The sequence below is a fragment of the Leopardus geoffroyi genome, chromosome C3 (assembly GCF_018350155.1).
Source record: "Leopardus geoffroyi isolate Oge1 chromosome C3, O.geoffroyi_Oge1_pat1.0, whole genome shotgun sequence".
Lineage (NCBI taxonomy): Eukaryota > Metazoa > Chordata > Mammalia > Carnivora > Felidae > Leopardus > Leopardus geoffroyi.
In genome coordinates this window covers 69668362-69923243 of record NC_059338.1, presented here as the reverse complement: position 1 = coordinate 69923243, position 254882 = coordinate 69668362, and the positions used below count along the sequence as shown (strand labels likewise).

Genomic DNA, 254882 nt, shown 5'->3' with positions numbered 1-254882 from the left:
ATATGCTCAGGAATTAAAGCAAAACATATATATAATGTGGCGAGAAAGAGAAACCATAAAGGAGAATCAATGGAATTTCTACAGCTGATATTGGGATATGTGAAATGAAAAACTATACCCTTAGCAATGATGGGGTGATGCGGAGGAGGAGCCAAGATGGCGGAATAGCATGGAAGATTTTTGTGTGTCTTGCATCCATGACATACATCCAGACCAACACTAAACCATCCTACACACCTAGAAAACTGATTGGAAGATTATCACAACAATCTGCACAAGCTGAACCACAGAATTCAGCAGGTACACAACACGAAGAGCTGAACTTGGGGAGAAAGAAGCCAGGAAAGGGAGGGAACCCATTTTGCCATTTTGCCAGCAGAGAGAGGATAGAGACTGGGGAGGAGGGAAGCATATGGAAAAAGCACCCTTCCCCAAATGCAGCTGGGGAGAAAGTGGAAAATTGGAAACAGCCACAGGGACTAAACTAAAAAGGGAAAAGGAGAAAGGAGAGGGTTTAAATTCAAGACTGTAAACAAGGGGAGCCCAAAGGCTGCAACTCCCCAGTTCGAGACCTGGCCGTGCTCTGGTGGGAAAGGTGAATCCCCAGGAAGACACTGGGATCCGGGAGGTTCTTGGGCCACATGGGAAAAAGCGGTTCCACTGCTGGAAGGGCATTTGGTAGAGACTGTTGAAGCCACCTGGTCTTGGCAGACCTTGGAAAGCAGCTACATTCACTGGTGCTGGGGCAAGGTCTTTGAGGGTGAAGCCTGGTGCCAGATGTGTGTTGCGATTTTCCATAATCCCTGAAATGCTGATGCTACACTGTCTCATGATCTTTTTTGGGGGGGCGGGCTGGCACCTGGCCACAGTCTCAGGACACCGGCAATAGCAGGGTCCAGCGGGCATTCCTGGGTGCAGCCGACATTCGGCCATTGCTAATTCGGCCATTGCTAGGTGAGCCCCTCCAGCAGAGGGGCAGAAAGGGTCAAAGCCGCAGTCCTTCCGAAGTAAGGGGCAGGGGAAAACAGCCGTATCTGAGACAAAACATGGGCGAGTGGTACTGCCTGGGCCTGGTCACAGAGAGTGGAAAAGCGGGGAGTAGAGAGCTGAAGACAGAGGACTGGTGCACAATTGCTGATCCTGGAGAACGGACTGGTCCCTGCTCCAGCGCATGCACATGTGCACTTACCAGCGCCACAACAATCCACTCCAGTAGGCTAGCAGTGCCATCCAGTGGAGAGCGGAGCTGTTACACCGAGCCCCGCCCCACTGGGACATCTTTGCTCTTCAAGAACACAGACCTCACCTCCTGCTAAATTTATGGACTATGAAGAGCTACATGGACTGACCTCTAGGGGAAAACGAAGCAATTCCAGTCCTACTTCAATCTGTTAGCAGCTTCATCTATTCAATTTTTTTGTCTTCTTTTTCTCTTTTCCTTTTTCTCATTTACAGTTCTTTTCTTTTTCTTGAATACAGAAAGAGAAAAACACTCATTTTTATTCTCAATTCTTATTAAAAATACCTGTCTTTAATTTGTATTACTATATTTTTTACTTTTGTGTAATTTTTTTCAAATTCTACTTTACTTCCATCATTTTATTTTAGTCTATCTCAGTGTACTCATCTTTCAAATTTTCAAACAATTTCCTTTTTTCTTTCTTTTTTTCTCTTTTTCATTTCTTTACTTGAATGCAGAAAGAGAGAAACTTCATTTTTACTTTCAATTTCTTTTAAAATATTTTTATTTAATTTTTACTATATTTTTTGCTTTTAGGTAAAATTATTTTTTAAATTCAATCTTACTCCCATTATTTTATTTCAGTCTACTAGAATATATTCACTTTTTTCAAGTTTTTAAATGATTTCTTTTTTCTGTTCTTTTTTCTTTTTTATCTTTTTTCTCTTTTTCATTTCTTTTCTTTTTTCTTAAATACAGACAATGAAAAAATTCATATTTCTTTTTAATTTTTATTAAAAATATTTTTATTTAATTTTTTTCTACTATATTCTCTACTTTTGTGTATATTTTTTTCAAATTCTATTTTACCCACATCATCTCATTTTATTCTATTTTATGGTATTCATATTTTCAAATTCTCAAATGATTTCCTTTTTTTTTTTTCCATCTGCCCCTCCCCTTTTCTGTTTCGTTTCTCTAATCTGTCAAACAACTTTCAACACCCAGACCAAAACACAGCTAGGATCCAGCATCATCTATTCTTTTTTTTTTTTCCAACGTTTATTTATTTTTGGGACAGAGAGAGACAGAGCATGAATGGGGGAGGGGCAGAGAGAGGGAGAAACAGAATTGGAAACAGGCTCCAGGCTCTGAGCCATCAGCCCAGAGCCTGACGCGGGGCTCGAACTCCCAGACCGCGAGATCGTGACCTGGCTGAAGTCGGATGCTCAACCGACTGCGCCACCCAGGCACCCCCAGCATTATCTATTCGATTTGTGTGTGTGTTTTTGATTTTTAATTTTAATATTTTTTTAATTTTATTTTTTAATTTCAATTTTTCTACTTCATTAATTCCATTTATCCCTTCAAAATGAAAAAAATGAAGGAATTCACCCCAAAAGAAAGAGCATGAAGAAACGACGGCCAGGGATTTAACCAGCACAGATACAAGCAAGATATCTAAACCAGAATTTAGAATCACGATAACAAGAATATTAGCTGGACTTGAAAATATATTTGAATCCCTTTTTGCAGAGATAAAATAAGTAAAAAATAGCCAGACGGCACCCTTCCCTACAGAGCAGCTGATGCCAGTGATGGTGTTGCCTCAAGTTCTGGAGACACAGTGCCTCTGCTCCTGCACCTGACACTTCAGAGTACAACAGAGTGATATTTGGAGAAAGTCTAAGTCCTCAGCAGTGAGAGTAGAAAGGTCACCCAGATGCCTGCCTCTCCAGGTGATTTTGCAGGAACAGAACACACCCCTGAACCTCCCAGAGAAGCTACAGTCAGGAACCCACACCAGGACCTCTTCCCTCCTGCAATCCACAGCTGGGTACTCTGAGGCCAGTCTTTGCTCCTGTCCCCACACCACGCCCTGGGGCCTCCTTCCTGGGTAACTAATAATTGACTGGCCCCATACACCCACATCACCCACCCTCAACCTTATCACCCACTGGCTCTGCCTCCGTGGGCTCTAGATCCTGGACCAGCAACTGGTGGACCACTGTCCTGTGCAGTAGTCTGGACTGTGACCTCTCCAGGCAATCTCCAGGGGCTGCTTCTGGAGAGGTCCCATTGGTCTCTTTCTCTGTCTGTCCAGGGAGGCCCTCCGGGGTGTTTGGACACATGGCCACCTCAACAGGGTAGAAGTAACATGGGTCTGCCAACAACTCCCCGATCTCATCTGTAGTCTTCTGTAAAGGCATTGAATAGCAGCTGACCCAGAGGTATCACAGCCCTGCCTGAACAACCTTAGGGTCCTTCTGCCTTCTCCCCCTGCTGCTCCCAGATTGGAACCTAACCTGGCTACAGCCCTGCACTCAGGACGCAGTGACATACACCTTCAGGTCTCAGGATGAACCTTGGGGACAAGAGGGAAGACCCAGGATACACTGTCCCTCTCAGCCAGCCTTGACCTGGGTTGTGAGCATGATGGCCCACCGGGCATCTGACCCCTCTTCAGACTGCACCTGCCCAGGTGGGTCCTCCACACATGACCCTTCCTTCCACACATAGACACATACACATGGGGAGGGGATGTGGGGCTGCACAGGTCAGTAACAGAGGTATCGGGGTTGACTGGTTAGATGTGGGACTCCCTATGTTACCTTTGGGTCTTTCCAAGCTAGAATCTAGAGGCTTCCGGTGTGAGACATGACACACTATCTCCAGGATCGGGAAACAGTGTCGCTGTTGGCTCTCCTGAGCCAATAGCCTCGTGACATGGGCACACGGCAAGAGGGCATATTGCTTATGTGCAGGTTTCCAAACAAATAAGCCCAGCAAGATGCTGTCTCCAGAATGTGGGTGCCTGGTTACTGGGTTCTGAATTCTGTTGTGCTCTGTTGTCGAGGAAGTGAGGTCACTGCCTGGGGTCCCCTAGCCGGGCTTCCTCCTCATACAAGAGCCACTCACTTATGCTGCAGAAGGGCTCCGCTCCACCCCATACCCTGTCCATAAAGGGACACCAATACACCTCACCCAAAGCCCCCAGGAGGTGTGGGTGCAGCCACTGCCATAGCTTTGAGGGCACAGAGCTGGATTGAGGCCACGCTCCTGATCCTGATCAGGAGTGTGACCCTGAACAAATCCTGGGCCTCTCAGGGCCTCCCCAGTCTCCCCATCTGCAGACGTCCCATCGGTCATTCTGGCATCTGGTTCTAGGGACACCATCAGTGGAGCAGCCTGTAGAAATGCCCCACACCTGCTATCACATGAGGCTCACACACACACTTAGCCATGGAAAGGTGAGAAATGGGTGGTCATGGCATACAACACACTCAAAAGGGCCTGGGTCTGCATTGGGGTCCAGGCACAACCACCCCTTCCTGCCTGGTTCCCAGGCCTGGTGGGAAAGTGGAAATGAACTCATTCAGATCTTGTCCCCACCTGACACACACTTACATGGTCTTCCATGATATTTGGGCTCAGGTCCCAGTGCATCCTCTGGGCTGATGATGCTATGGGGCAGTCCCCATAGTGTCTTACAGTGTTCCTGAATCCTGGTCACACATCCCTGTCATGCTCTCCCTTCTCGGGTGGGTGGCCCATGTGACTTTGTTCTAAGGGATAGAAGGAATGATGGGGTGTCATTTCCAAGCTGCTTTATGCAAGTCTGTGGTTTTTCCTGGTTTCCTCTCTCCTGTGTCCATGCTCTGTCTCTGCCTCAGTCTGTCTCTGTGTCTCCACATGAACAGAGCTTGTGGAATTCATGTTCTAGGTGAGAATCCTCAGAATCCTCCCTGGTGCACTGTCTCCAACCCTTGTCCTGGTGTTCACGTCACACATGAGGCATCCTCCCACATCCAGGAGTGCCTCTGGAACCAGTTCCTAAGGAGGACCTGAGACTCCAGCAAGGAGGCTCCTGACCTTGGTCCCCACACTGACATACACTGCTCTGCTGCAATCTGCAAACCAAGGTCCTCAGTCCTCCAAGTCCCAAGTTGTCCTCTGCTGATGACCTAGAGGGAGTAGAAAGCATTTTCATAGGATGGGATATATGCACTATATTCTCTAGATCTATCCTGTTATTGCAAATGGAAACATTTCCTTAATCTTTAAACCGTATAATGCTAAGAGAAATAACCCAGAAAACCCAAAATCCATTTTATTTCACTCATATGCACAATTCAAGAAATTAAGAAATCGATAAAAGGAGGAAAGAAACAGTCCAACAAACAGACTTAACTCTTTGAAACACTGTTGGACACCAGAGAGAAGAGGTGGGTGGGAGATTGGATGAAATGGGTGATGGGAATTAAGACTATATATATCTTGAACACTTTTGGAATCTGAAATATTTTGTAATTAATGTTGAAAATGTAAAAATAAAATATATATTTCCTCCACTTCTAATTGCATAGAGAAAAAAATGTCTAGAAACAGCAAATAATGGATGATAGAAGCTTAATATTAGAAAGCAGAGATTTACAAACACAGTAACTGAAATTGTATATTTATATTTATTTTCAAATGAGAATAATCTTCCAATAATGTCCCTAAGATTATTTCTTTTTCAGTGTAACTTAACTGTAAAAATCATTCACCATCATGTGTCTTGAACCTATGAGGCTGTGAGAAGTCCAACTGAAAATTTTAAAATTGTGTTCAATGAAAATTTCCTTTTAGATAGTAACAAAATACCATTTAAATAAATAAACAGACAAACAAACAAAAGACAACAAAATAACGAAAAATGACAAACATATGGGAAGATATACAATCCTCATGAATGGGAAGAATTAATATTGATAAAATATATATACTACCAGAATAACCTAGAGAAACAATGGACTCCCTATCAAAATGTTAATAGTGTTTTTTTTCACAAAAGTAGAATAAAGAATCCTAATGTTTGAATGGAACCACAAACAAATCCACATAGAAAGCAATTTTGCAAAACAAAACAAAACAAAGCTGGTGGCATCACAATCTCATATTTCAAGATACACTGCAATGATAAAAAACACAAAACATCATGGTATTGGCGCAAACATAGTTACATAGATCAAAGGAACTGAATAGACACCCACACTTAAATGATCAATATGTTTATACTATTAGAAAATTGTACAGGTTTATGCAAAAGAAAGAACCTGGATCATTTCTTAATGATATATAAAATGCCATCAAACTGTACTAAAGACCTAAATGTGGGATCTGAGTTTTATTTAGGAAGATGGCAGCGTAGGAGGACGCTGAACTCACCACGTCCTGTAGATCACTTAGATTCCACCCACACCTGCCTAAATAACCCAAAAAATCGCCAGAAGACTAGCAGAAGGGATTCTCCAGAGCCAAGTGTAGACGAGAGGTCCACGGAAGAGGGTAGGAAGGGTAGAGAGGCGGTGCTTGCTACACGGACTGGAGGGAGGGAGCCGGGGGGGAGGGGCAGCCCCACGGCAAAGCAGAGGCCCTGAGTCTGGTTTGTAAAAGCAGAGAGGCCTGACGGAGTGTGTTCAGACAGCAAGTGAGACTTAACACCTGGAAGGTTATAAGTTAGCAGCTCTGCTCTTAGAGCACGAGGGCTGGAGAACAATGGGAGGGAGAGTTGTCTCCCTGGATGACAGAGCGCAGCTTGGCAGGGAACAAAGGCACTCGCCAGTGCCATCTCCCTCGCCCACCCCTCAGCCAAAATCCCAAAGGGAACCAGTTCCTGCCAGGGAACTGGCTTGCACCGCGCAAACACCCAACACTGTGCTTCTGCGGATCCATCCCTCTGGCGGGTCTGACTACCTCCTGGTACCACAGGGCCCCTCCCGAAGTGGATCACCAAAGGATAAGTGAGCTGAGCCTGCCCCTCCCACCCCCATGCACCTTGCCTATCCACCCCAGCTAATACACCAGATCCCCATCACCACAAGCCTGGCAATGTGCAAGTAGCCCAGAAGGGCCACGCCACCCCACAGTGAATCCCGCACCTAGGAGAGGGGAAGAGAAAGTACACACCAGTCTGACTGTGGCCCCAGCGGTGGGCTGGGGGCAGACATCAGGTCTGACTGCGGCACCGCCCACCAATGCAAGTTATTCAAGACAGCACAAGGGAAGTGCCTCGCAGTTCCTCGCCGTTCCAGGGACTATCCAAAATGACGAAAAGAAAGAATTCAGTTCAAAAAAACCTCCAGGAAAGAACGACAGCTAACGAACTGAACAAAAACGATTTAAACATATAACAGACAGTGAGTTTAGAATAATAGTCATGAAATTAATCGCTGGGCTTGAAAACAGTATAAAGGACAGCAGAAAATCTATTGCTACAGAGATCAAGGGACTAAGGAACAGCCAGGAGGAGCTAAAAAATGCTATTGACGAGCTGCAAAATGAAATGGAGACGATCACAGCTCGGATTGAAGAGGGAGAGGAGAGAATAGGTGAACTAAAAGATAAAGTTATGGAAAAAGAAGAAGCTGAGAAGAAGATAAAAAAAATCCAGGAGTATGAGGGGAAAATTAGAGGACTAAGTGATGCACTAAAGAGAAATAATCTATGCATAATTGGTATTCCAGAGGAGTAAGAGAGAGGGAAATGTGCTGAAGGTATACTTGAAGAAATAATAGCTGAGAACTTCCCTGATCTTGGGAAGGAAAAAGGCATTGAAATCTAAGAGCCACAGAGAACTCCCTTCAGACATAACTTGAATCAATCTTCTGCACGACATATCATAGTGAAACTGGCAAAATACAAGGATAAAGAGAAAATTCTGAAAGCAGCTAGGGATAAACGTGCTCTAACATATAAAGGGAGACCTATAAGACTCGTGACTGATCTCTCTACTGAAACTTGGCAGGCGAGAAAGGAATGGCATGAAATCTTCAATATGATGAACAGAAAAAATATGCAGCCGAGAATCCTTTATCCAGCAAGTCTGTCATTTAGAATAGAAGGAGACATAAAGGTCTTCCCAAACAAACAAAAACTGAAGGAATTAGTCACCACTAAACCAGCCCTACAAGAGATCCTAAGGGGGATCCTGTGAGACAAAGTACCAGAGACATTGCTACAAGCATGAAACCTACAGATATCACAATGAGTCTAAATCCATATCTTTCTATAATAACACTGAATGTAAATGGACTAAATGCACCAACCAAAAGACATAGGGTGTCAGAATGAAAAAAAACAAACAAACAAAAAACAAGACCCATCTATTTGCTGTCTACAAGAGACTCATTTTAGACTTGAGGACACCTTCAAATTGGAAGTGAAGGGATGGAGAACTATTTATCATGCTCCTGGAAGTCAAAAGAAAGCTGGAGTAGCCATACTTATATCAGACAAACTAGACTTTAAATTAAAGGCTGTAACAAGAGATGAAGAAGGGCATTATATAATAATTACAGGGTCTATCTATCAAGAAGAACTAACAATTATAAATGTCTATGCACTGAATACGGGAGCCCCCAAATACATAAAACAATTACTCACATACATAAGCAACCTGGTTGATAAGAATGTGGTAATTGCAGGGGACTTTAACACCCCACTCACAGCAATGGATAGATCATCTAGACACACGGTCAATAAAGAAACAAGGGCCCTGAATGATACATTGGATCTGATGGTCTTGACAGATATATTTAGAACCCTGCATCCCAAAGCAACAGAAGATACTTTTCTTCTCGAGTGCAAATGGAACATTCTCCATGATAGATCACATACTGGGCCACAAAACAGCCTTTCATAAGTATACAAGAATTGAGATCATACCATGCATACTTTCAGACCACAATGCTATGAACCTTGAAATCAACCACAGGAAAAAGTCTGGAAAACCTCCAAAAGCATGGAGGTTAAAAACACCCTACTAAAGAATGAATGGGTCCACCAGGCAATTAGAGAAGAAATTTAAAAATATATGGAAACAAACGAAAATGAAAATACAACAATCCAAATGCTTTGGGATGCAACGAAGGGAGTCCTGAGAGGAAAATACATCGCAATTCAGGCCTATCTCAGGTAACAAGAAAAATCCCAAATACAAAATCTAACAGGACACCTAAAGGAAACAGAAGCAGACCAGCAAAGACACCCCAAACCCAGCAGAAGAAGAGAAATAATAAAGATCAGAGCAGAAATAAACAATATAGAATCTAAAAAAAACTGTAGAGCAAATCAATGAAACCAAGATTTGTTTTTTTGAGAAAATAAAGAAAATTGATAAACCTCTAGCCAGACTTCTCAAAAAGAAAAGGGAGATGACCCAAAGAGATAAAATCATGAATGAAAATGATATTGTTACAACTAATCCCTCAGAGATACAAGCAATTATCAGGGACTACTATGAAAAATTATATGCCAACAAACTGGACAACCTGGAAGAAATGGACAAATTCCTAAACACCTACACACTTCCAAAACTCAAACAGGAGGATATAGAAAGCTTGAACAGACCCATAACCAGCGAAGAAATGGAATCAGTCATCAAAAATCCCCCAATAAATAAGAGTCCAGGACCACATGACTTCCTTGGGGAATTCTACCAGATGTTTAAAACAGAGATAATACCTATCCTTCTCAAGCTATTCCAAAAAATATAAAGAGAAGGAAAACTTCCAGACTCATTCTATGAAGCCAGTGTTACTTTGATTCCTAAACCAGACAGAGACCCAGAAAAAAACAGACAACTACAGGCCAATATCCCCGATGAATATGGATGCAAAAATTCTCAATAAGATACTAGCAAATTGAATTCAACAGCATATAAAAAGAATTATTCACCATGATCAAGTGGGATTCATTCCTGGGATGTAGGGCTGGTTCAACATTTGCAAATTAATCAATGGGATACATCACATAAATAAAAGCAAAGATACGAACCATATGGTCCTGTCAATAGATGCAGAAAAAGCATTTGACAAAATTCAGCATCATTTCCTAATAAAAACCCTCGAGAAAGTCGAGATAGAAGGAACTTACTGAAACACGATAAAAGCCATTTATGATGAGCCCACAGCTAATATCATCCTCAATGGGGAAAAACTGAGAGCTTTCCCCCCTGAGATCAGGAACACGACAGGGATGTCCACCCTCACCGCTGTTGTGTAACATAGTGTTGGAAGTGCTAGCATCAGCAATTAGACAACAAAAGGAAATCAAAGGCATCAAAATTGGCAAAGATGAAGTCAAGCTTTCACTCTTTGCAGATGACATGATATTATACATGGAAAATCCGATAGACTCCACCAGAAGTCTGCTAGAACTGACACATGAATTCAGCAAAGTCGCAGGATACAAAATCAATGTATAGAAACCAGTTGCATTCTTATACACTAATAATGAAGCAACAGAAAGACAAAAAAGAAACTGATCCCATTCACAATTGCACCAAGAAGCATAAAATACCTAGGAATAAATCTAACCAAAGATGTACAAGATCTGCATGCTGAAAACTATAGAAAGCTTATGAAGGTAATTGAAGAAGATATAAAGAAATGGAAAGACATTCCCTGCTCATGGATTGGAAGAATAAATATTATCAAAATGTCAATACTACCCAAAGCTATCTACACATTCAATGCAATCCCAATCAAAATTGCACCAGCATTCTTCTCGAAACTAGAACAAGCAATCCTAAAATGTATATGGAACCACAAAAGGCCCCGAGTAGCCAAAGTAATTTTGAAGAAGACCAAAGCAGGAGGCATCCCAACCCAGACTTTAGCCTCTACTACAAAGCTGTAATCATCAAGACACCATGGTATTGGCATAAAAACAGGCACATAGACCAATGGAATAGAATAGAAACCCCAGAACTAGACCCACAAACGTATGGCCAACTAATCTTTGACAAAGCAGGAAAGAATATCCAATGAAAAAAGATAGTCTCTTTAACAAATGTTGCTGAGAGAACTGGACAGCAACATGCAGAAGGTTGAAACTAGACCACTTTCTCACACCATTCACAAAAATAAACTCAAAATGGATAAAGGACCTGAATGTGAGACAGGAAACCATCAAAACCCTAGAGGAGAAAACAGGAAAGACCTCTCTGACCTCAGCCGCAACAATTTCTTCCTTGACACATCCCCAAAGGCAAGGGAATTAAAAGCAAAATGAACTATTGGGACCTCATGAAGATAAAGAGCTTCTTCACAGCAAAGGAAACCCTCAACAGAAGTAAAAGGCAGCCAATGGAATGGGAGAAGATATTTTCAAATGACATATCAGACAAAGGGCTAGTATCCAAAATCTATAAAGAGCTCACCAAACTCCACACCCAAAAAACAAATAATCCAGTGAAGAATTGGGCAGAAAACATGAATAGACATTTCCCTAAAGAAGACATCCAGATGGCCAACAGGCACATGAAAAGATGCTCAACATCGCTCCTCATCAGGGAAATACAAATCAAAACCACACTCAGATATCACCTCACGCCAGTCAGAGTGGCCAAAATGAACAAATCAGGAGACTATAGATCCTGGCGAGGATGTGGAGAAATGGGAACCCTCTTGCACTGTTGGTGGGAATGCAAATTGGTGCAGCCACTCTGGAAAACAGTGAGGAGGTTCCTCAGAAATTTAAAAATAGACCTACCCTATGACCCAGCAGTAGCACTGCTAGGAATTTACCCAAGGGATACAGGAGTACTGATGCATAGGGGCACTTGTACCCCAATGTTTATAGCAGCATCTCAACAATAGACAAATTGTGGAAAAAACCTAATTGTCCATCAACTGATGAATGGATAAAGAAATTGTGGTTTATATACACAATGGAGTACTACGTGGCAATGAGAAAGAATGAAATATGGCCTTTTGTAGCAACGTGGATGGAACTGGAGAGTGTTATGCTAAGTGAAATCAGCCATACAGAGAAAGACAGATAGCATGTTTTCACTCTTATGTGGATCCTGAGAAACTTAACAGAAACCCATGGGAGAGGGGAAAGAAAAAAAGAAAAAAAAGAGGTTAGAGTGGGAGAGAGAGCCAAAACATAAGAGACTCTTAAAACCTGAGAACTGAAGGTTGATGGGGGGTGGGAGGGAGGGGAGGGGAGGTGATGGGCATTTAAGAGGGCATCTTTTGGGATGAGTACTGGGTGTTGTATGGAAACTAATTTGACAAAAATTTCATATAATAAAAAATAAATAAATAAATGTGAGACCGGAACACCATATATTTATTTTTTTTAATTTTTGTTTAAATTCCAGCTAGTTTACATATAGTGAAATATAGTTTCATATATACCATATAGTGATTCAACATGTCCATACATCACAGGGTGAACATTACAAGTTCACTCCTTAATCCCAATCACCTATTTACTCCATTCCCCACTGACTTCCCTCTTGGTAACCATCAGTTTGTTATCAATACTTAAAATTCTGTGTGTGGATTTGCCTCTTTCTCTTTTTCCTCATTTTTCTCATTGGTTTTCTTTCTTGAATTCCACATATGAGTGAAATCACATGATGTTTGTCTTTTTTTGTCACTGGCTTATTTCGCTTAGCCTCGTACTCTCTAGCTCAGTCACATGACTTTGCTAATAGCAACAATCCATTGTTGTTTTTGGTTTTGTTTGTTTTCTTTTTATGGCATAGTAATATTCCATTATATATGATACCTATATATACATTTCTTTGTCCATTCATTGTTCAGTGGACACTTAAGTTGTTTGCAAATTTGACTATTGTAGGTAATGCAGCTATAAACATCTGGGTGCACATATTCCTCTGAAATACTATTTTTGTGTTCTTTGGGTAAATACCTAGTAATGCAATCGCTGACTCATGGGTACTTATATTTTTAACTTTTTGAAGAAACTCCATACTGTTTTCCAGAGTGGCTGCACCAGTTTGCATTCCCACCAACAGTTTAAGAGGGTTACTCCTTCTCTAAATCCACGCAGACATGTGTTATTTCCTGTGTTGTTCATTTTAGCCATTCTGACAGGGGTGAGGTTCATTGTAGTTTGAATTTGCATTTCCCTGATGATCATCATATTGAGCATCTTTTAAAAGGTCTGTTGGCCGGCCATCTGTATGTCTTCTTTGAAAAAAATGTCTTTAAATATCTTCTGCCCATTTTTAATTATATTAATCAGTTTTGGGGTATTGAGTTGTATAAGTTCTTTATATATTTTGGATATTAACACTTGCTAGATATGTCATTTGAAACTATCTTCTCCCATTATGTAAATTGCCTTTTAGTTTTGTCGATTGTTTCTTTCACTGTGCAGAAGCTTTTCGTTTGATGAAGTCCCAAAAAATTATTTGTGCTTCTGAGTCCCTTGCTTCAAGACACATATCAATAAAGAATTTGCTACAGCTCAACTCAAAGAAGTTATTGCCTGTGTTCTCTTCTAGGATTTTTATGGTTTCAAGTCTCACATTTACATTTTTAATCAATTTTGATTTTAATTTTGTGTATGGTGTAAGAAAGTGGTGCAGGTTCATTCTGTCTCATGTCGCTAACCACTTTTCCCAGCACTATTTGTTGAAGAGACTGTCTTCTGCATAAGATATTCTTTCCTTTTTTGGTCAAAGATTATTTGACTTAGGTGTGGGCCCAATCCTGGGTTTTCTATTCTGTTCTATTGGTCTGTGTGTCTATTTTTACGCAAGTAGAATATTGTTTTGATTACTCCAGCCTGTTTATTTATTTTTTTAATTTACTTTTTCATTCAAGTTAGTTAACATACAGTGGAGTATTGACATCAGGAGTAGAACCCACTGATTCATCACTTGCATATAACACCCGGAGATCAACCTATCAAGTGTCCTTCTTAATGCCTACAACTATTTAGCCCTTCCCACCTCTCAATTTCCCTCTATCAACCTTCTCTCGGTTCTCTGTATTTAATAGTCCTTTATGGTTTGCCTTGATCTCTGTTTTTATCTTATTTTTCCTTCCCTTCCCCATTTCATCTGGTGTGCTTCTTAAATTCCATATATGAGTGAAATCATATGATACCTGTTTGTCTCTGGTGACTTATTTTGCTTAGCTTAATACACTCTATTTCCATACACGTTCTTCAAATATCAAGATTCCATTCCTTTTCCTTGCCAAGGAGTATACCATTGTATTTATAAGCCACATCTTCTTTATCTGTTCATCAGTTGATGGACATTTAGGCTCTTTCCCTAATTTGTCTGTTTCTAATACTGCTGATATAAATGATGGGGGTGCATGTGGCCTTCAAATCAGCATGTTTGCATCCTTTGTATAAATACCTAGTAGTGCAATTGCTGGCTCATAGCATAGTTATAATTTTGGTTTCTTCAAAAACCTCTGTACTGTTTTCCAGAGTGGCTGCACCAAGAAGACCTAACAATTATAATATTTATGATGCCAGCATCGGAGTGCCCAAAAATATAAATCAACTAATCACAACCACAAAGAAATTTACTGAAAACAATGCTGTAATAGTAGGTGATTTTAATACCCCACTTACAACATTGGGTCACTCCACCTTTGTAATATAACTTGAAGTCTGGTTTTGTGATACCTCCAGCTTTGCTTTCTTTTTCAAGGTTGCTTTGGCTATTCAGTGTCTTTGGTGTTTCCATATTCATTTTAGGATTATTTAATCTATCTGTGTCAAAAATGCTATTGGTATTTTGAGAGGGATTGCATTAAATGTATAGACTGTTTTGGATAGTATAGCCTTTTTTAACAATATATGCTCTTTAATCCATGAACATGGCTAATTTTTTCCATTTCTCTGTGTCATCTTCAATTACTTTTATCAGTGGCGTATAGTTTTTGGAGTACAGGTCTTTTACCTCTGTCCTTTTGAAATTTTGGTTCAGTTTTAAATATCTGGTGCAATTGCAAATGGAATTGATCGCTTATTTTCTCTTCCTGCTGCTTCATTACATTGTGTAGAAATGTGATGGATTTCTGTACGTTGGTTTTGTGTTCTGCAAGGCTACTGAATTTGTGTATCAGTTCTAGCAGTGTTTTGGTAGAGTCATTTAGGTTTAGTACAAAGATTATCCTGTTATCTGCAAAAGGAGAACCTAGTATTCTTCCATACAATTTGGATGTTTTTTTTTAACTTTTATTTAATTTCAATTTTTATTTTTGTCTGATTGCTATGGGTATGACTCCCCGTACTATGTTAAATAACAGTGGTGAGAACGCACATCCCTATCTTCTTCCTGAACATAGAGGAAAAGCTCTCAGTTTTTCCCCATTGAGGATAATATTAGCTGTGGGGTTTTCATAGATGGCTTTTATTATGTTGAGGTATGATCCCTCTACACATGCTTTAATGAGGGTTTTTTTTAATAAATGGATGCTTGTCAATTAATTTTTGTGTGTCTATTGAATTGATTAGATTGTTCTTATCCTTTTTCGTATTGCTATGATGTATCATGTTGATTGATTTTTTTTAATATTGAACCACCATTGCAGCCCAAGAATAAATCTGTTGATCACGGTGAATATTTTTTTAATGTATTGTTTGGATTACTACTATTTCGTTGAGGATTTTGCATCTCTGCTCATCAGGGATATTGGTCTGTAGTTCTCTTTCTTAGTGGAGTATTGATCTGGTTTTTGTATCTGTGTAATGCTAGACTCATAGAGTGAATTTGCAAGTGTTCTTTCCTTTTATATATTTAGGAAAAATTGAGAAAAATGTGTATTAATTGTGGTCTAAATGTTGATAGAATGTTCCTGTGAAGGCATCTGGCCCTAGATTTGTGTTTTTAGGAGATTTTTCATTACTTACTCACTTTCTTTGCTGGGCATCAGTCTGTTAAAGTTTTCTATTACTTCTTTCTGTTTTGGTAGTTTATGTGTTTCTAGGAATTTATCAATTTCTCCAGTTGTCCCATTTGTTGGCATATATTTTAACTTTATATTATCATATAATTGGTGGCAGTTTTGTGGTGTTGGCTGTTATTAATCCTCTCTCATTTTTGGTTTTATTTATTTGGGTTATTTCTATTTTCTTTGTGATATTATGACTAGAAGTTTATCAGGATTAATTTTTTCAACAAAACTAGCTCCAGATTTCATCGATCTGTTCTTTTTTTTTATTGTTTTATTTATTTTTTTTTACATTTATATTAATTATTTCTGCTCTCCTGTATATTACTTCCTTCCTTTGGCTGGATTCATTTGTTGTTTGCCTTCTAGCTCCTGTAGGTGTAAAGTTGGGTTGTTTATTTGACCTTTTTCTAGCTTCTTGAGGTAGATATGTATTGCTATATACTTCTCTCTTATGTCCATTCTTCTTGGATACCAAAGGTTTGTACCATTGTATTTTCCTTTTCATTTGCTTCCAGTCATTTCTAAAATTCCTACTTTGATTTCCTGGTTTACTCACTATTGTTTAGTATCATGTTGTTTAACCTCCATGGATTTGTGGACTTTAGAATTATTTTCTAGTGATTGACTTCTAGTTTCATAGTGTTGCGGTCAGAAAATATGCATAGCATGAATTCAATCTTTTGTATTTGTTCAGGCATGTTTTGTTACCTAGTATGTAATGTATTCTGAAGAATGTTCCCTGTGTGCCCTTTATAAGAATGCGTATCTTTAATTTTCTGAGGAACCTCCACACTGCTTTCCAGAGCGGCTGCACCAATTTGCATTCCCACCAACAGTGCAAGAGGGTTCCCGTTTCTCCACATCCTCTCCAGCATCTATAGTCTCCTGATTTGTTCATTTTGGCCACTCTGACTGGAGTGAGGTGATACCTGAGTGTGGTTTTGATTTGTATTTCCCTGATAAGGAGCGACGCTGAACATCTTTTCATGTGCCTGTTGGCCATCCGGATGTCTTCTTTTTTTTATTTTTTTATTTAAAAAAATTTTTTTTTTCAACGTTTATTTATTTTTGGGACAGAAAGAGACAGAGCATGAACGGGGGAGGGGCAGAGAGAGAGGGAGACACAGAATCGGAAACAGGCTCCAGGCTCTGAGCCATCAGCCCAGAGCCCGACGCGGGGCTCGAACTCACGGACCGCGAGATCGTGACCTGGCTGAAGTCGGACGCTTAACCGACTGCGCCACCCAGGCGCCCCCGGATGTCTTCTTTAGAGAAGTGTCTACTCATGTTTTCTGCCCATTTCTTCACTGGGTTATTTGTTTTTCGGGTGTGGAGTTTGGTGAGCTCTTTATAGATTTTGGATACTAGCCCTTTGTCCGATATGTCATTTGCAAATATCTTTTCCCATTCCGTTGGTTGCCTTTTAGTTTTGTTGGTTGTTTCCTTTGCTGTGCAGAAGCTTTTTATCTTCATAAGGTCCCAGTAATTCACTTTTGCTTTTAATTCCCTTGCCTTTGGGGATGTGTTGAGTAAGAGATTGCTACGGCTGAGGTCAGAGAGGTCTTTTCCTGCTTTCTCCTCTAAGGTTTTGATGGTTTCCTGTCTCACATTCAGGTCCTTTATCCATTTTGAGTTTCTTTTTGTGAATGGTGTGAGAAAGTGGTCTAGTTTCAACCTTCTGCATGCTGCTGTCCAGTTCTCCCAGCACCATTTGTTAAAGAGGCTGTCTTTTTTCCATTGGATGTTCTTTCCTGCTTTGTCAAAGATGAGTTGGCCATATGTTTGTGGGTCTAGTTCTGGGGTATCTATTCTATTCCATTGGTCTATGTCTCTGTTTTTGTGCCAATACCATGCTGTCTTGATGATGACAGCTTTGTAGTAGAGGCTAAAGTCTGGGATTGTGATGCCTTCTGCTTTGGTCTTCTTCTTCAAAATTACTTTGGCTATTCGGGGCCTACCCTATGACCCAGAAATAGCACTGCTAGGAATTTACCCAAGGGATACAGGAGTAGTGATGCATAGGGGCACTTGTACCCCAATGTTCATAGCAGCACTCTCAACAATAGCCAAATTATGGAAAGAGCCTAAATGTCCATCAACTGATGAATGGATAAAGAAATTGTGGTTTATATACACAATGGAATACTACGTGGCAATGAGAAAAAATGAAATATGGCCTTTTGTAGCAACGTGGATGGAACTGGAGAGTGTTATGCTAAGTGAAATAAGCCATACAGAGAAAGACCGATACCATATGGTTTCACTCTTATGTGGATCCTGAGAAACTTAACAGGAACCCATGGGGGAGGGGGAGGAAAAAAGAAAAAAAAAGGAAAAAAAAAAAAGAGGTTAGAGTGGGAGAGAGCCAAAGCATAAGAGACTGTTAAAAACTGAGAACAAACTGAGGGTTGATGGGGGGTGGGAGGGAGGAGAGGGTGGGTGATGGGTATTGAGGAGGGCACCTTTTGGGATGAGCACTGGGTGTTGTATGGAAACCAATTGGACAATAAATTTCATATAATAAAAAAATAAATAAATAAATAAAATGACAAAAAAAAAAAAGAATGCGTATCATTCTGTTTTAGCATGAAATGTTCTGAATATATCTATTAACCGGCGTACCATTCAAATCCATTGTTTCCTTTTTGATATTCTGTTTAGATGATCTTTCCATTGAAGAAAGTGGGGTTTTAAATCCCCTAAACTTATTGCAGTACAATGGATTAGTTTCTTTATGTTTGTTATTAATAATTTGATATATTTGTGTGGTACCATGTTGGTTGCATAAACATTTACAATTCCTTTGTCTTCTTCTTGCATTGATACTTTTATTATTTTCTACTGCCACTCTTTTTTTTTATTCTTTTTAGTATATGTGCTGCCGAAGCGAGCACTTTTTTATTCTTTTTAATTTTATTTTTTTTATTTTTTAAAATTTATATCCAAATTGGTTAGCATATAGTGAAACAATGATTTCAGGAGTAGATCCCTTAATGCTCCTTACCCATTTAGCCCTTCCCCTTCCCACAACACCCTCCCCCCACTAACCCTCATTCTTCATCTCTTGTCACAATCTTTGTTTTAAGGTCTAGTTTGTCTATGTAAGCTTTGATACTCTAGGTTTCTTTTGACATCCATTTACATGATTCACATTTCTCCACCCCTGACTTTCAATATGCAGGTGAATTTAGGAATAAAATACACCTTTCTAGGTCACTTGTAGGTGGATCTTGTTTTCTTATCCATTCTTAGACTCTTTACCTTTTGACTGGAGCATTAAATCCACTTTCATTCAAACTAATTATTGATAGATATGTTTAGATATTGTCATTTCATCACTTGTTTTGGTATTGTTGCTGCAATTTTTCTCTGATACTTTCTTGTCATTGTCACTCCTGTCTTTTTTTCACTCAAACAGTCCCTTCTATTATGCCTTGCAAGACTGGTTTAGTGGTCACAAACTCACTCAGTTTTCATTTGCTGTGTGCTGTGTGTGTTGGCTGTGTACATGCCAACTCTTTTTTAATTTCTTGGTTTTTGATAATAGCCATTCTAATAGGTATGAGGTAATAACTCCTCATTTTCATTTGCATTTATTTGATGATTCGTGGGGTTTACCTTGTTGCCATTTACCTCTTTTGCCATCTGCAGGTCTTCTTTTTATAGATATCTATTCAGATTATCTGCCCATATCTTATTTTAATTTTTCTAAGATTTATTTCATTTTTATTTTTTTATTTTTAAAATTTTTTTAACGTTTATTTATTTTTGAGATAGAGAGAGAGACAGAGCATGAATGGGGGAGGGTCAGAGAGAGGGAGACACAGAATCCGAAACAGGCTCCAGGCTCTGAGCTGTCAGGACAGAGCCTGACGTGGGGCTCAAACTCACAAACCGCGAGATCATGACCTGAGCCAAAGTCGGCCGCCCAACCGACTGAGCCACCCAGTCGCCCCAAGATTTATTTCATTTTTAGAGAGACAGCATGCATGCAGGGGAGAGGGGCAGAGGAAGAAAGATAGATAATCCCAAGCACGTTCCACACTTACCCTGGAGCCTGATGCAGTTCTTGTTCCCACCACCCTGGATCATGACCTGAGCCAAAATCTAAAGTTGGATACTCAAACGACTGAGCCACCCAGGTGCCTCAATCTGCCCATATTTTAATGAAATTGTTTTTTTCTCTTTGTTATTGAGGTATATACCTTAAAGGGTAAACCTCAACCAAATAAATAATTTGTAACTATTTTCTCACATTCAGTAAGTTGCCTTTTCACATTGTTTTTTGATATATAGATTAGTTTCAATCATAATATCAGTTATCTATACTATTTTAATAACAATAACTTCCTGTAAATATATAATTAAAAGAAAAGAATAGAGGCTTGAATTTCTCTAAAGCACATCCAGTCCACTAAAGATGAAAGGCTTATAGAACAATTTCCACAGCTTCCCCCCAAATTTCCATACTTTATCCACTTGTTGTGACTTAAGGTATTTTGACTCAAGCTCAACCAAATACGACTGGGCAATGTGCTATTGAGAAGAACAACCTGAGCACTATGTTGAACAGGGATTCACTCATGCAGAAAGTGTACTGGTAATGATCATGAATATCAGTGACACTCAGAACCACCTGAGGGTAGCTGAACTTACCATGGTGAAAATATGTACCTAATCAAGCCTGATGGAGAAAATTTCTCATTCATTAGATTGGATAAACTTATTTCAATGTAGTCAGTACACTGGGATGATATAACTCAGGTCAAATGACTTTCTAATATATAATAAATAATTGTATCATTCAAATATCCTCCATAAATTTAAACCCATTTTTGCCATGCAGCTACCACATCATTTCTTCCTTTCCCTTTACAGCAAAATTCCTGATGCTCGCTGCGCTCCTTGTCTCCGTTTTTGCTCTATTCGTTCTCTTTTAAAGGCAGTCCCTAGCTTCTAAATTTAAGATCATATCCCAGGTTTAGCTTTCTTCCCCATCTGAACCACACACCTGATGCTTCTTCTCTGGATGCTTCTCATCACATGCTGTCTGGTACCCCACTCTCAGCTGTCTTCATTTCCTGGAAGACACTTCAAATTTAACAAGTCCAGAATTTACAATCTGAATTCCTTCCCTCCAAATTTCTCCCATTGTCATCTCCATCTCTGCTAATTACAAATTCACCTTCTAATTTCCAAGATCAAAACCTTTTAACTTTTTGGCTCCTCTCTTTTGCTTACAGCTTATCCTTAGTTAGCATAATTGTCCAATCTAAAAAAGAAGACCGTAATTAAAACACATTGATCAACTTCCTAGCACCATCCAGGACACTGTGACCACCATTTCCATTTAATTTTTCATTAACATCATTTCCCCCTATTTTTTAAGTGATATCTTTTTATGTCTTGTTTATTTCATTTTGTTTTATATACAAGTTAGTTAATATACACTGTGGTCTTGGCTTCAGGAGTAGAACCCAGGGATTCATCTCTTACATATGACACCCAGTGCTAATCCTGAAAAATGCCCTCTTTAATTCCCATTACCCATGTAACTCATCCTGTACCCCCTTCCAGTTAACCCTCAGTTTGTTGTCTGGATTTAAGAGTCTCTTATGGTTTGCATCCCTCTCTGCCTTTATCTTGTTTTTCTATTCCTGCCCTTATGTTCACCTATTGAGTCTCTCAAATTCCACATATGAGTGAAATCATATGATATCTCTGTTTCTCTGGCTGACTTATTTGGCTTGTTGCAAATGGAAAGATTTCATTCTTTTCATCACGGAGTATGTACCCATTGTATCTATGTACCACATCTTTTTATCCATTCATAAGTTGATGGACATTTGGGGTCTTTTCATAATTTGGTTATTGTTGCTAATGCTGCCATAAACATTGGGATACATGTGCTCCTTCAAATCAGCACTTTTGTATTCTTTGGATAACTTCTTACTAGTGCAATTGTCATTGTCTCAGGGTATTTTTATTTTTAATTTTTTTTTTAAAGCAATATATTTTTTTTTTAATTTTTTTTTTTCAACGTTTATTTTTGGGACAGAGAGAGACAGAGCATGAACGGGGGAGGGGCAGAGAGAGAGGGAGACACAAAATTGGAAATAGGCTCCAGGCTCTGAGCCATCAGCCCATAGCCCGACGCGGGGCTCGAACTCACGGACCGCGAGATCGTGACCTGGCTGAAGTCGGACGCTTAACCGACTGCGCCACCCAGGCGCCCCAGATTTTTAATTTTTTTTTAAGAACCACAATGTTTTCCAGAATGGCTTCAGTGGTTTGCATTCCCACCAACAGTGCAGGAGGGTTCCCCAGAGTTGTTAATTTTAGCCATTCTGACAGGTGTGACATGGTATCTCATCATAGTTTTGATAAGTATTTTCCTGATGATGAGTGTTGTTGAGCATCTTTTAATGTGTCTGTTAGCCATCTGATGTCTTCTTTGGAAAAGTGTCTACATATGACTTCCGTCCATTTCTCACTGGAATATTTGGGTTTTTTATGTGTTGAGTTTGGTAAGTTATTTTTGGATGTTGGGTACTCACCCTTTATCTGATGTGTCATTTGCAGATATCTTCTCCCATTCCATCGGTTACATTTTAGTTTTGCTGATTTTTTTCTTTGTTTTGCAGAAGCGTTTAATTTGATGAGGTCCCAATAGTTCACTTTGGCTTTAATTTCCCTAGCTTCTGGAGACATGTCAATTAAGAAGTTGTTGTGGCCAAGGTCAAAAAAGTTGCTGCCTGTTTTCTCCTGTAGGGTTTTGAAGGTTCCCAGTCTCACATTTAGGTCTTTGATCCATTTTGAATATATTTATGTGTATAGTGTAAGAAATTAATTAGTCCAGCTTCATTGTTCTGCGTGTTGCTGTCCAGTTCACGCAGCACCATTTGATAGAGAGTGTCTTTTTTTCCATTGCATACTCTTTCCGGCTTGTCCATGATTATTTGGCCATATATTTGTGTGTCCATTTCTGGGTTCTCTATTCTATTCCATTGATCTATATGTCTGTTTTTGTGACAATATAATACTGTCCTTATTATTACACCTTTGTTCTATAGGTTAAAGGTCAGGATTGTAAATGCCTCCAGCCTTGGTTTTCTTTTTAAATATTATTTGCAAATTCAGGGTCTTTTGTACCTGCACACAAGTTTTAGAATTGTGCTCTAGCTCTCTGAAGAATGCTGGTGTTATTTGGATAGGGATTTCACTGAATTTGTAGATTTCTTTGGGTAGTATCTACAGTTTAACAATATTTGTTCTTCCAATCCATAGGCATTGAATGTTTTCCCATTTTTTGTGTGTCTTCCTCAATTTATTTCATAAGCTTTATATACTGTTCAGCATACAGATCTTTTAGCTATTTGCTTAGGTTTATTCCTAGGTATTTTATGGGTTTTGGTGTCATTTTGAATGGTATTGATTCCTTGATATTACTTTCTGCTGCTTCATTATTGGTGTATAAAAATGCAACTGATTTCTATACATTGATTTTATATCCTGCGACGTTGCTGAATTCATGTATCAGCTCAAGCAGTTTCTTGGTGGAGTCTTTTGATTTTTCCATGTAGAGTATCATGTTATCTGTGAAGAGTGGAAGTTTGACTTCACTAACATCTTTTACTGAATTTCCAGATTCCACCCCACTCTGCACTCTGATCTTTCAACCAAGCAGCCACAGTGACACTGTCACAATGTCAGGTTGCATATGTCATTCCTTAGGTCAAAACCCTCCACTGGCTTCTAATCTCAAAGTAAATTTTTCATCCTGTTTTTACACCTCTAAGTTACTAAGGAGCCCTGATCTTTTCTTCAGCTGATGCTTATTTTATGAGCCTTCTGTACTACACTACACTTAAGGACGTAAAATTACTTCTCCATTCCAGGTGCAATTTCCACTGCAGTTGTTTGCACCTTTTCCTTCTGCCTGCGATTTTTTTTTTCTTTCAGGTTCCAACAGCACTCATGCCTTTACTTCTTGAGGTTGTTCCCTCCAAAGTCTCCTTCCCCCTAAGAACTTCCTTAGTCCTGTCTTCTCAACTGTTTTTTCCTGCCCTCAACTCATTCTCTCTTTTCTAGGTACATTGTCCTCTTTTAGTTAGCTCTCTATGAATGACATAGATTTTTATATGTTTACATAATTTCGTACTCAGTGTTCACTGTAACATAAGCACCATTAAATTAGTGAATGGTGTCTGTTTTATTCCAAAGCTTTTTTTCAGCTTATACAACTGTACTTTGAGGTCTGGATGAGAAGGCAGGTTATTAATTCTCATCTGAAAATAAAGATTAATGGGGAACATGTGTGCAGACCACTAGAAAGTACTTGAACCTGTAGGGTGCATTAAGGAAATGTGACACGCTATTCTATTAATCAGATGTAAGAGTTACTGTTTTAAATTTTGTTGACAAGAATTGAGACAATATAATCTACCAGAGCAAGGTGACATAGGAAAACAAGTTCACCCATGGGAAAGTTTGGAACCCAGATGCTCTTCCTTCCTTGTTGTTCTCCAGAAATAAGCTCAGTTTTTCCCTTTGGTGGCTCCTATGTCTAACCATCCAAACACCAGGTCTTCTTTAGCTTCTATAGATGACACGATAATTATGGAGATGAGCAACTGAAATCCCTTCCTTAAAACTATCTTCTTATATACATGAATGCACTGTAATGACAGTCAAGTAAGTCTGTATTCCTCCGTTTTATTAAAATGAATGTTCAAAACTCAAGACGGGAGGTGAGATAAGGAAAATTCTTTCAAAAAGATGTTAAGGGAATCCTATTCACATATTCAACCTCTTAGTGAGTTATAACACATACAGTAGAGGTTTCAGAGTAGAAAGACCACTTTTCTAAATCTTATGAGACGATAAATTTATAGATTTTTATAAATCTACACCTTTATAAATTTGTGATTGTTTTGAATTGCAAATACACTTGTCTTTTTCTTATTTTACTTGTTTTTTCCAAGGTCACTTCTATATGTTTTTAATAAGACATCCTTTATCTCTTTTCAAAAAAGAATTATTTATTTTTGAGAGAGAGGCAAAGAGAGAGTGAGCCGGAGGTGGGCAGGGAGAGGGAGAAACAGCATCCAAAGCAGGCTCCAGGTTTTGAACTGTCAGCACAGAGCCTGATGGGGGTCTCAATCCCAGGAATTGTGAGATCATGACCTGAACCAAACCCGGACGCCCAAACGATTTAGCCACTCAGGCACCCCAGAACTTTTATCTTTAAAACAGAATTTGTTTGAACTAATTTAGAATACTTTAATCTTTTAACCTTGTAGGTATATAAGGTTCTGGAAAATGAAGATCCTTTATATATATATATATATATATATATATATATATATATAGGGATTTTACCTACTAAGGTATGGAAAAACATGAGATGTGGTGGTCAGAAAAAAACACCGCTAGTCAGGATTCTTGTAGTTTACTGATTATTTAATATGACTGTAATCAAAGCCTTCCGGTAGTTTTTTGTCTCTTACTTGTTCAGTGAACATTTTCCCTCCTTCTATTTTTCATAGGGGAACTGAGAAATTAATGTCTGGAAATTATAAATACCCTTCTCAGGAAACAATGTGTTTCTAGTTTCACCCTACACTAAATAAATTGCTACACAATCATAGATGAATTTTATTTACTCAATTTTATATGGGTATCTGATTTCTTCTTTGGCATTTGTACACTCAATAAAGTTTTTCTTATGACTAACCTTGGTGAGGAAAATGATTTCCTTTCCTATTCTTAGCTCTGTTTTCCATGTTACCAAATAATGTCATTGTTTCCATTACCAGAAACCCTCAAAATTACTTAATTCTGTCAGTGTCCAGTCACATGTCTCACAATGATATTCATAGAATATGGTAAATATAATGAAAATGAAACTCTTTATTAGTGTAATCATAAGTAGAACACAGTATGTTATTTTGTCATGTGGATCATATATTTAAATAAATATACAACAGACTGAACGCAAATATCTGTAAAAATAATTGTAATTCTTATATAACATAATTCTAGCAATCCCATATTATTGTCAATATAAGGGAACAGATTTTATCAAACTTTCCTTTTTTCAAAAGAACATATTCATCTTGTGAAAAATAGCACATGCTTTTTTGTAAAAAATCTTCATTTTATTACATCTGTAGTTCAATGAACTGATCTAAGTGCAAACTTTATGGTTAATGTCTTGTTCCATCCATTCAGTGCCATTTTTTCCTAGAAATATTCACAATTATGCATATATTTGGGGACTTGTAATATTGAGAATTTCCTAAAATGAAAGCCAGTGTAATGAAGATAAACTTGACTTTTATTATCTGTCTTCTACGAGTGTTCAGGAACATCACTTCTTCAACAGCAAATTTACCACTGTTCATAGTGCTCCTATATGCATTTAGATGTTAAAATTGTTAATGTATCTAATAGGACCCCATTTTCCTTCACACTCTGGTCTATCTCTAGGTGACCTCTATGCATTTTTTCTCTATTTCATTTTTTTCCATATCATCACTATATTATTGCAAATTCCACAATTTGTTCATGTTGGAGTTTCCAAATTCATCAAAGAAGAATGCAAGGCACAGAGTTAAGCATTTAGATAAATGGGAACTATTAGTTACTGAGTTCCTGTGGTAGATATAAATATCCAAATATACAGTAAACATTATAATTTAGCTGCCCACCCAAATGAGTGGGAACCATGTTACTTTCCAGTCCATGCTGTCCTCAAGAGTCTCATAGCAAAAATAATGCATATGATGGTCAAGAAGATAAACTCTTTTTCAGGATTTAATCAGCATTTACAGAATAAGGGGTGTGAATGACAGTAGATGAGCTGAATATCCCTTGGAACTTAAATATAATGGATTTAAATTCTTATGAATGTTATTTTATCTAATCATTTTGTTGTTGAAGGACTTCTGATTTATGTGGTATATCCACATATCAGTTATGTACTTATCATATATTGAGCTAATCAATAATTATACTTATATTGATGGTTAGATTATGCCTAAACACTCTCTGGCTACATGTCCAAGGACACTGTTCCTTGAGAAAGGAAGATCCTTATTCCTTTAAGTCAACATCCTATAGTGCTTCCCCTGAGTCCATCAGGACAATAAAAAAAAATGTACTGAGGTTCCAGATGTATGTTGGTGGGAATTATCAGTTGTCTTGTTCTGTCACATACAACACATGTGTCCATCTATTAGATTAGGCTTGGTAAAAAATAGTATCAATCATAATCAACTATACATTTTAAAATAAATTTACACCATACTAGGTTATCTTAGATTTTTTAGACCAATGTTCTATCTCAAGCATGAGATTCTGAGCATGTGCCAAGAGGAAGAAATGTCAACATTTCTGCATCCGATTACATATTTATATTTATTGGCCATCTAGTTATAAGTGATTTTGAATATATAATTGAACACTATTACATAACAAAAAACCAAAACTGGAGTGAATGTGGCTTTTTGTTCTATTTTATTTGCACCATTCAACTGATCACTGGACTAAAATAAATACAGAAATGATTGTGCACGTATCAAGGAAAACTAAAGTGAAAAGTAATGAGAGTTATTTGGTGAATTTTAACAGGATGTCTTGATACTGCAGATATCTTGATAACATCCTGAGTGGAAATTTCTTCATTTTTGAGGACCTAAATATTTTTCAACTTATGGGAGGATATCCATGTGGTACATGAGGACTTCAGTACATGATCCCCATGATAATTTTTTAAATATGAAATTTATTGTCAAATTGGTTTCCATACAACACCCAATGCTCATCCCAGCAGATGCCCTCCTCAATGCCCATCACACACTTTTCCGTCCCTCCTCCCCCATCAACCCTTAGTTTATTTTCCATGATAATTTTGATGCAACCTCACTGATGTCATAAAGTAAATAAATGCAATGTTTCTTTTTTGGTATTGAGAGCTAGAATTTCGCAATTCACTTCTGAGATTAGAAAAGTTTACGTGAGGGATCTCTGTGATAAAAACTGAGCTGGGAAGGATCCAGGGCTATTTTGAGGTCATACAGTTAGAGGAGTTGTAGAAAAAAGTCATCAATGATATTCATGTGCAAGTCTCAGATACTTGAACATTAGATATTTTGGCAATAAAAAATAAGGTGTTAAAGGTGATCAAGTATGCTTATCTCACTAACTAATATAGGGGATTATTCTGTATTCTGTATTCTTGAGGACATAATCACTATGGTTCATAATTGAGGAAATGATGAATAAGAGAAAGTGTCAGGGTTATTTGATGTGAATCCAACTGGAATATTTTTCAATTTTTCTTTTGATAGTTCTTTCACCACTCATAAAATTTTATTCATTGAACCTTAAAAACGAAATGAGTAACTTAATATACTGATCACTTTTTTATTTTTTTAAATTTTTAAATGTTGTTATGTATTTTTGAGAGAGATTGTGAGTGGAAGAGGGAGAGAAAAGAGGGAGACACAGGATCTGAAGCAGGCTCCAGGCTCTGAGCTTTCAGCACAAAGCCCAAAGCGGGGCTCAAACTCAGGAACTGCAAGATCATGACCTGAGCTGAAGTCAAATGCCCAACCAGCTGACCCACTCAGGCACCCCTACTTATCACTATTTTAAATGCTAATTATTAAATGAGGAAATGGGTAATAGAAAATAATACTATTTATTTAAAGTGTGAGGCTAAAATACTTGGGGCAACCTATAGAGACATGTTCGTGGGGTTCTTAGGGGTTAGATATATATACTATATTGTATATAATATGTACTACATCTATGTTATATTTTGGTAAATGTACAAAATATACATATAATTTAGTGTAGAAATAAGTATGAGACTTAATTTTCAAAGATTTACACAAGATAGATTGAATAAAGAATATTTGAGGGAAATAAAAATAATTATTTTAATACTGAAGAAATAATGTTGATATGAAGTTTGGTTTTTTTTTTTTTTTTGAAGTTACACAAAACATGTTTTACTCTATGCCATGAAGAAGATCACTTTCCATTTATCTTAATTTTTTTTCAAGCTGGAATTCGACTCTTAGCCACATCTTTCTCCTTTTTTTTTCTGCATCTTTATGTTTTTCCTGGATTGAGGCCTAAGCCTACTGACCTTGTCACCTGTCACTTGTCCTTCATCCACATGGTGAAGTTCTTCATTGCAGTGTTTTTGGTGTCTCCAGAACCTTTGAGTCAGTGAGTTATAAGGCACTTTTTTTTTTCTTTTTTCATGAGCAGGGTGATGATGAGCCTTTCCATATGCACCGCCTACCTTCTGAGCACAATCCAGGACATCACCATCAGCCCCAGCACCTCCTGTTTGGCTACACTTAAACAGAAATCTTCAGTTTACATCTTATATTGATTTTTCTAGTTCTGGTTTCTGGGTTTATCTTTCAATATCAACCTGATATTCCACTTTGTACCTTCATCCAATGTGACTAAGACCAGTTTAGTCAATGTTAGAAAATATTGTTCACATTCCCCCATGAACTCCATCATCAGTGGTGTGGTTTCCATTCTGACGATATTCAGGGACATCTTCTTTGGAAGGAAGGATTTATGCTTGTATCAAGTGTGTATATGGTAAATTTCTTGTCCAGACCTCAGAGGCAGTGCCAGCACCTTCACAGCACCAGCCTCTCCCCAAGAGTCTCCACAGACAAAAGGGCCACACAGACTGTCCTGCTGCTGGTGAGTTTCTTTGTAATAATGTATTGAGTGGACTCCATCATCTCCTCCTCCATAACCCTGTTATGGACATAAAACCCAGTCTTTCTGGGTGTCCAGAGGCTCGTGGTCAATGTCTATGCAACTGTCAGTTCTTTGGTGTTCATTGATTCTGACACAAGGTTAATTAATATTCTGCAACATATATGTAGCGAAAGTATCATCAATTTTTAAAAACTTAAGAATGAAAACATTTATCTAAAAATAGATTGTTCTCAAATCAGTCGAATTACCCAAATATCTAGGGATTTACTATCTGATTTGATTAAAATGTGTTATATCTGAAAACTTTTGAAACCAATGGTCCAAGCACACTTGCTCCTTCACCCAATGTGCAGCATGATTTGATTTTCCCATACCGAATCTTGTACTCATTCATTTTGATTTTCAGACTTTCATATAGAAAAAAAAATCTTCCTTAAGTGGACTTTTAAGGATCTCTATTGAGAATAAAGACTTTTAAAATATTTTAATTTTCTCTTATTCATTATATATTTTGCCTATGTGGTCAATTCTAACTTAAATAATTTCTACAATGGTTTTAATATATATTTCCCTGTGTACTGGCTTTAAACAGATTTTTTTTTCAACCTTGTAGGTCATCTCTCTTTCCCTATCACTGCTTTATTTATTTATTTACTTATTTATGTTTTTAAATTCTCTTGGTGTGTCATTGTGTGAACACCTAGTAGTACAATAGGTGGGTTGTATAGAAGTTCTATTTTTAACTTTTTGAGTAACCTCCATAATGTGCTGCACCAATTTACATTCCCACCAATATGGTATGAGGGTTCTCCTTTCTCCACATCCTCGCCAACCTGTGCTCGTCTTGTGTTGTTGATTATAACCATTCGACAGGTGTAAAGTGATATCTCATTGTACTGTTCATTGGAGCTTGTACATGATAAGTGATGTTGAGCATCTTTTCATTTGGCTATTGGCTGTTGGCATGTCTTCTTAGGGAAAATGTGTATGCATGTTTTCTACACTTTTAGGTTTTTTTAGTGTTTATTTATTTTTGAGAGAGAGACAGAGCACGAATGGGGTAGGGGCAGAGAGAAAGAGAGGGAAACACAGAATCTGACTCAGGCTCCAGCTCTGAACTGTTAGCATGGAACCCAGCGTGGAGCTTGAACTCATGAACTATGACATCATGACCTGAGCTGAAGCTGGATGATTAAAAAAGGAGCCACCCAGCTCTCTCCCCGGTATCTCACCACTGTGTCAGTGCAGTTAGGCATCAGCAAATTAATGAGAGGAGAGAGGAGGCCCCTGCTCTTGGGCACCCGCAGGAACTTACTCCAGCTCCAGACACACCGTAAATACTTTCATCTAATGGAAGATAAGCTGTGAAATTGGATTTCTGAACCACAAGACAAGAAATCACAGAATTTTCTGGCTGAAAGGGAATAACACACTTCTTAATTGAAGAGTGGTCAGGAAAGAAAGCACATAGAGAGCAGTGCCCTGTGGCAGCTTGTGTAAAAGCTGCATTCCATGCCAGGCCTGAAATGTTCCAAAGCTCAGTTTGCTATCAGCATCCCAGGTGGTGCAATTAATAAAGAGCTAGCGTGGGGCCACTGGCACAAACAAGGCAGCTCCTTAGAACCTGAACTTCCTATTTGTTCCATTCCTTGGGTAGATAACGCCTGTTAATTACTCTGGAGAAATTATTTTGGCGAGGAGAGAGGGAAGATGGTGGCGTAGGAGGACGCTGGGCTCACCATGCGTCCTGCTGATCACTTAGATTCCACCTACACCTGCCTAAACAACCCAGAAAACCACCAGAGGATTAGCAGAATGGAGTCTCCGGAGCCAAGCACAGACGAGAGGCCCACGGAAGAGGGTAGGAAGGACGGCGAGGCGGTGCGCGCTCCACGGACTGGCGGGAGGGAGCCAGGCGGAGGGGCGGCTCGCCGCCAAGCAGAGCCCCCGAGTGTGGCTGGCAAAAGCGGAGGGGCCTGACAGACTGTGTTCCTACAGCAAGCGCGACTTAGTGTCTGGGAGGTCATAAGTTAACAGCTCTGCTCAGAAAGTGGGAAGGCTGGAAGACAAAGGGAGGGAGAGCTGCTGAGCCCCCGGATGACAGAGCTCAGTTTTGTGGGGAACAAAGGCGCTCACCAGCGCCATCTCCCCCGCCCACCCCCCAGCCAAAATCCCAAAGAGAACCAGTTCCTGCCAGGGAACTTGCTCGCTCTGCGCAAACACCCAACTCTGTGCTTCTGCGGAGGAGCCAAACCTCCGGCAGCAGATCTGACTCCCTCCCGCTGCCACAGGGCCCCTCCTGAAGTGGATCACCTAAGGAGAAGCGAGCTAAGCCTGCCCCTCCTGCCCCCTTGCACCTTGCCTACCCACCCCAGCTAATACGCCAGATCCCCAGCATCACAAGCCTGGCAGTGTGCAAGTAGCCCAGATGGGCCATGCCACCCCACAGTGAATCCCGCCCCTAGGAGAGGGGAAGAGAAGGCACACACCAGTCTGACTGTGGCCCCAGCGGTGGGCTGGGGGCAGACATCAGGGCGGACTGCAGCCCCGCCCACCAACTCCAGTTATACACCACAGCACAGGGGAAGTGCCCTGCAGGTCCTCACCACACCAGGGACTATTCAAAATGACCAAGCGGAAGAATTCCCCTCAGAAGAATCTCCAGGAAATAATAACAGCTAATGAACTGATCAAAAAGGATTTAACTAATATAACAGAAAGTGAATTTAGAATAATAGTCATAAAATTAATCGCTGGGCTTGAAAACAGTATACAGGACAGCAGAGAATCTCTTGCTACAGAGATCAAGGGACTAAGGAACAGTCACGAGGAGCTGAAAAGCGCTTTAAACGAAATGCAAAACAAAATGGAAACGAAGACAGCTCGGATTGAAGAGGCAGAGGAGAGAATAGGTGAACTAGAAGATAAAGTTATGGAAAAAGAGGAAGCTGAGAGAAAGAGAGATAAAAAAATCCAGGAGTATGAGGGGAAAATTAGAGAACTAAGTGATGCACTAAAAAGAAATAATATACGCATAATTGGTATCCCAGAGGAGGAAGACAGAGGGAAAGGTGCTGAAGGGGTACTTGAAGAAATTATAGCTGAGAACTTCCCTGAACTGGGGAAGGAAAAGGCATTGAAATCCAAGAGGCACAGAGAACTCCCTTCAGATGTAACTTGAATCGATCTTCTGCAAGACATATCATAGTGAAACTGGCAAAATACAAGGATAAAGAGAAAATTCTGAAAGCAGCAAGGGATAAACGTGCCCTCACATATAAAGGGAGACCTATAAGACTCGTGACTGATCTCTCTTTTGAAACTTGGCAGGCCAGAAAGAATTAGCACGAGATCTTCAGTGTGCTAAACAGAAAAAATATGCAGCCGAGAATCCTTTATCCAGCAAGTCTGTCATTTAGAATAGAAGGAGAGATAAAGGTCTTCCCAAACAAACAAAAACTGAAGGAATTTGTCACCACTAAACCAGCCCTACAAGAGATCCTAAGGGGGACCCTGTGAGACAAAGTACCAGAGACATCACTACAAGCATAAAACATACAGACATCACAATGACTCTAAACCCGTATCTTTCTATAATAACACTGAATGTAAATGGATTAAATGTGCCAACCGAAAGACATAGGGTATCAGAATGGATAAAAAAAACAAGACCCATCTATTTTCTGTCTACAAGAGACTCATTTTAGACCTGAGGACACCTTTAGATTGAGAGTGAGGGGATGGAGAACTATTTATCATGCTACTGGAAGCCAAAAGAAAGCTGGAGTAGCCATACTTATATCAGACGAACTAGACTTTAAATTAAAGGCTGTAACAAGAGATGAAGAAGGGCATTATATAATAATTACAGGGTCTATCCATCAGGAAGAGCTAACAATTATAAATGTCTATGCGCCGAATACCGGAGCCCCCAAATATATAAAACAATTACTCATAAACATAAGCAACCTTATTGATAAGAATGTGGTAATTGCAGGGGACTTTAACACCCCACTTACAGAAATGGATAGATCATCTAGACACACGGTCAATAAAGAAACAAGGGCCCTGAATGAGACATTGGATCAGATGGACTTGACAGATATATTTAGAACTCTGCATCCCAAAGCAACAGAATATACTTTCTTCTCGAGTGCACAAAGAACATTCTCCAAGATAGATCATATACTGGGTCACAAAACAGCCCTTCATAAGTTTACAAGAATTGAAATTATACCATGCATACTTTCAGACCACAATGCTATGAACCTTGAAATCAACCACAGAAAAAAGTCTGGAAAACCTCCAAAAGCATGGAGGTTAAAGAACACCCTACTAACGAATGAGTGGGTCAACCAGGCAATTAGAGAAGAAATTTAAAAATATATGGAAACAAACGAAAATGAAAATACAACAATCCAAACGCTTTGGGACGCAGCAAAGGCAGTCCTGAGAGGAAAATACATTGCAATCCAAGCCTATCTCAAGAAACAAGAAAAATCCCAAATACGAAATCTAGCAGCACACCTAAAGTGAATAGAGACAGAACAGCAAAGGCAGCCTAAACCCAGCAGAAGAAGAGAAATAATAAAGATCAGAGCAGGAATAAACAATATAGAATCGAAAAAACTGTAGAGCAGATCAACGAAACCAAGAGTTGGTTTTTTGAAAAAATAAACAAAATTGACAAACCTCTAGCCAGGCCTCTCAAAAACAAAAGGGAGATGACCCAAATAGATAAAATCATGAGTGAGATGGAATTATTAAAACCAATCCCTCAGATATACAAAAAATTATCAGGGAATACTATGAAAAATTATATGCCAACAAATTGGACGACCTGGAAGAAATGGACAAATTCCTAAACACCCACACTCTTCCAAAACTCAATCAGGAGGAAATAGAAAGCTTGAACAGACCCATAACCAGCGAAGAAATTGAATCGGTTATCAAAAATCTCCCAACAAATAAGAGTCCAGGACCAGATGGCTTCCCAGGGGAGTTCTACCAGACGTTTAAAGCAGAGATAATACCTATCCTTCTCAAGCTATTCCAAGAAATAGAAGGGGAAGGAACACTTCCAGACTCATTCTATGAAGCCAGTATTACTTTGATTCCTAAACCAGACAGAGACCCAGTAAAAAAAGAGAACTACAGGCCAATATCCCTGCTGAATATGGATGCAAAAATTCTCAATAAGATACTAGCAAATCGAATTCAACGGCATATAAAAAGAAGTGGGATTCATTCCTGGGATGCAGGGCTGGTTCAACATTCGCAAATCAATCAACGTGATACATCACATTAACAACAAAAAAAGAGAAGAACCATATGATCCTGTCAATATATGCAGAAAAGGCCTTTGACAAAATCCAGCACCCTTTCTTAATAAAAACCCTTGAGAAAGTCGGGATAGAAGGAACATACTTAAAGATCATAAAAGCCATTTATGAAAAGCCCACAGCTAATATCATCCTCAACAGGAAAAAACAGAGCTTTTTCCCTGAGATCAGGAACACGACACGGATGCCCACTCTCACCGCTGTTGTTTAACATAGTGCTGGAAGTTCTAGCATCAGCAATCAGACAACAAAAGGAAATCAAAGGCATCAAAATTGGCAAAGATGAAGTCAAGCTTTCGCTTTTTGCAGATGACATGATATTATACATGGAAAATCCGATAGACTCCACCAGAAGTCTGCTAGAACTGATACATGAATTCAGCAAAGTTGCAGGATACGAAATCAATGTACAGAAATCAGTTGCATTCTTATACACTAACAATGAAGCAACAGAAAGACAAATAAAGAAAGTGATCCCATTCACAATTGCACCAAGAAACATAAAATACCTAGGAATAAAACTAAACAAAGATGTAAAAGATCTGTATGCTGAAAACTATAGAAAACTTATGAAGGTAATTGAAGAAGATATAAAGAAATGGAAAGACATTCCCTGCTCATGGATTGGAAGAATAAATATTGTCAAAATGTCAATACTACCCAAAGCTATCTACACATTCAATGCAATCCCAATCAAAATTGCACCAGCATTCTTCTCGAAACTAGAACAAGCAATCCTAAAATTCATATGGAACCACAAAAGGCCCCGAATAGCCAAAGTAATTTTGAAGAAGACCAAAGCAGGAGGCATCACAATCCCAGACTTTAGCCTCTACTACAAAGCTGTCATCATCAAGACAGCATGGTATTGGCACAAAAACAGAGACATAGGCCAATGGAATAGAATAGAAACCCCAGAACTAGACCCACAAACATATGGCCAACTCATCTTTGACAAAGCAGGAAAGAACATCCAATGGAAAAAAGACAGCCTCTTTAACAAATGGTGCTGGGAGAACTGGACAGCAGCATGCAGAAGGTTGAAACTAGACCACTTTCTCACACCATTCACAAAAAGAAACTCAAAATGGATAAAGGACCTGAATGTGAGACAGGAAACCATCAAAACCTTAGAGGAGAAAGCAGGAAAAGACCTCTCTGACCTCAGCCGTAGCAATCTCTTACTCGACACATCCCCAAAGGCAAGGGAATTAAAAGCAAAAGTGAATTACTGGGACCTTATGAAGATAAAAAGCTTCTGCACAGCAAAGGAAACAACCAACAAAACTAAAAGGCAACCGACGGAATGGGAAAAGATATTTGCAAATGACATATCGGACAAAGGGCTAGTATCCAAAATCTATAAAGAGCTCACCAAACTCCACACCCGAAAAACAAATAACCCAGTGAAGAAATGGGCAGAAAACATGAATAGACACTTCTCTAAAGAAGACATCCGGATGGCCAACAGGCACATGAAAAGGTGTTCAACGTCGCTCATCAGGGAAATACAAATCAAAACCACACTCAGATATCACCTCACGCCAGTCAGAGTGGCCAAAATGAACAAATCAGGAGACTATAGATGCTGGCGAGGATGTGGAGAAACGGGAACCCTCTTGCATTGTTGGTGGGAATGCAAATTGGTACAGCCACTCTGGAAAGCAGTGTGGAGGTTCCTCAGAAAATGGAAAATAGACCTACCCTATGACCCAGCAATAGCACTGCTAGGAATTTACCCAAGGGATACAGGAGTACTGACGCATAGGGGCACTTGTACCCCAATGTTTATAGCAGCACTCTCAACAATAGCCAAATTATGGAAAGAGCCTAAATGTCCATCAACTGATGAATGGATAAAGAAATTGGGGTTTATATACACAATGGAATACTACGTGGCAGTGAGAAAAAATGAAATATGGCCTTTTGTAGCAACGTGGATGGAACTGGAGAGTGTGATGCTAAGTGAAATAAGCCATACAGAGAAAGACAGATACCATATGGTTTCACTCTTACGTGGATCCTGAGAAACTTAACAGAAACCCATGGGGGAGGGGAAGGAAAAAAAAAGAGGTTAGAGTGGGAGAGACCCAAAGCATAAGAGACTGTTAAAAACTGAGAAGAAACTAAGGGTTGATGGGAGGTGTTAGGGAGGGAAGAGTGGGTGATGGGTATTGAGGAGGGCACTTTTTGGGATGAGCACTGGGTGTTGTATGGAAACCAATTTGACAATAAATTTCATATATTAAAAAAATAATAAAATAAAATAAAATAAAATAAAATATAAAAAAAATAAAAAAGGAGCCACCCAGATGCCCCTATTTTTGTGTATGATGTAAAAAAGTGGTCCAATTTCACTCTTTTGCATGTTACTATCCAGTGTTCCCAACACAATATGTTGAAAAAACTGTCTTTTTTCCCACTGGCTATTCTTTCCTGCATTCTTGAAGATTGATTGACCATATATTTGTCTGTTCATATCTGGGTTTTCCATCCATTCAATTGATGTATGTGTCTATGTTTATTCCACAACCATACTGTATTAATCCCTACAGCTTTGTAATCATATAACTTGAAGTCCAGGATTGTTCTGCCACCAACTTTGCCTTGCTTTTTCAAGCAAAGGCTATTCAAAATTTTTGTGGTTGCATACACATTTCAGGATTTCACAGTTTTAGCTCTATAAAAATGCTGTGGTACTTACGGGGCTCCTGGGTGGCTCAGTCAGTTGAGCTTCCGACTTCAGCTCAGGTCATGATCTCACATTCTGTCAGTTCGAGCCCCAAGTCGGGCTCTCTGCTGTCAGTTCGGAGCCTGGAGCCTGCTTCGGATTCTGTGTCTCCCTCTCTCCCTGCTCCTCCCCCACTCATGCTCTGTCTCTCTATCAAAAAAATGAATAAACGTTAGAAAAAAAGCTAGTGGTATTTTGATAGAGATTACATTAAATATGTAGATTGCTTTGGGTAGTATAGCTATTTTAGCCATAGTTGTTGTTCTGTCCTTGATCACAGAATGTCTTTCTGTTTCTTTGTGCCATCTTCAATTTATTTCATCTGTGTGTCATAGCTTTCAGAGTACAGGTCTTTCACTCTCTGGTTAAGTATATTCCCAGGGATATCACTGTTTTCAGCGCAATTGTAAATCAGATCGCTTCCTCAATTTCACTTTCTGTTGCTTCATTACTTTGTATACGTTAATTTTGTATCCTTGGACCTTACCGAATTTGTGTATCAGTTCTAGCGGATTTTTATAGTCTTTGAAGTTTTCTGTATAGAATATCACTCATCTGCCATTAGTGAAATATTGCCTGCATCCTTACTGATTGTATGTCTTTATTTTTGTCTTATTGCTGAAGCTGACTTCCATTCCTATGTTGAATATTAATGTTGGAATTGGACATCTCTGTCTTGCTCCTGATTCTACAGGAAGAGCTGTCAGTTTTTCAGCATTGAGGATGATATTAACTGTGGGTCTTTCATATATGGACTTTATGATGGTGATGTATGTTCCTTCTATCCCTATGTTGTTGAGAGGTTTTTTTTTTTAATAAAAAATGGATGCTATATTTGATCAATTGCTTTTTGTGCATTTATTGAGAGGTTTCTTTTCCTTTCCATATTGATGTGGGGGATCACTTTGATTAACTATGAATATTGAACCACCCCTGCAGCCCAGGAATAAATCCCACTTGACACTGGTGAACAATTCTTTTAATATATTGTTGGATTCAACTTGCTAGTATCTTGTTCAAATTTTTGCATCTATGTTCATCAAAGACACTGGCTTGTAATTCTCCTTTTAAGTCAGGTCTTTGTCTGGTTTTGGATTGAAGGTAATTCTAGCATCGTAGAAGGAGTGTAGAAGTTTTCCTTCCATTTCGATTGTTTAGAAAAGTTTGAAAAGAATGGGTATTATTTCTTCTTTAAATAGCTGGCAAAAATCCCATGGGAAGCAATCTGGCCCTGGAATTTTGGGGAGATTTTTTTTATTATTATTATTGATTCTATTTCCTTGCTGACTATGAATTTTTCTATTAAGAAATTTTCTATATCTTTCTGTTTCACTTTTCTTAGTGTGTGTTTCTAGATATTTAATTTTTTTCCCAGATTTCTTAGTTTGTTGGCATACATTTTTATCATATACCATTAAAATTGTTTGTATTTCTGTGGTGTTGGTTGTGATTTCTCCTCTTTCATTTGTCATTTGTATTATTTGGGTCCTTTTATTTTTCTTTTGATAAGTCTGGCTAGGAGTTAATAAATTTCATTAATTCATTCAAAGAAACACCTCTTAGGGGCGCCTGGGTGGCGCAGTCGGTTAAGCGTCCGACTTCAGCCAGGTCACGATCTCGCGGTCAGTGAGTTCGAGCCCCGCGTCGGGCTCTGGGCTGATGGCTCAGAGCCTGGAGCCTGTTTCCGATTCTGTGTCTCCCTCTCTCTCTGCCCCTCCCCCGTTCATGCTCTGTCTGTCTCTGTCCCAAAAATAAATAAACGTTGAAAAAAAAAATTTAAAAGAAACACCTCTTAGGGTCATTGATCTGTTATGCTGGATTTGCATTTGTTTGTTTGTACATCATTTATTTCTGCATTAATATTTATTGTTTTCTTTCTCCTACTGGTTTTAGGCTTTATTTCCTGTTCCTTTTCTAGCTCCCTTAGGTGTAAGCTTAGGTTTTGTATTTGAGATTTTTCTTCCTTCTAGAGGTACGCCTGTATTGCAATGTACTTCTGCCTTTTTTTAATATGAAATTTATTGTCAAATGGGTTTCCATACAACACCCAGTGCTCATCTCAAAAGGTGCCCTCCTCAATGACCGTCACCCACTTTCCCCTCCCTCCCACCCCATCAACCTTCAGTTTATTCTCAGTTTCTAAGAGCCTCTTATGGTTTGCTTCCCTTCCTCTCTTTTTTTTTTTTTCCTTCCCCTCCCTCATGGTCTTCTGTTAAGTTTCTTGGGATCCACATATGAGTGAAACATATGATGTCTGTCTTTCTCTGCCTGGCTTCTTTCACTTAACATAATACCCTCCAGTTCCATCCACGTTGCTACAAAAGGCCATATTTCATTCTTTCTCATTGCCAAGTAGTATTTCATTGTGTATATAAACCGCGATTTCTTTATCCATTCACCAGTTGATGGACATTTAGGCTCTTTCCATAATTTGGCTCTTGTTGCAAGTGCTACTATAAACATTTGGGTTCATGTCCCCCTATGAATATGCACTCATGTATCCTTTGGGTAAATTCCTAGTAGTGCTATTGCTGAGTCATAGGGTAGATCTATTTTTAATTTTTTGTGGAACCTCCACACTGTCTTCCAGAGTGGCTGCACCCGTTTGCATTCCTACTAACAATGTAAGAGGGTTCCCATTTCTCCTCTTCCTCTCCAGCATCTATAGTCTCCTGATTAAACACATTTTTAAAATATGCATTGCATTCTTGGTCCTATAAGAATAGAAATACACATTTTAAACATGTTTTTCTTAAAGTAAATTAAGAAAAGACAAGACATATACATTTTTACTGTTTTTTATTCTTTATAATTCTTGCAATGTTTATTTAGTTTGAAGGAAACAGAGCATATGATGGGGAAGGGCAGAGGGAGACAGAATCCAAGGCAGGCTCCAGGCTCTGAGATATAAGCAAAGGGCCTGATGTGGGACTTGCACTCAGGAGCCATAAGATCATGACCTGAGCCAAACTCGGACACTTAACTGACTGAGTCACCCAGATGCTCCCTTACTATCTTTTATAATTATAAAATCACTTATACTGGTACTATTTGTGTGTGTGTGTGTGTGTATGCACGCATACACACACAAGTATGTGTATTCTGTTTGTGGTCATATGTTTTCTAACTGAAGAACTTCGTCTAGTATATAAGGTGGCTAGCAACAATTTAGCTCAAGTTTCCTTTTTCTGGGATGTCTTCATTTTTATTTTTCATAGTTTCCTGGGTACGGGATTCTTGGTTGAAAAGGTTTTTGTTTGTTTGTTCATTTGTTATTGTTGTTGTTTTTTTGTTATTTATTTTGGAGTGCTTGTTGGAGGCGGTCAAAGAGGACAGGACTGTTGGGTGGCCTGTGAGCTACAATTGGACATTTAGAGAATCCTCACCCTTTCCCCTGTCTTTGGAAGGTATATGCTACACCAATCCTATGGTGGGAGCTATTTCAAGGACCATAGCCTTGGAGAGTAAAGTGTATTTGAGAACATCTGGATGGTGTTCATGACTAAGCCCAGTCATGTGCTATGTAAACTTTAAGATTTTGGTGAGAGGATCCAGATCTCTACTCATCTATTCATCTTTCAGTCATTCTAATTGAACTTTGTATGTGCTACTGCTTAGTAAATCTTCCACCTACCAATCTGGACTGTTCTGCCTATTTTTTCTTTTTCTTATCTCTTGTCCTCTGTGAGTAGAGGTTCCAGTTTACAACCCAAAAGCTCTATACAAAAAAAATTTAAAAGAAGGAGTTTAAAGAGATTTCAAGATGGTAACAAATATTAGACCTAAGAAATTGTCCTGGATTCGACAATGTCATAGTGATAGTGGCAAATAATAGACTGAGCTGGATTGATGGCAGAAATAATTGTAATTTTAGACTGTAGAATACTGTAGAACAGGTATTTCTCATGCCAAATGAATATTTTTTTTTGGAGAAACACAAAATGATTTGTGAGAAGTATACTATGTTGATTTCAAACAGGCTAAGAACTAGTATCCTATTCATATATTCATTACTTTAGAAATACAAAAGTCACCAATTTAAGAAAAATGATGTTTTGATAAGAAAGGGAACAGAAACCTGTCAGTCATAACTAAGGTTAGTGTTAAGGTTAAGGTTAGTTATAATAAAGATGCAGTTTATCGGTGTCACAGACAAAAAATAGAAATGGCAGTTGCTAAGGAGTGTTCGGTCTAATACGGAGTGTGTGACATGAAACAACCTGTTGGGTACAAGCATCAGAACGGACTAAGTTATGGGCCAGGCATAACACACCACCACGAGATCCTGACACTTCATATCAAAGTAAGATATCTTTGCACAGACATTTCATATTCCAACCCCCATCTCTGCTTGGATGGAGCTGTCCTTTCTGCCACCTATAAGTTCCCCTGGAAAAATGGGTGGAGGAGTGAAAAACAGCCCGAATTTTTCTCCCCATGCCAGATTGCTTTTTTTCTCCCAGAGCTGTGTTCTTAGGAGGACAAGATTTTACCCAGTACGGGTCAGGATGAGAGGACATTTTCCTAATTCCTCAAATGAGCTTGTAGTTTGGTTTTGACCTAAAATAGAGACCAGTTGGGAAACATGTAAAAGACACTTGGAATCACTTAAATTAGTGTGGTACCCTGGAGAATCTTCCATGGTATTCTACTTCTTTTGAAATTAGGATGGTTGATTATGTTTTGTTGACAGTAACCAAAACAATACAATCCACCGGGACAAGGTGGCCATGCAAAATGAGATCATACATGGAAAATTTGGGAAAGCAACTGCTCCTTGTCTATTCTTGCCCAGGAGTGAAATAAGTTTAGTTTCCCTTTCGTGGCTCCAAGTATAGCATTTCCAAGCCAGGGCTTGTCCTAGTTCTACAGGTGACATGATAATTATGGACCTGAAGGGAGATGATCTAATGCAGTCTTTTCTCTTATAACAGTATAATGTGGGACACATCTCACAAACAGACTCACCCCAAAGACAGTCTGGTGAGGGTCTATTCCTCAGGCTCATTAACCGAGACTGCTCAATAAGCAGGTGGGTGATGGGATGAGACAGGATATTCTTAACAAAGTATTATAACTTCCTTATAATTCCAGGCATTTTCCAGCAAAGCATACTTAGATACAGCAGACATTATAAGACTAAAAGACCAATTTTATGAATCATGAGAGGTTAACAACGTTTAGATTTTTGGAATAATTTTTTATAATTTTTGATATATTTTGAACTGGAATTGTTTTTCTCTTTTTCTTATTATACCATTTTTTTCTCAGTTTATGTGTTTGGGTGTTATTATGCATTTTAATATATAAGGAATCTGAAATAACTCAAAATGACAATTATACTTCATTCCTTTAAGTCATTTTTAACATTTTGGGACTCATTACAATTATTATGTCATAAAAGTGATGTTTTAAACATTTTTACATGAATTCTATATTAGCATATTAATGTAAATATTTTATTTTATTCCTTTATAGTGGGTTCTAACATAGCAAAATTTTCCTGTTTACAAAAATTTGATCTGGGAATTCCATTTTCTGTCACTTATATAATATTTGCAGAAATAATGAAGATAGTACATGATATGATGAATATTCATACATGAATATTACAAGAATGCTTAGTCTGCATGATTTCAAATTCCATTATTTCCTAAAATAAATTCAGTTTACATATTTTAAATATAGTAAATCACAAGATGTCCTTTACATTAATTTTGTTGAGATAGACTAAGAACAGAGCAATAGTTTGCCAAAATAGAAAGACAAAGCATTATCTTGTGATAAAATTTATTTTCTAAATATTGTGACCATGCTGTTTCTTCTGAACACTTCAAATGGTCATTTGTTCATTGGAACTTTTACTGACAAATGTGCAGGTAAACTATAATTTTATTATTAAAACCCATAACTACAGTAAGTGAATTCATTTGGCATAGTGTCTTCCAGTGTGTATGCTCTAAAAGTATGAGAAAGAATTGGTGTAGGATAGAGAAAGATATGATGATAAGTGTCATTGCCTATTTGCATGAGGACATCAAAACCCTCTCTGCCCTGGATATGAGAAAATGATAAGATTTCAAGAGAGAACTCATGTAAAAAAAAGTCTACCCTTCATGCAATTAGGGAGGATTATGTCAAGAAAGAGACAGCTTGACTGATTCTAATTAACATACTTAGAAAACAGAATATACTCCTCCAAATTCCAGTTTCAAAATTGATGATATCCCTACATGTTAATTTTTCTATGTACTTGATGTGACTCCCTTTTATTACTTTGTGGAACAGAGTCACAATGATAAAATACTTTGCAAGATCTTGGAATAAAAAAGTGTTATACTTTTCTGTCATGCTCTGTTGAGATGGCCAGAAAGGCACACCACCAAGATTTGTATATTTTTCCAAAATTTATTGCATGATATTTCTGATAAAGCTCTTCCAGCATTTTTTCTGTCTCCTAATTCTGCAGTGATATTTCCTTCTTATGATTTTCCCCAGGGAAACTAATAATTAAATATTTTGAAATTGCAAATCTCCTTGTCAGCAAACATAGTGCTTTCAGCTTTACCCTACCCTAACATCAATTGCCAGACTACAACATGCATTTCAGTTATTCAATTACTTCTGATTCTTATATTTATTAATTTGGGACTTGTACCTTTTTTAAAAATAATTTTTTATGGAACTAATTTTAATGAGAATGGTGTTTTCTTTTCCTGAAATTGGCAGCTGTACTTCTCAGGTAGAAACCTATTGCCACTGAAACAAAAAATATCCCCTCATTTAGTTATCTGCAATTCCAACAATCACTTTATGTGTTACGATGTCCAGTCATAGAGTATACAATGCTGTTCATATAATATAATGAGATTGATCGCTAAAATGATACTTTTTATTTGTATAGTAATAAAACAAACATATATTTTTTTAAATTTTTTAACGTTTTATTTATTTTTGAGACAGAGAGAGACAGAGCATGAATGGGGGAGGGGCAGAGAGAGAGGGAGACACAGAATTAGAAGCAGGCTCCAGGCTCTGAGCCATCAGCCCAGAGCCTGATGCGGGGCTCAAACTCACGGACCGCGAGATCGTGACCTGAGCTGAAGTCAGACGCTTAAACGACTGAGCCATCCAGGCACTCCAAACAAACATAATATTTTATTGCACAGATAATATTCTGAAAACTATAATGGGGAGTGTGCCAATATCTTGTACTTCATAATATAATGCAAATTTAAAATTGGATTATTAAAAATTTGGTAAAACAGATGTTATAAAATTTTGTTACTTCAAAAAGCATTTTCATCTTACACAAAATAGCCCTTAAGTTCTTGAAAGTTATGTATTTTTTTTTCTTTCTTATAGTCCTCTTTACTCCAGACAGCTCATCTAAACCCATAGACTTTATGATCTGTCTTCTGTCTGGTACATGTAACAGTGTTATTTTCCCCACCATTATCTGGTATTGTGTACATACTTTGGGACTTCCAATATTTATTATAGGCTGGGTAAAAGTCAATGAAAGATCATAAATTTAACCTGCATCTTGCCTTCTGTGAGGGATCAGATGCAAGTCACTTAGCTCGTCCAGCCCATTATTGTCACATAGTAAATTATCAGATGTACATCTGATTTTAAGTTCTCAATGTATCAGTTTGGATCCAATTATACTTTGCATAGATGACAGCCATAGATTAATTTTGTTCGAATTCTTCTGGGTCATTACTATATTATTGCAAATCCTAACATCCTTCCATCGTGGCGCTATAGGCTATTTTTTAAAAACAGAAAACACATCATTAAGTTTAAATTAAAGAGAAACAAAGATGACCTTCTGATATCTTGATGACAACTACCAGTTGTTTGGTTCTAAAAGTTAAATTAAATTTTCACAATTTGTACTGAAAGAAGTTACACTTTACACCCTAATCCATGGGAACCATAATTAGTTTGTTGTCCAGACTCAGCCTTATTGAGCTGAAGAGCCTCCCTGGAGAAACATAACATTTGATGATCCAGAAGATCAAAGATTTTGTCAGTGACATAGTCATTTACAAAATGAAAGATATGAATTAGACATCAAAAACTGGAGAGAACTTGATGTGAGATTAAAAAAAATTGTCAGTATTTAAGAGTCTCTTAAGGTTTGCCTCCAGGATTGATGGGAGGGGGGGGGAGAGGGGAAAGTGGGTGATGGGCATTAAGGAGGGCACCTGTTGGGATGAGCACTAGGTGTTTTATGGAAACAAATTTGACAATAAATTATATATACAAAAATTAATTAAATAATTAGAAATTTTAAAAAAGTATTAGAAATCTTATTTATGTTACTTTATTTATCTCTCTACACGATGTGCCATAAGCTATGTGTGGTATATTAATAAAATGATTCAGATATATTGTTAATAAGTAAATTTATCTGTAAGAAGTCTCTTATGCCCATATATTCTGTTATGGTACTGGAGCATGATCCTTTTAATGTGGAAAGCATTGTGCCATTAAATGAATGCTTTCCTCTTGCTTTTCCTGTATAACACATAAAAATAGAACCTATCAATGCTGAGGTTGCAAATGTATTTTGGTGGCATTTGTCAGTTGTTTAGTTCTTATAGATAGGGTAAATGTGTCCCTTTTTAGATCAGGCTTATGAAGAAAATATAAAATCCATTAAATCCACTACAAAATGTGTCCTTTATAAACTCCTGCTTGGGAGGCAATTTTAGAAAATGTTCAACATCAGACATTAATTTCCAAGCATGAGCCAGTAACATTAATAGCAAACATTTCTGTATTGTCTCACATATTTATATGTATTGACCAGTATAGTTATAAATGCCTTGAATATATAATTGAACATTTTTCCACCTCAGAGTAATCTGTGAATGTGATGGTCTTTCATTATACTTCACCATACTTAAGCCGTATGGGTAAGTTTTGTAAATCATGCATTAAATCATATTGATAAAATAATTATGCCTGCTTCCAGAAAAATAATATAAAATCTTAGGTGCAAAATTATTCAGTAACAAACTTTGTAAAAATTATGATTTGAGATATTTTGATAACCTTTAGAGGAAATATTTTACTCTTGATACCCTAGGTATTTTTCAAGGAATATGGATATAGACCTATATTAAGTAAAGTTTCAAAAAAAGGAATTAATACATAGTTATTTCTATGCAACTTCATGAGTGTAACACAATAGATAAATGTTGTTTTTATCCTTTTGATAATTTATAGTTGGGCTAGCATTTAACTCCTGAGATGAAAATAATTTACATTAGAGACCTCTGGAATGGAAATTAAAGGGGGAGAGAATCAATTTGTAGTTGTGGGAAGATAATTTTGATAGGGTTTGAGTTAAGGAGAATAATTCTCTTCCCACAACTATTTTTGTGTCTTTATTGCCAGAACCTGGAAATATTTTGGATTTAATGGAAAATGGAATATAAGTTTATGGAGGCTGGCAAGATTACTAATATCTTTGTTTAAAATACAGAAATTAGGGGAGGATGGGTGGCTCAGTCAGTTAAGTGGCTCACTTCAGCTCAGGTCACGATCTCATGGTTCGCGGGTTCAAAATCCACATCAGGCTCTGTGCTCCCAGTTTGGTACCTGGAGACTGCTTCAGGTTCTGTCTCTCTCTCTCTCTCTCTCTCACTCTCTCTCTGCCCCTCCCATGCTCAATCTATCTCTCTTGCTAAAATAAACAAACATTAAAACATTTAAAATAAAGTAAAATACAGAAATATATGGGATTGTTAAAATGTGTCACATATAATCGCAATGGACCACAAACTTGGGAGAATAAGAAAATTAGAAAATATCAGAGTGATGCAATGAGACAAAAACTCAATTTGGAAATTACTTTTTTTCCCATTATTTGCTTAGATTAGTCTTTCCTATTTGTAAAAAAAAATAATTCAGTTTTCCTTATAACTATCTTTTTTTGGGATTTTATACGCACATCACTGTCATGGGTGCTAAATATTAAGTAAGTTAACAGAAAACAAGAAAAATGTTTTGCAAAGAGGAGGACTCAGGTACAATAGGAATATCATAATGGAAACCTTATGTAGGCATGACTGTGAGTGTGTTGGTGTTTGATATATACTAAAGTCATTTGGTCTAGAAAATATTGCTGAGGCAATTGCTAAAAATAATGAGGTGAAAACCCTGATGGCTGTGAGGATTTTGACTCCTGAAGAAAGAACACTGGTGATAAGTAGTTTATTTTTTTCCCAGATATACAAAACATTTATTACTTATGCCATTAAGACAATCTCTGTTCCCTAATTTTTACCATTAAATAATGTGTTTTTTTTTCAAGCTGGCATTGGACTTTCAACCAACTTTTTTTCTCATTTTCTTCCACATCTTCACACTTCTGAATCACAGACCTAAGCCTACTGACCTGATCACATGTCACTTACCCCTTGTCCGAATAATGATGCTCCTCATCGTACTGTGAATGTTGTCTCCAGACATGTTTAACTCACTGTTTTCTCAGAATGACCTCAAATATAAGGTATTTTTCTACATGTACAGGGTGAGGAGGAGTCTCTCCATCTATACTACCTGCTTTCTGACCATGACTCAAGCCATCACCATCAGCCCTAGCACCTCCTGTTTGTCCTGTTTTAAACATAAATTCACAAATTATGTGATCTATATTTTTGTCTTCTCATGGTGCCACAGTTTGTCTTGCAGTAGTTACCTGATCTTCTACACTGTGGCTTCTTCCAATGTGAAGCAGACACAACTGCTGTCTCTCAGCAAACTTTGCTCACTCTCCCCCATGAAATCTATTATTCATGAAATGTTTTCCACCCTGAAAACATCTTGTAATATCACCTTTATAGGGATCGTGCTTCATTCAAGTACATACATGGTAATTCTCTTGTTCAAGCCTCATAGATGGTCCCAGCACCTTCATATCATCAACTTCTCCCCAAGAGTCTCCCCAGAGAAAAGAGCCACACACACACACACACACACACACAATTATGCTGCTGGTGAGTTTCTTCGCGGTCATGCACTGGATGAACCTTATCATGTCATCATTGGCAATACTGTTTTGGGTGAATAACTCAGTCATCTTGGGTATCCAGAAGCTTGTGGTCAATGTCTATGTCACTGTCAGCCCTTCGGTGCTAATCATCTCTGATACAAGAATAACTAATATTCTCCAATTTATGCAATGAAAATTTCATCCATTTTTAAAAAGTTAATGCTGCAAAAAAAAAAAACTAGATACTTTTTTTACCCATTAAACGAATGTGTGAAATAACAAAATAACACATTTAATTATATTTGAATACTCTTAAAACCAATATTGCCAATGATGACATAGTTCTTTTAGTCCCATGTCCACCATTACGTTCTATTACCATATAGTGGACCTTACCCATTCATTTTGATTCTTAGAACTTTCTACAAGATAACTTTTCTTTCCTCTTGAAGTATACCATTAGGAAGCTCATATTTCTCTAAAGGATATTAAAATGCTGATTCCAATGGGCACATGCACTCCAATGTTTATAGCAGTGCAATGAACAATAGCCAAGTTATGAAAAGAGCCCAAATATCTATCACTAGTGAATGGATAAAGAAGATATGCTGTCTATACACGGGAATACTACATGGTGATCAAAACAAATGAAATCTTGCCATTTGTGAAAACGTGGATGGAACTAAAGTGTGTTCTGCTAAGAAAAATAAGTCAGTCTGAGAAGGACAAATATATAATTTCACTCATATGTGGAATTTAAGAAACAAAACAGATGGGTATAAGTTAGGAAAGGGAAAATAATGTAAAAACAGAGAGGGTGGCAAACCATAAGAGACTTTTTAAATTTTTTTTAATTTTTATTTTTTTGGAAATTTATTGTCAAATTGGTTTCCATACAACACCCAATGCTCATCCCAAAAAGTGCCCTCCTCAATACCCATCACCCAACCTCCCCTTCCTCCCACCCCCCATCAGCCCTCAGTTTGTTCTCAGTTTTTAAGAGTCTCTTATGCTTTGGCTCATAAGAGACTCTTTAATACAGAGAACGCATAGGGTTTCTGGAAAAGAGGTGGGTGGGGAATGGCTAAATGAGTGATAGGCATTAAGGAGGGCACTTGGGATGAATACCGGGCATCACATGTAAGTGATGAATCACTAAATTCTACTCCTGAAACCAATACTGCACTATACACTAACTAACTTGTATTTAAATAAAAAATAAAAAATAAAAAATATATACGTAACATGGGGGGAAAGAAAGTAGAAAAGTGGTTGCTGGGATAGTGTGTGTGGGGAAATAGGGAGCGGCTGGTAAAAAGGTGCAAACTTTCAACTATAAGGTCTGAGACTAATGTGAAACTCGGTGACTATTATTGATAACACTGTATTGTACAACTGAAATTTGCTGAGAGTAGAACTTAAATTTTGTATCAGAAATAACAATGTGAGATGATGGATGGGTTAATTAACTAGATGATGGGATTGCTTTCACAATGTATATGCATATCAGATCACCCAAGTGTACACATTACATGTCATACAATTTTGTCAGTTATACCTCAATAAAGCTGAAATTTAAAAATCAAGTCCTTAGTGGATTCAAATTTCTCAGGCTTTTACTTTTTTTTTTTAAGAGAGCAAGTAATTTATTTATTTATTTGTTTACTTTATTTTTTATTTTTTTAAATTTACATCTAAATTAGTTAGCATATAGTGAAGCAATGATTTCAGGAGTAGATTCCTTAATGCCCCTTACCCATTTAGCCCATCCCCCCTCCCACAACCCCTCCAGTAACCCTCAGTTTGTTCTCCATATTTATGAGTCTCTTCTGTTTTGTCCCCCTCCTTGTTTTTATATTATTTTTGTTTCCCTTCCCTTATGTTCATCTGTTTTGTCTCTTAAAGTCCTCGATGCTTTTACTTTTGAAAATAGTATTCTTATTTATTAAAGGTATTTAATTATCCAGTTTTGGCTTGAATAATAATTTGTATGGGCATCAATATTTCTTTTCTTTCTTTTCTGGCAATACAATAGCTGTGGAGATTTTGCTCTCATATTTGTAGGTTTTCTATCTCTCTGTCTCTCACTCTCTCTCTCTGTTTTTAATCCTTTTGTCAACTTGTGGAGTTTCTCTGTTTTACTAACATATATTTTAATTATTTTATTTATCTCTCTTTGGCACACCCCTCTTCTAAATTCAAGTCTTCATGTCAGGTGTTTGAACTCAAGAATTTATAATTCACTATTTATTTGATTATTCATTTTTTATTTTACATAATTAGTGAAACAGTTGGGTGTGTCTATTGTCTTATTCCTTCTCATGCTAGTATTCATGTTTCTACAACTAGTATGGGCATACTTTATTGTTTTGGACTATATTCTTTCGTCATTGTGTTTCATACTCCAGTTTACTCTTCCTCTCATCATCTCAGTCTAATTTAATCTTTAACTCATATATATATTAAGTGTATTATGTTTAGAATTTTTACTTTTTATATGACCATTGCCAAGCTTATGGTGTCTTGTTATTCCACAGTATTTTGATTTTCTGTTTTTCCTACATACTTTTTAAACATTTTAAACATAATGCCAATATCTGACGTTTATGTGACATCTAATTTCTGACACACCATTCTGATTTTGTATTTTCTTATTGGCTTTATGTTTACTTTTTATTTATTTTTGAGACATAAAGAGACACACCAGGAGTGGGGAAGAAGCAGAGAGAGAGAGAGAGAATCTGAAGCAGACTCTAGCCTCTGAGCTCTCAGCACAGAGACCAATGTGGGGCTCCTACCCACAGACTGCGAGATCATGACCTGAGTTGAAGTTGACCGCTTGAATAAGTGTGCCACCCAGCCGCCCTGGGCTTCAAAATTTTTAATTTGATTCTTACTTTTGGGAAATACCACATTTGAAAGTCAGTGTATTTGTTTATTCCATTTGCCCTGGGAAAAAAATTTCAACACACATGAATTTTAAGTCCCTGTGATAAACCATTATCTGAAGGGAACACTTGCTTCTTAGTCAACTCATCTAGATATTCCCTGGATGTATTTCTGCTCTGAAGGAGATCTCATATTTTCCTTCCAATTCTATTCAGCAGGTTTTAGGGTTCTTGTAACTTCTTGATGGTTTTTAGTTACCTACATTAAAAGATTAGGAAATAACTAGTATTTTACCTAAAAGCACATATATCGAGTAACTACAATAGTAAACTATTTCACAAAGATATTTTTGGCAGACAACAACATCTCATGACTCTCAACTTTGTATATTTGTGTAATTATAAATATACTTATGGTAATAATAATTTGTAGAATATAAATAATTTTTGTTAAGTTTTGAAAATTTATTTTATGTTTTACACAATTTCCTGGTATGATATACTACACTGTATTTAATATTACCTGTATATGGTCAGAATTAGCTATTTTCTGAGCATTATGCCACCATTAATATAGTTATTTACCTGAATTTATGTCTTTGACTTCAACGCTCTTTTAATTTTTTTAACGTTTATTTATTTTTTGAGACAGAGAGAGACAGAGCATGAATGGGGGAGGGACAGAGAGAGAGGGAGACACAGAATCGGAAGCAGGCTCCAGGCTCTGGGCCATCAGCCCAGAGCCCGACGCGGGGCTCAAACTCACGGACCACGAGATCGTGACCTGAGCTGAAGTTGGACGCTTAAACGACTGAGCCACCTAGGCGCCCCTTCTTCAATGCTCTTTTAGCTCATGCTCCCCCCTTTCACTTCCAAGGTCATTTTGGAAAATCTCAGGTTTAATTTTTATTTATTCTATAATATACTTAAAATTTTATTAACATCCTGTGAGATTTATGTTTTCATGAAGTTAATTATGCTTAATAGGTCTACAGCCATTATCATTAAAATGTATGCTTTTTATTTGAAAATAATGTGTATCCTATATTCACTGGTTTAAAATGTTAATATTTTGTAGTTATCTCTAATTAAAGAAACTGTTTAATAAAGTCACTTGAAATTCTTTATGTTTATTGTAGTATACAAAACAATTTCTTATCTATGAGGGCTTAAATGTCATTGAATGTGATAAAGATGTACCAAGTTGGCATCTTCCATAAATTTAAGTTGAACATTTTTAACTCAAGTGTCACCTAAATGTATAAAAGACTAGTGTCTATCAGACTGTATTTTCTAAGTTGGTTTTACCCACTGTGATTCATGAAATGTTTATTTTTATAACTTTCTTAATTTACTATGTCATTTTTCATTTGTTCTTATGGAAAATTTAGTATTAGGTCTTAACTCAATATTTATTTTGAAAAAAGAGCAGGATCCTGCTTTTGTTTTGATAAAATCTAAATTCAAAAGACATTATTCATAAATTCAGTTTGCATTTAGCATCTATTTTGGTCACACAACAAATATGAGTATTTATATTCATAAACTGTATCCTACAACAGTATAATCATTGGATCTTAAATGATTTCTCCAAATCATTATTCTCATGTTTTATTCTTCCTGATTAGTTTATGCCAACTGACTAGAAAATCATGAAACAAAGAATACTAAACATTAGCAATAAACACCTCGATATGCACAAGGTACAAAGATAAATCAAGAAATAAAATATCTGAATAGACATTTAGAGAAAGAAATATATAAATAGATTTATAACAAGAAAATGGATTAATTAAAAATAACTTCACAGATAAAAACGAAAACCTAAATGACTTAATTGGTAATTTTGCCAAATATTTAGTGAATAATTGATTCAAAGTCTGCACAAACACTTCCAAAAAATACTAGAAGTGGGAATACTTCCCAGGTAATATTAGGTGATTAGTATTACTCTGATTCCAAAAGCAGACCGAGGCATAATAACAAAAGAACATGGCAGATTATTATCTCTTGTATATAGACTCACATTCTCAAAAAGAAAGCAAATGAAATTCAGCAAAATATATACAAATTATACTCCATGAATTTTGAGATTATTTCACACATAAAACATAGGCTAAACTTCCAAAAATCAATGTTTTCCAGAATGGAAAAAATAAAAGGAACTAAAACTGCATTTTGTTACACATGATATGATTCTGTATATCAAATTTGTAGGGAGTTACCAAAATTTCACAAGAAATAATAAACAAGTTGAACAAGATGCAAGGAAATGAAAAATACATCCATAATTGTATTAAACAAATAAAAAACATTTAGAAATAACTTGAAAAAATGAATTTAAGGTATTGAAAATAAGGAGATATAAATTTAAACTTTTTACAAGTAGGGGCACCTGAGTGGCTCAGCTAGCTGAGGGTCTGTCCTCAGCTCTGGTTATGATCTCAGGGTTTGTGAGTTTGAGTCCCACATTGGGCTCTCTGTTGTCAGCCCAGAGCCCTCTTTGGATCCTCTGTCCTCCTTTCTCTGTGTCCCACTCCATTCATACTTTCTCTCTCAAAGATAAATAAAGCTTTAAAGAACTAAATTTTTTGAAAATAAAATATTCTTAGCTACATAAACTTTAAAAATCAAAAAAATTAGAAAGACATTAGATGTTTAAGGATAAAATTACTTATTATTTAAGAGTAGGAGGACTCGAAATTTGCCTTCTCCTTCAAACACAACTAGATAAATGTTAAATCATTCTGGACACCCAGAAAATCAATTTGAGGACTTAGAGAACAAAATTGCAATTCTATAAGAATCATTCAAGGTGGGAAATGCAGAGAATTGAATTCGTGTAGATAAGGACTGAGGGTGTTGAAGGTGTTGCAGATGGGAAGGAACCCTGCTTACCGTGTCTACCACAAGACATTATTAGCAGCAGAGTAAAAAATCTGAACATTTAGAAGTTCACCACCTTCAGGGTTATGACAAGCTCGGTGATGCTCTTGTGGGGAAGAAGGGCAGAGACACTGGACTGGACAGTGTGGTCTGAGGATCTCCTGGGTCACACAGGGGAAAGGCTCCTCCACTTGGAGTGCATTTGAGAGTGGCAGAGAGGCCTCTATGGGGACAGAAGGAAGGGTGGTGTCTACCTGCTGCACCATCCCAGACATAGGAGTAGCAGCTGGGGCTGTGAGTCTTGGTGCCAGCTTTCTGCTCCACTTTGCCATAACTTATGAACCCCTGAACGATTGAGCTAACGTTTTCCTGGGAATGAACAGGAAATAGCAGAAATGTATTGAGGTCCTCCCCCAGAATCAACACTGGACCACCATACACAAGTCTCTAAAATTTGGAGTTTAGAAACCCAGCCCGGTGCCTGTGATAAAACAACTCTTACACACACAGGGTGAAAGTAAGGATCTGGTAGAAGCTGGGTACATAAGAAGGGTGATTATTTATATTCTTTGAGGACATACTGATGAGTGGCAGGCACAAGCTCTCCACCTCTGGGACAAGAGAGAGGGTGAGGGAGGAAGAAAAAAACCATTCACTCTTTGCAGTTGTCATGGTACTCTACCTGGAAATCCCAAAAGACTCCACAAAAAAAAAAAAAAAACAGCTAGAACTGATACATGAATTCAGCAAAGTGACAGGAAACAAAATCAACATAAAGAAATCAGTGGCATTTCTATACACCAATAATGAAGCAACAGAAAGAGAAATCAAGGAATCGACGCCTTTAACAATTAAACCAAAAACTTTAAAATACGTAGGAATAAACATAATCAAAGAGGTAAAATATCTCCATGCTGAAAATTATAGAAAGCTCATGAAAGAAATTGAAGAAGACACGAAGTAATGGAAAAACAGTCCATGCTCATGGATGTAGAGAAAGAGGAATAATCACTTTGCACGTCTTGTGGAAATTCAAACAGGTACAGCCACTCTGAAAAACAGTAGGGAGGTTCCCAAAAAAATTAAAAGTAGAACTACCCCACAACACAACAATTGCAATACTAGGTATTTATTCAAAGGATTCAAAAATGCTGATTTGAAAGGGAACATGCATCCCATTGTTTATAGCAGCACTATCAACAATAGCCAAATTACGGAAAGAATCCAAGTGTCCATCACTGATGACTGGATAAAGAAGATGTGGTATACATATATACAATGGAATATTACTTGGCAACCAAAAGAATGAAATCTTGCCATTTGCAACAATGTGGATAGAAATAGATTGTATTATGCTAAGTTAAATAAGTCAGTAAAAGAAATACATCATATGATTTCACTCATATGTGAAATTTAAGAAACAAAATAGAAGATCATAGGGGGAAGGAAGGCAAAATAAGATAAAAACAGAGATGGAAGCAAACCATAATTATGAGACTCTTAAATATAGATAACAAACTGAGCATTGTTGGAGGGGTATTGGGTGTGGGTCTGGCTAACTGGCTGATGGGCATTAACAAAGGCACATGTTGGGATGAGTACTGCGTGTTATATTTAAGTAATGAATTGCTAAATTCTACTCCTCAAATCATTATTAGAGTATGTGTGAACTAACTTGGATTTAAATAAAAATTTAAAAACTAAAAGAAATAATCTAAACCAATGTAAGAGAAATTATTATTTTTTTTCAAATTTATTTTTAATGTTTTTATTTATTTTTTTTATTTTTTATTTTTTATTTTTTATTATATGAAATTTATTGTCCAATTGGTTTCCATACAACACCCAGTGCTCATCCCAAAAGGTGCCCTCCTCAATACCCATCACCCACCCTCTCCTCCCTCCCACCCCCCATCAACCCTCAGTTTGTTCTCAGTTTTTAACAGTCTCTTATGCTTTGGCTCTCTCCTACTCTAACCTCTTTTTTTTTTTTCTTTTTTCCTCCCCCTCCCCCATGGGTTTCTGTTAAGTTTCTCAGGATCCACATAAGAGTGAAACCATATGGTATCTGTCTTTCTCTGTATGGCTTATTTCACTTAACATCACACTCTCCAGTTCCATCCACGTTGCTACAAAGGGCCATATTTCATTTTTTCTCATTGCCACGTAGTATTCCATTGTGTATATAAACCACAATTTCTTTATCCATTCATCAGTTGATGAACATTTAGGCTCTTTCCATAATTTGGCTATTGTTGAGAGTGCTGCTTGTAAGAGAAATTATTAAAAAGAGAGAGAGGGTGAAGTCATTTTGCCCTCACCCATTAAGACTGACAAAACTCAGTGAGCTAAACATTGCCACCAACTGGGGACTGGAGAAAAATACACCAAACCCAGTCCCTTTATGCCCTGCAGGTGCATCTCTAAACAGGCAAGTGAGCATAAAACACAGTGCAACAGGCCCTTCCCACAGAAGACTAGCACAAACCACTCACATGCACCAAATCTACTGATCATAGACTGCTGCAAACCTTCAGTTTAGTGCAGATAGAATCTGCACAGAATATATATATTCTGTCATTATTTGGATCTACAATATTTTTTAAAAGATTTTGTTTTTAATTACTCTCCATGCCCAACATGGAGCTTGAACTTACCCAAGTTCAAGAGTGGCAGGCACACCAACTGACCTAGCCAGGTGCCCTAGATCTAGCTTTTTTTTTTTTTTTTTTAATTTTTTTTTCAACATTTATTTATTTTTGGGACAGAGAGAGACAGAGGATGAATGGGGGAGGGGCAGAGAGAGAGGGAGACACAGAATCGGAAACAGGCTCCAGGCTCTGAGCCATCAGCCCAGAGCCTGATGCGGGGCTCGAACTCACGGACCGCGAGATCGTGACCTGGCTGAAGTCAGACGCTTAACCGACTGCGCCACCCAGGCGCCCCCCTAGATCTAGCTTCTTTAAGAAACATAACAAAACACTCCTAAGATCAAGCTTGCTTGCTTGCATGCTTTCTCTCTCTTTTTCTTTCTTTCTTCCATTGTTTCTTTTTCCTGGACAAAATGACAAAACAGAGTAATTCACTGCAACAGATAAGAACAAGAAGTAGAAGTAATGGACATGGATTTAATCAACAGAGGTATAGGTAAAATACAGACATAAAATTTAAAGTGACAATTATAAGTATGCTAGCTTGGCTTCAAGAAAGAAAAGACTATAGAGAATCCTTTACAGCAGAGATAAAACAGTTAAAATCTAGGCCGAAATTGAAAATTCTAGAACTGAAATGCAAACCATACGGAAAGCCATAAAAAGAAGGTGCATAAATCAGACGTATGAATCAGTGTTGTAGAAGATAAAAGTATGCAAAATAATGAAGCTGAAAACAAGGGGGGAATTAAAGTATTGGATCATGAAAGTAGACTGAGCAAACTCAGCAAATTCTACGAATGTAATCACATTCTTATGAAGGAGTCCCAGCAGATGAAGAGAGAATCAAAAGGGCAGAAGGTTTACATGAGCAAATTATAGCTTAAAGCTTCCTGAATCTGGGGGAAAGACACAGACATCAAAATTCAAGAAGCCCGGAGATCTCCTGTTAAATTCAACAAAAGCCAGCCATCACAACACGTATCATAATCAAATTCACAAAATACACAGTCAAGGAAAGAATCCTGAAGCCAACAAGGGAAAACAAGTCCTTAACCTACAAAGGAAAAGAGATCAAGTCTGCAGCAGATTTCTCCAAAGAAACTTGGCAGGCCACAGCGGAAAGTCAGTATATATTCAACATGCTGAAAGTATGCAGACAAGACTACTTTATCCAGCGAGGCTGTCATTCAGAATTAACATCTGGAAGTCATTCAGACTTAACATCTGGAATGTTATAAGTCAACAGCTCTGCTCTGAGAGTGGGAGGGCTAGAGGACAATGGGAGGGAGAGGTGTTGAGCCCCAGAGGACAGAGCTCAGCTCAGCAGGGAACAAAGGAACTGGCCAAAGCCATCTCCCTTGCCTATCCCCCAGCCAAGATCCCAAAGGGAACCAGTTCCCATCACGGAACTTGGTTGCACTGCGCAAACACCCAATGCTGTGCTTCTGTGGATCCATCCCTCCAACGGGTCAGCCTCCCTCTCGGTGCCACTGCCCCCCCCACAGTGGACCACCAAAGGGAAAGTAAGCTGAGCCAGCCCATCCAGCCCCTGTGCACCTTGTGGATCCACCCCGGCTAATACACCAGATCCCATCGAAGCAGCAAGACAAGCCTGGCAGTGTGCAAGTAGCCCAGACAGGGGCCATACCACTCCACAGTGAGTCCTGCCCCTGAGAGAGGGGAAGATAAGGTACACACCAGTCTGAATGTGGCCCCAGCGGTGGGCTGGGGCAGACATCAGGTCTGACTGCGGCCCTGCCCACCAACACAAGTTACTTCAGACAACACAGGGGAAGAGCCCTGCAGTTCCACGCCACTCCAGGGACTATCCAAAATGACGAAGCGGAAGAATTCTCCTCAAAAGAAACCCCAGGAAGTAGCGACAGCTAATTAACTGACCAAAACCAATTTAAGCAATATAACATGAATTTAAATGAACTTCATAAAATTAAAATGAATTTAAAATAATAGTCATAAAATTAATCGCTGAGCTTGAAAAAAGTATAGAGGACAGCAGAGAATCTATTGCTACAGAGATCAAGGGATTAAGAAACAGGAAGAACTAAAAAATGCTATAAATGATGCCTCCTGCTTTGGTCTTCTTCTTCAAAATTCCTTTGGCTATTCGGGGCCTTTTGTGGTTCCATATGAATTTTAGGATTGCTTGTTCTAGTTTTGAGAAGAATGCTGGTGCAATTTTGATTGGGATTGCATTGAATGTGTAGATAGCTTTGGGTAGTATTGACATTTTGATAATATTTATTCTTCCAATCCATCAGCAGGGAATGTCTTTCCATTTCTTTATATCTTCTTCAATTACCTTCATAAGCTTTCTATAGTTTTCAGCATACAGATCTTTTACATCTTTGGTTAGATTTATTCCTAGGTATTTTGTGCTTCTTGGTGCAATTGTGAATGGGATCAGTTTCTTTATTTGTCTTTCTGTTACTTCATTGTTAGTGTATAAGAATGCAACTGATTTCTGTACATTGATTTTGTATCCTGCAACTTTGCTGAATTCATGTATCAGTTCTAGCAGACTTTTGGTGGAGTCTATCGGATTTTCCATGTATAATATCATGTCATCTACAAAAATCGAAAGCTTGACTTCATCTTTGCCAATTTTGATGCCTTTGATTTCCTTTTGTTGTCTGATTGCTGATGCTAGAACTTCCAGCACTATGTTAAACAACAGCGGTGAGAGTGGGCATCCCTGTCGTGTTCCTGATCTCAGGGAAAAAGCTCTCAGTTTTTCCCCATTGAGGATGATGTTAGCTGTGAGCTTTTCATAAATGGCTTTTATGATGTTTAAGTATGTTCCTTCTACCAACGGAATGGGAAAAGATATTTGCAAATGACATATCAGGCAAAGGACTAGTATCCAAAATCTATAAAGAGCTCACCAAACTCCACACCTGAAAAACAAATAACCCAGTGAAGAAATGGGCAGAAAACATGAATAGACACTTCTCTAAAGAAGACATCCGGATGGCCAACAGACACATGAAAAGATGCTCAACGTCGCTCCTTATCAGGGAAATACAAATCAATACCACACTCAGATTTCATCTCACGCCAGTCAGAGTGGCCAAAATGAACAAATCAGGAGACTATAGATGTTGGCGAGGATGTGGAGAAATGGGAACCCTCTTGCACTGTTGGTGGGAATGCAAACAGGTGCAGCCACTCTGGAATACAGTGTGGAGGTTCCTCAGAAAATTAAAAATAGACCTACCCTATGACCCAGCAATAGCACTGCTAAGAATTTACCCAAGGGATACAGGAGTACTGATGCATAGGGGCACTTGTACCCCAATGTTTATAGCAGCACTCTCAACAATAGCCAAATTATGGAAAGAGCCTAAATGTCCATCAACTGATGAATGGATAAAGAAATTGGGGTTTATATACACAATGGAGTACTACATGGCAATGAGAAAGAACGAAATATGGCCCTTTGTAGGAACATGGATGGAACTGGAGAGTGTGATGCTAAGTGAAATAAGCCATACAGAGAAAGACAGATACCACATGTTTTCACTCTTATGTGGATCCTGAGAAACTTAACAGAAACCCATGGGGGAGGGGAAGGAAAAAAAAAGAGGTTAGAGTGGGAGAGAGCTAAAGCATAAGAGACTCTTAAAAACTGAGAACAAACTGAGGGATGATGGGGGGTGGGAGGGAAGGGAGGGTGGGTGATGGGTATTGAGGAGGGCACCTTTTGGGATGAGCACTGGGTGTTGTATGGAAACCAATTTGACAATAAATTTCATATATTGAAAAAAAATGCTATAAATGAGGTGCAAAATAAAATGGAGGCGACAACAGCTCAGATTGAAGAGGCAGATGAGAGAATAGATAAATTAGAAGATAAAATTATGGAAAAAGAGGAAGCTGAGGAAAAGAGAGATTAAAAAAAAAATCCAGGAGTATGAGGGGAGAATTAGAGAACTAAATGATGCGATGAAACGCAATAATATACGTATAATAGGGATTCCAGCAGAGGAAGAAATAGAGAAAGGTGCTGAAGGTGTACTTGAAGAAATCGTAGCTGAGAACTTCTCTGATCTAAGGAAGTAAACAGGCATTGAAATCCAAGAGGCACAGAGAACTCCCTTCAGACATAACGAATAGATCTTCTGCATGACATATCATAGTGAAACTGGCAAAATACAAGGATAAAGAATAAATTATGAAAGCAGCTAGGGATAAACAAACGTGCTCTAACATATAAAAGGAGACCAATAAGACTAGTGATGGATCTATCTACTGAAACCTGGCAGGCCAGAGGAATGGCAGGAAATCTTCAATGTGATAAACAGAAAAATATGGAGCCGAGATTTCATTATCTAGCAAGTCTGTCATTTAGAATAGAAGGAGAGATAAAGGTCTTCCCAAACAAACAAAAACTGAAGGAATTCGTCACCACTAAGCCAGCCCTACAAGAGATCCTAAGGGGGATCCTGTGAGACAAAGTACCAGAGACATCACTAAAAGCATGAAACCTGCAGACATCACAATGACTTTAACCCATATCTTTCTATAACAATGAATGTAAATGGACTCAATGCTCTAACGAAAAGACATAGGGTATCATAATGGATAAAAACAGAATACCCATCTATTTTCTGTCTACAAGAGACTAATTTTAGACCTTAAGACACCTTCAGATTGAAAGTGAGGGGATGGAGAACTATCTACCATGCTACTGGAAGTCAAAAGAAAGCTGGAGTAGCCATACTTGTATCAGACAAACTAGACTTTAAATTAAAGGCTATAACAAGAGATGGAGAAGGGCATTATATAATAATTACAGGGCCTATCCATCAGGAAGAGCTAACAATTATAAATATCTATGCACCGAATATGGAAGCCCCCAAATATATAAAACAATTGATCACAAACATAAGCAACCTTATTGATAAGAATGTGGTAATTGCAGGGAACTTTAATACTCCACCTACAACAATGGATAGATCATCTAGACACAGGATCAATAAAGAAACAAGGGCTCTGAATGATACATTGGATCAGATGGACTTGACAGATATATTTAAAACTCTGCATCCCAAAGCAACAGAAGATACTTTCTTCTCAAGTGCACATGGAACATTCTCCAAGATAGATCACATACTGGGTCACAAAACAGCCCTTCATAAGTATACAAGAATTGAGATCATACCATGCATACTTTCAGACCACAATGCTATGAAGCTTGAAATCAACCACAGGAAAAGTCTGGAAAACCTCCAAAAGCGCGGAGGTTAAAGAACACCCTACTAAAGAATGAATGGGTCAACCAGGCAATTAGGGAAGAAATTTAAAAATATGTGGAAACAAATGAAAATGAAGATACAACAATCCAAACGCTTTGGGATGCAGCGAAGGAAGTCTTGAAAGGAAAATACATTACGATCCAGGCCTACCTCAGGTAACGAGAAAAATCCCAAATACAAAATCTAACAGCACACCTAAAGGAAACAGAAGCAGAACAGCAAAGACACCCCAAGCCCAGTAGAAGAAGAGAAATAATAAAGATCAGAGCAGAAATAAACACTATAGAATCTAAAAATACTATAGAGCAGATCAATGAAACCAAGAGTTGGTTTTTGGAAAAAATAAACAAAATTGATAAACCCTAGCCAGGCTTCTCAAAAAGAAAAGGGAGATGACACAAATAGATAAAATCATGAATGAAAATGTAATTATTACAACCAATCCCTCAGAAATACAAGCAATTATCAGGGAATACTATGAACAATTATATGCCAACAAACTGGACAACCTGGAAGAAATGGAGAATTTCCTAATCACCCACCCACTTCAAAACTCAAACCAGAAGAAATAGAAAACTCGAAAAGACCCATAACCGGTGAAGAAATGGAATCAGTCATCAAAAATCTCCCAACAAATAAGAGTCCAGGACCAGATTGCTTCCCAGGGGAATTCTACCAGACATTTAAAGCAGAGAGAATATCTATCCTTCTCAAGCTATTCCAAATAATAGAATGGGGAAGAAAAATTTCCAGACTCATTCTACGAAGCCAGCATTACTTTGATTCCTAAACAAGACAGAGACCCAGTAAAAAAAGAGAACTACAGGCCAGTATCCCTGATAAATATGGATGCAAAAATTGTCAATAAGATACTAGCAAATCAAATTCAACAGCTATAAAAAGAATTATTCACCATGATCAAGTGGGATTCATTCCTGGGATGCAGGGCTGGTTCAACATTAGCAAATCAATCAACGTGATACATCACATTAATAAAAGGAAAGATAAGAACCATATGATCCTGTCAATCGATGCAGAAAAAGCATTTGACAAAATTCAGCACATCCTTTCTTAATAAAAACCCTCGAGAAAGTTGGGATAGAAGGAATATACTGAAACATCATAAAAGCCATTTATGATAAGCCCACAGCTAATATCATCCTCAATGGGGACGAAGTGAGAGCTTTCTCCCTGATATCAGAACACGACAGGGATGTCCGCTCTAACCACTGTTGTTTAACATAGGGTTGGAAGTTCTGGCATCAGCAATCAGACAACAAAAAGAAATCAAAGGCGTCAAAATTGGCAAAGATGAAGTTAGGCTATCACTTTTTACACATGACATGATATTATACATGGAAAACCCGATAGACTCCACCAAAAGTCTACTAGAACGGACACATGAATTCAGCAAAGTCACAGGATACAAAACCAACGTACAGAAATCAGTTGCATTCTTATACACTAATAATGAAGCAACAGAAAGACAAATAAAAGAAATTGATCCCATTCACAATTGCACCAAGAAGCATAAAATACCTAGGGATAAATCTAACCAAAGATGTACAATATCTGTATGCTGAAAACTATAGAAAGTTTATGCAGGAAATTGAAGAAGATATAAATAAATGGAAAAACACTCTGGGCTCATGGATTGGAAGAATAAATATTGTTAAAATGTCAATACTACCCAAAGCAATCTACACATTCAATGCAAGTTCAATCAAAATTGTACCAGCATTCTTCTGGAAGCTAGAACAAGCAATCCTAAAATTTGTATGGAACCACAAAAGATCCCAAATAGTCAAAGTAACATTGAAGAAGAAGACCAAAGCAGGAGGCATCACAATCCCAGACTTTAGCCTCTACTACAAAGTTGTAATCATCAAGGCAGCATGATATTGGCACAAAAACAGACACATAGACCAATGGAGTAGAATAGAGATTCCAGGATTTGACCCACAAAAGTATGGCCAACTCATCTTTGACAAAGCAGGAAAGAGTATCCAATAGAAAAAAGACAGTCTCTTTAACAAATGGTGCTGGGAGAACTGGACAGCAACATGCAGAAGGATGAAACTAGACCACTTTTTTGCACCTTTCACCAAAACAAACTCAAAATGGATGAAGAACCTGAATGTGAGACAGGAAACCATCAAAACACTAGAGAAGAAAGTAGGGAAAAACCACTCTGACCTCAGCTGCAGCAATTTACTACTTGATACATCTCCAAAGGCAAGGGAATTAAAAGCAAAAATGAACTATTGGGACCTCATAAAGATAAAAAGCTTCTGCACAGCAAAGGAAACACTCAACAGAACTAAAAGGCAGACAATGGAATGGGAGAAGATTATTTGCAAATGACATATCAGACAAAGGGCTAGTATCCAAAATCTATAAAGAGCTCACCAAATTCCACACCCGAAAAACAAATAATCCAGTGAAGAAATGGGCAGAAAACATGAATAGACACTTCTCTAAAGAAGATATCCAGATGGCCAACAGGCAGATGAAAAGGTGCTCAACGTCGCTCCTCATCAGGCAAATACAAATCAAAACCACACTCAGATATGTCCTCACGCCACTCAGAGTGGCTAAAATGAACAAAACAGGAGACTATCGATGCTGGAGAGGATGTGGAGAAACGGGAACCCTCTTGCACTGTTGGCAGGAACGCAAATTGGTGCGGCTGCTCAGGAAAACGATGTGGAGGTTCCTCAAAAAATTAAAATAGACCTACCCTATGACCCAGCAGTAGCACTGCTGGAATTTACCCAAGGGATATAGGAGTACTGATGCATAGGGGCAACTGTACCCCAATGTTTATAGCAGCACTCTCAACAATAGCTAAATTATGGAAAGAGTCTAAATGTCCATCAACTGATGAATGGGTAAAGAAATTGGGGTTTATATATATAATGGAATACTACTTGGCAATGAGAAATAATTAAATATGGCCTTTTGTAGCAATGTGGATGGAGCTGGAGAGTGTTAAACTAAGTGAAATAAGTCATACAGAGAAAGACAGATACCATATGTTTTCACTCTTATGTGGATCCTGAGAAACTTCACACAAGACCATGGGGGAGGTGAAGGGAAAAATATTAGAGAGGGAGGGAGCCAAACCATAAAAGACTATTAAAAACTGAGAATAAATTAAGGGTTGATGGGATGTAGGAAGGAGATGAAAGTGGGTGATGGGCAGTGAGGAGTGCACCTTTGGGATGAGCACTAAGTGTTGTATGGAAACCAATTTGGCAATTAATTTCATATTAAAAAAAAATAAAAATAGATCTACCCTATGACCCAGCCATAGCACTGCTAAGAATTTACCCAAGGGATACAGGAGTGCTGATGCATAGGGTCACTTGTACCCCATTGTTTATAGCAGCACTTTCACCAATAGACAAATTATGGAAAGAGCTTAAAAGTCCAGCAACTGACGAATGGATAAAGAAGATACGGCATATGTGTATGTGTATATGTATATGTGTGTGTTTGTATATATATATATATATATATATATATATATATATATATATAATTGGCAATGGGACAGAATGAAATCCAGCCATTTGTAGCAACATGAATGCGTGAATGAACTGGAGGGTATTATGCTAAGTGAAATAAGCCAGACAGATAAAGACAGTTACTAATGTTTTCACGCTTATGTGGATCTTGAGAAACTTAACAGAAAAATATGGGGGAGGGGAAAGGGGGAAATAACAGAGAGGGAGGGAGGCAAACTGTAAGAGACTTAAATGCTGAGAAAAAAATGAGGGTTGATGGGAGGTGGGGGAGATGGGAAAGTGGGTGATGGGCAGTGAGGAGGGCACCTGTTGGGATGAACACTAGGTTTGCATGGAAACCAGTCTGACAGTAAGTTGTATTTAATGTATAAAGAACGAATGAATAGGTTAACCAGGAAATCAGCAAAAAATTTAAAAACATATACATGGAAGCAAATGAACTTGAAAACACGACTGTCCAAACACTATGTGATTCAGCAAAGATCATCTTAATAGGAATATACATAAAAGTCTATCTCAAGAAGCAATATAGGTCCCAAATACACATCTCACATTACACCTAAAGAAAGTAGAAAATGTCCAGTAAATAAAACCAAAAGCCAGCAGAAGAAGGGGAATGATAAACATTAGAGCAGATATGAACAATATTTGAAACCAACAAACAAAACAGCACAGTAGATAACTAAAAGTAAATGTAGGTTCTTTCAAAGAAAAAAAAAAACTGATAACATCCCAAGTCAGACTTATCAAGAAGAAAATAAAGAATACTGAAATCAAAAAAATCACAAATAAAAGAGGGAAGACCACAATGTATGTCAAAGAAATATAAACAATGATAAGATCCTGGACCAGTTGGCTTCCCAGGAAATTTCTTCCAGGCATTTAAAGAAGAGTTAATACCTACTTTTCTCAAAGTTTTCCCCGAAAATATAAATGGAAGGAAGGCTGGCAAACTGATTCCAGGACACCATCATTACCTTGGATCCAAAACCAGACAAAGATGCCACACACACACACACACACACACACAAAACAAAAAAAAACAAACAAAGGACACTTATCGGCCAATATCCCTGATGAATCTGGGTGCAAAAATCTCAACAAGTACTAGCAAATAGAATTCAACATTACATTAAAAGAACTATGCAGAGGGGCACCTGGGTGGCTCAGTCGGTTAAGCGGCCGACTTCACCTCGGGTCATGATCTCGCAGTCCATGAGTTCGAGCCCCGCATCAGGCTCTGTGCTGACAGCTCAGAGCCTGGAGCCTGTTTCAGATTCTGTGTCTCCCTTCTCTGACCCTCCCCCGTTCATGCTCTGTCTCTCTCTGTCTCAAAAATAAATAAATGTTAAAATAAATAAATAAATAAATAAATAAATAAATAAATAAATAAAAGAACTATGCACAGAGATCAAGTGGGATTTATACCTGGGCTGCAGGGCTGATATAAATATTTGCAAATAAGTCAACGTGATATACCACATTAATAAAAGAAAAGATAAGAATCACGATACCCTAAATAGATACAGAACATGCATTTGACAAAATACAGCACTCTTTCTTGCTAAAAACCCTCAAGAAAATAAGGATAGAAGGAACAATTCTCAACATTATAAAGGCCATATAGGAAAGACCCACACTGAATATCATCCTCAATGGTAAAAGCTGAGAGTTTCCCCCCTAATGTCAGGAACACGACACAGATGTCCATTCTCACAGCTGCTGTTCAGTATATTACTGGAAGTCCTAGCCTCAGCAATCACACAACAGAAAGAAATAAAAGACATACAAATTGGCAAGGGAAAAGTCAAATTTTCACTCTTCACAGATGACATGATATTCTATGCTAAAACCCCAAAGACACCAAAAATTGCTCGAACTGATTCATGAATTCAGAAAGCTGCAAGGTATAAAATCAACATACTGAAACTGGTTGCATTTCTTTACACCAATAGTGAAACAGCAGGAAGAGGAACCAAGGAAACAATCCCATTTACAATTACACCAAATGATGTAAAATACCAAAAAATAAACCTAACCAAAGAGGTCAAAGACCTATATGGTGAAAAATATAGAAAGCTTATGAAAGAAATTGAACACACAAAGTGGGGCACCTGGGTGGCTGAGTCAGTTAAGCATTTGACTTTGTATCAGGTGATAATCTCTGAGAGTGTGATTTAGAGCCCTGTGTTGGGCTCTATGCTGACAGCTCAGGACCTGGAGCCTGCTTGGGATTTTGTGTCCTCCCCCCACCCCTACTCACACTTTGTCTCTCTCTGTCTCTCAAAAATTAATAAACACTTAAAAATTTAAAAAAGAAGACACAAAAAAGCATAAACATTCCATGCTTGTCGATTGGAGGAACAAATATTGTTAAAATGCTTATACTACTGAAAACAATCCATACGTTCAATGGAATCCTTATTAAAATAACACCCGCAATCATCACAGAATTTGAAAAAACAATTCCGAAATTTTTATGGAAAGAGAAACATCCCCAAGTAGCCAAAGTAATGTTGAAAAGGAGAAAATATGGAGGTCTCACATTGTGGACATCAAGCTGTATTACAAAGCTCTAATCATCAAGACAGTATGATATTGGCACAAACACAGACACATAGTTCAGTGGAACAGAACAGAGAATCCAGAAATGGACCCACAATGTGTGACCAACTAATCCTTGACAAGACGGGAAAGAATATCTAGTGGAAGAAAAGACAGTCTCTTTCGCAAATGGCGCTGAGAAATCTGGATAGTGAAATGCAGAAAAAATGAAGCTGGACCACTTTCTTATACTATAAACAAAACTAAATTCAAAATATATGAAATCCCTAAATACGAAGCAGGAATCCGTCAAAACCCCAGAATAGGAAACAGACAGTAGTCTCTTTGAACTCTGCAACAGCAAATTCTTACTAGACATACCTTCGGTAGAAAGGAAAACTAAAGGAAAAATGGACTATTAGGACCCTATGAAGATATAAAATCTGCACATCAAAGGAAACAAACAACAAAACTAAAGGACAGCCATGGAATGGTAGAAGAGATTTGTAGATTAGATATCAGATAAAGGGTCAGTATCCAAAATAGGTACTTATTAAACACAACAACCAAAATACAAATAATCCAGTGAAGAAATGAGCAGAAGGCATGAATGCACAATTTCCAAAGAACACACCCAGAGGACCAACGGACACAGAAAAGATGCTCAACATCACTCATTATCAGAGAAATACAAATCAAAATCACAATGAGATACCACCTCACACCTATTAGAATGGCTAAAAAAACAAGAGAGGAAACAACAGATTTTGGTGAGGATGTGGAATTAGGAGAACCCTTTTACACTTTTGGTGGAGATACAAACTGGTGCAGTCACTCTGAAAATAGCATTGAGGTTCCTCAAAATATTAAAAATAGACCTACTGTATGACCCAGCATTTGCACCAGTAGGTATATACCCAAAGGATACAAAAATGCTAATTCAAAGGGACACATGCACCACAATGTTTATAGCAGCACTATTAACAATAGCCAGAGTATGTAATGAGTCAAAAGGTCCATTGACTGACGAATGGATAAGTGTATTATATAATGGAATATTATTCAATAATCAAAAAGAATGAAATCTTGCCATTTGCAAACATGTGGATGGAACTAGAGTATTATGCTAAGGGAAATGAGTCAGTCAGAGAAAAACCAATATATGATTTCACTCATATGCGGAATTTAAGAAACACAATAGATGAATATATGGGAAGGGAGGGGAAAATGAGATAAAAATGGAGAGAGGAAAACCATAAGAGACTCTTAAATACAGAGAACAAACTGAGGGTTGCTGGAGTGGTGTTTGTTGTGGGGGTGGGGTAATTGTGTGACGGGGATTAAGAAGGCACTTGTTCAGAAAAGCCCTGGTCATTATTGAAAGGGATGCATCACTGGGTTGTACTCCTTACAACAATACTACACCTCAAGTTAACTAACTTTAATTTAAATAGAAAAAATATATATAAAATACAAAGTAAAAGAATCCTTATAATGTACAGCAAGGATAATAATAAAATATAAGAACATCCCAGAAAGCTAAGTAATTCAAGTTAAGGATCTAAAGAAGCAATCAAAATCAGAGACCGTCTCGCCATCCAGATCTCGACTGACTACAAGGAGCTCAAACCTGTGTGGTACTCCAACTCGTCCTCAGGGTGATTGGTACAAAGAGACTAGAGATACCTGCACTGTGATATGTCCCAAAGTTCACAATGAAATTATTAATGGTGAAACACAATTAAATTAGTTTTGGGTATAGGGTAGAAGAAATTACATGTCACAAAATAAATATATCAGCAATATGTTTAAATTATTTGATAGTTATTGAGGAGGGCACCTGTTGGGATGAGCATGGGGTGTTGTATGGAAACCAATTTGACAATAAATTTCATCTACAACATATAAAATATTTAAGTAAAGACAGGAAAAATAGGAAATAAAAATAATGTCGAAAGACAAACTATACACTTGTAAGATATACTGTGAAGAAGAGGCCTAATACAATTAAATCTTGAAAATTAAATAACACAATTTAGTACACAACAATTTAGTTAAATATTATATTAGTCTGAGTTGATGAAATAAATAATAAACTAGAATACTGAACAAAAATGTTGAAGCCAAATCCATTCAAGAGAGAACATTTATAGAGAATAGAATTGTCACTATATTATATGAAGATCAGAATGGGAAGAAATAAGAATCATTTAAATGATTCACTACTGTATACAAATTAAAAAAAAACTAAAAAATGACGATTATAAATTTCTAATTTCAAAACTAGGCATGAAGTTACAAATAAGAAATTAATTGTAACAAAAGCAGATAAATAAAATACTCACCAGAAATATTACTCAAACTGTGTAAATAAAAGAAATTAAAAAATATATATGTTGTAACATGAGACAAAGTTTACAACCTTTAAAAGAAGAGAATGATAAATTAGAAAACATACAGAGGTGAGAGTACACTCTCTGCAGCCCTAATAGAAGCCAGAACTCATAGAAATAAATATAAATAGTGCTGAGAAAAGTGTTGCTTGGTTAAACTTAGAGGCACAGCTAAATATCTTGAAGTAAAAAGAGTAAACAGAATTTTCAAATGTTGTATTACCAATAGGTAATGCATTGTAATAGAGTACAATAGTCATGCTTTAGAGTGTATTTTACTTTTATAGAGAAAATTTTCCTTAAGAGTGTTTGAGAAATAAAATGAAAGATAAAGGAATGTTCAACACATGGCAATATTGAATCTTACTTGATACTAAACTCAAAAAAGCTGGTGGGTAATTGTTACCAAAGGTTTCAAAAATATTTATTATTTATACACAGTAAACCTTTCAATTACATACAAATTAAAATTACATTTAAATGTTATATATAAATAAACACTGTATAATTTGAATGAAATCAAAATGATTAGTTCTAGATAGAGATTGTAATTTTTCCACACAGTCGAAACACATTTTCTATCCTTTTATCAGAACTTAGCCCAACGCACTGACAGTGGCATAGACATTGGGCACAAGCTTCTGGAAATCCAGAATAACTGTGTCATATGCCCATAAGAGAGTGGAGGAGAAGGAGATAATGACGCCCACCTAGTACAAGACCACAAAAAAACTTGCCAACAGCAGGATGGTTTGGGTGGCCCTTCTCTCTGGGGGGACTCTTGAAGAAAGGCTGATGCTGGGAAGGTGCTGGCACTGCCTCTGAAGCCTGGACAGGAGAATCACAATGTACACACTTGAGAGCAGCATGCCTCCAACAAAGAAAACATCCCTGGATATTTAAAACGTGAAAAACAGTCCCCTGATGATGGAGTTTAGGCGGGAAAGTGAGCAGTGTTTACTGACACACAGTAGATCTCTCTGGGTCACATTAGAAGGAGCAGCAGTATACAAGATGCAGTCACTAATGAGAGACAAACTGAGAAACCATAAGATGATAAAAGAATGGAAGATGTACTTTTTGCATGTATGTTTAAAGCTGGCCAACCAGGAGGTGCTAGGGCTGATCATGATGGCCTGGAACATGCTGAGGAGGCAGGTGGTGCTCAAGGAGAGACCCCGTGTCACCCTGATCATGCAGAATAAAGCCATGCATTTTAAATCATTTAAAATGTTCAGTACTTCAAACAGGTCTGTAGACATTAAAAAACAGTGCAGTGAAGAGTTTCATTATGTGGACAAAGGCCAAGTGATAGATGATCAGGACAGTTGGCTTAGGTCTGTGATCCAGAAGTAGCATGAAGATGTGGAAGAGAAGCAGGAAGATGTTGGCAAAAATTCCAATACGAACTTGTAAAAACTGGCCTATCTTCATACAAATATAATGGACGATATCATCATCACAGTGACAAAGAAAAAACATATATTGTCTATCTGTAAAATTAGACCTCACTTTATCAATGTCATTTATTCCTTTGTCAAAATCATCACCACAGATCATTTTTTGTTATACTCAATTAATCATTAAGTCTATGTTGTATAAAGTCTTAGAAATAGAGTCTCAGTAGTATTTGTACACCATTTGACTGTGTGTATATTATGTACACACGTATCTATATGTTATCTTTCAATATCTATCTCTCTATCTGTCTGTCTATATGTGTCATCTAAATTGGGAAGGAGAGAAGGAAAGAGAGGAAGGAGAGAGACATAGAGAAAGAGAGATCTCATATCCATATTAATGCCAGGATGATGTTCCCATTCCCCATACTCCCCATACAGTATATTCATTTGTTTTTTTAAAAGTTTGGTTTCTTGTTCTGCATTTTCCTGTCTCATATTCAACATCAAGTATCCTAATAGCCATTAAAGTTTGCATAGATGTTTGTATAGTTGAACTGTTGCGCATTTTACACTAATGGGAAAAGAATTACGAAAGAAACAATTGGGGGAAAAATTATGCCCAGGCAAGTCTTCCATCACATACTGTGACACTTTTTCTTCTTCCTCCTTCCAAACTTAGAGACCATCATAATCGCGTTTGGTCTATCCTGTTAATTCAGCACAATCTCCCCTTAAAATTAGATAATTATTAATCATCTTTTAACAAAAACCTTAATTCTCATTGTCATACAACCTAATGATTCATATCAGGGATATGAAGATTTGCATACAAACATATGAGAGGATGGAAATAACTATTTTATTACAAATCCTATTAACAAACTTTATTCACATTGAACCTGGCACACTCCCCTTTATTTTCATCACGGTGATTCATTTTATAATCTCTTTTTATATCAGTAGGGAATTGCTGAAGTCCAGCTCTCAAGTTTCAAGAGGACAAGAGGACAAACAACTAATATCCGCTTTATGATGTCCACAAAATTGTTTTAAAATATTTTTATGGAGATCTTTGCAGGGAACTTCATTTAATAAAAGGATAGCCTCTTGTGCCATTAAAAAATCTCCAATAGGGACACCTGAGTGGCTCAGTCAGTTAGGGTCTGACTCTTGATTTTGGGTGTGGTCATGATCTCAGGGTAGTGACTGATGTAAGTCTCTGCACTGACAGCTCAGAGCCTACTTGGGATTCGCTCTCCCCTCTCTCTCCCCTTGCCCCCTCTCACACACTCACTCTCTCAAAATAAATAAAAAATCATTTGTAAAATTGATTTGTATAATTGGACATATTGGATACACACACACACACATATGAATATATGCTCATCCTCGTGTGTGTGTGTGTGTGTGTGTGTGTGTGTGTGTGTATATAGGATATATATATATATAGGATATATGAATATATTGGAGATATATATTATAATATATATATGCTCATCCTGATGTCTCTTCAGGATATTTCCAATATCAGAATACTTCGTAAAATTTCATTGAACACTTTTGCAATTATCTTATCATGGTATTTGCCCTATATGTAGGCATAATTATTTTACTCAATTAATGTGACAAGAATATTTAGCTGTATACATATTTCATTTATTATTCTATTGAAATGAGAGAGTACTCACCTTTGTTTTCAGTGAAGAAATTTTGAGAGTGAATGTTCTTGGGTGAAATTCAGAATATCACTTGCTCTATAAAATTGCTGGGGTAAAAAATTGCTCTATAATCACCTGATATATGGGATTTTATAATGCCTTAATTTTGCATTTGATTAAATGGCTGTACTATGTTACCAAATAATTATTATGTGAGAAATTTATCAAAAAGTCAGAATCAGAAAACTAACAGTTGCCACAAATATATATCTGTACCACAGAGCACTTGGGTTATGCTGTCCTATTAGGCCCTAGAGACTAGAACTTATCTATTAGGCTATACTGCCTTAAAGGCACAATGATATCCAAATTGTGCATTATATTGCAGTGTCAGTAAAGCCACATTTGGGTGATGGCCACTAATATACATGTATAATTACTTAATAAGTGTATATATGAAATATTATTTTATTTTATTTTATTTTATTTTTTAATTTAATTTTTTTTATTTTTTAAAATATACATCCTAATTGGTTAGCGTATAGTGCAACAATGATTTCAGGAGTAGATTCCTTAGTGCCTCTTACCCATTTGACCCATTCCCCCTCCCACAACCCCTCAAGTAACCCTCAGTTTGTTCTCCATATTTGTGAGTCTCTTCTGTTTTGTCCCCTTCCTTGTTTTTATATTATTTTTGTTTCCCTTCCCTTATGTTCATATGTTATGTCTCTTAAAGTCCTCATATGAGTGGTCATATAATTTTTGCCTTTCTCTGACTAATTCCACTTAGCATAATACCCTCCAGTTCCATCCACATAGTTGCAAATGACAAGATATCATTCTTTTTGATTGCTGAGTAATACTCCATTGTATAGTATATATACGACACTTCTTTATCCATTTATCCATCAGTGGACTTTTGGGCTCTTTCCATACTTTGGCTATTGTTGATAGGGCTGCTATAAACGTGGGGGTGCATGTGTCCCTTCGAAGCAGCACAGCACACCTGTGTCCCTTGGATAAATACCTGTTAATGCAATTGCTGGGTTGTATGGTAGATCTATTTTTAGTTTTTTGAGGAACCTCCATACTGTTTCCCAGAGTGGCTGCACCAGCTTTCATTCCCACCAACAATCCAAAAGAGATCTTTTTTCTCTGCATCCTTGCCAACATCTGTTGGTGCCTAAGTTGTTAATGTTAGCCATTCTGACAGGTGTCAAGTGGGATCTCATTGCGGTTTTGATTTATATTTTCCTGATGATGAGTGATGTGGAGAATTTATCTGGATGTCTTCTTTGGAGAAGTGTCTATTCATGACTTTCACCCATTTCTTCCCTGGATTATTGGTTTTTGTTTTTGTTTTTGTCTTTTTTTTTTTTTTTTGGTGTTGAGTTTGATAAGTTTTTTATAGGTTTTGGATACTAACTCTTTATCTGATATGTCATTTGCAAATATCTTCTTCCATTCTGTCGGTTGCCTTTTAGTTTTGCTGATCGTTTCCTTTGCTGTGCAGAAGCTTTTTATTTTGGTGAGGTCCCAGTAGTTCATTTTTGCTTTTGTATCCCTTGCCTCCAGAGACGTGTTCAGTAAGAAGTTGCTGCAGGCAAGATCAAAGAGGATTTTGCCTGCTTTCTTCTTGAGGATTTTGATGGCTTCCTGTCATACATTGTATGTACATACATACATACCTCAATGTATGAGGTCTTTCATCCATTCTGAGTTAATTTTTGTGTATGATGTAAGAAAGTGGTCCAGTTTCATTCTTCTGCATGTCACTGTCCAGTTTTCCTAGCATCACTTGCTGAAGAGACTTTTATTCCATTGGATAGGCTTTCTTGTTTTGTCAAAGATTAGTTGGCCATACACTTGTGGGTCCTTTTCTGGGTTCTCTATTCTGTTCCATTGATCTGAGTGTCTGTTCTTGTGTCACTACCATATTGTCTTGATGATTACAGCTTTGCAGTATAGCTTGAAGTAAGTAATTGTGATGCCTGCTGCTTTTGTTTTCTTTTTCAAGATCGCTTTGGCTATTTGGGGTCTTTTCTGGTCCCATACAGATTTTAGGATTATTTATTCTAGCTCTGTGAAAAATGCTGATGTTACTTTGATAGGGATTGCATTGAACATGTAGATTGCTTTGGGTAGTATTGACATTTTTACAATATTTGTTCTTCCTATCCAAGAGCATGGAAACTTTTTCTATTTTTTTGTCTTCTTCAATTTCTTCCATAAGCTTTCTATAGCTTCAGCGTATAGGTTTTTCACCTCTTTGGTTGGATTTATTCCTAGGTATTTTATGGTTTTTGGTGCAACTGCAAATGGGACAGATTCACTGATTTCTCTTTCTGTCTCTTCATTGTTGGTGTATAGAAATGTAACTGATTTATGTGTTTTGATTTTATATCCTGCAACTTTGCTGAATTCATGAATCAAGTCTAGCAGTTTTTTGGTAGAATATTTTGGGTCTTCCATATAGAGTACCATGTCATCTGCGAAGAGTGAAAGTTTGACCTCCTGGCTGATTTGGATACCTTTGATTTCTTTGTGTTTTCTGATTGCAGAGGCTAAGACTTCTAATACTGTGTTGAATAACAGTGGCGAGAGTGAACATCTCTGTCTCATTCCTGACCTTAGGGGGAAAGCTCTCAGTTTTTCCCCATTGACCATGATATTTGTGTTGGATCATTCATATATGGCTTTCATGATCTGGAGATATGATCCTTCTATCCCTACTTTCTTGAGGGTTTTTATCAAGAAAAGATGCTGTATTTTGTCAAATGCATCCTCTGCATCTATTGAGAGGATCATATGGTTCTTGTCTTTTCTTTTTCCGATGTGATGAATCACATTAATTGTTTTGGGGATATTGAACCAACTCTGCATCCCAGGTATAAATCCCACTTGGTCATGGTGAATATTTTTTAATGTATTGTTGGATCCGGCTGGCTGATATCCTGTTGAGGATTTTTGCATCCATGTTCATCAGGGAAATTGGTGTATAGTTCTCCTTTTTAGTTGGGTCTCTGTACAGTTTTGGAATCAAGGTAATGCTGACTTCATAGAAAGAGTTTGGAAGTTTTCCTTCCATTTCTATTTTCTGGAACATGTTCAAGAGAATAGATGTTAACTCTTCCTTAAATGTTTGGTAGACTTACCCTGGGAAGCCATCTGACCCTGGACTCTTGGTTTTTGGCAGATTTTTGATTACTAATTCTATTACCTTACTAGTTATGGGTCTGTTCAAATTTTCTATTTCTTCCTGTTTCAGGTTTGGGAGTGTATATGTTTCTAGGAAGTTGTCCATTTCTTACAGATTGTCCATTTTATTGGCATGTAATTGCTCATAATATTCTCTTATTATTGTTTTATTTCTGCTGTGTTGGTTGTGATCTCTCCTCTTTCATTCTTTATTTTTTTATTGTGTCCTTTTTCTTTTTGGTCAAACTGGCTAGTGGTTTATCAATTTTGTTAATTCTTTCAAAGAACCAGCATCTGGTCTCATTGATCTATTCTACTGTTTTGCTTTTGTTTTTGTTTTTGTTTTGTTTTTGGTTTCAATAGCATTAATTTCTGCACTAGTCTTTGTTATTTCCTGCCTTCTGCTGGTTTTGGGTTCTATTTGCTGTTCTTTTTCTAGGGCCTAAATGTGTAAGGTAAGGTTGTGTATCTCAGAACTTTCCTCCTTCTGTAGGAAGGCCTGGATTGCTATATACTTTCCATTTATGACCGCCTTTGCTGCGTTCCAGAGGTTTGGGGTTGTGGTATTATCATTTTTGTTGATTTCCATATACTTTTTAATTTCCCCCTTAACTGCTTGGTTATCCCATTCATTCTTGAGAAGGATGTTCTTCAGTCTCCAAGTATTTGTTACTTTTCCAAATTTTTTTCTTGTGATTGCTTTCGAGTTTCATGATGTAGTGGTCTGAAAATATGCATGGTATGATCTCAATTTTTGTTCTCACTTAGGGCTGATTTGTTGTCCAGTATATGGTCTATCCTGGAGACCATTCCATGTGCACTGGAGAAGAATGTATATTCTGCTGATTTAGGATGCAATGTTCTGAATATATCTGTTAAGTCTATCTGGCTCAGCATGTCACTCAAAGCCATTGTTTCCTTGTTGATTTTCAGATTAGATGATCTGTTCATTGTTATGAGTGGGGTGTTGATGTCTCCTACTATTATGGTATTACTATTGGTGAGTTTCTTTATGTTAGTGATTAATTGACTTATATACTTGGGTGCTGTCACATTTGGCACATAAATGTTTACAATTTTTAGGTCTTTTTGGTGGATGACCCCTTAGTTATGATATAATGCCCTTCTGCATCTCATGATACAGTCTTTATTTCAAATTCTAGATTGTCTGACATAAGTATGGCTACTCCAGCTTTCTTTTGTTGACCGTTAGCATGATAGATGGTTCTCCATCCCTTACTTTCAATCTGAAGATGTCTTTGGGTCTAAAGTGGGTATCTTGTAAACAGCATATATATGGATCTTGGTTTCTTATCCTTTCTGTTACCCTATGTCTTTTTTTTATGTTTTAATGTTTTTTTTAATCTTTGAGACTTAGAGAGACAGAGAATGAATGGGCAATGGGCAGAGAGAGAGGGAGACACAGAATCCGAAGCAGGGTCCGAGCTGTCAGCACAGAGCCCAACATGGGGCTCAAACTCGCAGACCGTGAGATCATGACCTGAGCCGAAGTTGGACACTCAACCGACTGAGCCACCCAGGTGCTCCTACCCTATGTCTTTTGATTGGAGCATGGAGTCCATTGACCTTTAGAGTGAGTACTGAAAGATATGAATTCATTGAATTGTGTTGCTTGTAGAGTTGGAGTTTCTGGTGGTGTTCTCTGGTACTTTCTAATCTTTGGTGCTTTTGGTATATATACCAAAAATACCATGTATTTTTCATCTTTTCTCCCCTCAGAGAGATCCCCTTAAAATTTCTTGCAGGGCTGGTTTAGTGGTCACAAACTCCTTCCATTTTTGTGTGTCTGGGAAACTTTTTATCTTTCCTTCTATTTTGGATGACAGCCTAGATGGATAAAGAATTCTTAGCTGCATTTTTTTTTCTGATTCAGCACACTGAATACATCTTGCCACTCTTTTCTGGCCTGCCAAGTTTCTGTTGATAGGTCTGCTGCAAACCTGACCTGTCTTCCCTTGTAGGTTAGGGACTTTTTTTTCCCTTGCTCCTTTCATGATTCTCTCCTTGCCTGAGTATTTTGTGAATTTGACTATGATATGCCTTGTTGATGGTCGGTTTTTGTTGAACTTAATGGAGGTCCTCTGTGCTTCCTGAATTTTTATGCCTGTGTCTTTCCACAGATGAGGAAAGTTTTCTGCTAGGATTTGCTCACATAACCCTTCTACCCCTCTGTCTCTCTCTTGCTCTTCTGGGACCCCTATGATTCTGACATTGTTCCTTTTTAATGAGTCACCGATTTCTGTAATTTTTATATCCTGCTCTTTTGCCTTAATCTCTCTCTCTTTTTTTTTCTGCTTTGTTATTCTCTATAAGTTTGTCCTATATATCACTGATTCTCTGTTCTGCCTCATCCATCCTTGCCGCCTCTGCATCCTCCATGAGGGCAGTTCATTTATAACATTTTTAATTTCATTCTATTTTTTACTTCTTTTATCTCTGCAGAAAAGGATTCTCATCTATATTCGACTCCAGATAGTATTCTTATTGTCGTGATTCTAAATTCTGGTTCAGAAATCTTGCTTGTATCTGTGTTGGTTAAATCCCTGGCTGTCGTTTCTTCATGCTCTTTCTTTTGGGGTGAATCCCTTCATTTTATCATTTTGAAGGAAGAAAAGTAATGAATGAGGTAGAAAATTAAGATTGAAAATAATAAAATTTAAAAATATTAAAATTTAGAAAATTAAACACACATACACACACAAAAATTGAATACATGATGCTAAATTCTGTGTGTTTGGTGTGGGTGTTGAAAGCGGTTTGACAGATTGCAGCAAAAAGAGAGGGAAAGACAAAAAAGGGAAATCATTAGAGAATGGGAAAAAATGAATACACTGAAGTAGACTAAAATCAGATGATAGTAGTAAAACAGAATTTGAAAAAATCTACAGAAATGTAAAGAATAAAGTAAAAAAAAATAAAGTAAATTAATAAAAATGAAACATAAATTTGAATCTTTTCCTTTCCTGTATTCAAGGAAAAGAAAAGGAAAGAAAAAGAGAAAAAAAGTTTTTAAAAAGATTAAAAGAAGAAACAAGGAAAAAGGAAATAGTTTGAAAATTATAAAACGTGGATACACTGTAGTAGACCAAAATAAAATGATGGAAGTAAATAGAATTTGAAAAAAAATACATAAAGGCAAAAAATATAGTAAAAAATTAAAGAAAAAATTTTAATACAAATTGAAAGTAAAAATGAAATTTTTCTTTCTGAATTCAAAAAAAAGATAACAAACAAAAAATTAAAAAATAGAAAAAGAAAGAAATATAAAGGAAATTGTTTGAAAATTTGAAAAGGTGAATACTCTGAAGTAGACTAAAATGATGGAAGTAAAAAATAATTTGAAAAAATTTACTCAAAAGTAAAAATAAATATATAGTAATAAAAATTAAAGAAAACTATTTTTAATAAAAATTGAAAATAAAAATGATTTTTTTTTCTTTCAGTATTCAAGAAAAAGAAAAGTGTAAAAGAGAGAAAAAAAAGAAAAAAAGAAAATTAAATTGATGGACCTGCTAACAGATTGAAGTATGATTGAAATTACTTGGTCCTCCACTAGAAGTCAGTCTATGTAGCGCTTTAGAGTCCATACACTAAGCTGTCAGTAAGACTTGAGTTCTTGGGAATGAAGTTCGCCCAGTTGGGTGGGGCTCAGTGTAAGGGCTCCATTCTCCACTAGATGGCGCTGCTTGCCTACTGGGGTGGATTTTTGCAGAGCTCATGGGTGCTTATGCGCATGTGCGGGAGCAGTGAAAATGGCTCCAACCAGCTATCCAGCCTGTTCTTCTGGATCAGCAATCATGCACCTGTCCTCTGTCTTCAGCTTTCCTGCACTCCCCATGTTTTCACTCTCCGTGACCAGGCCCCAGGCAGTACCTCTCCCCCAAGTTTTGTCTCAGATGCGACTGTTTTCTCCAGCCCCTTACTTCCAAAGGACTGCGGCTTTGACCAGGAATTATCCAAGAAATGAAAATGAAAATGAGGAGCCATTACCTTATACCAATTAGAATGGCCATTATCAAAAAGCAAGAAATAAAAAAGAGTTGGTGTGTTTATAGAAAAAAAAAAAAAAGAGAACACTTGAGTACTATTGGTGGGAATGTAAATTCATGCAGCCACTATGGGAAACAGTATAAAGGTTTCTTTAAAAATTAAAAATAGAACTAAGATATGATCCAGCAATTTCACTTCTGAGTATATACTGAGAAATAGTATAAACACTAATAAATATACACACATCTTCATGTGCATTGCAGCATTATTTACTGTAGCCAAAATATGAAACCAACTTGTGTCCATCAAATAGATACATGGGCAAAGAAAATGTAGTGTAAATATGAAGGGACTATTATTCAGTCAAAAAGCAATCTTGCCTTTTAGAACAGCATGGATAGATGGGTCTTATGGGCAATATTCTATGTGAAATAAATCAGAGAAATACAAATACCACATGAAATATTTATGTGTGGAATCTTAAAAAAATAGAGCTCATAAATACAGAGAATAGACTGGTGGTTGCCAGAGGTGGGGGTATAAAAATGATCAAAAGGGGTAATGGGGGAAAAAGGTACTAATTTCCAGTTATAAAATAATGTCATAAGGATATATGATACAGTTAATAATATTGTATTGCATACTTGAACGTTGCTAGAGGTACCTTTTAACAATTCTCACCACACACACAGAAAATATAACTATGTATGGCGATGGGGGCAGGAGTTACAATGGTTTAGAAGTAGGGAGACCCTAAGCTTGTCTCATGCTTTGAACACAGCTAGATAGTTATCAAATAATTCTGAATGACAAAGAAATCAATCAGAGTCTGAAATGAACAAATACTCAAGACTTCATGTAGAAAAGGGACCACCATTTGGAAGGTAAGAGATGCAGAAAGTTCCCCTGGGGACATATTCCTCTGTGTCCAGCCACCAGGAGGGAGCCTGCTTACAGAATCTACAGCAAAGTAGTGTAAGGAACATAGTGCAAAATCTTAACCTTTCAGCAGTTTGTCACAATGGGGGAAGTGCATGGTTAAGGGGCTCAAGTGGTGAAGCACGATGGAGTCCCAGAGGTGACAGTGTGGTCTGAGGATACCTTGGGTCACAAGAAAGATAGATCATGTCAATGTGCTGTGCTATTTCGAGGCATAAGAGAGGGCACTTGCTCCAGCTGAGGGCTACAAGCAGGGGTGCCTGCTTTCTGCTCTCTTATGCGTGAAACTGAACAGCAGCTTAGTCATGCAATTGTTATGTTTGCTTTGTTCATTCATTTGTTTGTTTTGCAAAGGCCAGCAAAAGCATGGCCAGACCCTCCCCCAAGAAGCATCTGAAGTCCCTTCTGAGAGAATCCCTAAAATTTGAGTTTTGAAACTCAGTGGTGTGCCTAAAATGAGAAACATGCTTGAAGGAGTAAAAGTAGGATGGAAGAAACAGACGAATGAATTAATGACCTAGAAGACAGTACTGGAAGGTAATCAACTGAACAAAAAGGGAAAAGAATTATGCAAAATGGCAATAGACTTAGGGACCTCAGTGACTCCACCCAACATAATAACATGTATTAAAGGAGTGACTGAAGAGAAGTAGAAAGAAGTGGAAAATTTACCTTAAGAAATGATAGGTGAAAAAAATTCTAATTTGGAAAGGTAAACAGATACCAGACGCAGGAGGCACAGATAGCCCCAAACTTAATCAACAACAGCAGACCCAAATCAAGATATGTGGTCAATACGTTTACAAATTACACTGAGAAAAACAACATCTTAAAAGCAGGAAGAAAGAAGAAGTCATTGACTTACAAGGTAAAGCCTATAGGCTAGCTGTAGATTTCTCAACAAAATTTTGACAAGTCAGAACTGAGTGGTATGATATATTCAAAGTGCTCATTGTGAAAATCTGCTGCCAAGTATACACTGTACAGAATGGGTATCATTCAGAGTAGAAGGAGAGATAAAGAGTTTCCCAGACAAATGAAAACTGAATGAGTTTCTGACCACTACACCAGTCCTGAAAGACATAATAGAAAGGACTGTTTGAGACAACAGAAGAGATTGAAGTGACAATGACAAGAAAGTATCAGAGAAAAGCTCCAGAAACAATAACTATCAATAAATATCTATCAACAAATATAAACTATCAACAAATAACTATCAATAATTCGCTTGAATTAAAACGGGTTTAATGCTCCAGTCAAAAGGTAAAGGGTTTCAGAATGGATAAGGATACAAGATCCACCTGAAAGAGGCCTAGAAGAGATGTATTTTCGACCTAAAGTCACCTGCATATTGAAAGTGAGGGGATAGAAAAGGGTGAATCATGTAAATGAATGTCAAAAGAAAGCTAGAGTATCAAAGTTTACATAGAGAAACTAAACATTAAAACAAAGACATTAAAACAAGAGATGAAGAATGCAAGTACAAAATACTAAAAGTGTCAATGCAAGAAGAAGACGTAGTAATTGTAAATGTTTATGCAGCCAACATGGTAACACACAAATATATAAAATTATTAATAGCAAACATAAAGTAACTAATCCATTGTACTAAAATAAGTTTAGGAATTTTAAAACCCCACTTTCTTCAATGGAAAGATCATCTGAACAGAAAATCAACAAGGAAACAATGGATTTGAATGATACACTGGAGAACAGATACATTCAGAACATTTCATCTTAAATGAGCATGCTCATGTAAGCATGCTACACATCTTATAAAGTGCACACAGGGAACATTCTTCAGAATACATTGCATACTAGTAACAAAACATGCCTCGACGTATACAAAAGATGGAAATCGTACTATGCATATTTTCTGACAACAACAATAAGAAACTAGAAGTCAATCACTAGAAAATAATTCTAAAGTCCACAAGTACATGGAGGTCAAAAAACATGGTACTAAACAATAATGAGTGAACCAGGAAATCAAAGTAGGGATTTTAGAAATGCATGGAAGCAAATTAAAAGGAAAATACAATGGTACAAACCTTTGGAATCCAAGAAGAGTGGGCATAAGAGAGAAGCATATAGCAATACAGATCTACCTCAAGAAGCTAGAAACAGCTCAAATAAACAACCCCACTTTACACCTAAAAGAGCTAGAAAGCAAACAACAAATGAAACCAGCGAAAGGAAGGACATTATATAGAGGAGAGCAGAAATAAACAATATAGAAACGAAAAAACAAACAAACAAAAAAGAGAACAGATCGATGAAACCTGGAGCTAGTTTTGTTGAAAAAATAATAATACTGATAAACTTCTAGTCATAACATCACAAAGAAAATAGAAATGACCAAAATAAATAAAACCACCAATGAGAGAGGATGAATAACAGCCAACACCACAAAACTGCCACCAATTTTATGATAATATAAAGAAAAATGATATGCCAACAAATTGGACAACTGGAGAAATGGATAAATTCCTGGAAACATATAAACTACAAAAACTGAAAGAGGAATTAGTAGAGCACGTTAACAGACCGATGCCCAGCAGAGAAAGTGAGTAAGTAATGAAAAATCTCCTGAAAACACAAATCTAGGGCCAGATGTCTTCACAGAAACATTGTATCACACATTTTGGCAAGAATTAATACCCATCCTTCTATAATTTTCCTGAAATATAGAAAAGGAAGGAACATTTGCAAATTCACTCTATGAGTCCAGCATTACACAGATATCAAAACCAGATCAGTACTCCACTAAGAAAGAGAACTACAGACCAATATCCTTGATGAGCAGAATGCAAAATTCTCAAGGAAATAGTAGTAATCCAACAATACATTTAAAAACTGATTCACCATGATCAAGTGAGATTTACTCCTGGGCTGCAAGAGTGGTTCAATATTACAAATCAATCAACATGATACATCATATCAATCAGAAAAACGATAAGAACAATCTAACCAATTCAATAGACACACAAAAAATAGTTGACAAGCATCCATTTATTTTAAAAGCCCTCATTAAAGCATGTGTAGAGGGATCATACCTCAACATAATAAAAGCCATCTATGAGAAACCCACAGCTAATATTATCCTCAATGGGAAAAAAACTGACAGCTTTTCCTCCATGTTCACGAAGAAGTAGGGATGTGAGTTCTCACCACTGTTACTTAACATAGTATGGGAAGTCATACCCATAGCAATCAGAAAAAAATAAAAACAAAAATTAAATAAAAAATTAAAAAATCCAAATTGCACGGAAAAATACCAGGTACTCTTTTTGCAAATAACAAGATAGTATCTGTACTAAACCTAAAAGACTCTCCAAAACTCTGCTAGAACTGACACACAAATTCATTAACCTTGCAGAACACAAAATCAATGTACAGAAATCAATTACATTTCTATACAATGGTAATGAAGCAGCCGGAAGAGAAAATAAGCAATCAATTCCATTTGCAATTGCACCAGATATTTTAAAATAAACCAAAATTTAAAAAGGACAGAGGTGAAAGACTTGTACTCTGAAAAGTATAAAACTCTGACAAAAGTAATGGAAGATGACACAGAGAAATGGGAAAATATCCCATGTTTGTGGATAAAAGAGCATATATTGTTAAAAAGGCTATACTAACCAAAACAGTCTGCACATTTAATGCAATCCCTCTCAAAATACCAACACCATTTTTGACACAGAGAGATTAAACAATCCTAAAATTAATACGAAAACACCAAAGACATTGAATAGCCAAAGCAACCGTGAAAAAGCAAAGCTGGAAGTATCACAATACCAGTCTTCAAGTTATATTACAAAGGTGGAGTGACCCAATGTTGTAAGTGGGGTATTAAAGTCACCTACTATTACAACATTGTTTTCAGTAAATTTCTTTCTGGTTGTGATTAATTGATATATATTTGGGCGCTCCTATGCTGGGATGATAAATATTTATAATTGTTAGGTCTTCTTGGTGTAGCCACTCTGGAAAACAGTATAGAGGTTTCAGAAGTAATTAAAAATAGAACTGTGCTATGAGCTAGTAATTGCACTACTAGGTATTTATACAAAGGATGCAAACATGCTGATTTGAAGGCCACATGCACCCACAATATTTATAGCGGCAGTATTAGAAACAGACAAATTAGAGAAAGAGCCTACATGCCCATCAACTGATGAATGGATAAAGAAAATGTGGCATGTATTCCTTGGCAAGGAAAAGGAATGAAATCTTGCTATATGAAGAATGTGTATGGAAATAGAATGTATTAAGCTAAGCCAAATACGTCAGCCAGAGACGAACAGGTATCATATGATTTCACTCATATGTGGAATTTAAGAAACACAACAGATTAAATGGGGAAGGGAAGGAAAAAAAAGATAAAAACAGAGAACAAGGAAACCATAAAAGACTATTAAATACAGAGAACCAACAGGAGGTGGATAGTGGGATAGTGGGATGGGCTAAATAGTTGTAGGCCTTAAGAAGGACACTTGATAGGTTGATCTCTGTGTGTTATATGCAAGTGATTAATCACTGAGTTCTACTCCTGATGTCAATACTCCACTGTATGTTAACTAACTTGAATGAAAAAAGCGAAGTTAAAATAAATAAACAAATAAATAAATAAATAGATAGATAGATAAAAGCTGGAGCAATCAAACAGTACACTACTGGCATAAAAATTGACACACAGACCAGTAGAACAGAATAGAAAACCCAGGAATGAACCCGCACATAAGTCAAATAATCCTTGACAAAAAAAGAAAGAATATCCTATGCAGAAGACAGTCTCTTCACAAAAATACTGCTGGGAAAGTGGCTAGCGACCTCTGATAGAATGAAACTCTATCACTTTCTTACACCATACACAAAATTAAAATCAAAATTGATTAAAAATGTAAATGTGAGACCTGAAACCATAAAAATCCTAGAAAATAACACAGGCAATAACGTCTTTGAGTTTAGCTGCAGCAACTTCTTTGTTGATATGTGTCTTGAAGCAAGGGAATCAAATGTAAAAAATAAATTTTTGGGACTTCATCAAAAGGAAAAGCTTCTGCACAGTGAAGGAAACGATCAAATAAACTAAAAGGCGACTTACAGAATGGGAGAAGATAGTTTCAAATGACATATCTGGTAAGTGTTAATATCCAAAATATATAAAGAACTTATAAAACTCAATACTCAAAAATTGATTAATATAATTAAAAATGTGCAGAAGATGTGGAAAGACAGTTTTTCAAAGAAGACATACAGATTGCCAAAAGACCCTTTAAAAAATTCACAATATGATGATCATCAGGGAAATGCAAATTCAAACTACAATGAGATATCACCTCACCCCTGTCAGAAAGGCTAAAATCAACAACACAGGAAATGACATGTGTCAGTGTGGATGTAGAGAAGGAGGAACCCTCTTACACTGTTGGTGGGAATGCAAACTGGTGCCTCCACTCTGGGAAACAGTATGGAGTTTCTTCAAAAACTTTAAAAATATAAGTACCCTGTGACTCGGCAATTGCATTTCTAGGTATTTACCCAAGGAACACAAAAATAGTATTTCAGAAGAATATGGGCACCCAGATGTTTATAGCTGCATTACCTATAATAGCCAAATTTGCAAACAACTTAAGTGTCCATTGACCAATGCATGGACAAAGAAATGCATATATAAGTATCATATACAATGGAATATTACTACACCATAAAAAGAAAACAAACAACAACAACAACAACAACAATGGATTCTTGTTATTAGCAAGCTCATATGACTGAGCTAGAGGGTATGAGGCTAAGCGAAAGAAGCCAGTGAGAAAAAAAGACAAACACCATGTGATTTCACTCATATGTGGAATTCAAGAAAGAAAACCAATTAGGAAAATGACGAAAAAGAGAAAGAGGCAAATCCAAACACAGACTCTTAAGTATTGACAACAAACTGATGGTTACCAAGAGGGAGGTCAGTGGGGAATGGAGTAAATAGGTGATGGGGATTAAGAAATGAACTCGTAATGATCACTGTGTGATGCATGGAAATTTTGAGTCACTATATGGTATGTATGAAACTATATTTCACTATATGTAAACTAACTGGAATTTAAATAAAAATTAAAAAATATATAAATGGTTTTCAGGTCTCACATTTAGGTCTTAAGTACATTTTGATGTTATTTTATATATATTTAAGAAATAACGAAGGTCCTTTCTTTTGCATGTATCTGTTCAATTTTCTAATGGTGTAAATATATTGACCATACAAGTGTGGGTCTCTATTCAGTTTCATTAATCTATGTAAATGTGCCAATACCATGATGTTTTGTGTTTTTTATCATTGTAGTGTACCTTGAAATCTGAGATTGTGATGCCACCAGCTTTGTTCTTTTTTTTTCGAAATTGCTTTCTATTTGGATTTGTTTGTAGTTCCATTCAAATATTAGTATTTTTTATTCTACTTTTGTGAAAAAAAAACGCGATTAGCATTTTGATAAGGAGTCCATTGTATCTCTAGGTTACTCTGGTCATATATATATTTTATCAATATTAATTCTTCCATTCATGAGGATCGTATAACTTCCCATATGTTTGTGACATTTGTCATTATTTTGTTGTTTGTTTGTTTGTTTAAATGGTATTGTTACTACCAAAAGGAAATTTTCACTGAACACAATTTAAAAATTTTCAATTGGGCTTCTCACACCCTCACAGGTTCAAGACACATGATGGTGAATGATTTTTGGATTTAAGTTACACTGAAAAAGAAGTAGTCTTAGGTAGATTATAAGAAGGTATTCTCATTTGAAAATAAATATAAGTATAGACTTTCAGTCGCCGTGTTTGCAAATATCCGCTCTCTGACATTAAACTTCCATCATTCTTGCTGTTTCTAGAGAATTTTTTCCTCTAAGCAATTAGAAGTGAAGGAAATATACATTTCATTTTTACATTTTCAACATTAATTACAAAATATTTCAGATTACAAAGTGTTCAAAATATATATAGTCTTAATCCCCATCACCCATTTTATCCAATCTCCCACCCACCTCTTCTCTGGTGTCCCAACAGTTTGTTTCCGAGACTTAAAAGTCTGTTTGTTGGACTGTTTCTCCTTTCCTCCTTTTATTAATTTGCTTGGTTTCTTAAATGCTGCATATGAGTGAAATAAAATGGAATTTGCCTTTTCTGGGTTATTTTTCTTAGCATTATACTGTTTAAAGAAGAAGGAAATCTTGCCATTTGCAATAACAGGATGGATCTAGAGAATATAGTGCATATATCCCATCCTATGAAAATGCTTTCTACTCCCTAAAAGTCATGAGCAGAGGACAACCCGGGACTTGGAGGACTGAGGACCTTGGTTTGCAGATTGTGGCAGAGCAGTGGATGTCAGTGTGGGGACCATGGTCACAAGCCTCCTTGCTGGAGTCTCAGCTCCTCCTTAGGAAGTGTTTCCAAGGCAGTGCTGAATGCAGGAGTATACCTCATGAGTAACCTAAACACCAGGACAGGGGTGGGAGACAGGGCACCAGGGAGGATTCTGAGAATTCTCACATGGAACCTGAATCCCACAAGCTCTATTCATGTGGAGATGCAGAGACAGTCTGAGGCAGAGACAAAGCATGGACCCAGGAGAGAGGAAACCAGGAAAAACCACAGACCCGCATAAAGCAACTTGGAAATGACACCCCACCATTCTCTTCTATCCCTTAGAACAAAGTCACATGGGGCACCCACCCAGGAGGGGAGGGTATGACAGGAATGTGTGACCAGGATTCAGGAATGCTGGGAGACACTATAGGGACTGCCCATAACATTGGCCCAGAGGAGGCACTGGGACTTGAGCCCAAATATCGTGGGAGAGGCCCTGTAAGTATGTCAGGTGGGGACAAGACCTGAATGAGTTCATTTCAACTTTCCAACCGGGCCTGGGAACCAGGCAGGAAAGGATGGCTGTATCTGGACCCCAGAGCAGACCCAGGCCCTTTTGAGTGTGTTCCATGCTGTGTTCACCTCTTTCTCACCTTTCCATGGCTAAGTGTGTGCATGAGCCTCATGTGATAGCAGGTATGGGGCATCTCTATAGGCAGATCCGCTGGTGGTGTCCCTAGAGTAGATGCCAGAATGACCCCACAGTGGAGATGGCGAGACTGGGGAGGCCCTGAAAAGGACGGAATATGTGCAGGGCCACACTTCTGCTTGGGGGAAGGAGCCTGGCCTCAAGCCAGCACTGTATCCTCAAAGCTGGAGTACTGGCTGCACCCAGGCCTCCTGGGGGCTTTGAGGGAGTTGTGTTGGTGTCCCTGTATGGACAGGGCATGGGGTGGAGTGGAGCCCTTTTTCAGCCTGAGGGAGTGGCTGTTGTATGAGGAGGAAGCCCAGCAAGGGGACCCCAGACAGTGACCTCACTTCCTTGAGAGCAGAGCACAACAGAATTCAGAACCCAGTAACTAGGCACCCACATTCTGGAGACAGCGTCCTGCTGGGCTTATTTGTTTGGAAACCTGCACATAAGCAACATGCTCTCCTGCTGTGTGCCCAGGACATGAGGCTATTGGCTCAGGAGGGCCAACAGTGACACTGTTTCCCTATCCTGGTGACACTGTGTCATGTCTCACACTGGGCACCTCTGGATTCTAGCTTGGAAAGACCCAACGGTAACATAGGGAGTCCCAGATCTGACCAGTCAAACCTGTTGCCTCTCTTACTGATCTGTGTGGCCCCTCTTCCCCTCCCCATATGTATGTGTATGTGTGGAAGGAAGGGTCATGTGTGGAGGGCCCACCTGAGCAGGTGCAGTCTGAAGAGGGGTCAGATGCCCAGTGGGCCGTCATGCTCACAACCCAGGTCAAGGCTGGTTGAGAGGGACAGGGTGTTCTAGGGCCTTCTCTTGTCCCCAAAGTTCATCCTGAGCCTTGAAGTTGTATGTCACTGCATTCTGGGTGCAGGGCTGTGCAGAGGTCAGTGTTCAATCTGGGAGCAGCAGTGGGAGAAGGCAGAAGGACCCTGAAGACGTTCAAGCAGGTCTGTGATACCTCTGGGCCAGCTGCTATTCAAAGCCTTTACAGAAGACTACAGATGAGATGAGGAAGTGCCTGGCAGACCCATGTTCAGTCTACCCTGTTGAGGTGCCCATGTATCCACCCAGGAGGGCCACCCTGGACACAGGGAGAAAGTGACCAATGGGAAGTCTCCAGAAACAGGGCCTGGAGATTGCCTGGAGTGGTCACAGTCTAGACCACTGCAGAGGACAATAGTCCACCAAGATGCTGGTCCAGGAGCTAGAGCCCACGTAGGCAGAGCCAGAGGGTGAGAAGGCTGAGGGTGGGTGATGGTGGTGTATGGGGCCAGTCAGAGATTGGTCACCCAGGGAAGAGCCCCCAGGTCGTGGTGGGGGATAGGAGCAAAAACTGACCTCAGAGTACCCAGCTGTGGATTGCAGGAGGAAAGAGGTCCTGGTGCGGGTTCCTGGATGTAGCTTCTCTGGAAGGCTCAGGGGTGTGATCTGTGCCTGCAAAGGGACCTGGAGAGGCAGGCAAGGGGGTGATCTTTCTCATCTCTCAGCTGAGGACGTAAACTTTCTCCAAATGTCACTCTGTTTTATTCTGAAGAGTCAGCTGCAGGAGCAGAAGCCACTGTGTCTCCAGAGCTTGAGGCAACGCCATCTCTGGCATCAGCAGCTCTGTAGGGAGAGGCGTTCTTTGGAGGGGCTCCTGCAGGAGTCCAGGAGCCAGAAGATAATCTGGCACCTGTGCAGGGACAGCCAGCAACTGTGCAGAGTGAACCAGATCCTGCTCCATATTTTGCCTCTGCTCCTGCCTCTGCTCCTGACCCTATTCCTGCTCCTATTCCAGCTCCTGCTCCTGACACTGTTCCTGATCCTGCCCCTGCTCCTGACAGTGTTTTTGCTCCTGACACTTCCTCCTCCTGCCTCTGCTGCTTCCACTGTTCCTGCTCGTATTCCAGCTCCTGCCCCTGCCACTGCCTCTGCCCCTCTTCCTGTTCCTACCCCTGCCATTGTTCTGCCCCTGTCCCCAGCCCTCCCACAGTCCCTGCCCCTGACCTTGCTCCTGCCCTGTTTGTGTCATTACCCCTGCCCCTGCCCTTGGTCCTGTTCTTGCCTTACCCCTGCCCAACACCCCAGCAGAATACTTCTTCCACTCCCCATTAGTGCTTTCCTTCTGCTATATTTCAACTATTATTTTATCATTTTGTGTTTTGTATAGTCTTTATTATTAATTAAAAAAAAGTTGTTTACATGATTGAAATTGTACAATTCCTGGGCATTGAGTACACTCACAACCCTCTGCAACCACAGCACACAATATTGTTGCAGAATATCTCAGTCCCCAAGGGACACCATGTACCCAGAGCCCTCATTCCCCATTGCCCACCCCCCCCATACAGCTTCTGGCAACCACTAATCTCCATTCTCTCTCTTTTCCTTACCTACTCTGGATGTTTCCTATACCTGGAACCTCACAATAGATGTCTTTGTCTCTGCCCACACATTCTAAGATGGGACAGATTAATTTTTGTATTTTGTGTATATTTGAAATAGATTTTTTCTCATTTGATATTGAAATCCACATTGGATTAAAAATTGGATGTGCAAAAATGAGATTCCTTTGGTATAAATGGTCATAACCTTGGGGTAGAGACCCATGTTCCTTCTGTGACACCACAGCCTGATGCCAGACAGAACATGGCTGTTCCTCCTGTGGCAAAAACAGAAAGAGAGGAATGCAGAAAACTGGGCAGTGACACCACAGAGGGGAAAAGCATTCCTCACAGCCCAAGTCCAGAGACAGGTTTTGCAGGCCTCTGTTCCCAAAATACTCCAAAGTCATGGTGTTCCTGGGATGAAGAACAAATACATGCAAGTCCAAGGAGAGGCAAACTCCATGGGGAGCAGTTGTCAGAGATGTGGGATGTTCCTGGCAGGATTTGAGGAAAATGAAACCCTAAGGGGGCAGTGCTGGTCACCCTCAGATGGTCAGGTTTATGGTCTGGGGACAGCAGCCAAGGTGACAAAATAAGGAAACCAAGCCCCAGGAGATCCACAGTGAGATGTCCTGACCTGAGGGGAGCAGCTGTCCAGTACCAGGAGAGTCCATGGAACCCAGCCGGTCTGTTGCTGGGAGAGACCACAGAGCCCAGGTGGTCCAGTACATGGATAGCCTACAGAGCCCAGGGTCCTCCCTTCCCCAGCCACCATGTCAGGTCCCAGGCAGATGGGTTGGCTCTGCTCCCCTGTGTTCAGAGGGGCCTTATGGCAGGAGGATGGGGTGCCCAAGGAGGAGGGACCTGAGTTCCAGAATGATGAGGTGCAGGCCTGATGTTAGGACAAATCCAAAGTGGAGTTAGGACACTCCAAAGGTGAGTGGGGAGCCTCACCTAGCTTGTCTTACTAGTGACCCCAGGCTGTGCTATTAGCCTCAGTTTACCCATTTGTGACCAGAAGACATAACTTTGCCTTCTTAATGGGTTGCTTTTGGAATCTCTAAGAGATGAGGTGATATCATTGCCTGGTGCCTAGAGGACAAAAGAGCCACATGGCAGGCTGTCACTGGATTATCCAGGGAACAGGCTCCTGAAGACCTTGTTCAGGTCTCTGCCTAGTACCCAGATTCTGGGAACATTCAGCATTGCCTGAGGAGATGGAGATGATCTAGGATGTCAGCAGTTCCCATGTGAAGGAGGGTCAGCCATGGGAAGAGAGCAGGACACATCTTGTGCCAATTTCCAGGGCCCAGGGATTACACACTCTGACCTCACCCCACATAAAGTCTCCTGCTGTGTGGACCTGACCCTCCCTCATTCACTTCCTCACTGCCTCTCCCATTCATTCCCTCATTCACTCACCCCTCTCCTAATTCAGCTGGTGACCTCTGGTCCCTGTCATGTGCCCTGCAAGGTGACTCCATCAGTGACCCAACGGGGTCCCCACATGTGGCATCTTCCTTTTCAGAGTCTGTACATTCCTGTGCTGTTTCCCCTCTGACAAGGCTCAGGTCTGCAGGGTGACCATGTCCCCCAGACCAACTGTGTTCCCATGGCTCGAGGTCCTCGGGGTGTCCGTGCTCCCAAGCTACCAGGAGAGGTTGCTACTGTGGGGAAGGACTGAGGCATCTGGTCGACCTCAGGGTCACAGATGCTATTCTTCTGCTTAGGTAGTTGGACTGCGGGGCCATTAGAGTCATCAGCAAGAATGCAGCACATTGTTGGCTTCAGTTTCACACATCCAAGACAAAGATTCTAACAGCACCTGATGCACGCTGTTGTGCGGTCAAAGTGACAGTCCCCATATATGTCACTGAGCTGCTTGTAGCCTGCTCTGTTTGGATTTGATCATCTGTCCTGACTTGAGAGGTCGGGGGCCACCTTCTGTGTGACAGGGTTGTAAACAAGGAATAGGGAGGTCTTACTCTTTCACAGATTTGGATTCTGGAGATTGTTTTTTGTCAATCAAGAGAGCAGACCCACAATTGAATACAAGAGTATCTAACGTCCAGGAGGATGAAAGAACCCGAGTAAGGGTCCTCGCTCTGTATTTATTAGGATCAGAAGGCTTGCAAACGTGATGGACGTTATAGCTAATGAAATCCCTGGAGTTTGCTTTTTGGGAGATTTTTTGTTTAATGATTGAATTTTATTAGAAATTATTGGTCTGTTCAAATGTTCTATTTTTTCCTGATTCAGTTTGGAATATTGTATGTTTCTCATAATTTATCAGTTTAGTCCATATTGTTCAGTTTGTTTGCATATAATTTTTAATAATATTGTCTTATAATTCTCCCATTTGTTATATGTTGTTGGTTCTTATTTCTCCTCATTCATTTATGGTTTCATTTATTTGTCTTCTCTTTTTTTTTTGAGAAGTCTAGCACAATTTCAGAGTTTTATCTATTTTCCAATTGACTCATCATTTTTGAAAATCTTTTTAAAGAACCTGCTCTTGAATTCATTAATAGTTCTATTTTTTCTTAGTTTATCTTTCTACATGGTGGATTTTTTTTAAAATTTTGCAACCAGAAAATTCTGGGACTGTCATTGATGGCATTATGATTAGGTGGCAAGTGGTGCAAATAGACTTTTCTTCACTTTGATTATGTAGTAAATTTTATGTTTTGTAAACATTTCAAATTTCCAAATTATTTTTTTGCAGAAAATTTGAGATAAAACTACAGATATACTCTGTTTCCACACATGCATTGCCTTCTCCATGTACCCATCCTCTACTGGAGTAGTACAATCTGTTACAATTGATGAACATACTTTGGCACATCATAATCACCAAAATTCCAGAGTTTACATTATTGTTCCCTTCTGGTGTTGCACATTGTGTGGATTTGGAGAAATGGATAGTTGTTTTCATGCACCATTTTGGAATCATACACAGTGTCCCCATTGTCCTAAAAGTCCCCTGTATTCCAAATATCCAACACTGTTTCTTCTTGTAAATGAGGCAATCATTGATCTTTTAATTTTCTCTGCAATTTTGATATTTACAGAATCTCTTAGAGTACAAGTCATGCATATGCAGCCTCTTTGGTTGTTTACAGGAAAAAAGTCACCACTGAAGTAACAGATGGTGTATGATACAGAAACATACATGCAGGTATGACAAGGATAAAGTTTAAAGTTAATTTTTAAAAAGTTGTTATAATTGTAAGGGTATGCTCTGAAAAAGACTATGCCAAAAAACTGGGCAATGTGGAAGAAATGAACAAATTCCTAGACACTTACCAACTTCCAAACTGAAACAGTAAGGAATCAAAAATTTAAATAAATCCACAACCAGCAAGGAAATTGAATCAGTATCAAAAACTTCTCAACAAACAAGAGTCCTGGGCCCAATCAATTCCCAGGGGAACTCTGCCATATATTTAAAGAATCCTATCCTTCTGAAACTATTCCATAAAAATAGAAGCGTAATTGATGGGTATTGAGGAGGGCACCTTTTGGGATGAGCACTGGCTGTTGTATGGAAACCAATTTAACAATAAATTTCATATTTAAAAAAAAGGTTTTCTTAAAAAATAGAAACAGAACGAAAACTTTCAAACTCATTCTATAAATCCAATATGATCTTGATTACAAAGGCAGACAAAGGCCCCATTAAAAAGAAGAATTACAGGCCAATATCCCTGATAAACATGTCTGGAAATATTCTCAACAAGATACTAGAAAACTGAACTCAAGAGTACATTAAAAGAATTATTCACGTTGATCAGGGATTTATTCCTGGACTGCAGAACTGGCTCAATATTTGCAAATCAACGAAGGTGATAGAACCACAGTAATAAAAGAAAGAATAAAATGATATTATCCTGTCAATAGATGCAGAAAAAGCATTTGACAAAGTAGAGCATCCATTCCTGATTAAAAACAACAACAACAACAACAACAAAGTAGGGGTAGATGAAAAATCCCTCAACATCACAAAGACCATAAATGAAAGACCCTCAGCTAATTTCACTTTCATTGAGGAAAAACCCAGAGCTTTTCCCCTATGGTCAGGAACAAGATAAGGATGCCCACTCTCACCATTACTAATTAATAAGTAGTAGAAGTCTTAACCTCAGCAATCAGACAACAAGAAGAAATAAGGGTCATACAAATTGGCAAGGAAGAAGCCAAAATTCCATTATGCGTGAATGACATGCTACTCTATGTTCAAAACACAAAAGATCTCCACCAAAAAATTTCTAGAACAAATCCATAAATTTGGCAAAATTGCAAGATATAAAATCAATGTGCAGAAATTTGTTGCAATTCTATACAATGTAACAAAACAACAGAAAAATAAATCTAGGAATCAATCCCATTTACAATTGCACCAGAAAACATATTATTCTTAGGAATACACCTAACTAAAGAGGTATATACTCTGAACACTACCACCCAAATCAATCTGAAAACAACTACCCAAATCAACCTACACATTCTTGCTATCCTTAACAAAATACCACCAGCATTCTATGCAGAGCTAGATCACACAATCCTAGTTTGTATGGAACCACAAAAGACCCTGAATAGCCAAAGCAATCCTGAAAAAGAAAAAGAAAACTGGAGGCATCACAATTCTGGATTTCAAGCTATATTCCAAAGCTGAAGTCATGAAAACAGGATGGTACTCGAACAAAAATAAACACAGACTGATTACTGAAACTGAATACAATACTCAGATATGGACCCTCAACTATATAATAAGCTCATCTTCAAGAAAGCAGGAAAGATTATCTAATGGAAGAAAAAAAACAGTCTTGGGTGCCTTGGTGACTCAATCATTTATGAATCTGACACTGGCTCAGGTCATGAACTCACCTTTCGTGAGTTCCAGCCCCATATCGGGCTCTGTGCTGACAGATCAGAGCCCTGAGTCTGCTTCAGATACTGTCTCTATGTCTCTGTGTCCCTCCCCCACTTGAGCTCTGTCTCTCTCTCTCTCAAAAATAAATAAAGATTAAAAAAACCTCTTCAACAAATGTTTTTGAGAAAACTGTACAGTGAAATGCAGAAAAATGAAACTGGATCACTTTCTTACACCATGCACAAAAATAAATTCAAAATGGATGAAAACACAAAATTTGAGACAGGAAACCACCAAAATCCTAGAGGAGAACATATGCAGCAATGTCTTTGACCTCTGCTACAGCAACTTCTTACTAGACACGTCACTGGAAGCAAAGAAAATAAAAGCAAAAATGAACTATTGGGACTTCATCAAGATTAAATCTTCTGCACAAGAAAGGAAACAATCAGCAAAACTAAAAGTAAACTGAAGAAATGGGACAAGATCTTTGCAAATAACACGTCTGATAAAGAGTTTGTATCCAAAAATTTACAAGGAACTTATCAGAAACCCACCTAAATTAAAAACAAACAAACAAACAAAAAAAAAAAAACAACAATAAAAACACCACAATCCATTGAACAAATGGGTAGAAGACATAGATAAACACTTTTCCAAAGAAGACATCCAGAGAGCTAATGCTCACATGAAAAGAAGCTCAACATCATTCATCATCAAGGAAATACAAATTGAAACCACAATGAGATATCATGTCACACCTAAAAAAAAGTCTTCAATTAACAACTCAAGAAACAACAGATGTTGTCGAGGTGGGAGAGAAAGGGGAATCTTTTTGCACTGTTGGTGGGAAGGGAAACTGATGCAGTACTCTGATAAACAGTATACAGTTTCCTTAGAAAATTAAAAATAGAACTACCCTATGGCCCATCAATTACACTACTAGGGATTTATTCAAATGATACCAAAAAGCTGTTATGACGGGGCATATGCTCACCAATGTTGAAGTGAGGTCCTTAACCACTTTTCAAAGCCAGACACTTCAATTCCACACGGGAAAACTGAAGAGTGCTTCAGCTTGTTCATGCTGTACTCCTGAGTGTAGCAGCAGTGGGAAGTCTGTACTGCAGGGTGGAGGGATGGAGGGGCTGATCCAGGCACAGGTGCAGGGCTGCTCCAGGTAGACTCACCAGAAACAGGGTTATGAGAATATCACAAGACAGTCCAGTTGAAGCAGAGCATGGCTCCACTCAACTTGTATAAGCCTTTGTAGACCCCTGTTTTCTGCTGTGAAAATGAAGAAAGCACTGTGAGGAGTTGCTATACAAATTCGTGGTGTTGGTCATCCCAACTCCAATTCATCAAATGGCCCCATTCTGCCTGCTCATGCCCACAACCAATGTGTCTTCATAAAAAACCTTCCTGCACACACTCATCTCCCTGGGTTTGTTTCTTTCTGCCTGTGCAGCTGTTCTCCCTGTGGTAGCCTGAGTAAAAGCTGAGAAAATCCCATGTATTCCACCCTGGCCCTGAACCGTGGCCATGTGGATTCCAAGACACATGTTACTTATTTGACCCTACCCAACAGGGTCCCCCAATCCTGCAGTCACCCACTCTGTCACTATCTATTTCCCCTGGAGTGCTTCTCACCACATCCATGTGCTTGGGACATTCACATTCCCTGGTAAACCGCTCAGGGTAGTCTCCCTCCACAAACTAATCCATCACTCAGCACTCTACATCCAGCTCCTGAGCTATCATTGAAAGATACAGTCTAATAGAATCTAGTTCTATGCAATATGGAGTAATATCTTAACAGTAGCTCTTCATCCAAGGGCTCCACTAACCCCACAATCTTTATTAAATGCCTTCACACATTGTCCTTGTGAACAGGATAGAGAACTACCCTGAACCCAGAGTGGGCTTGATTTGTTGGTGGGTAAACCATGCATTAAATCCAAATGGATAGGAGACTCAGGGCAGATGGAGCCTCAGGACAGGACCATGGTAGGGGGTGGGGAGTAAAGCCACAGCTCTGAAAGACCCAGGACCACATATATGGGGCACATTTCAGACTCCGGGTTCCTCACACAGACATCAAGTAGGCACTGCCCATGGGCACCTACCCGACCATGCTCCTTAGGGCAACAGGTGAGGTGTGGTGGTCACTGGTATCCTCGTGTCCCACTTTGGGCTCTGTGCCCAACCTTCAGCTTCTGCATCCTGAGCGACTTCAGCCTTCTGTATGGACTGCTCTGCATAATGGCTCACTTAGGCCACTGGTTCAGGGGCAGAAGTGCTTGCCAGGTAGGTCACCCCCAGGGCACCCTGAACCTCTGTGTGGTTGGCCTTGGGGGATGCAGGAATTACTTCTTCCCAAAATTCTGCAGGAGCAGATGGTGACCATACAGGACACAACCTCTTTGCTTTGCAGGTGGATTTGGAGGCTGTAAGGGAAGTTCTTCCGGCCAGGATGGCTGTGAGAATACTGAAGACACAGCATGAGGTTGGAGAAGTCTCTGTCTCCAGACAAGACAGTCCAGGAGCAGGCATGTCCCCATGCCGCAGGCATTCAGCTTCCCGCAACGCAAGCCACTGAGCATAAAAAGAGCTTGGGATGAAAGTGGGTGGAACGGTAGGTTAACTGGCTTCTCACCTTTTGAAATCAACAGGTACCTATTTTAACTACTCCAGTGCCTTTTTTTATACAAGTTGAATTTCCCCTCCCTGTCCCCATATCTTCTCCTACATCTCTTCAACCAAGTGATCATTTAAGAAATGTCTTGGATGCCCTGTGGCTCTGCAGCCTCAGTGGGGCTGAGACCAGGCAACTGTGCAGCTGCAAGAGAGGGGTTTCTGGGGCGGGGCAGCCTGCTCACATACTAAGATCTGCACTGTAGCCTCTGGCTCCTGCTGTCCTCTTCTAGAAGAAAGGGATTGTGGCAGCACTGAGCCAAAATAAGAGGCTCACACGCCTAGAACCAGGTTTGTCCTTTGCCCCTCATCACTCCTCCACCTACAGCACCCCCTAATATACCCAGAACAGCCCTTGGGGAATTTACAGCACAGTCAGCATCAGCACCAGGACCTGGACTCCTTGCCCTCAGTGCAGTCAGTGAAGGGGCCAAAGGAAATCTTAGGAAATAGGATTTGGAGATGGGGTGTGGTGACAGCTCTCGACCTGTCCACCAGCATGGAGACTCCATCCTCAGGATTAAAGATATTTGGCTATGACCAGGGCTCCAGGGAACCCATGGCTTCCTCAGGGCTCTAACAGTTCTGAGCTTTCAGAACCATAATCCCACCACGGCCAAGCACGCATGAGGAGAAGGATCATGGAGGAGCATCATGAATTTAGGACCTTAGCTTTAAGCCTTGTCTCTTCCTCACACTCAACCGTGCACTGCTGGCACAAGGCACAAGGTGTCCTTGGACTGAGGTCCCCAGAATTAACTGCTAAATGAAAACCCAATCCCTTTCTCCTGACACCTTGAAGAGCAAACACGTCACCTGGGGTTATGGTGCAGGCACAGTGGGCAGAGGGAGCAGGTGGCTTGTTGCTGAGTCAGAATTAGCTTGATTTTTTGTTCCTGCTTTCCTTCCCCACTGTTGCCTCTGCAAATTATTGATTTTGTGCCTGTGGCTTCCATTGAGTTTTCCAGAAAAAAGGAGTTATTAATGTAAACAATCTTGGCCACAGCAACAAAATGTCCTGAAGTGTTGAATTGTCATTTTATCACCAGGGCCCAACATTTGCTTTCAGTAAAAGAAAAGAAGATGCACTTTTTCTTGAGGAAAAAAAGAAGTAATTGTATCCTAAAGGAATGTTGATTATTTAGTGAAAGAAAACTTAGGGTTGCCTGGGGCGCTCACTGCATTGGGCATTCGACTTCACCTCAGATCATGATCTCGTGGTTTATAGGTTTGAGCCTCGCATTGGGCTCTCTGCTGTCAGCACGGAGCCCACATAGGGTCCTATATCTTCCTCTCTCTCTGCCCCAAACCTACTGGTTCTCTCTCTCTCTTCATAATAAATAAAGAAAGTAAAAAAAGAAAGAAAGAAAGAAAGAAAAAATGAAGAGGGAAAATTTAGGACAAGAGAGAACTCCAGACTCAAATTCTGTGGCAGATTGTGACCCTGACGTGACTAGAAGTCAACGTGATTAGAAGTGAACGTGGCCAGAAGCTGACACAACTCAAGGACATCAGAACTCTGCAGAATGACAAAAGATCTCTACAAAAAAATGCATCAGACCTCAATCTTTCCCTGACGAGGTCAGAGAAAAGTGAAACTATATTAGGATTTGCTGCCATGGGACTTTTGAGAGAATTTTTATGGGAGACTTCCTATCCCCAGAGTAGAAATAATAACATTCATATTTTACAATCTTTGGGATAGGTTCACCAATGTACTCAATCAGAAAGCACTCCTTAATTTATAAATGATTAACAAGCAACAATGCACTTGGTTCCCCAAACAAGGAACTTATCTGGATATCTGGGAACGAGTACAGAAAACATTAAAAGGTCAACATTCTGAGGGGGCTAATGCCCCCAACCCCTAGGTAATCCTCACTCAGTCCCTTGTCCATTCTGCCCTTGTCCCCTTGAGTTCAGACGATGTATATGAAGATGTAGAATTACCCAATAGAGAGGGGAAATAAACTAAGCTTTTATAGTCAGCCTGTGCCTTTGGTGCCTTTACAGCCAAAAGATACTCCTCCCCTGACTCAAAAGGGTTAGAAGGTATTGAGCGTCCAGAAACCTCACCAACTAGTTCTGATAAAGTCCTCACCCCAATGCAAAAGTGCATTAAGGATGCCCACAAGGCCGGTGACTTCCAGCCATTTAACACTGTCAGGCAAAATGGGCAATATGTCCATGAAGTCCTGCTCTGCCAAATAGTAAAATAATTGCAGAAATCAGTTCAGTTGAATGGTCTCCACGGCCCTTTTAAAATCATCAGTTTAGAACCTATTTGTGGCACTTATTCCATGTCTGCCTGTGATGGGGGCTCTCTTATGAAAATCATTTTGACCCCAGCCGTCCATGCTGTGTATGCCCAAGAGTTTTATATGCTTGTGTGACTCATGTCATGCTTAACTTTGATGCTGCTATCCTGGTGTCTTTTGAACAATTTTATGGCCCAGGACACTATTCCCAACTAAGGCAGCTAGCCCAGCTTTGAATAATTGTCAAACAACAATGCACTAAAATAGCGTGTCATATTCTACACAGGCCATCCCTACTGAAGGGGACTCTAACTGTCTCTCCCCGTTTCTCCCAATATTTAACTTTATGTGGGAGCTTCTCTCTCATTCATTTCCTGGGCCAATGACTATAATGAATAGAGCCAATTGTCTCTGATTAGTGTACTTCGGGATGGAGTTTCAGCCGCTGAAACTCCTTTTGCTTTGGGGAATGTCCCTGTCTTCTCTGGCCTGACATGGACTGCCTAATCCACTAGTGCAAAACCAAATAAAACAAAACAAAAATCTGTACCTGCTCATCTATCTGAGCTGACAGGCTTTGGGACCATGAGAACTCTTTCTCTACCCTCTGTGCCTTTGTCTGCCTCCAGGCTACTTGATGGCACCTCACTTTTTCTGCCTTCCCTTCCCCCTCTTACAATTTCTGCACCACCTGGGGTGAGGTCTGCATATCTTGCTCTTCAGTGTCTCAAGCAGCATTACCTACTACCTCCACATTGTCAAAGAGCAAAAAATTTCCCCCTTAGACTTTCACCACCCACTTCAGACTTCCTCACTGGTTCCACAGGAAAAAAAATGACAATGGTAAACTTTTAAGAGGACACAAATGAAATAAAATTAGGATAGACATGCATTTTATTTATTTTAATATAATTGATTGACAAATTGATTTGCAGACAACACCCAGGGCTCATTTCTTTTAAATGATCAGAATTGAATAATAAATATTCATTCATTCTACTAAGGTTTACTGAAGGTCAAATTAGCTCATGTTATCTGTGTTCCAATTTGTTAGCAAAAGGATAACTTAAAGCAATCGTTAACTTTGTCTATCTCTACTTTTCATGGGTAATTGTTTAAATGCTCTTCAGGGACTTTGGTAGCCTTAACTTTAGTTTTTATTTAAATGATAAATTAAGTTAAATCCATTGGACATTGAGGTCTCTTCCACAACAAATAGAATGCTGAAGCATTGCTTAGTAAATATAGATTTGTGCTATGGTTTTCTATGGCAAAAAAAAAAAAAACCTAAGGTTACTAAAATCTATTAAAAATATAACTTGTGCTTCATAAGTCTGCCACCTACAAAATTTCTGATATAGCAGAGTTTACAAATGTTACTACTAAGTTTTCAGTAGAGACTTAGGTCTCTAAGCTTTAAAATTCTGCTAAATGTAATTAGGCTAATGTAAATAAAGAAAGTCATTCTGTGTATAAAAGAGTAAGAGATATGTAAAAGTAGATATGAAAATAAAAACATATTTTTGTTAAAGATATAAATAAATAAAAACACAATCTTAACAAATAGGGTTTAAAAAAACAGAATAGCATGCCCTTTTGAGTTGTTTACTTAAGGTTTGGTCAGAATTATGCATTTCTTTTAATCTATAAGGCGAAACAATTGTAAAATGAGCACATAATAAGCTCAAATATATGTCAGAAAAGCGGGGGATATGGGGCGCCTGGGTGGCTCAGTCGGTTGGGCGTCCCGCTTCGGCTCAGGTCACGATCTCGCGGTCCGTGAGTTCGAGCCCCGCGTCGGGCTCTGGGCTGATGGCTCAGAGCCTGGAGCCTGTTTCCGATTCTGTGTCTCCCTCTCTCTGACCCTCCCCCATTCATGCTCTGTCTCTCTCTGTCTCAAAAATAAATAAAAAACATCAAAAAATTAAAAAAAAAAAAAAAGGCGGGGATACCTTGGCTGTCTGCATAACAACCTCAGCTCCTTTTTGTGCTGTGGTTATTCTTAACTTCTAAAATCTTAATCCTCAAGGACTAACCACAGCTATGCCACATTCTTCAAAATCAGAGAAACCTTCGCATCCTATGGTGCTATACAAAACCCCTGAAGGGGGGCCCACACAGACTGGGCCCACTAAACTTCCACCTGGGTTGAGGACATGTGTTCTTTTAGGACTGTGTTCTTTCTTGGACTTTTGTGGGTTTCCTCTCAGTTGGTAAAGCTGTACCATGGCATGGTGGAGACCACCATGATATCTTCCAAATGACCAGGACTTCCAGAGAATAAGTCTCAGAAGAATGGGAAACCACGCCCCCCTTTTTGGAAGAATCCTCTTCATTGACTCTTCACCCTGAAGCCACTTCGCAAATGCAAGTCTTTGTCCCTGATATAACATTGGGAAGCCTCAAATATCTGTCTAACCAGGCAAGCATCCTCTTACAACACAATGGTATTGCATATATTTCTGAAACGCATCTGATAGCCATGATCTCAATCACTGACAGGAATTCGATACAGGTAACCCTGATTCTTCTCCTTGCCTTCATTTGTCCAGGCCAAGCTCAATATTTATATTATGCTCATCTACATAACACACCTATATGTCACAAGCTTAACACTCCTAGATGGGGATATACCTATTAGCAATAATGACATGGAGATCATGGGAGGAGCCAATCTTAACCCACCCTTCCAAGCTGAACAAGAGCATTGGTTTATATGACCAGACCACAATGGTGGCTTACTTCAGAACCTCCTTAAGTGTGTTACTAAACTTAGTAACTTATGTGCTTGTCTCAAATGAAGAATCAACTGGCATTTACATGTACAGCCCAAAACCTCTACAAGGCCAAACAATTTAAAATTTTTCTCAGCCACAAATTTTGATATACCTCAAAAACAAACTTATCTCACACTCCTAATCTTCTAGCTTGTTCTAGTCTCAAGTATTCATACCACCGCTGGAATAATATTCCTTGGACAACCTGGTACGGAGAGACTGAGCATAATATTTGCTAGGTCACTTGGACTTTAATTGACTGGGGTCCCAGAGGCCACCTTGAAGCAAAATATTCGAATAAGACCATATCCTTTGACCAATCTAGTAAGAATAATTTTTTTTTTTTGGAAAGACAGAGGTTGGTCTGGCCCTATATTTCTACTCATAAAGGAAAATGTAAAATGGTTGTTAATCTTTGAGACCTAGGCCTTCCCTTCTTGACTCATAGTGTTAGCCATGATGGAATTTATATAAATAAACATATTAACAAAACATGGGACTCCCTGACCAATTTGCATTGGCTACTATTTGCATTCCTTCTCCTTACATTCTCTTTATTACCTCCACTTTACTAACCCAACCAATAGAAAATAAGTATAACATTTCTACCACCATGGGTGGGTTACGTCCTGAGTAAATAAATATAACATCTACCAATTAAATTTCTCCTCTTTATTAGTTCTTAGTGTGTCTCAGCCTGGGTTCCTATTAATAGCTCTGAGCCCTATATGCATCCATCAGGATGAGGCTCACTTTCCAAGCTTGTTAAACACTGGTATTCAGCTTTAAGGCAAAAATGATTTGTTGGCCGTTTAATCATGGGCACCTTAGCAGCAGTAAGCATTATCCCCTCTGCCAGTGTCACTGGAATCGGCCTGCATCAAACAGCCCATGTCCTCGTTAAATTTGTGGTCAATACTACCAAAAAATTAATAAACCAAATTTCTATTGATAGATAAGCTTTGGCCTCTCTTGAAGCTTTTGAAGCTGCAGTGGAATTTATTGGAAAAAGGCCTTGTTCCTCCACTCTAAACTGCCCCATGACCTTAATGACCAGCATATTTGCATAACTGCCATTCCTTATAGTCACTCCCAAGCCTGGGATGCTTTCCAGACACACCTTTGCAGTGGTTTTTTTTTTTTTTCCTTTCTATGCCTCTAACATTATAGGAAATTTGGTTGTGACATTGAGCCAACAGCTACAATATACAGATGACCAAATTAGAAATGAATGGCCTGATTCGTGGGCAATGTGGCATGACTTAAATCTTTTCTCACTTACAGCCAGCACACATGTCAAATTCTGGATAACTCTGGGAAGCAGAATACTTATACCATGTCTCTTTTTATATCTTTGCAGAGTCACCCGCCAAGCCACCCAAAAACAAAAGAAGGACCAGGAACTTGTCATGATGGTCTGTGAACAAAAAACTAGAGAAAACCAAGGAAAAAAAAGGTGGGACTGTGGGAATTGAGTATAGGAATCCCTGAGCTTGTACCAATGGGTTAACAAGGCTAAGGATGAAAGCATCCAAGTTTAAGTAAGCAGGGCAAAAGCGTCCTGAGCAGGGCAAAAGCGTCCTGAGCATGGAAAAAGACAGAGGAATAGGAAGTCGCAGAATGAAAGCATCCAGAAGAGGTAAGCAGGGCGAAAGCACCCCCAGCATAGAACAAAGACACAGGAATAGGAAGACACAGAGTGAAAGTATCCAAGATTAAGTAAACAGGGCGAAAGCACCCCCAGCATAGTACAAAAGCAGAAAGCTGCTTTCAGGAGATGGAAGCTCCAGAATAGGTATACATATAAAGAGGGATAAAGACAGCCTCAACAGGGTGAAATCACCTGGAGCAGAGCTAACCAGCAACAGAAACCTGCCTTCTTAACTCTGAGGTAGCATTCTCTGTCTTTTCCGTAGGCAAATTAAGATAAACAGACAATGTGTCTCATGCCTGTCATGAACAGCCATCTGTTGGATGCCAGGATTTTTTTTTTTTATTGACCCAAACCCTAACACCACATAACATAAAAAGCTCCTTTCTCTCACAAACATAGGTTAATAATCACCCTTTTATTCTTTCTATACATCCATCATGTTGGTAAGCCTTCTGATGCTAAAAATACAGAACAAGGACCCTTACTCAGGGCTCTTTTCTCCTTCCTGACAGTAGCCACTCTTTTATTCAGTTCTGCATCCACTCTATTTCTAGACAAGAGAAACATTGAGAATCCAAGTCTGCACAAGGGCAGGATCCTCCATGTTCCTTGTTTATAATCTTATCACACAGAAGAAGGACCCCACCTCCCCAAGTCGGGACAGAACATGATCAAATGCAAAGAGAGCAGGCTGCAAGCAGGGACACAGGATGGGGACTGTCACTTTGACAGCACAAGGGTGTATGGCAGCTGCTGTTAGGGTATTGGTCCTGGATTTGGGAAACTGAAGCTGGCAATGCACTAGGACAGCACTGCAGTCCTGCTGATGACACCTCATGCCCCCAGAGTCCACCTGCCCCTGCAGAAGAGTCGCATCTGTGAGCCTGAACTCTGCCAGAGGATTCAGTCCTTCACCACAGTCACAGGCACATCCTCTCCTGGCAGCCTGGGAGCACAGATATCCTGAGGATCTCAAGCCCTGGGGACAGAGCTGGTCAGGGGGACATGGTCACACAGCAGACTTGAGCCTCGTCAAAGGAGGCAGAGCGCAGGAAGGCACAGACACTGCAAAGGAAGATGCCTCATGTGGTGACCCCTTGGGGTCATGCTCATGGATGGAGTCAGTGTGCTGGGCACATGGCAGGGACCAGAGATCACCTGCTTAATGAGGAAGAAGTGAGTGAATGAGGGAGTGAATGAGAGAGGGAGTGAAGAAGTGAATGATGGAGGTCAAGTCCACACAGCAGGGGAATTTTTTTGGGCTGAGGTCAGAGGGTGTAACAGCCTGGGTCCTAGAAGGTGGCACAGGGTGTGTCCTGCTCTCCTCCCATGGCTGGCCTTCCTTCGTGTAGCACCTGCTGACATCCGGGATCATCTCCATCTCCTCAGACAATGCTGAATGTTCCCAGGAGGTGGGAACCAGGCAGAGACCTGAGCAGGGTCTTCCAGGAGTGCCCTGCCCTAGAGGATCATGTGGCATCCTGCCAGGTGGCTCTTTATGTCTTGTAGGCACCAGGCAATGATTCCACCACATCTCTCAGAGAATCCAACAGACAACCCATCAAGAAGGCCAAGTTATGTCCTCCAGTCACAGATGTGGAAACTAAAGCTAACATCACAGCCTGGGTTCAGTAGTAAAACAAGCTAGGTGAGCATCCCAGTACCCTTGAATTTCGATTGTCATAACGTCAGGCCTGTATCTCAGCATTCTGGAACTCAGATCCCACCTCCTGGAGCACCCCACTCTCCTGCCATGAGGCCCCTTGAACTCAGGGGAGCAGAGCTGAGCCATCAACCTGGGACCAGACATGGTGGCTGGGAAAGGGAGGACCCTGGGCACTGTAGGCTCTCCCAGTACAGGACCACCAGGGCTCTGTGGTCTCTCTTGATACCAGATGAGTTGGGCTCCATGAACTCTCCTGGTACTGAACAGCTGCTCCCCTTCAGGTCAGGACTTCTCACTGTGAATCACCTGGGGCTTGGTTTCCTTATGTTGTCAACGGACCTGCTGCTCCCCAGACCATAAACCACCATCTGAGGCCGATCAGCACTGCCCCATAAGGTTTAATTTGCCTGAATTCCTTCCAGGAAAGTCCCACATCTCTGACAACTTCTCCCCATGGAGGTCGCCTCCCCTTGGACCTGCATGTGTTTGCTCTTCATCCCAGGAACACATGGACTTTGGAGTATTTGGGGAACAGAGGCTTGGGAAACGTTTCTCTGGAGTTGGGTTGTGAGTAACACCTTTTCCCTATGTGGTGCCACTGTCCAGCTTTCTGCATTTCTTTCTTTAAGTTTTCACCCAAGGGGCAACAACCATATCTTCTCTGGCATCAGGCTATGTTGTCACAGAAGGAACAGGAGCCTCTACTCCAAGGTTATGACCAATTTTACCAAAGGGGTCTAATTTTTTCACATCCAACATTTAATCCTTTGGGGATTTCAATGTCAAATGAGAAAAATTCTGTTTCAAATAAACACAAAATACAAAAATTAATCTGTCCCATCTTAGAATGTGTGGGCAGACACAAAGGCATCTATTGTGAGGTTCCAGTTATAGGAAAAGATACAAAGTAGCTGAGAACTTCCCTCATCTGGGGAAGGAAACAGGCATCCAAGTCCTGGCAGCACAGAGAATTCCCTTCCAAATCAACAAAACCAGGTCAACACCACGACATGTCAAAGCGAAACTGGAAAAATACAAAGATAAAGAGAGAATTCTGAAAGCAGCTAGGGACAAACAGGTCTTAATCGACAAGAGAAGACACAAAAGGGTAGCAGCAGACCTATCCAATGAAACTTGCAGGGAAGAAGGGAGGGGTAGGAAACAGTCAATGTGATAAATGGGGACATATGCAGCGAAGAATCCTTTCCCCAGCAAGGCTGTCATTTAGAATAGAAAATGACAGAAAGGCTTTCCAAGACAAACAAAACCTAATGGAGTTCATGAACACTAAACCAGCCCTGCAGGAGACCCTAAGGGGCGACTCTGTGAGTGGAAAGCAGCAGAGACTACAAAGGACCAGAGGCTTCACCAAAAGCATGAAACCTTCAGATAATACAATGACACTAAATCCATATCTTTAACTAATCACTCTGAGTGTGAATGGACTCAATGCCCCAATCAAAAGACACAGGGAATCAGAATAGATAAAACACAAAACAAAACCAAAGAACAAGATCCATCTATATGCTGTCAACGAGACACTGATTTTAGACCCCAGGACACCTCCAGATTCAAAGTGAAGGTATGGGGAACCACCTATCGTGTTACTAGAAGTCAAAAGAAAGCTGGAGTCGCCATACTTCCAACAGACAGACTAGCTTTTAAACCAAACACTGTAGTAACAGATTCAGAAGGGCGTTTTATCACAATTAAGGGGTCTATCCATCAAGAGGAGCTAACAATTACAAATGTTTATGCCCCCAAAGTGAAACGCCCACATATATGAATCGATGAATCACAAACATGAATAAATGTACACATACAAATACCATGATTGTAGACGACTTTAAGACTCCACGCATGGCAATAGGCAGATCGTCAAGGCAGAAAATCAGTAAGGAAACACAGATCCAATGTGTCATCGGACCAGATGTATTCAGATATACATAGATATATATTGGCCTTCATATATACCTTTATATACCTGGATATCAACACCGATATATTGAGATCTTTTCATCCAACAGCAGTAGAATGCACATTCTTCTTAAGTGCACATAGAACATTCTCCAATATAGATCACATCCTGGGTCACAAAACAGCCCTCCACAAATATAAAAGGACGGACATCATACCATGCATATTTTCAGATCACAACGCTCAGACACTTGGAATCAACCTCAAGAACAAAAATTGGAAAACCTCCAAATGCATGGAGGTTACAGAACTTCTTACTCAAGAAAGAATGGGTCCACCAGGCGATTAAGGAAGAAATTAAAAACCATATGGAAGCAAATGAAAATGAAAACACGCAAACCAAACCCTTTGGGATGCAGCAAAGGCAGTCCTTAGAGGAAAATACATTGTAATCCAGGCCCATCTCCAGAAGCAAGGATGGTCCCAAATACAGAAACTAACTTCACTCCTAAATGAACTAGAAACACAGCAGCAAAGAAAGCCCAACGTCAGCAGAAGAAGACAACCAAAAAAGAGTAGGGTAGAAATAAATCCTATGGAATCCAAAAACAAAGTTGCACACATCAATGAATGGAAGAGATGTTTTTTTTTTTTTAAATAAACAAAATTGATAACACCCTAGCCACACTTCTCAAAAAGAAGAAAGAGAGGCCCAAACAGATAAAATCACAAAGGAAAGACGAGAGATCACAACCAACACCACAGAAATACAACAAGAATCCGAGGATACTATGAAAAAGTATATGCCAACAACCTGGACAACCTGGAAGACATGGACAAATTCCTAGACACCCACACACTACCAAAAGCCAAACAGGAAGAAATAGAAAACGTGAACAGACCCATAACCCGTGAAGACATTCAATCAGTTATTAAAAATCTCCCAACAAATAAGAGTCCTGGGCAGGATGGCTTCCCAGGGGAATCCTACCAGACATTCAAAGCAGTGTTAATCCTTCTTCTTCTTCTCAACAAGATACTAGCAAACATAATGCAACGGTACATTAAGAGAATGATTCGCCAGGATCAAGGGCGATTCATTCCTGGGCGGCAGGGCTGGTTCAATATTCACAAATCAATCAACATGACACATCCCATGAAGAGAAGAAAGGATAAGAACCATATTATCCTGTCAACAGATGCAGAAAAAGCATTTGACAAAATACAGCACCCTTTCTTAATACAACCCTCAAGAAAGTCGGATAGAAGGAATAGACCTTCAAACCCGAAAAGCCACATATGAACCGCCCACAGCTAATAGCCTCCTCCATGGAGAAACACTGAGAGCTTTTCCCCTGAGATCAGGAACACGAAGGGATTTCTACTCTTACCACTGTTGTTTAACATGATGTTGGAAGTCCTAGACTCAGACATCACACAACAAAATGGAATAAAAGGCATCCAAGTTGGCAAAGAAGAGGTCAAACTTTCACAGTTTGCAGATGACACGATACTCTATGTGGACATCTTGAAAGCCTCTACCAAAAAACTGCTAGAACTGATACATGCTTTGCTGAATAGCAAAGCTGCAGGATGAAAAATCCATGCACCCAAATCGGTTGCATGTCTACACCCCAATCATGAAGCATTAGAAAGAGATATCAAGGAATCGATCCCATTTACCACTGCACCAAACCATAAAATACCTAGCATTAAAGCTAACCAAAGAGGTAAAAGATCTGTATGCTGAAAACTATAGACAACTTATGAAAGAAACTGAAGAACACACAAAGAACCTGGAAAATATTCCATGCTCATGGGTTGCAAGAACAATCATTGTTAAAATGTCAATACTACCCAAAGCAATCTGTACATTCAATGCAATCCCAATGAAAATAACAGCAGCATTCTTCACAGAACTAGAACAAACAATCCTAAACTTTGGAGAGAACCACAAAAGACCAAGAACAACCAAAGTAAGGTTGAAAAAGAAAACCAGAGTGGGGGAGGCATCACAAGCCCGGACTTTAGTCTGAACTACAAAGCTGGACTCCTCAAACGCACGGTATTAGCTCCAAACAAGCACAGAGGCCAATGGAATAGAATAGAGAACCCAGAAATGGGCCCACAGATGTGTGGCCAACTAAGCTCCAACAAAGCAGGAAAGAGTAGCCAATACAAAAAAGACAGTCTCTTTAGCTAATGGTGCTGGGAGAACTGGACAGCAACATGCACAAGAGTGAACCTGGACCACTTTCTTACACCTTACACAAACATAAACTCCAATGCATGAAAAATCTAACCGTGAGACAGGAAACCATCAAAATCCTAGAGGAGAAAATAGGCAACAACCTCTCTGACTTCTGCTGCAGCAATTACTTACTTGAGACAAAGGCTCAAATAAATTACTTACTTTCAGAGGCAAGGGAAATAAAAGCAAAAATGAACTTTTGGGACCTCATCAAGATACTAAGCTGCCACATAGCAAATGCAACAATCAACAAACCTTAAAGGCAACCGATGGAATGGGAGAAGGTATGTATTTGCAAATGGCATATCACATAAAGGGTTAGGATAAAAAAGTCTATAAAGAACTTGCCAAACTCAACACCTGAAAACCAAGTAAGCGAAGAAAGGGGAAGAGGACGTGGACAGACACTTTTCCAAAGGAGACATCCAGATGGCCAACGGACACATGCAAAGATGCTCAACATCACGCATCATCCAGGAAATAGAAATCAAACCCCACTGGGATACCACCTCAATCGGTCAGAGTGTGGTGGTGACATTCACAACTCCGGAAATAACAGATGTTGGCGAGGATGTGGCGAAACGGGAACCCTCTTGCCCTGTTGGTGGCAATGCAAACTGGTGCAGCTACTCTGGAAAACAGTGTGGAGGCTCCTCAAAAAATTTAAAATAGAATTACCCTACAACCCAGCAACAGCACTATTAGGCATTTATCCAAAGGATACAGGAGTGCTGATTTGTAAGGGCACATGTACCCCAGAGTTGATAGCATTTCTATCAACAATTGCCACATTATGGAAAGAGCCTAAATGTCCATCAACTCATGAATGGCTAAAGAAGAGGTGGTGGTCTATATACAATGGAATAATACGACTTGGCGATGAATAAGAATGGAATCTTAGCATTTGCAACACTGTGGAAGCAACTGGAAGGTATGATGCTAAGTGAAATAAGTCGGTCAAGAGAAAGATATCGTATGTTTTCACTCATATGTGGAATTTGAAAACTTCACACAAGACAATAGGGGAAGGGAAAGAAAAAATAGTTACAAATACCTAGAGGGAGGCAAACCATACGACACTCTTAAAAGACAGAGAACAAGCTGAGGGTTGATGGGGGTGGGGAGTTAAAGGGGTTGAAAAAAGGGATGGTGGGCATTGAGGAGGGCACATGATGGAATGAGCCCTGGGGTTATCCGGAAGTGATGAATCACGGGAATCTACTCCCGAAGCCAAAACTACACTGTACACACTATATATTACATAACTGGATGCTAAATTGTCAAATAATAAAAATAAAGAATAAATAAAGAATAATAATGAAAACGGGGGAGGGGCGTCTGGGTGGCTCAGTCAGTTAAGTCTCCAAATTTGGCTCACGTCATGAGCTCTTGGGTCATGAGTTCGAGCCCCGCATCAGGCTCTCTGCTGTCAGCACAGAGCCTGCTTTGGATCCTCTGTCCCCCTCTCCCTACCCCTCCCCTTCTCCCTCACTTTCTCTCTCTCAAAAATAAACAAACACTAAAAATATTTTTAAAGAGTAAAAATAATACAGTACCTAAAGCAGGGGGAAAAAAAAAAACCATGAGATTCAAGATTTCAACTCTATATTTCAACATTAGTTTTAAGGATGTAAAATATGCTTTTACTAATATAGACAAATATTCATTTCTGTAATGAATGGCATTAAGAGTCATAAAATGTTTTAATTGTGAAACACTAATTCAGGATTTTATATGAATACGGCTTTTAAAAATTACTCTTGGGACACCTGGGTGTCTCAGTGAGTTGGGCGTCCAACTCTTAGTTTCAGCTCGAGTCATGATCCCAAGGCCATGGGATCAACCCCTGCATCAGGTCCACACAAAGCATGGAGTCGGCTTGCGATTCATATGCTCCCTCACCCTCTCTCAAGAATCAACATTAAAAAAAATAGTAAAACAAACAAAAATATTAATCTTAAGGCACAAGATTTAAAGTATAGAAGAGAAATACAGGATTACAGAATTTTGAGCCATTTTCCAGAACTACCATGAAGTCTAATAAAAATATAAAAACCGATTTAAAGTTTCATATAGTTTTATTATTCCACTGGGAACAGCATATGAAGAGCTTTAATTTCCTATTTACACCATATTGGAAGGTAGTTAAGGACCCGAGAAGGAATCTAGCATTAAGCAACTAATATGTTTATGATCATCCAATTTGAAGATTTTAAATTTTTTTTTCAACGTTTATTTATTTTTGGGACAGAGAGAGACAGAGCATGAACGGGGGAGGGGCAGAGAGAGAGGGAGACACAGAATCGGAAACAGGCTCCAGGCTCTGAGCCATCAGCCCAGAGCCTGACGCGGGGCTCGAACTCACGGACCGCGAGATCGTGACCTGGCTGAAGTCGGACGCCTAACGGACTGCGCCACCCAGGCGCCCCCAATTTGAAGATTTTAAAGTCTTCAAATACATGTGTGATTATCAAGCAGGACTGAACATTCCCAGGAGGAAAGAAGAAAGGGACTAAAAAAAAAATCAACTCAGCAGTCTTTCTCAGTTTTAGACATGAAAGAATTTACATGCTAAATTGAAAAACTATGAATACTAAAGTTTCCCCTGAATAATATAAAATGTATCTTGGGGTGCCTGGGGGACTCAGTTGGCTAAGCATCCGACTTCGGCTCAGGTCTTGATCTCATGGTTCCTGACCTCGAGCCCCGCGTGTCAGGCTCTGTGCTGACAGCTCAGAGCCTGAAGCCTGCGTCAGATTCTGTGTCTCCCTCTCTCTCTGCCCTTCCCCCGCTCATGCTCCATCTCTCTCAAAAATAAATAAATATTCTTTTAAAAATGTATCTATTGTCAGAAATCTTCAAAAAAGTAAAAATCATCTCCTACAAAGAATTTTGCATACTCTCTTGGAAACTTTCCTGCCTTATGATTCTGTCATGACAAAGAGTTCATATGAGACAAAAATTTATACATGTTGAGTTCATTCATTTGGTATGTGTGCATGTGTCTATTCTATTCCAGATACTATTAAAAAAAGAGTGGCACCTGGGTGGCTCAGCTGGTTAGGCGTCCAACTTGATTTTGGCTCAGGTTATTCAAGCTCTGTGTCAGGTTTGACACTAGCAGCACAGAGCCTGCTTAGGATTCTCTCTCTCTCTGTCTCTCTGTCTCTGTCTCTCTCTCTCTCTGCCTCTGCTTACTCTCTCTCTGCCTCTGTCTCAAACTCTCTCTCAAAATAGATAAACAGTTGAAAACTTAAAAATAAAAAAAGATAATTCAGAATGCAGAAAACATATTATATATATATATATATATATATATATATATATATATATATATTCAGAGTGTGGCAGCTTAAGTGGCACCTGGGTGGCTCAGGCAGTTAAGCATCTTTATTTGGGCTCAGGTCATCATCTCGCAAACCGGTTTGTGAGTCTGAGCTATGCGTCGAGCTCTGTGCTGACAATGAAGAGCTTGTTTGGGATCTTCTATGTCTCTCCCCTCTCTCCCTGTCCCTACCCTGCTTGCTGTCTCTCTCAAAATAAATACATAAGATAAAAAACAAAAAAAAAAACAAATTCAGTGTTGCAGCTTCAAATTTAGTTTTTCATTTCACAGATAAAGAACCTTATTTACATCACCAGAAATTTTACTTAATGAAAAGAATAAATGTTTATTTCCTCTCTTTCTACTCAAAAAGACCTAAAATATACCAAGATTATACCACACAGTAAGTTACCTTAGAACCCCCAAAAAGACAATAGCCAAAAATTGAAAATTCGCAATCAACCTGGTATGGCCTAAAACAGATTTCACTTTGCATTCCTTAGAAACACAGGTTTTGCTAAACTAAATCTAGGATATCACCTTTATTAAACTGAAACGTAAGGGCAAAGATTTCTTCCAGTTCTTCACAGAAATCAGCTGTAAGTCATTCAGAAGAGACTAAGCATATTTTTTTTTGTTACCTGGCTTTTTTTTTCTTAATTTTCGCTTAATATTTTCTCCCACATTTTATAATTTAAAGAGCATCTGCTCTGCCTTAATCCCACTATTGCTGCTGTGATTTTATGATACTTTCTCTCAACTCTTCATACTTTAAGTTCCTCTTGCCCCTCTAAAATGAATTCTTCCCCTTCACCCCCCTCCTCATCTTCATATGCATCTAGCTATTCTTTCCAACTGCCCTCTCCTTCTTTGCTTCCATAAAGGCATACCCGAGAATTGTCTACTCCCACCAAACTTTCTAAATTTCAACCCTGTACCTTCCTCTCTGTTGTCATCACACTGATTTCTATTATGATCTTGAGGACTTCCATTTCTTCCTAAGATCCTTTTCATCGTTATAAGGAGCAAGAGGATGGTAAGGGGTGGGGAAGTATAAAACAAAACAACTTACCTTTGCAAGACCAAGGACAGCTAATGTCTTGAGAGAAGGTTTCAGAAGAGATTTAGATGATGGTAAAATAGGAAGACGATCACCATAAACTCTGACTGGTGGTTTGGAAAGAGTTTCAGCCATATCTTAATTTTCAGAATCAGGATTGTTGTCCTCAGATAAGGTTCCACCTTCTGGTTTCATATTGCCACGTTTTGCTCTCACTTGGTAGAAAACAAAGTAAAGAGGACATGAAAATATCTGTAACTTCAAATGAGTGAATAGCACACGAATGGACAAGAATTAGTGAATAATACAAGTCTTCCAATAGCTTACCGTTTTTAATGAATTGCCAAGAAGAATGCAGTAGCTTTGCTACGCGTGGTTTCGGGACATTCTAGAATAGAATTAATAGCTTTAAGGATTATAAGAATCCAATTCAATAAAATCATTGTAATATTCACCATTACCAAATGAGCACCATTACACAAGGAACACAGGCTTTGGAATTATTCAAATGTAGATTCACATCTCAGTTATGCCATTTACTATTTATTACCAGTCTCCATTTTTTCATGTGGTGAGGATTACAAGAGATCTCATAGGTAGTCTCAAAATGTTACTCGCCGTACCTGTAACTGATTAATATCGGGTAAATGCTTTACCGAAGTAATCTCAGATAAACATTGAACCCTAGGTAATTGAAAGCATGTTGAAAAAACTAACACTAAGAAATTTAAATATGTTATCTTGTGAAGTGTTTGCATGATTTAGACTGGCATGAACTATCTCTTGTAAGAGTAAATATACAAACTTACTCTTCAGTGGTATCTTATGTCGGTAAGTTGGAATTGCAAACAGTTTAAGTGGCTTCTGTTTCTCAAAACACTAAGGACAAATATGACTGTTTAAATGTAGCTCCTTACAGGACCACTGGGTAGCTCAGTCAGTTAGGTGACCCACTTTTGATTTCAGCTCAGGTCATGAACTCACTGTTAGTGGGGCTCAAGCCACACAACAGGCTCTGTGCTGACAGTGCAGAACCTGTTTGAGATTCCCTCTTTCCCTCTCTGTCTGCCCCTCCCTACTAGCACTTGCTCATTCTCTCTCTCTCTCTCCCTCCCTTTCCAGGAGAAATACAAACATTACAAAAACATTTAGCTCAGCTCCTTCCAAGAAAGAGGAAAAAAGAATAATAAACCTTGTGGGGCAATAAGTCATGGATGAAAACCACACAGACAGTAGAATTCCATAACCAATATGTTGACAACGGAGTTGACAGAAAGTGATGTACTAAAAGAACAGACACTATAGAAATGTTTTCTGCAAGGAAACGTTATTGTAGGGGTAAACCATGAAAAAAAAAAAAAGCATGGTGGGGGGAACACGTAGGTGGCTCATTCAGTTCAGAGTCCAACTTCAGCTCATGAGTCATGATCTCATGGTTTGTGGGTTTGAGACCCATAATGAGCTCTGTGTTGACAGCTGGGAGCCTGGAGCCTGCTTTGGATTCTGTGTCTCCCTCTGTCTCTGCCCCTACCTTGCTTGCACTCTGTCTCTCTCTCTCTCTCCAAAATAAATAAACTTAAAAACATCAAAAATACCTTACAAAGCATGGGGGGAGAAGAGGAAAAAAGGAAAAAAAAACATGAACAATCAATTAAGCATGAGCTTAAGACAAGGAAGAAAAGGAGAAATGTGAGCAAAATAAAGTGGAAACAACATACACTTTTTAACGGGTACATAAGTAGGATTGGGAATATACTATGAACAATAGTGTTTTTTAAACCTTTTAAAGATATATATGTATAAAACTATACGCAAAACAGAGGCTTCGATTCACAGTATGTCGCTAATAATACTGAGTTTTATCACTCTACAGTTATCTGCTTACAAATACTGTAATAAAGAATTTAAGTTTTTTCAGTATAAACAAATGTTCAATTCCTGGCATCTATCCCTTCCGAAAAGCTATAAACTATTACTAGACTAACAAAAGAACGGAAAAAGAAAGGTTCTTAACACATCAACTTTCACTATGGAAAAAGAATTGGGAATGAGAATTCTAGGAAGAAATGGGAACCTTCAAAGGATGTATGTAATGGGACACAGTTGGGGTTACACAAACAAAGGCTGAGGACTTTTTCTCTGCAATTCTAAGCTCACAATGGGAGGATACTAAAAATATACTGTAACCTTCTTTTGTATGTAACTCCTGATTTCCTCAATAGAATTCATTTGCATTTATATGTATTAAACACTAAAACGGAATATAAACTGAAGCCTGACTTTTTAAATTCACATATTTAATTGTGATATATCATGCATATTTCGTTGCTTTTCAAACTCCATTCTACGGAATTCCATTTCCCTACTCATTTATTCACATTCAAAAACTATGACATTGCTTCTTCCAAGCAAGACTTTATTCTAGCAGCCCCAGGAGTCAAACAAGTGTGTTTCCTAACCTCCAGTAGCTTATAATGATTTAGGGGTTTTGAAATGAATATTTAAATAAATATCAGATGTCTGAAACTTTAAATTTTAGAATCCGACACAAGAACTAGGAGGAGATATTTTTAAAAGCTAGAATATGAAAGATTTCTGAAATTATAAATTTGACAACTTGGCTATGAAGAGCCTCTGCTCATAGAGCTACTCTTTTCAGCAAAATACGTATCCTGCAGGGAGATGCACAATTTTAACTTACTCTTCATGGAGTTATTTCAAAACTACAGGGAAACACCTTTGTGAGGTAAATGTTGAGAAATAATGTAAACATCTAACTTTCTACATTTTCTAATATTATTTTCGTCTAAATGTAAAACAAAGGATAGAGCCAAAGGAAAATCCTGTATGTCACCAAAATAAAACTTGCCCGGGGCGGGGGCAACCTACAATAGATACTTGGACCCAATAAAATTTCATTTAGGCATGAGTATTATCAGTCATGTTACTATCACAGTAAGAATCCTTATCCTTAAGCAAATGTCATATTGCCTCCATTATGGGAAAGCTTTTCCCAATATAATTTGATGGTCATTATACATTTTCCAGCCCATTCTTTTATCAGCCTCCACCTGTAGGATTTACCAAAGTACAACAAAACAAAACAAAACATTCAACGCGTCATGTATCTGTAAAGTGGTTTATTCTTGCTAACTTTCCATGACACACATAAAATGATGATACCCAGGCTCCTCTTAAATTTTCAGAGTAAATAAGGGAGAAAACTCAATTCAGAGCAGGAAAGTGAGTTTCACAGGAGGGTACTTTACCTTGGTACCAAAATCTAAGTCTTGGCTAGCTGATGTAGACCATGAATCATCAGGACCAGGTGTGTCGGAAAGCCTTTAGAGCAAAAATATACAACAAAAACATGTTCATTTATTTAAAAACAAAATTTCAAAAATTAAGTGAAAGTTCAGCTATCTGTTTATTAAATAAAATTTCGTGGTATAATTAAAAGGTGGCCTCTGGCTTTTTCATTAATTTTTATTTTAATTCCAGTAATAGTAACATCCAGGGTTATTTTAGTTTATTAATATAGTGATTCACCAAAAACGTACTCACCCCGTGCTCATCATGACAAGGGAACTCCTTCATCCCCATCACCTCTTTCAACACTCCCACCACTCACCTCCTCTCTGGGAACCATCTGTTTGTTCTCTGCAGTTAAGAGCCTATTTCTTGGTTTGTCTCTCCCTTTTTTTTCTCCCTCTGCTCAATTGTTGTTTCTTAAGTGCTGCATGAGTAAAATCATATGGTATTTCTCTTTCCCTGAATTTGCTTACCATACTACTCTCGGGCCCCATCCAGGTGATTGCAAATGGCAAGATTTCATTTTTTCATGGTTGAGTAATATTCCAGTGTGTGTGTGTGTGTGTGTGTGTGTGGATTACGCATACACACACACATACATACATACAGGACAACTTCGTTCACTCATTTGTCAATGGACACTTGCGCTGGCTATTGGAAATAATGCTGCAGTAAACACAGGGGTGCGTGCGTCCCATGGAATTCGTGTTTTTGTATTATTTTGGGTAGTATCCAGTAGTGCAATTACTGGATCATAGGAGAGTTCTGTTTTTAATTTTTTGAAGAAACTCCATACTGTTTTCCACAGGGGCCGCACACATTTGCATTTCCACCAACAGTGCAAGAGGTTTCCTTTGTATCCACATCCTCGCAAACACTTGCTTCTTGTGTCTTGGAGTGTAGCCATTCTGACAGGTGTGATGTGGTATCTCGTAGTTTTGGGGAACATCTTTTCATGTGTCTGATGACCATCTGTATGTTGTCTTTGGAAAAATGTCTGGATATGTCTTCTGCTCATTTTGAACTGGGCTTTTTTGGAGGGGGGGATGTTGACTTGTATCAATTTTTTATATATTGTGGATACTAACACTTTACTGGATTTGCAAAACATTTGCAAATATGTTCTCCTATCCCAGAGCTTGCCTTTTAGTTTTGACGGTTTCCTTCACTGTGCAAACGCTTTGTGGGTTCATGTATTCCCCATAGTTTATTCTTGCTTTATTTCCCTTGGCTCAGGAGACATAACTAGTAAAATGTTGCTACAGCCAAAGTCAGAGAAATGATGGCCTGTGCTCTCTTCAAGGATTTTTTATGGTTTCAGGTCTCACACTTAGGTATTTAATTCATTTTGAGTTTATTTCTGTTATGGTAAAGAAATTGATCCAGGTTCATTCTTTGGCATGTGGCTTGTCCGGTTTTCCCAACACCATTTGTTGAAGAGACTGCCTTTTCCTCACTGGATAGTCTTTCCTGTTTGTGGAAGATGAACTGACCATACAGTGGTGGATTTAATTCTGGCTTTTTGGTTCTATTCCATTGAGCTATGTGGCTATTTTTTACGCCAGTACCCACCATACTGTTTGGATTACTACAGCTTTGAAATAAAACTTGAAAGCTGAGATTGCGATACTTCCAGGTTTCCTCTTTTTCAATATTGCTTTGGCCATTCAAGGTCTTTTGTGGTTCTATTCAACGTTTAGGATTGTTTGTCTACCTCTGTGGCAAATGTTGTTGGTATGTTGACAGGGCTTGCATTACACCTGTAGATTGCTTTGGGTAGTGTAGACACTTTAAAAATATGTATTTTTCCCATCTATGAGCATTGTATGTCTTTCTCTTTCCGTCAACTTCAATTTCTTTCATAAGTGTTTTACGGTTTTCAGAGTATAGGTCTTTCAACATTTGGACCCTGTTAAAGAAATTGTGCTTTATATACACAATGGAGTACTATGTGGAAATGAGAAAGAATGAAATATTGCCCTTTGTAGCACCATGGATGGAAATGGAGAGTGTTATGCTAAGTGAAATAACCATACAGAGAATGACAGATAACATACGGTTTCACTCTTATATGGATCCCGAGAAACTTAACAGAAACCCATGGGGGAGGGGAAGGAAAAAAAAAAAAAGTTAGAGTGGAAGATAGCCAACTCATAAGAGACTCTTAAAAACTGAGAACAAACTGAGAGTCGATGGGGGTGGGAGGGAAGGGAGGGTGAGTGATGAGTATTGAGAAGTGTACCTTTTGGGATGATCACTGCATGTTGGATGGAAACCAATATGACAACAAACTTCATATATTGAAAAAAAAACTTTCAGTTCTCTATTTTGCCTCCACCTCTCCTAACCTGTGAAATCTCCAGGAAAGACCCAGTCTGAGTTTCCATAACCAAGTGTGACAGGCAGGGAATTCTCTGAAATGGTTGAAAATTGTATCTATAAACGTTACCAGAATGACTTCTAACCTCACATCTGTCACAATTGCTCAGTTTCTTTTTTTTTTTTTAAAGTTTATTTATTTTTTGGACAGAGAGAGACAGAGCATGAATGGGGGAGGGGCAGAGAGAGAGGGAGACACAGAATCGGAAACAGGCTCCAGACTCTGAGCCATCAGCCCAGAGCCCGACGCGGGGCTCGAACTCACGGACCGCGAGATCGTGACCTGGCTGAAGTCGGATGCTTAACCGACTGCGCCACCCAGGCGCCCCACAATTGCTCAGTTTCAACACACAGGAAACAACAAAGGTTGCTCAGGGTGTGGGAAAAAAAAAACCCGTGTGCACTGGTCATGGGATGTAAATTGGTATCGCCACAATGAAAGCCAGTAAGGAAGGGCCTCAACAAATTAAAAATACAAATACCATAGGATCCAGTAATTCCACTACTGGGTATTTATTTACCCAAGGGAAATGGGAATACTAATTTGAAAAGATATATGCACCCCTATCTTTATTATAGCATTATTTACAATCGGCAAGATATGGAAGCAACCCAAGTGTCCACCAATACTTTAACAGACCACACACATACACACACACACATACACACACACAATGGAATATTACGCCGCTATAAAACAGAATGAGATCGTGCCATCTGAAACATCATGGATATACCTAGACGGTAGGAGGCTAAGTGAAATAAGTCAGACAGAAAAAGACAAATCCTATATGGTTTCATTTCTATGTAGAATCTAAAAAAGGGGAACAAATGAACAAACAGAGAAAAAGCAGAAACAGACCCATAAATGCAGAGATTTGACTCTTGCCAGAAGGGAGGGGAGGTGGGGGGATGGACAAAATGGGTGAAGGGGAGAGGGAAGTTCAGGGTTCGAGTTATAGAATGAATAAATCACAAGGCTCAAAGGTACAGCATGGGGAATCTAGTCAGTGGTATCGTAATAGCACCATATATTAACAGATGGGAGCTACGCTTATGGCGAGCATGATGGAACATCCAGAGTTCTTGCATCACATATTACATTGTGTGTCAGGTAGACCTCCATTTAAGTAAATATATCCAAGTAAAATTTCTGTGTTACGAATGGTAGTACTAACTAGAGATTAAAAGATTAAAAGTTCCCAAGGCCACATTTGTTCCTACACTGGTCTTGCCTTATTTAGGTCCATAATAACTAGGAAGACCTTCCAAGCCTTCAGGGGCATTTAGCTACCCAAGGAGAGAGACTGCGATCAAAATGGTCCAGGTAGTTGTGCCTCTATTTCTTTATACACTGCCTGAATATTTTCTTCCCTATGAGCTCCCACTCCTACATCACTCTTCAGCACGGTTCTGTGGCATTTCCCAACCTTTCAATCTTTAGCCTATGAAGGCACAGACTCCTACAAGGATGGGCTCAAATGACCGAGGGTAGGAGCCATGTCCTGCTCCTGGAGAACAAGCTAATTGGGAGTCTCAGTCATCCACACAGTCACCTCAACATAGGCATGTTATCACCGATCCAGATGAAGCTCCCTTACTGATTTGACAAGTCAGTCCTACCCCTGCCCAGCCCTACAGGTACATGAGAAGGGCATCACAGATTTAGGAAAAGAGGTGGAGTGAGGAGAAAGCTTGCCTTGGGCCATAAATCTCTGTAGTTCAGAATCTCCACCCCCACCCCCAATTCCTTGAGAGGACCTAAGTCATCCTCCCCAAGTTCGGAAGGGAGTAGATGATATCATATTTCTATTTGCTGTAAACAGACTCTTCCCAGCAGCTCAAATGATTTTTAATCTCTCTCATCAGAACATCTGAGGTATGCTCGCACCTTCAATGAAACCAACACACACAAAAGCAGAAACCTGGTCAGGACACTCTTGAACACTTTATTTGAATATGCTATTCTAAACAACTCCCCTAATCCTAGGTCCTTCATTCCTGTCATTCACCTTTATCTCACTTGGCATAAACCCCCATATTCTGACATCTTTTCTAAAACTCTTATTCCTATCCAACTCAGTGTTGTTCTTACTGAAACCTGGTCTCCTCTGCTAATTCGATTCTTACCCTCCGTCATTGTATTCATTAGACCCACTTCCCAGCTTTCTATTATTAAAACATTTGCCTGCAAGATGAACACAAAAAAACAAAGAAAGAAAGGAAGTAAAGAAAAAAAGAAAAGAACCCAAATTTAAATCTCATTTCTGTCACTTATCATATCCCACTAGGTGACTTCAATCTCTTTTGAGTTTCAAATCTCCATGGGTACAACCATTGGGTAAGGAGGTTAAACATAGGCTGAAGTACCAGAGGGTATTGTGATGAATTAATCTCTGAGGTTCACTAAATCTTGAGATTCTAAGTGCTTTTGATTGGTCTCTGGAAAAATGGAGAGTCCTTAGCTGGCACAATTGGAAAAATTAATGGAAAAATAAAATACCGAGAAAACCAGAGAAGAAAGTAAAAAGGCAAAAACACAGTATAGAAAAATCATGGGGAAAAAAATCTCCAAAAAAAGAAAAAGCTTCCTAGAACTGGTTAAGCATACTAGCCCAAAGGGAAACCAGCCTGGGAACTTAGGCAACAGAGAATCATATAGCAATATCCTCGAAATAGAAGCTGAATTTAATTAACGTAATGTAACAACTAGATATCCTTCCCTTACAGAAAACTCATGTGTCTCAAGAAGAGGAGATATTACAACATCTAAGGATATGCCTGGCTTGATCTTGCTTATTATGTAAAAGCCGTGACACCATGGTCATAGCTGACATCCACCCTAAAATCTCGGATGGTAAAAACAAGGGATTTGTTACCACTGCACTAATTACTTTTGCTACCACTACTGGTCAAATATATAAGGCCAAATGCTTGGACTAACCTGGGTTCTTAAGAAAACCCTAAATTAGAGTTCTGACATCACTAGCTTTGGCATTCTGAGTTGATCTGCCCTAGGATCTGTATCTTCATCTTAGTGCTGCTGAGGAACCAGAGAATGGGTGTGGAAGCTACACAAGCTGACGGGAAAACCCCTCAGTTACTCATTAACTATGGAATCATGGGTCGAGTAATCAACCTCCCTGAACCACAGTTGTGAAAGTAATAAAAAGTAGGCTACAATAACACAGATAACTTTGCAAAGCTATGCAATGACTGTATAACTTTACAGATGTTATGTATAGGATATAGTGTCTAATCCAGGGTAGAACACTCAACAACTGATTTTGTTCTCTGTATTCCCTTAGGAAACACGTAATTTTCAGTTCATTCCTTTCCTTTCCTTTCCTTTCCTTTCCTTTCCTTTCCTTTCCTTTCCTTTAATTTTCTGTTTCATTTCATTTCATTCCTTTATACTTTGAGAGTGAGTGCACACAGAAGGAGGGAATGATATCCCAAGTAGGCTGTCAGTGCAAAACCCGACGTGGGGCTTGAACTCACAAACCTGAGTTAAAATCAAGAGTCACACCCTTAACCGACTGAGCCCCCAGGTGCCCCAACAAATGTCATTTTTACAAATCCATAAAAATCCTACCTGGATATAGAGTCTTCCTCAGGATTCTTATCTGCTCCTAAAGAAGAAAGCAAAAGACATGGTAAATCAACAATTGAAAAATAGAGGAAATTACAAGTGTACGGCTTATGATTTGTCAAAAAGTATTGCTTTGGGACCACACCTGGAAACCACACTACACTGAATGGTTATTATGCTATTGGTAGGCTTAAAGCACTAAGAAATCTTACTTTCTCCTCTATATTGACCAAAAGCAAGAATAGGTTTTATCGGAATTTGACACCTACAGGTGAACTGATGTTTACAATGACCATCACTGACTGACTCTATGACACTGGAGGAAAATGGTATCATTAGGAGAATGATGATCATAAACTGACAATGTCAAACTGAAACTAGCATGATTTTTCTGGACCTCCACTATGAGAGGAGTTAAAAGAGAGTATGTTGACTTTGCAGTCACACGGCAGAACTTCCCCAGCCCTTCAGTAGGGACTGTTCAGATTTAGGATGAAACACCCCCTCACAAAGTGAGCTCTATAGAGCTAGAGCTCTATAGCTATTGTACTTTGCTGCATGGCCAAACCATAGCAAACAGACTCTCCCTGGCCTTATTTCCAATGGCAAGGTAAGTAAGAAGGATTTGGCATTCCAGTTTGATATCGTTCTAACCTCTTGAGGCTGTCTCCTTCCATTGCTAGAGAGTCTAACTAGACCCACCGCACATCACAGAGGAGGATGATCCTACTGTGAGTGCTGTGTAGTGGTTCATGATGTCATTTTTCTCAACCCTCCCCATTAGGTGACACACATCTAGAGAAATCATGCTTTTTTCATGGAAGGCAGAGGTCATCAGATCCTCTACTGATGAGCAACTAAACAAAACAAAGGGAAAAGAATATCTTAAATGCCTACATTCAATTGCCGGGGAATTTTAATTTTCTAAACATTCAACGATATCCACTGTATGATTCTTACTATATGACACTCTGGAAAGAGCAAGACTATGGAGGTAAGGGTTGGGGTGAATGTAGGGATAAAGGGGCACAGCACAGAGGACTTTTAAGGCAGTGAAACTCTTTCACACGATACCACAAAGGTGGTTTCACATCATTACACATTTGTGAAAACTCATAGAATGTATAACACCAAGGCTGAACACTAATGCAAATTAGAGACTTTGCCTGAAAATGATGACTTAGTGTCCATATAAAATGTATCACAGTTCTCAGGGTGCCTGGGTGGCTCAGTTGGTTCAGCATCCAAGTCTGGATGTGAGCTCAGGTCATGATGTCACAGTTCATTGGATCAAGTCCTGCATCAGGCTCTGTGTTGACAGCACAGGATTCTTTCTCCCCTCTCTCTCTGCCCCTTTGCTGCTCACACACATGCATGCTCTCTCGCTCAAAATTAAACAAAGGAATTGAAAAAAATATACTACTAAAATGGACCACTGTCGTGCAAGATGTTGACAACAACAGGGGAGGCTAGGCATGTACGGGAGCATGGTATGGTATATGGAGACTCTCTGTACTTTCTATTATATTTTGCTGTGAACTTAAAACTGCTGTGAAAAATAAGGCTAATTAAATGTATAAAACAGGGGCGCCTGGGTGGCGCAGTCGGTTAAGCGTCCGACTTCAGCCAGGTCACGATCTCGTGGTCCGGGAGTTCGAGCCCCGCGTCAGGCTCTGGGCTGATGGCTCAGAGTCTGGAGCCTGTTTCCGATTCTGTGTCTCCCTCTCTCTCTGCCCCTCCCCCGTTCATGCTCTGTCTCTCTCTGTCCCAAAAATAAATAAACGTTGAAAAAAAAATAGGAAAAAAAAAGAATGAAAAAAAAATGTATAAAACAACCACAACAACAAAACACGGTATCCATTGAAGCTACTCTTTGCATATATTAACGCATGATACAGTCACCTTAAAAATTAAGATAGAGATCAAAGTAACACAATATGGAGACTCTCTCCCATATGGAAGTATATGAAAATACATAAAGCAATACACAAAAATACAAAAGTTATTCATATACTTAGGCAAGAAAACAATTGGTGAATATGATCAAATATCTTATAACTATAAACAGGGATTGAGCACTATATGAATCAAACCTGGGTTTTCCACATAATTAAGAGATTTTATTCTAATTTTAAATCCAAAATCATTATGTTGATCGTATCTTAGAATCATAATGAAAACTTAATCACATAAAAAAAGATTATAACGACCTAATATTGCCTTAGTAATTTTTGTACAAATACCTACTTCATATGGATGATGAAACTGAAAGCAGTACCATGGTAACCATCATGTTACTTGCTAGTAAAATAAAATTTGAAGACAGCACCAAAAATGACGTCAAGGCTATAATTCCTATGAAGAACAGGTTTCATTCAGCAGGCCAAAGATGGCTACCCTCAGAACATCCTACTTGAATGACTGGCCCTTGGTTGTTCCCTGGGATCTTGGATTTAAGGACGGTTCCCACCATTCCCTAGCTGCTTAAGAGTGGCTCACTCTGCCTAAGTGCTGGTACAATCAATGTGCTTAAGGCCGTGCACTTGATTTCCTTCTGAAAAGCTGGAATTTTGGGACATGCTAAGGAGAAGATGCCTATGTGATTAGCATTTAATGAGAACTCGGGCACTGAGTATCCATAAGCCTCGTACTGGCAGACAATATTTCACTTGTGCTGTCCTAATTTGATGTTGGAGGAATTAAGCACATCCTGCTAACTCCATAGAGAAAAGATTCCTGGAAGCCTGTGCTTGGTCTCCTCTGGCCTTCACCCCATGCACCTTTTCTTTGTGCTGATTGGCCTTTCTAGCCTCTCCCCATACCAAACCACAGGCATGAGTACAACTATATGCTGAGGTCTGGGAGCTCTTCTTGTCAATAATCAAATCTGGGTGTTGTTGGGATGCCTCTAACACAACGGCGTTATATGAATTTTTTATTATTTGGGTTGATGTGTTACACGTGGTTACAGTCAGAAGGCTATGTCACAGAATATCTTTCTTGGAAAATCTTTTTCTTGGCATTTGCCTTGAAAATTCCTACATTCCTATATATCCATTTGAAGAAAGGTTTAAAAAGAATAGATGAAATCATGATGTCAGAATGTGTGAAACAAGCAACAACCCTATTTTACTCAGAAGGAAAAAAAAAGAGAATCCTGGTGGTTGCCACTATGTTCTACCATATACAAGTTCCTCTCAAATATGAAAAATTAGTTAATTTTCTCCAACTAACTAGGACTAAGTTTACTTTTCTGGCAGATAGGAATCAAAAGAAGTAACAGGGATTGTTCCAGAAAAACAGAACTATCAGACTCAGCAAAAAAACATACTGCTGAGTTTTTTGTTTGTTTGTTTGTTTCGTTTCCTTAATTTCTTAGAAAACAGAGACAGGTGCAAGGTGGTATCTCAGTGTGGTTTTGATTTGTATGGCCATCTGGATGTCTTCTTTGGAGCAGTGTCTATTCATGTCTTTTGCCCATTACTTCACTGGATTACTTGTGTTCCGGGTGTTGAGTTTGAGAAGTTCTTTGTAGATTTTGGATACTAACCCTTTATCTGATCTGTCATTTGCAAATACCTTCTCCCATTCTGTCGGTTGCCTTTTAGTTTTGGTGATTCTTTCCTTCACTGTGCAGAAGCTTTTTATTTTGATGAGGTCCCCCTAGTTCATTTTTGCCTTTGTTTCCCTTGCCTCCGGAGACGTTTTGAATAAGAAGTTGCTGTGGGCAAGATCAAAGAGGGTTTTGCCTGCTTTCTCCTCGAGGATTTTGATGGCTTCCTGTCTTCCATTGAGGTCTTTCATCCATTTTGAGGTTATTTTTTGTGTGATGAACACCTTTTTATGTGAACATGTTTTGATTTCTCTTGGGTATATACCTATAAATACAGTTGCTAGTTCATATGGTAACTCTGTTAAATAAACCTTTTTTGTTTGTTTGTTTTTGTTTTGTTTTTTCAACCTTTTGAGGGGGGACAGGCACCTGGGTGGCTCAACCGGTTGAGTGGCCGGCTCTTGATTTCAGCTCAGGTCATTATCTCAGGGTTGTGGAATCGAGTCCTACATTGGGCTCTGCTCTGAGCATGGAGCCTGCTTGGGATTCTCTCCCTCCCTCTCCTCTGTTCCTCTACCCTACTTGTGCACTCTCTCTCAAATAAGTTTAAAACAATTGTTTTTCTAGTTTAACCTTTTGAGGAACTGCCAGACTGTTTCCAAAGTGGCAGCAACATTACATTTTCATCAGCAGTTTTTGAGAGTTCCCATTTTCCTGATTCTTGCCAATGTTTGTCATTATCTGTTGCTTTTATGGTAGCAATTCTAGTGGCTATGAAATGGCATCTTGTGGTTTTTGGTTTGCATTTTTTTACAACTAATGATGTTGAACGTGTCTCTTTTACTTTTGAGAGAGACAGTGTGAGCAGGGGAGGGGCAGAGAGAGAGGGAGACACAGAATCTGAAACAGGCTCCAGGCTCCCAGCTGTCAGCACAGAGCTCGATGAGGGGCTCGAACTCACGAACCGTGAGATCGTAACCTGAGCCCAAGTCAGAAGCTTAACTGACTGAGGCACCCAGGCACCCCGAACATCTCCCTTTTAACGTGATTATTATCCATTTCTGTATCGTCTTTAAAGAACTAATCCATTCTTTTTCCCGTTTTTATATTGGATTGTCTTTTCGTTATTGGAAGAGTTATTTAAATATCCTACATACAAATCACTTAGCAGATACAGGATATTCAGGTATTCTTCTCCTATTTAGTCACTTGCCTATTCACTTTCTTGATGGTGATATTTGAAGCATAGTAGTTTTTAATTTGGATGAAGTAAACTTAATCTGCTTTTGTCTTTTGGTGTCATGTCTAAGAAATCATTGTCTAATCCAGTCACAAACATATACACGTAAGCTTTTTTCTAAGAGTTTTATCATTTTAGCTCTTAGAAATTAAGTTAATTTTGTATATATGCTATGGGGTAGAGGCCTGATTTTATTACTTTGCATGTGGATATCCATTTGTCCCAGTACCGTTTGTTACAAAGACTAGTCTTATTCCATTTAATTGTCTGGCACCCTTGTGGAAAATCAGTTCACTATAATGTGAGAGTTTATGTTTAGATGCTCAATGTTAATACATTGATCTATATGTCTGTCCTTATGCCAGTACCATATCAAATTTTATGAAAACTTTTTCCTAGTTATCTTGCAAATTACCAGTCCCTTATGTAATAATAAAAAGTCAATGTAGTAGAACTTAACTTTGCTCCTATAGAGATTTTTGCTTCTTGAAGGACCCTTTCGCCAGCCTATGCCTTGCTGACCCCATGACTCGATGTGAAGTCAGGCTCAAAAAGATAAAATGCTCTTTCTTTAGTGTGTTCAGACATTTATTTATTTATTTATTTATTTATTTATTTATATTTATATATTTTTTAGTGCGTGCACAAGCAGGACAAGGGGGTGTGTACGGAGAGAAAGAGAGAGAGAGAGAGAGAAAGAGGAGAGAGGAGAGAGAATTTTTAGCAGGCTTCACACTTAGTGTGGAGGCTGACAGGGGTCTTGATCCCATGACACTGGCTCAACTGACTGAGCCACCCAGCTTCCCCGCCTGTGCAAACTTTTACTGTCTCAGTCAGTGCTGCCCACTTTCATTTCCATCAGATCTTGGCCATAGGATCTCTTGACTCAGTCTACCGTTTACTTCATTATGTTTTATTATCTCATTATAATGCATAGACTCATCCATAGTTTTCACCATCTAGGAAGGAAAAGATTAACTCTGGGCTATTCCTCTTTCCTGTGAAGCAATCTTGCTAACCCATCATCTTGCAATTCACAATGAGATCCTCTTCTGACCTGGTTCTTGTGTGTAACACTGGTGTTAATCCTGTTCTTGGCACAGAACCTACATTCTTGGAAAACACAGTAGCCTGTTTCCCCTTCTTTCACTTAAATAGAAAGATATGCATAGCTATATTTTATAGCTCAGTGTATAATTAATGGAATAAACATTACATCATTCAAATAATACAGTTGTGCAAAGTGAGGTAGTATTAAGTTGATTTATCAGAGACAAATAGTAGATTGGTAATTTGGATGACAACAAACTTTTGAAGCCAACTTGTATGATATGGAGAAGCATTGTGGGACAACACAAAGATGAAATGGTCTTACCTCCCCACACAAAGAAGGTTGGAATAAGGTAAAGGAGAATGTGCAGTTAATTTAAGTAGTGCTAAAGGACAGTACATTTGTTTTGCTACTTAAAAGATGAAAAATGATTCCGTGACATTCTCTTTATTTCCTCACTGAGGAAAGGAGAATGAAGATTGAGTATTCAATGGATTAAACAATACTCAAAGCTGCCTATTTCCTTTAATTGAAATCAGATCAAAGGCCCAATTTTGGCTATCAAATTGACTCTTTCTAGTTTTTCAACTATTGTGCTTCAAATCGTATGTCTCTGTGCTTCTACCTCAACTTGAGGGGACATTCTAAAGAGGCATTCTTGCTTACTTGTAAGATTGTTGGAATTGAAGGGAATCTTAGTAAAAGATCTTAGAGACAGGAAGAAGGCAGAGGAGTAGGAGGACTCTAGGCTTGCCTCATCCCACGAATACAACTAGATAACAATCAGCTCACCCTAAATACCCCAGAAATCGACCTGAAGACTGACAGAACAAACTCCACAACAAAAGGGAGAGAAGAGGCCACATCAAAGAAGGTCCTTGATGCAGAAATGTCGTCTAGAGGAGAAACAGATTCTGGCTTCTGCAGAGGGGAGGGAGTCGAGGATGTGGGTAAGGGTGAGAGAGAGGAATGCACAAGGGAACGCACAAACAGAACATTTCCCCATACCCACTGGCTTAGAAAATGAGGGGCTGCATTTTGCGAGTTCTTGCAACCAGTAGTGCATAAAGTCTGGAGTTTTAAAGGACATCCGGTTTAGCTGGTTTAGTGTCCTGAGGTACTGCACTGCTCTTGGACAGAGGGCAGGAAAACAATGTGGGAGCATATAGCATGGGTACAGTGGTCTGAAGAGTGCCTGGGGCACACAGTGGGGAGATAATTTGCTCTTCTCAGAGCACGTCCCTCAGAGGCAAAGTTCAGAGAGACCTGTCTGTAGGAACAAAGCTGCTGGCTGGCACCATCGCCTTCTCCTGCCCCTCACTACAAACATAAAGACACCTGCAGGAAGCAGTGCATTGCTAACACTGGCTACCTAACTTGCTTACACCAAACACCACCCCCTTGCACACTGGTGGAACTACCTTTCTCAATCACTCTTGCTTGAGTTCCAGCACAGCAGACCCCTCCCCCAGAAGACCAGGACAAATGCCTGCCCACTCCACATCTCCCAACCAGAGAGTTTCCCTTGGCCTCAGTTCCACTAGAGGTGGTGACACGTCTCATTTCATAAGCAGACCAGAGCACATCTAGTTAAAACTCGCTACATTCAGGCCAGGGACCAAACACTCACCAGACTAGGCAAGGAGAGCCTCTGCAGACGACTGGCCTGAAGGATAGCAGAGCCAGAACACAACAGCAGAACACATGCAGCACACACTGGTGACACTCCCTGAAGTGCTAGACCCTGGGCATTACATGACGTCTTTTTCCTAAGTCCATTACTTTCGGGAGCAGGTGACATAACTGGCTTCTCTAACACACAGAAGCTGGAAGATACTTAGACAAAATGAAAAGACAGAAGCATTTATCCCAAATGAAAGGACAGGATAAGGCCATGGCCAGAGACCTAAATGGGACAGATACAAATAACACGTCTAATGGAGAATTTAAAACCATGATCATAAAGATATTCAATGGACTTGAGAAAAGAATGGAAGACATCCGAGAGACCCTTACCACAGACATAAAGAAGCTGAAGAATCAGAGATGAAGAGTGCAGTAAAAATGAACAGCAACCTGGAAGAAGCAGAGGAACAAATTAATGACCTAGAAGACAAAGTAATGAAAAGCAGTGAAGCTGAAGAAGACAAAGAAGAATTATCCAATGCAAGAATAGACTTAAGGCACTCTGTGACTCCATCAAATGTAAAAACATTCATATTATAGGAGTCCCAGAAGAAGAAGACAGAGAGAAGGGGACAGATGATTGATTTGAAGACACAATAACTGAAAAATTCCCTAATGTGGAGAAGAAAACAGACATCCAGATCGAGGAGGCACAGAGAACTTCCATAAAAATCAACATCCAAGACATGTTGTAATTAAATTTGCAAAATATACTGCTAACATCTTCTTTTTTTTTTAGTGTTTTGTTTTTTGCTTTTTTTTTTATTTCCGTGACAAAACGCAGACACAACCAGGGGAGGGGCAGAGAGAGAGAAAGAGAGAGAGAGAGAGAGAGAGAGAGAGAGAGAGAGAGAAAGAAAGAATCCCAAGCACTCTCTGTGCTGTCGGTGCAGACCCCACTGGAGGGCTTAAACCCACGAACTGCGAGGTCGCGAGTTGAGCTAAGATCAAGTCATGCTTCACTGACTGAGCCACGCAGGTGCCCCACTGCTACAAATCTTAAAAGCAGCAAAACAAGTCATTCACTTCCAAGGGAAAACCCACAAGGCTAGCAGGAGATTTTTCAACAGAAACTTTGCAAGGCAGAAGGAAATGGCATGATATATTCAAAGTGCTGAATGAGAAAAATCTGCGGCCAAATATACTCTATCCAGTAAGGCTATCATTCATAATAGAAGGTGAGATAAAGAATTTCTCAGGCAAACAAAAATGGAAGGAGTTTGTGACCACTAAATCAGTCTGTAAGAAATATTATCGGCGACTCTGAGTGGAAAGGAGAGATCAAAAGTGACAGTATAAAGGCAGGAAATGTAAAAGCAGTAAAAATGTATATTTCTGTAAAAAAAATCGTCAAGGAATGCCCCCAAAAAGGATATACAATATAATAGCTTATCAAAACATGGGGAGGAGAAAAAAAATGAGCTCTAACTTAAGTGACCATCAACTTAATAAAGACTGCTACACGCAGAAGAGGTGATATGCAAATTAATGCTTATCATATACCAAAACCCACTAATAACGATGCAAAGAATAAAGAGAAAGAAATCCAAATATATCATGAAAGCAAATTAGAAAGACGTCAAAGGGAGAAAAACAATAAAGGATTTGAGAAAATCTCCAGAAACAACCACAAAACAAGTAGTAAAATGACAATAAATACATACCTGTCAATAATTACTTTGGATATAAATGGAATAAACACTCCAAGCAAAAGACCTAGGGTGACAGGATGGATTAAAAAACAAGACCCATCTGTATGCTGCCTATAAAAACCTCATTTTAAACATAAAGACACCTGCAGGTTGAAAGTGAGGGGATGCTTGCACTGTTGGTGGTAATGCAAACTGGTGCAGCTACTCTTGAAAAGAGTGCGTAGGTTCCTCAAAACAATTGAAAATCGAACTACCCTACGACCCCTCAATAACACTACTGGGAATTTATGCAAAGGATACAGAAATGCTGATTCATAGGGGCACATGTACTCCAATGTCTATAGCAGTGCTTTCAACAATAGCCAAATTGTGGAAAGAGCCTAGATGCCCATCAACGGATGAATGGATAAAGAGATGTGGTTTATATATACACTGGAATACTACCTGGCAAGGAGGAAGAGTGAAATCGTGCTATCTCTTGCAATGTGGATGGAACTGGAAGGTATTATGCTACATGAAATAAGTCACAGAAAGACAGATACCATATGTTTTTGCTCCTATGTGGAACTTGAGAAACGTAACAGAAGACCTTGGGGGAAGGGAAGGGGAAAAATAGTTACAAACAGAGAAGGCGAGGGGCAAACCATAGAAGATTCTTGAATGCAGAGAACAAATAGAGGGTTGATGGGGGGCGGTGGGTGAGCAGGGAAAGTGGGTGGTGGGCATTGAGGAGGGCACTTGTTGGGATGAGCCCTGGGTGTTGTCTATAAGTGATGAACCACTGGAATCTACTCCTGAAACCAAGAGCACACTATACACACTGTATGTGAGCCAAGTTGACAATGAATTCTATTTAAAAAAAAATGAAAAGCGAGGGGATGGAGAAAAATTTATCACGTTAAAAGAAAAAATAGCGATACTTTTGTTAGACAAAACAGCCCTTAAAACAAAGACTGTGGGTCACCTGGGTGCCTCAGTCATTTGAGCGACCGACTAGGTCTTGGCTCAGGTCATGATCTTATGGCTGGTGGCTTTGAGCCCAGGTTGGGCTCCAGGCTGACAGCATGGAGGCTGCTTGAAATTTTCTCTCCCCCTTTCTATGTCCGTCCCCAACTCTGTCTCTCTCAAAATAAATAAACAACCAAAACCAAAGACTGTAGCAAGAGCCAAAGAATGCTACTATATCATAATAAAGGCTACAATCCAATAGGAAGATCTGACAATTGTAAATATTTATACACCCACCACGAGAGCACTCAAGTACATAAAACATTAACCAAATAAAGGAACTAATTGATAATAAGACAGTAATAGGGTACTTTAACACCCCATTTACATCAATAGATCTTAACAAAAAAATCACCAAAAAATACATCTTAACAGAAAATCACCAAAGAAGCAGGGGCTTTGAGCCATACAGAGAAAGACAGATATCATATGTGTTCACTCTTATGTGGATCCTGAGAAACTTAACAGGAATCCATGGGGGAGGGGAAGGAAAAAATAGAGGTTAGAGTGGGAGAGAGCCAAAGCATAAGACACTCTTAAAAACTGAGAACAAACTGAGGACTGATGGGGAGTGGGATGGAGTGGAGGATGGGTGATGGGTACTGAGGAGGGCACCTGTTGGGATGAGCACTGGGTGTTGTATGGACCCAATTTGACAATAAATTTCATATATTTAAAAGAAAAAGAAAAAGAAACAATGGCTTTGAATGACAGAGCGGACCAGATTGGACTTAAGAGATTTTTTTCAGAATGTTCCCTCTTAAAACAGAATACACGTTGTTTTCAACTGTACATGGACTATTCTCAAGAATGGATCACAAACAAAAAATAGTCCTTAATTATTAAAAACAATACATGCAGGTTAAATAACATGCTACTGCACTGGAACGGCTTAAGCAAGAGATACAAGAAGAAAGTTAAAAACGTGTATACAAATGGAAATGAAAAAATAATGGTCTGAAACCTTTCAGATGCTGCAAAAGTGGTCCTAAGAGGGAAGTACATAGCAATATAAGGCTACTTCAAGGAGCAAGAAAAATTTCAAACAACCTAACCTTACACCTAAAGGAGCTAGAAAAAGAACAACAAATGAAGCCTGAAGCCAGCAGAAGAAAGCAAGTAATAATGATCAGAACAGGGGGCCATTGGGTGGGTTAACTGGTTAAGTTTCTGACTCTCGATTTTGGCTCAGGTCATGATCTCACAGTTGTGAGATTAAGCCCCGTGTTAGCCTCTCTGATGGCAGCATGGAACCTGTCTGGGATTCTCTCTCTCTCTCTCTCTCTCTCTCTCTCTCTCTCTCTCTCTCTCCCTTTCTGCCCATCCCTCACTCATGTGTGGTCTCTCTCAAAATAAAATTTAAAAAAAAGAGATTAAAGCAGAAATGAATGATAGACAAACAAAAAACAGATAATACTAGAACAGATCAATGAAACCTAGATCTGGTTCTTTGTAAAAATTAATAAAACTGATAAGATGTTAGCCAGAGTAATCAACAAGAAAATAGAAAAGACCAAAATAAATAAAACCACAAATGTGAGAGTAGAAATAAGAACTAACACCACAGAAATACAAACATTTATGAGAGAATATTGTGAAAAAATGTTTGCCAACAAGTTGGACAACTGAGAAGAAATGAATAAATTCCTGGAAATATATAACTTACCAAAATAAAACAAGAAGAAAGAGAAAACTTGAAAAAAATCAATAACCAGCAAGGAAACTGAATCAGGAATCAAAAAACTCTCAACAAACACAAGTCTAGGACCAGATGACTTCAGATGTAAATTTTAACATGTAAAGAACATGTAATACAAAAAGAAAGAAAGAAAAGAAAAGAAAAAAGAAAGTTTAACCTATCCTTTTCAAATTGTTCCAGAAAAACATGAAAGAAAGGGAAACTTCCAAATTCATTCTATGCCAGCTTTACCCTGATACCAAAGCCAGATAAAGATGCCACAAAGAGAATTACAGGAGGCCAGCATCTCTGATGAACATGCAAAAATCTTCAACAAAATAAGCAAAATGAATCCAACAATACATTAAAAAATCATTCACGGGGGGCAAGGGCAGCTGGGTGGCTTAGTCAGGTAAGCATCCAACTTCAGCTCAGGTTACGATCTCATGGTCCATCGTTTTGAGCCCAGTGTCAGGCTCTGTTGACAGCTTGGACCCTGGAGCCTATTTCAGATTCTGTGTTTCCCTCTCTCTCTGTCCCTCCCCTGCTTGTGCTCTTTCTCAAAAATAAATACACATTAAAAAAAATCATTCACTATAACCAAATGGGATTTATCCCTGGTTTGCAGGGGTGGTTCAATATTTGCAAATCAATGAATGTGATACCTCATATTAATTTTCAAAAAAAGAATAAAATCATATCATTGCAATAGACGCAGAAAAAGAATTTGACAAACTATAACATCCATTCATGATACAAACCTCAACAAAGTAGGCTTAGAGGAACCATACCTCAACATAATAAAGGCCATATATGGAAAATGAGCAGCTAATATGATCCTAACTGGGGAAAACCTGAGAGAAAAACTTCTTAGATCTTGCTTCTAGTTATCTGCTTCTTCTCATTAGCACCATTGGTTGTTAATAAATTAATCTTGACAATTATTATATCCTACATAATGGAGAACAATTTCTCCTTTACAGGTTTATGTGTCTTATCTCTTTTTTTTCATCCACTTTTCAATTTATCATTTTTGTTTTTTTCTTAACAAACTCCCCAAAGGTTAGATTTCTTTTGTTCACAAATCTGTTAGGAAAAGTGTGGCCAGGACAGCTAGTCTCTGCCCCGCTCAGCTTCAGGTGGGGCAACTGAAAGGTTTGGGGCTGGATCCATTTGAAGATTTGTTCACTAACGTCTGGTGGTTGATGCTGGCTGTTGCCTGGGACTTCAGTTCAGGAGGCAGCAGAAACACTTAAACTGACACACCTAGATCCTCTTTGTGGCCTAGGTTTCCTCACTAGATGGGGAGCTAGATTCCAAGTAAGCAGCCTGAGATACAGAGCAAGGCAGAATCGCCTTTTGTCACCTAGGCTTGGAATACACACAGGATCATAGTCACATATTCTGTTCATTAGGAGCAAATCACTAAGGTTGTTCCATGGCCTTTTTTTAATGGAATTAATATTTAAAACCTATGGACACCTTTAAAAAGTAGTATAATTTATCCCCTGGCCACAGATGTTTGTATTCCTCCCACCTGAAAAATACATTCACTCCCCTCCCCCTCCAATACCTCCTGCAAGTCGCAGTTATCATGGCATCAGGTTCAGGGCTTGAGTCCAAGATCTTACCATCTTAATCAGGTGCAGTGGGGATAAGCTGCCTGGGTTATGGTATCTCAAGTATAGCCCCTTGAGTGCAAGGGTTCTCAATATGAGGACTTGAGAACGAAAGAGACAGTTATTTACCACTCACAAATGCAACATTCTAGTCAACTGCTGAAGACTCACTCATTCAGAAAAAGAAGATGGGAAGCACCCTAGTCCATAAGAGTTTTGAAATATAGCCTGATGCATGCTGTCAGTTCTTAAGTTAGGACTTAGTCCTAACCACGGGAATACTTTCTCCATGTCTCTTCCCTTTCTTTACTCTTTGAGCTCTTGGTTCCTTCCTTTTCATAAGGAATGACCTGTATTTGCAGCTGTTTTTTCATCCTGCTTCCTCCCTGTGGGACTTGTAAGACCCAAAGGCCTCTTTACATTTTGCACTATTTGGTCTCTTTTAGTCCAAGGTAGCAAATAGTATGTTTGCTACTATATATCTCTTACCTTTTTTAGTTTTCTGTAAATAATACTGGATTTCATGCCGTGTTTTAGCAAAGCGAGCCTCCCAAGTCCTTTTGAGATCAGCTTTTCACTTCAGGTTTCCTGTGAAGCTCTTATAGGAGAATGCCTTTAAAATTCATCTACTCTTGGGGCTCCTGGCTGGCTCAGTGGGTAGAGCATGTGACACTTGATCTCTGGGTGCTGAATTTAAGCCTCATGTCGGGTGTGGAACCTACTTTAAAAAAAATCTTATACTCTTTTTTTTTCTGTTTTTTTTTTTTTTTTAACGTTTATCTATTTTTGAGACCTAGAGAGACAGAGCATGAATAGGGGAGGGGCAGAGAGAGAGGGACACACAGAATCCGAAATGGGCTCCAGGCTCTGAGATGTCAGCACAGAGCCTGACGCGGGGCTCGAACCCACGGACTGTGAAATCATGACCTGATCCGAAGTCTGACGCTTAACCGACTGAGCCACCCAGGCGCACCAAAATCTTATACTCTTAAGATCCTTAAAGAAATTGGAGGCATACCTTAAATCTTTCTGTTTTCCTGGTAGCACCCTGGAGTTTCTCTGAATCCAAAAGCCATATCTTTATTTTAGCATTATTTGACAGTTCAACATGTAGAAAGGCTGTAAATGAGAAACAGATACTTGAACCCAGTAAGTCCTGGTTCCTTTCAGTTGCATAGTCTTTCCTTAGTTTCTCTTTCCTATCCGTTTTACTTTCAGGTATTTTGTAGCATGACTTCCCTTTCCTCCAGTGTCATTTTCTTCACTTGCTTAGAAACCCTTGCTGTCAGCCTCTTCACAGGCCATCAGGTTTCCACTAAGAGTCTTGTGGAGGCCCTTTTTGGGTCTCATTCTTACGCTTTTCTACATCTTTCCAGGTTCGACCTACCTCCTGGTTCAAAGGAAGTTTAGTTTTAGTTTTTTTTTGAATAGCAGCACACCATTTTTAGTATCAGTATCTGTGGTAGTAATTTACTGCTGCATAATAAGCCACCTCAAAACCTAGTCGTTCAAAACAGCATTTCTCTTGTTCACCAATTTTAGTTTAGGCAAAGCAGAGTAGGGCAACTCATTTCTTCTTCATTTGGCATCAGCTGGCATAACTGGAAGCCAGAGACTAGAATCGTCTAAAGGCTTGTTCATGCACGTGTTTGGCTGTTGAGGCTGGCCTTTGGCTACGACGTTGGCTAGTCTCAGCTGGAGTATCTACCTGAAGACTCACTAAGTAACCTGGGATTCCTCACAACGTGGTGGCTGCGTTCTAAGGGTGAGCTTCCCTAGAGAAAGAAAGTCAGATGGAAGCTGTATCACATTTTCTAAGCTGGCCTTAAAAATCACAGCAGTTCTGCATATTCTGTTCACTAGAAACCAGTTACTGAAGCCAGCATATATTTAAGGGGAGGGATTTTCACAGAAGTATCAACGAATTTATAAAACCACCACATCCACTCACCTTGTCTTACCAATCATATAGAATGGATGGAAGTCCTTCCCAACTCAGCATCACTGAAACTCCAGCCAGTTTTGTTGTTGTGGTTGTTTTTGTTTAGTATGCTCTCTTATGTTCTAGAAAGTAACAAAGGATTACAAGATAACAGTATTGAATTAAAAAACTTTTTTGCCTCAAAAACATATTTGGATCATCCAATTAAAGTTTTATACTGGGAGATGTGATTTCTTAACACATCCCGGAGAATCATTTCTCCTGGGTATGCAGTTCAAATTAGCATAAAACATTTGCAGTTCAGAAACAGGCCGTGGCATTAGAAGCATTACTTATAGATTCATGAATTAGAGCCTTATTTCCAGAGTCTTATCTTGGGACGTATTTTTTGACTTGGGCATACATAAGTCAATACGAGATTGCTAAAACGTCTTTAAAAGTTATGGAGTGTTAAGATGGGGGAAGGGCTAAGAGACTTTCTCCTAAGAGGGGACTTATTTTATGAAAGAAAGATATGAAAAAATCATAGAGAAATAAAAGTATAGAATCAAGTGCAAATGTTGTGTACTAAAGAGAATGATAGCAAAGATCTATTTCAGTAACACCTGATGTCTTTAACGTGTCTCTTGATTTTCTGACTTGTTTAAGGTTCCACATTCTAAGACAGGTAACATTTTATTGCAAATGAGTTTATTTAAAAATTTGAGTGCCTGGCTGGCTCAGTTACTCTTGATCTTGAGATTGTGAGTTCAAGCCTCACACTGGGCATAGAGATTACTTAAAATCTGAAGAATAAATTTTGATAGTAGTTTTGAGTTAGACCCTTTTCACTCCACTTCCAAACTATAGTGTTTTATTCATGCAGGCTGATGTCTTTACAACAGAACTAGAAACTACATCTTCAAAATGTCTACACCTGGATGCAAAAAATCAAGTTCTCCAACAAGAGTTATTATCAATGAAAGCTTTCGAAGAAGAACGTGAAAAACTAGAGAGCAACAACAAGAAGTTACAGCAAGAAGTAGTAAAATTGAAACAATTTATGGAAATGAATATGGTAGAATGCAGTCAAGTGGAGCAGTATAAACGGGTGATTGAAGAAAGAGCACGACTGGACATAGAAGGAAAATTACACCAAGTCAGCTTGTTTTTACAGGTTAATTGATTGATCTGTAATGTGCTTTAATTCATTTCACTGCAAATTACATTTTGGATAGATGTATTGTAGGGGTTTCCTCTACTTGCTTTATGGTAATTTGTAGATTTCTGGAGGCATTTGTTCCTCCCTTTAAAGATTTCAGTTTTCATCATTATTCCTACTAAATCGAGAGGATAAGAAAAAAATGATGATTTAAACAACTAGTCTCACTATGAAGAGGAAAAGAAAAATTATGATTTAAAAATTGCACTGTACTTGGATTATTCTTAAGTTTATTGTTGACTTTTAAAATTTTCTCATTGATTCTATTATTTGAATTATCAGATTGCGTGAATACTAATACAGGAATGATTGAACTTTAATTTTATAAATCATGTTTAATTCAGTTGACATTGATGATAAATATTTTACACTTGAACTCTTTTTCATTTAAAATTTCTCTCTGAAACATTGACTCAGAACTAAAGGAAACAGGTATAATTAATTATTCAGATTATACCTATTTTGAAACTATCCTGTTAATTTTTTTCCATTAGGCACAAGGAGCACCTCGAAAAAAGTTGGACCAGTTAAGAGAAAATGCTCATGCTTCAACGAGAAATCAAATGGAACTTAGAATTAAAGATCTGGAATCTCAGGTCTCTACAATGAAGACTTCTCAAGAAGATTCTACTAAAACAGAGTTGGAAACCTACAGGCAACTCTACCTAGAAGAATTAAAACTTAGAAAGTCCTTGAGAAATAAGCTGAACATGTAAGTCAAAACAGAATCATAGACAAGAAATTTAGCTTATTAATTTGCCTCTAAAGCATAATTTCTGTGGAGCCAAGATCATGAGATGAGTAGGAAGTGAAAGCCAACTAGATTGTGTTATTTTGGAAAATGAGGTTTCTAAGTGAACTTACCTTTGAAATGTTAGTCCAGGACAGTTTGCATCCCTCCTCTTTTTTTCAGTTTTACAGGACCTCTTCCCCCAACCCACCCCCGCACCCCCGCCCTGTATATTTTCCATTGATCGGATCTGCTAGTCTTTAAGTGCATTGTTCGAAGCTTTCTCATTTAGAAGCATATTATTATAAAATTGCTTGTCAGAATTACCCTAAATAGAAATGTGGATGAGTTTCTTTTTGGAAGATTACATCTTTAACCTAAAAGGTCAAGTACTACTACTACTACTCATCCTGGCAGCTTGGTACATTTATTCTCTTGATTGTGATCTTTGGTATGATTACTAGAGTGGGCCTTGAGACAATCTATCCTTTATGATTTTCCTACTTTACATAAAGGCATCCAGGTGAAATACAGAAAGACTCACACAGGGCTGAAGGGTAGTATAATTCCCAAAGTGGCTAAAAAGAGCACCATGGTGGGAGGGAGGCATGTGGAAGACTGAAGACAGAAAGGGCAGATTCTGCCTCCAGTGCCTTGGTAACTGTTATAAGCTAATTGCCTCTGTAGCTCTTTTAGTTCTTTCTGATCACACGTCTGTCATCTACTATCTCCCCTAGAGATTGTTGGTCTCAATGATTCCTCAGTGTCGAATGCTCAGTTTCTTTGAGATAATAAGTGAAATGTACAAGAGTGGTGAAAGCAAACGCTTGAAAATGTCTTTGAGGGATGGTTTAGTTTTACATCTGTAAACAGGTTTACTAAATATAAGTATGTATATATAATGGCATCCTGAAGGATCCTGTCAGTACAGCCATTCCAGAAGACAGCAAGTATTATTTGTTAACCCATGTACATCACTAATAGCCACTTCTCTCCCTTCCCTGATTTGAATTGTTAGTTAGGAATCCCCCTGGAAACATAAGTATTTCTTTAGAACAATTTTAAAAGTATAATTTTAGATAGTAGGTGTGCTCTGTCACATGTTCAGTGTTAAAACACTGTTCAATGGCAAATGCTATTTACTATTATGGAAACCTTAAAAAATATATGTCATTTAGGAATGATTTAGGGAAAAAGAAAATGTATTTGTGTTTTTTAATCTTCACAGGGCTAAGGAGAGACTGTCAGAGAGCAATACAAAATTTCTTGTGGAGAGACAGCAGCACCAAACTTTACTCAGGACCCTTACTATGAGCCCAGGCCTGGAACCACCTTATTGTGGACATTTTGAAAATAATTTAGTGCTCAATGGAAACCTTACTCCAAGAGGAAACTTAGTGATTCCTACCTTAAACCCACGGCCGTCATATGATGACAGGGAGACTTCCTTGTGGAAGGTTAGTTATATTATCTGTTTAGTTTGGGTTTCAGATATCTGATGTTGTTGCTTTTAATTTGGCGAAATTCTGAGTTGTTTAAGTAACTAGCACATACGAGATAAAACTCAGCATTATATGTGCTAAGAAAGAACTGAGGTAAATTTTATATATATATATATATATATATATTATATATATATAATATATTTATATAATATTAATATAATTTTAACATAATAAAATATAATATATAATGTATTATAATATAATATATAATATATATTTAATATAATATTAATGTTAATATATAATATTAATTATATAATATTAATATAATATTAATATATAATATATTATATAGATATATTAGTCCCTTGATCTCTCATTTCTAAGAGATACTTATTTTTATTTTATTTTAGTGAGAGAATGAGTGATTGCTTGCAGGGAGGGGCAAAAGGAGAGGGAGAAAGAGAATCCCAAGCAGGTTTCGTGCTCAGCACAGAGCCGAATGTGGGGCTTGGTCTCAAAACCATGAGATCATGACCTGAGTCAAAATCCAGATTTGGACACTAAAAACAACTGAGCCACCCAGGTGTGCCACAAGAGACACCTAGCATTAACTGTATTCAGTAAATATAACTAAACTGAGCCATGTTAAATTTCTTGAAAAGCTTTCATTTAAATTTGATTTTAGAAAGTAAATGTTATTGCCTGGTAACCACAGGTACACTTAGATGCTTGTACTTATTTTCAGTTGGCAGTGGTTCATTAACATTTGAAAGTTTTGCTATAATCTAGTTTGTCCACCCCTGTATGTCAGTGAATGATCATCCTCCAAACACTTAACGACATATGAATGTTTATTATTTAAAAGAATCCAGGGGGGTGCCTGGGTGGCTCAGTCAGTTCAGCGTCTAACTCTTGATCTCAGCTCAGGTTTTGATCTCAGGGTCATGAGTTCAAGTCCTGAATTGGGCTCTACGCTAAGCATGGAGGCTATTCTAAAAAAAAAGAAAAAGAAAAAAAAAAGAATCCATGGTAAGTCCTTTTTATGAATTAAATCAACTTGTAACACTAAAAAGGTTAATTTCTCTTTTAAGTTAAAAGTGTTGCTATTTTCTTACTTGAGAATATATCTTTAATTGCTTTCTTATTTATGGCACTCTTTTTTCTTTTTCCTTTTTTTTGACTTATACCACCTTTGTTTCTATTTTTATAAAATATCTTGATGAGTGATTGTACAGCATTTTATAAATAGCTAAATCAAGCAAATATTTGAATTTTTAAAATGAAGCTTTTATTTCTTCAAATGAGTTCTTTGCCCCTTTGTTTTTTCTTTTCCTGGAACCCCTTGAATGCAAGTATTATTACACTGGATGTTGTCCCACAGGTCCCTTAACCTAGCCTCATTTTTAACATTCTTTTTTCCTTTTGTTTTTCGGCTTGGATGATTTCTATTACCCTGTCTTGTAAATTGTTGATCTGTTCTTCTGCATCTTCTTATCTGCTGTTGATTCCCTCTAGTGTATTTGTCATTTCTGTTATTGTATCCTTCAGCTCTGATTGGTTCTTTTTTATATTTTCTATCTCTTTCTGATGTTATCACTGGATCCATTCATTCTTCTCCCAAGTTCACTGAGAATCTTCATGACAGTTACCTTGAACTCTTATGAGGTACATTACTTATCTCTGTTTCTCTTAGTTTTTTTTTCCTTAGGTTTTGTCATGTTCTTTCATTTGGAATGTACTCCTCTGTGTCCTCAGTTTGTCTGACTTTCTATGTTTGTTCCTAAAATGGTTCCTTTCAACTTTTTCTCTCTTTCGAGTGGGCGCTGCTTTTGAACAATGTACATTAGTTATGAAGTCAAGGAAGAAGAGAATGTTTCTGTAAGTGCTGTCTAGTCATTTTTCTTGGTGGAGCTGTGACAGGTGACACTGGGTAGGCGGCAAGTAACCCTGCTCTTCTCTTTCTAAATTCAGAACACAGGAGACAGGGAGATGGAGAGAAACTTAGTAGCTTTATTACTAATACACACTAACAAATTGGAGGATATGATTTAGGTTATGTTAGCCACATTGGGCTTCCTCCCAAATTGGGCGCTTCCCCACACAGTTGTAAATTGAGGAAACAAATTCTTGACCCCCACCCCGGGGGCTGGGTGCTTACCACAGAGCTGAGAGCAGACCCAAATTCATGTTACTGTGGGCAAGCACATCTTTTCAAAGAGGAGATTCAGAAACACATAAGCACTGCTTAGCTCCTTCTCCCAAATTCACCCATTAGGTAAGTCTCCCTTCCCTTCGGGAGGGAGAGAGAGATAAGTCCACATGTGAGAAGTGAAGGTTCACCTATAATTTCCGACTGTATTTAAATTATAAATAAAGTGAATTGTGTCTTTTGTACATACCAACGAATGATGAGAGGTTAGACAGAAGCATGCTAGATGGGAAAGAGAAATCTGTGTTGGGTTTTAAATTTTGCTATAAATAACCACACCATGGGTTCACTCATTTGTTGATTGATTTTGATAAACCAAATTTTCTTTGGAAAAAATAAATAATTCTTTCAGGAAGAATTTCCTCAGTTTCAGCTTGCTTGCTTCACCTAAAGATTTTCTCTTTCAAGTTCTCTGTCCTGTGGTTTAAAAAAGTTGTGCTTTGGGGCGCCTGGGTGGCACAGTCGGTTAAGCGTCCGACTTCAGCCAGGTCACGATCTCGCGGCCCGTGAGTTCGAGCCCCGCGTCAGGCTCTGGGCTGATGGCTCAGAGCCTGGAGCCTGTTTCCGATTCTGTGTCTCCCTCTCTCTCTGCCCCTCCCCCGTTCATGCTCTGTCTCTCTCTGTCCCAAAAATAAACGTTGAAAAAAAAAAAAAAAAAGTTGTGCTTAAAAATTGACTGCTACTAAAAGGAGTTAACATAACTTTTGTTCCTTTATTTTTATTGATGACTTTAAAATTTGTAATTTAGTTTTAGAGCTACTATTGTGGGCCTCATACCTAAAACATTATTGAGCCACATGACAAAGTTTTATGTATTCATTTTCTCTGAGTTATACTTAAAATACACGTATTTTTCCTGACTATGAGGAAGTAACTGGCATAGAACTCTAGGCTTGGTAAGACCACAAGTGTAGTCCTGGTCTGCATCTAGTTGGATTCATGACCTCAGGCAAAGTGCACTCTCTCTGAGCCCTTTTTGTCTATTACGCAAAATTCGGGACTTTGACTAAATTAGTGACTTTTATACCTTCAAAATACTTTTTTCAAAGAATAGAATGTATTTTTTTTTGCATTAAACTGTATTGTGTAAAACAGAGAGAAGTAGAGCTGTCTAACTAAAGAAGAGATGGAGACTACGGCTGTGACTTCCTTGTCCCTCAATCCTGCAGTGTCCCCAACCGAACCTTAGATTTCTATGGGCCATATTTGAATGTTACAGTTAATGAGAAAATGCTTCTAATTAAAAATCCTTTAAAAATGTTCTTTGAATTAAAATTTGCTGATATATAGTTTTTCTGTGTATAATTTTCTCACCCTCTTATATTTCTGATCAATGGAAAGGTATACATAAAAGGACACATGTGTTCTTATTCATGGACTTGAAAGCTATTTTCACCATCGAAACACAGTTTTTACCTAGAAATAAACATAAAGGTCACAGAGGTAAATATTTAGGAAAAGAGCTTTTGGGGAAAAGATGCAACATTACCTTGGTAGCTCCTTAAGTCATGTCATATAAAAAACGTGGTTTATATTTTATATCGTATTTATTAATGGTAATATAAAATTGTTTGAATAAAGCCTTCCCCCATCATCTGGTATTGAGTTATTAATTTTATAAGTCTGGTATAGTCATGTTGTCCCATTCATTTTATAAGGCCTGAATATAATGCTATTGTCAAAAAAGTGTTATGGTTCCTCAAAAACTTAAAAATAGATATTCATTAATTCCACTGCTGCGTATTTACCCAAAGAAAATGAAAACACTAATTTGAAAAGTTGTATGCATCCCTATGTTTATGGAAACATTGTTTGTGATAACCAAAATAGGGAAGCAACCTAAGTGTCCATGGAGAGATGAATGGATAAAGACAATGTGTAATATGTATACAACAAAATATAGCTCAGCTATCAAAAAGAATGAGATCTTGCCATTTGTGACAACATTGATAGACCTAGAGGGCATTATGCTAGGTGAAATAAATCAGAGAAAGACAAATAAATACCATCTGATTTCACTTACATGTGGAATACAATAAAAAAACAAAACAAGTGAACAAACAGAATCATAACTACAGAGGACAAATTGGTGGTTGCTAAAGGGGAGGTGGGTAGAGAGGTATGGGCAAAATAGATGAAGGGGAGTAAGAGGTACAAATTCCAGTTATAAAATAAATAAGTCACAGGAATGAAGAATACAGCATATGGAATGTCGTCAATAATATTGTATTAACGTTGTATGGTGACAGAGGGTACCTACACGTACGGTAGCAAGCATAGCATAGTGTATACAATTGTCCAATCTGAATTTGTATACTGAAAAACTAGTGTAACATTGTATGTCAATTATACTTCAGTTAAAAAAAGGTATTAGGGAAAAGAGTCTCTGAAAATATTGGGAAACATGTCAGCCAAAACATTTGTCCTCACACCCAAATTTGTAAAGACATTGGAATCCTTATCACCACAGTGTTGATTATGTTCAGTACACTATTTTGGAGCCCGTTTGGGGCATTCAGGGAGAGGCTACCTTGTCTAAGAAAGATCTAAATAAGAACATTCTAGACAGGAACAGTTGTAATATACAGTTGACCCTTGACCAACATGGTTTTGACCTGTGTGGGTCTACTTTACTTACACATGGATTATTTTTGGATACTGTACAGTATTGTAAGTGTATTTCCTCTTCCTTCCATTTTTCTCAATGTCATTTTTTGCCCTAGCTTATTCTACTGTACAAAACATGTATAAATCGACTGTTTATGTTACCGGTAAGGCTTCCGGTCAAGAGTAGGCTATTAGTAATTCAGTTTTGGGGGGATGAAAAATTATATACAGGTTTGTGACTGTACCCCAACCCCTGTGTTATTCAAGGGTCACCTGTAGTTTTAAATATTCGTACACATTTCATAAATAAGTGGATAACCATAACTTTAATAAGTCAAGTGTTTCAAAACTTGGTCCTAATTTGAAGAAAGGAAACAAAGTTACAATTGAAAATTGTATATTGTTTTCCTTATCTCTAATGGAGAAAGTTATAAATCAGAAGCTAACTTTGAAAACTGTTGTAACCCTCTATTTTTCCTTTCTTCAAAGAGATTTTCTGAAATCTTTGTGTGCATATGAAAAAAAATAAGTGTTTTAGTCATAACACAGATAGCAAAATATTTTTACTCAATCAATTTTTTGCCAGTAGAATTTCCACATGACAGTAAGACAGTCCCACTTTCTTCTTTTTATATGTGTTTGAGAGTCAGTCCTGAAAAATTAATAGCAAAAAGCCTTCCTTCAAATTTTGTTTTTCTAAAAGTGAAAAAATGGAAAGCCCATTTTAAGGAACAATTCATTAAGGTAAAAAACTGATTAAACTTTCACAAATGGCAGTTTTTCCTAATCATTTCCAAGTAATAATTCAGTATACAATATGATTCTTGTTTAAACTTTTTTGTACCAGTAAGACCAAACATCACGTTTCAGAGATTATACACATTCAATAGATCAATATTAATTGTGCTTTTTATCAGATTCACTTAAATAGCAATATATATATATATATATGTAATATACACATATTATTTATATTAGTATAATACACATAATATATATATAATATACACATATTATATATATGTATACATATACACGTGTGTGTGTGTGTGTGTGTTGTGCGTGTATATATGTATCTGTTCTCCATTATCTAAAAATAAATAAAATAGGTAGGAATTTATTTTATTAATGTGATAGTTTTTCTATTTAAGCAAACCCTAACTTTGGTTTAATCTCTGCAAGTATTATTTCAAGACCACATGTCGTAAGCTATATATAATTCCTACTATGTCTTTTGTTTACCTTACACATTCTAAATAATTTTTGGCTTATTTCAGATGCAGCGGGAGTTGGAGAAAAGAATAACCAGAGAACTAGAAGAAGGTATGTTGCCAAAATGAATGAAGTTAGATATCATTGATTTCTGAAATAAACTATAAATAGTAAATGGCATCCTTTTCCATTGTTTGGATAATAGATACTACATTCACATTTTTTGTACATATCTAATAAAAAAATGTAAAAGCATGAGCATAATGAAGAACACACTTCTTCCTCATTTAGTCCTCATGTTTCATAGCTCTTTTAAAATCTCCCACAAGTCTAGGGGCAACCAGGTGGCTCAGTCGGTTGGGCGACTGATTTCAGCTCAGGTGGGTTCAGGCCCCACAGAGGGCTCTGTGCTGAAAGCTCCGAGCCTGGAGCCTGCTTCGGATTCTGTGTCTCCCTCTCTCTGTGCCCCTGCCCGCTTGTGGTTTGTCTCTCTCTCAAAAATAAATAAACGTTAAAGAAGTTTTTTCAATCTCCCTAAGTCTATATATCTGTTATTATTTCTGGCGACAATCTTCGTTCACTGGTGCCATCCCTGTGGAACTGTCAACCTGCACAAGTCTCAGAAAAGGTGTGCTTTATCAAATTGTTGTTTCTGCTAGTGATAGAAGACCCAAAACGCCAAAGTCGTCTTAGTAATGCTTGGTTAAGTAATTAGAGGTCATATAGCTGTCACTTGACAGGTAACGGGTTTCAATCTTCACTCATTGATTTTGTCATTGCTTTTGCCCTTGGGTAAAACTTCAAGTTCCTTAGCATGGAATGAGAACACCCAAATCAGTTTGCTTCTTGCCAGATGATTCAGCCTTGTCTCTCACTATTTGCCCTACTCTGCTGCTTTCTCTAGCACCTTGTCAAACTAAACTACTCATAATTGCACAAGTGTTCTTCCTCACTTCTAGCTTTTTGTATGTGCTTCTTCCCTCTACCTAGCATACTTTTTCCTTGTCCTTCAGGTATCAGCTGACATATCACCTTCACCAAAGAGCAGACAATACTGACACAAAACTGGGATGTCCCTTCCGTATGTTCCAGTATTGCTGTGTTTTATACCTGTCACTTACATCTGTATACTTGGCTGTTTGGAAATGCTTGTTTGATCTTTCAATTTATAGTTTATGATTGTTCAGCGTGGACTGTGTCCTCATCTTGTAATTTCACCTTGTAATGAAAAAAACCAGAAACTCTGATATGTATCCACAAAAGCAATTAATTCAGTGTGCAACCTTGAGCAAAATATATTTAATACTAATCTTGGGTTTCATATTGCAGTTGTATGTAGGTATTTTTCATTTTTCTTAACACTCATAAAGGCCCCAACTTTCTTTTTTTCTTTTTCTTTTCTTTTCTTCTTCTTTTTTTTTTAATCACTTGTAGTGAAAATTATTTTGGAGAAAGAAAATAATTCTTTCTTTTCCTTTTCAGCTGCTGCCATCCTGTAGAAATCCTTTAGTATCTACTGATGATTCAATTTTAAATCAAGATCCAGTATGGAAAGCGTCACGAGAATATGTACAGATTTTGAACAAAAATTATATGATTTGAAAAATAAATAGAAAAAATTTACTGGATGCTTTCGAAACATTTTCATTGTTTCCCAATTGAACACACTATATGGCAAAGTCTTGATTAAAGGAAAATGTTTTTGTATCACATGTGTGTAATGAAAATCTTTATCATATTTTAAACTATGTTTCTTGGCATCTCATTAACTTTTAAGCACATTTTGTACGTGGAAACCAGCACTAGAGGGTTTTACATACATCAGACTGCTCCACTACCAGCGGTTTGAACAGCACCCAAACAACCAAGTTGTCATTAATACTTCAGTAGTGTTCATGGATGGCTTTTTGTATTTTCCAATTTTTATGACTATATGTGGCCCTAAAGATTTAGACATTATTTTCATGTATTCCTGCTATGGCAATTGCCAATGTTTGTACATATTACATTTTTTTTATAGTGCCATAAAACCTATCTACAATTTTAATTGTAAACACTGACTCGTAGCTCTTTCCACATGGAGAAATAAGATTTGCCTAAGGCTTTTCACCTTTTATTTATTTATTTTGATTTGCTTTTTAGAAACAAAGAGAAAAGAAAAATTAGAGAGAAAAAAAAAAAAGAACTCCCCCCCCCCCACCCAGACCCATTTGCAAGTAAATTGCTAATGGGATGCCTGATTCCTGTAGCATTTAAATCCTACAAGTCAGTACATTCCAAATAACTACCATACAACCTTCTCAATCAGAACATTAACTCTAATACACTCGACGCTTGAACAATGGGGTTAAGGGCTCTGACCCCGCCCTCTACAGTCAAAAAGCCATGAACAACTTCTGACCCCCAAAGACTTAACCACTACTACTACCAATAATCTTTTGTGTATGTATCATACTCTATTCTTAAAATAAAGTAAGCTACAGAGAAAAATACCATGAAGAAAATTATAAAAGAAAATACATTTCCAGTACTGAAAAAAAAAAAATCTGTGTGTAGTCAGTGCACCCATTAAAACTGTTTTGTTCAAAGGTTCAGTTTAATTCTATCCTTTATTCCTCATAATTCTTTTTAAGTTTGGTCACTTATCTGTAGTTTACGTTATACCAAGGAAGGTCCTGCTCAGAGCCAGGTATTGAATTCAGTTGTATGTCTTAGTCTCTTTCACTCTAGAACAGTTCGTTTGTCGTTCCTTGACTTTCATGACTTTTAATCTTTTGACGACTAAATTCCAGTCATGTGGAATGTCTTTCAATGTGGATTTTTCTTAGGTTTCCTTATGGTAAAATTCAGATCATACATTTTTAGCAAGAGTATCACTACAACCTACACTTTGCATTCTATCAGGTGACCTACAATTTTGATTTGTCCCCATACTGGTGATGTTAATGTTGGCCACTGGAGGTACCGTCTTCCAGGTTTCCACTTTCAAATTATTTAGTATTTTGTGGGGAAGTACTTTGAGACATGTAAATATCTCCTTTCTCAGACACCCTGTGCCAGGCCACCTCTTCTGCAGATGATTTGCCCCCCTGCAGGTTCTGAAAACCCACGCTGGGCTATTCTTCCCCTGTGCAGATGCCTCCCTACCCTGTGCAGTCTGTGATACTTCATTATTCTATACCATTCACCTTTCAGGGATGCTCTCACTTGAGCTCCAACACTGTGCAGGGTGACTGTCCCACACATAATGCCTTCCCCATTCTGTCTAAGCTCCAACACCTCACTCTGGACCCCAACTCCATGCCTCTGTTTCTATGACTGGGAACTAAAATGTTGGGGATGAGAAAGAGGAAAGGAAGGAAGGGCTCCACAGGTCTTTTATAATCAACTTGGCAAGCTCTCCAAAGCCGTTTCTCATTGGAATTGCATCGAATCGGCCAACAGTTTGTAAGGAAAGACATTTCTTATACTGATTTTTCCAAACAACTAGTCTTTTAATTGTCTAAGCTTATTCCCCACAATATATTGTTTCTTACTCGAGTGGTTTATCTGCAGATTCCTTTGCATTTAACATGCAGCGACATATAATCTATAAATAGTGGCATTTTTGTTTCCAATTCCTAGAGCTTTCATTTTTTTTCTTTCCTACTACAAGAATGACGTTGAGTAAATGTGAGGATAGTGAGTGTTCATGTCTTCTTGAAATTGCAACATGTAACAGTAGTTTTCTATAACTATGTAGATAGTGGGGTTTTTAAAAGTGTATGTCTTTTATTAGTCTCTTAGTTTGCTCTTGCCGTTTACAACAGATCACCATCAACACAGTGCCTTAAAGCCACACGCATTTATCTCACATTTTTATGGGCCAGAAGCTAAGCAATGGCTTAGCTGGGTCCTTTGTTCAGGTTCTCACAAGGCTGTAGCCAAGGTGTCCGCTAGAATGCGCTTCCCCATTTGGGTGCTTCAACGGGGAAGAATCTCCTTCCAAGCCCATTGAGTTTATTTTTAAGAGAATTTCCTTGTGACTGCATGACTGGACTCATTTCCACAGCTTTTTGCTAGTTGTCGGCTAGTTGGAGGCTTAGGTCCTAAGTGTTCGCAGACACTTGTCTTAGTCCTTTTGGGCTGCTCTAAAAAATACCATAGGCTTATGAAAAAAAAAAGTTTTATTTTTCACCCTTCTGGAGGCTGGGAAGTCCAAAATGAAGGCACTGGCAGATTCAGTGTACAGCGACGGCCTGCTTCCTGGTTCATGGATGCTGGTCTTCCTCCTTGGCGCAGGGCCAAGGGAGCTCTCACAGCCCTCCTTTATAAGGGCATTAATCCCATTCATGAGGGCTCCACCTTCGTGACTTCATCATTTCCAAATCCCCCACTTCTAAATACTATCACGTTGAACATTAAGATTTAACACATGAATTTGGGTGAGTGGGGACACAAATATTCAGCCTAGAGCAAGGCTGTTCCTTGTTCTTGGCCACGTAGAGTTCCTCAATACGGCCGCTTAGTTTAGGAGGCCAGCAAGGAGAATGTCACTTCAGAGAAGGCTCAGTCCTCCTTGAAGGGTGTTCACGTGATTAGATCAGGTTTGCCTAGCATAATCCTCTTTTGATTGACTCTGAATTAACTGAACTATGTCTACAACATTCCTTTACATTTGCCATATTGTAATAGCTAGAGTCAAGTCACAGATCTTAAGAGAAAAGAATTATAAAGAAAAGGTGACAACACTAAAGGGCAGATATTATGGGGTCACTTAGGCTCTTTCTGCTACAAGTAGATTAAGGAAGTTCTCTTATAATACTAGTTTTCTAAGTTCTGTCATGAATGAATATTGAATGTTAAAAGATGTTTATTTCACATCTATTGAGATAATTTTTTTAACTGTTTATTTTTAAGAGAGACCAAGCAAGCCAGCAGGGGAGGGGCAGAGAGAGGGAGACAGGATCTGAAGCAAGCTCTGCCCTGACAGTGGTGAGCCCAATGCGAACCCCACGTGGGGCTTAAACTCACATAATGTGAGATCATGACCTGAGCCTAAGTTGGATGCTTAACCGACTGAGCTACCCAGGTACCCTGAGATAAGTTTTTAAAATATTTGTGAATGGGGGGAGGGGCCAAGATGGCGGAACAGCATGGAAGTTTTGTGCGTGTCCCCATCCATGAAATACAGTCAGGCCAACATGAAACCATCCTACACACCTAGAACACTGATTGGAGGACTAATAGAACAATCTGCACAACCTGAACCACAGAATTCAGCAGGAATATACCCCAAAAGAAACAGCATGAAGAAACGACAGCCAAGGATTTAACGAACACAGATACAAGCAAGATGTCTGAACCAGAATTTAAAATCACGATAATAAGAATATTAGCTGGGGTCGAAAATAGATTAGAATCCTTTTCTGCGGAGATAAAAGAAGTAAAAAATAGCCAGAATGAAATTAAAAATACTGTAACTGAGCTGCAATCACAGATGGATGCAGTGGCGGCAAGGATGGACAAGGGAGAACAGAGAATCCGCGATATAGAGGACAAACTTATAGAGAATAACGAAGCAGAAAAAAAAGAGGGAGATTAAGGCAAAAGAGTACGATTTAAGCATTAGAGAAACCAGTGACTCGGTAAAAAGGAACAACATCAGAATCATAGGTGTCCCAGAAGTGGAAGAGAGAGAAACAGGGGTATTAGGGTTATGTGAGCAAATCATAGCAGAAAACATTTACGAAACCTGGGGAAAGACACAGACATCAAAATCCAGGAAGCACAGAGGACCCCCATTAGATTCAACAAAAACCGACCATCAACAAGGCATATCATAGTCAAATTCACAAAATACTCAGGCAAGGAGAGAATCATGAAAGCAGCAAGGGAAAAAAAAAAAGTTCCCTGACCTAAAAGGGAAGACAGATCAGGTTTGCAGCAGACCTATCCACAGAAACTTGGCAGGACATAACGCAGTGGCGGGATATATGCAGGGTGCTGAATCAGAAAAATATGCAGGGGCGCCTGGGTGGCTTAGTCGGTTGGGGTCCAATTTCGGCTCTGGTCATGATCTCACGGTCTGTGATTTCAAGCCCTGCGGCGGGCTCTATGCTGACAGCTCAGAGCCTGGAGCCTGCTTCAGATTCTGTGTCTCTGTATCTCTCTGCCCCTCCTCTGCTCATTCTCTTTCTCTCTCTCTCTCTCTCTCTCTCTCTCTCTCTCTCTGTCAAAAATAAATAAACATTAAAAAAATAAAATAAAAAAAATAAATGCAGCCAAGAATTCTTTATCCAGCAAGGCTGTCACTCAAAATAGGAGAGAGAAAAAGTTTCCCAGACAAACAAAAATTAAGGAATTTGTGACCACTAAACCAGCCCTGCAAGAAATTTTAAGGGGGACTTTCTGAGGGAAGAAAAGTTGAAAAAATATATATATACATACATACATATATATACATATATATGCATATATATATATATATATATATATATATATATATATCAAAAGCAACAAAGATTAGAAAGGAGCAGAGAACACCACCAGAAACTCCAAGTGTACAAGCATCATAATGACAATAAATTCATATCTTTCAGTACTCACTCTAAATGTCAATGGCCTCAATGCTCCAATCAAAAGGCATAGGGTAACAGAATGGATAAGAAAACAAGGTCCATCTATATGCTGCTTACAGGAGACCCAGTTTAGACCTAAAGACACCTTCAGATAGAAAATAAGGGGATGGAGAACCATCTATCATCCTATAGATCAATCAAAGAAAGGTAGAGTAGCCATACTTATATCAGACAATCTAGTCTTTAAAATAAAGACTGTATCAAGGGATGCAGAAGGGCATTATGTCATAATCAAGGTGTCTATCCACCAAGAAGACCTAACAATTGTAAACTTTTATGCGCCAAATGTGACAGCACTCAAATATGTAAATCCATTAATCACAAACATAAAGAAAGTTGTCGATAGTAATACCATAATAGTAGGAGACTTCAACACCCCACTCACAGCAATGGACAGATCATCTAATAAAAAAAGAAATCAATAAGGGAACAATGGCTTTGAATGACACACTGGACCAGATGGACTTAACAGATATATTCAGAATATTTCATCCTAAAAAAGCAGAATATACTTTCTTCTCCAGTGCACATGGAACGTTCTCCAGAATAGACCATATACTGGGACATAAATCAGCCCTAAGTAAGTACAAAAAGATTGAGATCATACCGTGCATATTTTCAGACCACAACACTATGAAACTCGAAATCAACCACAAGAAAATATTGGGAAAGGTAACACATACTTGGAGACTGAAGAACATCCTACTAAAGAATGAATGGGCCAACCAAGCAGTTAAAGAGGAAATGGAAAAGTATATGGAAGTCAATGAAAGGGATAACACCACAACCCAAAGCCACTGGGACACAACAAGGGTGGTTAAAAGAGGAAAATATATAGCTATCCAGGCCTTCCTAGAGAAGGAAGAAAGATCTTAGATACACAACCTAACCTTACGCCTTAAGAAGCTGGAAAAAGAACAGCAAATAAAACCCCAAACCAGCAGAAGACAGGAAATAATAAAGATTACAGCAAAAATTAATGCTATCGAAACAAACAAACAAACAAACAAAACAAAAAACAGACAAATACCAGTAGAACAGATCAATCAAGCCAGAATCTGGTGCCTTGAAAAAATTAACAAAATTGATAAACCACTATCCAGTCTGGTCAAAAAAGAAAAAAGGAAAGGACCGAAATAAATAAAATCAAGAATGAAAGAGGAGAGATCACAACCAACACAGCAAATAAAAATAATAACAAGAGAATAGCATGAGCAATTATATGCCAATGAAATGGGTAATCTGGAAGAAATGGACAAATTCCTAGAAACATATACACTACCAACACGGAAACAGGAAGAAATAGAAAATTTGAACAGACCCATAACCAGTAAGGACATCGAATTAGTAATCAAAAATCTGCCAAAAAACAAAAGTCCAGGGCCAGATGGCTTTCCAGGGGGGAATTCTACCAAACATATAAGGAAGAGTTAGCACCTATTCTCTTGAAACTGTTCCAAAACATAAAAATGGAAGGAAAACTTGCAAACTCTTTCTATGAAGCCAGCATTACCTTGATTCCAAAACCAGTCAGAGACCCCACTACAAAGGACAACTATAGACAACTTTCCCTGAGGAACATGGATGCAAAAATTCTCAACAAGATATTAGCAACCGGATCCAACAATACATGAAAAGTATTACTCACCACGACCAAGCGGGATTTATACCTGGGATGCAGGGCTCGTTCAATATCTGCAAAACAATTAACGTGATTTATCACATCAATAAAAGAAAGGGCAAGAACCATATAACCCTCTCAATAGATGCAGAGAAAGCATTTGACAAAATACAGCATTCTTTCTTGATAAAAACCCTCAAGAAAGTAGGAAGAGAAGGAGCATACCTCGAGATCATAATGCTAATATCATCCTCAGTGGGGGAAAATGGGAGTTTCCCCTCTAAGGTCAGGAACAAGACAGGGATGTCCACTCTCACTACTGTTACTCAACATAGTATTGGGAGACTTAGCCTCTGCAATCAGACAACACAAAGAAATAAAAGGCATCCAAATCAGCCAGGAGGAGGTCAAACTTTCCCTCTTCGCAGATGACACGATGCTCTATATGGAAAACCCCAAAGATGCCACACAAAACTGCTAGAATGGATTCATGAATTCAGCAAAGTTGCAGGATATGAAATCAATGAGCAGAAATCGGTTTCATTCCTATACACCAACAATGAAGCAACAGAAAGAGAAATCAAGGAATCAGTCCCATTTACAGTTGCACAAAAAGCCACAAAATACCTAGGAATAAATCTAACCAAAGAGGTGAAAAATGTATATACTGAAAACCACAGAAAGCTTATGAAAGACATTGAAGAAGACACAAAAAAATGGCAAAAAGATTCCATGCTCCTGGATAGGAAGAACAAATATTGTTAAAATGTCGATACTACCCAAAGCATCTACATATTCAATGCAATCCCTATCAAAGTAACACCAGCATTCTTCTCAGAGCTAGAACATATAATCCCAAAGTGTGTATGGAACCAGAAAAGGCCCCAAAGAGCCAAAGCAATCTTGAAAAAGAAAACCAAAGCAGGAGGCATCACAATCCCAGACTTCAACCTATACTACAAAGCTGTAATCATCAAGACAATATGGTACTGGCACTAGAACAGACACTCAGATCAATGGAACAGAATAGAGAACCCAGACATGGACCCACAAACGTATGGCTGACTAATCTTTCACAGAGCAGGAAAGAATATCCAATGACATAAAGACAGTCTCTTGAGCAAGCAGTGCTGGGAAACTGGACAACGACATGCAGAAGAATGAATCTGGACCACTTTCTTACACCTTTCTTATACAAAAATAAACTCAAAATGGATGGAAGACCTCAATGCAAGACAAGAAGCCATCAAAATCCTCAAAGAGAAAGAGGCAAAAACCTCTTTGATCTTGGCCGCAGCAACTTCTTATTCAACACGTCTCCGGAGGCAAGGGAAACAAAAGCAAAAATGAACTGGTGGGACCTCATCAGACAAAAAAGGCTTCTGCACAGAGAAGGAAACAATCAGCAAAATGAAAAGGCAACTGACAGAATGGGAGAAGGTATTTGCAAATGACATATCAGATAAAGGGTTAGTATCCAAAATCTACAAAGAACTTCTCAAACTCAACCACCCAAATAACAAATAACAGTGAAGAAATGGGCAAAAGACATGAATAGACACTTCTTCAAAGAAGACATCCAGATGGCCAACTGACACATGAAAAAATGCTCCACATCACTCATCATCAGGGAAATAAAAATAAAAACCAAAATGAGCTACCCCCTTCTGCCTGTCAGAATGGCTCACATGAACAACTCAGGCCACAACAGATGTTGGCAAGGATGTGGAGAAGGAGGATCTCTTTTGCATTGTTGGTGGCAATGTAAGCTGGTGCAGCCACTCTGGAAAACAGTATGGAGTTTGCTCAAAAAAACGAAAAATAGAACTACCCTATGACCCAGCAATTGCACTACTATGCGTTTATCCACGAGATACAGGTGTGCTGTTTCGATGGGACACATGCACCCCATGTCTATAGCAGCACTATCAACAATAGCCAAAGTATGCAAAGGAGCCCAAATGTCCATCGATGGATGAATGGATAAAGAAGATGTGGTGTCTAGATACAATGGAATATTATTCGGCAATCAAAAAGAATGAAATCTTGCCATTTGCAACTACATGGATGGAACTGGAGGGTATTATGCTAAGTGAAATTAGTCAGTCAGAGAAAGACAAAAATCATATGACTTCACTCGTATGAGGACTGTAAGAGACAAAACAGATGAACATAAGGGAAGGGAAAATAACATAATATAAAAACAGGGAGGGGGACAAAACAGAAAAGACTCACAAATATGGAGAACAAACTGAGGGTTGCTGGAGGGATAGTGGGAGGGGGGATGGGCTAAATGGGCAAGGGCACTAAGGAATCTACTCCTGAAATCTTGTTTCACTCTATGCTAACTAATTGGGATGTAAATTCTGAAAAATAAAAAATTAAATTAAAAAAGTAAAAATAAAAAAATAAAATAAAGTATTTGTTAATGTGGGGAATTACATTATTTGCTCATGTTAAAATAACTTTGCATTTCTCAGATTAACTGAATATAGTTGTGATTTCATTCATTTTTTTTTCTTTTCATGATTTATTTTTTTTATGTTTATTTTTGAGAGAGAGAGTGGCCGAGCGTGAGCAGGGGAGGGGCAGAGAGAGAGGGAAACACGGAATCTGAAGCAGGCTCCAGGCTCTGAACTGTCAGCACAGAGCCTGACGCAGAGCTCAAACTCATGAACTTCGATATCATGACCTGAGCTGAAGTGGTCAACCAAGTGAGCCACCCAGGTGCCTCTATTTTAGTTTATTTGGGGGAGAGAGAGAGAGAGAGAGATAGAGAGAGAGAGAGAGAGAACATAAGAGTGGGGGGGGGCAGAGGGAGAGAGAGAGAGAATCTTAAGCAAGCTCCAGGCTCGATGGGGAGCCAGACACAGGGCTCAATCCCATAACCCTGGACTCCTGACCTGAGCAGAAATCAAGAGTCGTATGCTTAAACCACTGAGACACCCAGGCGTCCCTCGGGGCCTACATTTTCATTTGGCACTGGGCCCCACAAATTCTGTCACTGCAAAGTCCCCACCAGGGCACGTCTCCCTCCCCCCACCCCAACCGACCTCCTCCCACAAGACCCTCCCCTCGAACCCACTGCACACTAGTCTCCCTCAGAACGAAATCTAAACTCCTCTCTGGGCCCACAGACCCCGCCAATCTAGTCCTGGAATCTTTGCTGCCCTCGCCACACGGCTCTAGTCACAGTCCCCACCTGTCCGTCTCGGGGTTCTCCCACTGGTTGCTCCTTGGCCTGGAATGTGGCTGCCTGCTCAGAGGGGCCCTCCTGGCCCTCCAGCTACAGCGGCTGTCCCCTGCCCAGGTTTTCTTCTCCCCAGCACTCACAGCGGAAGCTAGCTGTCTCCTTGTTTACCTGTTCATGGTTTGTCTCCCCCACCCACACCCTGGTGCTCAGAATGTCAACAGGAGAGCAGGGTCATCTTAAGCCTGCAAGCCTCAGTCACCAGTCACCAGGCACAGTGGAGCCCCACCCCCTAGAACAAAGCCTGGCCTGGAGCATAAGCTCCCTAAACAACTGGTGCCTGAGGACACACCTTGCCTGAGAAGTGATGACAAGTACCATCTAGTGTGGGGCGGCAGGCCCGGCCAGTGCGAGCCCATACATGGCAGGGTGTTCTCCCCTTATCCCAGGCCCAGAGAACCCGCCCCCCCCCGACCTGCACTCCCCACCTGGATCCTCAGTGCTGCTGAGATCAGCACAAGGTTTCAGACAGTGCCAGCCCCTCCCACCAGGCTCCCCCATCCTCCAGGGGGACAATGTACAAAGGACCACTTCAGCAAGGAGCTTCAGCTCCATCTCCATCCCACAGGCCTGAGGTGGGGGAGGGGAGGGGCGGGTGTGCCCCAGCCCTCTTCTGTCCTCTTGCAGTCTGCTCTAGCACAGGGCCAGGAGGGTGACAGATTCAAGCTGTAGTGCAGAGAGGCCTTGTTCCAGGAGCTGCGCCTTGAGGCCTGGGGGAGATGCCCTTGCACAGCGAGTGGATGAGACACATCAATGCACAGGGTCAGTGTGCCGGGGCAGAGGGTGGTCCCCATGTACCCAGGCAGCAGGAGTGGAGTGGTGCTCCCCCATGTGTACAGGGCACAGTTGCGAGGTGCAGCCGTGCACTCAAGAGGCTAAAGTGCCTGTAGGGTTAAGGGAGAGAGAGGAGCAGACCCGGTGGTGTATGGGCCAAGCTGGAGGGCAGAGGCCTGGGCTCAGAGTCAGCTCCCATCCTGCCTGGGACCCTCTGCCGCAAAACCAGGCACAAAGAACTCGCTCAAATAGTGGTTCCCAAAACCTGAGCTGATAGCCCGAGATGTGACCATCCACCCAGTCTCCCAGGCCAGGAGCCCGGCAGTCATCCTGAATCTGGCTTCTCGCTGACCTCGAGCTCCCCATCGCCAGGCACATCTCTTCGATGCCCGGGTATTGTCGTCCCACCCGGCCCCCTGTGCCACTGTCCCACGCTGCCTGCACCACCATTCCCACTCACTTGGACAACAGCAGCAGCCTTGCCAGGGAAGGGGCTCCTGGCTTGAGCCCCACGAGCCAAGCAAAAGCCACATCTGATGTTGTCCCTCTCAGCTTGGAACACCTGCTCCCAGGACAAAGTCCAAATCCTCCAGGAGGCTCCATGTTTCTGTGTAATCTTTCACTCCCTGCCCAGGTAGGCTCAGCTGAACTGCAATTCCCCCCGACTGAGGAAGGACTGAGCTGCCTCACCCCTGGCCTGCCCCCCAGGGCTCCTCACCCTACACTGGATGGTGCTGACCAACTCTCCTGGGGCCTCAGCACAGAGCCTGATGCAAAGGAGGTGCTGACGACAGCCCCCCCTCCACCCCCAAATCCACACACCTGCACCTGCAGTCAGTGCTGCTGGGCTCTCACAACTGGTCTGGGGTTGGAAAAAGTCTAGTCCTGCCTGGACAAAGCACACCCCGATGAGGTGGCTCATGTACAGGAACTCGACGGGTCCCCCACAATGGGAGGGAAGTGGTGGAGAGCAGAGACACGGGGAAGGACTCCAGCCTTCAAAGCGCTCTGAGCAGGATGGCTGATGGTCCAGAGGAGACCCGGCAAGGAAGGAGGGGAAACAGGAAGGGATCTCAGTTCTCCCCTGGGTGCTCAGTTCACCCCTGGTTCACCCCATAAGTGCCTGGCACCATGCCGACTGCTGCTGGCTCAAAGGATAGGGTGGGACCCTGGCTCTGCCCCCCGCCCCCAACTCTGGAATCCTACTCTCTTGGAGGCAGAAAAGCGGGGGTTGGTAATACCGCCTCACGGGGATCTGGGGAAGTGACCAGGCTGCTCCTGGCCCAGATCCTACAGCTCCGGCTATCTGGAAGTCCGAGCAAGGTCTTCCACCTCCTTCAAGTGAGGTGGCCTGGAGCAGGTGTGCCTGGGGAGCCTCTGTGGAGCTGGAACAATGAGCCCTTTCTCTTTTCCCTTCCCAATCCACCTCTGCCCACCCCTGCCTTCGAGGGGCCGTGGTGCCCTCGGCTCAGGACCTGACTGTCTCCACCGGGGGACACTCAAGAAGCATTCACCAAATGGCACAGGGCACCATGCAGGGCTGTAGGCACTGGGGCCTGCTCCTTCATATGGAGCCGCCAGTCTGTTCTTGCTCCTCTGATTAGTCTTTTCCCTCTGCTAGATCCAGAGAGCATTCCAGAAAAGGGCCGCAAGTGCCCAAATGTCCCACTGAGTGTGAGAAAGAAGAGAAAGGAACAGCAGTGGCCAGACCATCACCACAAGGGGACAGAGTCATTCAGGTGTGAGGTGGCCAGGGTCCAGGCCTTAGCAATGACACTAAGCTTGTAGAGAGCGCCTGAGCACCAGGTGAAGTGCTCCATCTTGTCTCACCATCACGTGACCATTTCACAGAGGGGGAAACTGAGGTTTGGAGAGGGGACAGGACTAGCCCCAGGCCAGGCAACAGCGAGCTGTGGAGAGGTCCTGGCTCAGCAGAGACCACGTGTGTGCCACTGCAGCTCACCAATGCTCATGACCTCCCCGTTCCTGATGGACCTCAGTTTCCCCCACTGACCATCGGGGGCACAGACTGGATCTTCCAGCTTCTGGCTGACTTGAGTGTTCCAGGTTCTAGAAGGCCCACATTCTAGGTCTGCTGCTCCATCTTCCTCCTCTGAGATCCGTGATCCCGCTTCTCTGGTCTGGATCACGGGGTTCTACTTTCCAGGTGCTGTGTTCTGGTGCCTGGTCCCCAAGTCCGCCTATCAGAAAGGTCTGCAGCCCAGGCAGTTTCTCTAGCCCACATGCTTCACTTTCATTCCCTGTATTCTCTCCCAGCCCCCAGCAGTCGGTACCCACAGGTCACCACCTGAAGCTCCAGTTCCTTCGGCCCTCGGGGCTGCTTTAGGGCATGAAAATACCTGGGGAGGCCTATCCCAGGCCCCAGGTCACTGGGCTGAAGGGGATACTGGAGATCATACTCACAGCTGGGCAGGAACACCCTTCCCCACTCTTCCCTGTGTCTCCAGGACCACGTTTCTGACCACCCCTAGCCCTGCTGGCTTCTGCCCCCACCAGTCCGCACGGTGACAGCCCCCAAGATGGCACTTCCCGAGGACAGAGAACTTGGGTCATTTTTCTTTGGGGTCAGATCCTGGTACTTCCTTAGTGGGTGTCTGTTAAACACTTGCAGAATGAATTAACCAGGTGTTCCCGGAGTCCCGGCAGGATTACACACTGTCACAGCCTCAAAGACCAGAGTTCACATATGCCAGAGATGCTCACGCTGTGTGTGCGTGTAGGTGATGTGCACAAAACACGTGCTCAAAAACACAGACACATCACACCCTCAAGTCAGCAGATCTGTGCCCCTGGCACCTAGCCTGGGCCCTGGCACTTGGCTGAATAACAGCTGACCGAATGAATGGGTGCTCTGTACTAGGTATATGGGGGAGACGGAGATCGAATCCTCACCCAGGATCATGGCTCAGCTGTGATTCCAAAGACCATTTCCATGAGGTCGAACTTGACTACATTATAGGAAGACCCCCTGGAAAGTCACTTCGGTGCCAGAGTCAGTAAAGAAGGCAGTCAACAGTGCTATGCACCCACCTGAGCACCCGGATGGAGGTGAAGCAAATAGCCCTAGGGCCACCTCTGGCTGGGAGGGGCAGAGGGCAGCCTGGGGTGGGGTAGGGTGGGGTGGCTTTCCAGGTGGAGGTGGGAAGGCCAGGGCCCTGAGGCCTAACCCACATGACAGGTAGGACAGCAGAGGTTTGAATGGAATTCTGGGTGTGCTACATCCCAGTAGCCCCAGGTCTGGACTCTCTCTGACCCAAATTCCGAGAAAGAGAGACACACAGGCTAAGCTGTCTGCCCCAGGTGCGCCTGTTCTGGGGGATGGGCCCGGGGCCAGGGTCCCTCTGGAAGCCACTCACACTTGGTGACCCCAGAGTCTCATGAATGGGGAGCTGGCTGTTCTCAGGGCACCTTTTCTTAGACCTCTCTCCTTTACATGGTAACTTCATTTTTCTGGTTATGAAGGTTTCACCTACAACCTAGGAAATGTGAAAATCACAGCGAAAGAAGGGTAATATCACCCACCATCCCTGGGGCTAACATTTGTGCCTAAGTTCTCACAGGCTATTTTTCCCGTGCACCTTCTTGCTGGAATGAGCTATCGATGTGCATTTCCTGCCAGCTTTTGGACAGCAAGCATTTTCTCTAAGGAGCTTTGTCCTCCACATGGGAAGACCGAGTGCAGACCTGAGCCCTGGGGACTTTGCTCTCCTGGGCTTCTTCCCATCCCCCTCAGACCTGACCTGGATCCTGCAGACAAATGCTCCAGCTGGGGACCAGAGTGGGGGAGGGGTACGGCCACATAGCCCTGGGCTCTCCTCTTACAAGCCACAAAGGGACTACCAACCACTCCCCAGGGTGCTCTGGGTCAGTCCTAAGCACCTCGGGCCTTCAAAGTTCCCTCTGTGAAATGGGCATGTTTGGCTAGCTATCTGGCCTCAAGGCTCTGGGCTGCAGGGACAGTCGCCTGAACTGGGCTGCACCTTAAAGCTGCTTTCCCTGTCCACTCCACTGGCATCTCAGACCAGGCCCTCAAGGTTCTCAGCATCTTGTGGAGTAGCCAGATGGAAATCCTGGCAGGGTGGGTCAGCCTGGCCTTTGGGGTGGGAGTCAGGCAGGGCTTCCTGGAGGGGTCTTAAAGGATGAGCCAGCACCTGCCAGGAGAGGAGGGGAAGGCCAGTGCAGACAGAGGGATAGCATCTGCAAAGGCCCAGCAGCGGGGCAGGGCGAGGGTGGGGGAGATGTGTGTGGGGGAAGCCAGCACCTGGATATTAGTCTGGGTGGGGTGCTGGTGCATTTCGCCCTCCCCACATGCCAGTTCCTGGAGGCAGACCAAAGAGTCTGTTACATCCCCCACTGGTGGCTGCAGGACCACTGCCCCTACTCAGGTATGGCCCCGAACTACCATGACAGCAATAACACACCAGGCCCCACAGCAGGCCTGGACACCCCTGAGAGGGGGTTTGCCTGGAGGCCCTTTGGGGCCAGGCTCTGTGGTTTAATGGCTCTGACAGAGGTCATCCCACACAGACAGAATGCCCCTGACCCATTCCCTGGACCTCTCCGCCGTGGTGGAGGAGCCTCACACCCTCTGCTCTAGTCCTTATGGCAGGTATGACCTTGGACCCATCACCCACACCCTGTGGGCCTTGGCTCAAAGACTGGAGACTGATCTGGGCTGTTCCAAGGTCCAGATGGGACCAGAGCTGGCTCTGCCTGAACTGACCACAGGGGTTCCCAAACACCTACTATGTGCCAGAGCCCCCAACACTGCCTCTTTGTTTCTCTCTCCCGCCAGCCCGGAGGCAGGATCTCTTCCCACCACCGCCCCTTACAGACACAGAAGGCCCCTGGATGCAGGTTTTCTGACCCTGGGATGTGGGCATAGGTGAAAATGTAGAGCCACACCTCCAAGCCATGGCTAGAACCAACTGAGATAATGTGTTACTGCTTCATAAACTGTAGAGTGCAGACTCATTTATTTATTTATTTTTTTTCGCACAACGGGCAAGGCTCCGTTCTGCAGGACCCTTCCCAGCTGTGTGACCCTACTAAGTCACCTGTCTAGGGCTCAGTTTCCATTGAACGAAATAAGGATTACATCAGCACCCCCTCCCAGGGCTCCTGAGATACTGAAATGAAATCAAGCAAGAAAGCACCAGGCCCTCACTCCCATCCGAGCCATAAATGAGATCGGACTATTAATATTCACGGTCCTCAGAGATGGCTCGGAAGGCACCTTCTCCATCTTTTGCCTAAACAGGCCAATCTGCACTGCTTCCGGAAGTAGCCCTCACCTGTCACAAGACCCATCACCATTCATTAAGCAGTTAAGAAACAGTCATCAAATGCCTTTTGCATGTTAGGCAAGGTGCCAGCCCCCAGAGAGTGCCTGTGCGCCCAGCCTAGAAGCCCCACCTGTCATGGGCAGCCCTCCCTTGTTCTGCCTTCCCCGACCACCATCGCTCACCCACTATGATTCCCCCAGGCTGTGTGCCAAGCAAGAGTGGGGCCACGATCGACCGGTCCAGAGTATTACACAAGCTCTGTGGGGTCTGTGGCCAGCTGAAACCTGTTTCCAGAAGGACCCAGCAGCAGCAAGTGCCTGGATAAAGGCAAATTGGGGCATGGGGGGTCAGTGTGGTGTGGTGTGTGCAGAGCTGGGTTAGGGAAGCAGGGGGCAGAGGCTGAGAACCCTGCAGAGGCAGGGTCATAGGGATCTGGGTTAAGGGCAAGGGAGTCTCTTAAGGCAGCCTGAACTACACTGGGCCAGGCAGCGGTTCTGGGAGTCTGCAGGCCTCTGTATCCCCAGGACAACATTTTAAAATCTGGGTTTCCAGCCCCCTCTCCCGTAGTGGGATTCTGACTCAGCGGGGTGTGGCCTGAGTTTGTATTTTCCCCAAGCCGCCCAGGTGAGGCTACACGGGGCTTCCAGATTCAGAGCCCCAGGACTATGGGGAAGAAGGGAGTGGCAATCAGGGCCACGAGGAGGGTGGCCTGGAGGCCAGGACACCAGTGACGTGGTTGTCTCAGGCGTCCAGGCTTCAGAGACCGTTCCCTTTTGAGTGACTGAGGGGCCTATCCAAGGGGCCCCATTGGGCTATGGGGGTCCTACAGGCTGGATACAATCCCAGCCCCACCACTTCCCGGCCCTGAGCCCCGGGCTCCAGGCAACCTCAAACTGCCAAATGGGGAGAATAATAGTACCTGCTTCAAGGAAAGTTAGCAGGCATAGCTGAGATGATGCCGACAAAGTGCTTGGCCCAGCGCCCAGCACATAGTAAGTGCTCGATAAATAGCAGCAAATTATTATGACTCAGAGGTCGAGGTGGGGTAGAACAGCCTGGGAAGTCATCCATTATGGGCCCCGGTCAACCAGAATCCTGGAGACTGCCTCTGGCCACCCTCCCTTGCTCAGACCCCCATCTGGGCTGCTGCTTCTGGGAAGTTCCCAGCCTGCTAGGAGAGGGCAACTGGAGGGCAGTCCCCGAGGAGGACCCAGCGTCAGAGCAGACTCTGTCCTCTTGCCTTGGCCCTCACCCTGCCCCTCCCAGGGGATTCCTCCTTCAGCAGGAGCCAAAGTCTAGAGCCAAACAGGCTCTAAATTCATAAAGCAACGGAGTAATGAGGGTGTGTGAATGTTTATTTCCAACTTTATTTTTCTAGATAAAACAAAAATAAGTGGGCCAACAGGGGAATTTCCACTTGGGGCGGTAGAAGAAAAAGTATTTTGGGACCCCGTTAACTTCCTGGGTTACAGGCAGTGCTGTGGGCCCATGTCAGCCCCACTGTAGACCACAGGAGGGTGGTCCACTACCCTTCTACCATGCCTGCTTTCAGCCCCACCCAAAGCCTCACTTCCCCTTCCCTTCTGGCAGGTGTGGCTAAGCAGGGTCCCTGTGACCATCCCTCCATGGTGTGAGGCTGCCCTCTGGAGGGTCAGTCTCCTCCCACAGGGATGGAAAGGGAGGAGGAATGGGTAAAAAAACAGGGATGCTCCCTGGGGCTGAAAGTCATTCACTCACTCATTCATTCGTTCATTCAAGCTCCTATAGGATAGTGAATTCATGGCCTAGTGGAACACGCCACAGCAAACACACTGGAGAGAGAAGTGGTGCTCTGCCCAGCCCACAGCAAGGAGCCTCTCTGCACAACGAACGGATGCTCAAGCCGAGAGGCAAAGGATGGGTGGTCGTTACCAAGACAGAGCCGCCATTCCCCCATCTGCAAAAGGGATTATCACAGTACCTCTATCACAGGTTGTTGTCCAGATGCAATGTTAGCTACTAATATTTTTATGGGCAGGCAGGGTGCACACGAGAGGGGCTGCAAGGCCAGAGAAACAGCAGAAGGGGAGGAGGGTCTGTGGTATTTGGGGTGGAGGAGGCTTTTGAAGGGTGACAGAGTTTCAGGGCACATAGGAAGAGGTGGGTGGAACAGACACTCAAGCAGAGGGAACAGCATAAGCAAGGGAATAGAATCTGACGTTTGAGACCCGTCTGGACCACTTCTCAGAGCTCTGTCAGGTTAATGCTTGGGATCCAGCTAGGTCATTCTGTGCAGACAGCCCAAACCAGGCCAAGGTCAAGAGGATCCAGAGCAGAAGTGACACCGGTTCAGAGGTGCAGAGGTTCCCAGGAAGGGAGGACACCAGTCGTTCTTACCCTCTGCCCTCCATCTCACCATGGGTTACTTATTCAGAATGGTCTCTTGTCCTGGCCTCAGCCTGTCTGATGCCTCCCTCTCTCAGCTACAGTATGGCCTGGCAGCTCTCCAAGTCTCTGGAGCCTTCTCTCCTTATTCAACCATCATTTATTAAGCACCTACTGAATGCCTGGGTACTAAAGCTGGCATGGACCAGCTCCCACTGCGAGATGGTTAAGCTGCTGGTAGCCTCAAATGGGCCTTGCTGGAAGATTTACACCATGGAAACCTGCCAATGCTGTTTATCAGGTACCTTTTTCTCCCAGAGGGCCTGTTGCCAGCACACCATTGCCCCCTGCCCAAGCAACGGACACAGAAAGGCAGGCCCCCGCCTATAGAGACTCACACACAAGAGGAAGATGATAGCCTACTGGAGCAGGCTGTGTAGTCTTTCAGGAGGCAGGGGTGAACTGGGAGACCCATTCTGGAAAAGAGGGCATAAATGCCCACTAGAAACTGAACCAAGCTGTTCAAATAGCATTAGTGTGCCTCGTCCCCATTTTAGAGGCAAGGAAACAGAGGCACAGAGAGGCAGAGTCACCAGTCCACGTTCACACAGTAAGAAGTGGCAGAGTTGAGATTTGAACCTGGGCCACTGGATCTGGACTCCTTGCTTTTAACTTCTGGTCTTGACTGTCCCATGGTGCAATTACTGCAACGCCCAACCCCCCAACCCCACCCCTCCACACACACCCCTAAGCAGCCAACACAGGGCTACGCAAGACCATGGAGGCCCGACTGGCTTTGCTGCCCAACTAGGTTCCATTCTCCTGGGGCTAAGGTCTGTGTCCTCTCCACCCGGCTGCCCATGACAGTGCCCATCACAGGAAGATACTGTGTTTGTTGGTCTCAGTGTCTGAAGAACCTTCTGGAAGGGAGCATTGGTCCCTTATGTGCAGAGCTAGGGCTGACTAGGAGGAAGGGGTGCATCGTGCAGCATGGAGAACAAAGAGGCTTTGGCCTTGGGGAACACAGCAGGGTCCGTTGAATGCCATGGCTAAGGTGCCCATAGGGGCACAAGGAGGACCACCCCGCCCCAGCCACGGCCCACTGCTTCTCTCTTCTTCCAGAATAGCATGAGCACAGGGACTTGCAGTGCCCCCAGCCCTGGCTTCCCTGGGTCACATCCAGCCCTCACAGGATCCTCATCACCACAGGGTAAAGTGAGCCTGGCCCACCAGCTGACATCAACGCCCCAGTTTTCCAGGTAAACATACTGGCACAGCGCCCAAGGATTTCCCGAGGCCTTCTCAGGTGCTGGGCTCCCTACACTCATCACCTCATGCAGATCTCCCCACAACCCTGTGGAGGAGTCTCCCCGTTTGACAGATGTGGACACTGAGACTCAGAAAGCGGACTTGCTTGTGGTGGTCTAGCCACCGGCAGATGTGGGCCAAGCAGCCCTGACCACAGCAGGGACCCTGGGCAGACTCCAGAGGGGCTGCTGAGCCAGATGACAGCACTGCCGCCCCATCAGCTCCTCACTGTCCTTGGGAGCTTGCGTGTGCCAGCTCGCTGGGATTGCCTGACACCTCACCTCCACCTGGCCCTCCTTCCCTTCGTTCACGTGGGTCACTCCCATGCCTGACCAGCCCCCGCTTCCACAACTCTCCACCCCGACCAGGCACTCACATCTCACAGCCTCTGCTCCAGCCATTCCCTCTACCTAGAGTGCCCTTCCCTTTAGTGTTGAGCAAGCCAACTCTTCCAGCAACTTCTCTCTCCTTCCTGGGCTGGCAGAAACTCTTCCAAACTTTCCCAAGACCCTGTGCCTATCTCCTCAGCACCCGGAGGCCTGGATCTTCAGTACCTGCCCTGCCCGGGGAGGTGACCCACCAGTATCCACAGCCCCCCATCAAGGCAGTTCAGGACTGGTGTCCCAGGAGTCGCAAGGAGTGCTATGGGGATGGGGCAGTGCCAGTTCTGGGGGGCCATGGAGGGGTCTCTCTGGGGTAGTATTCCTGCCCACAGGCCTTCTAGGGAGTGGTCCAGAGCCGGGAGAGTCACCTGACCTCCAGCTACTAGGGCTGGCTGAGACCCACCTCTGCTTCTCATGGCACTCCAGCTCAGGTGCCACCATTCTTACATCCAAGCTCCCCTACCCAACCCAGCTTCCAGAACTCACTATTTGCAGATATTGATAGCGCTTTCCTCCAGCCAGGTTCACTTCCCCACCCTGGGCAGTGCAGTGAAAAGCGCCTGAGCTTCGCCGCCCCCCCACCCCGCCCCAACTCCAACGAAAGGACTAGGGGTGCTCTCCCCATGCCCCTAGGCCTGGTCCAGACAAGCAGCCACAGTCTCAGCCTCCGCACCCGCCCTGTTCCAGGACCGCGCTGGAGGCTTGGGGAGTGGGGGGGGCACAGCGCACAAAGAGCCTTTTGAGCCCCGCACCTCGGGGACGCCCCTGCCCAGGCCTAGGGAGAGGATCTAAGGCATGAGGCTTTGCCCTCCAGGGCCTGGGAAAGGTCCTGGTGGCAGCCGGGTTGGGGGAGTGGGCGTCGGAGCCCAGTAGTCTCCCTGGCATCCCGCCCCCCTCCTTGTCTTGACGCCCCCAACCCCTGGACCGGAACTCCCTGTCCCCGCCCCTATGGTCAAGCTCAGGGAGGGAAGGGGCTGTGAGAGCCATGACGGCGTGGTGGGGGTGGGGTGTTGGTTCGCCGCCAGCCCGGAGATGGAGTCCGAGGGCCAGGAGTGCGGGGATGCAGGGGCTGAGGCGCAGGCTCCCCAGGACGCCAGGGTCAACTCACCTATCTCCCGCCGCGTCTCAGCAGCGGGGGCAGCAGCGGCGGCGGCGGCTCCTAGGCCCCCGGCGGAGAGATGCTGGCGTCCGCCGCAGCCTCTCGCCCCATCCCGGGCTCCCGCGGCGGCTGAGGCGGGCACCCAGCAACGCGGGCCGCGCGGCCCCGGCCCGGCCCCTATCTCTGCCCCACGCCCCCACCTCCACCCGGTCCCGCGGTCCAGGCACGGCCGCCTGGCTGCACCCCGGGGCCGCGGCGGGGGGCCGGCGAGCGGACGGGCGCGGGGGTGGGGCCCCCCCGGGAGGCGCGCGTGGGGGGAGAGGGGTGCCCAGGCGAGGCCAGAGCGCGTCGAGCAGAGGTGCAGGCTCCCGCTGGGCTTGGCGGCTCAGGCCCCTGCTCTACCCCCCACCGGATCCCCCTCCCCTCCCTTCGCTGCGCTGTGCTGGGCCAGGGGTCGCCTCAGGCAACAGTCTCTGGCCACCGCTCAGTGGCTACCGCGTGTGCGATCAAATGTGTGTGTCTGGCCCATGGCCAGACTCATCCTGGGCTGCTGTGTGTCCGATGGCGTGCGGGGCGGGTCAGAGTGTGTGTGTGTGTGTGTGTGTGTGTGTGTGTGTGTCTGGCGTGTGCCAGGGTCCGCGTGTCCGGTTCTGGTGTGTGCGTGGATGTGTGCGCCCGTGTTCTGCTGTGTGTATGGGACTGTGTGACCCACAGCTCCCGGGGTTCATGGGCGTGTACATCTGTGTTATGGTGTGTGCCCGGCCCTGGCGGCCCTTCCTGCGTGTACCTGAGCCGGGATTGTGTGCACATGTCCGTGACCGCGTGGAGAGGCCTCTGGGGCCTGTATGCGTGAGTGGCTCCGGGCAGCTGTTCTTACGTGTACACCCATCTATGATCGTGTGCAGAGACCTGGGGTTCAATTGTGGTGCGTGCATGGCGCTAGGCCTTTTACTGAGTCTACACAGGTCTGTGTCTGTGCAGATGGCCAGAGTATACTGCCACTGGTCCACGGGATTTGTCCACTTGTATCCTTCCGACTCCCTCCATCGCTGTATATGCCCAGAGTCATCGTGGCCCCGTGACTCCTGGTCCTGGAAGTCCAGGGCGTAAACCTCCCCCTCCCTCGCCCCCCTCAGTGGGCACTAAAACTCCTATGTTCGTCGCTCTGCCCACCTCTTGAGTCTCCTCTCCTGCCATCTGGCCACCAGCGGTTCTCCAAGCGCCCACCACTTCACATCTGGCCCCTCACGATCTTGATTCGGGCTCCCAGGCGGCCTCCCAGGCGGCCCCCACGCACTTCCCGCCCTTCTGGAAGTTCCTTCCACCTCATTCGTTTATTTTATACATTGCTACTCTCCATATGCTAATATCTTGGTGAGGATTTTCTTGTCTCTATTTATGGATACTAATAATGCAAGGAATTTTGAACACTTTAACTTAACATCGCTCTGCACTTATGTGTATTGTTGCTTTGTGTTTTAATTCTGTCTTGTGTCTTTTAAAAATACTCAACATTGGGGTGCCTGGGTGGCGCAGTCGGTTAAGCGTCCGACTTCAGCCAGGTCACGATCTCGCGGTCTGTGGGTTCGAGCCCCGCATCAGGCTCTGGGCTGATGGCTCGGAGCCTGGAGCCTGTTTCCGATTCTGTGTCTCCCTCTCTCTCTGCCCCTCACCCGTTCATGCTCTGTCTCTCTCTGTCCCAAAAATAAATAAACGTTGAAAAAAAAAAAGATTAAAAAAATACTCAACATTTTTGTAACTGATATGATACGTCCAATGTTCATTTCAATTTACCTATATATTTTATTATTTTTTTCCTCTCCTTGCATCTCAGAATTTCTATCTGGGACCATTTTTATTCTGTTGGTTTATGTACATACTTCAGAATTTTCATGAGTGAGAATGGCCTGGTAATGAATCTCTGTTTAAGAAATGTTTCTATTTCCTCTTACTTTTGAGGTAATGGATCTCTGTTTAAGAAATGTTTTTATTTCCTCTGTCTATTAATTTTCACTGAATAGACCATTCTAGGTGGGTAGTTATTTTCTTTGATCATATAGGACGTGTCATTCTACTGTCCTTTGTCTTTCATAGTTGCTATTGAGAAATTAGCTGTCTACCTGTTTCTCTTTTGAACATAATTTATTCCCCACCATGCTCCTTTCCTTCACAATCTTCGGTTACTTTTAGGATTTTACTTTTTTTTTTTTTTTTTTTTTAGTGTTTTTATATTTTTGATAGAGACAGAGAGAGAGAGAGAGAGAGAGAGAGAGAGAGAGCGCACAAGTGGGGGAGGGGCAGAGAGAGAGGGAGACACAGAATCTGAAGCAGGCTCCAAGCTCCAAGCTGTCAGCACACAGCCCCGACGTGAGGCTCAAACTCACCGATCGCGAGATCATGACCTGAGCTGAAGTCGGGTGCTCAACTGACTGAGCCACCTTTGTTTTGGGTTTATTGCAGTTATGCTATTATGTGTCTAGGTTTTGATGTCTTATTATTTATCTTAATAAACAATGAATATTTTGTAATTTGAATTCATTTGGCTTTTTGAATCTGTGATTTGGTGTCTCAGATTAAATATATTTATTCTTATCTAGCTTCCCTGTTACTTAAACTTTCTCATGTATCCATGGTTGTTTTTTTTTTTTTTTTGTCTCTTTCTTATATTCTCAATTATTTCTTCTATTTTCCTTGCTAATTGTCATTTATGCTGTATCCAATCTACTGTCTATAGAAATCTTGGTTGTTGCATCTTTAAAACAGTTTTCTTTGGGTCTTTAAACAAGTCTAAAGGGGTGCCTGGGTGGCTCAGTCAGTTAAGCATCCAACTCTTGATTCCAGCTCAGGTCATGATCTCACAGTTTGTGGGTTTGAGCCCTGGGTGGGACTCTGGGCTGACTGCATGGAGTCTGCTTGGGATTCTTTTTCTCACTCTCTTTCTGCCTCTCCCCTGCTCATGCTCCCTCTCTCAAAATAAATAAGTAAACTTTATTTAAAAATCTATTAAAATAATATAGTTTTTTACTCTGTGAAGAATATATCTTTTATATCATTTACTGAGGACGTGCTTTTAACAAGATGTAAAGGATAAGGGTAGGGATCACAAGTCAGAAAATGGGAATGACTACACTTTAGTTCCGTTTGTGTTTTTCAGTGTTAAAGTGTACAGTGTGATGAATTGATATATGTATACATTCTGAAAGGACGTCCATGAGCTGAGCAATTAGTATATGCAATATATATATATATATGAAAATACTCAAGTTTTAGTTTGCTAGCAGATTTCAATTATAGGACACAGAATTATCAAGTATAGCCACCATGTCATACATTAGATCTTCAAACCTTGTTCATGTTATAACTAAAAGCTTATCTGCTTCAATCAACCTCTACCCATTTTCCCCACTGTCCAATCCGTGGCAACCAGGGATGTGCATATGTATATACATACTCTGTGTGTGTGTGTGTGTGTGTGTGTGTGTGTGTGTAACATTTACTTTATCTCTCAGTCCATCAGTGGAAGCAGGTTTTTTTCCCATACCTTGGCTATTGCAAATAATGCTGTTGTGAACATGGGAGTGCAGATATCTCTTTGAAATAATAATTTAATTTCTCTTGGATAAATATACTCAGAAATGGGGCTGATGGGTCATATAATAGTTCTATTTTTTATATGAGAGAGAGAGAGAGAGAGAGAGAGAGAGAGAGAGAGAGAGAGAGATGGAGGAGGGGCAGGAGAGAAAGAGAATCTTTAAGCAGGCTCAATGCAAGGCTAGATCCCATGACCCTGAGATCATGTCCTGAGCTGAAATCAAGAATCGGGGGTTCAAATGACTGAGCCACCCAGGCACCCCAAGGTAGTTCTATTTTTAATTTCTTGAGGAACCTCCATAGTGTTTTTAGTGGTAGCAGGACCACTTTACATTCCCACCAGCAGCATATGAGAGTTTCCTTTTCTCCACATTCTCAACAACATTTGTTACCTCTTGTTTTTTGGATAATAGACATCCTAACAAGTATAAAGTTGTTTCTCATTCTCTGTTAATCAGCGATGTTGAACACATTTTCATGTATGTGTTGGCCATTTTTATGTCTTGGGAAAAGGTCTATTCAGGTCTGTTGACCATCTTTCAATTGAGTTTTCTAGCTATCTATTGCATTGTATGAGTTCCATATATTTTTTTTTAGATATTAACCCCTTATTGGTTATGGTTTGGAAATATTTTCTCCCTATTTCATAAGTTGCCTTTTTAAAAAACATTTTTATTGGGGCTCAGTTGGTTGGGCATCCAACTTTGGCTCAGGTCATGATCTCAAGTGTTCGTGGGTTTGAACCCTGCACTGGGCTCTGTGCTGACAGCTCAGAGCCTGGAGTCTGCTTCAGATTCTGTCTCCTTCTCTCTCGGCCCCTCTCCTCTCCTGCTTGTGCTCTGCCTCTCTCTCTCTCTCTTCAAAAATAAACATTAAAAAATAAAATAAAAATAAAATAAAAAGTTTTTATTTTAATGAGCCGGTGTTCATCCATAACAAGTGCCTTCCTTAATCCCCATCACCTATTTCACCAATCCCCTCCACCCACCTCCCTTCGGGTAACCATCAACTCTCTGTAGTTAAGAGTCTGTTTCTTGATGTCTCTCTCTTTTTTCCCTTTGCTTATTTGCTTTGTTTCTTAAATTCCAAATATGAGTAAAATCAGAGTATTTGTCTTTCTCTATTTAACTTAGCATTATAGTCTCTAGTTTCATTCGCATAATGGCAAGATTTTGTTCTTTTTTTAATGTTTACTTCCCTTGCTCTAGGAGATACATCTCAACAAATGTTGACATGACTGATGTTAGAGAAATTACTGCCTATGTGGTCTTTTAGGATTTTGATGGTTTCAGGTCTCACATTTGGATCTTTAATCTATTTTGAGTTCATTTTTGTGCATAGCTTCAGTAAGTGGCTCAGTTTTATTGTTTTACAATTGGCTGTCCTGTTTTCCCATCACCATGTATTGAAGAGACTATCTTTTCCCCCATTTTATAGTCTTGCCTCCTTTGTCATAGATGAGTTGACCTAATAAGTATATACTTATTTCTGAGCTCTCTTCTGTTCCATTGATCTATTTGTCTCTTTTTGTGCCAGCACCATACTTTTGTGTTTGTTTTTTTACTTTTTATTTTCTCATTGCATTTATTTTTATTCCTTTTAACTTTAGAGTCTGTCTGCTTTTATTAATTTTTCTTTTTTAGTACCATCTTGTTTTGATTACTACAGCTTTGCAGTATATCTTGAAGTCTGGAATTGTGACACCTCCAGCTTTGTTTTTCTTTCTCAAGATTGCTTTAGTTATTTCAGATCCATTGTGATCAAGAAAAAAAGAGAAAGACCCAAATAAAATCAGAAATGGAATAGAAGTCACAAAAGACACCACAGCAATACAAAGTATTATAAGAGAATACCATGAACAATGACATGCCAACAAATTGGACAACCTTCATGAAATGGATAAATCCCTAGAAACATGTAATCTTCCAAAACTGAATCAGGAAGAAATAGAAACTCATTTCTGATTTTGTTTATTTGAGTCTTCTTTTGTTTTCTTTTCAGTGCAAAGTTTCCTCAACCCTTTCTTTTAAAAACCAGCTTTTAGTTTTGTTCATCATTTCTATTGCTTTTCTGGCTTCTCTTTTCTTTCTTTTTTTAAGGTCTGTCTGCTGTTTGTTTGTTTATCTAATCTATCTATCTATCTATCTAGGCTGAGAGAGAGGGAGAGAATCCCAAGCAGGCTTTGCACTGTCAGAGCCCGACATGGGGCTCAGTCTCACGAACCATGAGAACATGATCTGAGATGAGATCAAGAGTCAGATGCTTAACCAACTGATCCACCCAGGTGCCCCATCTGCTGTATTTATTTCTGCTTTGATCTTTATTATTTCCCTTCTTTCCCAATATTTACTCATTGATTTTCTGTCTGGATTACCTATCCTCTGTGGAAAGTAGGGTATTAAAGTCTTTGATTATTGTATTGTTTGCTTTTCTCTTCAGGTCTATTAGTATTTGTTTAATATAGGTAGGTATTCTTCGTGTTGGGTGTGTATATATTTATCAGTGTTATATCTTCTTAATCAATTGACTCCTGTATCATTGTATAATGACCTTCTTTGCCCCTTGTTACTATTTTTGGCTTAAAGTCTATTTTGTCTCATGTAAGTATAGCTACCCCTGCCTGCTTTCTTTCGGTTTCCGCTTGCATGGAATATCTTTTTCTATCCCTCCCTTTTAGACTATGTACATTAAAGCAGAAGTAAATATCCTGTAGGAAGCATACTTCGTCTTATATATATTTATCCATTCAGTCACTCTATGTCTTTTCATGGGAGAAGTTAATGCATTTCTTAAACAAGTTTTATTTGAGATGGTGGGAGAGGGAGAGAGGGAGAAAGAGAGAGACTCTCAAACAGGCTCCATGGCGAGCATGGAGCCCCTGATGTGGGGCTCGATCTCATGACCCTGGGATTGTGACCTGAGATGAAATCAAGAGTTGGGCACTTAACCAACTGAGCCACCCAGGAATCCTTTCAATACATTTTCATTTAGAGTACTGATAGGTAAGGACTTACTTATGCCATCTTATTGTTTCCTGGCTGTTTTGTGGTTCCCTTCTACATTTCTTCCTCTTTTGCTGCCTTCCTTTCTGAACTGATGTTTTTCTTTAGTGGTATGCTTTGATTCTCTTCTGTTTATTGTGAACCTTTTGTAGGTTTTTGCTTTCTGGTTACCATGAGACTTGCACGAAGCATCTTACATATATAACAGTCTATTTCATACTGATGACAATTAAATTTCAATCACATACAAAAACCCTACCCTTTTGCCCCCTCCTTTTACATTTTTGATGTCACAGTTTACTTCTTTTTATATTGTATATTCATTAATAAATTATTGTACCTATAGCTATTTTTTTAAACACTTTTGTCCTTTAGCCTTTAAACTAGAATTAAGTAGTTAACACACCATCATATTGGAGTAGGAGTATTCTGAATCAGAGTATGTTTGTCTTTACCAATGTGTTTTATATTTTCATGTGTTTTAATGTTAGTAACAAGCATCCTTTCATTCCAGCGTGAAGGACTCCTCTCAGCATTTCTTACAAGACAGGTCTAGCGGTGGTAAGCTCCCTCAGCTTTTGTTTGTGAGGGAAAGTCTTTATTCTGCCTTCATTTCTGAAGACAACTCTGCCAGTTAAGTCTTCCTTCTTGGCAGTTTCTTTCCTGTAGTACTTTGACTATATCACTGCATTCTCTCCTGGCCTGCAAGCTCTCTGCTCAGAAATCTGCTTTAGCTTTATGGGGCTTACCTGGTATGGGAGTTTTGTTTTGTTTTGTTTTGTTTCTCTCCCATTGCTTTTTAACTTATTTCTTTGTCTTTGATTTATTCAGTTTTATTATAATGTGTCTTGGAGAGGATTGTTGTGGATTGAAACTTCGTGGTGATTTATTAGCTTCATAAACTTGGACGTCCAAATCTCTCCCCAGGTTTGGGAAGTTCTTAGCCATTGTTTCTCTGAATAAACTTTTTATCCCTTTTTCTCTCCTCCTTCTGGAACTCCAATGATACTTCCATTGTTTGTTTGTTTGTTTGTTTGTTTGTTTTGCTTTTTTGGTGGGGCCCTTAAGTTTCATAGGTTTTCTTTATTCTTTGCCATTCTTTTTTTCCTTTTACTCTCCTATTTGGATAATTTCTCAAAAAAATTTAATGTTTATTTTTTTACAGAGTGAGACAGAGCACGAGCAGGAGAGGGGCAGGGACAGAGGGAGGCACAGAATCCAAAGTAGGCTCCAGGCTCTGAGTTGTCAGCACAGAGCCCGATGGGGGATCTCACAAACTGCAAGATCATGACCTGAGCTGAAGTCGGACATTTAACTGACTGAGCCACCCAGGTGCCTCCTTATTTGGATAATTTCAAATGATCTGTGTTTCAGCTCACTGATTTTTTATTCTGCTTTGTCAAGTCTGAGAGTGAAGGTCTCTACTGAACTATTCAGTTGCTGCATTCTACCAGGTCCCAAACTTCTTATTGCTGTATTTAAAAAATATTTTCTAACTCTTTGTTGACTTTCTCAGTTTCTTCTTGTATTGTCTTCCTGATATTCTTAAATTGTTTATATGTGTTTTCTTATGGCTCCATGAACATCTTTAGAACAACTGCTTTGAATTATTCTTTGAACAATTCTTGGATCTCCATGTCTTTGGGGCCAGTTACTGGAAGTTTAGTCTATTCCTTTGGCGGAGTCATGTTTCCCCAATTCTTTGTGATTCCTATAGCATTTTGTACATCTGTGCATTTGAAGAAGTAGTCACCTCTTCTGGACTTTATGGCTTGACTTTGATAAGGTAAAACTTTCACCTCAGAGTGGGGGCATGTTGATGCAGGACCCCAAGTGTAGGGTGTGGATGACACTGGGTCTTTGGCTAAGGCCACTGGGATCCACAGCATCTACAACCCTGTGGTCCTTGGCAAGCGTTCAAGGGGTCCATAGTGGCTTAAAGGGCAGTTGGGGTTCTCAGTGGCACCTCCACATATCGTGGTTAGGGACCAGGCAGGTAGTGGTGGTGGCCAGAACTTGTGGTGACATACTTGGCTTCAGGGTCCAGGTGTAGGTGCCTCTGTAGTGTCATGTAACAATCGGACATGCAATGTAGTGGTGGGGTCAGGGTAGGCATGAAAGGACGAACCTAACTACAGGTCACTGGCATGCATTACTGTGGCTGCTGGGTATTGCCATGAGTGCACAACAGTCTAGACTGTTGACAGAAATCAAGCCTGCGGTGCGTGGGTGCACAGCTGGAGAGACTAGCTGCAGGTGATTATAGTGGCACAGGCCAGTGACAGAAGACAGGGCCTAATTCAGGCCCACAAGCAGTTGCAGAAGCCCTGGCTGTTGGTGTCCTCTCCTATGCCTCCACAGTCTTCCTCCAAGGCATGCACACTACAGTGGAGGACAGTGAAAGTTGGCAGGCTGGCTGTGTGCAAGTGCACAGAAGAGTGGGCTGGCTCCAAGTACACACCTGGTGGTGGGTCAGCCTCAGGGGCCTAGGCTGGCTGGAATCTTACACTTGTGCAACCACAGAGACCTGGGATGGCTGCTGGTGCACTTTCCAGGCCCTTATGGGAACAGGACAGGGGAAGTAGTGGGAAGAGACTCGGGAAACTGGTGTCAGCGAATGCCAGTACCTGTGGGGTGAAAGCTGATGAAAACTGCAGGGGTTCCATGGAGGCTAAGTTGGTCATTGATTTCTTCAGTGGCAAAAGCTGCTGGGTTTTTCTGGAGAGTAGGTCCTGCTGCGTGGCTTCTATGAGTAGTTCCTGCACTTTTATGTTCCTCTGTACATGTCAGCTCTTTTGGTCTCTGGGTGGGGTGAAACTGAAGTGGGACCTTCCAAAAGGCAAGGGAAACTGGTCACTCACCCTGCTCTTCTTTTTCTGGTAAGTGGGACTCTTGTTAGCTGGGAACTTCCTTCTTGGCACTGAGCAGTGCCAACTTGAGGGATGAGATGATGCAGGCAAAATGAAGTGTTCTTTTCTTTTTGTGTAGTTATTCTCAATTTGTTTTTGTTTTTGTTTTTGTTTTGTTTTGCCCCACTGTGTCGCTGAAGTTTCTGAGGAGGACTCTTGGGCTCTTCCAGAGCCATTTTTTGTTTTTTCATGGATAGCTGTCTGTTGATCATGGTGATGGGATGGAGGTCTCCTACATTGTTATTTTGGCGACATCACTCCCAAGTTTCCCAGATCTTAAATTCACTCCAAAATTTGTGAATGATTATGCTAGATAGTAAAGAAGGGAGAAGGTAAGAACCATGTTTTATTGATCCTGAGTTAGCACAATTCACCATATTGACACTCATTACAAACTGTTACATTATTTATCATCACTGTCACCATTACAAATTAATTTTGAAGATGAAAGCTGAAATGCTTTTTATTATTTCCTTTATGAGGCACTAGAAGACCAAACCACAGTCTGGGGAATCATCAAGATGACTGTCAGTCAAGATAGGTAATCAGCTCCTCTCATCACCAGACCATCTCAGAGGCAGCAGGGGAGGCTCCTATAGAGCATCTGTTTGACTCCTGTTGACCCATTAAGAGTGCAGCACATCGAGGCTCACAGCATTGGAATGCCTGCTGGAGATCTCACTGAATTGGACACCCTTCTTGGCAAACACCACTGGAAGAAACAAGCCACAGGGGGCTCCTGGTCTGAAGATTGGATCAGTGAAAGGCAACAGTGGCCACACTGAAATCTTCAGTGGGAATAGCAGGCCTCATTAAGTTACTTCTGATGATGCCCATCAAAAGATTCTTCCATCTTTGCACTAGTGAGACAGTGTAAACAGGATAAGTGGTTGGATCTGCCCATTCTAGGAAGCCTGGAGGCTTGGGAAGAATTCCAAGAATTTGGCAGAGGAGCTTGGGTTCGCAGTTTTGGATCTAGGGTAGCCAACATCCATGTTGTCATCAGACAGTTGAAACAGCAATCTCAAAATCTTAGGAGGCTGTATGAAATATTTTCATAGTCTGCAGCTTTAAGGAAATCCCTCCAGCTCCCAGTGGAAGACATGGCTCATTATCTGGGCCCAAATCACTGCAAAATCTGGCCTATACAGCATCCTGTATAAGGAGCCACACAAGCTACCTATACAGGAAAGCATTTGTAATAATTTCCTCAGAACATCTAAGGCAACAGCTAGAATCAGCAGCCACAGAGGGAACAGTTAAAACTTGGGGTCCCCCCCAACTAATATTCATATTCTGTGGAAATGGACTCCACTACCAATGGATGGGCAAGATCCCACTCACATGTGAACCAGTGTTAAGAGAAAAATCACAGGAAACTGCCAGGTTGTTTCTCCAGTATAAGCCCATCAGTCTCCTTGAATTAATGGAGAATAGCCATGAGTAATTTTCAAATCCTGAAATAGTCCAATCTCTCTTTTGTACACCCTAAGTATCTTTGATGACTGTCCGTAAATACTGGGGCATTTTTCCTAATGCCATATTAGGTTCCTCAGTGGAAGACGTTGCTGCTGTCCACTGTGCAGGGGTCATTTCCCTTGAAGATGCTGTGAAGGTGATCCACCGCTAGAGCAGGTCATAGGCAGAGGTGGTTGGAGGGAGAATGTTGGTGGTCAGAAACATTCCTGCAAAGGAGATCTCGGAGGCACTTTTCTCTCTTTCCATAAAGGTGTGCATTGTATCTTTAACAGTTCTAGTTCATGTACTCTGTCAGGAGAAGCAAAAGTTATAGTCAGGTGTTGTGGAAAGCTAGCTGAGCAGTTTGAGAAAAGGAATATATTTCTGCCTATCTTATCAGCTCTAGCTGCTTATCATAGTAAGATGATGGATCCCGTACTCAAGGATGCATTGGGAGTTTGGTGAGGACGGAATCAGAAATGGAACTCATTTCAACGGTTAAAAGAAAAACAGCTTCTGGAGAAGATTTTGCTATTGGCAAATAGAGGTCTAGAAATGTTTGGGAACCAATTGCTTTCACCCAGGTTATCACAGCTGCAGTCAAAGGAAGGGAAAATGCTGTATTTGTCGAAATAGCTCCTAAAAGAGGACTCCAAAGAAATATCAAGGAAATCTTAAGTGGAGAAATACAAACTTTTCCTTCTCTAAAACCAATTAAAGAGTATGAGACTCTTTTTGATTTGGTAAAATCTCTATCTGAATTTGGCTACAACCATAATTGGCCATCCTTTTATGAAGGTTTGAAAACAATTCTACCAGGTTACCTAAAATGTCAGTTCGAACACAAATATCTTAAGACTTATTTAAAAAGCCCTTCAGTTGTAGAACAAAATTGCTTACTTCAACACCCTCTTATTGTCGTGCCAAAGACAGCTTAGATTTTTACCTGTTTCATAACTCAGGATAGAACACCCAATGTTGTTTTTTAAAATTAATTAATTAATTACTTTGTTTATTTATTTTTAATTTACATCCAAGTTAGTTAGCATATAGTGCAACAATGATTTCAGGAGGAGATTCCTTAATGCCCCTTACCCATTTAGCCCACCCCCCCCACTACCCCTCCAGCAACCCTCTGTTCTCTATATTTGAGAGTCTCTTATGTTTTGCCCCCTCCCTGTTTTTATATTCTTTTTGCTTCCCTTCCCTTATGTTCATCTGTTTTGTATCTTAAGTTCCTCATATGAGTGAAGTCATATGATATTTGTCTTTCTCTGATTGACTAATTTCACTTAGCATGATACCCTCTGGTTCCATCCACGTAGTTGCAAGTTTCAAGATTTCATTGTTTTTGATTGTTGAGTAATACTCCATTGTATGCAGATATAGATATAGATATAGATATAGATATATCTATATAGGTATATATAGATATATATAGATATATAGATAATATAGATGATATAGGTATAGGTATAGGTATAGGTATAGATGATATAGATGATATAGATATAGATATAGATATAGATATAGATATAGATATAGATATAGATATAGATATAGATATACACATACACACATACATACCACATCACCTGTTTGCATTCAGCCATCGATGGACATTTGGGCTCTTTCCATACTTTGGCTATATCGATAGTGCTGCTATAAACATTAGGGTGCATGTGTTCCTTCAAAACAGCACACCTGTATCCCTTGGATAAATACCTGGTAGTGCAATTTCTGGGTCACAGGGTAGTTGTCTTTTTAACTTTTTGAGGAAGCTCCATACTGCTTTCCAGAGTGGCTGCTCCAGTTTGTATTCCCACCAGCAGTGCAAAAGAGATCCTCTGCATCCTCACCAACATCTGCTCTTGCCTGAATAGTTAATGTTAGCCATTCTGACAAGTGGGAGGTGGCATCTCATTGTGGTTTTGATTTGTTATTTCCCTGACGATGAGTGATATGGAGCATTTCTTCATGTGTCTGTTAGCCATACAGATGTCTTCTTTGGAGAAGTGTCTATTCATGTCTTTTGCCTATTTCTTCACTGGATTATTTGTTTTTTGGGTGTTGAGTTTGAGAAGTTCTTTGTAGATTTTAGATTCTAACCATTTATCTGATATGTCATTTGCAACTATCTTCTCCCATTCCGTTGGTTGCCTTTTAGTTTTGCTGATTGTTTCCTTCACTGTGCAGAAACTTTTTATCTTGATGAGGTCCCGATAATTAATGTTTGATTTTGTTTCCCTTGCCTCCAGAGACGTGTTGAGTAAGAAGTTGCTGCGGCCAAGGTCAAAGAGGTTTTTGCCTGCCTTCTCCACGAGGATTTTGATGGCTTCCTGTCTTGCATTGAGGTCTTCCATCCATTTTGTGTTTATTTTTGTGTATGGTGTAAGAAAGTGGTCCAGGTTCATTCTTCTGCATGTCGCTGTCCAGTTTTCCCAGCACCACTTGCTCAAGAGACTGTCTTTATGCCATCGGATATTCTCTCCTGCTGTGTCAAAGACTAGTTGCCCATACGTTTGTGGGTCCATGTCTGGGTTTTCTATTCTGTTCCATTGATCTGAGTGTCTGTTTTGTGCCAGTACCATACTGTCTTGATGAATACAGCTTTGTAATACAGCTTGAAGTCCAGGATTTTGATGCCTCCTTCTTTGGTTTTCTTTTTCAAGATTGCTTTGGCTATTCAGGGTCTTTGGTGATTCCATACACATTTTAGGATTGTTTGTTCTAGCTCTGTGAATAATGCTGGTGTTGTTTGAAATTGAATATGTAGATTGCTTTGGGTAGTATTGACATGTTCACAATATTTATTTTTCCAATCCAGGAGCATGGAATCGTTTTCCTTTTGTGTGTGTGTCTTCTTCAGTTTCTTTCATAAGCTTTCTATAGTTTTCAGTGTATAGACTTTTCACCTCTTGGGTTATATCTATTCCTAGGTATTTTATGGGTTTTGGTGCAATTGTAAATGGGGTCGATTCCTTGATTTATTTCTGTTGCTTCATTATTGGTGTATCGTTCGTTGATGTTATATCCTGTGACTTTGCTGCATTAATAGATTAGTTCTAGCAGTTTTGTGAGTGGAATCTTTTGGGTTTTCCATATAGAGTATCATGCCATCTGGGAAGACTGAAAGTTTGACTTCCTCCTTGCTGATTTGGATGCCTTTTATTCCTTTGTGTTGTCTGAGTGCTAAGAACTAAGATTTCCGATCCTATGTTGAATAACCATGGCGAGAGTGGACATCCCTGTCTTGTTCTTGAACTTAGGGGGAAAACTCTCCGTTTTTCCCCATTGAGGATGATATTAGTGGTGGATCTTTCCTACATGGCTTTTATGAACTTAAGGTATGATCCTTCTATCCCTGCTTTCTTGAGTGTTTTTGTCAAGAATGGATGTTGTATTTTGTCAAATGCTTTTTCAGCATTTATTGAGAGGATCATGTGGTTCTTGTCCTTTCTTTTATTGATGTGATGTATCACATTGATTGTTTTGCAGATATTGAACCAGCCCTGCATCCCATTATAAATTCGGCCTGGCCATGGTGAATAATTCTTTTCATGTATTGTTGGGTCCAGTTGGCTAGTATCTTTTTGAGGATTTTTGCATCCTTGTTCATGAGGGAAATTGGGTCTGAAGTTCTCCTTTCTAGTGGGGTCTTTGGTGTTGGAATCAAGGTAATGCTGGCTTCATACAATGAGTTTGGAAGTTTTCTTTCCATTTCTATTTTTTGGAACAGCTTTAAAAGAATAGGTGTTAACTCTTCTTTACTGGAAAGCCACCTGGCCCCAGACTCTTAGTTTTTGAGAGATTTTTGATTTCTTTACTGGTTATGGGTCTGTTCAAATTTTCTTTTTATTTATTTATTTTTTAACTAAAAAATGGAATGCTTATTTATTTTTGAGAGAGAGACAGAGAGGGAGAGGGAGAGGGAGAGGGAGAGGGAGGGGGAGAGGGAGAAGGAGAGAGAGAGAGAGAGAGAGAGAGAGGCTGAGAGAGAGGGAGACACAGAATCTGAAGCAGGCGCCAGGCTCTGAGCTGTCAGCACAGAGCTCGACCAGGAGTTTGAACCCATGAACTGTGAGATGATGACCTGAGCCAAAGTCAAACGCCTAACTTATTCGGCCACCCAGCTGCCCCAGTTCAAATTTTCTATTTCTTCCTGTTTCAGTTTTTGTAGTTTATATGTTTCTAGGAATTTGTCCATTTTTTCCAGATTTCCCATTTCTTTTGGCGTATAACTGCTCGTAATAATCTCTTATTATTTTTTGTATTGCTGCAGTGTTGGTTGTGATCTCTCCTCTTTCCTTCTTGATTTTATTTATTTGGGTCCTTTCCTTTTTCTTTTTGATCAAACTGACTAGGGTTGTATCAATTTTGTTCATTCTTTCAAGAACCAGCTCCTGGTTTCATTGATCTCTTCTGGGTTTTTTTGGCATTGATAGCATTGATTTTTTTTTCTCTAATCTTGATTATTTCCTGTCTTCTGCTGGCTTGGGGTTTTATTTGCTGTTCTTTTTCTAGCTCTTTAAGGTGTAAGATTGGGTTATGTATCTGAGACATTTCTTCCTTCTTTAGGAAGGCCTGCATTGCTATATACTTCCCTCTTATGACCGCCTTTGCTGTGTCCCAGAGGTTTTGGGCTGCGGTGTTATCATTTTCATTGGCTTCCATGTACTTTTTAATTTCCTCTTTAACCTCTTGGTTAGCCCCTCATTCTTTAGTAGGATGTTCTTTAGTCTCCAAGTATTGGTCATCTTTCCCAATTTTTTTCTTGTGGTTGATTTCGAGTTTCATAGCATTGTGATCTGAAAATATGCACGGTGTGTTCTCGATCATTTTGTACTTGTTGAAGGCTGATTTGCATCCCAGTATGTGTTCTCTTCTGGAGAATGTTCCATGTGCACTTGAGAAGAATGTGTATTCTGCTGCTTGAGGATGAAATGTTCTGAATGTGTCTGTTAAGTCCATCCCATCCCACGTGTCATTCAAAGCCATTGTTTCCTTGTTGGTGTTTTGATTAGATGATCTGTCCATTGTCGTAAGTGGGGTGTTGAAGTCCCCTACTCTCCTGGTATTAGTGTCAATGAGTTTCTTTCCGTTTGTGATTCATTGATTTCTATGTTTGGGTGCTATCACATTTGGAGCATAAATGTTTACAATTGTTAGATCTTCGTGGTGGATAGACCCCTTAATTAAGTTATAATGCCCTTCTTCATCTCTTGTTGTGGTCTTTATTTTAACATCTAGATTGTCTGCTATAAGTATGGTTACTCCGGCTTTCTTTGGCGACCATTAGCATGATAGATGGTTCTCCATCCCCTTACTTTCAACCTGAAGGTGTCTTTAGGTCTAAAATGTGTCTCTTGTAAACAGCATAGAGTTAGATAATGTTTTCTTATCTATTCTGTTACCTTATGTCTTTTAATTGGAGCACTTAGTCCATTAACGTTTAGAGTGAGTACTGAAAGGTACGAATTGATTGTCATTATGTTGCCTGTAGAACTGGAATTTCTGGTGGAGAACACCCTATGTTTTTGAGCACAAAAACAATGAGACTCCTTTGGTTCCTCATTCCTGGTTTGTGGAACCTGCGTTGGCCTATGTGATGGACAGGTACATCCATGTACCTCTGAGTACATATCAGATAAGAGTGGATTTCTTAGTTCTCTGTGTGGTGAGCCAAAACTTCTTAAATATAAAGATGCAGTTGGAATCAGGAGAAACAGAAACAAAATTTGAAATGATCTCTTCAGCAGCAGCAGTTTATGCAAAGGAGGAAGTTAAAAAAAAAAACTTGGAGTGAAAAAAAGCATATTTCCCTTGGGAGCATCTTGCAACTGTGTTTGTTGATTTTGGTGATAAAGTTTATGAAATACTCTTCTATGTTGGTTTTCAATATGGTACCATTTTCAAATAGTTCACTATCATTTTCTTTTCCTTCTCTTTTTGCAATAAATAATAAATATTTAATATGTAAATATTAAACAACACACTACTGCACAAGCAATGGGCCAAATAAGAAATCGAACAGCAAGTCAAAGTATGTCTTAAAACCAAAAAGAAAACACAATATTCCAAAACCTATGGGATGCACCAGAAATAGATGTTAGAGTGTAATGGATGCCATAAATGCTTGGATTAAGAAAAAACGTTCAGGGGCACCTGGATGTCTCAGTTGGGTAAGTGTCCAACTTCAGCTCAAGTCATGATCTCATAGTTTGTGAGTTTGAGCCCCACATGGGGCTCTGCGCTGGCAGTGTGGAGTCTGCTTGGAATTTTCACTCTCTCTTTGACCCTCTCCCACTCACGCGTTCTCTCTCTAAAAATAAATAACAAACAAACAAACTTTAAAAGTGTTCAAATAAGCATTGTACCATTACACTATAAGGAACTATAAAAAGAAGGAGCTTGGCTGAAATTTAATAGAGGAAGGAATAACAAAGAAAGATCAGAAATAAATAAAATAGAAACTAGAATAAACAATAACATAACATTTAAAGTAATGACCATTTTTTCCAAAAACAAACAAACAAACCCATATATTAGCAATGTTTTAACTACACTAAGCAAATGAAAAAAAAGAGAAAGAAAAAGAGAGAGAGAGAGAGAGAAGACTAAAAAATGAAAATGAGAAATGGAGGGAAAAACAATATAACAGATAACCACAGAAGTACATAGTGATTACAGATTACTATAAGCAGTTATATACTAACAAATCAAATAATTTAGAAATAAGATAATTCTTTAAAATGCGCAAATTACCAAGATAGAATCATGAATCTTGAATCCAAGAAGTAAGAAATCTTCTTAGACCAATGACAAGAATGAAAGTTGAATTAGTAATCAAAAATCTCCCAGCACAGAAAATCCCAAGACCATCTGGCTTCACTGGTGAATTCTACCAAACATTAAAAAGAAATAATGGGGGAGCCTGGGTGGCTCAGTCAGTTAAGTGTCCGACTTTGGCTCAGGTCATGATCTCGTGGTTCACGAGTTTGAGCCCCACGTCGGACTCTGTGCTGACAGCTCGGAGCCTGGAGCCTGCTTCTGGTTCTGTGTCTCCCTCTCTCTCTGACCCTCCCCCCATTCATGCTCTCTCTCTCTCTGTCTCAAAAATAAATAAACATTTAAAATTTTTTTTGAAAAAAAAAATAAATAAAAAGAAATAATGGATGACAACCTTAATCAAAATCTTACAAATAATGGAATAGAGGGGACACATTCAAAATCATTCCACGAGGCCAGTACTACACTGATAGCAAAGCAGGATAAAAAGAACAAAAAGTCTAGTTTGTCCAATATAAGTATTAACCCTTGGGCTTTCTTTTGACATCCATTTGCATGATAAATGTTTTCTCCAACCCATCACATTCAATCTGGAAGTGTCTTTAGATCTGCAAAGAGTCTTGCAGGCAGCATATAGATGTTTTTGTTGTTGTTGTTGTTGTTGTTGTTGTTGTTTATATCCATTCTGGCACCCTACGTCTTTTGATTGGAGTATTTGTTCCACTTACTTTCAAAGTACTTATTGATACATAGGTATTTATTGCCATTTTATTGCTTGTTTTGGTCATTGTTCTGGAGATTTTCTGATCCTTTCTTGTCTTTGACACTTTTGGCCTTTCCTTTGCCGTCAAAGAGTCCCCTTCAGTCTATCTTGTAAGGCTGGTGTAGTAATCATGAACTCCTTTAGTTTTGGTTTGTCTGGGAAATATTCTGAATGATAGCTTTGCTGGATGAGTATTCTTGGCTGCAGATTTTTCCCATTCAGCACTTTGAATATATCATGCCACTTCCTTCCTGGCTTGCCAAGTTTCTGTTGAGAAATCTCCAGCTAGCCTTATGGGTTTTTCTCCTGTAAGTGAAGGACTTCTTTGTCTTGCTGCTTTTAAGATGTTTCCTTTATCACTATACTTTATAAATTTAATTACAATATGCCTTGGTGCGGGCCTGCTTTTGTTGATTTTGATGGGTGTTCTTTGTGCCTCCAGGATCTGGATGTCTGTTTCCTTCCCCAGATTAGGGAAGTTTACTGCTATTATTTCTTGAAATGAATTTTCTGCCCCTTTTCCCTCTCTTCTGCTGGGATTCCTATAATATGAATGCTATGACTTTTGATGGAGTCACTGAATTTCCTAAGTCTGTTGTTGTGCTGCATATTCATCTTTCTTTTGTTCAGCTTCATTTTTGCCCATTATTTTATCTTCTTGGCCACTAATTCATTATTCTGCTTTTTCCAGTCTGCTGTTCATTGCATCAAGCCTGTTGCCAGCCTCATTTACTGCATTCTTCATCTTTGATTGATTCTTTTATATATATATATATATATATATATATATATATATATATATATATATATATAAAGGTTATTTATTTATTTGGAGAGAGATAGAGACAGCGTGAGTTGAGGAGGGGTAGAGAGAGGGAGAGACAGAGAATCCTAAGCAGGATCCATGCCATCAGCACAGATGGGGCTCAAACTCATGGAACTGGGAGATCATGACCTGAGCTGACACCAAGAGTTGGACGCTTAACTAACTGAGCCAACCAGGCACCCCAATCTGATTGATTCTTTTTTTAACTCTTTGATCTCTGTTGTCAGCGTTTTACTGATGTCTTCCATTCTTTTCTTAGGTTCAGTGAGTATCTTATGGTTGTTGCTTTACATTCTCCATTAGACATGTTAGTTATATGTTTTGCTTAGATCTCTGTCCGTGGCCTTTATCTTCTTCTTTCATTTGGGATAAATTCCTCTGGCTCGGCATTTTGGCTAACTCTCTACCTTCTTCTCTGGGTTAACAGCCTTCCATTTTATTTTCTGATGAGCTAATGGAAGCCATAACAACCATCAAAGTTAATAAAGGTCTGTAGAGAGAAACGTATGAATATCATATACATTAGACTATACTGTTAGACTATTTCTTGGAAATGACAGTTGTCATGGTTACAAGAGAGAAAAATTGGAGGAAAACTGGTGTTTCATCAAAGACAGACAAATTGACAGTTTTCAAAAATCTGGAAGGGGAAATGGATATATACATAAAGGTCATCAAATGTAAAGAAAACTATTTGGAAGGGTGTGGGTTCTTTATGGACAAATATGGTTACGTTTTAGCAAAACTAGAAGAGATAGGATTCACGTATAGTAAACAAAACACAATCTAATGATACTTTTCTTCTAGAAACCATTGGAAACATGTATCGCACACTGAGATGCATGGGGCTGGTGAAGTGCTTCTATTACTAATTCTAGCTGACGTATTTGCAATAGCTCAAGAGCTTACAAAATATTTACCTTATGATTCTGAGTATGTTAGGTTTCAGGAACAGGAAGCAAGCCAAGATTCTGAGATGAGAGTAGGTGATAAGATAAAGACCGAAATAAAAGACTCTGTCATCTTTTATTCATGTGTGGAATTAAACAACTAAGTGAAGAAATCCCAGGTATATGTCTTCAGTACCCACCAATGTGCTGTGAGGCATTTCAGCAACTTATTTTTGCCACAGAAGACCAAAGTGATGATTATTTTGTGATAGTAATCTATTCTTATAAAGCAATGAGAAATATGGATCACATTATTCCAGGATTTGTTCTCTGTAGCCTGACAAGTGTCTCTTTGATTGAAGTGCCAGCAATCACACTTCAGATGATACATACTAAGGATACAAGCCCATAGGACATGGCAAGTACAGCAGAAGCTGTTATTAAATGTAAGGGGAAGGATTATCCAGAACTCTCTATTGATCAGAGTAGATTATTCACTCCTGAAACCAGGTGTACTCTCCTTGGAAAGGCTTATGATAGCAAACTTCACAAGGCAAACAGAACTCAGGTGTCTACTCACTACACCTTGGATCCCTATAGTGTAGGAGAGGTGAGAGCTGAGACAGAAAGGCACAAACACATTGCTCAATTATCCATTGTGGAAGCTGAGACTGATAAAATACGTGTCCACTCAGAAGATTATTTTCCTGTCAGCACCTCCAGCTAATATTTCAGCAATACTTTATATGGGGCTGATGACACAATGGAGAAACACAAATTACTGTCGCTGAACTTCAGTGGTACAGTTACAGCCATAAGCAAGGATGTTAGAGAAGTGAAGATTGGTGATCACATTGCCACCTCTTTTCCTGTTGTGGCATCATCAAAGGTCTTAATTCCTGACATCGTGTGTTTTCACAGCAAAAAGTTTCCCGTTAGAAATGTACCACGTACATCATAGTTTATAATAGCTTGGAAAATTCTCACCCAGATATTACCAAATGCTAGGTGTCTCTCCATGCTTGCTGTTATGTCCCCACAGCCAGGGTCAGTACTAGCTGATGTGCTGACCTTGGCTGCTAGGGAAGTAGGTTGGAGGTGGGGCACTCTTCTCTCCCTCTTTGCTCTTCTATGGCAAAAGGTAGAATGCTACCAAGCACTTATTTTTCGGTCACCTCTAGAGAAACTTTCTTTGAAGAAACACTCACTGGCCTTCCTTACGTCTAGATGCTGTCTTCCTAAGTGACCAATGCCAGTCTGCATTATACAGCAATTACTGAATAATGGTAACAATCATGCCCAGATCCACATTCTAAATCTTAGCCATCATGCTATATAGGCTGCCCTGATAAAAGTCTGCATGCAAGGATTTCATAAGAACAGAAAGAAAAATCCATGAAGATCTTCAAGGATTCCATCAGAAACACACAAAAAGTGGCCTGCAATTCTGGACAGTCATACTGGGAATAATTAGATTATACTATGCATGGTTATAGGTTTTGGCAAAGCCAGGTTGGCCATATGGTAGTACCAGATAAATGTAAATGGCTACTTGCTAAGATTTTCCATGAGATAACTCATCATGGTAGGGACAAATTGGCTGTGATACAAAATAAACATTGATAGGGACACTTTTTTTTAACGTTTATTTTTGAGAGAGAGAGAGAGAGAGAGAGAGAGAGAGAGAGAGAGAGAGAGAGGAGGGGCAGAGAGAAACAGACAGGGAGGCACAGAATCTGACACAGGCTCCAGGCTCTGAGCTGTCAGTACAAAGCCTGATGCAGGGCTCAAACCCATGAACCATGAGATCAAAACCTGAGCCAAAGTCGGACACAACTGACTGAGCCATCAAGGCGCCCCATGATGGGGACACTTTTTAAGGAGGACAGAAGATATGGACCACTCATGTCACACCTGTAAACCAATACAATTATGGAAAAGCAGAGAACTGTGAGTCATGGACTAGTACCGTGTCTAAAAGGCCCCTTGAGCATCTCCAAATGAATTTCCTACAATTTCCTCCTTATAGGTGTTGAATATCTGTTAATAATGCTATATATATTTGGGAGAATGCTGATTGATCTCCGAGCCAGAAGTAAAATCATACAACCTATGGGGTTGGCCTTCCTACAGCCTGGCCTTCCGACACCTGCTGCTATCCCTGGAGATTGGAAACTTACAATTATTGATCTTAAGGATTGTTTTTTCTCCATTTCCTTAAACCCTAAAGATTCGGAGAGATTTGCATTCTCCGTTCCTGTAATTAATCATGAGGAGCCCATAAGCAGATTTCAATGGAAAGTTTCACCTCAAGGAAAATTAGTCCTACTCTTTGTCAGCTTTTTGTTGCAGAACCTCTCCGATGTTTATGATCTCAGTTTCCTCATGCTAAGATTATCCGTTACATGGATGACATCCTACCAGCTTTACCCGAACGACATGATTTACATGCACTCTTTTTAGCAGCTCAGGCAACCCTCTCAAATATGGCCTCATTGTTGCAGAAGACAAAATTCAATTTGAAGAACCCTTGTTCTATTTAGGTCAAAAATGAGTACAAAATTCAATAATGCTTCAAAATGTTCAAACTCGTTGAGATACTTTGCATACTTTGAATGATTTCAAGAAGTTATTAGGAGACATTAACTGGTTAGGTCCTACTCTAGGTATACCTGCTCATTGACTGACTCCTCTTTTTGATGTACTTAAGAGGGATTCCCATTTAAATAGCCCTAGGAAAATAACTCTGGAAGCATCCCAAGAATTACAATGGATTGAACAAAAGATTGCTTCCAGTCAGCTTCTTCAAATTCCCCTCGCTACCTGTTTCCTTGTTCATTTTACCATCACCTCATTCTTCTCCAGGAGTACTTTAGCAGGCTAATGGAATCATAGAATGGATATTTCTTTCCAACAAAGCCTTTAAAAAATTATCTACATATTTAGACAAAATAGGAAAGTTAATTTTTCAGGGTGGGGATAGACTTAAGGAAATAACAACCCAAGAGCCTGAGACAATTATAGTACCTGTCTCACGCACAAATATCCATGGCATATCAGCAATGCATTTCATGGCAACTTGGAGTTGCAGATTATATAGGTCATCACAGAGACAACCATTACCCTAAATCCAAATTAACTGAATTTATCAAAACCACCTCCTTTATCATGCCTCGAGTTGTACAATCAGTACCTGTAAATGGACCTCATTATTTTTACAGATGCCAACAAATCCTGTTATTCAGCATATTATGGTCCTACTTCTAAATATGTAAAATCCCCATATGCCTCACTACAAAAGGTGGAAATCTTGGCCATATATTTTGTTACTTAAGGATGTTTCCTTCTACATCACTCTCTTAACGGATTTAGCCTATTCTAAAGAAATGATCGAAAATTTGGAAACCAATAGTATTTATGTGTTCAGATGGCTCAGAATTGTCTGACTTATTTTTTCAAGTCCGACATTGTCTCCAACACTGATCCCATCCTATATACATTAGTCACATAGGATCTCATTCTGGCCTCCCTGGCCCCTTGGCAGAAGGAAAGGCTACAGCGGATTCCTTATTGGCAACTCCTGTTATTACAACACAAGATTTTCACAAGCTGACTCATTTAATGCTAAAGGCTTAAGTAAACGCTTTTCTATGTCCCTTAAACAAGCTAGAGAAGTTAGCACAGGCTGCCCCACTTTGGGCCTATTGTCATTCCTCCCTACTCTCAGGGGGTTAATCCCAGAGGTCAACAACCTAATGATTTATGACAAAGGGATGTTACTCATGTTCTGCAATTTGGTCGCCTTGCATATGTACGTGCATCAATAGATACATATTCTCGTTTTATATGGGCTACACCTTTGTCAGGAGAAAAAACGGCCCATGTTATTCAGCACCTTTTAGAAGCATTTGCCACGATGGGACTCCCCGGAATCTTAAAACTGACAATGGCCCTGCTTATACTTCTCAAACTTTTCTTATATTTTTCCAAAAATGGGGCATTCATCACACTACAGGCATTCCTTATAATCCACAAGTTCAAGCTATTATTGAACATGCTAATCGTACATTAAAAACCATGTCACAAAAACCAAAACAGGGGGATATAGCCTTGAATCCAAAGAATCAACTAATGAAAGCATTTTTTTACACTTAATTCTTTGGATTTAAGAGGTGAACAAAGCTCACCGCAGCTGAAAAAACATCACACGGTCTCTAATACCAGACCCCTTTCACAGCCAATATTTTGGAAAAATGATAATAACCAATGGTGCCCTGGGTGTGTTAAATTGTGGGGTCGAGGATTGGCTCTTGTATGCACAGATGACGGGGCTATCTGGCTCCCAGCCTGGCAATTAAAACCACACTACGAACAGATGGGCAAAGAGAAAAAGAGTGGACAATTTTCGATCACTGGAGAAAGATATGGAAGAATGAATCCTGGAACGAGAGATCCAAAAAGAAGAACCGAAGACACCACAAAAGCCAAACCTCCGACATGGGGACAGATGAAGAAGATGACTCTAGAAGCAGAACAGATCCTCCAAAAAACAGGAACACCTAAGCCTTCTACTATTCTGTTTATTGCCATGATGTCGGTTCTTACCCTAACTGTGAGCACTAAAGAGAATCACACCTGTTGGGTTTATATTCCAAATCTGCCTCTTAATAGATTAATTCCATGGGATGATCCCTCTTTCCCAGTTTATGAAAATGATTCAGCCTGGTAGCCTGGACCTTATGATAATAGAGGTCCATTTAAACCAGAAGAAGAAGGAAAAGTAATCCCTGAATATTCTGTAGGTGCAAATGGGCCACCTATATGCTTTGGAACAGGCAACACTGTGTTACATTTCGTTCACAGGCATGGATAGCAAAAATACGCAATGGGACTAATGTCTCTACATTGTACTTACTACAGGGAGTCTCCATGAGAAGTCAAAGAATTATATACGATCACCCTCCTAAATTGCCTTGGTGTCAATTAAGAAAGATGATAAATCCTGAGGTGTGGGTTAATTGGGAGCTCTGTTGAGGAGAGGTTGGTAGAGTGCTTCTCAATATTTCCAAAGGAAGCGTCATTAATCGGGCCTCTGTAGGCTCTGCTCGGACCAAATGCTCCAAAAGAGAGCTCTCATGGTGTAGATATCAAGACAACATCATTTCAGATGTAACATCTGAACCCACCGTATGGCATGAAGGAGGGATGCCTCCTCCCTGCCCACGTTTACCTGATGGGACAGTTCATGCAGAAATTTGGAAAATTGGTACTAGATTATTAGGCATGGCCACTTGATGAATATTTCAAATAAATTCTCCATCTCTTTTAGATTAAATGAGACTCATAAAATTCAAGCATGTGTCAGACTTCCTTTTCTGTTTATGTTAGGCATGCCTCATTGGGACCCTGATAACAATCATCTTACTTGCCATAATTGTTCTTTTGATACTTGTCTTAATTCTATTTCTTTTAACCAGGAAAAGTAAAGCTTATATATCCTTAAGGCACGTAATGGGGTTTGGATGCTTGTAATCATGGATCAGTCTTGACAACACTGCCCTGAAATGTATCTCATAGATGAAATATTGAAATGTGTCTTCCACTGCACCCGAAGGCTTGTAGCCTTACTGGTAACTGCTGTACTTGGAATTCTAGCTATTACAGCTACAGCAGCAACAGCCGGTTTTGCGCTGCATCAGACTGTACAAACCACCCACTTTGTACAAAACTGGGGTCAAGATTCAGAAAGGCTGTGGAACAGCCAACAGCTGATTGATAGCTGAACAGAGAGCCAATTATCTGACTTGTAACAAGCTGTTCTTTTTCTAGCAGATCAATTTATTAGTTTACAACAACAGACAAAGCTTCAGTGTGATTGGAACATAACACCTTTTGTGTCACCCCCTCTCCTTGTGTATGTAATCAATCTAAGATATCATGGGACTTGGTGCATCGACACCTTCTTAATCAAGGTAACACCTCTGCTGATATAGCTCAATTGCAAAAGGACATCTATGAAGTGTTCAAAAATAAACTTGAGATGATTTCTGGTGCCCCTTCTCTATCTGAGGTAACTAATCGAATCTCGGAATTGAAACCAATGAATTATATAAAGCCCTTAAGCTTTTCTGCCATTGGTATTTTTATATTAATCTGTGTCTTATTACTTTACATGTACCTAGTCTGGAGAAGAGGACAGCAACAAAGCTGAGACTATGCCTCAGGAGCCTCTGTCTTTGCTCTCCAGCTTTGCCAAAGGAAAGAAAAAGGGGGAGATGTGGGAGGTGCAGGAGAGAAGCATCCAAGGAAAAGACTTCAAAAGGGAAGGGCTGGAGAAGGTGCAAGGCCTGAGGACTTGTTTCCATAGCTGAACACTGGCTGCGGGTCCTAAGGAATGCCTAGAGCCTTTAACAATGTCCAAGGTGGGACACACCTGACCTTCACACCTGACCCTTCCTAGTGATAGAGAAACCAGTTAACTCGAAATTCAACCTTGAAAAGCTAAACCATTAGACTCATTAACACACTTGCTTAGCTGACTTGATGCACATAGTCTTTAGCAATTGTCCTAGTAAAAAGAAGAAGCTTCATTCTGGAGTCGGGGCCTCGTTCCAACTCGAGTATGAGGAACTTCACTTAACTGCACTTTGTTTGTGGACTCATCTTTTGTGACTCCAGCCATGCTCCCTGCAACACGTGTGAGGGAACAAAATTGTAATGACTTCATGGTGTCCTTATACTCTACAATTGTACTATACTTTAATCATTTAGGTTGAACTTTTAAATGGTTTCAGTGTTTTGCTGTTAAAATGAGTACATTGGGGGCTGGGCAAAGTGGGCAAAGGGGAAGGGAGAGACAAGCTTCCAGTTGTAGAATGAATAAGTCAGAGGAATAAAAGGCCCAGCATAGGAAATATAGTCAGTGATACTGTAATGTAGTGTCGCATAGTGACAGAAGGTAACTACACGTGTGGTGAGCATAGCATAATGTGTAAACTTGTCAAATCACTATGTTGTATACCTGAAACTAATGTAACTGTGTGTCAGCTCTACTCACATAAAAATGTTTAATTACGATAATAAAATCAGTGATGTGGTGACCATCTTAAGGTCTCAAGGCTTTCCCACATGCTTAATTAACTCCTTAGAATACACTGGAGATTTACTCATGTGTTATTTATTCATTAAGCTAGACTCCAATTCTAGAAATGGAATTGGTGAGTTAAAGGGGACATTCCTATTTACCTTTGGTTTTGTGCTGCGCACTGTCTCTACTGAGAATGTTCAGAAGTACCTAGAACTATTTCCATGAGTCTGCTAATTTAGGGTTCATTTATTAAGTCAAGATTATGACATCATAAAGAGCATGTTTAAAACCATAAAGTAGTTACATTTTTCTTTCCAGTCACAAGGGGTATTGTATAAAATTGTGGGAAAATTCTCAGCTACCAAAATATATTCTATAAGAAATTGATACGGTGGGGAGTTAAACCAGTTAGGAATAACATGGCAACACAAGGGGACAGTCTGAAGGGTATTTTCCGCTTTCCTTTAAAAAGACTGTTTTGTGTTAAAACATAGCATGAATATAGTTTTGTTGCCTTTTTAAATACAGTCTGAAAAGTTCAAAGTTGTGGAAACCAAAGAATTCTGTTATTTCAACTTGGAAGAACTGACTGCTGTTATGAACATTTTCAAACACATGAAAAAGTTACAAAGCTGTAGACATGAACTCCTTTACATCGAAAGCCTTTGGTATGCATTACCTAAGACTAAGCACATTTGCCCTAAATAAAGAGAATAATTTATCCTACCAAAGGAAACTAAATACTATTTCCTTAATATCTGGTACTCCAGGTTTTTTTTTCAAATTTTCCTCAAATGTCCCTAGAATTTCTTATGTATGCTTTTTTTATGGAAGATCATCAAGTCAAGTGTTCGTGCATTACATTTGGTTGTTTAATGCCTTAATCTGTTTTGATGTGACTTTTATTTGTTTAGTGATAAGTAAGTTTATATTCCTTTCTCTCAAGATTCTCACTTGTCGAGGACTGATAGATAAGCAGTACTTAAATTATAGAGGGAAATTAGTTTTGGAGAAGATCCTGAAGTTGAATCATTATTGAGGGACATGTTTTGCTTTGTTTCAAAATACTGGTCATGTGTCTTCAACCTCCAAACTATATACATTAATTATTAACTATATTTTATAGGTTCACATCAGGGTTTGTTTTTATTTTTAATTGGAATCATTCTCACTTATTTTTTCTTTTAGGAATTCTTTTAGTTGGACCCCCAGGGACAGGAATGACACTTCTTATTCAAGCTGTGGCTGGAGAAGCTGATGTTCCTTTTTATTATGCTTCTGGATCAGAATTAGACGAGATGCTTGTGGGTGGGGGAACCAGCCGTATAAGAAATCTATTTAGGACATTTTAATGTATCTTTCTTACAATTCCAAATTTTCTTCATTTTAGGGGAAGTGGGCTTCTGAACCCTTTCTTGGCTGCGTGATTATGATTGGTAGCTGACCTAGCCATTGTGGGCGTCTGGGTTCAGATACTTTAATGTGTGAGCTAAAACAGAACTGTACTTGTCCTCCAAAAAGAAGAGCCAGGAGAGGTGTTGGATGAGGTTGGGGGCTGTTGTACAGCTGGGTTTTTTGTTGTCGTCCAATTCATTTTATTTGTTAATCTGAGAGTATGTAATCAACGAATAATTAGCCTCAAATCTGATTGTCTATGGTTTGTACAGTTGGAAGAGTGAATACTCAGTTGTTTGGGTTGTATATTATTGTGTATGATACGCGTTTTTTGAGGGTACCGTTCTTAAATCAGTTTTGAAAGAAAGAAAGAGACCTCCTTTTGTGCTGTGTCTCCCAAACAAATGTCTTTTGCTGGCTTTTGACAATCTTACAGATTTTTCATATTTATATGACTCTGTTCAAAAAGCAGTGATTTCATTAAACTTATTGGACTCTCTTTTGTTTTCCTAGGGGAAGCAAAAGCAAATGCTCCCTGTGTTATATTTATTGATGAATTAGATTCCGTTAGTGGGAAGCAAATCGAGTCTCCAATGCATTCATATTCAAGGCAGACTATAAATCAACTTCTTGCTGAAATGGCTGGGTCATTGAATCTTCCTCCATCTTTGGAATATGGTGATACATCTGATAACATTCGATTCGAATTTGGAAAAAATGTAGACAGTAGAGTAGTCCCTATGCAAGAAGGCCGGACAAGCTGCATTCTCTGTATTGTGTTGTATCCATAACTAATTGATGTATCAACTGTTCTTAATTGATGACCTCTACACTTTTTTCACTAATTGTAGTGTGACAGGAAAGTACTGACAATAGTAGTCTCTTTGGAGATGTAAAGGGATTGTAGACTGGTTTCTACACAATTTGTGACTAGATTCTAATGTTGTTGCAGATTAAAAGTTTGTATCAAGTTTTATAATAGAAAAATCAAGAGGTAGGGTTGCTTTGAAAGAAGCAAAAACAACTTAAAACAATATAAGGCAGTTTGGAACCAAATAGGAAGTCTAGGAGCAAATCATTTGAATTGCTAAACTTGAGAATAATTTTTCACAAATAAGTCAGGTACCTAAGCCTTTTCTGTCAGGTCATCCCTTCCTAAGTAGAACACATTGTGAAGATCTGTAATCGTAGGTGACTTGGTGATTTATTGTCAGCAGTTTTATTGAAGGATTCTGGCCCTATAACATTTGTGTTTTTCAAAAAATAATAGAGATGTCTTACCACCTTGGGTATAAACAAGATCAATCCCTTTTCTTGGCTGTTGCTAAAATTAATGATAAACAGTTTTGTGTAGAGCATTTCTACATGCGTACTCTTTTTAATTTTCAATGAAAAGGTACTTTTGAGTCTTTTTTGATCCTTTTAAGCCCAATGAAGGAGTTATCATCATATGAGCCACAAATTTACCAGAGGCATTCGATAAGTAAGTATTAAAAGACTTCTTTTGATAACTACTGATCATACTAGAACATGGATGAACTTTAAAAGAGAGGGAAGCCCATCACAAAACATCACATTTGGTTTCATTTGTATGAAATGTCTCAAATAAACAAATCCATAGCAACAGAAAGGAAATTAGTGGTTGCCAGAGGGTGGGGAGAAAGGGGAGTGACTGTTGGTGACTGTGGGGTTTCTTTTGGGGTAGGGGAATAAAAACGTTTATTATTTACTAATTTGTTATTTAATAACTCAAATGAGAGTGTTGACAGCTGCACAACTCTGAATATATGAAAAGCCATGGGATTATCTACTTTAAATTCTGTGATATGCTCATTATATCTCAGTAGAGCTTTTTAAAGAATCTTTTGACAAACTTTATATCACAAAAGTTTAGGCTGGTGCAGAAAATTGTAAAGTGAAACTTGTGGTTTTAAATTTTTGTTGTACTTATCATAGAAGTTACTCTTCTTTTCTTTCTTAATATGTTTATCTTTGGGAGAAAGAGAGAGAGAGAGAGAGAGAGCAGGGGAGGAGCAGAGAGACAGAGGGAGAGAGAAAATCCAAAGCAGGCTCAGCACTGTCAGCTCAGAGCCCAACGTCGGGCTTGAACTCAAGAACTATGAGGTATTGTGATTGAGCTGAAATCAATAGTAGGACACTCGGTGGACTAAGCCACCCAGGTGCCCCTGAGTTACTCATATTTTTCTTAAGTTCACTGATTTTTGAGAAGCAGAGGTGGGGGAGAATTGGTGGAGGGGCAGAGAAAGAAAGGGAGACACAATCGAAAGCAGGCTCCAGGCTCGAAACTGTCAGTGAAGAGCCCAACACGGGCCTCCAACCCATGAACCAGGAGATCATGACCTGATTCCTTGGTTGACTGACCTGCATGTTTTTGTTTGAGGGTTGTGTGCTATCTATCTGTATCAAACTTTGTTCTGCCTCCTGGTTATTGAAACTGTTTTTGGAGGCATGTTTTTAAAATCTTTTATGTTTTATTTATTAAAAAAAATTTGTTGTTTAGTTTTGAGAGAGAGAGAGAGAGTACAAGTGGGGAAGGGACACAGAGAGAGAGAGAGAGAGAGAGAGAATCTGAAGCAGGCTCCAGGCTCTAAGCTGTCAGCACAGAGCCTGACACGGGGCCTGAACCCAGGAACTGGGAGATCACGACTTGAGCTGAAGTTGGACACTCAAGTGACTGAGCCGCCCAGGCACCCTTAATATTTTATTTATTTCTTTATTCATTCATTCATTCATTTACTAATTTATTTATTTAGTTAAAAAAATTTAATGTTTATTTGAAAGAGAGAGAGAAAGAGAGAGAGAGAGAGAGAGAGGCACAGAGAGGGAGACACAGAATCTGAAGCAGGCTCCAGGCTCTGAGCTGTCAGCACAGAGACCAATGGGGTGCTCGAACTCGTGAACCGCAAGATCATGACCTGAGCCAAAGTCAGACGCTTAACCGACTGAGCTACCCAGGTGTCCCTTGAGCCATGTTTTAAAAGGAGTTGTATGAATATTTACGTTCAAAACTCCAATATAAGGTAAAATAGGTGATGGGGATTAAGAAGTACATTTGTCGTGATGAACACTGGGTAATATGGAATTGTCAAATCACCATATGGTACACCTGAAACTAATATAACACTGCATATTAAGTATAGTGGAATTAAAATGAAAAACCCCAAATCTCCAGACTAACTTCAGTTGCCATTATCTTTCCATCTTGTCTTTAGAGTGTCAGTCATATTTAATTGGACCTTCAGCATAGTCAGGTTATTAATTTATATTTTCCTTTGATATTCTCCCTTTAGTGCCTTAATACGTCCTGTCCTGGTCGTGTTGACATGCAAGTTACAGTTCCAAGACCAGATGTAAAAGGTCGAACAGGAATTTTGAAATGGTATCTCAGTAAAATAAAGTTTGATCAGTGTAAGTCTAATTCCATTAACACAAGCTTTATTATTATCTCTATAAACAATGGTAATATTTCATTCCACCCTGTTTGTGGTCCTTACTTGATCGATGTCTCAAGAGACCAGTTTGTTTTACATGTCCTTTCTTTCTCTCCATTTATATGTCCATTTTAAAGTTGATTTATTAATTATTGTATATGCAAGAGATTCTACCATTTTAGTCCTGATTCTAAAGGAATTTTTCCTGCAAGTGTTCAGATATGTAATACTTGAAGATAAATGTATGTATAAGTGCTTTTAAGATGAATGTAAAATATGAAATACTAGAAAGCATAGATAAGCACTTTGGGGCTAAAAGAGGCAAACTGGAAAACAAAACACATGAAAAGGTTACGGACTCAAATAATAAACACAGTTATCAAGCTGTACTATTTTCAAAGATAGGTGAATTAATTTGTTAAACCAAATATGTTTCCTATAATAAGGAGAGCTTTTATAAATGTACATATAAGACTAAATATGTATAAAGAATTTTAAGATGAAATTCAGAAAGTAAAAAAAAAAATATTGTCTGTGAGTATACTTTATCAGCTTGTGGTTAGGCTAGGAACAATTTACGTCATAATCTGAAGGCTTATAAATCATGTCTGGCAACTCTACATTTCTTTGTTTTTCATAAAGTTATTTACATTTAAGAAATTTTGTGATTTGTCCCGTTGGCAATATTAATAGTATATTTAATGGCAGTTTTGGCTTTTTTCCTCTAGAATTTAATAAAGGGAACTTATTTTGTACTTGCAGTGAGATAAATATTTTAAGTTCTAGTTGAGGATAGCTTTTTCTTTTGGAATGTCAGTTGTCTGTGAAGAGCTCTTTTGGAATTTTAATGGTGTCTTCTATTTTCATAGCTGTTGACCCAGAAATCATAGCTTGAGGTACTGTTGGCTTCTCTGGGGCAGAGTTGGAGAATCTTGTGAACCAGGCTGCATTAAAGGCAGCTGTTGATGGAAAAGAAATGGTTACCATGAAGGAGCTAGAGTTTTCCAAAGAGAAAATTCTAATGGGTAGGTTCTCTCTTTTTTCCCCCATCTTACACTGTTCATTATGTTAGAGAATAAATTCTTCTTTTTGAGAAAAAGGTTATAAAAAAGAAAGGTACAGGAGCAAGAAGATAAATATATACTCAGAAACAGCCATAAAATTGGGCCTCTTATGGAACAAATATAGTTTGTATGATTATACTGTCGGGGGTCAGGGGTGTCATGTGTTTACTGTTATCTGACATTGTTGATAAAAGAGTAATTTAACTGGGGCACCTGGGTGGCTCAGTCGGTTAGGCATCTATGTCTTGATTTTCGCTCAGGTCAGGATCTCAGGGTTCTTGAAATCAAGCCCTCGTGGGGCTCTGACCTGAGAGCACGGAGCCTGCTTGGAATTCTCTCTCTTCCTCTCTGCCCCTCCCCTGCTCGCACATACCTGCTGTCTATCCTCTCTCTCAAAATAAATAAATAAACTTTAAAAAAAGAATAATTTTACTAATTTCAGTATTCGATTTTAAATCTTGATTGACTTCAAAACAGGTTAGTTAGGACATTCTTGTTAAAATCTAAATTTAGTTTCTAGAATTAAACTTCCCTGTTAATAGGAAGGATTAAGATGATAGCTCCTATGATTTTGTCACATGGCAAGTTGTTGTTTAAAATATTCATTAATTATTTTAAGTCATGTTACACTAAGAATTGGGGCCTAAGGTTGGGGCCTGGCACCTGCGCTGTGGGTACCGTTGACAAGCCTCTGTGCACATGCGCAGTGATTGCGTCTTCTGAAGTGTGCAAGCACGCTTGTGTTTAGCGGCATTGCTTGCAGACAGTTACTGAGAAGTGGCAGCTACCCAAACGCGGATCCTCACTGCTGGGGTATTGTGGCCAGGTGGGTTTGGCCTATCTCCGGCGCTAGTGTTGGGCTCAGGAGGTAGTGGAAAGGGAGGGCGAGATAAGTCTCTGTGGAGCCCACAGGCTTCGCCATGAAGAGGATTTGGGGGTTCGGGAGGGAGAAGGGCATGTCGCCCTTGGGCTCCGCTTCTGGCTTGCAGAGGCAGGGCAGGGGCGTTGGGCAGAAGAACAATAGAATTGACAACTTGCTGCTGGGTTACCATGTCCAAGACACAGATCTCAGAAAGATCCACAAGGCTGCCTGCGTGGGCAACGCAGCGCAAGTGCAGCAGATTCTGTTCTTGGGGGAAAATGGCGTGGATGATAGAGACAAGACGAACAGGTAATAGGGACTTGGAGGCTGGCAGGGAGGAGGTGGGATGGACCTGGGAGAAGAGCACACCTGGCCTAGCTCTACCTGTGCATCCGAGCCCTCCCTCGGGGGGCTGGGTTCTCTTCCCTCCTGAGGTCCCGCTGCCCCTCGGTCGTGGGAACCCTACGTGGTCTAGCACCAGGCCGACAGCGTGAGCAGCAAAAACAAAGTCTTCAGTTGCCCTGGCACGTACCCGTTAATTCCTGAATAGACCACTTGACTCTCCAGCTTGACGTGATTTACCCAAATTTCAATAGTAATACACACGAAATTAAGTGTCGACAACATGTTGTTTTTAATGGACTCATTTTCATACCATAACGTCATAGAAAAGTGCATAATGGGAGAAATAATTCCTGTAATCAACTTCTGGGCTAGAAATTCTTGGGACAAAATCCAGTATCCAGTTTATGTCTGTGTACACTTAGGTATGTGTGCTATTTCCTGAGGGACCTTGGAAGGACATTTTTTTTTTATTTTTTATTTATTTTTTTTTTTTTCAACGTTTATTTATTTTGGGGACAGAGAGAGACAGAGCATGAACGGGGGAGGGGCAGAGAGAGAGGGAGACACAGAATCGGAAACAGGCTCCAGGCTCTGAGCCATCAGCCCAGAGCCCGACGTGGGGCTCGAACTCATGGACCGCGAGATCGTGACCTGGCTGAAGTTGGACGCTTAACCGACTGCGCCACCCAGGCGCCCCTGGAAGGACATTTTGAAGTGGAAGATGGCTCTGAATAGGAGGACTCCTTTTTCTCAAAATGTGTACCCTTCCTGTATTTGTCAGTGTTAGGTAAAGCAAATGAAAGCATCCTGGTTTTAAGAATTTTGAGCCACACATGCTCTTCTTGTGATGTCATTAAGGAATTTTTTGGACTCACTGTCTTGTACATCTGAAACCGATAGAACACTGTATGTTAACGAACTGGAATTAACCTAAGAACTTATGTTTTTATATAGGAGGTAGATTTGCCCTTCCAGATATCAAAATGTACCTGAAATTTCCACAAATTATTCATTTACAAACAGCTGAAAAGACAGATAAAGGAGTGGTGCAGAGTAGAACATGACCAACGCTCAAATATACATAAGACTTTTGAATTTGATACTGGTGACATTTCATATTAGTAGGAAAAGGTGAATTATTCATAAGTAGTGGAGAAACAGCCGATTTGGAGAAAACTTGTTAGAATTTTATCTCCCTAAAATAAGTTCCAGATGGGCTATAAATTTAAAAATTGTAATATGCAAAATAAGAAAAGTAACAGAAAAAATCCCACAAATGCCTATTTACCCATCCTAACAATGACTGGAAAAGCAAGACTTTTGGGGGGTGCCTGGGTGGCTCAGTCAGTTAAGCCTCTGACTCTTGATTTTGGCTCAGGTCATAATCTCAGGTGTTCGTGGGTTCAAATCCTTCAACGGGCTCCCTGCTGTCAATATGGAGCATGCTTGGGATTCTGTCTTGCCTCTCTCTCTCTCTCTCTCTCTCTTTCTCTCAAAAAAAAAAAAAAAAAAACTGGGGCCCCTGGGTGGCTCAGTCGGTTAAGCGGTCTGACTTTGGCCCAGGTCATGATCCCGTGCTTCGTGGGTTTGAGCGATTCAGGCTCTGTGCTGACAGCTCATATTCTGTGTCTCCTCTCTCTCTGCCCCTTCTTCCTTGCACGCTGTGTCTCTGTCTCCCACTTCTGTATCCATGGAGACTATAACAGTGCCTGGCACATAGCGGGTGCTCAATAAGTATTTTTGGAAGGAAGGAAGGAAGGAAGGAAGGAAGGAAGGAAGGAAGGAAGGAAGGCAGGAAAGAAAGAAAGAAAGAAAGAAAGAAAGAAAGAAAGAAAGAAAGAAAGAAAGGGAAACAAGTATATAAAAGAATCAGGAAGGTATAGTGATAAATCAGGCCTGGAATCTAGCAGCTCTGGGTTCCAATCCCTGCTCAGGCACCTCCCAGTTGGGTCTGTGATCTCAATTTGGGAAACCGAGGCTCAGCAAAGTGAAGCAAACTTGCCCAGAGAAGTAAAGCTGGCCCAGAGCAGACACTGAATTCCAGGCTGTCTGACTCCCCAGGTGTGTGTTTTCCTACTATCCTCACACGCTCAACAAATCTTTTTTGAGTGCCCCTGATGCACCAGGAGTGAGGGACACAGTGCTGAAAGAGCAGCCGTGCCTCTGCTCACAGAGGTGACTCTCCAGTGGCCTGAACACCATGCTGCTTTGCTGGATTCTGGCCCCCAGTCTGCCCAGCATCACCATGGGGCTTTAGCCATGCATTTCTCCTCTCTAGAGGCTCAGTTTCCCCACCTTGAGGTTGAGGAGGCCAAGAGAGATGACCTCAAAGGCCAGTTCCAGCTCTACATCTCCAGGGCTGTGACATGGAGTAACAGGAGAAGTTCTGAATCCAACCCCCTCCATGAGCGGCCACTCCCTTCCTGGCTGCCCCGTGGCCTACTCGGCCTCAGCCAGGCCAGCTCAGCAGTGCACCCACTGGAGAGTGATCGCAGACTCTCCATGCCCCCCTCCCCTTCCTTGCAGTTGCCTCCTGGAGGGGAAAACAGAACTCAGAGCATCCCTGGCCATGTCCCACAGTGTCTGCCCCACACAACCGAGTCAGCACTGGCCCCGTGAACAGCACTGACCTCTGAGCTCAGCGAGCTCTAACCTGGGCTTCGCCAGAGGCATTTCCAAGTCTGAAAACTATCTAGCCAAACCCCTGGAACCAGCCCTGTTTACAGGTGTGGAAACTTGAGGGTGGGGAGGCAAACTGGCCTACTGAAGGCCACAAAGCTAGGAAGCCATGGCAGGACTTTTGACTTAAGACTTTTTTCCCCCCATCTCAGCTCCAGCTGCCATATCCTGGCCACTGTGGCTACTGATTGTGTTTCCACAGTCAAATCACATCACCTCTCTGAACCTTAGTTTTCTCGCTGGGTGAAGGGTGTATAGGAACAGCACCTGCCTCATGGGGCTGCAGGAAGACTGAACAAGGTAATGCACACCACGTGCTGAGCACAGAGCCTGGCGCACAGGGTGCCTGCAGTGTTACTTGCCTGAAACCTCACCTGGTCTCTCTATTCTGGCTAAAACAGTAACCTGTTCGGGAGAATAAAATTCCCCTGCTTCCAGGGTCCCCACAGTGGCTGCTCTCCAACATCCATCAGATTGATAAGCACAGAGCCCGATGCGGGGCTTGAAACCACGACTGTGAGATCACGACATGAGACATAAGACACTCTTATAAAAAAAAAAAAAAACACAACAACGCTTATATATTTTTGGAGAGACAGAGCACGAGTGGGGGAGGGACAGGGAGAGAAGGAGGGACAGAATCTGAAGCAGGTTCCAGGCTCCAAGCTGTCAGCACAAAGCCCAACGTGGGGCTCGAACTCACGTGAGATCACAACCTGAGCCAAAGTCGGTCCCTCGACTGACTGAGTCACCCAGGCGCCCCCATAAGAGACTCTTATATTCAGAGAACAAACTGAAGGTTGCTGGAGGGGAGATGGGTGGGGGGATGGGCTAAATGGGTGATGGGCATTAAGGAGGGCACTTGTTGGGATGAGCACTGGGTGTTGTATGTAAGCCAGTTTGGCAATAAATTATATTAAAAAAAAAGATAGAGAGACACTCAACTGACTGAGCCACCCAAGTGCCCCAAACCATACACAGTCTCCAACAACCAACGGGTTAAAGAATAAATCACAAGAGAAACCAGCAAGTATCTTGAAACAAATGGAAAGGAAAAGGCAACATATCAAATCCAGGGGATGTAAAGAAAGCAGGGTACAAGGGGCATTTACAGCTGGAAGTGCTTATGTTCAAACAACAGTCTAACTTGACACCTCAAGGAACTACAGAGGAACAAACAAAACCCAAAGTTAGCAAAAGGAAGGTCATCGCAATGTCACAGCAGAGATAAACAAAATAAAGAAAAGAAATACAACGGTAGGTTTTAACAAAACCAAGAGTTGAGTCTTCAAAAAGATCAGCAGAATTGACAAACCTTTAAGCCAGACTGACTAAGAGCAAAAAAATAAGAGAGAGAGAGAGAAAGAAAAACTCGACAAAAATCAGAATTAACACCAATCCTCCTCAAATTCTTCTAAAATAATAATAATGGAAGAGGAGGGAATACTTGCATTGCATGAGGCCAACATTACCTTGGAAAGCAAAGCCAAGCAAGTCATGACACAAACACTGGAGACCAATGACTCCAATGAGTGACTCCATCAGAAGGCTCAACAAAACACTGGCAAACAGAATCCAGCAGAATCCGGAGAGCTCCACATGCGTCATGACCAAGTAGGATTTACTGCTAAGATGCAGCAAGGGTTCAAGGCACAAAAACCGACCAACGCAAGACACCAGCATTAACATAACGAAGAGAAAAGTACCACATGGGTATCGTGGCTGATACAGAAAAAGAATGTGGCAAAATTCAACACCTGTTTATCATAAAAACTCTCACCAAACTAAGAACAGGAAGAAACTACCGGTCACGTATAAAAATCATGTATGAAAAACCCAGAGTTACCATCCCATGCGACGGTGGAAGACTGAAAGTTTTTCCTTCAAAGTCAAGAGCAAGACAAAGACACCTTTGCCCACCTCTTTTACTTCGTGTAGCATTGGAAGCTATAGCCAGATGAATTAGGACAAGGAAAAGAAACCAAAGGTATGCAAATCGGAAAGAAAGAAGTAAAATGATCTTGGTTGATCTTATGCCCAGAAAACCCTAGAAACTCCACAAGAAAACTGTTAGCAGTCATAAATAAATTTAGCAATGTTGCAGGATACAAAACCCATACGTGAAAATTAGCTGTATTTCTAAACAGTACCGATGAACAATCCCAAAACAAAATGTTAAATATTCTGTTTACAATAGCATCAAAAACAGGGGTGCCTGTGTGGCTCAGTCAGTTTAGCGTCCAACTTCAGCGGAGGTCATGAGCTTGCAATTTCTGAGTTCGAGCCCCGTGTCGGGCTCTCTGCTGATAGTACGGAGCCTGCTTCGGATTCTCTCTCTCTTCCTCTCTCTCTGCCCCTCCCCTGCTCATGCTCTCTCTCTCTCAAAAATAAAGAAACACTAAAAAAAAAGTAGCATCAAAAAGAATAAAATACTTAGGAATAAACTTAACCAAGGAGGTGAAAGACCTGTATATTGAAAGCTACAGTAAACCTGCTGAGAGAACTTTATTATTATTATTATTATTATTATTATTATTTATTCATTTTTGAAGGAGAAAGAGACAAAGCATGAGCAGGGGAGGGGCACAGAGAGAGAGGCAGGCTCCGGACTCTGGACTGTCAGCACAGAGCCCGATGCAGGGCTCGAACCCACAAGCTGTGAGATCACGACCTGAGCCAAAGTTGGATGCACAACCAACTGAGACACCCAGGCACCCCGAAAGAACTTTTTAAAGATGCAAATAAATGGAAAGGCTTCCCATGTGTTCAGAGATTTAAAGACTTAATATTGTTGTCAATAAAACCCAAAGTAATCTACGTGTAATCGCCATCAAAATCCCAATGGCATTTTGTTGATGTTGTTTTGGCATGGCGTTTTTGTTTGTTTTTGTTTTTGTTTTGAAGAAAAAGAAAAATCTATCCTAAAAGTCATAAGGATCCCAGGAATAGGCAAAGCAATCTTGAACAGTAAGAACAAAGCTAGAAGTTTGGTATTTCCTGACTTCAAACCTCATTATAAAACTATGGTAATAAAAATACTAGCATATTTTGAGGTACCAGCATAAACACAAGTGGTGAAGAACAGAGAGCCCAGAAATAAGCCTTCACATCTATCAGTACATATGAAACGATTTTGACAAAGATGCCAAGACCATTCAGTGTGTGTGTGGGGGGGCCAATCTCCTACAAATGCTCTTAAGAAAACTGGATGTCCACATGGAAAAGAATGAAGTGAGACCCTCACCTGTACCATACACAAAAATCAACTCAAAATGGATCAAAGGCCTAAATACCAGAGCGAACACTACAGAATTCCTCAAAGAAAACATAGCAGAGAAACGCCATGATTTGGCAACGATTTCTTGGCTGTGACACCAAAAGCAGAGCAGGCAAAAGTGACATGAAATAAACTGGACCACGTCAAAGTAAACAAACTTCCGTACATCAAAGGACACAATAAACAGAGTGAAAAGGCAACACCCATGGAATGGGTGAAAATACCTGCAAATCGTGTATCTGATAAGGAGCAAATGCCTAGACTGTATGATGCGTTCCTACAAAAAAAAAAAAAGAAAAAAACAAAAAAACAAAAAAACAAAAACCCTGATTCCCAAATGGACAAAGGACCTGGACAGACATGTCTCCAGAGAAGATAAACAGATGGCCAACAAGCACACACAAAGATGCTCAACATCATTCATCATCTGGGAAGTGCAAATCAAAACCGTGATGAGGTACTGACCACCTCACACCTATTAGGATGGCTCCTATCGAAAAATGGAAAATAACAAGTGTGGGTGCACATATGGAGAAATCGGAACTCTCGTGCATTGTTGATGGATACATAGACTTGTGCTGTTCCTAAGGAAAATAGGATAGCAGGTCCTCAAAAAATTAAACAGAAAATTACCATCTGATCCAGCAGTTCTCTTCTGGGTATATACCCCAAAGGACTGGAAGCAGAGTGTTGAAGAGAGATTTGCACACCCGTGTTCATGGCAGCACTATCCACAACAGCCAAGGGCAGAAACAACCCACATGTCCATTGATGGACAAATGGATAAACAAAATGTAGCAGACACATTCAAGGGAATATAACTCAGCCTTAAAAGGGAGGAAGTTCTGGGGCGCCTAGGTGGCTCAGTTGGTTGAGTGTCTGACTCTGGATCTTGGCTTGGGGCGTGGTCTCATGGTTTGTGGGATAGAGCCCTGTGTCGGGCTCTGCACTGATGGTGTGGAGCCTGCTTAGGATTCTCTCTCTCTCTCTCTCTCTCTCTCTCTCTCTCTCTCTCTCTCTCCCCTCTCTCTCTGCCTGTCCCTCCCCCTCTCTCTCTCAAAATATACACATAAAGTTAGAAAAAAAAAAGGAAGGGAATTCTGACACCTGCCACTACATGTGTGAACCTTGAACATGTCATGCTAAGTGAAATAAGCCAGTCACAAAGAGACAAAATACTTATAAGTGGTGCCTAGAGGAGGCAAGTTCATAGAGACAGAAAACAGAATGGTGGTTGCCGGGGGCTGGGGGGAGGAGAGAAAGGGAAATTATTACTTAATGGGTACAGAGCTGTAGTTTCGTGAGACGAAGAGAGACTGACCACACAACAATGTGAATTACTTAGCACTACCGAACTTAAAAATGATGAAGGGAAAACTTTATGTTGTGTATTTTACCACAATTTTTACAAGTGTGGATACTATGTGTTAATATATTGTAAATAAATATTTTGCAGTTGATTTTTTTAAAAAAATTTGATGTTTATTTTTGAGAGAGAGAGAGAGAGAGAGAGAGAGGAAGGGTCAGAGAGGGGGAAGCAGGCTCCAGGCTCCATGCTGCCAGCACAGCAAGGTGGAGGCTATCAGCAGGTAGAATGGAAAGAATAAGTCCCGAGAGTGTGGCACTTTGTGAAGTTCTCTCCTGCCTGCCTTGCCTCATGGGCTCATCCCAACAATTCAGGGGAATACTCTCCCCATGTACAGAGGAGGAAAACTGAGGCTCTGGGGAGGAGGACACTCCTTGCAATGGACTGAATGTTTCAGTTCCCCCAAAATCCTATGTTGAAATTCTAATCCCCAGTGTGATGGGGGTATTACGAGGGGGGCCTGTGGGAGGTGATGAGGTCATGGGTAGGATTGGTGACCTCATGAAAGAGACCCTGGAGAGCTCCCTTCCCTCTTCTGTCATGTGAGGACATAGAGAGAAGACAGCTGACTGTGAACCAGGAAGCGGGTTCTCAGCAGACACTGCTGTTCTCAGCACAACAAGGAAGTTCCAGGGGTGAACCTGGTACCTAGAACTATAGACAGAGAAGCACAAAATCAAGGGTCCGCAAACCGTTTCTGTAGAGATCTACGGAGTAAGCATTCTTGGCTTTGCTGGCCATGTGGTCTCTGTCTCAAGTATTTAACTTCACCCTTGTATCCGGAGGGCAGCCATATGCCAATGAATGAGTGTGGCTGTGTTCCAATAAAACTTTATTTACAAAACCAAGTGAAGAGCCGGGTTTGTCCTTTGGGCAATAGTTTGCTGACCGTGAAATAATAAAAAAAAAAACATATACCTGTTGGTCTTGGCCCCCAGTTCCCCACACAGAGCTCCTAAAGCCCTGGTAATTTCCTAAGTGATCACAGCACTAGGGGCATCTTCTATTCTACCATTTGATCTTTGACCTCAGTTCCTGACACAGAATTTCTAAATCCCTTGGACTCTCCTGGGTGAGAGGAATTTCCTTTGTTCTAATGAGGTGATGCCTGGCGGGCTCCTGGATCGCTTCGGGATGGGGACTGGTCACCAGAAATACCAAGCTATGATGAGAAGCTTGGAACTTTCAGCCCCATCCCTCATTCTCCCGGAAGGGGACAGGGAGGCAGACTGAGTGCACTCTCCATCATGTCTGTGTTAATGAAGCCTCCATAAAAATCCCCAAGTATGGGGCTTGGAGAGCAGGCTGCCGAACATGGAGGTGATGGAGGGCGTCACAAGATGACACGGAGGCTCTGTGCCCTTCCCCCAGACCTTGCCCTACGCACCTCTTCCATCTGGATGTTCATCTGCGTCCTGTATCGTACCTTTTTGTATAAACTGGTGAACCTAAGTGTTTCCCTGACTTCTATGAGCAAATGATCAAACCTAAGGAGGGGGGGGGCTAGGGGAACCCCAGTATGTGGCCATCAAGAAGTACAGGGGATGGGGCACCTGGGTAGCTCAGTCGGTTAAGCATCCGACTTTAGCTCAGGTCATGATCTTGCAGTTCGTGAGCCACATTGGGTTCTATGCTGACAGCTCAGAGCCTGGAGCCTGCTCTGGATTCTGTGTCTCCCTCTCTCTCTGCCCCTCCCCATATTTGTGCACACACACTCTCTCTCTCTCTCTCTCAAAAATAGATAGATAAACAAAACCAACAAAGAAGTACAGGTGACAATCTAAGACTTGCACCTGAAGTGGGGGACAGTCTTGCAGGACTGGGGACCCTAACCTGTGTGACCTGACACTGACTCCAGGCAGCTAGCATCAGAATCGGTTAAGTGGCGGCCACCTGGCCGGCGTCGGAGAACTGACTGAGTTGTACAAACCCACACACCTCTGGTGTCTGCAGCATCGTCCAGTAAGAGTGTGGGATCAAGGAGAAACACACAGAGTGTGTTTCTCCAACTCACTGATCCTGCATGAGAATGTCTGGTACAACTGGGCTGGCCCAGGCTGCCCACCCTGGTGTCACAGAAGGGGACAGCAAGGGGGGGGGGAGGGCTAAAGCAGCGGACCACCCCACACACAGGGCCAGCCCCAGCTCTTCCCAGTGGCCAGCCCTCTCTCAGGCAGCTTATAGCCCTCCTGCCAATGTCCGCCTGCCCCTCGGAGGTGGCCATCTGCCTGTCGCCTGCCAGAGTGACTGTGACGCAGGGGCCCTGCCATCTGCCCACGTCCTCCCCCATCGCTAGGGCAGTGACCGCCAGGACCCACCTGCTCCATCCACAAAAGGTTGCCTGGGATGGAAAATCCCTAAGTTCTAAGTTCTGGCTGTGCTACCAACCAGTAGGTGTGCTCAGGCTGCTAGCACTGCCCCAAGGGGCCTCAGTTTACCCCTCTGGCCTCAAAGACCTACCCACTTTCCAGAAACTCCCACTTTCCAGGATGCCTTCACCTCCCCAACTGTGATGGGCTGAACCGTGTCCCTGCCCCCCAATCACATGCTGAAATCTTAACCCCTAGGACCTCAGGATGTGATCTATTTGGAGCCAAGATCTTTACAGAGGTAAGTATGTTACAATGAGGTCATGAGGGTGGGGCCTCATCTGGTGTGACTGCTGTCCTTATAAGAGGAAATTGGGATGCAGACCACCAGAGGGAAGGCCACATGAAGACACAGGGAGAAGAGGGCCATCCATAAGGAACGCCGGGAACAGAGCCTTCCCTCATGGCCCGCAGAAGCCAACCCTGCTGACATCATGACCTTGGACCTCCAGCCTCCAGCACTGTGAGAAAATACATTTCTGTTACGTATTTTGTTATGGCGGCCAGGGCAGACTGATACATCCACCATCCGTATCCTCACCATCTTTATCCCTCTAAATGAGCTCTTCTGTGCCAGTGAATGAATGAATGAATGAATGGTAAATTAGTTCTAGAGTCACCTATGTTATTAACTCACTATACCCTCTCCACAGCTCTGTGAGGCTTGCTTCTATTTGTATTAAAAAAAAAAATTTAAGTTTGTTTATTTTTGAGAGAGATACAGAGAGAAAACACAAGCAAGGGAGGGGCAGAGACAGAGGGGAACAGAGGATCTGAAACGGGCTCCATGCTGAGAGTAGTGGAGATCCAGACTCAGGGCTTGAACCCACGAAACATGAAATCACGACCTGAACTGAGGTTGGACGCTTAACCCAATGAGCCACCCAGGCACCCCATGGTTCTACTTTTATACCGATTTCTCACACCATGAGAATTAAGATCAGAGAGATTAAGCAACAAACCCGAGGTCACACAGTGAACAGGAGGCCGAAGCATAGTGTCAACCCAGGCTCTTGATGCTATTCTAGAGGTTTCAGCCAATGGCTTGTCTTTGAAAATAATAATAATTCTCCAACTTACTAAATGCACAGCACTGGGATAAGCATACATGGTGTCATGGACTGGATGCTTGTGTCCCCAAAGATTCACATGCTGAAGCCCTACCCCAGTCCCCATGTGATAGTATTTGCAGGTGGGACCTTTGGGGGGAAATTAGGGTTGGATGAGGTCATGAAGGTGAGGCCCTCAGGATGGGATTGGGGTCCTTAAAAAAAGAGGAAGAGGAGAAGAGCACAGGGAAAAGGTCATCTACAAGCCAGGAAGACAGCCCTCGCCAGGAACTGAATGGGCTAGCACCTTGGCCTTGGACTTCTCAGCCTCCAAACTGCAAGAAATCAATGTCTGTTTAGGCCACTCCCTTTGTGGTGTTCTGCTTCGGCAGCCTGAGCTGAGACACGGGGCCGGCCCCCCATAATCCTCACAACACAGTTCCCAGGTGGCCACCACTAGCCCATTTGACAGACAAGTTCAGAGGTATTGGTTACTACCTAGCCAAGGGCATCAGAAAATCCAAGGTCACCTTGCTGAGGTTTATATGCTGGTCAATCTGACTCCAAAGGGAGCCTCTACCCACCACACTCTGCCCCAGAAACAGGAGTCAGATGTACTGCCTGGGACTGCCGGCCTCAGGGACATGATAGAAAACACAATGCCTTCCTTTTCCTCTCCCTCTCTCCAGAAGCCCTGGAGGACCCCGTAATCACTGCAAGTGGTGGATAACAGCACTGATGCGTTTATTCCACATCTAAGCACGAGCCAGGATAGGGTCTGGGGGACTTCTGCTTCTCTGTGTCACAGGGTGGCTGGGCCCAGCAAAACTAAGATTCGGAACTCAGCTGTAGGCAAAACCATAGGCAGGGGTCTTCGCTGGGGGTTCTGTGTACTTGAGGGATAGCAAGAGGGTTTTTTGGCCAGGGGTTGAGGGGCCACAGGACTCAGGGATAGGGAAGGGAGGGCAGTGGCAGCCAGGAGGAAGCCTCTGTCCCCTCCCTGGCTCCGTGGGCAGGTTCTGATGATGTGGCACGTGCCACAATGTGCCACACAGACCGCTTCGGGACTGGAGGCTGCTAGGAGGGCTCCTGGAGAGTCCTCAGCTGCCAGTCCCATAGAGGACAGGGATCCCTTCGGCCCCAGGGAGAGCCTCCCCCATGGTCTCACTGCTTCCCTGGAGGCCACCATCCAGTGACGGGAATGTGTAGGCTGTGAAGGTCTGGCATCCTTGCCCCCAACTTGGGACAGTGTGAAAGGCCATCCCACCAAGCTGGCAACTCCCCATGGGGCTTCCATGAAAGCCCCGTGACCCATCTTCTCCCTTGGCACACTGCCGCTGCTTCACTTGGCTCCGCTGGGTGTTAATCCCAAAGGCACACCCTGATAAACCTACATGCTGACCTCCATCTTGGCGACAGCTGCCACTTAGGGACCGCCAAGATACAGCATGGGTGCATCTGGGCAATAGTCAACAGGGACAAGTTGCAAACCATTCAAACACTTGTGAATTCAGTGGGGCAAAGGCCCGGATACACTGGGTGCACAGAGCAGCAGGGATGGAGTCTGACAGTCCTGCCCTGGAAGACCTTTCGGTCCAAAGGGCCAAAAGGTAGGACAAGCTAGGACAGGTACAGGGCAAGCGTGGTGCTGACGCAGGGCCCAGCAGCACCAACACCAGCAACAGCTGAGAACCCGCTGGAGATACAGATGCTCGGAAGCCACGGAGGCAGCAACTCTGGGGTGTTAATCAAGCTTTCCAAGCTACTCTCAGGCATGGTCACATTGCAGTGGGGGATTTCAGAGGAGACAGAAAACTAGCAGCCAAAATCCTTAGGAAGAGACTCAGCAGTCACGGCCTCTGTCTGGGGACCTTCCTCACACAGCCAGTCCCTTCTGGCCACCTCTCCTTGTTTCCCATATCAGACTGGGGCAGGCAACAGTTCCCGGCTCCCCACTATTACAACCGCGGGGTGCTGCACCCTTCTCCCCACCCACCCCACCCTGCCTTGGTCAATAGCACCCTTATTAAATTCATCTTCATGTGCTCAGTTTGGAGGAATCATCTGTTTCCTATTGTTACCCGGACTGGATACACACGTTGTCTCAAGTCCAAACCCCACAGAACGAAGGTTGTCTGTTTGTGGCTATGGACCCTGAAACTCAGACAGGGTAATCCCCAGGGAAGGCAGGCTCCTGGGGATGGATCTGGGGCAGGGTGGGTAGTGGAGGTGGGGATACAGCACCAAGGGTGTAGTTCTCAGCCTGAGGGAGGGGTTCTGACAAGGGAGGTTCCTCCCCTACTCTGCTGGCTCCCGACTTCCCCAGAAGTTAATAACGCACTGGCAGCCTGAGGCCAGAAGAGGAAATTAAAAAGGCAGGGGGGGGAAAGCCTCCCCCAGAAGGTCAGTCCCTGCAGCCTCATGGGAGAGGGCACTGTCTCACTGCAGGAAGAGGCTATGGCCCAAACTGGCCAGGGGAGGATCCATCCCCGGGGGAACCGACTGCACCTGTGGGCATGGGGCAGAGGGCCACAGAAGGCCTCTGAAATGCAGCTCAACCACCTTTCCCCTCTCAGGCTTCCAGGCATAAGCTTGGAATTGATCTGCTGTGGAGGTCGACAGCTTTAAGGAACCTCGGGGTGGTCTGGGGATGGCAGTGGCAGTGTGGCATCCTGGCTCCTTGCACAAGCCCATGTGATTTTATAAGGTTTGGCCCCGGAATCATGCCTGACTGAGGCAGCACAGAGGCAGTGGCTATGGGTGGTGCGACTGTAGCCACAGAGACCTGTGTGTGCATCCAGCTCAGCCCTTCATGTCCAGAGGTGAGGATTCAATGGGGTGTTATTTGCAAAAGAGGAGGCCTGGCTAGCACATAGTAGGAGTTTTATGATGCTAAAAGCTCACTGTTTTTTTCTTTTTTCTTTTTTTTTTTTTTTTAGCACTCATGGTGTTCATGGGACTGTTTATGGCATGACAACCCAAGATAGATTACCAACATAGTCCCACTTTACAGATGGAAGAAACTGAGGCAGAGAGCTATTAGATAACCCACCCAAGGTCATGCAGAGGAGGCAGGATTCAGACCCAGGTCTTTATTCTAACAAAGGCCTCAAAGCAGAAGCTGGAGACCTTTTGAAATAGTTTTGTTACTGCCCAGCTTAAGAGTAAGAGAGTATGTTTACTGAGCACCTATGTGCCATGTACTTTGTAGAGAATACTTTATTTAATCCTCGCAAAAATATTATCATCCCCATTTTAAAGTTTTTTTTTCCAGAGAGAGAGAGAGAGAGCGCGAGCACACATGTGTGCATGTGAGTGGGGGAAGGGCAGAAAGGCAGGAGAGAGAGAGAGAATCCCAAGCAGGCTCTGTGCTATCAGCATGGAGCCTGATGCAGGGCTTGAACTCACAAACCACGAGACCATGACCTGAGCTGAAATCAGGAGTCAGATGCCTGACTGACTGAGCCACCCAGGTGCCCCTCTCCTCCCCGTTTTAAAGATGGGTAAGCTGAACTGATGCGATTTGCCCTAAGGCACACAACCAGGAAAGGCCGCAGCCAGGACTTGAACTCAAGGTCTGACAGTCAGCTCTGCCTCCAACCTGCCCAGAAATGGGTCAGGCCCTGCGAAATCCCAAAGTGCTGAGAAACCTATGAGAAGGGGTTCCTCAGTCTTGCCCAACGTGGGGACCAAAACAGCACTGAAATGGGAGTCAGAAGACCTGGGTCACCCAGATATGACTCTTACAACCACATCCTGTGGGGGTCTTTTGGGCAGGGGAGCCAACTTCAAAGGTCAACGTGGTCAGAAAGATTTCGTCTCTGTCCAGCATCCATTCGGAGTCCTCCAACATCTGCCTACATTCCTCCAAATGATGGGGAGCTCACTTCTTTCGAAACCAGCTTCTTCGCTCTAACGACAGGACGTTAGGAGGCAGTTGAGAGGCTAGGAGCCACAACGTGGTGTCACTGAACTGGTGTTGAATCCTTGACCCCTCATGATGCTGGACAAGTCTCCCCACCTGTACCATGGGGTGTTGGATAATAGTACCCCACCTCATTGGCAAATGAGACAGCACCTGGCACGTAGTAGGAATTGTACAGGCGGGAGCCACTCTTAGATGGCAGCGACCGTAGGCTTCACGGCCTGGCCCACAGTGGATGCTCACGAGTGTGAGTTAGGTGAACAGGCAATTGCGAAGGGGCTCTTAGGCTCTGTTCACCCACCCCAGCTTCTCATCCACAGGTTATTTAGGACCTAGGTGGCCTCTGGGGCTGTGACCCCACCCCTCCGCGTGCCACCAGTGAGCACAGGCCCCAGCACACTTCCAGCCCCACCCTGCAACCATTCAGAAACCAGCCCCGCCCTCCCACCCTCCACCCGCAAATATTGAAACAACATATAGGAGGTGTAATCTCAGGAGGGAATCAGGCAGGGAAATCTGGACCAACCCGCAAAGCCGGAAGAGAGGGCTCCCGGGCCTCTGGGGCCTGCCTTGTCTTCTCTCCTCACTCCCACCACCTGCCCACCCACACCAAGGTACCCTCGTGCTGCCCACCTTGAACCCTGCAAGGTTTCAGATCAGCCACTACTCCCCGCTGCCTCTCCGCACGGTTCTGTGCTCACCCCTCCTGTGCCTGGATAGGAATAATACAGCCTAGGGTGCAGGGCTGTCAGAAGGATCATGGAAAATCTGGGCAGAGGGCCTCACGGCACGCAGCTGGCACCATGTAAAGGAAGGCGCCTGAGGGAAGTCAGTAAAAACTTGAGTTTAGGGGGCCACTAGGCCCAGGTCAAACTCCAATTCTGCCATTAGCGAGGTGACCTCAGGCCTCAGTTTCCTCATCTGTGAAATGGAGATGACACTCACACCACCTGTCTGGGCTGCCATGTGCGGACTTCATAAAAACACACGCACAGCGCTCAGAATGGGGGCAGGGGCTCAGACCCACCCTGTGTAAAAAGAGCTCCACTCCCTACCCCCTTCTGCTGCTGTAGACGTTTCCTTAGAATTTATCATGGCCTGACTTCCACTATACATCTGAGGGCGTTTAGTGTCCATCTCTAGGACGCTGACTAGGCAAACAAACAGCATGTGCTCAACGTATGTTTGGTGATCACTCTGATTATATTAGTAGCACTAACACCAGCAGCTAAAGCTCACTGAGTTTTGACCCAGGCAGTGTCTTTAAGTCCCTTGGACGTCTGATCTCATCTGCTGTGTGTTTATGGCCAGGGTGGGCAGTATTTTCCGGAGAGGGTCAGACAGCAAATACTTCAGGTTCTGGAATAGGACTGCCAGATAAAATACAGGCTGCCCAGTGATACCTAAACTTCAGATACACAAGGAATTTCTTTTTTGTGTAAGTATGTACCAAATATTGCATGGACCATACCTATGCTAAAAGACTACTTGTTGTCCTGAAATTCAGATTCAACCAGGCAATCTGAACTTTAAAAAAAAATGAAGTTTATTTATTTATTTAGAGAGCGGGGGCAGAGAGGGAGAGAGAATCCCAAGCATGCTCCGCCATGTTAGTGCAGATCCCTATGCAGGGCTCAATCTCACAACCCCCAAGACTGTGACTTGAGCTGAAATCAAGAGCCTGAGGCTTAACTGACTAAGCCAGCCAGATGCCCCGCATCACCACCAACACCACCACCCCCCCCCCCCAGCAATCTGAATTTTCACTTACTCCATTCGTCAAACCTATTTTCAGGCCACACAGAGTCTCTGTCCCACTGTCTCTTGTTTTTATAACCCTCTTTTAGGATGTAAAAACCATTCTTCTCTGCTCAAGAGCAGTTTCACAAAAAGGCTGGACGTGGCCCAGAGGACCCCCTGGTATGGAACCCCCAGCACTGTGCCTGGGGCGCATATGAGGCCAAAATAAAAAGCAGCCCGGTTGCCACCTGCTCCTCCGAGGCCTGCTGCCTCAGTCCTGACTCAGGGCGTACCCCACCCCAGCTGGGGTCTCAGGTGGTCGGCGCCTGGCAGTGCAGGTGGGTGAGTAACGCTGAGCCAGCAGGAGCTAAAGAGACGGAGGCCCCTTGACTCTCGCGTCTGCCAGAAACTCACAGCGGAGAGGCTGGTTAACGCAGGATATCTGGAGGGTGTCAGGGTGGCTTTAAAAATCGCTCTCGGCATTTGGGCAAAGTGAAGAGGAGAGGGGAAGAGCAGAGAGCAGGTTTTGCTGCTCTGCCTCCCCTGCGAGCGCCCTGGGTGCTGAGGACCTAGCAGGCAGCGTGTGCCTTGGACCAGGGACCCTCAGACGCTGCTCCCCAAAGGCGGCGCCATGAGCTCCGCTCTGTGCCCTCGCTCACCTGTGCCTCCGGCCAGGTGCCCCTCCCTACATGCTCCAGCGGGCTAAGTGCAATTCGGGCTTCAGCCCAGATGTCCCCTCCTCCCGGGAGCCTTCCTGGACTCTCCCTACCCGAGCAGGGATCAGTGTACCTCTTCCATGTTCTGTGAACAAAATCTCCTCCTACATCTTCCCCCAAAACCAAGGGGGAGGGGAAGCGCTCTGTCTGCTGATGCCAAGCTTGCAGGCCGTACCCCAAGAGCGGCCGGGCAACACTCCCCCTCCCCGCAGAGACAGGCGAAGCATAAAGCCAGCGCACAGAAAATCAGCGCAGAGACAGGAAAACAGAGAAGGTCCTCACGACATCATTGGGACCCCTGGACAGAACTGCACCTGAAGCTGGCAGTCCGCACCCCAACTTCCCATACCCTTGAACCAATAAAATCAGTTTTTTGAGCCTCTTTCCCTTTTGGCCTCGTATTTATAGATTTCTTTATTGTTCTAGCTAGCTTTGCAAGGGATTCCCCACAGTGAAATGGGTGAGGCTGGCTACAGCACCCTGCTGTGCTGCTTCTCAAGTTGTGTGACCTCAGTCCAGCCTCTTAACCTCTCTGAGCTTTGGTTTCCTTCATCAGTAAAGAGGAGTTGCTACTTGTACCTACTCGACAGGAAGCTTGCTTTGTGGATTGGTGATTCAGAGCAGTGGTTAATACGTGGGGGTTGTAAAGATGTCTTGATTTCTCAAAAAAGGGAGAAAAAAACAAAAGAAGGAAACAATGAACGATAGTTGCTATAATCCGAATTTACTAATGAAACATAACTTACTAAATAATACAAACTAAAGGACCATTCATTCAAGGTCCCAGGCATCACCCAAATCTCTGGAACTCTTGGGGCTTCAGCTCTCTGGCTGTTTTTAATTTAAGGTTTTATTTATTTTGAGGGAGGGGGAGGGAAGGAGGGAGAGAGGGGGAGAGAGAGAGAGAGAGAACAAGCCAGGAAGGGGCAGAGAGAGAGAGTGAGAAAGAGAGAATCCCAAGCAGGCTCCCTGCTGTCAGCACAGAGCCTGACCCCAGGACTGAGAAATCATGACCCAATCTGAAATCAAGAGCCAGACGCTTAACTGGCTGAGCCACCAGGCACCTCTCAGCTACCTGATTTTTAAAGGGAGGCTCACTGCAAAGGGAGCTGTTCCCATCCTTTATAAACCCGAGTTCCTTCGAGATTCTGTGAGGAAAAAAAAAAGTCTAAGAACCTATTCATTTGTCTTCCTGTACCTACTAGGAGAAAAACACACCGCCTCCCACTGGAGTTCAGCACTCTTAGCTGCTGACCCCCGGGGGCACAGAGTGCTTAAGTGGCAGGGCCAGGAGGCTCACGAGGGTGTTGGACCTTCTTTGGCTGAGGGATTACTTCCATGGGGCCAGTGACCCACCAGACTCAGAGGGGAGATCCAGCTGCCCACCTCAGGATGGCGAGGCAGTCAGGCGAGACTCAGCCTTCCTGACCTCCATTTGAGGGCTCATTCCTTTGGACCCCAAGGAATACCCCCTTCCAGGTCTACAACACCCTGTCCCCCAGCCCAGGGCTTACCAGGGAGAGCAAGATCCTGTGCTAAAACATCTACAAGTTCGGATGTGACCAGACAGGGCAGCAAAACATCCTTCTGCAACGGAGTTCTTTTTATTTAATTTATTTTAGAGAGCAAGAGAGAGCGTGCAAGTGGGGGAGAGGGGTGGGCAGGGGGGAGAGAGGAGGAGAGAGAGAGAGAATCGTAAGCAGCCTCCATGCTCAGTGTGGAGCCCAATACAGGGCTCGATCTCATGACTGTGAGATCATGACCTGAGCTGAAATTAGGAGTTGGACACTTAACCGACTGAGCCACCCAGGTGCCCCTCAACTCTCAAAGGGTAAGCCAAACACAGTGCCTGGTCCCTTCATAAATACTGGTGAATCTTCGGCAGCAATAGCACAATGTAGTGCCGTGTTGGTACGTGACCCCCTGCCATCCCAGTGAGGAAACGGAAGCCAGAAAGGTTCGTGAATCGGCCAAATGGCAGGGCTGGAACTTGAACTCAAGGCTGTCCAGCTGCAAAGCTGGGACCTTTCCCCAACTCCACATTCTCAGAGTAGCTCATAACCATATGCAGGTCATTGGCTTTGGCTCCAGGGTAATGCAGCGCAGGGTTCTAGAGCCAGAACCCCAAGCCGTACCACTGACAATGTCCGTGGTAAAAAAAAAAAGCTAATTATATATATATATATATATTTTTTTTCCTTTGTTCCTCTGTTCTGATTGTTTGTTTGTTTGTTTGATCGGGCATTTTCTCTATACTTTTCCAGATCCCCTTCTTCATTTTCCTCCCTCTCTTTCTGGATTAAGCCCTATAGCTCCTTTGAGTCACTGCCTGGTCTTTTTTCCCACTCCTGTCATTTCCCTCTTTGTTTGGGCTAAGGATTCTTCACCACCCTCTTCTCCTTTTTTCCAGGATTACTTCAACAAACAAATCAAAGCACACCTGGTGGAAGGCCCAAGCCACCACTCCAAGTAGCGAGAAAAGCAGCCAAAGATGCACCAAAAGAGTGCACACAACACACTCCAAAAACATTTGTTCAACTGCCAGGCCCTGGACAGTGTAGGACCCCTTTTTAATATAGTAGAACTCACAGGTGTGGGACACAGAACAAGCTATTAAAACACAAAAAGGGCAGGAATCAGGCCAAAACGACAAAATTGAAGAATTCTCCTCAAAAAAATTCCAGGAAGAAAGGACAGCCAGAGGAGTGCTCAAAAGAGACAGACACAATATATCTGAGCACGTTTTTGGAAGAACACTCATAAGACACATAGCCAGGCTTGAAACCAAGCATAGAAGACAGCAGACAATCTACCGCTTCAGAGATCAAGGACCTAAGGAATCGTCACCATGAAGGCTGAAAACGAAATGTTGTAAACGAGTTACAAAACAAACTGGATGCAGTGACAGCAAGGATGGGAGAAGCAGAAGAGAGAATCGGTGAAATAGAAGATACAATTGTGGACAAAGATGAAGCAGAGAAAGGAAAGAAAGGAAATTACTACCACGAGGCAGGTACTAGAGATCTAACTGATTCGGTAAGATGAAATATTAGCCACATAATAGGAGTCCCAGAAGAAGAAGAGTGAGAGAAAGGGGCAGAAGGTTTATTTGAACAACTCATAGCTGAGAACTTCCCTCTTCTGGGGAAGGAAACAGGCATCCAAGTCCTGGCGGCACAGAGAATTCCCTTCCAAATCAACAAAACCAGGTCAACACCACGACATGTCAAAGCGAAACCGGAAAAATACAAAGATCAAGAGAGAATTCTGAAAGCAGCTTGGGACAACCGGGTCTTAATCTACAAGGGAAGACACATAAGGGTAGCAGCAGACCTGTCCAATGAAACTTGGCAGGGCAGAAGGGAGGGGTAGGAAACAGTCAATGTGCTGAATGGGAACATATGCAGCAAAGAATCCTTTCCCCAGCAAGGCTGTCATTTAGAATAGAAAGAGAAAGGCTTTCCCAGACAAACAAAACCTAATGGAGTTCATGACCACTAAACCAGCCCTGCAGGAGACCCTAAGGGGTGACTCTGTGAGTGGAAAGCAGCAGAGACTACAAAGGACCAGAGGCCTCACCAAAAGCATGAAATCTTCAGATAACACAATGACACTAAATCCATATCTTTAACTAATCACTCTGAATGTCAATGGACTCAATGCCCCAATCAAAAGACACAGGGAATCAGAATGGGTAAAACACAAAGCAAAACCAAAGAACAAGATCCATCCATATGCTGTCAACAAGACACTGATTTTAGGCCCCAGGACACCTCCAGATTCAAAGTGAAGGTATGGGGAACCACCTATCATGCTACTAGAAGTCAAAAGAGAGCTGGAGTCGCCATACTTCCACCAGACAGACTAGATTTTAAACCAAACACTGTAGTAACAGATTCAGAAGGGCGTTTTATCACAATTAAGGGGTCTATCCATCAAATTACAAATGTTTATGCCCCCAAAGTGAAACGCCCACAAAGATGAATCAATGAATCACAAACATGAATAAATGTACACATACAAATACCATGATTGTAGACTTTAAGACTCTACGCATGGCAATAGGCAGATCGTCAAGGCAGAAAATCAGTAAGGAAACACAGATCCAATGTGTCACTGGACCAGATGTATTCAGATATACATACGTATACATTGGCCTTCATATATACATTTATATACCTGGATATCAACAGATATATTGAGATCTTTTCATCCAACAGCAGTAGAATGCACATTCTTCTTAAGTGCACATAGAACATTCTCCAATATAAGCGACATCCTGGGACACAAAACAGCCCTCCACAAATATAAAAGGACTGAGATCGTACCTTGCATACTTTCAGATCACAACAACGAGCACTTGCTCATTCTTTCTCTCTCTCCCTCCCTTTCCAAGAGAAATACAAACATTACAAAAACATTTAGCTCAGCCCCTTCCAAGAAAGAGAAAAAAAGAATAATAAACCTTGTGGGGCAATGAGTCCTGGATGGAAACCACACACAGACAGTAGAATTCCATAACCAATACGTTGACAATGGAGTTGACAGAAAGTGATGTACTATAAGAACAGACACTAAAGAAATGTTTTCTGCAAGGAAATATTAGGGTAGGGGTAAACCATTAAAAAAGAGCATGGTGGGGGGAACACGTAGGTGGCTCAGTCAGTTCAGCGTCCACCTTCAGCTCATGAGTCATGATCTCACGGTTTGTGGGTTTGAGCCCCACATCGAGCTCTGTGTTGACAGCTCGGAGCCTGGAGCCTGCTTTGGATTCTGTGTCTCCCTCTGTCTCTGCCCCTACCCCGCTTGCACTCTCTCTCTCTCGCTCCAAAATAAATAAACTTTAAAAAAATAAAAAAATACCTTAAAAAGCATGGGGGGAGAAGAGGAAAAAAGGAAAACAAATATAAGACATGACCAATCAATCAAGCATGAGCTTAAGACAAGGAAGAAAAGGAGAAATGGGAGCCAAGTAAGGTAAGTGGAAACAACATACATTTTTCAACAGGTACGTAAGTAGGACTGGGAATATACTATGAACAATAGTCTCTTTTAAACCTTTTAAAGATATATATACATTTTATGTATGTATATATAATGTATACATAAAACAGAGGCTTTGATTCACAGTATATCCCTAATAATACTGACTTTTACCACTCTACTGTTATCTGGTTATAAATACTGTAATAAAGAATTTAAGTTTTTTCACTATAAAATAAATTGTTCAATTACGGGCATCTATCGTTCCTAAAAGCTATCAACTCTTACTAGACTAACAAAAGAACAGAAAAAGAGAGGTTCCTAACACATCAACTTTCACTATGGAGAAAGAATTGGGAATGAGAATTCTAGGAAGAAATGGGAACCTTCAAAGGACGTATGTAATGGGGACACAGATGGGGTTGAAAAAACAAAGGCTGAGGACTTTTTCTCTGCAATTCTAAGCTCGCAATGGGAGGATACTAAAAATATACGGTAATCTTCTTTCGTACGTAACTCCTGATTTTCTCAATAGAATCCCTTTGCGTTTATACGTATTCAACACTAAACGGAATATAAACTGAAGCCTTACTTTTTAAATTCACATATTTAATTGTGATATATCATGCCTATTTCATTACTTTTCAAATTCCATTCTATGGAATTCCATTTCCCTACTCATTTGTTCACATTCGACAAATATGACATTGCTTCTTCCAAGCAAGACTTTATTCCAGGAGCTCCAGGAGTCAAACAAGTATGTTTCCTAACCTCCAGTAACTTATAATGATTTAGGGGCTTTGAAATGAATATTTAAATAAATATCAGATGTCTGAAACTTTAAATTTTAGAATCTGACACAAGGACTAGGAAGGGATATTTTTAAAAGCTAGAATATGAAAGATTTCTGAAATGAGAAATTTGACAACTTGGCTATGAAGAGCCTCTGCTCATAGAGCTACTCTTTTCAACAAAATATGTATTCTTCAGGGAGATGCACAATCTTAACTTACTCTTCATGGAGTTATTTAAAAATACAGGGGAACACCTTTGTAAGGTAAATGTTGAGAAATAATGCAAACATCTAAATTTCTACATTTTCTAATATTATTTTAGTCTCAATATAGAACAAAGGATAGAGACCAAGGAAAATCCTGTATCTCACCAAAATAAAACTTGCCCAGGGTGGGGGCCACGTACAATAGATACTTGGATCCAATAAGATTTCATTTAGGCATGAGTATTATCAGTCACGTTACTATCACAGTAAGAATCCTTATCCTTAACCAAATGTCATATTTCCTCCATTATGGGAAAGCTTTTCCCAATATAATTTTACTGTCATTATATATTTTCCAGCCCATTCTTTTCTCAGCCTCCACCTCTAGGATTTACCAAAGTAAAACAAAACAAAACAAAAAATTCAACACGTCATGTATGTGTAAAGGGGTTTGTTCTTGCTAACTTTCCATTACACACATAAAATGATGATACACAGGCTACTGTTAAATTTTAAGAGTAAATAATGGAGAAAACTAAATTCAGAGCAGGAAGTGAGTTTCACAGGTGGGTACTTTACCTTGGTACCGAAATCTAAGCCTTGGCTAGCTGATGTAGGCCATGAATCATCAGGAGCAGGTTTGTCGGAAAGCCTTTAGAGCAAAAATATACAACAAAAACATGTTCCTTTATTTAAAAACAAAATTTCAAAAATTAAGGGAAAGCTCAGCTATCTGTTTATTCAACGAAGTTTCTTGGTATAATTAAAAGTTGGCCTCTGGTTTTTTCATTAAGTTTTATTTTCATTCCAGTAATAGGAACATCCAGTGTTAGATTAGTTTATTAATATAGTGATTCACCAACTCCATACTCACCCCATGCTCATCATGACAAGGGCCCTTCTTCATCCCCATCACCTCCTTCACCCCTCCCACCACTCACCTCCTCTCTGGAAACCATCTGTTTGTTCTCGGCAGTTAAGAGCCTGTTTCTTGGTTTGTCTCTCCCCTTTTTTTCCTCCCTTTGCTCACTCGTTGTTTCTTAAGTGCTACATGAGTAAAATCATATGGTATTTGTCTTTCCCTGACTTTCCTTACCATACTACTCTCAGACTCCATCCAGGTGAGCAAATGGCAAGATTTCATTGTTTTATGGTTGAGTAATATTCCAGAGTGTGTGTGTCGTGTATGCATATACATATACACACACAAACACAAATATAGGACTTCTTCTTCGTTCACTCATTTGTCAATGGACGCTTGCGCTGGCTATTGGAAATAATGCTGCAATAAACACAGGGGTGCGTGTGTCCCATGGAATTCGTGTTTTTGTATTCTCTTGGGTAGTATCCAGTAGTGCAATTACTGGATCATAGGATACTTCTGTTTTTAAGTTTTTGAGGAACCTCCATACTGTTTTCCACAGGGGCTGCACCCATTTGCATTTCCACCAACAGTGCAAAAGGTTTCCTTTGTCTCCACATCCTCGCAGACACTTGCTTCTTGTGTCCTGGAGTTTAGCCATTCTGACAGGTGTGATGTGGTATCTCGTTGTAGTTTTGGGGAGCATCTTTTCATGTGTCTGTTGACCATCTGTATGTTGTCTTTGGAAAAAAGTCTGGTCATGTCTTCTGCTCATTTGTAAACTGGGCTTTTTTGGAGGGGGGGGATATTGACTTGTATCAATGTTTTATACATTGTGGATACTACCCCTTTACTGGATTTGCAAAATATTTGCAAACATGTTCTCCCATCCCAGAGGTTGCCTTTAAGTTTTGACGGTTTCCTTCACTGTGCAAAAGCTTTGTAGGTTCATGTAGTCCCCCTAGTTTGTTCTTGCTTTATTTCCCTTGGCTCAGGAGACAGAACTAGTAAAATGTTGCTACAGCCCAAGTCAGAGAAATGACGGCCTGTCCTCTCTTCAAGGATTTTTTTTTTTTATGGTTTCAAGTCTCACACTTGGGTCTTTAATACATTTTGAATTTATTTGTGTATATGGTAAAGAAATTGGTCCAGGTTCATTCTTTGGCATGTGGCTTGTCCACTCTTCCCAACACCATTTGGTGAAGAGACTGCTTATTCCCCACTGCAGAGTCTTTCCTGTTTGTGGAAGATGAACTGACCATACAGTGGTCGATTTATTTCTGGGTTTTCGGTTCTAGTCCATTGAGTTATGTGGCTACTTTTCACGCCAGTACCCACCATACTGTTTGGATTACTACAGCTTTGGAATAAAATTGAAAGCTGAGATTGCGATACCTCCACTCTTTTGCAATATTGCTTTGGCCATTCAAGGTCTTTTTTGGTTCTATACAATGTTTACGATTGATTGTCTAGCTCTGTGACAAATGCTCTTGGTACGTTGACAGGGATTGCATTACATCTGTAGATTGCTTTGGGTAGTGCAGACACTTTCAAAATAAGTATTCTTCCCATCTATGAGCATCGGATGTCTTTCTCTTTCCGTCACCTTCCATTTCTTTCATCAGTGTTTTACGGTTTCCAGAGTACAGGTCTTTCAAAATTTGGACCCCGTTTTAAAAAAGCTTTCAGTTCTCTATTTTGCCTCCACCTCTCCTAACCTGTGAAATCTCCAGGAAAGACCCACTCTGAGTTTCCATGACCAAGGGTGACAGGCAGGGAATTCTCTGAAATGGTTGAAAATTAAATCTATAAACATTACCACAATGACTTCTCACCTCACATCTGTCAGAATGGCTCACTTTCACCACACAGGAAACAACAAGGGTTGCTCAGGGTGTGGAGAAAAAACAACCCTTCTGCACCAGTCATGCAATGTAAATTGGTATCACCACAGTGAAAGCCAGTATGGACGGGCCTCAACAAATTAAAAATACAAATACCATGGGATCCAGTAATTCCACTACTGGGTATTTATTTACCCAAGGGAAATGGAAATACTAATTTGAAAAGATATATGCACCCCTATCTTTACTGCAGCATTATTTACAATAGACAAGATATGGAAGCAACCCAAGTGTCCACCAGTACATGAACAGACCACACACACACAAACGCATACACACACACACACACACACACACACACACACACAATGGAATATTATGCAGCTATAAAACAGAATGAGATCTTGCCATGTGCAACATCATGGATATACCTTGACGTAGGAGGCTAAGTGAAATAAGTCAGTCAGAGAAAGACAAATCCTATATGATTTCACTTCTGTGTAGAATCTAAAAAGGGGAACAAATGAACAAACAGAGAAAAAGCAGAAACAGGCCCACAAATGCAGAGCTTTGACTCTTGCCAGAAGGGAGGGGAGGTGGGGGGATGGCAAAATGGGTGAAGGGGAGAGGGGAGTTCAGGGTTCCAGTTATAGAATGAATAAATCACAAGGCTCAAAGGTACAGCATAGGGAATCTAGTCAGTGGTATCGTAATAGCATCATACATTAACAGATGGGAGCTACGCTTATGGTGAGCATCGTGGAACATCCAGAGTTGTTGCATCACATATTACATTGTGTGTCAGGTAGACCTCCGTTTAAGTAAATATACCAAAGTTAAGGTTTCTATGTTATGAGTGGAAGTACTAACTAGAGATTAAAAGATTAAAAATTCCGAAGGCCAACTTTGTTCCTCCACTGCTCTTGCCTTATTTAGGTCCATAATAACTAGCAAGACCTTCCAAGCCTTCAGGGGCATTCAGCTACCCAAGGAGAGACACTGTGATCAAAATGGTCCTGGTAGTTGTGCCTCTATTTCTCTAGACGCTGCCTGAATATTTTCTTCCCGATGAGCTCCCACTGCTATATCACTCTTCGGCATGGTTCAGTGGCATTCTCCAACCTTTCAATCTTTAGCCTATGAAGGCACAGACTCGTACAAGAATGGGCTCAAATGACCGAGGGTAGGAGCCATGTCCTGCTCCTGGAGAACAAGCTAATTGGGAGTCTCAGTCATCCACACAGTCACCTCAACATAGGCATGTTATCACCTAACCAGATGAAGCTCCCTAACTGATTTGACAAGTCAGTCCTAGCCCTGCCCAGCCCTACAGGTACATGGGAAGGGCATCACAGATTTAGGAAAAGAGGTGGAGTGAGGAGACACCTTGCCTTGGGCCATACATCTCTGTTGTTCAGAATCTCCACCCCCCACCCCCAATTCCTTCAGAGGATCTAAGCCATCCTCCCTAAGTTGGGGTGGAAGTACATGATACCATATTTCTACTTGCTGTAAACAGACTCTTCCCAGCAGCTCAAATGATTTTTAATCTCTCTCATCAGAAAATCTGAGGTATGCTCGCACCTTCAATGAACCCAACACACACAAAACCAGAAACCTGGTCAGGACCCTCTTGAACACTCTAGTTGAATATGCCTTTCTAAACAACTCCCCGAATCCTGGGTCCTTCATTCCAGTCTTTCACCTTTATCTCACTTGGCATAAACCCCCATATTCTGACGTCTCTTCTAAAACTCTTATTCCTATCCAACTCAGTGTTGTTCTTCTTGAAACCTGCTCTCCTCAGTTAATTCGATTCTTACTCTCCTTCATTGTATTCATTAGACCCCACACTCCAGCTTTCTATTATTAAAACATTTGCCTGCACAATGAAGACAAAAAACAAAGAAGGAAAGAAAGAAAGAAACAAAGAAAAGAACCCGAACTGAAATCTCATTTCTGTCACTTATCATATCCAAATAGGTCACTTCAATCTCTTTTGAGTTTCAAATTCTCCATGGAAACAACCATTGGGCAAGGAGGTTAAATAGAGGTTGAAGTACCAGAGGGTATTTTGATGAATTAATCTCTGAGGTTCCCTAAATCGTGAGATTCTACGTGCTTTTGATTTGGCCTCTGGAAAAATGGAGAGTCCTTCGCTGGCAGAAGTGGAAAAATCAATGGAAAAAAAAATACCAAGAAAACCAGAGAAGAAAGTAAAAAGGCAAAAACACAGTACAGAAAAGTCATGGGGAAACACATCTCCAAACAAAGAAAAAGCTTCCTAGACTAGTCAAGGGTACTAGCCCAAAGGGAATCCAGACTGGGAACTTAGGCAACAGAGAATCATATAGCAATATCCTCGAAAGAGAGGCTGAATTTAATTAACATAACATGGTCTACAACTAGATATCCTTTCCTTACAGAAAAATCATTTGTCTCAAGAAGAGGAGATATCAGAACATCTAAGGTGCTGCCTGACAAGATCTTGCTTATTATGTAAAAGCCGTGACACCATGGCCATAGATGACATCCACCCTAAAATCTCTGATGGCAAAAACAAGGGACTAGTTACCACTGCACTAATTACTTTTGTTAGCACTAGTGGTCAAATATATAAGGGCAAATGCTTGGACTAACCTGGGTTCTTAAGAAAACCCTAAATTAGAGTTCCGACATCCTTACCTTTGACATTCTGAGTTGATCTGCCCTAGGATCCGGATCTTCATCTCAGTGTTGCTGAGGAACCAGAGAATGGATGTGGAAACTACACAAGCTGACGGGCAAACCCCTCTGCTACCCATTAACTATGGAATCATGGGGCGAGTAATCCACCTCCCTGAACCACACTTGCCAAAGAAATAAAAAGTAGGCTACAATAACACAGCTACTTTGCAAAGCTATGCAATGACTATATAACTGAACAGTTGTTACCCATAGGATATAGTGTCTACTCCAGGGTAGAACACTCAACAACTGCTTTTGTTCTCTGCGTTCCCTTAGGAAACACATAATTTTCATTTCATTCATTTCCTTTCCTTTCCTTTCATTTTCCATTTCATTTCATTTCATTCCTTTATACTTTGAGAGTGAGTGCACACAGAAATCGGGAAAGATATCCCAAGGAGCCTGTCAGCGCAAAACCCGACGTGGGGCTTGAACTCACAAACCTGAGTTGAAATCAAGAGTCACACCCTTAACCGACTGAGCCCCCCAGGTGCCCCAACAAATGTCATTTTTAAAATCCATAAAAATCCTACCTGGCTATAGAATCTTCCTCAGCATTCTTATCTGCTCCTAAAGAAGAAAGCAAAATACATATTAAATCAATAATCGAAAAATAGAGGAAATTACAAGTGTATGGCTAATGATTTGTTAAAAAGTATTCCTTTGGGACCACACCTGGAAACCACACTACACTGAATGGTAATTATACGATTGATAGGGTTCAAGAACTAAGAAATCTTACTTTCTCCTCTTTATTAAGACCAAAAGCAAAAATAGGTTTTATCCGAATTTGACACCTACAGGTGAACTGATGTTTACATTGACCATCACTGACCAACTCTAAGACACTGGAGGAAAATGGTATCGTTAGGAGAATGATTATCAGAGCTGACAATGTCAATCTGAAACTAGCATGATTTTTCTGGACTTCCACTACTAGAGGAGTTAAAAGAGAGTATGTTTATTTTGCTGTCACATGGCAGAACTTCCCCAGCCCTTCAGTAGAGACTGTTCAGTTTTAGGATGAAACACCCCCGCACAAAGTGTGCTCTATAGCTATTGTACTTTGCAGCATGGCCACACCATAGCAAACAGGCTCTCCCTGACCTTATTTCCAATGGCAAGGTAAGTAAGAAGGATTTGGCATTCCACTTTGATAAAGTTCTAACCTCCTGGGACTGTCTCCTTCCATTGCTAGAGAGTCTATCTACACCCACCGCACATCACAGAGGAGGATGCTCCCAATGTGAGTGCTATGTAGTGGTTCATGATGTCATTTTTCTCAACCCTCCCCATTAGGTGACACACATCTCGAGAAATCATGCTTTTTTTCGTGGAAGGCATAGGTCATCAGATCCTCTACTGAAGAGCAACAAAACAAAACAAAGGGCAAAGAATGTCTTCAATGCCTACCTTCAATTACCAGGGAATTTTAACTTCCTAAACATTCAAAGATATCTACCGTATGATTCTAACTATATGACACTCTGGAAAGAGCTGGGCTATGGAGGTAAGGGTTGGGGTGAATGTAGGGATAAAGGGGCACAGCACAGAGGACTTTTAAGGCAGTGAAACTCTTTCACACGATACCACAAAGGTGGATTCACATCATTACACATTTGTGAAAACTCATAGAAGGTATAACACCAAGGATGAACACTAATGCAAATTAGAGATTTTGCCTGAAAATGATGAGTTAGTGTCCATATAAAATGCACCACTGTTCTCAGGGTGCCTGGGCGGCTCAGTTGGTTCAGCGTCCAAGTCTGGATCTGAGCTCAGGTCATGATCTCACAGTTCATGGGATCAAGTCCTGCATCAGGCTCTGTGCTGACAGCACAGGATTCTTTCTCCCCTCTCCCTCTGCCCCTTGGCTGCTCACACGCATGCATGCTCTCTTGCTCAAAACTAAACCAAGGAACTGAAAAAAATATACTACTACAAACGGACCACTATCGTGCAAGAGGTTGACAACAGGGTAGGCTAGGTGTGTACGGGGGTATGGTATATGGAGACTCTCTGTACTTTCTATTATATTTTGCTGTGAACTTAAAACTTCTGTAAAATATAAGGCTTATTAAATGTATAAAACAACACCAACAACAAAACATGGTATCCATTGAAGCTACTCTTAGCATATACTAACGCACGATACAGTCACCTTGAAAATTAAGTTAGAGATCAAAGCAACACAGTAGGGGGACTGTCTCCCATACGGAAGTATATGAAAATACATAAAGCAAAATGCAAAAATACAAAAGTTATTTGTATACTTAGGCAAGAAAACAATTGGTGAATATGACCAAATATCTTATAACTATAAACAGGGATTCAGCACTATAGGAATCAAACCTGGGTTTTCCATATAATTAAGAGATTTCATTCTAATTTAAGTTGAAAATCATTATGTTTATCATATCTAAGAATCATAATGAAAGCTTAGCCACAAAAAAAAGATTATAATGAACTAATATTGCCCTAGTAATTTTTGTGCAAATACCTACTTCCTATGGATGATGAAACTGAAACCAGTACCATGGTAACCATCACATTACTTGCTAGTAAAATAAAATCTTAAGACAGCACCAAAAATGACGTCAGGGCTATAATTCCTATGCAGAACAGGTTTCATCCAGCGGGCCAAAGATGGCTACCCTCAGAACATCCTACTTGAATGACTGGCCCTTGGTGGTTCCCTGGGATCTTGGATTTCAGGAGGGTTCCCACCATTCCCTACCTGGTTAAGAGTCGCTCACTCTGCCTAAGTGCTGGTACACTTGATTTCCTTCTGGAAACCTGGAATTTTGTTTCCAGGAGAAGATGCCTATGTGATTAGCATTTGATGAAACCTCGGGCACTGAGTATCCATAAGCCTCGTACTGGCAGACAACATTCCACTTGTGCTGTCCTAATTTCATGCTGGAGGAATTTAGCACATCCTGCTAACTCCATAGAGAAAGGATTCCTGGAAGCCTGCGCTTGGTCTCCTCTGGATTTCACCCCATGCACCACATTGCTCGGTGCTGATTGGCCTTTCTAGCCTGTCCCCATACCAAACCACAGGCATGACTAAAACTACATGCTGACTCCTGTGAGCTCTTCTAGTCAATAATCAAATCTGGGTGTCGTTGGGGTGCCTCCAACACAACTGCGTTATATGAAATTTTTATTATTTGGGTTGATGTCTTACACGTGGTTACAGCCAGAAGGTTATGTCACAGAATACCTTTCCTGGAAACTCTTTTTCTTGGTATTTGTTGAAAATCCCTACATTCCTATATACCCATTTGAAGAAAGGTTTAAAAGGAATAGATGAAATCATGATGTCAGAAAGCGTGAAACAAGCAACAATCCTATTTTACTCAGAAAAAAAGCAAAAGAGACTCCTGGTGGTTGCCACTATGTTCTACCATATACAAGTTCCTCTCAAATATGAAAAACCAGTTAATTTTCTCCCACACACTAGGACTTAGTTCATTTTTTCTGGCAGATAGGAATCAAGAGAAGTAACAGGGATTGTTCTAGAAAAAACAGAACTATCAGACCCAGTATAAAAACATACTACTGATTATAGTTTTTTGTTTGTTTGTTTCCTTTCCTTAATTTCTTAGAAAATTAAAAAATAGTTCACCTATTAAAGGCAGTTATTGCCAAAATAATCAAAAAGTCATAATTACGGTGTCCTCATTCCTGCTGCTCTCCTCTGTTCATCTGATAAGTCCTACTCATTCTTCACGTCCAATTTAAATGCCTGCGCACAACCTGGAAACCTCTGAATCTTCTGAGAGTTCTCTCTCACCCCCTAACTTTTTATATTCAGGAATCACAAATTCGTATTAACTATACTGTTTCGATCTCTGCTTTATTTTTCCCCTGCCAGTGCCCTAGTCAAACATGAGTTCTTAACTGATGATTTTCACAGGGGAAAAAAAAAGCCACCAAATATTATTCTTATTTCTTAAATGATTAAAAAAAAGTTAACCAAAACAAATGAGAAAGACACAAGGCCCAGAAAAAAAAATTAATGGAATAAATTGAACCCCCTGACGTTTTCAATCTACACAGCTGAAAGTTTCATAATGGACTAATACTAGGCTAAGAAAACAGGAGCTTCCTTTGCCTCCCAGTCTCTTTATGTGGTTTCCTATAACCTATCCTCCATATGAGGCTTCAGCAAACTACGGCCACAGGCCAAATCCTACCTGCCATCTGGTTCTGTAAACAGTGTTTTATTGGGGCATAGTCCCATGGCTTCACTTACATATTGCTATGGCTGCTTTCACACTACAAGGGCAGAGCTGAGAGACCACATCACCTAAAATATTCACTGGCTCTTTAGGAAAAAGGCTTGGTGATCTGTATTTTATGCATCAACCAGAGTGTCCTGACTGAAATCTAATCTTATTAGTCTTCTGCTTCAAATTCTCCAAAATGCCTGCATCAAATACTGCTGGCTCCCTCCCTAAGAGCCATTCCATAGTCTTCGTTCTTGCTAGAGAATCACAACTTTTTGGATATTTATTGTCTCCATACACAAAGAAGGTGGCCTCACCCTGGCTTCAAAAAGAGAAAGGATTATTCTAAGCTAATCACAGTACCTGATTTACCAGGGACCAGTTGCGGAATGAGTGTGTGACCTAACCTAGTCTTTAAAATGTTAGAGGAAGTCTACTGCAAGCCTCTTCCCTGTGAAAAGAAACACCTAAAGAAAAGCAGTCCTTCCCACCCATGGATGTTCCCATGTGAGAATATGATACCTGGAGCCGTTGCTAATTAGCCACCCCGGAAAGGAGAAATAAAAATACCACCAGCTCCAAAACTGAACAAGAGACGACTGGCATCCTGATGACATCACTGAACCATCAAAACATTTCTGGTTCCTACTGTTTGAGTCACTGTTAGAAGTCACCTATTATTTGCCGCTAAAAGCATTCTACCGAAGAAATTTCCCAAGGCCTATCGGGTAAGATCTACTCCTTTCTATAGCACTAACAAACTTCCATAAGCTTGTCTTACCTAGGTATTCACCTCATTCCCAACCATTGTCATAGCACACGTTTTCTACCAGCAAAACCCAGCTGCTCATAAATCCTGCTAAGTTCATTCGTACACCTTCACCTCTGCACTGCTGTGTACTCCGCCAAGCACGTAATCGTGACAGTTTACAAACTCTCAAACACACAAATGTTGGTCCTTCTGCCTCTCTACCTGGCAAACTGAACTCCTCACTCTGCACGCTTACCGTAGATTCTACCCAGTCTTTGAAAACTCGGATTCCTCACCGGGAACTTACAGTAACTGGAACAAATGCCAATACAAAATAACAATGATCATTATAAGCTCTACGAGACTCTGGCACCTAGTAAGCACTAAATAGAGTAAATAATACAAAGGAAACTGGTAACAACAAACTCCTGGGGTGCAGAGCCTGGTTTTTGAACGTTTGTATTCTACAGCAACAGGATAACAGTAGCTAACAGGCACTTAAGAGTTACTTGTGAAGTGAACAAATGGACATGAATAAAAATGAATTCCTTTGAAAATTATTTTTAAAAACCACACAAACTTTTCTGTTTCAAAAACCGCAGGGACAGCTCTATTCTGTTATAAGCACCTTAATGATCCAAACGCTGTCTGCTCGATCTTCGCCTTTCCTGTAACTTTCAAAACTAACCTACAGAAGGTCTTTGGTAACAGTCTACCAAGTTAAAGCTTTCTTCCTACTTTTCAGATGGTACAGTACACTAGTGTCCGGCTTCGGCTCAGGTCATGATCTCACGGTTTGTGGGTTTGAGCCCTGCATCGGACTCTGTGCTGACAGCTTAGAGCCTGGAGCCTGCTTCGAATTCTGGGTCTCCCTCTCTCTGCTCCTCCCCCACTCATGTTCCGTCTCTCATCTCCTTCAAAAATAAATAAAAACATTAAAAAGTTTTTAAATAGAAAAAAATTAAAAAAAGCAACTGACTGTTAAGCCAACAGTTCCAGGAAGAAGGGAGGGAGGTGTCTCTGGGCAAGGCTGTGACAGGCAGGGATGTGGCTCCTCTGAACCCAGAAAATGGGGAGAAGAGTTGACTTGACTCCCAGATTTCTAGGCAAAGAGCTTCCCTATGCCACTCCACTGGAGCCTGGCTCTCTGATACTGGGGGGAGATGCTCCCCAAAGAGGTGGGCAGAGAAAGGGAAGGAGACAGGAAGTCGGCTTTGGTGGGACATGGGCTTGTGGCCACGCCCTCAGGGGGCACCCGGGCTGAACAAAGGGCTCACAAACAGAAGACCTGAACTTGTCCTTTACTTGTTCTGTGCACTTGGGACATCATTTATTCTCTCTGGGCCAGTTTTCACATCCGTGCGATGGAAATCATGGCATCACACGTGCTGACATTGCAGTGCTGCGGAGACGTGGATGGACACGTTTGGGTTATGAGAGGTAAAAGCCTGGCTCTGATGTCAGACAGACCTGGAGGTGAAGTCCCTGGCTCTGCACCCTGTCAGCTGTGTGCTCTTGAGCAACTCACGCCTCCCCTCCAAGCTCGGTTTCTCTGTCTGTAAAGTGGGGACAATCGCACTCACCTCAGAAAGTTACCTGTCCACACAGGGTACAGCACAGAGTAGCCCCCAGTAAATGGAAGTGCTGATTCCTGAAAACGATGTGCCCCAAGAAATACAGAATTCAGAATGAGCCACCAACTCACTACTGTAAGCCGTGCCTTCTGACTGCAGATCCGGAGTCAAAGGGTGCTAGAGGCCTTTTGCCCAAATCTGGAAGGTTCTGTCCCTGCCCCCGAGGCACCAAGGGAGATGCCACACAGGTCCCTCTGATCAGGCGATGGCCTTGGCCTCATGTCAGGCAGAAAGCTCATTCCATGCCCCAAACTCGGCTGCTCCCAGGAGAGAGGATGCAGGCCCACACCTCTGGTCACCAGGGGCAACGTATACCCACCCCACCACTCCACCCCCCCTCCCCACGGTCAATAATCCAAACTAGACTGACATGGGTGGGACCTCCAAGGACGCTCCTTCTCCACATGTGGAAACTGAGTCCTTGAGAGGGGAAAGGACTCATCCAGGGCATCGAGGGAGCTGCTGGCAGAGCTGGGACCAGGGTCCCAGCTGGAGCCCTGCCCAGAGGCAGATGCCTTGTTCACACATTCTTCTGCCTGTGGCCCCCACTCCCAGTTGAACAGCCAACCATTTCCTTGAAAACACAGCCATTCCAGTTGCAAACATCTGGAGAGCACATATTACAACCAGGTTTGGTTAAACAATGAACAAAGAGTCTGCAGGTTTTTAACCTGAAGGCTTTTGGGGGAGGTGCTAGAGACACTCTCCCCTAACACAGTCATCAGAATATTGTAGGTCTGTATGTTTTGTTGGAAGGTGGTCTATGTACATAGAGCTTTCTTCAGGTCCCCACAGGGCCTCTAAGAGGCCTAAACTGAAAACATCTGGGCCTTTCTGAGGAATTCCACACATCCCACCTTATTCCGAAATGCTAGAATGAGGGGTGCCTCGGTGGCTCAGTCGGTTAAGCGTCCGACTTTGGCTCAGGTCATGATCTCGCGGTCTGTGAGTTCCAGCCCCGCATCGGGCTCTGTGCTGACAGCTCCAGAATCTGGAGCCTGCTTCAGATTCTATGTGTCCCTCTCTCTCTGACCCTCCCCCATTCATGCTCTGTCTCTCTCTGTCTCAAAAATACATACACGTTAAAAAAATTAAAAAAAAAAAAGGAAGAAACGCTAGAATGTATAGTCAGCCCTGGAGCTGATTCTTTCAACAACGCAGGACATGCCACACCTAGAGACCTACATGCAGACATATGCCCGAGCTTTCTGAGCAGGGAGGGGCAGCAACAGGTCCCGGCTTCAAGGCTGTCCTTTGGTGGCTGTCTGCCACCAGGCAGGGAGGGGCTTCTTGGTGCTCAGTGCTGACACCAGATGCAGACACCCTCAACACACACACACACAGGAACAGAAATGAGGGCTGCGGGCATTTGTGGTCTCAGGCTGAGGACTCAAGATACAGGGGTGAGGCAGCTCAGCAGTGACGGGGTCCCAGGATGTGAAGTGACATAAGGAAGGCAACAGACACACATACAATCACACGTACATGGTCACGGCCTCACCCACGTACACAGATACACCTCATACTCATGAAAACACATAAACACACAGACCCATGTACACGCAGTAAGAAGATATACTTGGATATCTCCAGACCAATGCCCAGACATTCTCAGAGGCACACACTCACAGCCACATGTCCTCACCCACACAGGCGTGTGCATGCTTTACACACACGCACACACACAGCCCAAGCATCTAAATGCTTCCCAGGAACCAACCACTATGGATTCTCCCCTCTGCAGGCAGTCCAAGGCTAGAAACTAAAGGCTGGACTGGGGTCCCAGTTGGCCCCAAGGAGAGGGAAGGGGCAGAGGGACGGTTGAACCTTGCTTGCTTCTCACTCTACTGCATGTGGGGGTGGGGGGGTAGAGGGTAAGGGACACCCACCTGCCAAAACAGCAGGGGACAAGTCCACAAATGGAGTAACCCACTTGCCAGGGGCTTTCACGGATGGGGGGCGGGGGGAGTCTCTTGGCTCCTGGGGGTGGCTCCAAGCACTGAGAATTTGTGGGAGAGGGGAGATCTGGGATGAGGGGCATTTTTCCAGTGCACCTTTCCCCCCTTCCGAAGTCTGGTCTTCCTTCTGCAGCTCCATTCAGCCCCCCGCCACCCAATACGCCCAGTCAGCACCCCCAGGCGCTTGCCTCACCTTACTGAGACCCGACCACAAGAGGAGGTCCTACCCAGACATATCCAGGGGTGCCCCACACGCGGGAGGCCCTCCCGCTGCACCCGCCCCTGCACGCAGCATAAAAACATCCATAGTCCCCCTATACCCCCACCCCCAAACTCAGCCGCCTCCAGTTCCGCGGGAGGTACCACCCAGCCAGATGAGCCCCAAACTGGAAATGGCCGTCCCCGCCGCCGCCACCGGCTACCTCTCCTTCGGAGACCCTTCCCCGGGTGGTTTGCAAGCCCCCTCCCCCAGGACCGCGCCCCGAGCCCCCGCCCCCGCCTCCGGCACCCACCTCCTTCTTGACGGTGCGCAGCAACCTCTGTGGAGTGTCCGCCTCTGTGGGACGAGACGAGGGGGCACACGGTCAGCCCAGCGCTGGGACGGGGCCGGGGCTGCCGTCCCGCCGCCCGCTCGCCCTGCGCCCGCTTAGCTGCGGCGCCGGAGGCCATGGCTTCGCGCGCTGCGTTCCAAGCCCAGGCGGCGGCGGTGCCGGCTCTCTGGCTGCGCAGCGTCAGCCGCGTTGACCGGGTCCGAGCGCCCGGTTACGTCAGGCCGCGCCGCGCCTCCGGCCGCGCCGCGCTTCCGGGGAGGAGCCGCCGCCGCCGCGCAGCCTGGCCCCTGGCGGGAAGGTCCTGGGAGGACGCACGCTCTAGGCCCCTACCACCAGCAGCCCCGCCTCCGCGGGAAGCCCCGCCTCCCACGCCCGGCGGCCCAGCTCCCACTCCCCCTCCTTTGGGCAGGGCGGAAATGTATCCTTCGTTCCCAGAGCAGCTACTGGCCGGGCTGCAGGGAAGTGGCCTGAGGCGGTGGAGCCTGTTACTGACACGCTCCAAGCCTCAGGGTTCCCATCTTTAAAATGGATGTAATAGGGGCGCCTGGGTGGCTCAGTCGGTTGAGTGTCCGACTTCGGCTCAGGCCATGATCTCATGGATCGCGGGTTCGAGCCCCGCGTCGGGCTCTGTGCTGACTGCTGAGAGCCTGGAACCTGTTTCCGATTCTGTCTCCCTCTGTCTCTGCCCCGACTCTGCTTGTGCTTTGTCTGCCTCTAAAATAAACAAACATTAAAATATATGTGTATGTATAAAATGGATGTAATAGGACCACCTCTTCGGAACGATGCCAGACGTAAACGAGATAGTGAATAGAAAGCACTTAACAGAGACCTAGGAAAAAACACCCGCAACCATAAAAGCTGCCATCATCATCATCATCATCATCATCATTATTATTGTTATTGGGTCTTCCAAGAGACAGTGGCTCTCCACCCAGATTGGCCAGGCCTTGCGTGGCTCCCTCCCCCACACGCAGGTCACTGCCAGAGTGGCAGAGAGGGATCCTTCCAGGACCCCAATAGGGCACTTGTCTGCCAGGACTGAGTCAGCCAAGACCCTTTGCGACCAACGCTCGTTCCACCAGGTTCCTGACCGCGTCCACCCAGAAGGCAACTCGGGTTTACAAATGTTTATTGACACCTACCACAGGCCAGGTTACTGTACTGAGGATAGGGAAGTGAGCAAGTTGGGCAAAAGCCTGCCCTCACAGGGCGTAGGTAGTAGACAGAAAAATAAATAAGAAGATGATGTGGGATGTTGGAAGTTTGTGGAGAAAACTGAAGTAGGCATAGGAGTCAGGTGTTTTTTTGAAGTAGGGTGCTTGAGGGAGGCCCCATGAGGAGATGCCATTGAGCAAAGAAGAGATGTGCAGATTGGGGGATTTCTGGAGGAAGAGCATTCCAGGCAAAGGGAACAGCAAGTGCAAAGGCCCTGAGGTAGAAGGGTGCCACTGGGTGGGACAAATAGCTAGGAGGCCAGTGGGGCTGGAGTGGCACGAACAAGAAGGATTGGCAGTCTTCCAAGGTCCTGTTAAGGCTTTGAAGTCCGCTTAAAGGACTTGCATCCTGCCCTCAAGAGCCCCCCGGGTTTCAGCCCTCCGGTCTTTGGACTGGGGACAGCTCAGAGCAGCCCTCTTGCTGAGGAGATTCAGAGTCCCTTGTCTCCATTTGTCAGGGTCATAAGCCAGAGAAGATGATTTTGACTAGCCTAGGGAAAAGAAAAGAAGCTGGAAGGATAATGGGCATTCCCTGAGTCCAAGGGGGGCCTGGAGGACTGGGCTGAAAGCAAGGTAGCTCCAGAAAGAGAGACCCTTGGGAATAGTCGCCTGGCAAGGACAGAGTGGTTAGGGTGCCACCACTCAGGTGGAAGGAGCTCCAGCTGTTGGAGGCTCCCGTTCCAAGGAGGGAGCATCCTACTGGCCTGGCCTGAGACCTACGCCTGCTTCTTGCTGGGCAAGGGGAGTCTCAGCCACAATCCCACCACCCCACTATCTCCAGTGAGAGTCCCCGGGGAGCCCAGAGAATGTGAAATGGTTGCTTGGTAACCAACCCCCCCCCCACTATATACTAGAACCATATATTGAGGACCTACTGTGTGCCAGCCACTGCATTAAGGGCTTTAGGGTTTGGGTTGCCTGCTTTCACCACAACACGGACATGAGCCCAAGCTTCACTTTTGGCCTCTTGATATTATCTTCTTCAATATATTACATTGTGAAAGGTGAAATGAAATAGTCACTTATGTCAACACGTTTTCAAATGGAGCCAGAGGCCAGTAAGGAGACGGGCTTATGCACATCCTCACCGGTAGGAGAACCACAAATGTTGGAACCGGGCCAAACTGCATCTCTTCCAGGGACTCGGCCCAAACACCTGCAGCTTGCTATAGTGAGAGACCCCGCTTAGTGATAGCCTTAGAAACCAGGTACGGTCACGAAGTTTAGTTTCCTGCCACCAACACCAATCTTGGTCATCAGAATTCTTAGTAAATGACATATACAAGCATTCCCTTTTGTCTTCAAAAACCTCTTACTTTTATTCCCTGGATGGGGGTGGGGAGGGTAGAGGCACTCTTTTGGTTGCTGCCCACATGTGTCTTTCCCAAACTGCAATTCTGAGACCCCAAATAAATAACTTTGTTTTTATTTCAGCTCTGCCTCTTCTCTCAGTTGACAGGCTACATCCTGCATTTGCTAAGTAGGAATGCACAAATGCTTTCTTCACAGCTTCAGGCCTCTTAATTTTGATACAATTTGAAACCTGTGGGGGTGGTGGGCGGAGGAATTCAAGCACAGTGCAAAGCATCTTGATATATTGATCAACTGAAGTCATTAGTTGTTAACTGCGATTCATCAACTGTTAACATTTGCTGCATTAACTTTATGTTCTCTGTCTCCCTCTTTTTACAACAAATTGCACCCAGTGATTGTATACATCTTGGTGAAATTTCTCCTATGCACTCCCCTGTGATACCATCACTATAACGAAGGTACTAAACATATTCATCACCTCCAGAAATGGATGTGTGTTCTTTCGCGGCTATTTGTTTATTTGGGTAGGAACGTGTAGCATGTGATCTCTCTCCTAGAAGCAGAGGCGTGGGAACAAGGTGTGGGAGGGAAACATGAAGGAAGCAGAGAGGGAGCACTTGATGTGATTTTATGCAAGGTGGTGTAGACAGCCATCCCTTTTACCCAGGTTTCTCCATCACTTTGCAGAGGCCTGCTAATTATTCCTCTTCTCATCCTTTCCCTCTCTGTGATCATTTCTTCATTATCTTTGCACAGATTCTCGGAGCTTTCTTTTTGTCTTAATTAGGCTTCTTGGTGGTTTAGCCGCTTAGCTGCTATCTTGATTTCTTAAAGAACCACCTTAGTTTTTTCACCTTCCAGTTTGTCAGCCTCTTCCATTAGGTTTATTTTGGTGTGTGATTGTGTTTTCTCCTTTCAGGTGTAAATAAATCCATACATACGTAAGTTCATGCAAGAATGTGTGTGTAGATCCAGTATATGTACCAACTGTATATCCAAATTGCATTTAGTTGTCTACCGCTTTTTGACTGTGTATCCTCAGTTTTCCAACTTAAATACCACCTTCTCTCCCACTGCCCTCCACTCCTTTTTTCTTTTTTTTTTTTCTTTTTCTTTTTTTTTTTTTTTGCCCAGAAAGAACACTGGCAGATTCCTGCATGTCATCAGGAAGGTAATGATAATCAGATCAACTCTGTGGCATTTGGGGTTGTTTATAAGAGTCAGGGGCGCTCGGGTGGCTCAGTAAGTTGAGTGTCCGTCCACCAGCTCTTAGATGAACACTGGAAAGCCCATCCTCTGCCCAGTTGAATTGCCCATAATAACTGGGAGCCCGTTGCTTTGCCTGAGCCTACCTATGCAGTAAATGTTGAAGAGTTATGGGGGTGCCTGGGTGGCTCAGTTGGTTGAGCGTCCGACTTCAGCTCAGGTCATGACTCGTGGTTCCTGAGTTCAAGCGCCACATGGAGCTCACTGCTGTCAGCGAGGAGCCTGCCTCAGATCGTCTAAGGATCTCTCTCTGCCCTCCCCCTCTTGCACTCTCCCAAAATTAAATATAAGGAAAAAAGAGTTTTGTATTCCAAGAGGACAGTGGAAAATCTCCCCTCTGATTCAAATGCTAGTGTAAGCAACTAAGCCCCCACACCAGACTCGAGTTTCTTTTTTTTTTAAGTTTATTTATTTATTTTGAGAGAGAGAGGGGAGCTCTCCAAACTGTCATCACAGAGCCTGATGCGGGGCTCAAACCCACAAACCATGAGATCATGACCGGAGCTGTAGTCAGATGTTTAACTGACTGAGCACCCAGACACCACCAGGCTGGAGTTCCTGAGAGAATTCTGTGCAGCTCTCTCAGATGACAGCTGCGTTTTTGGATTAGAATACTTCCTGATTCCAAGGATAGAGGCAACCCCTTAGGCATGCATGCTATTGTCATAAAGGACCTCACATTATATTGAGGCATAAAGACATTCTTAGGTCTCGAGTGCTATTGAAAGGTCATCCTAGAAATATTTGTGAGACAGAACACATCCATAAAATGACATATGCTAAGAGTGGGGGGTATTTCTGCGAGGATGCAAGCAGATCAAGTCTCTGCCTCGAGGACTGGTAGTAGGGCAACCTGAGCACCTGCCCCCATTGTAGAGCCAAATGTTCTGGACTTTGTATCCCCCCACTCCTCTGAACTAAAGCAAGAGACTTAGCTCTCGGAGGGAGTTCTCACATGGCAGGACTTTCCTGACGTGGCTCCAGAAGCTGCACCATGGCTCATGAAACACAACCAGGTTGTAATGTACTTGTCAAAGCCACCCCTCCTCACTGGCAATGACTTTCACCCACAGCCTCAGACTCTGAATCTGTCTCATGCTGGGAGGAAGTGTGTGTCCTGGGGGGTATCCTTCATCTCAAACCAGCTGCACTGCACATAAACACTGGGAAAGGCAGCACAGTGGGATCCTCCTTCCCATGAGATCATGTGACCACAAGATCTGTAGGCATCTTGATTGGCGATGTTCAAAATCAAATTCATGGGGAGCACTGTGTGATGTATGGGATTGCTCAATCATTATGTCGTATACCTGAAACTAATACAACATTGTATGCCGACTCTACCTCAATTTTAAAAAAATAACAACAAAACAAAATCCAATGGAGTACGTTTGGAGATCTAATTCGCTATATTAAGCAGTCCACAAATCCGGCAGCATCGCAGCTAGCAAGCAGAGAGATGCTCCGAGGAGTTGTACAAAATGGGAAGTTTTCCTAAGGAAAGGAGGAAGGTGAGGTCGCAGGCTAGGACATCTTCTTTGGTGGGGGTGGGGGGGGGACAGGAATGGCAGCGTTTTCATCATGCATGTGACCTCACTCGTGATGATCAGGAAATTTCAGAATGACTTTTTAGGAGGTCACATTATAGAACTGTAAACATTTGCCCGTCACTCACGTACTTGACTGTGGTCTCTGGGCAGCTGTATCGCCCATGCCGGATGGGCTCTGCAGAACAGTTCAGAGGAATAAATCAATATAGATGCAGAAGAGAAAAGACAGGAAGAGGCTGATGATGGTCCTGAAGAAAATACTATCCGGTTCACAATTGGTTTTCATGTAGGGACTCTGTGTGCCTGGCTTGGGGTGTGTCTTTCAATGTCACTAAATTCAGCCTCTGAGAAAATCAATTAAATTTTGTTTAATGTTTGCTTATTTTTGAGAGAGAGAGAGACAGGGCACGAGTGGGGTAGGGGTAGAGAGAGAGGGAGACACAGAATCTGAAGCAGGCTCCAGGCTCCAAGCTGTCAGTACAGAGCCCGATGTGGAGCTGGAACTCACGAACCGGGAGATCATGACCTGAGCCAAAGTCGGAAGCTTAACCTACTGAGCCACCCAGGTGCTCCCCAGATCCTTTAGATTTATGGCTAAGTGACCTTCATAATTTTACCTTCCCAACAAGTTGTCACAGATGAAATCCATCCCTTCATCTGTGCGTCTATGAGTCTGTCTATCCATCCATCATTGATCACATGGATCTGTGTGTCAGCTGTTGGGCTGACAGTTCCAAACACTCCGTCCATAGCCACCAACTCTGTTCAACAAATCAATCTTGTTTGATTGTGATTATACAATCATATCTTCTCCTCCTATCTTTTTTTTAAGTAGGCTCCACATGGGACTTTAACTCACAACCCTGAGTTCAAGACCTGAGGCAAGATCAAGAGTGGGACGCTTAACCGCATGAGCCACCCAGGCACCCCATCTTCTCCTCCTATCTTATTTCTAAGATAAGAAATATCTTAGGCTGGCCTGTTCCAGCCAGGAAGATTTCTTCACTTTTACCCACATATACCACGCTCCCCACACATGCAATACCATATTTCTCCCTCCTTGTGGAGACAAAACAAAGACTGCTTTTTAAAGACACTTCTAAAATAGTTCTTTCTTTTATTTTTTATTTTTATGTTTTTCAGTTTTTAGAGAGCGAGAGAGAGAGAGAGGCAGAGGGAGAGAGAATCTCAAGCAGCTTCCATGCTCAGCACAGAGCCTGACGCAGGTCTTTACCCCACACCCTGTGATCAGGACCTGAGCTAAAATCAAGAGCGAGATGCTCAACGGACGCTCAACCGACTGAGCCACCCAGGTGCCCCTGAAACGGTTCTTTCTTTCTTTTTTTCCCCAGATTTGAATTTTTAAAAATTTTTTAAATTTACATCCAAGTTAGTTAGCATATAGTACAATAATGATCATGAGTAGATTCCTTAATGCCCCTTACCCATTTAGCCCATCCCCCCACAAGTCTTCCAGTAACCCTCTGTTTGTTCTCCCTATTTAAGAGTCTCTTATGTTTTGCCCCCTTGCCTGTTTTTATATTATTTTTGCATTCCTTCCCTTGTGTTCCTTGTTCTGTGTCATAAAGTCCTCGTATGAGTGAAGTCATATGATATTTGTCTTTCTCTGACTGACTAATTTCATTTAGCATAATACCCTCTAGTTCCATCCACATAGTTGCAAATGGCAAGATTTCATTCTTTTTGATTGCCGAGTAATGCTCCGTTGTATATATATATACCACATTTTCTTTATCCATTCGCCCATCGATGGATATTTGGGCTCTTCCCATACTTTGGCTATTGTTGATAGCGCTGCTACAAACATTGGGGTGCATGTGCCCCTTCGAACCAGCATACCTGTATCCCTTGGATAAATACCTAGTAGTGCAATTACTGGGTCTTAGGGTAGTTCTATTTTTAACTTTTTGAAGAACCTCCATACTGTTTTGCAGAGTGGCTGCACCAGTTTACATTCCCACCAGCAGTGCAAAAGAGATCCTCTTTCTCTGCATCCTCACCAACATCTGTTGTTGCCTGAGTTGTTAATTGAAATGGTTATTTCCTATCCTTCCTTCATGAGAATTTCTCCAGCAGCCATCCCCCACCCCAGTCATTGTTTATCTAACATTTTTAAAGCCATTAACAGGTTTTAGCACTTCAGGGTATGTTATCTTCAACCATACATTAAATTGGGTTGGTTTGGGTTGCGTTAGGTTCTTTGACTTGAAGACTGGGTCAATGTCTTCTCCTCCTGTTTCTTTTGTCTATCAGTGATCCACAGGAAGACTGGCCTATAGTTCTTCTTTCTTCTACTTAGGTTTTGTATGATTTTGGTATTAAGATCACGGTGTTCTCATCGGATGGATTGGAAAGTAGCCCTTTTCACCACTCATGGAAATATTGCCATAAGATTAGAATGACATCTCCAATGAAATTTTGGTATTTAGCCAATAATAGCAATAAGGACTGGTTGTGTGTGTGTGTGTGTGTGTGTGTGTGTGTGTGTGTGTGTGTCTGGGTGTGTGTGTGTGTGTGTGAGAGAGAGAGAGAGAGAGAGAGAGAAACAGAAAAAAAAGCTTTTAAACTATGATTACATTTATTCAATGGCTATAAGACTATTTAGAGGTTACATTCTCTAAGTATTAAGTATCAGTTTTGGGGGCGCCTGGGTGGTGCAGTGGGTTAAGCCTCCGACTTCAGGTCAGGTCATGATCTCACAGTCTGTGAGTTCGAGCCCTGCGTCAGGCTCTGTGCTGACAGCTCAGAACCTGGAGCCTGCTTCAGATTCTGGGTCTCCCTCTCTCTCTGTCTGCCCCTTCCCCCCCCCATCAAAAATAAACGTTATGAAAAAAGAATCCATTTGGGAAATTTGTGTTTTTCAAAGACTGTATATTTGGTACACATTTTTCAAATGTATTGGCATAAATGTGTTCATAAGATCCATTTGTTGTCTTTTCTATCTCTGCTGTACCTATAATGATGTCTTCTTTTTAATTCTTAATTTTTTAACGTTTATTTATTATTGAGAGACACATTGGTATCAGTTATGTACTATTATCAATAATACTGAATGGGACATAACCTATATAGTCATTGGTTGTTATATAAGCTATATTTTTTTCTTCAATGATTGATCTTAGAAATAAAATACTAAGGAAAAGGTGTGGATATTTAATATTTTGGTAAAAACGAAAGATTGGCGTTCCAAAAAGAAGTCACCGATTTAGGATACCACCATCAGTATACGAGAATTCCTATTTACCCACAGCCTTGATTGCAGACAATATGATCAATCATAATTAGTCAATTTGGTGATTGAGAAATAATTTTTCCTTTTAACTTCTTTTCCTCAAATTATTAGTGAGATTGCATATATTTGCACATATTTAATAGCCATTTGTATTTTATTCTTCTGTCACTTGATCTGTAATCATTTCCTATTTATAGAGAAATGTTATTTATATAGTCTGTGGGCTTATTTGCATATGAGTTACAAATGTTTTTCCTTAAAGTCTGTGTCTTTTAACTTTGTGTTGT

At 41.0% G+C, this 254882-nt stretch overlaps 3 protein-coding genes and 3 long non-coding RNA genes across 17 annotated transcripts; 3 read left to right on the top strand and 3 right to left on the bottom strand.

Annotated features, from left to right (window-relative positions):
- Nucleotides 1-71484: 71484 nt before the first annotated feature.
- On the bottom strand, nucleotides 71485-73556 carry LOC123586594 (vomeronasal type-1 receptor 90-like). The gene is made up of 2 exons (XM_045455818.1): nucleotides 71829-73556; nucleotides 71485-71750 (listed from the first exon to the last, which is right to left on the bottom strand). Exons 1-2 carry the CDS (start codon nucleotides 72182-72184, stop codon nucleotides 71633-71635), a joined length of 474 nt encoding a protein of 157 aa, XP_045311774.1. The 5' UTR covers nucleotides 72185-73556; the 3' UTR covers nucleotides 71485-71632.
- A 13874-nt stretch (nucleotides 73557-87430) lies between these two features.
- Nucleotides 87431-92396, top strand: LOC123585345. The gene is made up of 2 exons (XR_006706106.1): nucleotides 87431-90791; nucleotides 91746-92396. It is a non-coding gene; the product is annotated as an uncharacterized LOC123585345 (long non-coding RNA).
- Nucleotides 92397-92662: 266 nt separating this feature from the next.
- LOC123585329 lies at nucleotides 92663-246122 on the bottom strand. Of its 9 annotated transcripts, none has more exons than XR_006706068.1 (7): nucleotides 245957-246122; nucleotides 237400-237436; nucleotides 120322-120394; nucleotides 117380-117440; nucleotides 117065-117267; nucleotides 98448-98757; nucleotides 92663-93669 (listed from the first exon to the last, which is right to left on the bottom strand). XR_006706068.1 is itself a non-coding variant. In XM_045453364.1 (5 exons), the coding sequence occupies exons 1-5, from the start codon at nucleotides 246111-246113 to the stop codon at nucleotides 223993-223995; spliced, it is 351 nt and encodes a 116-aa protein (XP_045309320.1). In that variant the 5' UTR covers nucleotides 246114-246122; the 3' UTR covers nucleotides 223978-223992. The 9 variants fall into 9 exon arrangements, 4 of the variants coding, with proteins under 4 accessions (XP_045309320.1, XP_045309321.1, XP_045309318.1 ...); XR_006706067.1 differs by having other exon boundaries at nucleotides 98448-98737; XR_006706069.1 differs by having other exon boundaries at nucleotides 98448-98734.
- Nucleotides 95649-109311, top strand: LOC123585339. Of its 3 annotated transcripts, none has more exons than XR_006706098.1 (4): nucleotides 95653-95755; nucleotides 99885-100073; nucleotides 106540-106720; nucleotides 108343-109311. It is a non-coding gene; the product is annotated as an uncharacterized LOC123585339 (long non-coding RNA). The 3 variants fall into 3 exon arrangements; XR_006706099.1 differs by having other exon boundaries at nucleotides 99885-100085; XR_006706100.1 differs by lacking the exon at nucleotides 99885-100073 and having other exon boundaries at nucleotides 95649-95755.
- Nucleotides 143450-152565, top strand: LOC123585328 (ankyrin repeat domain-containing protein 26-like). Of its 2 annotated transcripts, XM_045453361.1 has the most exons (4): nucleotides 143450-143677; nucleotides 144924-145152; nucleotides 151237-151282; nucleotides 152185-152565. In XM_045453361.1, the coding sequence occupies exons 1-4, from the start codon at nucleotides 143529-143531 to the stop codon at nucleotides 152193-152195; spliced, it is 435 nt and encodes a 144-aa protein (XP_045309317.1). In that variant the 5' UTR covers nucleotides 143450-143528; the 3' UTR covers nucleotides 152196-152565. The 2 variants fall into 2 exon arrangements, with proteins under 2 accessions (XP_045309317.1, XP_045309316.1); XM_045453360.1 differs by lacking the exon at nucleotides 152185-152565 and having other exon boundaries at nucleotides 151237-151759.
- LOC123585342 lies at nucleotides 146818-147848 on the bottom strand. Its single transcript, XR_006706103.1, has 2 exons — nucleotides 147302-147848; nucleotides 146818-147104 (listed from the first exon to the last, which is right to left on the bottom strand). It is a non-coding gene; the product is annotated as an uncharacterized LOC123585342 (long non-coding RNA).
- Nucleotides 246123-254882: the final 8760 nt, after the last annotated feature.

Bases quoted from the DNA above. Each gene is read 5' to 3' on its own strand.
- LOC123586594 (XM_045455818.1), bottom strand. From the start codon at position 72,184: ATGTCTACAGACCTGTTTGAAGTACTGAACATTTTAAATGATTTAAAA. The intron at 71,751-71,828 runs GTTTTAAATATC...TCTCCTGTCCAG, and splicing joins ATCAGGGGACTGTTTTTCAC to GCTTCAGAGGCAGTGCCAGC.
- LOC123585328 (XM_045453360.1), top strand. From the start codon at position 143,529: ATGGAACTTAGAATTAAAGATCTGGAATCTCAGGTCTCTACAATGAAG. The intron at 143,678-144,923 runs GTAAGTCAAAAC...TAATCTTCACAG, and splicing joins TTGAGAAATAAGCTGAACAT to GGCTAAGGAGAGACTGTCAG. The intron at 145,153-151,236 runs GTTAGTTATATT...GGCTTATTTCAG, and splicing joins GGGAGACTTCCTTGTGGAAG to ATGCAGCGGGAGTTGGAGAA.
- LOC123585329 (XM_045453362.1), bottom strand. From the start codon at position 246,113: ATGGCCTCCGGCGCCGCAGCTAAGCGGGCGCAGGGCGAGCGGGCGGCG. The intron at 237,437-245,956 runs GTGGGTGCCGGA...TTTCTTCTTTAG, and splicing joins TGCGCACCGTCAAGAAGGAG to GAGCAGATAAGAATGCTGAG. The intron at 232,086-236,824 runs GTAAGGATGTCG...TTTGCTCTAAAG, and splicing joins ATCAACTCAGAATGTCAAAG to GCTTTCCGACAAACCTGCTC.